A 225,489-nucleotide genomic window follows, 5' to 3' on the forward strand; every position below is an offset into this window, starting at 1 on the left:
TGACGATGAAGACGGAGATTGGAGTTGTGCAGCTGCAAGTCAAGGAATGCCAAAGATTGCTGGTAAACCACCAGCAGCTAGGAAGAAGCAAGGAGAGTTTCCCCTAGAGGTTTCAGAGGGAGTATGCTTATGCCAACAATCTGATTTCAGACCTCTAGCTTCCAGAACCGCGTGAGGCAATAAATTTCTGCTGTTCTAAGCCACCCAATGTGTGGTACTTTGTTACAGCAGCCCTAGGAAACAAATAGACCATTTCCACTCTGTATTACATTATTCCCATGAGCAGAAAACATTATCTTTTATCACTGAAAAATTCCCTTGACCCTAAATCTTCCTTAAGCTAGCATCCTAATCCTGTGCTTCCTTTTTATAGGAAATGTCTTTAGAGAGTCACTTCTAAGTAGTGCCATTACTTACTCTCCTCCCGTCCTCTGGTGCACTCATTCTGGTGAAGAAACTCACTCTTCTCTCCACTCCTCAGCTGCCATTTTTGTCAAGATAACTTACTGTACTTTGTTTTTCTTCAAAACAAATAACATTATATGTTTATTTCTTAATTTAGCTATCGTCTATCTCTCTCACCGGAATCTAAGCTCCACAATGACAGGGAATTGGTGTATGTTTTCATTGGCCCCCTCCAGGTCCTGGCACTCAGTAGGTCCTTAGTGAAATTTTGCTGAATGAGGCAATGCATTTACTTTTAGAGTATTAATTACATGTGATACATAAAGCTTCCATTGGGATTTAAATATTCTTTAATTATGGATACTAGAAATTTCGTAAGGAATTTGTTGCAGTTTTCAGGAGTTTGAAGACTACTAATAAAAAGTGATTTATGCATTGCAAGCATATATTATCACTCATTTTTCACCCTAAGGTAAACTGTGACGTCTTTATTTTATATTATACCTTCCCAAGCTATGAGCAGATATTAATCTTCACATTCATCCTATGTATTGGGGAAAGGCAGTTTTTTTTTTTAACTTGTATCTTACAGATTTGGAAACTAAGGTACTTATGAGCAAAGGGGCCTTCTTGTAACATCTAAGTGCATAAATGAGAAAATAGAAACTGATCAAATCAGTTTAATTTCCGCTAAAATCACCCACCATCAACCCTACCTTATAATTTTGTTGACATTTAAGATTATTATCTTGATTATACTAAATGAGAAAAAATAACTTCTTCCTGGATATTATGGCAATTTATAGATGAGAAATATGAAATCAGATATATTATGCAAACAAATGCATAAATGAAGATTTCTTGCTCAGGTCAGGGCTCTGAGGAGCGGCAGACATTTAGCACAATGAACTGAGTAAAAAGAGAAAATTGAGAAGCACTGTTAAACATATTCATAACGTGCATTATCTGCAATGTGAATAAGACTATGGTCACATTAGTCTATGCTGTGATAGTTCACAGTGATCAACCATCTATATCCACATAAACTTGTCTTCCCATTTTCTCATTGCCCTCTCTATCAGTAACAGCAAGATAAGGCAGCAAATTAAAGATACGGAATCTTTGCTAAAGAAGATATCAGGGATACATTGTTACACTGCCTATGGAGGCCTCCATAGAAGAAGATGAATTTTTTTCAAGCTATTTTTTGGAAATGGGAGTAATATAACAATTGTATTTCTATCACCCATGTATATATACAATAACAAGACTTTTATGAATACTGTGTTTCGTATTTCCACTAAACTCACCTTTTTAAAAATTATGTTAACTCACTAATTTCATGAAGAAAATTAATTCCAGAAATTTTAAGGACAAGTGATATTGGATTTAACAAGACAAAAACTATTTATAAAAATACATTTGCATTCTATTTTATGAAATCTTACTTCAACCCTTGGTTTAGCTCAACTATCTTCTCTCTCCTCCAAAACCCTGCCTCTTAACCACCCTTCCTTACTTTCCAGTCAGATTTCCCATCATTTTCTCCCTCCAACCTAGACAAATGGAAGAGGAATCTCTACACTTCTCTGAAGACAGTCCCGTACCTGAACTACAAAACCTCTTCTCTCCCTGCACCTGAAGCCCTGCTCACCAATTGTCTCCTCTCTCTCCCATACCTTCATCCTTTTCCTGGCCCTTGGTTTCTTCCCAGCAGCACTCATACTTGTCTACCTACTCCATGCTCCGCTGGAGCCAATACACTATTTCACTCTTCTTCTCCCAGCAAAGTTTGCACCTTCTTTTCAATTATCAACCCACAGGCTCAACAATCTCAGGGTATCCCTCCTTTGCTAGGTCTCTCAGCAGCTTTTGGCATTGGCTGACCACTCTCTCCTTGAAACAACCCTGCCTTGTCTTTCCTGAAGCCACACTCACCTTGTTTTTCTTCCACTTTTCTATACTCCTTATCAGTGTGTTTTGTTAATGCTAAATATGAGTCCTGCTAGCGTTCGTGTTCCTCCTATTCAATGCTGGTGTCCCTCTAAAGCCTGTTCTGGGACACATGGCTGGCTCAGTTGGAAGAGCATGCCACTCTTGATCTCAGGGTCGTGAGTTCGAGCCCCATGTTAGATGTGGAGATTGCTTAAATAAATAAAAAGCTTTAAAAGAAAAGAAAAGCTTTAAAAAATAATAATAATTTTTAAAAAATAAACCTTGTTCTAGATCCTCTTTTCTTGAACAAGCTTGTTTATTCCCTTTCTATCAGTTATACCTGTTAGGGCTGAATTATGTCCCCTCAAAATTCGTATGTTGAAGTCCTAATGCCCAGTACCTCAGAATGTGACTACAAATGGTCTTTAAAGAGGTAATTGAATTAAAATGAGATCATGTGAATGGCCTTCATCCAATATAAATGATGTTCTTATAAGAAGAAGAGATTTAGGCACAAGTAGACCCAGACAAAAGACGATCTGAAGACACAGGAGATGACCAAAGATAGAGTCCTCACAAGCAATCGTCCCTCTAGACATACTGGTCTCCAAGACTGTGAGAAAGTACATTTCTGTTGTTTTGGCCACTCAGTGTGTGGAATTTGCTTGGCGACCCCAGCAAATTCATACGTGACCCATGATTAGGCTGTGGCTCCTAAACTCCTTACTGTGGTGCCATCTCTCATCACCAGGTCATATCCCAATTCTGCTGAACCTCACCACATGGATGTCTCAAAAATATTTCAAGAATTCACCGTATGTTGGGGCGTCTGGTTGCCTGAGCCAGAAACATGGTCACTGTAGTAGATGTTACTTGTGCCCCATGTCAAACCCCTTCGCCCACCTCAAACTCCAGTTTCACCTCAAAAAATTCTCTCAGATTTTCTGCCTTGGGGTTTTCTCCAAAATTCTAAGAACTTGCTCAGCAGTTCTCAAGAGCAAAGGAGTTATCCCTGGAGGTACTCACAAACCAAAGGGAGGAGAGTCCAGTATAAAGGCCATCTCCAGTGGTCCAGAGGGACACTTCTGAGGAGCTTTCAACACAGTTACACAGAAGATTCCCTTCAAGATTGTGCTCCAGCTTTTGCAGCAATAAACAGCTCAGTAATGTACACTTTTTTGGTTTTCCTCCTTCCTAAATTGGCTTTTCTCCTTTTCTGACTCACTCTCTCCATTCCACCACTCTTACTTCCTGAGATCACCTCTAAAATAAACCTCCTGAACCCCAGTCCTAATCTCAGACTTGTTTTGAGGGGAAAGCCACATGAAGACAGTCAATGTCATTCTCTTAGCTTTCTCCTTTACCCATTTTATCTGGCCATCTATTATTAAATTCTGGTGATTCTACCATGGATTTCAAATTAGTTTACTCTCTCCAAGCCCACTGCCTTTACCCTGGGTTCAGGCCACCATCTACTCTTAATTGGATAATACTACAATCTTCTCACTAATTTTCTTTGCCTTGTGAATTGCCCCTCACCAAATTGTTCTACCGAGGGAAGTCAGTGTGTGCTTTCTAAATAGACTGTCTGATCCTACTTACTCACTCATAAAAACTTTTAAATATTCCCAGTTGTCTTTAGCATGATGTCCTTTACATAATTTGCAAGGTCTTTTAGTTTTCCTCCCCAGTTTCATCCTTCATTTATCACCTGGTAGACTGGATCTATTAAGCTATTTTTAGGTCTCTGACCAGCCATGCAATATCTCGCCTCAGGGCCTTTGTACCTGCTGCTCCCTCCTCTTGAAATGCTTTTTTCCACTCTTCATCACCACTACCACTCAGCTTTGCCATTCCTAGTTTAGTTGGCACTTACTCTTAAAAACCTCTGATTTTGACTTATTAGCTGCCTCTTCTATTTCCTCTCAAGACATATTATGCTATGTCTTAATTGCCTGTTTATTTGTTTATATCAGACATTTGATTATAATTTTTGAGGGTTTCTATTTCCTATCATTTCTCAAGTACTGCACAGATATTCAACAAATATTGGTAAAATAAATGAATTAATAAATGAAAGACAAATTGTTGAATAATGTTACCCAACATTTTTACAACAGAAAACCTGGCAAACAAGTTTTCAAATCATATAGAAAGGATGAAGCAAAACAGAAGGAAGATTAATAAATAGAAACTCTATAAAAATCTAGGACAAAAATGCTATCTTCAGAATTCTTTGATACCATTACTGCTGTAACCATGGATACATGCCTACTCAAACTTTTTAAATCTATTACTTAGGAAGCAATTTTAAAAGCTTGTAATACAAAACCAGCATTTTCAGTGGAAAATTAAGTCAGTCGCATACCCTAATGAATTTTGAAATGACTTTTTAATGAGATGGTTCTAATTTATGACCTCACTCAATGGAACAGTACAGTGCTAACCAGGACTACCCTCTCAGTAAGACTGACAAGTAAGTAAAACTTGTTCTAGGCCTTGACTCTATGATTTCTCACTCTGATAGTGCTCTTTCTCCTCTCACTGCTTCCACCTCAGCTCCGTGCTCTAAAATCAGAAGCCTCCTTTGTCTGCCCACCACCCTCCCTTCCCCTTGGTGAATCCGAGTTTTGCCAGATGTCCCGGTAAACCGCCCTTCCCAGCTATCCACCATCTACATAATGTGTCGTCGCTGCCGTTCCCTGCCTCTCCACTTTATTGGATACAAACAAATGACAGCACTTGAGTGCATGAGTGGGAATTTGGGGTGAGCTAAGATGGGGAAGTTGGTTTTCTGGGCATTCTACAAGGAATCTGTGGCATCTTACCAATCACCCTAGGTAAATGATTCCCATCCCAGGAAGACCTGAGAAGCACTTCCTAGCTGAGACTCTGTCATCAGGGCATCGATGCTACCATGTAGGAGTTGTTTCCAGCATAATCCAGACAGTGTTGCTCAACCTCTTAGCAACACGGTGCCATTGTTCTCAAGAGAAGGGGCAGGGCAGGAACCATACTACCCCTTTACTGACGTACCCTAAATTGTAGACGTATTGTCATCACTAACCATACAAGAGAACCACTACAATACTCAGTTCTTTAAAAATGCTCTATTGGAAACTGCACAATTATTTTGACTCCCAATTTAGCAGGCAATAACTTTTACTATCAGTTCTTGGGTGACTCTAAGGTGTTAGCTAATGAATCCATACAAATTTCCAAAATACAATTCTTCCATTTATTCAACAAATGTTTTCGGAGTGCCTGTTATGAGTCTGCCAGGCACTCTTCTAGGTACTAAAGGATCTTTGATGAACAAAGCAGACCAAAATCCTTGCTTTCTTAGAGTTCATATTTTAGTAGGAGTAGAGCGAAATAACATACAGTTCATTTTAAAAATCACTTATCATACAATGAGTCACTGTGTAGTTTTAAATATCATCTCCCAAAGAATGAAATTTAAAGATTTGAAAATATGTACACATAATGTTTCCATATTAAGTGGGAAAAAGACTGGGATACAAAACCATATATATGTATGTATAGTTCTCTCTATATGATATAGCTCTCTCTATATGATTCCCAAGCTTATAAAAAAATTAATTGAGGCAAATGTAGACATAGATATAGCTTCCAAATATAGCTAGATATAGATTTAAGGAAAAAAGAGAATATAGATATACACTAAGAGTTACTAGTGCTTTCTTTGGAGTGAGATGACCAATAACATTTTTTTACATTTATTTTCTTTTTTATATTTCTTGTATTTTTTTAAATTTCATGATGAATATCCTTTTATTAATAGCAAATGAATACTAAATTATGTATTTTTTTAAGGATTTTATTTATTTGACAGAGAGAGAGACAGCAAGAGAGGGAACACAAGCAGGGAAAGTGGGAGAGGGAGAAGCAGGCTTCCCGCGGAGCAGGGAGCCCGATGCGGGGCTCGATCCCAGGACCCCGGGATCATGACCTGAGCCAAAGGCAGACGCTTAATGACTGAGCCACCCAGGCGCCAGCACATTATGTATTTTTAAGAGAAAACTGAGGGAACGGAAGGGGGCTTATGAAAACTCTGTACTTTTCACTCATTTTTCTGTACACTTAAAACTGCTCTAAAATAAATCAATTAATTTTTTTAAAGAAATAGGCTAAGATGAACTCTCTCTTTTACCCTCCAGTCTATAAAACACTGTACAAAACAACAGCTCCCAGATCTTGGAAGTTCGGAGACCAGTAAAATTTCTCAGAAAGAGACAGATTTTTTTCACTTTCCTTTGCCAAGTAAGTACATTAAATACACACATGCGTGCACACATACACATACCAGTATATCCACACTCACTCCACATAATATTCCTTTAGAAGGAAGGATATTTTATCACCTAAATGTAAAAGCATAATCTTAAAGTGAGAGAAATTCTGTCAATGCAATAAACTTGGCCTTATGAACAACCCACTCCATTTTGTGACTTTTCTCATTTCACCCTGCCTTCGTGAATAACTGTACCACGTGCGTTGGGAATCACTGGTATACAGCCCAGTGTTTTATCCAACGGCAACTCAGAAGAGGAGAAGGATGTGTTACAAAAATCAGGACTCTTCAGCCTTATCTTTCAGAGGATGGAGAGGCAATCTCCCCGAGCCATTCTTGAGCAGTTGGCTCATTGCATGTTTCATGCTGTTCTTAGTCATTTATCACGGTTGTGAAATCATATCAAATGTGCAAATGCCATCCTCCTGTAGACAGTGAATTGGTCTTCCAGGCTGGTCATTGGATTTGTTTATGACCTTGAAGTTCTCACACCTGTTCTTGTGAAACAGAACTAGGAGTGAATGTTCACAGACCGGATCCCCTGGCAAACCCTTTAGAGTATGGTCCACTGCAGACTCAATGAAGTGATGAAGGAGGACTGCCAGGGGACAGAGGTGCTGTGCCTCACTGAAGATCTCAAACAGGTACTCCCTGCTTCTCAACGAGAGACTCAGAACTTCCAGACCCAGTGCCGCGGTCCACTGGTTCTTCTGCAGACTCTCGTCTCTGGCCCAGGCTGGCAGCATCCCAAGTGTGGCTCAGATAGGCTTTACCTCTCCAAGAGGGACTAGAGAGTGGGGGGCACTTGAGTTGAGGAGCTGGAGTCACAGCCAATTGTTAGTTGTATGTTGTTTTACACAATTACTAGAAATTGCAAAGCTTGTTCAGGCCACAACATTCAGGGGGATTCCGGATCCCACCATCCAGCTAAATTCTCTCACTACCAGTCTAGGGCAAGTGGGGACTCAGTGCAGACTGCAAGGCTTTAAGGGCAAAGTCACTGAAGGGGGGAGGGGGGTGGTCACACACACCCTTCCCTTCCTCTTCAATCTCAGGCAGGTAAGAACAGGCCCACATTCTTCCTCTCACACTCTCACCAGAGACTAGAAATAAAGACTTTGAACTCTGTGCTGGGCTTCTCGGGCACTTGAGTGATTGTTATTCTGGGATGAAAGCAATGGGGCCATATCCTTTTATCTGATTCCTCTGTAAATTGATAAAGAGAAAACAGATGAACTCATCCAGTTATTCCAGTTCCACAGAAATGACTCCCAATTTAAAGAGAAACTTTTAGGTAGAAATCTTGAGGATTGAACTGCAACATAATATATAATGCCTCTATTTATTAAATAAGAGAAAATTGATCTTTCTTCTGCAGGTATTGGTCCTTCCAGAGAAAAGTAGTCTCACGCAGTAGTATCACAGAGACTGTGATAATATTTAACGCATCCATTGTGCTCCATTTAAATTATCTGACTTCACTCACTGACTGCTATTTGTAACAAATTAACACCTCAGTTTTGAGGGTGAAACTGCCAAGTTCTACATACTGACAAGTGGCCTGAAAAAATAACCCTGCATTGTTAATAAGTGACCCCTCAGCCCAGACAAAATGATGGAAGTGCAGAACATACCAACATGGCAAAATTCAAGCTTGGAAGCAAGAGTCCTTCTCTAGACACACAAATTTAGACATGTGCTCGAAGCCCCTTTTCCAGTATGTTTTTTTTTTTTCAATCTGTAGAACCACTAGGAGAATACAAGCAGCCTGACTCTTCTGTCCTCCTGACAAAACGATTGATGACCTCTGAACCAATTTTCCTAATTCTCCAGCTGTTGATTTGTTTGGACAGATTACTCTGCTGGGGTTGAGTCTTGGTAACAAAAGAGATTGGGCAACTTGCCTAAACCTGAAAACCAGAGTCACTTTTATTAGGGCCCATTGACACATCTTGCTTAAAAGAGGTAAGCCCTGGGTCATCTCCCTTTGGCTCAGGTCATGATCTCAGGGTCCTGGGATCTAGCCCCACATTCCATTCCCTGCTCAGCAGGAAGCTGCTTCTCTCTCCCTCCCCTCCCCCTCCCCCACCTTTCCTCTCCCCTTCTGCCCTACCCCACCCTTCCCCCTCCCCCTGGCACACACTTGCTCTCTCTCTGTCTCGCTCTCTCAAATAAATAAATAAGGTAAACCCTACATTTTCTCTCCTTTCCTCTTCTGGTAATTTCAGACCACTCCCTTTCCTGTCTTGCATCTTCCAGCTGTACTGGTTAATACTTTATCTGCACAGTTAAGAAATGACGTGTTACTGTCCTGTTTGCCAATCCTGGTTTAACCTTCTTCCCAGATTCTTTCTTCCTCATTCAGGGAATGAACTATTAAGGTCCCGACTTAGCAAGAAATATTACTTTTATTTTGTACGTATTGCAGTGACCTCTAGGTAAAATGGTAAAGGTGACATTTTTCTCAGAATCTCTCACCTTTTGTCCCTTCCAGGCACACATTTCAAGCTTCCAGTTTTTCTCTACTCTTACCTCTCACACAACTTGCTTTCCAGAAAAATTAATAAATCATTCACTCTCGAGTACAAGATTGGCAAAAATTAGCCCCTTTCAAAAGATGTTTCCTTTAACAGAGAACCAAAATCTCATTTCTAATGTTAGAAATGCAACATCAGTAAAAGGTCTTAGGGGAAGATACCTTTGTGGTATCCTTTAAATCTTACCCCTTGGGACATAGTATTCAAATTGGGGATAACAACCGATTGAGTGGGTTAACACTAAGTTATTTATTAACGAAATAGAAATGTTAAGGCAAGAATCACTTTAAAGTAAAGGTAAATACTGTTTCTTAGAATTTGCATTTCTGTTTCTGTTTTACATATAATGTATTATTCGTATACGTATTTATATGTGAAAAATATAAATGCCTGTCTTAGAATAATCATTATCAAAAAGTTTGAGAGTTATTTGCCCCTTGACTCTAAATTGCTAAATTCTTCTGATTTTTCTTGTATCACTTCACTAACATCCAGCCCTGCTCTCCTATTCCCACCAGTATCAGTGCAGACTGGACTTTCAATTCTGAAATAATCACAAAGTCTACATAACTGCAGTCTCCTTTGTTCTTCTGGGTTTTTGGAGTTCAGAAGCAGAGCACAGCCCTATCCAAACTCATTTTTTAATTCTCAAACATTTGCAAGACAAAAACCTGCATTCCTTAGCCTGGCCCTCTACCACCTGCCCCATTTTCACCTTGTCAACCTTTTCTTCAGCAGCTCTCAGACTTCCCTGCAGGCATTCTTCTGTCCTGTCTCTGTGGCTGTGCTCACACCCTTCAGCCTGAAATGGCCTCCTCATCCTCATCCTCATCCTCATCCTCAGTCCTATGAATCACACCAGCTTTGGAGGTATACCTCAGTCCCCCGCCCCCTATCCTCCATAGGTAAGTCCTGTCCTCCATCAGGCCCCAGACCCTCCAACCTCCATAGTGCTTCCCACTGACCTCACAGTATCTCACCTTCCTGGGAAGTCCTACATTTTATTATTTTTAACCATTCATTGGCCGTATTGTCATTGTCCTCATATTTTCAGTTATTTTTTCTATTTTTATCTTACTTGTTCAAAGAGATTATAAGCCCATTAAAAGGCAGAATCTCAAGGTTTTGTTCATCATCCACAGCACCTACAACAGAGGTCCTCAATAAACATGTTCAATTGATGGATTTCTCCTATTATACACATGACGATCACTATGACCTAACAGTCAAAAATTTGTCTATAAATTTAAAGAAATACTATTCGGTTTATTTTTGATATTTGACTCTCCATCAAATTTCATTTTCTAAGTAAAAAGAAATTAATATTTATTATTCTTAAATTACATGGGAGCAATTCATTTTAACTTTCTAGCTAACTGTACTGTTACTGATAATAATAATCTTGTCTCATTTAGCTTGCTTTACCACTCTCTGCAGAAAGTTTTTTTTTTTTTCATTTTATTTGTTTATTTGACAGAGAGAGACACAGCGAGAGAGGGAACACAAGCAAGGGGAGTGGGAGAGGGAGAAGCAGGCTTTCCGCGTAGCAGGGAGCCCTATGTAGGGCTCGATCCCAGTACCTTGGGATCATGACCTGAGCCAAAGGCAGACGCTTAACGACTGCAGGTGCCCCTGCAGAAGGTTTTAATGAGAAAAAAATTTAGGTCATTGAAACAATAAATGTTCTGAAGTGCTCAAGGTGGAATGGGTGATAGTTTCTTCTCACCAGAGGGTTTGAACCACAGGTTACATACATACTTAAAAAAAACTAAGGGTAGGGGCACCTGGTGGCTCAGTAGGTTAAGCCTCTGCCTTCGGCTCAGGGCATGATCCCAGGGTCTTGGGATTGAGCCCTGCATTGGGCTCCCTGCTCCACGGGAAGCCTGCTTCTCCTTCTCCCACTCCCCCTGCTTGTGTTCCCTCTCTCGCTGTGTCTCTCTCTGTCAAATAAATAAATAAAATCTTTAAAAAAAAGAAAGAAAGAAAGAAAAGCTAAGGGTAAAGGGAATTCAAGCATTGGAAGATGGTTGAACTTTGTGGACTTGCAATTCAAACCTTGAAATCCCATGATTCTAAATTCTACTTTCTCAATAAGCAAGTCCTGAACAACCAAGAATTACCTTTTCCCTCCCTCCCACTTCACCTCTGAAATATGTCCTGAAATTTATTCAGATCACAGTGGTTCATTACAGTAACAATAATAAAACTTAGAGTGAATGATAAATTATAAGAGAATTAGCTTTTTTTTTTTTTTAAAGATTTTATTTATTTGACAGAGAGAGACACAGCGCGAGAGGGAACACAAGCAGGGGGAGTGGGAGGGAGAAGCAGGCTTCCCGCGGAGCAGGGAGCCCGATGTGGGGCTCGATCCCAGGACCCTGGGATCATGACCTGAGCTGAAGGCAGACGCTTAACGACTGAGCCACCCAGGCGCACGAGAATTAGCTCTTTAGTCTAGCATTCTATATATTATCTTCTGGATTTTTAAAAGATTATTGTGTATACTATAATTTTTAATATCCTAGTCTAGATTTATTTATACTTTACACAAAATGAAGGATTAATCTTTAAAATCTTCAAGTGTTAAGATTATGAATAGCCTAAAAAAATGATAAAGTGAACCCTCACAGGAGGGATTGGGCTGAAAACACAGTGAAAATACAGCCCACATTTTATATATCTCTGATTGAAACAGAAGGGTCACCAATAAGATTAGTAACAAGACGGGGATGTCTGCTCACACAAGTTCTATTCAACATTGCTTTGGAGGTTCTGCTAATGCAATTAAACATGAAAAAGAATTTAAAATATCCAGATTGAAAAGGAAGAAGTAAAACCACTCATAGATGGCACGATCTTGTATATAGAAAACTTTGAGAAATACACACACACAAATAATAGAACAAATAAATGAGTTCAACATAGTTATAGGATTCAAAATCAATATGCAAAACTCAGTTGCTTTCCTGTAACTAGCAATGAAAAATCTGAAAACAAAATTAAGAAAACCATTTATTTATTTATTTATTACTTATTTATTTAAGTAATCTCTACATCCAACATGGGGCTCAAACTCATGACCCTGAGATCAAGAGTCACATGCTCTTCCAACTGAGCCAGTCAGGTGCCCCTAAGAAAACCATTTCACTTAAAATAGCATCAAAATGAATAAAATACTTAGGAATAAATTAAAAGAGGTGCAAGGCTTGTGCACTAAAAACTACAAAACATCACTGAAATAAAGAAGAACTAAATAAACAGAAAGACATCCATATCTATTGGTCAGAAAATTTAATATTATTAAAGTGACAGTCCTCTCCAAAATGACCTATAGATTCACTGAAGCTCTACCAACATCTCAGCAGACTTATTTTTTTTTAATTGACAAGCTGATCCCATAATTCATATGGAATGCAAGAAACACAAACTAGCCAAAACAGTCATGAAAATGAAGAACAAGCTTGCATGATTCACACTTCCCAACTTCAATACTTACTACAAAGCTACAGTAATCAAACTGTGTGGTACTGGCATTGAGATAAACATATGGATCAATGGAATAGCTTAAAAGTCCAAAAATAAACCCATACAAACATGGGCAATTGATTTTCTACAAAGGTACATGGCAATTCAATTAGGAATGAATAGACTTTTCAACAAATGATGCCATGACAACTGGTTAGCCACATGCAAAAGAATGGAGTTGGACCCCTAACTCACACCATATACAAAAATTAACTCTAAATGGATCAAAGGCCTAAATGCTAGAGCTAAGATTATAAAATGCTTAGAAAAACATAGGTGCAAATCTTTGTGGCAATGGATTAGACAATTGTTCTTTCAGATTTGACTACTGAAGCACAGGTAATGAAAAGAAAAATAGACAAATTTGAATTTCAAAATTAAAAAATTTGTGTTTTAAAAACACTGTCCAGAAAATGAAAAGACGACCCATAGAATGAGAAAATATAGTTGCAAATCATGTATCTGATAAGAGTCTAGAATCCAGACTATATAAAGAACTCTTATGATTCAATAATAAAAAGACAAAGAATTCAATTAAAAAATGGCAATGAATTTGAATATACATTTATCCAAGAAGACATACAAATGGCCAACAAGTACATGAAAAGGTGTTCAACATCATTAGTCATTAGGGAAATGTGAACCAAAACTAAAATGAGATACTTCATACCCACTAGGATGGCTATAATAAAAAGATGAATAATAACAAATGTTGGCAAGAATGTGAAGAAATTGGAACCTTCATATGTTGCTGGTGGGAGTGTAAAATACTGCAGACACTTTGGAAAACTGTTTGACAGCTCCTCAAAAAATTAAACGTAGCTACCATATGATCCAGCAATTCCTACATATGTACCCAAGAGAACTGAAAACATATTTTTCAGAAAAACTTGCACATGAATGTTCATAATAGCATTATTTAAAACAGCCAAAAAGTGGAAACAACTCAAACATTCATCAATGGATGAATGGATAAACAATATGTGACATATCTGTACATTAGAATATTGTTCAGCCATAAAGAGGAATGAATTACTGGTATCTACCAAAACATGGATGAACCTTGAAAGCATTACATTAAGTGAAAGAAGCAAGACACAAAGTTCATGTATTATAGGATGCTATTTATAGGAAATGCCCGGAAGAGGCAAATCCATACATACAGAAAATAGATTAGTGTTTGCCAAGGCTTATTATGATATGAAGAAAATATTGAAATCAGAGATTAATTTGATGACAGGAAACCTAGTTATCGGTTATTTATAGTTCTTGATTACCTCTTGATTACCTATAGCTATTTGTTTACATGTCTGACATACTTTTTTTTTAAGATTTTATTTACTTATTTGAAAGAGAGAGAGAGCATGAACAGTGGGGAGGAATAGAGCGAGAGGGAGAAGCAGGAGGAGGACCCCAAGATCATGACCTGATCCCAAGGCAGACGCTTAACTGACTGAGCCACTCAGGTGCCCCTGACTCACATACTTTTAACAGGTGCCTCTCAAACCATCAGCAGAGTAGGATAAATTTTTTTTTTCAGTCTGTCTCAGACCAATGCTTTTTAAAAATACAATAAAAGTAAATGGCTAGCAGAATAAAATCAACACACATAAATGACTCTGTTAAATTGCTATAGTATTTCTTAGACATTACTTTCAATCCCTGTAATTATTTCATACAGGGCAAGAAACTGGGCGGACTGGCACTGGTCCATGACCCACACTTTGGATAGTGCTGCTTTAGGATGTATATTCCTCGAGGATGAGGGCATGTTTTATCCACCTTTGTATCTCCTCAGGTAGCACCGATTGATTGCTAGTTAAATTGGATCAATCAAACTGCTAGAGATAGCAGCTTCGGTGATAAATAATTCAAACAACCAGTGAAAAGACTTAGATTCAAAACTCAGGCAATAGAAACTGGCTAAAATCAGCTCAACAAGAATCAGTAGCTACAAAGTCATGGTTCACAATGGCAGCACTAATTATTCTGCATTAAATGGTAATTATTTTTTTCTCATTTCATAGGTTTATACCTTAACTCCATTAAGTAGGGTGACATCTTTAGGAGATAAGTTACATAATCAAAACAAAGCCGAAAATAGAGACAGAACCATTTTAGCTCTCAAGTGACAAAGAACATCAACATTGAACTTTCATACACAATTCATATATTATTTACAGAAAGTGATTCCTAACGTTGCTGAGAATAGCCTTAGTTGTTTTTTTTTAAGGGGGAGGGGAACTTGAAATGCTAGCAACTATGGAAGTGGCTCCTAGAAGTCTTCATAATCAAGAGAATGAGAGGTGTTTGAGAAATGGAATCTGGGACTGGGCTAGGGTGCCAAGCAGATTTCATAATACAGGTATCCCCCACTATCTGAAAACAGAGGGTTCCTGTGAAAACGTTTGTAAGCCAAAGTGGCCAAAAATGAAGAGTATCACCCAATTTCCAAAATTTCCAAAAAATTCATGTTAGTCTATTTCCCTTTTATGAAAGATCTACACTAGCACAGTAATGGAGTTTTTTCTAAAACTGAAAATCCTCTTTGGATTTCTTTTAGCAAAAACAGGAACTAAGGCAGATCTCTCATAAAAGCAAAGTGGGGTATGCGGTGCCTGGATGGCTCAGTCTTTTAAGTGACCAATTCTTGATCTCGGCTCAGGTCATGATTTCAGGGTCGTGAGGTCAAGCCTCAAGTGGGGCTCCACACTCAGCAAGGAGTCTGCTTTTAAGGATTCTCTCCCTTCCTCTCCCTCTGCCCCTCTTCCTGTGCACGCTCTCTCCCAAATAAATAAATTAAATTAAAAAAAGCAAAGTGGGGTAATGCAAACTTTTGGAAAGTGATGGATATCTGTACCCCTTTATTATTGCATAGAAATTATAAATTTTTAAATTTCAACAAACCCCACCTAAGGAGAAGATATTAGCTGAAAGACTCCTGAAGCCAAGATTTTTTAGACTTAGGAATGTTCCCAATTCTGTCTAGGGCTTGAAAAAATACGCAGTGCTTACTTGATCCCCTTTTCAGCACAGGAGAGTGAACAGAACTTTCTTACGGCTGCTCCTCTTTAATGAAGCGGTGCAAGGACGTGCTGGTGCAGAGCAGTTCCCCAGCCTGAGTGGTATCCACAACCACTGCGCCCAGGTTATGGCTATGATCGCATGCCCCAAAATGTCCGGCCCCCAGCACGGCCTTCCATGGAAGTACATCTCCTCTTTTTAATTTTTTGGAGATGAAGTTATTCTACTTCCTGAATGAAAGAAATAAAGTGAGATTATGAGAGTCTGGTCAACTTTAGATCCTCACATATTAACTCTTAATGAGGTAGCTATAATTTCTAACTTTCCTTTCTCTTGCAATATTTTACTGCCAAGGAATTTATGAAGTAAGGAAAATGGTTCCTTAAAATTTCTTATATAAACCTAAGGACAGAAACATCCATAAGGATAGTGATTTAATACAATGTAGTATGTCATAGAGCAGACAAACAGTGGTAATTTGTCTTGCTTTACAGAAAAATTACTATGTGGAAAGTGAGGGGCGCTAGTTATATTAGCCAAAGTACCATAATTCATCAACATTCTTATTGTGCTAGTTTGTTTCTCCTGTGACACACACAGTCATGACGTATATCTTGGCAAAACAGCCAATTTTTTTTTAATACTAGCACAATCGCTAGCATTGTAGGTAAGAGATTTTTTCAAAACCTTTTTCAAATTCCTTCTTCCTATACATATATAAAACTAATTATTCACCTACAGAGGATGATATGGAACCAATTCCAATTCTTTACTTAAAAACAGGGCATGGATCAAAAGTTTATCCTGCCTTTCCTATATACATTGTACTAGGAGATAACCCAGTAGTAAGTGAAGGAAGCATCTCTTCATAAAAGCATTTTAGCTAATAAATGCAAACGATGATAGAATTAGAGTATTACCCTTTACAACCCTCAATGAATGAAAAATTTGAGACAATGAGTGTTAATGTCGGCTCACATCAGATAAAGTAAAGGAGCCAGACATATGGGTCAATGGAATAAAATCTGAGACGGATCTAGCTCCTGGATCCAGCTGCCAATGTTTAGGAAACACAAAAGATAAAAGGTGCTGAACTTCACCATCAGGATGCAATAAGAAAAGTCCAGGGTGTAAGATACTTTATGTTAGATGGCCTACGCTCTTCAACAGATAAGCTGTAAGGCAAAGAATGTGATGGAGGATAAGCCTGTAGAATAAAAGAAACATAAAAGACATACCAAATTTTTTTAGATACGCAAAATCAACTATAGTATCTAAAAAAGCATACTCACGTGATAAATTCTAAGGAAGGAAGTGATTACTGTAAAAGCCAAGATAGTGATCACCTTTGGAGAAAGGGGTGGGTGTATTTGGAACAGATCACCTGGATGGGCTTCTGGAATGGTTGGCAAAGTTTTACATTTTGGCATAGTGGTAGTTAAAAGAGTGTTCAGCTTATAATAATTTGAAGCCATACAATTCTTTCGTGTGGTTTTTCTGGATTTGTATTTTATTTTACAATAAAAAAGAAAAAAAAAAAAAGCTTGTGATTAAAGAAAAAAAACTAATACAGCTTTATTTGACACCTCATCACTCACACGAACAACACCAAACAGGCTCATGGAAATATTTTCCCTGTGTGATTTACAAGTATTGCCTTCTCTCAAATGAGGAGTTTTTTCCTCTAGGTAGAAGTGGAGTTTTAAATTCCTTTCATATCTCCAAAGTACACAGTTGAAACTGGCCAAGTGGTTAGTTATCATTTTCTGAGTTAAATACCAGCTTTACTAGCAATTAAAAATCATACAAATATTTTACAAAAATTCTGGGTGGAAACCTACACATACATTTTGGCTTTAGGCTAGGACAAATACTGGCTTCCCAGTTTCTATTCCATCTCCTTCCAATCCTCCCCACACCGTAATCAAATGATCATTTTTAAAACTCAATGAGAAAGACATGAGCAATTCAAAAAAGGTCTGCTCATTTCTTGTAAAATGAAACAGACCTATTCTATGACCCATCAATTGCACTCCCAGGCATTTGCTCAAGAGAAATGAAAATACATGTTTATAGAAAGATTTTGTACAAGAATCTTTTCACAGCTTTATTCATAATTGCCAAGCACCACAGACAGCCCAAATGTCCATCAATAAAATGGGTAAACTGCTGAATATTTATAGGATGGACTACTACTCCACAATAAAAAGGAACAAGTTACTGATACATACAACAACATGGATGAATTTCAAAGAAAACATGTTGACTGAAAGACATTTTACACAAAAGAGCACATACTCTATGAATATATTTATAGGAAGTTCTACAACAGGCTTCATTAATCTATGGTGGGGAAAAATGAGCACAGTAGCTGCCTCTGGAGCAGAGGGTATGAACATTAACTGGAAAAGAGCACAAGGTTTTTGGTATGATGATAATGGTCTGTATCTCAATAGGGGTTTGAGTTGCACTGGTGGTAGTATTTGTCAAAAGTCAGCAATTTGTCGCAAAAATGAACTATTGGGACTTCATCAGGATAAAAAGCTTATGCACAGCAAAGGAAGCAATGAACAAAACCAAAAGGCAACCTACAGAATGGGTAAAGATATTTGCAATGACATATCAGGTAAAGGGCTAGTATCCAAAATCTATAAAGAACTTATCAAACTCAACACCCAAAAAACAAAAAATCTAGCCAAGAAATGGGCAGAAGGGGCACCTGGGTGGCTCAGTCGTGAAGCGTCTGCCTTCGGCTCAGGTCATGATCCCAGGGTCCTGGGATCGAGCCCCGCATCGGGCTCCCTGCTCGGCGGGAAGCCTGCTTCTCTCTCTCCCACTCCCCCTGCTTGTGTTCCCTCTCTCACTGTGTCTCTCTCTGTCAAACAAATAAATAAAATCTTAAAAAAAAAAAAAAAAAAAGAAATGGGCAGAAGACTGAAACAGACATTTCTCCAAAGAAGACATACAAATGTCCCACAGACACATGAAAAGATGCTCAATATCACTCAGCATCAGAGAAATACAAATTAAACCTCAATGACATACCACCTCACACTAGTCAGAATGGCTAAAATTAACAACTCAGGAAATAACAGAAGTTGGGGAAGATGTGGAGAAAGGGGATAATGAAGATGTGGGGATATATATACATATATATAATGTATATATATATAACATATATATATAATGATGGAATTCATTATATACATATGGAATACATATATATATATATATATATGGAATATATATATGATGGAATATTACTCAGTCATCAAAAAGAATGAAATCTTGCCACTTGCAACAATGTGGATAGAACTAGAGGGTATTATGCTGAATCAAATAAATCAATCAGAGAAAGACAAATACCATGATTTCACTCAGATGTGGAATTTAAGAAACAAAACAGATGAACATAGGGGAAGGGAAGGAAAAATAAAATAAGATAAAAACAGAGAGGGAGGCAAACCATAAGAGACTCTTAACTATAGGGAACAAAATCAGGGTTGTTGGAGGAGAGGTGGGTGGGGGATGAGGTAACTGGGCGATACACATTAATGAGGGCACTTGATGTAATGAACACTGAGTGTTATATGCAACTGATGAATCCCTAAATTCTACCCTGGAACTAAGGATACACTAAATGTTAACTAACTTGAATTTAAATTTTTTAAGAAGTCAGCAATTTGTGCATTTCATTTTATGTAAATTTTTCATTAAAATAAAAAGAACCAAAACTCTAAGTAATGATAAACACACCAAATTAATTAGAGGTAATATACTGGGGTCTGTAAATTATTATAAAATACATTTAAAAATCTGATAGATTAATGGATGGACAAGTAAATGCGTATGTGATAAAACAAGTTTGGAAAAATGTTAATAGTAGAATCTATGGACATCCAGGTATTCAATGTAAAATTCTTTCAACTTTGCTATATGTTTAAAATTATCATAATAAGATGTTGGGCAAGGGGAGCAAATGAGATCATTTCATTCCTTATTTAGAACCTAAGGAAGCTCCTCATCTCATTTGGAATAAAACACAAACTCCTGATGCATGGCCTGCACTGCCCTGTATAATCTAGGCCAAAGAGAGCTCTCTGTTTTCATCCAGTATCACTCCATCATGGTGTCATTCTGCTCCAATGACTTTGATCTCCTGTCTGTTCTTCAAGTATATACCAAGTTTATTTGTCTTCAAAGTGTACATATGTGTCTACCTGGAATGCTCATGTCCCAGACCTGCTCATTGCTGTTCTTTCCCAGTCCACTCCCAGCTCAGCTATAACCTCAAAAAGACCTTCCCTTACCAACCAGTCAACGCTAACATACCTAACATTCCCACATCCATTCCATCACATTGGTCTGATTTATTGTTCACATACCACTTACCTTCACTGAAATGGTTTATTCATTTGGAATTGCCTAAGGTCAGAGTTCTTCTAAATATGTGTTTCCAGACAGGTAGCTGGTATCTCCATGGAAATACTAGGAACTGCCTACATAACTAATCATGTAAGGATTACTACCAATATAAAAGAAAGAAATCAAAATGGAAAGAATCTACCACTTAAAGAAGAATTTAAAGTAAGCATAATAATTATCCTTAATGACACACAAGAGCATAATAGTAATAAGAACCCAGAAAAGAAGTCATAGAGGTTGAAGAAATATTATAATTGAACTAAAACACAATAAATTGGATAAATAAGATGGATACTACTAATGAATAAGTCAATAAACTGGAAGATAAAATGAAGGAACTTCTCCCAGAAACTATCAGAAAAGTGTAAAGGGACTAAAAATATAAAAGAAAGGGTGCCTGGCTGGCTCAGTCAGTGGAATGTGCAACTCTTGATCTCAGGGTTTTGAGTTCGAGCCCCACATGGGGTAAGAGATTACTTAAAAATAAAATATCTTAAAAAATAAATAAATAAAAATATCAAAGAAAACCTAAGAGACATGGAGAACAGAAGTAGAAATACCAATATCTTGAAAATAGGATCCTAGAAAGAGAGAAAATATGTAATTTCTAAATACATAATATAATTTCTCAATTGTAGTGAGAAATGAAGTCATTCAACTCAAGAAACTCAATGAGTAATTCTAACATTGATATGAAAAAATAAATGGCTACAAATAACTAAAGCAACCTCGAAAAAAAGAGCAAAGGGAAGGACCTCCTTGCCAGATATTAAAATGTATTATGATGATACTATAACACAAGAAGAGAAAATGAAACGATGTATCAGAATAGACAACTCAAAAATAGATATAGGAATTTAATATATGATGAAAAAGACACCAAGAATCAATGGGGAAGGTAAGGACTATTGCAGTGAATGCCAGTGGAAAAGTGAGTCAGTGTATGGATTGAAGATCTAACATCATAAGCACCATGGGATCACAGATGGATTACAGACCAAAGAATGATGTTAAAATGATATGCATTAGAGACTGATGTAGGAGAGTATCTTTATGAACAAGAGAAAGAACTTCTTATGCAAAATCCCAGTAGTACAAACCATAAGTTTAAATTTGATTCATTTGATTAGATCAAAAGTAAAGATGTCTTTCCAACAAATAACAATGTCAATAAAGTAAGCAAATGAGAAGTAGATTGAAAGAAATATGTGAAATCTGCTAGGATCTAATATGTAAAATAGATAAAAATTCTCTTAAAAATAAAAACAAAAAAGAAGACAAGGCTTAAGTTATGAACAAGCATCTCACAGAAGAAACCAAACTTATCAGCCATTAGAGAAATTCAAATTTAAACAACAGTGATCTTCACTTTATATACATTATATTGTCAAAAATTAACAAGCAAGATAATGCCAAGTTTTGACAGGGATATACGGATAGAGGAACTCCCATGCCCTACTGACAGGAGTGCGAACTGGTGCAGTCTCTCTGGAGAGAAATCTGACAACCCCACAAATCTGTAGGAAACATATTCAAGGATGCTCATCACAGCATTGTCATAAAAGCAAGTCAAAGGCAATTTCACAGTCTTCCTTCAGGGGAACTGATAAGTACAATGTGACAGATGCACAGTAAAGAATATTACACAATATTTGAAAGACTGTGCTATTTACACAGTTACACAGATAGATCTTACCTCAAGAAAGAAAGAAAGAATGAGATGAAGTCTACAAGACAATAGCATTTCTATAGTTTTTCTTTAAAAATACACATAAAACAGCCATACAGGTTTAGCAAAAACTAACAAACAAATGAATCAAGTCCACATATAAAATTTGCAGGGCCTGGAACAAGAATGCAAATAAATGCCTGCATATATGTAAAGATTTAAGAGTTATAAATCAAGCTGATGTATTGTTAAAATGTTTGATCCTTTTACTTTAGCAAATACACCTTCCTAATGATAAAATTTAAAAGCATATGTAAAGATACCTTTACAAATATATATATATATGTACACATATATGAAAAAGATATATATATATAAAATTTGACAAAATATCAGCGATGAGATTGAACTCATTGCACATGGCTGGGTGTTCTGTTATGGTACAACAATGTTTGGCTGAGTAATTATTGAATTACAGACTATTCCTTGGCTGCCATGTGTAACTGTTGCAAATAACACACTAATTCACAAATCCTTCTTCAACCACACAACTTGAACACAAGGTGAAGCAAGAAATGGACCCAAAGAGAAGTCAAGAAAATACTTAACACTTAAAGTGATATTTCATTGATCCATAATCTGTGACATTCATACTATCTGAGAGCAAGGATTTGACAAAGTAATTTGTCTTTTCTCTTACCTAAGTGTTTGCACTGCTCAAACCCTTCCTGCCCTGCAGACATTGTCTGTCCTGATGCTGGCAAAAGCACAATGCACAAACTTTCTGTGTATTTACCCACAAATGATACAGGCAAAGGACACAGAAGTTCTCCCCGGAGTAGTAAGTGGTGTTAGTCAGGAGTGTGAATGCTGAGAGAGACAGGTTATTCTGTATCTCTGGACACTGGACTCTGAGTGATAGAGGCTCCTGGGTGCTCTTAAATAAATTTGTTTTTGTGATATTCAGGTCCCTCTAAAGTGAAGTCTAAAAGCCAAGAGCCAAGGGTCAAAGGATGACATTACTTGGATATACAATAAATATGTTAGAGTTCATATGGGAGGTTGCTGAACAGAATTAGGAAATGGGGTAAAAACAGAATAGATGAGATAGATGAGAGATGGATAGGTGATGATAGATAGATAGATAGATAGATAGATAGATAGATAGCTGACAGAACAAGAGAGGGACTTAATAGAATAATAATAATGGTATGTCATGAGCCAAAAAAGTATTATTTTTTTTATTAATTTTATTTTATTATATTATGTTAGTCACCATACATTACAGCATTAGTTTTTGATGTAGTGTTCCATGATTCATTGTTTGCATATAACATCCAATGCTCCATGAAATATGTGCCCTCCTTAATACCCATCACCAGGCTAACCCCCACCACCCTCCCCTCTAAAACCCTCAGTTTGTCAGAGTCCATAGTCTTTCGTGGTTCGTCTCCCCCTCCGATTTCCACCCCTTCATTTTTCCCTTTGTACTATCTTCTGTTTTTTTAACATACAATGTATTAGCCTAAAAAGTATTATTAAGTTAACCTTTTCCACTTGCAATCAAACAAAAGAGGAGGAAAAACAAGTAAAAAATATGAGCCAAAGTACTATTTGAATTTGGGTGTGTTTTGGTAGCATTTTTCCAACAAAATTCCAAGAGATCACTGTATTAGATCCTTTACATTTGATCAGGCAGCATGGTCTAAGTCTCATCATTTCTGTAGAAATATTTAAGTGCTGGTACAGTAGTCTCCCCCCTTACTCACATGGGATATGTTCCAAGGCCGCCAGTGGATATCTGAAACCACGGATTCTACCAACCCTATACATACTGTTTTTTCCTATTCATACTTACCTATGACAACGTTTATTTATAAATTAGACACAGTAACTGGGGCGCCTGGGTGACTCAGTTGTTAAGCATCTGCCTTCAGCTCAGGTCATGATCCCAGAGTCCTGGGATCGAGCCCCCCATCGGGCTCCTTGCTCTGCAGGAAGCCTGCTTCTCCCTCTCCCACTCCCCCCGCTTGTGTTCCCTCTCTCACTGTGTCTCTCGCTGTCAAATAAATAAATAAAATCTAAAAAAAAAAATTAGACACAGTAACAGATTAACAATAACTAGTAATAAAATAGAGCCATTATAACAATACACTGTAATAAAAGTTATGCGATTGTGGTCTCTCTCTCTCAAAATATCTTAGTGTACGGTACTCACCCATCTTTTTCTTGTGAAGATGTGAGAAGATAAAATGCCTACATGATGAGATGAAGTGAGGTGAGCGATGTAGGTACTGTGATTTCATTTTGCTCAGATATTCAGAAATGTACTACTAACGTCTCAATTATTTAGCAGCTGACTTTTAAATAGTTGGACTTCTTGAGCACCTTTGACTCGACTTCTCTTCCTCTGTATATTGGGCAAGTCTTTCCTGAGGTTCAGGAGGACACAAAGAAGCAGAAACATTAATCACTTAATTTTAGGAAGTCTCGTAAGAGTTTTATGAGAAGGAAAGTGTGTGCTATTATATTAGTGTTCTTCAGAGAAAACAAAACCAATCTGATGTATATACGTTTCTATTTTTAAGCTGAGGTAAGTAAACCACCATTGCTCCACAGTAGGAATCATCTCTTAAGGGAGGCTAATTACTAAAAACAAAGATAAAGTCCTCTGTTTGCTGAAAGATGATGTGGTTTACCACTAAAGATTTATTTTGTGAAGTAATAATCTTCACCACTTAGAAACTTCACATGGGTAAAACTACGGTTATATAATTAAGCAAAAGCATCTGGCTTTCTTCCTGATAGACCAGGCACTCAACAAATACTTCTCATTGCCTCCTCCTATCCTGTATCAAAATATTAAGGAAGAACTCTTTGACATCAAGTTAACAGAAGATAAACTCAGCTCTGTTTTACTACTTCCCACTTTTAGAGACAGAGATGTTAACTGGGAGCATATTACTCTTTATGTTTCAAGTAACAGAAGCCCAATTCAAATTGCCTTAAGCAAACAAAAGAATTTACTGGATTACACAACCATAAGCACAAACTGCTCCAGAGATTAAGGATGTCATCGGAAGCTTTCTTCATCTCTTGGCTACATTAATAGTCAGCCTTTTCCTAAATTGTAATCAAGTCCATCTTTGGGCTCTATTTTTCCACACAGGGCCAGATTTACCTCCTACCAATTTAACAATCCCAGTAGAGAAGACCTCCCTCATGAGGGCTCCACAAAGGCCCCTCGTGACTCTCATTACACAGGCCTGAGACCATGCCCACTCCTGGAGCCAGAGAGTGGAGTTAGCCCCACACTTGGTGATGGCTGAGAGCGAACTAACAGTGGCAATGAGACATCTCCCAAAAGGAAAAAATGGTATACCAAGAAAGCAAAAACAACAAATATCCATTGTAATAAGGAAACTGTCTTTGATACTTAAAAAAAAATAAAAATAAACCATTTTCTAATGCCTTGGGATAATCTAGCAAAGACAAAACCTTCCAGGGACTCAGATATCTTGACTTCTTGTTTAGACTAAGGCCTCTAATTAGTTATGTGACCTTTCCAAGTAATTTATGCTCTCAGGATATCTATTTCATATGTATTAAATGAGAGAATTTGATTAGAAACTCTTTAACTTTTCTTTTAGGCCTCAATGCAACATTTCCATAATGGCTATAAAACAACACAATCTATAACTTGAGTTTCCAAAAAGACGAGGACTATATAAATGGCTTTCCTTTATATCATTAACACTGGATATTTCTTCAGATTTCTCCCTTTCTTTCTTCTTTTCTTTTTTCTTTTTTCCTTCTCTCCCTGATGGCAGCCAAGATGTGGCCAGAGCCCACATGAGGGTCCCAGAGGACAAGAAAGCAGCCCACCAGAAATAAGAGTCATACAAGAAGGATGTCTGAGTGAGAAGGGTGTCTCAGGGCCCACACAAAGAGGGTGGCCAAATGGGGCTGCAGCCTAGTGAGGTCAATAAAGCGGTACTCAGAGAGATTGAAAAAGTAAGTAAGTATGATGAGGATAATGGTAGCAATATTTCTCAGTGCCAGAGAAGAAAGGTATAAATACAGAAAGAAGGAAAGCTGGAATATACCTTGTGGTGTTGAGCTGCAATGGGAGACATGAGTGTGAACTCATGTTTTGCAATATAGATAGAAATAAATAAGATAGAGATGTGTGTGTATATATATATATTTTCTAATGCTGTCCACGGAAAGGATGTGAGAACAACAATAATTTGGGAGCAATAAGCACACCTATCAGCCAGATTTTGGACTTCTAAATATCACTCTCCACTAAGTAGAACCAAAGTGCTTGGGAAAAGTGGCTAATTCTTAGACTTGAACAGGGAAAGAACAAGATGATCCTAGAACATGTCCCAAAAATGATAGAGACTCATCAAACAGACTCAGAAACCATTTGAAAGGCTGTTACCAGCCAAATCTGGAATAATTTGAGCATCACAATAACTAGTAACAGCAATGAATTATAACCTATTTATTAAAATAAGGATTCAAAGGACCATGGATATAAATAAATATATGAGTAAATAAATGGAGGAAAAGTAAGTTCCTCTTTAGAGTAGAATGCCAACTAATAAATGTAGAATGAATGACAAAACTGAAATCACAATTTGGCAATCACCATCATAATAATTAATTTGCACAACTATTATCAATAAATGGTAAAACTAATAGGTGAGGGTGGAAAAGGACTAAGATTTTACCTGATCTCCACCTAAATATAAGACAAGAAACCATCAAAATCCTATAGAAGATAACAGGCAGCAATCTCTTTGACCTTGGCTGCAGCAGCTTCTTACTAGACACATCTCCAAAGGCAGGGAAACAAAAGCAAAAATGAACTATTGGGACTTCATCAGGATAAAAAACTTTTGCACAGCAAATGAAACAATGAACAAAACTAAAAGGCAAACTACAGAATGGAAGAAGATATTTGCAAATGACATATCAGGTAAAGGGCTAGTATCCAAAATCTAAAAAGAACTTATCAAACTCAACACTCAAAAAACAAAAAATCTAGTCAAGAAATGGGCAGAAGACTGGAACAGACATTTCTCCAAAGAAGACATACACACATGAAAAGATGCTCAACATCACTCAGCATCAGGGAAATACAAATCAAAATCATGATGACATACCACATCACACCAATCAGAATGGCTAAAATTAACAACTCAGGAAATAACAGAAGTTGGGGAGGATGCGGAGAAAGGGGAACCCTTTTGCACTGTTGGTGGGAATACAAACTGGTGCAATCACTCTGGAAAACAGTAAGAAATTTCCTCAAAAAGTTAAAAGTAGAACAACCCTATGACCCAGCAATTGCACTACTATTTATCCAGAGAATATAAAAATAGTGATTCAAAGGGGCACATGAGGGCACTCATGGGTGGCTCAGTCGGTTAAGTATCTGCATTCAGCTCAGGTCATGATCCCAAGGTCCTGGGATCAAGTCCCGCATTGGGCTCCCTGCTCAGCAGAGAGCCTGTTTTTCCCTCTCCCTCTGCTACTCCCCCTGCTTATACTCTCTCTCTCTCTGTCAAATAAATAAATAAAATATTTTTTAAAAAGGGGCACATGAACCCCAATGTTTATAGCAGCAATGTCAACAATAGCCAAAACATGGAAAGAGCCCAGATGTCCATCGACTGATGAATGGATAAGGAAGATGTGGTATACACACACACACACACACACACACACACACACACACACACACACACAATGGAATATTACTCAGCCATCAAAACGAATGAAATCTTGCCATTTGCAACAACATGGATGGAACTAGAGGGTATTACACTAAGTGAAATATGTCATTCAGAGAAAGACAAATACCATATGATTTCACTCAGATGTGGAATTTAAGAAACAAAACAGATGAACATAGGGGAAGGGAAGGAAAATAAAATAAGATAAAAACAGAGAGGGAGGCAAACCATAAGAGACTCTTAACTATAGGGAAAAAAGTAAGGGCTGTTGGAGGAGAGGTTGGTGGGGGATGAGGTAATTGGGTGATGGGCATTAATGAGGGCACTTGATGTAATGAGCACTGGGTGTTACATGCAACTGATGAATCACTAAATTCTAAACCTGAAACTAATAATACAGTATATGTTAACTAAATTGAATTTAAATTAAAATTAAAACAAAAACAAAAACAGGGGCACCTGGGTGGCTCAGTCAGTTAAGCATCTGACTCTTGATTTTGGCTCAGGTCATGATCTCAGGATTGTGAGACTGAGCACTCTAATCGGTCTCCACACTTGGTGTGGAGCCTGCTTAAGCTTTTCTTTCTTCTACTCCCTCTGCCCCTCCCACCCTGCTCACACTCACTTTCTCACTCTCTAAAATTAATTAATTAATTAATTAAATAAACAAATAAATACAGAGAAGGAGGCAAACTATAAGAGACCCTTAAATATAGAGAACAAACTGAGGATTACTGGAGGGGAGGTGGGGGGGGGAAGGGCCAGGTGGTTGATGGGCATTAAGGAGAGCACGTGGGATGAGCACTGGGTGTTGCATGTAAGTAATGAATCAGTAAATTCTACTCCTGAAATCAATACTACACTTTATGTTAACTAACTGGAATTTAAATAAAATTAAAAAATAAGGGGGAAAAAAGAGTCAACCAATAAAAAAAAAAAGATTTTAGTTGATCTCAAGGTGTCTCTCCACGAATATTTATTAAGTAAGTGGAAAAGCCACTTTATAATAAAAAAACCAGGCAGATACATCTAGATAAAGTGATTAATATTAACTCCACTGGTAATGGGACAAATAGCCACAGTATGTTCCTGACAGGATAGATGGGAAGAACAGAGAATTACTTCTCTGATATTCTGCAAAAATGCAAAACTCAGCTATAGTCACGAGGATACAATGGACAAATCCAGATTGATAGACATTCTATAAAATGATTGGCTTATCATGTTCAAGAGTATCAAGGTCTTGAAAGTGAAAGAAATACTGAGGAACCGTTCTAGATTGAAGTAGACTGGAGACCTTGACAACTGGGTGCAACACATTGTCCTGAATAAGATCCTTTTGCTATGAGAACCATTATTACAATAATGGGAAACTTAAATGTGGTCTCTGGACAAAAGATTTCTGGGAGTTCTTTGTAATATTCTTGTAACTTTCCTGTACATTTAAAATTATTTCAAAATTAAAGTAAGTAGAGAGATATTTCTACAAACTGTTTTACTTTGCTTACACATGCAATCTTTCTGTACATGATTGGTATTATGAATTTGTCTACCTCTCATTTAGCATTTTGGAGCTAAAAAGATAAATGAATGAGAGTCACACTTCATATGAATTTTTCTTATTATAAAAGTAATATATGGTTACTATAGAAAATAGAGATAAGCATAAAAAAGAAAATAAAAACTATTCAAATCTTCTCTCTCCCCCGCAACCCCACACACACACCCCAGAATGTTAACTTGGAAGTTGCAACTAAAGACCAAAGTACAAAAGATATCAGATATAAAATTGAGTTATGAGAGCGCCTGGGTGGCTCAGTTGGTTGAGCATCTGCCTTCAGCTCAGGTCATCATCCCAGGGTCCTGGGATCAAGTCCCCGCCTCAGGCTCCCTGCTCAGCAGCTTCTCCCTCTCCCTCTGCCCCTCCCCCATTTGTACTGTCTCTCTCTCTCTCTGTCAAATAAATAAACAAAATCTTTTTAAAAAAATAAAAAGATAAAATTGAGTTATGAGGCAGATTGCTAAGATGTGAATTTCAAAGGAAATCTTCAAGAATTATATGTATGACGTTTGGCTCCCTTCCTGGATCAGAAAGAGTAGAGTGCGAGAGAAATCCGTAAGGAAGATTCCTTTGGGGACAGCTCCTCAGACTAGCGGCCGCAGGCTCAGAGTCCTGACCTGCGTCACTCACTCTAGCTTTAGGCACGGTGAAGGCCCACATGGATTATGCTCTATAATTAGATCCCCAATACCGAATCCCTGAATTTAGTACCTGCTTTCATTAAACAGCATGTCTGAACCAGACGAAAAAAATAAAATACGGCCATCGCCTCCCTGGGACACAGCTACTAGTTCGGCCTCTGTAATGTTTAACCCCCATGGAAGTCAATCACTAGCTGTCTAGTACGGAATTTTGCTTTTGTTTGTTGTGTCTGACTTGTTTTTGTTCTCGTTTTTGTTTCTGTAGTGGTGGTGCACTGTGAGGAAGAGAGAGATGTTAAACCGAACTTCTCTCTTCTTGATTTCAGCAGGGCTGATGGAAGATTTGCAAAACAGTGGTCACTCTGGCGGTCATTGCCTGCTCATGCACTATTTTTTCCAGTCAGTAAAAATGGGAATCGATGTAGTCTCCCACAAAAAGCAAAGAAAGGGGACGCCTGGGGGGCTCAGTCGGTTAAGCGTCTGCCTTCGGCTCAGGTCATGATCCCGGGGTCCTGGGATCGAGCCCCGCGTCAGGCTGCCTGCTCCACGGGAAGCCTGCTTCGCCCTCTCCCACTCCCCCTGCTTGTGTTTCCTCTCTCGCTGTCTCTCTCTCTCTCTCTCTCTGTCAAATAAATAAATAAATAAAATCTCAAAAAAAAAAAAAAAAGGCGAAGAAAGACTGCTTACTGAGAGCCCTTCCGGGAAGGTCCAACTTCCGATTCACCGCCTGGTATTAATTCCTGGCATTTATCTGCAGTACATTTCACACCTCAGCAGCCTAAAACTAGGGCTCCTTACCTCCCTGGCTTTTCTTTGACTATTGATTATTGTTTCTTTCTAATTTGAATCTATAGTTCAAAGTTCTCTTCAAAGAGAATATCAGTCAACACACTACCCCAGAATTATCAGAGCTAGACTATTAGTTAGATATAGTCAAAGGCCCTTCAGAGATTAGATACACATCACCATTATTGGATTACTAAATCACCCCCACTGACCCTGAGAAACCTTGCCTCATTACTATTTTCTCAGAAAGTAGGTCCTTTCTTCAAATCAAAAAACTTGCTATACCTTTGGACCCTGGCCTGTGGGTTTCCTTTAATCTCATGCAAGCCTGCTGAACCCTTGTCCTGCAATGCGCAGCTTATTCTGAACTCCTCAGTGAAGAGACTTTTCGCATCGGCCACTGTCTGCCTCCCCTGGGACCCCACTACAGAGGCTCTGGCCTGCCCCCTTATATACTGGACGTGGTACCACAGTTTTCATCTTAAGTATGTCTCTTGTCCTAATCCTCCAATGTTTAGGCTTCCTCTCATATCTAGGCCCAAAGTACAGTGAAAAATAGAATTTGATTGTCCTTTAAATAAATTAAAATTAAATGACCAGGAGCTGAACATCTTTTTCATGATTAATCATTGTGGTAGTGGATCAACATGGGCACCTTATTAATCCCCCTGGATCCCACACATACACACACAAGTCTATCTTGAAGAAGGAAATAACGTTGACACAGGCAGGGTTTGAGCACCTAAAGTAAAGGATAAGGGAACCAACATGTGAAAAATGCTTGGTATGTACCAACTTCATACAGAGTGTGCTCACACTTCAGTCCTGAGGACAGCACTCGTGCTCCTGGAGGCCTGTGGAGCACCACCAACAAGAACGGGCTGTCAGTCCCACAATCCCACAGGTCTGCCTTGAATCCTCACTCAGGCACTCACTCATGATGATTTCAGGTATATTACTTAACCACTTTGTACTTCATTTTCTCTTCTATTTAAATGAGAAAGGAGAAAATCGTGCTTAGTTTATAAGGTTGGGGTTTTTTAAGATTTTACTTATTTATTTGAGATAGAGACATAGTGAGAGAGAACATGAGTGGAGGGAGGGGCAGAGAGAGAGGGAGAAGCAGACTCCCCGTTGAGCAGGGAGTCCAATGTGGGGCTTGATCCCAGGACCCTGGGATCATGACCTGAGACGGAGGCAGACGCTTAACCTACTAAGCTACCCGGGTGCCCCATAGGGTTGTTTTAAAGACCAAAAATAATGAATGTGAAGCACTTGGTCGATGCTCACTAGACATAGCTATTATTATTGTCTTTATTCTTCAGAGAAGGAAACGGGCTTAAAAGAATGTAAACCAAAGCCACTGATTCCTTAATTGAAGGAGGCACTCAGTGTATCAGTCACCTTTCGATATAATGCGCTTGATTTTGCTCCTTTGGGCAAGGTTTTCCAAGGTAAGGTGTTTCAAGGGACAGGACAAACCACAAGGACAGGATGGAAGAAGTACAGTCTGGATTGGGAGACAGTTGCCTTTTATACCTCCCATTTCCCAGCACTTTCTCTCTCCTGGTGCCAAAAAACCTTTCCCAGATGCAAATTTTAGAACCCAATCATTACTACAGAAATTTGCTCTTAGATACCTGTCTATTCATTTCCCTGGAGTCTCTCAAACCACAAGTACATTGCTTACATTAAATCTCTGGATGGGTAAGGGTTAACATTGTCCATTGGAAAAAAATCACTCTAATGAAAGAATGGATCTCCACCCAACAGCAGGTTAGAGCAGGGGGAGATCAAGCCTCTAAGTCACTACTAAGCATTTCAGATCATCTTGGAATGAAACAGCATTTACTGGAAGTCTTATGATAAAACCTTTTCTGTCCTTTCACAAATTGGTTCTTCTTGTTAGGTGCTTCCATTTTTTTTTTCTTTCGCTATCTCGGAATTGAGAAATGTCATAAATATTTACTGAAAAGGCCTGGACCACATTCAGGTGTGCAAGCCTCAAAATACCTCGTTGATTTAGTTTGTGCAGCTTCCACTGCTGCTCAATTGGCTCACCCTCCTCAAATTCCTTAGAGCCCTGCAAATCGTAGGCCAAGTAAACACAATAAGCAACACTCCACACACACACACACACACACACACACACACACACACTTTATGGGCATCGATGGCCTGCCCACCTGCTTTAGCCGTCATGCCCCCTGCTTCCCGCTCCAGCTCCTAGAACTCTGTGATAAATTATGACATCTGTCTCCCCCAAACACAGAGTACTGCTTATAAAGGACAACACAAGCCTGATTTTACTCAGTGAGAAATTAACATAGAAGAGCCATGGATTTTAGAGGTAGATCCCAATTTGGGGACACATCTGGCAATCAAAACTCAAAGAATGGCACAAATGCCACTTATCCTCACAGCTGTCAGTACTTCTCCCTCTCACTCTCCCCCACCTGTCTCTTCTTTCTTGCACCCACAACTCCTGCACTTGATGCCCACGCAGAGGTAGCAACCAAATCAGAGAAGCAATTCTGTCTGAAGTATTAGACTCATAGAGCACTGAGACTCATAGAGGTCAAATGAGCTGCCCAAGGTCAAAAAAGTAGGTAGTTGCAGAATCAAGATTTTTTTTCAAAGATTTTATTTATTTGAGAGAGGGAGAGAGGAGGGGGGTAAGGGGCAGAGGGAGAAGCAGACTCCCCGCCGAGTAGGGAGCCCGACTTAGGGCCCGATCTTGGGACTCCAGGATCATGACCTGAGCTGAAGGCAGATGCTCAACCGACTGATCTACCCAGGCGCCCCCAAAATCAAGAGTTAAACCCCTGCTCAATCTACCTTCAAATCTTACACTCTTTTCTGTAAGACACTGATGAGAAATGGGATGAGAAGGAAGGAAAAATAACCAGAAGTCTGCTCTGTGCCTGGACTTACTCAGGACCATGTACTTCCAAAGTCAGAAAAGCACGGCTGGTTACTTACAAGATTTCAGCAAATTAGCAAAAAGTGCTCTTTTTATATTCCACCCAAATGAGATCTGGCCCCTGGGGATGTAAAAACTTCACCCATCCACCAGTCAACACATATGGAAAGCAAGAATAATAGCTCCACAGTGGAGGTGATATTGAATCTGAGTCTTGAAAATGAGTCAACACTTACCAGGCAGTTGGAGAAAGAACATTTCAGACTTACCACCTTTAATCGGTAAAGCATTTTCTGAATATTACTGATTTGACACTAAAGAAAAAGAAAACAAAAAAAACATTTCATGAGTTATATGGGACTGTTACCATTATCCCCATCTTAAAGATTAAGAAACTAAGGATGAGGGAGGCTGAGCTGGCATACTGTACGTCTTCACACTTTCGGGCAGCAGTATACAGAGAACATAGTGAGGAGGGGAGCTTTTTGTGTGTGTAGTGTTAAAAATGACTAAAGAAAACAATTTAGGTGACACCAACAACTTCCATCCAACACTCCATGAAGCGGACAGCCTCTATTCCCAAGGATCCAGAGAACTACAAAATGGGGTGGAAGGCAGGAAACTTTACTGGATAAAGAATAAGGAACAAAAAAGAGAAAAATAGAAAAATGAATAAGGAACAATAAAATAAGTATAGAGTCCAGACTTGGCTTGGAATTGGCTGACTGGATATGCTATGGCTCGGGTCAAGGGGGACATTCACAAGGAAGGAAAGTTATCTAAGGATGGACTTGGCACCAGGGGCAGGAATGGCTCCATCTTGGGCCTAGATATTCACTTAAACAATGAGGTCATGAGGGTGGCACACCCTAATCTAATAGGACTCATATCCTTAGAAAAAGAAAGAGACAGAGATACCAGGCATGTGTGGCACAGAGTAAAGACCATATGAAAACATGGCAAGCATGCAGCCTTCTACAAGCCAGGAAGAGAAATCTCCCCAGAAGTCAACCCTGATAGCACCTTGATCTTGGACTTCCAGCCTCCAGAACTGAAGAAAATAAATTGCTGCTGCTTAAGCCATGCCCCTCCCCAGCCTGTGGTATTTTGTTATGACAACCCTAGCAGACTAATACACCACCTGGCAGAGCAGATGGCGCATTAGATCAATTAGAGAGACACAATCCAGAAAGAAATCAGAATACGAGACAGGGATTGCCCTTGGCCCTGCACCTGCAGTGTGGTGCTCTGTCTGGAGTTTATACCAGAACTCTGGAAGGCAACTGGTGAGGAAAACGGAGTAGCTCAGTTAATTTAACGTGTATCTACTGAGCTCCCACAATGAGCTAGAGGTGAGGAATCCGGAGTATATAATTGGACAAGGTGTACACGTAAACAAATAAATGTGAGGCCATATGAGAAGTGCTACAACGAAGGCAGGGTAGATAGAACATGGAACTGGAACCAGATTTATCTGTCTTTGAATTCCAGCTCTCTTATTTACTCTAACATTATGAACTAGGGCAAATTATCTAGCCTCTCTGTCCAAGTCTGGATTTCTCATCTATAAAATGAGTTTAATACACACACCCCATAAAACTGTTGTGAGAACAAATGAGCTATTTTATGCAAAGCAAATCTAAAGTACATGACATACCATAAATACTCAATAAAGTGTATATATTGTCATTATTGTAATTAGGTACAAGGTCTATTGAGGGCAATCATAAAAGGATTTTCACTTCTACATGGAAATATTGAGGAAGACTTCCTAGAGAGAGTAATATTTAATCTGAGTCTTAGAAAACGAGGCTGATGGAGAAAATGTATTTGAAAATGCAGTTCAGGTACAGGGAATAGCAAGGTGAAAGTAAAAAGATATGAAAAACCTCTCCCTCCCTTTCTCTCTCCCTCCCCCTCTCCTCATGGACTCTCTTTCTCTAAAATAAATAAATAAATAAAATCTTTATTTAAAAAAAAAACACATTGCAAGTTGAAGGAACAGTGAATTAAGATACGGTACAGACTGCATATGACAGAGACTCAGAGTAGCAGTGGCTTGAATTCGATAGTTCATTCTGCTCTCACATAAAAGTCGGAGTAGGTATAATATCTCTGCTCTGTAAAATCATCCAGGTCTCTGTTCCTCTTATCTTTGTCTTTATCCACATAGTCCAATGTAGCTCACCACCACATGTGTGTTTCAGTAAGTGGGAAGACAGACAGGGAAGAGGAGAGAACCTTTCCAAGAGCAAAAGCTTGAAGCTGCACATAGATCTTCTACTCACATCTTCTTACCCAGAAATTAGTCACATGGACACACTGCTCAGCAAGGGGAACTAGAAAACATGGTCTGTGTTGAGATGCCATTTTCCTATGCCAAAGTCTTACTTGCAGATTTTTACACTTTTGTTCTGAAACTGCTCAAAGTTCACTGTAAGAACTACATTTGATCAGGGTCGCCTGGGTGGCTCAGTGGGTTAATTGTCCAACTCTCAATTTCAGCTCAGGTCATGATCTCAAGGTTGTGAGATCGAGCCCCATGTCGGGCTCCACGCTGGGCATGGAGCCTACTTAAGATTCTCTCTCTCTCTCTCTCTCTCTCTGCCCCTCCCCCCACACATTCTCTCTCTCTCTCTCTCTCTCTCTCAAAAAAAAAAAAAAAACTACATTTGATCAATAACATTTCTGACAAGGTTGGCTACCTTCAATATACCACTAATATTTGCCACTGTTTACTGGTTCCCCCCAAAACCAGCTTCTCTTAGCATGACTAGAGCTGGACTAGAGCTGTGCACTCAGCAGTCTAACCCTGTGTGTTCTCCGATCTCATGGTTACTATGAACAGAGGGGAATTTTATCTCATTTGAACTTGAGTGAGAAGAGTCATTTCCACAGTGGGTATCTGAGCAAAAATGGATTCCCCGTTGAAGAGAAGTACAGTACCATAATATTGCCTAAGTGATCTTTCAAACATTCTCCCTAGATCAGGAGTTGATATCAGTTTCATATCTACTTTATGGGAGTTGCGATTAAAATTTTAAGCAGATGCAGTGCATTAAAATAGATCACTTACATGTGTAAACTACCTGACTAAACTAGGAAAGACCAATAAGAAAAAACAAGTCAGGTTTTTTGAAATCAAAAAAGAATTTCGCCCATAAAAAGATAAATTAGATTTTAACAAATAAAATCAAGAATCCAAATTCTATAAAGGTAAATATAGAAATGACTAAATTCACTATTTCTTTTTTTAAAAGGACCCCAAACTCTCTTTAAGTTGGGACAGAAAGCCAATTAATAAATGAAAGAGTTGTCCTAATTTAATTGCAATACAGAAAAGCATCTCATAATACTGAAGTGGATGATTGAGTCTAATGGTAATAAGTTCATTAATTAAAGAAATGTTTAATATATTCAAGACTTTGTGCCCTGTGGTCGGTGCTACAAGGAGTAAGAGAAAAACAAATTATATGACTGTATTTCATTCTGTGTGCCAGCAAAATTCTGTTTTTTTCTTTGTTATAGTCTTAACATGATGTAGGTCTATGCGCCTAACTCAGTGACTCTCAATCCGTTTGCCTCCTGGAATCACCTTGGAAGCTTTAAAAAAATACATTGGAGTGCCCAGTGACACTCCAGCACCACGCAAACAGTCTTCCTGAAGGTGAAGCCTGGCAACCAAGTGATTCATAGGTGCAGCCACAGTTGGGAACCACCGGCCTAACTTGACCATGAGCCCCTCGAGGGAAAAGACTTGGTCGTTCCTAAATTCATCACAGTGCCCGACACAGAGATACTCATATTTTAGGTAAATGGCTGGATGGACACATGGGTGAAAGGCTCATGTTTCCTACCCTCAAGGTATTTATTATAAAGTAAGAAAAATACAACTGTACACAGAGAGTTGAGCAGATACAAGCCGATAGGTGTCGCGTGATTGCCACTGTATTTTACAACAGAGATTCCGATCTGAAAGAAAGCCTACTTAAATGCATATAATGGAGCACTTTCATTCATAGGTCAAACAGGAAAGCTTCAATTACACTGCTGATTAACATCTAATTTTTAAAAAGAAGGAAGGAGTCATCACACAGATTGTATCACGTAGAAGGAATAAAAATGAAAATGCTATAAACAATGATGGAGTGCAAAGACGAAATCTTGGAAATGAAATTCAGGGCTCCCATAAGCCCCATCCCAGTATCTCCTTCCTAGGGCAGACTAAGTGGTTTGACTTGGTTTGATTTGATTTTATGGTGACTTTCCTCCACTGTTGTGATTATTTCCAGGTCACCTGGCTGCTATACTCTCTTCTACCCTACAAGCAGTGCTTTCATCCAGCTAGATAATCCAGGATTTGGATATTAATCCTTCCGAGGCACTTAGCCAGCATCATTCTGCCCTAACTCCACCACACCCCAGTTAAGTGTCGCTTAGCATCTGAACTGAGCCCAGATCCTTTGACATCAAACACTACTCACAAGCGACGGGGCAAATTAAATGACTCATCCTGAACAAGTGGAGCATTTATAATTAATACACTTACCAGTGTAAATTAATGAAATAAATGAATAAATAAACTGTGAAAAAAATGCCATTTGGAGAAGTCTTCTCTTCAGGTCAGCTTGTGTATTTATGTTTGATGAGGAAAGAGAAAATTCTTACCACTTTCCCAGAGAGGAAGTTATTAGAATAATTTGAAATATTGTCCAGCATAAAATTTCATAACATGTACACTCGAAAACATCTCTAACATAATAGAAAACAAAAATTTGTATTCAACCAAAAAAATAGGGCAAAAGAAATTCAGGCACAGAAAACAGGTTTAAAACCAAACCTGAGTGCTATTATCTCCCAAGACACAACAATGATGTCTTCCAAGTTTTGGAAAGTGGTATATCAAGTTTCTGGAGTCTTCTCTTTCTCAGGAGATAGACCAATCTGGGAAGTGTTTTAACTCCATTCTAACTCCTGATAGGCAAGAACCAAGAGGGAGGGCCAGGAAATACACAGGATATCACCTTTGGTGCAACCATCAGTGGCAACCTTCCAAGCAGCAGGGCTGACAACTGACCCTTATTATATCTTTGTCATGACATGGCCAACATCTGACGCCGGCACTCACAGAACTTTGGTCAGCAAAGCAACACTACTCATCCATTTGACCTTTCCTCTCTTCCAGGAGGCTAATCTTTCCCCAGTTCTCCTTCTTAGTCACTGATTCCACATCTTTGTTGATTTTTTTCTCTTTTCTCAAATATTTGTTTAATTTTCTGTCCATTTACCTCTCTTCTGGCCTCCAAAAATGGGTCTCTAGCCCATCTACTCTCCCTTTTGGGATTCATATCAAAGTCTCCAACTGCCTACTGTTCGTTTCACTTGAATATCCAAGTATCCAAAACAAAACTTGATATCATTTTACAGAATCTGCTCCTCTTCCCTTTTTTTCCACCTTAGATTCATGATCTTACCATCCATCAAGCGTTCCATACTAATGGGTGGCCAAGCGTTCTTGATTCCATCTTAAAATGCTGTCACAGAATTAACCTCTACTCTCTGTTCCCTCTTCCGATATTTTCCTCAGGTTCCCATTCCTCTTTGTTCTAATCTAGGCTAATACAATAGTCTCCTAAGTGACGTCACCTTCCTGTCACTTGTCGTTTCCCCACTTCTGAGGCCATCCCCCTAGGGTTACCTTCTTAACAAACAACAAATCTGATTTTGTCACAAACCTATTTTAAGTTTTTGCTGACTCTCCCTTGCCTATAAGATTAAGTCCACGCTTAATCAAAAGGGCTATCCATACAAGGTCCTTCCCAGTATGACCCCAGCCTACTTCTCCTGCTTCACTGATATGCCTCACTACACTCAAAAATGAAATTCTCTTCATCTCCCAAACTGCGTCCTTGCTACTTTTTGCATGTGTTATGCCTTCTGCGTGAATATCTGATCTTCCCCACTCTACCTCCATTCCAACCTGGAAAACTATTTTTTCATTAAAAAAACAAAATAAGTAGATCAAATTTCATCTGACTAAAAAGGCTTTTCTGATTTTTTCTTAGGGTCTACACCACCCCACATTTGACTAGGCTGGGCATATAATTCAAGAGTTGAGGGAGGCATCATACTAGAACTAAGCTCCTTGCAACAGGCAGGAATTGTATCTAACCACCTCACCACTATCTCCCCAGCATCTAACACTTCACCCAGCATATAGTCACTGTTCAGCTTATATATTTTTAATGAATGAATCTCTGGCCTCAAGCTTTAGAGCACAGATGCAATAAACAGCATTGAAATAGGATATTGGGGCGAGGGAGAATGCTAGGGAAAGAGTTAAAAAAAACAGGTCAGAACTTAAAGCAAAACATCTAGGCAGAGGGAAAAACTGGGTTTGAAGAGTATCAAAGAGACATCCCAGAAGGCCAGAGAAGAGATAAGGCTCAAAGGCTCAGGTGCAGACAGAGAGGTAGTAGTTATAGGTGCTAATCCAGGTGAATACCCAGGCAGGAAGATCTCCCTCTGAGATCACCTGGTTCATTTACAAGTGATGCCTTGTGTTGCAGTTTATCTGTTCACATGCCTGAAACACCCACCAGACTGTGTGTTCTTTGTAAGCAGCCACCCTGCCTTATTCATCTTTATATCTGAGCACCTGGTACCATGCCCACCACTTAGCCATAGTTTTACTGTAAACTTCTTGATGCACTGTGAACCCTTACGTATAATAAATGATTGTGCAGGGCCTGAGTTCCACTGCTGGAAGCACTAGTGAAGGCAGATGTGGAGATAGAGAAGCCAACATTATCATTGTGTTGGGTGAGATCATGCACGTCCAAAGCACACGTGATACCTGAGAAGCTTGCTTTTCTCAGCTGTATTTTTAGGGCAATGACTCTGAACTTTGTGACCCAGGCCTATTTCTACCTCAGTGTCAGTAAAGTTTTTACCTTTAGAAGAGGTGATTAACAGCTCAAGCTAAATAAAATACGTAATGAGGAATTCTTGCCATGATTCAGTCAATATCTTCTCTGGCAGGCTGACTTTCACGCTTAAAATCTCTATTGGCACTTATAATCTCAAAGAATATGGTCCTGCCTTGTTAGACTCAGAATATACTCAGCCCTATGTTTTCAAAGAACACCTTTAAAAAGAGCAACACAAAATTACCTGCCCACTAGCTTTTCCATACTCCATTTTGATACAATGCAAGTATGAGCTTCTCAGATAACTATTTCATATGAGGACTCTTAAATAGTGATGACAAATTTTGTACCTGACCTCCCATCAAAAGGTGGCCAATGTGCCCATCTTATTAATCTGAGTGGGCCTGTGACTCCTTTGACCAAGAGCGTACAGAGGAGGCAATACCGTGTGATTTCTAGGGTGAGGTCATAAAAAGCCATGCAGTTTCTGCCTTGCTCAGCCTTGGAATCACCTGAGCCACCATAGAAGAAATATGACTACCTGGAGCCTGCCGTGCTGGAGGGCACAGAGCCTCCACCAACAATCCCAGCTGAGCTGCTTCTTCAGCCATCACAGCCCAGGAGAGATGTGTAATGAAGGAGCTGTCTTAGAAATAGATCTCCATCCCCAGTCACTCAAGTCACCCCAGCCATTTGAGTCATCCTACCTGAGACCCCAGAGCCAACTCTGCTGTGCTTTTTCCAAGTTTCTTGCCAGCCCTCATTGCATAGCCCAGGCTGCTATAGCAACTACTCAATGTCCATAAGAAAAAAATAGTCCAGGGGCACCTGGGTGGTTCATTCAGTTAAGCATCTGACTCTGGATTTCGGCTCAGGTCATGATCTCAGTGTTGTGCGATTGAGCCCTGCATTGGGCTCCACATTCAGCAAGAGGTCTGCTTGAGATTCTCTCTTTCCTCTCCCTTTTCCCCTCCCCCCTCACTCTTTTTATCTCTCTCTCTCTCTCTCTCTCAAATAAATAAATAAATCTTTTTAGAACAAGAAAAAGACAAAGAAAAAAGATAGTCCAAGTCCAGGTCTTTTGAGAGAAAGAAGAAGCTGAATTCAAAACTCATGGATTTCACATGTATGTACATATAGGTTTGGGAATGAATGAGCATGTAGAAATGTGTGAAAGGGTGGACACCAGGTTATGAACATTTGTTACTTGGGAGGACCCAGGAGAAGGGGGTAGGTGGAAGAGGAGGTGGGAAAAATGATTAATCATTCACTTTTTAAATTTATCTTTATACTATTTTACTCACACTAAACTCACATAACTTTTGCAATTTTTAAAGAGAGATTAAAGGTGAAAAACTTGTTGGGACGCCTGGGTGGCTCCGTCGGTTAAGCGTCCAACTCTTGATCTCGGCTCAGGTCTTGATCTCAGGGTCTTGATGTTGGGGTTGTGAGTTCGGGCCCCATGTTTGGCACCACACTGGGTGTGGAGCCTACTTAAAAAAAAAAGATGAAAAAATTGTTGTTTTAATTTTTTTTTAAAGCCTTAGAACATGCCAGCTTTCTTTTTCCTTCTCCCTTCCTCCCAAGCTCCTATGGTGATGTTTGTTGATCCACTCCCGAAGTTCTGCATGCTATAGCACCTGAGTTAAAATTAGAAATGTTAATAAAGTAGTCACAAGGTTATTCAGAGGACAGAAGCCATTTTATGTGACTGAGGTATGACTCGTTATACACAAGTTCAGTCACTGAGGGTTCCTGCAACACATGTAGTTTTTGTTTGTTTTACTAGGCTCTATACCCAACAGGAGGCTTGAACTCACATCCCCTAGATCAAGAGTCACATGCTCTACCCACTGAGCCATCAGGCACCCAACATATGGTTTTGGTCCATATCTACTAAGTGGAGATTCAGAAGGCTTCTGAGTACTTATTCTACTATGCCACCTTTCTTGAGCAGTTGTATGGAAAATCCTAATATTTATAACTTGTTAATAACTTACAGACAAATACCCAGTTAACAGCAATCTCATTAAGACTATCAGAAATTGAGAGATACCAATCTCAAATTTATAACCCACATATAATTCCCCTTCCAAAAAACCCAAAAAAACTAAAAAGAGACCTATTTTGTGATTGTACTGGGCTCCATACACAATCTTCCTACCATGTAACAGTCAGAAAGAATTCATTTAAGGTCAATTTATCTCTGAACACACGATTCACATTTCTGGCAGATGTCCTCCAAGCTTTAATCGGTTGAAATCAACAACTCTAAACGGCATGTCAATACTTTTTATTAGCATAGGGTACACTTCATAAGGACCCCCCTGAAGATTTTCTGGGAAGCTCTCAAACTCACACATTTCACAAATGGATTTCTAAAATTCTTCTATGGGCAATTCTGCTTTGAAAATTTTCTAGGTTAAAATTGTCAAAGCCATGGTCTACAGCGCAGAACTTTGGAACCTTGTTTATTGATTTGCCCTTATCGTGGAGCAGACCCAGAATTGTTTTCTGAGAAAAATCTTTATACTGTCTACAGTGTTCCCCAGGCCTCCACTCTGCAGAGGTAGGCCAATGCCTCCTCAAGACAAAGTCTAAGTTAGGCACCTTAATTTTCATAAGGGGACATTTACTTACTTCTCTTTGCTCAGCTGATTTTTTAAATAAATACTTTTTGAGGTATATGAGTTTTAAAAATACATGTACTTCAATCAGTAACACCAAATAATTACTCCAATAATTACTCCAATTACCTGTCACCGACCAACTTTTATCAAAAGTCAAAGTGCAAGAAATAATATTCATGAAGGACTAATGAAGGGGAATAGAGTCCACTCAGCCCAATAAGTAATTTAGATACTGATCCTTAGATCAACTCAGACATTAAGAAAGCTTCTTTGTTTTTTGTTTGCTCGTTTCTGTACTACCCACTTAGAGAGGATTGCATTTACTACATTATGCTTTGGCCCTATGCGCTCCACTTCCATTGAAGGGCGGGAAACAGGCTGTTTTGATTTTAAGGATGTTATTGCTAATATTGTTCATTCCAAGATTCTTTGTCCTATTCTTTTTTTTTTACCTCAGTAATCAAATAATATTTAATGTGGTATTTTAATACTCTCTGTCCTACTCTTAAGCATCCAAAATACTAAATTTGTGGAGAAAGTTTCCTCAAATTTTGTAACCAGAAGAATATTGACTTCTTTAGGTCTATCTGCATTTATCATTATTATTATTATTATTATTATTATTATTATCATCATCATTATAGAGACAGTGTTTCTCTTTACTTCATAATGGTGTCCTTTGACTTTGATGAATCAGAAGTTTGGAACCAAACATAAATATGTAGTTCTCCTTTAAGAGTTGTGTGGAACCTTGCAGCATACATTTCTGTGTATTAGTAACTTTCTAAAATTATATTTCAACATTCTAAATCTCTTTTCCTTGTAAATACATTTCTTTAATTTTTATGTTATTATACTGTGTGTGATCCAGTAAGATATCTCAAATCTTTTTTTTGAGAGGAAGTAGGTTATAATTTAATAAATGATCACAACCCTGCGAAAAGAAAGCTTTCTGAGTATTTGTACAGTGGGTAGGATTTGGTAAGAAGCAGAATAGATAATGCTGGTAAAGACACCACTGGGTTAATCATAATAGAAATCCCTGAAGGTATCACATGTTTTTAAATAAATGAAAATTATGAAAAACCATGATCTGGTTTATCTGAAAACAATAATATGTAGCATCTCAATCTTAAAAGGGAGCTAATTTACAATTTTAGGAAAACATTTCTAATGAAATATGTACTCTGAATAGTACCTGTAAAAAGCCCTGAAAAGTCTGGGATTATCTTGCTCAGAATTGTTACGTTTCATTAGCAGAACTGTGACAAAGAAACAGTAATCTTAAATGAAGTTCTAAGCTGCAAAAAGTAGAAATGGAGATGTATAGTGAAGTTGCAAATTTCATTCACACTATAATTCAGATATGCAAAGAAAATGTATCTCAGTTATTTTGCCTCAGTTTAAAATGGTCTTGTTGCCCAGTGCCAGCCACTAATTAGGAGGGAAAAACACACTTTCATCTTTATTCAGTTTAAAACATAACACTTCAGTCAGTGTCCCTCCAAGAAAACAGAAAACACACCAGTTATTTCAAACATGGAGATTTAAAATACAGAATAAGTTACACAGTTGTCAGAAGACTGAAAACAAAAAGACATTAGAGACAGTCCAGACAGTAGAGACAGAATTGGTCGACTAGAATACATGGATTCTGTTTTTGAGAGAAAAGCCCACTAATATTTTCCAATCTGTTAACACAGTTGCACTCGATTCCATCCAGTCTCTACATCCGTGCTGTCTTCTATCACTCTATCAAATTCTCCTTGTTAACAAATTGAACATTTTTTTATTTAAAAATAGAAACTTCTTTTAAGATTTTATTTTAAAATAATCTCTACCTCCAGTGTGGGGCTCAAACTCACAACCCCCAGATCAAGAGTCGCACGTTCCACCAACTAAGCCAGTCAGGAGCTCCTGAAAACAGAAAAGTTTTCACTTGCATATGCAAATTTATATCTTACAATACTAGAAATATTCTTTTCTTTTTCTTTTTTTTTTTTTTTAACGAGGCTCCATATCCAGTGTGGGGCTTGAATTCACAACACTGAGAGCAAGGGTCGCATGCTCTACCAACTGAGCCAGCCAGGCACCCCAATAATATTAGAAATATTAATGGGAGAATAAAGTTGGCTTGCTGGTCTCTGGTATTACTATAGGAGACCAAAAATTTCTCACTAAATTTATTCATAGAGAGCAGAGATGAGCCTTTGGGGATTTATGATTAAAAACCTGATATTTTTTCTCTCTTATGAAAAGAGTGAAAGAAAGCCATTTTTCTAATTTTTGTTAAAAGGTCACAAAACTTCTACCTCTTATGTTAAATAGATTATCCCTTATGAACGTGCCAGGATATTTCCTACTTTGGACTAGGAATGAAAAAGTGTCCTAGTGCCTATAAATGCCTACCTTCCAATCGAACAAGGGGCAGGACTACCTCTCTGAGAGCCCGAAATGAGAAGATAGAGTCACTGCTCCAGGATCTTTGTGGTACCTTTAAAATAGTCCCAGCTCTGGCTGAGAGAAAGGTGCCGTTAAAGATTTCTTCTGCATTGGAGCTTATCAGAAAAATAAAACCTGCCCCCAAAATTCACCAAACTTTTCGTATCTGTACATAATGTCAATTGCATAAAACTGATGGTCAAGCAACTTTTTTTCTGAAATTTTAGAAAAAAACAATGGCAAGGAAAATAAGAGACAGCAAATGATTCTCGTGACCTAATAAGAAAATCACAGCACTACTAACTTTTAACAATACTAAATTAAAACTGAGGTGGCAAAGATGATCATGTGTGGGTTTGTTTGTTACCCTGTTGATTTTAAAAGTCATTTAACTTTTTATTAGTAACAAAATGCCACAGAATGATACACAGTATAAACTGGAACTTTAGGAAAGCATATAATCATGTAGAAGTGAAAGTTGAGATATAATTTAAGGGAAAAAAAAGCCTCAGAGAACAAATAACACTTTGAATAACTAGTAAAGCTTTAAGAAGCGCATCTTGTGTCACATCTCCTCAGACTAGCTGTAATAGATTTTTAATGCTAGGAGCACCAGTTGGTTCCATCATTTTAATTACTCTATCAGCAGTTATAGTGACAATTCAATCCATACATTCAAGCCAAATAACCAATTTGCATTTAGGTACTGATGGATTAAATATGGCTCACTAGTCAAACAAATCATTAGAGAGACATGCGGATGTTATTTCAGGGCATAAAACCCCTTTATCCTTATTAAACTTTTCCCACTTACTTTGACAAGATAAATTCATAAACACAATGAGAAGCTCCTACCATTAGATGAGGAGAAGATCAAAGAACCGATTCCACTTTTGTTTAAGTATTTATATGTATATACATGATATATATTATGTGTGTGTGCATATTCACACAAACGTGTGTGTATCTGAAAGAAAATATCCCAAAATATGTACAGTGTATATCTCTGGTTATTGGAATTAATAGTAATTTTTATTTCTTCTTTTCAGTTTCTGTATTTTTCAAATACTCTGAAAGGAACATATAATACTTTTTAAATTTTTACTTTATTTAAATTCAATTAATTAACATATAATGTCATATTGGTTTCAGAGGTAGAGGTCAGTGATTCATCAGTCTTATATAACACCCAGTGTTCATTACACCAAGTGCCCACCTTAATGTCCATCACCCAGTAACCCCGACCCCCACCTCACTCCCCTCCAGCAACCCTCAGTTTGTTTCCTATGATTAAGAGTCTCTTATGGTTGTCTCCCTCTCTGATTTTGTCTTATTTTATTTTCTTCCTCTCTTCCCCTATGATCCTCTGCTTTGTTTCTTAAATTCCACATATAAATGAGATCATATGATAATTGTCTTTCTCTGATTGACTTATTCCACTTAGCATAATACCTTCTAGTTCCATCCATGTTGTTGCAAATGGCAAGATTTCATTCTTTTTGATGGCTGAGTAGTATTCCTGTGTGTGTGTGTGTGTGTGTGTGTGTGTGTGTGTGTGTGTGTGTGTGTGTGACATCTTCTTTATCCATTCATCTGTCGATGGACATCTGGGCTCTTTCCATATTTTGGCTATTGTGGATATTGCTGCTATAAACATTGGGGTGCAGGTGCCCCTTTGGATCCCTACATTTGTATCTTTGGGGTAAATACCCAGTAGTGCAATTGCTGGATCATACGGTAGCTCCATTTTCAACTTTTTGAGGGACCTCCATACTGTTTTCCAGAGCGGCTGCACCAGCTTGCATTCCCTCCAACAGTATAGGAGGGTTCCCCTTTCTCCGCATCCTCACTAACCTCTGCCGTTTCCTAAGTGGTTAATTTTAGCCACTCTGACCAGTGTGAGGTGGTATCTCATTGAGGTTTTGATTTGTATTTCCCTGATGCTGAGTGATATTAAACATTTTTTTCATGTGTCTGTTGGCCATTTGTATGTCTTCTTCAGAGAAATGTCTGTTCATGTCTTCTGCCCATTTCTTGATTGGATTATTTGTACTTTGGGTGTTGAGTTTGATGAGTTCTTTATAGATTTTGGATGCTAGCCCTTTATCATATATGTCATTTACAAATATCTTCTCCCATTCTGTCAGTTGACTTTTGGTTTTATTGACTATTTCCTTTGCTGTGCAAAAACTTTCTATCTTGATGAAGTCCCAATAGTTCATTTTTGCCCTTGCTTCCCTTGCCTTTGAGATGTGTCTAGCAAGAAATTGCAATGGCTGAGGTCACAGAGGTTGCTGCCTGTGTTATCCTCAAGGTTTTTGATGGATTCTTGTCTCACATTTAGGTCTTTGATCCATTTTGAGTCTATTTTTGTGTGTGGTGTAAGGAAATGGTCCAGTTTCATTCTTCTGCATGTGGCTGTCCAGTTTTCCCAACACCATTTGTTGAAGAGACTGTCTTTTGTCCATTGGACATTCTTTCCTGCTTTGTTGAAGATTAGTTGACCATAGAGTTGAGGGTCCATTTCTGGGCTTTCTATTCTGTTCCATTGATCTATGTGTCTGTTTTTGTGCCAGTACCATACTGTCTTGATGATGACAGCTTTGTAATAGAGCTTGAAGTCCGGAATTGTGATGCCACCGGCTTTGCTTTTCTTTTTCAACATTCCTCTGGCTATTCGGGGTCTTTCTGGCTCCATACAAATTTGAGGATTATTTGTTCCAGCTCTGTGAAAAAAGTTGATGGTATTTTGATAGGGATTGCATTGAATGTGTAGATTGCTAAGTAGCATAGACATCTTCACAATATTTGTTCTTCCAATCCATGAGCATGGAACGTTTTTCCATTTCTTTGTGTCTTCCTCAATTTCTTTCATGAGTGTTCTATAGTTTTCTGAGTAAAGATCCTTTGCCTCTTTGGTTAGATTTATTCCTAGGTGTCTTATGGTTTGGGTGGTAATTATAAATGGGATCAACTCCTTAATTTCTCTTTCTTCTGTCTCATTGTTAGTGTATAGAAATGCAACTGATTTCTGTGCATTGATTTTATATCCTCCACTTTGCTGAATTCCTGTATGAGTTCTATCAATTTGGGGGTGCAGTCTTTTGGGTTTTCCAGATAGCATATCATGTCATCTGCAAAGAGTGAGAGTTTGACTTCTTCTTTGCCAATTCGGATGCATTTTTTTCCTTTTGTTGTCTGATTGCTGAGGCTAGGACTTCCAGTACTATGTTGAATAGCAGTGGTGATAGTGGACATCCCTGCCGTGTTCCTGACCTTAGGGGGAAAGCTCTCAGTTTTTCCCCATTGAGAATGATATTCGCTGTGGGCTTTTCGTATATGGCTTTTATGATACTGATGTATGTTCCCTCTATCCCTACACTGTGAAGAGTTTTATTCAGGAAAGGATGCTGTATTTTGTCAAATGCTTTTCTGCATCTATTGAGAAGATCATATGGTTCTTGTCCTTTTATTTATGTAGTGTGTCACATTGATTGATTTGCGGATGTTGAACCATCCCTGAAGCCCTGGAATAAATCCCACTTGGTCGTGGTGAATAATCCTTTTAATGTACTGTTGGATCCTATTGGCTAGTATTTTGGTGAGAATTTTTGTATCCATATTCATCAGGGATACTGGTGGGATCTTTGTCTGGTTTTGGGATCGAGGTAATGCTAGCCTCATAGAGTTTGGAAGTTTTCCTTTCATTTCTACTTTTTGAAACAGCTTCAGAAGAATAGGTATTAATTCTTCTTTAAATGTTTGGTAGAATTGCCCTAGGAAGCTGTCTGGCCCTGGGCTCTTGTTTGTTGGGAGATTGTTGATTACTGTTTCAATTTCCTTTCTGGTTATGGGTCTGTTCAAGTTTTCTATCTCTTTCTGTTTCAGTTTTGGTAGTTTATACATTTCTAGGAATGCAGCCATTTCTTCCAGATTAACTAATTTTTTGGCATATAGTTGCTCATAATATGTTTTTATAATTGTATTTCTCCAGTGTTGGTCATGATCTCTCCTCTTTCATTCATGATTTTATGTATTTGGGTCCTTTCTGTTTTCTTTTTGATAGGTCTGGCCAGGGGTTTATTGATCTTATTAATTCTTTCAAAGAACCAGCTCCTAGTTTCGTTGATCTGTTCTATTGTTCTTTTGGTTTCTATTTCATTGATTTCTGTTCTAATCCTTATTATTTCTCTTCTCCTACTGGGTTAAGGCTTTATTTGCTGTTCTCTCTCCAGCTCCTTAGGGTATAAGGTTAGGTTGTATATTTGAGACCTTTCTTGTTTATTAAGAAAGCCTTGTATTGCTATCTACTTTCCTCTTAGGACTGCCTTTGCTGCATCCCAAAGGTTTTGAACAGTTGTGTTTTCATTTTCATTTGTTTTCATGAGTTTTCTAATTCTTCTTTAATTTCCTGGTTTACCCATTCTTTCTTTAGTAGGATGCTCTTTAGCCTCCATGTATTTGAGTTCTTTCCGACTTTCCTCTTGTGATTGAGTTCCAGTTACAAAGCATTGTGGTCTGAAAATATGCAGGGAATGATCTCAATCTTTTGGTACCGGAATGATCTCAATCTTTTGGTACCGGTTGAGACCTGATTTGTGACCCAGGATGTGATCTATTCTGGAGAATGCTCCATGTGCACTAGAGAAGAATGTGTATTCTATAGTGTTAGGATGGAATGTTCTGAATATATCTATGAAGTCCATCTGGTCCAGTGTGTCATTTAAAGCCCTATTTCCTTGTTGATCTTCTACTTAGATGATCTGTCCATTGCGGTGAGGAGGGTGTTAAAGTCCCCCACTATTATTCTATTATTATCGATGTGTTTCTTAAATTTTGTTATTAATTGGCTTATATAACTGGCTGCTCCCATGTTAGGGGCATAAATATTTACAATTGTTAGATCTTCTTGTTGGGTAGACCCTTTAATTATAATAGAGTGTCCTTCCTCATCTCTTATTACAGCCTGGTTTAAAATCTAATTTGTCTGATATAAGGATTGCCACTCCAACTTTCTTTTTTTATGTTATGTTAATCACCATACGTTACATCATTAGTTTTTGATGTAGTGTTCCATGATTCATTGTTTGCATATAACACCCAGTTCTCCCTTCAGTACATGCCCTCTTTAATACCCATCACCAGGCTAACCCATCCTCTCACCCCCTTCCCCTCTAGAACCCTCAGTTTGTTTCTCAGAGTCCATAGTCTCTCATGGTTCATCTCCCCCTCCGATTCCCCCCCTTCATTTTTCCCTTCCTACTCTCTTCTTCTTCTCTCTCTCTCTTTTTTTTTTTAACATATAATGTATTATTTGTTTCAGAGGTACAGGTCTGTGATTCATCAGTCTTACACAATTCACAGCGCTCACCATAGCACATACCCTCCCCAAGGTCTATCACCCAGCCACCCCATCCCTCCCACCCCCCACCACTCCAGCAACTCTCACTCCAGCTCTTTTTTGGTGTCTATTAGCATTATAAATGGTTTTCCAGCCCCTCACTTTTAATCTGGAGGAGTCTTTGGGTGTAAAATGAGTCTCCTGCAGACAGCATATCAATGGGTCTTGCTTTTTCATCCAATCTGATACCCTGTGTCTTTTGATTGGAATGTTTAGCCCATTTACATTCAGAGTAACTATTGAAAGATATGAATTTAGTGTCATTGTATTACCTATAAAGTCACTGTTTCTGTATATTGTCTCTGTTCCTTTCTGGCCTATGTTACTTTTGGGCCCTCTCTTCGCTTAAAGGATCCTTTTAATATTTATTGTGGGGCTGGTTTGGTGATCACAAATTCTTTTAGTTTCTATTTGTCCAAGAAGCTTTTTATCTCTCCTTTTTTGAATGACAGCCTAGCTGGATAAAGCATTCTTGGCTGTATATTTTTCTCATTTAGCACCTTGAATATATCATGCCAGGCCTTTCTGGCCTACCAGGTCTCTGTGGATAGGTCTGCTACCAATCTAATGTTTCCACCCTCGTAAGTTACCAACCTCTTGTCCTGAGCTGCTTTCAGGATTTTCTCTTTTTCTTTGAAATTTTAAGTTTCACTATTATATGTCATGGTGTTGACCTATTTTTATTGATTTTGAGGGCGGTTCTCTGTGCCTCCTGGAATTTGATGTCTGTTTCCTATCCCAGATTAAGGAAATTCTCACTATAATTTGTTCCAATATACCTTCTGCCCCTCTCTCCCTTTCCTCTTCTTCTTGGGTCCCCCAATTATTCTAACATTGTTTCACTTTATGGTATTACTTATCTCTCTAATTCTCCCCTCGTGATCCAGTAGTTGTTTATCTCTCTTTTTCTCAGTTTCTTTATTCTCCATCAATTTTGTCTTCTATATCACTAATTCTTTCTTCTGAGTCAATTATCCTAGCAGTTAGAGCCTCCATTTTTTATTGCTTCTCATTAGTAACCTTTTTTATTTCAACTTGATTAGATTTTAGTTCTTTTATTTCTCCCCAGAAAGGGATTCTCTAGTGTCTTCTGTGCTGTTTCCAAGCTTAGCTAGTATCTTTATAATCATTATGCTGAGCTCTAGTTCTGACATCTTATATCCATACTGATTAGGTCCCTGGCAGTCAGTAATGCCTCTTGTTCTCTTTTTTGAAGTGAGCTTTTCTGCCTTGTCATTCTTGCAGAAAGTGGTCGCTTTTCTATTTGTAGAGTTGCAGCTATTCTTTTCTCAGATCTCCAGTTGAATTCGTAGGTGTTCAGAATGGTTTGATAACTATCTAGCTTAATTCCTGAGACCAGATGAAACTAAGGTCTCCTACTCCTCTGCCATCTTGGACTCCTCAACATGTAATACTTTTTAAATGGGGAGGGGGTGTGGGATTTGCTTAAAAATAACTCAGTGAAGCCTCACAATAATATGAATAAATGATAGAGAGCAGAATTCTGTACAGGGCAGAACTGCCTTAGACTTCAGCCAACAGTATTTTCCTACCTGAAAAACCTGATTGTAAATTTCACTTTTATGCTATGTACCCTAAAGACTTCAAGTTTGAATTATGTAAACTTGTCCAAGCTCTATAGTACCTCTTGTCTTATTTTTTTGCTCTCAAAGTGACACAGTTGCATTACCTAATTTGTTTTTTAATTATTTTATTTTTATTTAAATTTTATTAATTAACATACAGAGCAATAGTGGTTTCTGGAGTAGAATTCAATGATTCATCACTTACACACAACATCCAGTGCTCATCACAACAAGTGCCCTCTTTAATGCCCATCACCCATTTAGCCCATCCCCCTACCCACTTCCCTCCTTCAACCCTCAGTTTGTTCTCTATTGTTAAAAGTCTCTTATGGGATATTTCCCTCTGTCTTCCCCCCAACCCTTCCCATTTTTCATTTGTTTTCCTTCTTAAATCCCACATATGAGTGAGATCATATGGTATTTGTCTTTCTTTGACTGACTTATTTCACTTAACATAATACACTCAAGCTCTATCCATGTTGCAGCAAATGGCAAGATTTCATTCTTTTTGATGGTTGAGTAATATTCCATTATATATATACACACATATATATGTATATATATACACATATCTATATATTTATATATATATATACACACACACACACATCCCACATCTTCTTTATCCATTCATCAGTTGATGACATTTGGGCTCTTTCCATAGTTTAGTTATTGTTGATAATGCTGCTGTAAACATCAGGGTGTATGTATTCCTTCGAATCTGTATTTTTGTACCCTTTGGGTAAATATCCAGTAATGCAATTTCTGGGTCATAGGGTAGCTCTATTTTTAACTTTTTGAGGAACCTCCATACTTTTTCCAGAGTGGCTGCACCAGTTTGCATTCCCACCAACAGTGCAAGAGTGTTCTCCTTTCCCCACATCTTCGCCAACATGTTGCCTAATTTCCAAAGGACTTGTGTGATATAATATCCTATTCACTGAAATAAATATTTTAAATTTTCCATTAACAAAACATCCCTATTACACTATTCTACATATTTCTTGATTCCAAAGTTTAGTAAGAATTTAAAATTGGGGCAAAATAAACAATTAAATGTCAGGGGAAAGAACCCATTATGTGATATCAAACTGGCTAAGATCATTAAGCTTAGCCAGCTATTTATGTCTTATCCTGGATTAACCTCTGGAGTGATGCGGTAAAAACACATTATAGCTGCTTTCTATTTAAGCCTTTCAAATTACTTAAATATAGAATATCTCTCTTGATTTTCATAATAACCCATTAGATAATTAAGGCAAAGGTTATTATCCCCATTTTTCATATGGGAAAACTGATAAATGTGGTAATTAAAACTTTGGAATCCAAATTAAAAGAGTGATTTAAGAAATCAAGTTAAAGCAGAAGAATATTTACTGAGCAGCTTTCATGGTTACATTTTTTCTGCATCTCTGTTGAAGCTAAATTCAGCCTAAATGTTGGCCAAAGGGTTAAAGAGTAATTTGATGCCTGTCAAGGGTAGTACCCTATCTAATAATAGATAATAGATGGGGCACCTGGGTGGCACTGTCAGCTAAGTGTCTAACTCTTGGTTTTGGCTGGGGTGGTGATCTCGGGGTGGTAGGATGGAGCTCTGCATTGGCTCCGCGCTCGGTGAGAAGTCTGCTTGGGACTGTCTCTCCCTCTCCCTCTGCCCCTCCTCCCCACCATGTGCACTAACACGTACTCTCTCTCTAGAATAAATAACTCTTAAAAAATAGATAAAATAATGGCCTGCTTTTCTCCGTCTATAAAATGATTTTGAACTACTTAATCAAAGGGTGTGACCTGGCAGGATAATGAACAGATTCAAGGACAAATTTCATTTGACCTGCAGAATCTTGGCTCACAGAAAATTTTACATTAAAACAATTAGAGATTTACAGCTTCTCTTGAAATCTGAATAGTTGGCTACACTTGACCTACATTTGTGCATAGTAGCAATCAAATGGAGTTGAGCTATGGCTTCTCCCTTTTTCCAGGGCATGTATTTCTCAATTTCCCATGATCCATACCACTTATTACTTACACCTAAGCTCCTTCATTTACTTGCAAAATTGCTTGAGTCCAATAGATATTGGACTTAGTGACCTCTGTTTAATATCACCCATTTTGGCTCATCCACCCATTCACTCACTCATTTGATTCAATGAGCATTTATTAAGCAAAGCTTATGCACACAGTATTTCATGAGGTACTTAAAAGAATGGGGTGACTGAAACTCTTTCTCATCATTTAATGAGGATATAGATACATAAACAGATTACTCCGATATCGGTGCCTCAGTCGTTGGACCTTCATTTGTTCCCTTGGTACTTTCACTCAGTCTCATATCTTCAAACACCATCTATATGCTGACGTCTATCTCTGGTCTGGGCCTCTCCTCGGAATTCCAGTCTCTTCTAGCCAAATGCCTAATCAATAACTTAATTTGGATATCTAATATTTATTCAAACTCCATACATATGTCCAAAGCCAGATCATGATCTTACTCCCTAAAACCTCACTTTTTCCCATCTCAGAGAATGACAATCCCATTCTTCTAGGTGTTGAGACCCAAACCCTGAAGTCATCCTCAGTTCTTCCCTTTCTCATCTATCCCATCAGCAAATCATGTAGCACAAAGAATGAGCCTGCAAGTCTTCACAATGTGACACCTGGGAATGAATAGGACTCAGCTGGAGGAAAAATGAAAAAAAGGAAGTGTATTCCAGACAGAGCGAACAGCATGAGCTCATGCATGAAAGTGAGAAATACCAGGATACCTGGGAGGAACATCTCATAATTAAGCATAAATCAAGGGTAACTCATGGGAAGAAAGAAGCTGGAGAGAGTTAGAGAGAAGTAGGTTGGGTTTGTTTGGATCAGGGAAGGCCTGTCTCATTTACCCTGTCACCACACAATGCTGTGTCATCCAAGGATTTTAAGTGAGTAGGACGTTGTTACATAAAGCCAGCAGGGGGCGGGGGCTCCTGGGTGTCTCAGTCAGTTAACCATCTGCCTTCAGCTCAGGTCATGATCCCAGGGTCCTGTGATCGAGCCCCGCGTCAGGCTCCCTGCTCAGTGGGGAATCTGCTTCTCCCTCTGCCTCTCCCCCTGCTCATGCTCTCCTTCACTCTTTCTTACTCTCAAACAAATAAATGAAATTTAAAAAATAAACAAAATAAATAAATAAAAAATAAAGCCAGGTGGAAGATGATTAGGGCCCGAACTGAAGCAGCAATAATTTGGATTTAAATTCAGTAAGACTGAAGATTGGTCAAATGTAGAAGAGAAGGAAACCATGAAGATGACCCCCGTAGCACGGCCCCTGAATAGAAAATACAAGAGAAACAGGTTGGGGAAAGAAGACAATTTGGTGTCAGAAATATTGAGCTTGTTACTCCACAGGGCATCTGTAGGGATGATTTACCAACTTATCCACGAATCTGAAGCTTGAGGGATACAGACTGGAGATGTGAGCTTGAGAATTATCAGCAAATAGAAAGTTAAAACCATGACAGTGACTGCCTACTGCATCTCCTTAGCCAAATCGATTTATGGCTCAGTGCCTCAGTTTCCTAATTCGTAAAGTGGGGTTTATCATACCTACTTCATACAGTTGTTTTGAAGGTTACTTAATAAAATTATTATACCTTCACTTAGGTAGCCCTTGATACATGTTAGTTGTTTAAAAACTAAATTAATTGCTAAGATCACCTTGGAAGACCACAGAGAACAGTGATTATTAACTTTTAAGGGATATGAATGCCTTTTAAAATCTACTGTAAACTCTGGACTTTCTCACTAGAAAATTACACATAACCAAACACTCAAAATTCTGCACACAGTTTCAAGAGGTCTGTGGACCCCTGAAAACCTGTACTTAAAAAAATTTTTTTAATTAATTTGTATATTTGAGAGTGTGCATGTGCACACACAGAGACTCAAGTGGGGGAGGGCGAGGGGCAGAGGGAGAGAGAGAATCTCAAGCAGACTCTGCACTAAGCACGGAGCCAGATGTGGGGCTTGATCCCACAACCCTGAGATCATGACCTGAGTGACAATCAAGAGTCAGAGGCTTAACTGAGAGCCACCCAGGGGCCCCACCTGGGTTTAAAAATTCTTGATGCCAAAAAACAAAAAAATTATTGATGCCAAATGAGAAGAGGGAAAATTTGAGAATCAAACAAGGAGAAATCAACATTTAAGGAATGAACAAAGTAAGAGAAGACCAAACAGAGATTACCAGAAAACTATAAAGAGAACACTGGATGGTTTCAAGGAGGACTTGTGATAAATTCCGTTAAATTTGGCAAAGCTGCCCAATAAAATAAAGAGATAAAATTGTCATTGGCAACTTTCACAAATTCTGTCAGTCTAGTGGTGGGAGAAGAAACTAGAGTTTAGTAAGTTGAGGAGTGAACATTACGTGAAAAAATGGAGACAACTCATGAACAAAAAAGGAAGGAAAAGATGACATGCAAGTCAAAGGGGAATTTCAGGTCAAAAATTTCAGGTCAGCTGATTTTTTGTATGTTGTATCTGTTTTGCTTATTGGCTATGAGAATTTTTAAAAATTGTTTTGGAGGATATTTTGTTTGTCTGTTTCTTAGGGATGTGAAAGACTTTGGGTTTGTGGACTTCGGATCAGAGCCAACAGAAAGATTAAGGTGGGAAGTACAGAACCGAGGGGGAGTGATTGATGAGGCAACATTCCAGCGATGGAGACGGGAGGGAGGGCTGGAACCAAGGGCTCCACGTCTGGTTTTGAGCAGAAACAGGAGTATATCATCCTCCGAGGATGAGGAAAGGAGGCAGGGAAATGCTTCTACATTAGTAAGGGTGGGGTAGGCTGACAACTGACAGGTGGCCACAACTCTGTCAATTAGGGGACGAGGCTCTCTACTGAGAGCACTGGGAGTCAAATGTGGAGGAGAACGGTGGGGATTTGCAATGAGGTTAACGGGGATGACAAAGAAATCTAATCGAACAAGTAAATTATTTTTTGTTTAATTTGAATCTATTTAACACACAATGTTCATTAGTTTCAGGTGTACAACATAGTGATTTGACAAGTTTATATAGTAGGCTATGCTCACCTCAAGTGTAGCTACCATCTGTTCTCATACAACACTATGACAGTATCTTTGACTATGTTCCTTAGGTTGTGCCTTTTATTCCGGTGACTTATTCACTCCACAACTGGAAGCCTGTATCTCTGTCTCCCCTTCATCCATTTTGTCCATCCCCCCGCCTTCTTCCCCTCTGGCATCCAAGAGTTTGTTCTCTGTATTTACAGGGCTGATTCTGCTTTTTAAACAAATATGTTCTATTGTGCTGCAACAAGCTATGGGAACTCATTTCTCATAAGCGTTTAAAATCTTGATAATCATTACCAGGACATACACCAAAGAAATATTTTGGCACTTGGTCTTTCCATTTCACTAGCAATGTTATTTAGACAGAATCATTATATTCTTACCATTAACATACTAAACTTAACAAAATTGCAAAAGCTAAACAATATATGGATGTATATGCTATATACATATGATGGATAGGGGGATGGGCGGATAGATAGATAGATAGATGATAGATAGATAGATAGATAGATAGATAGATAGATAAATAGATAGATAATACTAAGTACCAAAACTTTATTTGATGTTTTGATGTGTTTAGGGTAAAGTGTTTATTTTAAACAGCTATAATGTTTTCAAACATTGATTTGTTTTATCCTTCTCTTGCTTGCATAACCAGAAGGGAAGTCAGCTTACTAGAGCAATTTCCTCAAGAATTTTTTTGCCAATTAGAGGAAATGAAATTAATTTCATTTCCCATTGTCACTACTACCAAATTTGATGGTATCAAAAACAAAATAAAACCTGAAGTATGTTCACATATTAAAGTACAAAAATTTCCATACTAACATTCTTGATTTCTCTGGATCCAAGCTATGTGTCACCTTATAATGAATTATCATCTCAGGCAGATGCTTTGTTAAGAGGTACATTTTTCCCACTAGATTTAATCCCTAAAACAAGTTATCCCCTCTGCCAACACACTTTTAAATACAAAAATCCTCTGTTATGGTTTCATCTGAGTTGTTTTTCTTTCTTCTTTTGGATTATGTGGGAAATGTGTTGCATATTTTCACTTGGTGTTTGTGCAAATGTTTTAAACCTTTGTCCTCATGTTGAAATTGGTTTGGATTACATTTTTATGGATAAATGGGAGAAAGGAATGAAAGGACAATCTAGTTTGAATTATTGAAAGCTGTAAAACGTCAAGAATCAGGAATTAAATATGAAGGTGTTCAGCCTTCTCATGACTTAGGAGGTTAAACCTAAACAGCAGTTCCAAAAATATGTCAGATTGTCTTAGAAAATACAGCATTGTTCATCTGAAAAGGAAAACAATGTATTTGTCACATTTAACAAGCTCTTATGAGCAAAGATAAAGCAAGTAGTACGGAAATGGGGAGTTGTGCCTCGAATGTACTTGTCCATAGCGCCACCAAGTGGCACCAAGCGCCACCAGTTTACAAATACTGCTCAACACAGTAATTCAGTTATTCTAGGAGTTAGACGCTAGGTGGCAGTAGATTTCTTTTTAAAGCGGCCCTGAGGGCGCCTGGGTGGCTCAGTCATTAAGCGTCTGCCTTCGGCTCAGGTCATGATCCCAGGGTCCTGGGATGGAGCCCCGCATCGGGCTCCCTGCTCCGCGGGAAGTCTGCTTCTCCCTCTCCCACTCCCCCTGCTTGTGTTCCTGCTCTCGCTATCTCTCTCTCTCTGTCAAATAAATAAATAAAATCTTTAAATAAATAAATAAATAAACAAATAAATAAATAAATAAAGCGGCCTTGAAAACTGAAGAGTTGGAAATTCGTCACATTCAAGGGTAATTATTCATTTTTTTAAAACATCGGAATATCTATAAATCTAGTTCAAAAGTAAAGAAAATATACTACAGTTTTGCGTGTTTTTAAAATATTTGCAACAGTTTGGTTGTAGTTTTTAAAATGACCTATTTCTCATAGCTTTAATCATCATTTAGTTCTCAAATAGAAACAAAATATTAAAATAACTACTTATTTCCTTTATTAGTATGTCCAACCTAGAAAACAGAAACTCACATATTTTCTCTCTGTTTCTATCACAGCACTAAAAAAATCCAGCTGTAGTGACTCTTTAAACATAGTTACTAATTAACAAAACTTGACTAAGTCATGACTTACAGGCAGAAATGCAAAGTTTATGCAACTAGTTAGCTTAGATTCACTCGTATAACTGTTTAAACAAGTAAAGAAAGAAATAGGAGGTGGGGGGAGGAGCCCTGTGACTATCATTCCGCTTCCCTTTTATCTGAGCTTCTGAGGCGAAGGATTCTTAATTTCTCCAGTCAGTCAGAAAGAAATGCCATGTCACCTTGAAACACAAATACAAGGGCACCTGGGTGGCTCAGTTGGTTAAGCTTCTGACTCTTGATTTTGGGTGGGGGGTGATCTCAGGGTCCTGAGATCAAGCCCCACATCAGGCTCCTTGCTTAGCACAGAGTCCTCTTGAGATTCTCTCCTGTCCCTTTCCCTCCCCCTCTGCCCCTCTCCGCACTCGCTTGCTCTCTCTATAAAATAAATAAATAAAATCTTAAAAAAAAGAAGAAGAAGAAGAAAGAAAGAAAAGGAAATACAAATACAAGATGCAAGATTTAGGAGGTTTCCCTAGTTGTAACAGCAAGTGCCACATAAAACATAGGAATCCAGCAGAGCCATGGCTTTTCGTATAAAAATTTGTCTCTTCCTTAATATAAATAAAATCCAGATCTTCCCAAATGGTCAAAAAATTGTCACACAAAAAAGAACAGCAGAGACATGAAGCCCCATCTCAAGTTGACAGATTAATTTCTCTTGAGGGAACTCACTTTTGACACCTGCCACTCCTAGGTGGGTTTAAGATGAATGGGAATGCCCTTTCACGTTTAACACCCTCACCCAATTTTGGGCAAAGACTCTTCCTTTAACAACAACAAGTAAAACTGCAACATGGCCAGCATATCCGAACAAGATTTGAATAAGTAAAGGAATAACCATAGGAAGCGTGATGGAAACAGAATTATACTAGCTCCATCAGGGGGAATATGTGAAAAGATTTAACTAATCCCTTGGTTTTTGAGTAGTCGCTAGGAGAAAATTAAATCATGTCCCTAACACCCCCCCACCAGCACCACCATTCTAATTCCCTACCAAAAAAGGCTAGACCTTGGTAATCCCAAATCCTGGTGAAATCCTAGTTGATTCCCTTGGAGGTAGCACTGTAGGGTAGGAGGTGGCAGGAAGCTGACCTTTTTCTGTTTGGAAGCTAAAAAGTAGAAAAGTAGAAGTAATCCTCACTAATAACCCCCTTCTCCAAAAAAAAAAAAAAGTCGTACTTTTGTTTAGAAGTGATTAGGTGACTAGGGTAAATTGCCCTGAAAGGGGCAGCCACACTGGGTAGAGAGGTAAACACCTGAACCCAGGGAAGAGAGTCCCCTCAGGACAAGAGAGAGGACCAGACTGCATGTTTCCACAGACCCCCCCGGAGATGGAGACCAAGACCCCACCCAGATGCTGTCCCCCAGATGTGGCAGTGTCTCGGGCACAGACCACGCTGTGGGTGCCTGGGCTCTCGTGCTTAGCCTTAGAAACATCAGCAGAGGCTCTTGTGGCTGAGTTTAGCACCAGAACAGAAATCACGAAGTCTCCCCACTCTGAGCGCAACACAGGACCATCCCACGAAGTGAAAAGGTAGACAGAACAACACAGACAGAACACTGCAGCCTTCCCCCCAGATTTCCTGGACTGAATGAGACCTAGGTTTCTTAAGCAAAGCAAAGCATGTCTTGACAATTTATTAACATTGAACTTCTTGTCTAACTTCTTGCACTAAGGAGAGAAGGGAGGAAGCAGGCAGAAAACAGGAAAAAGGGGCATTTTTAAATTCCAGGGGTACACAGGGCAAAGAGACCCTTTACGTAGATGGCATCGCTCGCACGTAATGATGTGTATGTACTCCTCGAAGCCTGGCTGGGTCAGGTTCCAGCACTTTAGTGATGAGCACGGTCTTAGCACCTACCCCTCACAAGCATAGACCAGTGTCTTCTGGTGTAGTTAGACTAAGAGACCCAGAAGAGGAAGGGAATTCCTTCCTTCAACCTATGTCAGTCCAGTTCCAGTCTGAGAACCTCCTCTTCCCCGAGCACCTAATATCAGGGATTCCTACCTCGGACAGGAGATCATATTCACCCACAGACGTGTGGCTTTCCAGCCTCCTCAAAACCGCAGATGAAAACTGACTAATCCCTTTTATTCACACAGAAGACATATAAAAACAGTCCACAGCTGTGGGTTTTGTTCTATTACAAAATCACGTCGATACTGTGTGACACTGCGTAACGACTAGAAATTGTCTTCCTTGTCAGATGTACACTTCTCGTCCTAATTTTCAGTCATCTTGCAGTGATATTAGGGGAACAGCTGTGGAAAGAGGAAACAAATCTTCCCTTCCCCACTTCAGCACTACTGGAAACACATTGTTCTCAGGTTTGTGAATTTCTGGATGCCTTGTTCTCTATCCAGTTTCACGGGGTGGTTCTTTTCTCTGGTCTTGGAATTAAGACCTCTTGAATTTAACACACAAGCAGATTAAGTATCCTGGAAATACAACAGACCCCAGATGACTGATTAAACCTTGGAAGCTCCATATGACAAGTTCCCCAGACGTGCCAGGGCATTCCGGGAGAATGAATGGCCTTCCCATACTCGCAGAGTTTAATGTTTTCTTTGGGTAATGAGAACCCTGCACCCTAAAGATTAAACTGCCCTCTTCAGGATGCAGGTCCTCAGCCTTTTGTATACTTAAGGAGTAGCTTATTGGTTCTGTGAGTTCTAGCTTATTAATGATAACAATTATTTTGTTCACCTCCACAAAATGTCAAATGTCATCTATCTGCTTAATCGGCACTTGATGAACTAAAAAGCCCCTGCCTGTGTAAGAAAGACCGGCTTGATGAAATGCCTCGGAGGCAGTCCTCAGTACTAATTAAAATCAGAGACATTGTCACAGGGTGCAATTATTTTCCAGAAAACAGCTGACGTGTACACCCTATGCTTGGCAAAATTCCTGGCCAGTTTCGCAAGAATGTTTATTCCAGACTGAGATCATCCTTTTAAAAAAGAAAAAGAAAGAGAGACAGACAGACAGGGTGGGACGGAGAGGGAGAAAGGAGGGAGGGTGGGAAGAAAGGAAGGAGGAAGGAAGGGAGAGGGGAGATTTCTTAATAAATCAAGAGAGGATTTTAGATTTTAAAGTGGCCTTCCTGCATTCTGACCAGCTACCTAGCTAACCCTATAACAAAATTTTGTTAATTACAGAAAGGACATTTTAGTAGCAATAAACTTTTTTTAATGGTTTTTAAAAGTCTGGAAAATAGTTCAAAGAGTTAGCAGTGTATCATTTACATAAAATTCAAAATATAATGTTTGCTATCTATATTTAAACAAAAAAAATTTAAGCCTTAACAGTTTCAAGAAAAATAATATGAAATCATAAAAATAATTACATATAGAACAAAGGGCCTGGGAGGTGAAATATTTCATTTTTACTAGAGAGATTCATTCATTTAAAATATTGTAAGCTCAAATTCACACTGAAGAATCATAGCATTGGATTTTTTTTTTCAAATTTCAATATTTGTAGAAGTCTAGAAAACATCTGTGAAAGAATGCTCAGCCTCCATGATAGACTAAACTCATACACTAACATGGCCACTCACAAACCCAGAGCAAGCAGGGCATTGCCAGACTTGAAGGAAGCCAGTCCTGACATGTCGGTCCCTTATCTGGGAAGAAGGAAATCATAAAGTGCTCTTTCTATCACACTTAATTTGCTCCTGATTTCTGAACCTAACTAAAAGGCAAGGAGGATTATTTTTTTTTCCCTCCTCTTTTGATTCGGTCTGGAATTTTAACTCAAAAAAAAAAAATTTAAAATTTTTGCCACTAGTCTAAAAGACGTTTATTTAGGGACTGAAATTTAATAGCTGCTAATATTTTGGCTTAGTGAAAACTGGTATTTGAGGTTCTGAAAGGAAAATAGAGTTTGTAGTTTGCTTTAAATTTATTGCGGTCCTCAACATATTATTATTAAAATATATTCTCTTTTATGTTTATCTGCATTCTGTTTTTCTAAATGTTAGGTTCTAGAGAAATAGATTTGGATGGCACTCATTACTTTTAGTTTCTTGTCAAAAGAAAGCTACATAGTGAGCATCCCAGATAACAGCTTCATGATTCAATCTGGATGATCATATATAGTTTTTTTTTTAAAGGCAATGTTTTTTTTTTTAAAGATTTTATTTATTTATTTGACAGAGAGAGAGACAGCGAGAGAGGGAACACAAGCAGGGGGAGTGGGAGAGGGAGAAGCAGGCCTCCCGCGGAGCAGGGAGCCCGATGTGTGGCTCGATCCCAGGACCCTGGGATCATGACCCGGACAGAAGGCAGACGCTTAATGACTGAGCCACCCAGGCGCCCCGATCATATATAGTTTTAAGGTTTCACATAAAGATTGCTTTAAATTAAAAAAAAAAGATTGCTTTAAATTTTCATTCAATGAGCCATGTGCAAAAGATGCAGGAAGAATAATGAATAGTTGGGTGAATAGTTGTGGGCTTTCTGAACTTCTCACTTTATAGATTCCCTTTCAGAAAGCTTTTCAATTAAGAGGGAAGGGGTAGTATAGTCTTAATATAAAGGGATAAAGTGGGTTATGGAATAAGCTTTTCTTTTTTTCAATTGAGATATAAAGTGACATATAATTTATATTAGTTTCAGGTGTAGAACATGATTATTTGACATTTGCATATATTGCAAAATGATCACTACAATAATTTTAATTAATATCACCGTAGTTATAATATTTTTTCTTGTGATGAGAACATTTAAGATCTCTCTTAGCAACTTTCAAATATGCAATAAGCTTATCTTTTGTGAGTTTCTAATCTATAAGATCATAATTATTCATGATACTTTTCTTTTTTTTAAGATTTTATTTATTTATTTATTTGAGAGAGAGAGAGAGTGTGCGTGCGCATGAGAGCAGGAAGAGAAGCAGAGGGAGAGGAGCAGAGGGAGAAAGAGAGAGAGCATCCAAGCAGACTCTGCACCAACCAAGGAGTCTGACGTGGGGCTCCATCTCAAGACCCTGAGATCATCACCTGAGCTGAAATCAAGAGCTGGATACTCAACCAACTGAGCCACCCAGGCGCCCCTATGAAAATTCTCTTTTAACAAGATAAAATATTATCAACATCATGGCATTTTCTCTTTGCCATAATTTTGTCCATACAAATAAAAACAGAAAAAAAAGTCTTTCCATTATATTAGTTACAGATTAAAATCTATCAGTTATAACTATACCTTTACTAACCTTTTAGCTCTATTATAGTCAGAAAGAAAAAAAATGGTCTAAAGAGATGTACTTTTGATAGGACATCTTTAAATAATGTTAACTCTAATCATCTATTTTTTTTTTCCTGAATGAATGTATTTCATCAAATTTTCTTATAAATTTTCATCTGTTTTTCTTCTCTGCACGAAAAAAAGATTAACCCATGTATATTCTTTAAGAAAGAATTAACATGGGGAGCCTGGGTGGCCCAGTCAGTTAAGCATCTGCCTTCGGCTCAGGTCATGATCCCAGGGTCCTGGGATGGAGCCCCGCATCAGGCTCCCTGCTCCACAGGGAGCCTGCTTCTCCCTCTCCCTCTGTTTGCTGCTCTGCCTACTTGTGCTCTCTCTCTAGCACGCTGTCAAATAAATAAATAAATAATCTTTAAAAAAAAAAAAGAAGGAAAAGAAAGCATTAACAGGAGTGCCTGGTGGACTCCGTCAGTGGAGCATGGGACTCTTGACCTCAGGGTCGTAAGTTCAAGCCCCATCTTGGGCATGGAGCCTTCTTAAAAAATAAAATTAAATTAAAATAAAATAAAATAAAATAAAATAAAATAAAATAAAATAAAAAGAAAGCACTAACAGACTTAAAAGTATCAATACTGAAGATGCCAAATTACTGTTATAGATTTACTCCTTCAGTCCAACATCTACTGAAATTCTACCATGTGCCAAGTGCTCTATTAGGTGTGGGGACACAGGCTGAATAAGACACATGAGCCCTGACCTCAAGGAAGCAACAACTTCCTGGAAAAAACACTAACAAACAACTAGAATACGATGTGATCTTTGTTATGGTGGAAGTCTAGCAGTTGAAACTCTTTAGTACCAAGTAACGGAAAATATATTTGCCACCGGCTTAAGCAAAAAGAAATGAATCGGTTTGCACAACCAAAATCGAAGGAGGGAGAGTGGTTCATAGAGCTGACACACATGCAGAATCAATCCAGGAATTCAAGTGACATGAAGTGATGTCACCAGGCTTGGTTTGTGCTCTCCTCTCTTAGCTCTACCCTCATCTGCATTGGCTTTGTTCTCAAGCTCCAGTGATGGCCTGGGGCAACTCCCAGCTCATTTCTCACCATGTGTTATTTGGGGAGATTGCCCTTTTATTACTCAATATTAACAGAAGTGTTAGCTTCATAAACGTAGTAATATATCTTGGTCTTTCTCTCTTTCCCTATTGGTTCTGTACTTCGGCTTTACAGGGTCAGATTCTAAGATAAACTTAGATGTACTAAAAATATCTAAGTACATAAGCTAAGCCTTTGTTGCAGGTTCTGCTTTGGAGAAACCCAAACTAAGAGTGGGAAATTATCCCAGCACACACTGACTCCCAATTGCCTGTCTGACCCATTGCAGCAGACTTCCAAAAACCATGCTTCCTTCTACTATGTAGTCATGGTGTCTTGGTCACAGTTGATAAAACCGGGGACAGAAGCCTGATAGACAAGCTGCGCCACTAAGAATTTTCCCCAGAAGTTGGGAAACAGAGTGAGAAAAATTGTTCCCTCACTGTGGTGAATCACACGGAATGAAGCTTCCTGGGGTGTGCTAGAGCGCATTCACAAGGGCCTTTGGTTAAACACTCGGAAACTGTGTCCAGCAGCCTGCCGGGAGCTGGAAATACACGGTGATGGAGCATTTACGTTGCAAACACCAGCAAGTGCTACAAACCGAGGCCTTCTCTCTCCTCCCCGCACCAAGAGCCCATTTACCAGCAAGCCACTGCCTTCTTACCTGTTTCCTAAGACCTGACAAATATTCGTAAGGATCCAATTAGAGAACAAAGTACCGACCAGGCATTATAAGGTCAGGTGAAACGGAATAATCCCCAAACGAAGAGTTTGGTAACATGTTGGGGCACACAATTTTCAGCTGAGGCCCTTCCTGAAATGAGACTTCTGGGCCCCCAGAGCAGCTCCACTTAATCTACTCACCCATTAGCAGGCTTAGAACTAAACTGGCCTGCCAGTCACAGACCTTTGTCTTGCCTGTTCCTTCCAGGAGACAAAGGACAAGAGCCCACACAGTTGCCACCAGAGACAAGAGACCCACATTCTGAAGCCATGACTTCACCATTGATTAAGAAAACTCAGTGTGGACCAGTCATGGCTCCATGTCACCAGGAAGATAAACTAGTCCTCCTCCTATGAGCAGGAACATGCCACAAGAGTGGAAAGAAGGATAGAATTGTTTCCTCTGATATCTGATCCCTTCTGGAAGGAAAAGGAGAAAAGTCTGCTCTTTACTAAAAATGTGAGCGACGAGGCAACAGCCATGTTTTCTGCTACAAGGTCTGAGGGGCGGAAGAAGTGACTGCTGAAGAGAATAATGAAGCGAAGGATGCAAGATGAAGAGCAGCTCTGCTGCTTTGGGTTCCTGGTGACTTTCACTTTCTTGTGGAGGCCAGCAGGTAAAGCACTTAATTCAGTGTGAACAGTGGTAGTCTATGAGCATTGACCATTATGTATTTATTAATGCCAGCATGCTATTTCAAAGATTTTGGTTTTGAATTTATTTAGTCAACCCCCTACTATTAAATATTAAGGTCATTTCCAATTCTCTACTCTAACAAAAGAGAGAGAGAGAGAGTTAAAGAAAAATTATTCTGACACTTGTTAAAGAGAGTAAAGAATTTATTCAAGACTATTGTAATAAAAGTATAAAGGGGGTTACCAAGGGTGGGGGATTCTTGCTAAACTGACCTCACATGAACCTTGCTAAAGCAAGCCAAAGACTTACACAGCAAAGATAGGGATGAGGAACTTGATCAGATATTAAGGGTGATCAGGTATCAAGGGTGGGAGAATTCTTGCTAATGTAAGACAGACAAGGAAGGCCAAGGTTAAGGCCTTAGTTGAGAAGAGTGCTCAGAGGAGCCTGACTAAAGTTTGGTCAAAGAGAGAGTCTTTGTCAAAAGAGAGAAAGACAATTATTTGATTAAAATAAATTCTCAATAATGGACTCCAGTGGAAATGCATGAAATTTTTTATGGTCCTTGTTACAAATATCAATGGCTCTTTGAAAAAAATTGAACCTACTTACATTACAAATGCATGAATGTAAGAGTTTCTCCAATTCTTTTTTTTTAAAGATTTTACTTATTTATTTGACAGAGAAAGAGACAGCGAGAGAGGGAACACAAGCAGGGGGAGTGGGAGAGGGAGAAGCAGGCTTTCCGCTGAGCAGGGAGCCCGATGCGGGGCTCGATCCCAGGACCCTGGGATCATGACCTGAGCCGAAGGCAGACACTCAACGACTGAGCCACCCAAGCGCCCCGAGTTTCTCCAATTTTTTAACAGCATTTTCTTTTGACAAATTCTTAATATATGTAAATATCTAAAATTCTTTAGCCATCCTGGAAAAGAAAAATATCTAAGCACAACCATCTAACTCTGTGTTTTATTAACAAAATTGAACATTTTCCTCATTAAACTGGCAGTGCTTTTGAAGTTTTTTTTAGAATTGTGGCCAGCATGTGTGTAAGGGTCACACACTCTTATTTTGTAAGTACACACTGGAAATTATTTCAGATGAGATGGTTTCTACTTTCTAACCACTTGTTCCATTAAAATCTAGACCACTGCCACACACAGAAGAATTAGCTTCCTAGTATTAATATTCTGCATGACTTTTTTCTATCTGACTCAATCAGGAACAAGGTAACATCTTAGCCAGAGTTCATTGTTCATGGGAGTTTTCTGCCCAGTCACTGAACCATTCACTAGGTATTTACCCATTCTCTTCATTCAGCAACCTTCCCACGTGCCTAATATATCGGCACTTTGAAGCAACAGAGGATGCAGGTTTAATGAGAAAGCTCTTAGTATCTTTGTCAGATCTAACATCTTCAAATCTCTGATAGAAAATAGGAGGGGCGCCTGGGTGACTCAGTGGGTTAAGTGTCTGCCTTCGGCTCAGATCATGATCTTGGGGTCCTGGGATTGAGCCCTGAGTCGGGCTCCTTGCTCAGCCGGGAGTCTGCTTCCCCTCTGCCCCTCCCCCCACTCGTACTCCCTCTCTCTCTCTCTCTCTGTGTCAAATAAATAAATAAAATCTTTAAAAAAAAAAGAAAGAAAGAAAATGCAAACAGTTGGGAACAGTTATGACATGGACTTTACCCTACACAGACAAAGCTAGCATATCACTAGAGGGTTCCACATAAAAATTCTGTGGTATGGGAGAACAATAGATCTTGTTTTTTACTGAAATATTTCTGCATTATCTTCCTAAAACCAAGACCAGTTTGCCTGGGGCAAAGGACAAGTAGTTCATGCCATCTTGGGCATTCACAATGACTAATAACGTTAGTCAAAAGTTACTGAGCCCTGTCAATGTACCAGTCTCTGTTTTTTACACTTTTCATATGTTTAAATTCAATGATTTTAATTCAATTCAAAATTAATTCAAAGTGAGGATCATTAGTATCCCATTGTCCAGATGAAAAAACTAAGGAACTAAGAGGTTAAGAATTTTGTCCAAGGTCATAAAACAAGTTAAGAGGCAGAACTAAGGTTTAAACCTAGATCTGTCTGATTCCTGCCACCAAGCTCTTGGATGTCTATCTCAAGGATAAGGGATAAATAATAATGCCAAATTTTCCTCAATTACACATTAGGGATATATGTCCCTTAACTTATCAAGCCTTTAAAAACACATTCGTGTATTTATCCCAATTGGTCTAGTTACTTCCATTAGTTTAGAATAATCCAATGTCTAAAACTTTTTATTTAGGGGCAAACTGGGTGGCTCAGTCATTAAGCGTCTGCCTTCAGCTTGGGTCGTGATCCCAGGGTCCTGGGATCGAGCCCCGTGTCAAGCTTCCTGCTCAGCGGGGAGCCTGCTTCTCCCTCTCCCTCTGCCTGCCGCTCTGCCTACTTGTGCTCTCTCTCTATCTCTCTGTCAAATAAATAAATAAAAATCTTAAAATAAATAAATAAATAAAACATTTTATTTAGACTAAACTCTAAAGCCTTAAATTATTCAAACTTAAATAGTATTTTGGGATTTGTTTTATTTAATTTTTTTTTAATTTTTTTTTTTTTATTTATTCATGAGAGACACAGAGAGAGAGAGAGAGAGAGGCGGAGACAGAAGCAGGCTCCCTGCTGAGCAGGGAGCCCGATATGGGACTCAATCCCAGGACCCTGGGATCATGACCCGAGCCGAAGGCAGACGCTTAACCATCTGAGCCACCCAGGCGCCCCAGGGATTTATTTTAAAAGTCGGTCATAAATTTTGTAATTCTTAGATGCTAGGCAAATTCACTGTCACATTTGTTCTCCTGGATTGAAGCACCCTCATCTGCAAATATGCCCTCACACAGCAGCTCCGCCATCCTTTTTCCATGTAGTTCTTGGGCTTTCTACAACATCTTTCTATATATTTCTTAAGATGTGTAGACTGGAGCCTCAAAGAATGTTACAGGTTTATACATAAAGGGGCTTTGTTGAAATGCAGGAAAGCTTTATTTTGTTTTACTGTGCCTCAGATGATGAATCTTCTTGACCTTTTTGGCAATGGAGATTCAAATAGGCTCTTCTTGGAAATCTCCGTCTCTAGGGTCATAATGAAATGTCTAGAAATGTGCTGTAATGGAAAGAACCCTAGCCTATAGGTGGGCAACTCACACCCAATTCCCTGCTTGAGCAATTTATAGATGGTGTGATTCTAATGAAACCCATACTCAACTTCCTCACTCACAAAATGGGAAAATTGATGAACAACTTTATCATGACAGTTAAGAGCATGGATATTGGAGTCAAACTGCCTTGTTCAAAATCAATCAGTAGAGACTGATTCTCTGTGAACATAACCTAACCTCAGGCAACTTATTTCACCCTTTTGTGCCTTAATTTCCCCATAAGTGAATGAAAATTATAACAGTAATACCTACTTTCAAGAATCAAACAATTGTTACAAGTATCAGACGAGTTAATACACGTAAAGAGCCTAGAACACTGTCTGGGACAAACGTGTTAGTTATTGTTACATCATAAGAGTATTGTGAGGATTAAGTGAGAAAACATGAGTGGGAAGTACCTGAACTGTTAGCAAGCATCTAGACACTATTTCATTCATGCACTCACCTACATTGAGCACTTTCAAGACCATCCTTTACTTCTGCTAGGAGCTTTCTTGCCACATCCTTCTTCTATTAAAAACCTTCCATTCTGTACAACTCCTTGGAGCTCCCCTCTGCTTACTAGACGGCATGCTGCCCAATTCACATATCATTTAATAAAGCCAATTAGATCTTCAAATTTATTCAGTTGAATTTTGTTTTTTAACAGTATTCAACCACAGCTCTAACTTATCACTGTTACATTAAAAAAAAAAAAAGTGATCTGGAGTTCTGAGAAGACCCACGATGTCATAGGGGATTTGGGTCTATCTGACTCCAAAGTCCCAGGCTCTTTCCAGGGTCCTTCACAACCCACTAGTAAACAGATCATTTCTACAAAGAGTGATTAAGTACCAGGACAAGACCTGCATGTGTGTTGGCAGTTTAATTTTTCCAAGTGTGTTTTCTTTTTCTTGCCACAGGTCCCCAGACTTGCAGAGGACCTCTCCTCGGGCAAAAGATGGCCTGGCCCCAGGCATACTGTTGCTGGCCCTGGTCCAGGCTGCTTTGTATGCTGGAGCTGACTTTACATAGACACACTTAAGATAAGCATCTCATTAAATTGAAAAGTAAAATAACAACTGCCGTAAGTGCTTTTCTATACCAAAAATCTTAGTAACTTTAGGCAGGTTAAAATCAGCCAAAGTTGTCTTTCTAATAAATACTAAGTTGTTGAGTTAATTAAGTGAAAAGCAAATAATTAAATGAACAAATTAGTGATCCAACCCCCTTCCATAATTTTACACCTGGGCAATCTCAGGAGGACAAAAAAAAAAAAAAAGCTTAAAAAAAAAAAAGACCTAACTGACTTGCGATAATTACTTTCTCTTTCAGGAGCTGTGAAAATAATTTGTGGCAAGAAGTCTTCCCTTAAATTTGTGCCAGGTCGGGCGCCTGGGTGGCTCAGTTGGTTAAGCAACTGCCTTCGGCTCAGGTCATGATCCTGGAGTCCCGGAATCGAGTCCCACATCGGGCTCCCTGCTCGGCAGGGAGTCTGCTTCTCCCTCTGACCCTCTCATGCTCTCTCTGTCTCATTCTCTCTCTCAAATAAATAAATAAAATCTTTAAAAAAAAAAAAAAAATTTGTGCCAGGTCTATACCACACCAAACAAACATTTTTTCACGGAAGAAAACTACATAAGCAGCAATATCTTAATAGCCATCTATTGGTTCAATCATCTAAAAATTTTAATCAGATGGTCCTAGAAGGGAGTTTCCCTTATAGAAAGCCCCCCTGACTCACAGCTCAGCAGTAGGAATTCAGTTTCTAAGCTTGAGCACCCTTAGAAAAGAAAGAGGGAAACAAAGATGTGAAAACTTATTTTGCATAGACTCAATCAGAAAGTAGCGCAGTCAAGTCATAAAATAATTTCATGGAGAAAAACAGCAATCTATGGAAGAATGAATTGTATAGCCACACAGAAATGGTAATGGCAACAAAGATGCTTCCAAGCAGTGCGTCTCAGACTTGAACGTGCACAGGAATCACTTGAGGGATCTTGCTAAAATGCAGATTCTGATTCTGTAGGTCTGGGGTGGAGTCTAACATTCATTCAGCCTTTCTCACAGGTACCTGAGGGATGCCAGCACGGCTGATCCCCGAAACACACTCTGACCAGCAACAGGTGAAGACTATGCATCTGCTTATTGCAATGGCCATATCCACTGCTAAGTTTAAAGAGAATTTTATAAATTAATCTGGAGAATTCAGGTACCGTTACAAATGAAAAGCCTGGGAGTTCATCATTCATTCAATTAGCATTACTGAGCTTAGGATGTGCTAGGCTTTGTAGTGGGTACTAGGCATTCAGACAACAACTAAACCAAAAAGTGCCTTTGAAACAACATATTTCAACAGATTGGCTGTAAAAATAGATATGAAAATTCAGTTGTGTTCATTAAGTCAGATATTAAAGAGATGTGTAAAAATGTAAAAGAAGGCCATTCAGTTCATTAAATGTTGTTTTGGAAAATTAGTTTTGGAAAAAATTGGAAGATATAGTTATTTTATATAGATACGTTAATTATGTTACTGTTTAATCGGCTCGTTTTTAACAAATAAATATTTTTTATTTGTATTTATTATTGTTTATTCTGTTCCCTGAAAAGAGCAAAAGGAACATGGATTAAAAGACTTTTCAACAATCAGTCAATAAATGATCTTTCTTAATTCCACAAATCAAAATAAATCAACGTGTTCCTTGTGTTAACTTTTTCCTGACATATTTTTAGGAATTCGGCCAGATTGTTTACATGTTGAAAATCAATGGCAATTTAATCCAATGAACCAGCATTGGTCTATTTTGAACCAACTAGTAACACAATTTAAAATTTTTCATTTGCATGACATAATTTACTGAAACTATGTTATTGCAAGCGTTGGTGGATTGTATCAATTAAAATTAAAGCAAATACGGGAGCGCCTGGGTGGCTCAGTTGGTTAAGCGTCTGCCTTTGGCTCAGATCATAATTCCAGGGTCCTGGGAAGGAGCCCCACATCGGGCTCCTTGCTCAGAGGGGAGTCTCTTTCTCCCTCTGCCTGCCACACTCCTGCTTGTGCCCTCTCTTTCTCTTTCTCTCTCTGACAAATAAATAAATAAAATCTTAGAAAATAATAAAAAATAAAATTAAAGCAAATATGTATAGTAATGCGGCAAGAAAATTTTCACCGAATTTTGGCTTTGTATGGCCAAGTGCTCCAAATTAAAGTCATGGCTTCTGCCTCAAACTTCTATGTATAGTATAAACAATGGAAGGCTTGTACTCATCAAAGATTTCACTTTTTTTCAGGGGCATCAAGTACTATCCCTGCTGCCTATTAAATGGCAAAACAGCGTCACCAGCAAGGTTTTCAAATTCCATCAGGTTGAACATAGTGGGAGAACAGATGTCCCAACCCAAGATTTTTTTGTTTTCCCATAAGCACCCCGACTCAGATGACTCGAAGCAAGCAGAGAATAAATACACGAAGGGCCATGTCTGAGGAGTGTAGTTGGTGGCAAATAGCATCTGAACCAAGTGCGAGTCTTTACTTAGCAGATTTCACCTCTTCAAAAGATGCCACAAGGTGGCAGCATTCATTGCAGCTTGTGTGACTGGAATTAAACCGGAGGTTCTCAGAGAAAAGGGTCTGGTGCGTTCCACTGGGAGGGAGAAAGGTAGTGTGATAAGGGTAAGGTGGCGGCAGTCTGTTGAGATGGAAAAGGCATTGGGACAATATTAGAACTTAATTTTGTACTCGAAAGTGAAACAAACCTGGGGACATAGGACAAAAATCTTGGCTAGTGAGATGAGAAAGAAGTTACTGCGATTTTCAAAGGACAGAAAGAGGGACACAAGGAGAGCGCAGATTTTAGTCGAGAGACAATGACTAAAGTGTAGTTCCACAGCTGTCTTCACGAACCACTTGCTTCACACGTTATATTTGTGCAGGATTTGGCATGGGGCCAAGTACACATTAAGAAAACTCAGTAAATGTTCATTTCTTTTTTTTAACCCATCCCCACTATTGCGGAAGACTTGCCCTGGGACTACTGGCTACTTCATCAACCCCTGGGAGTTGTATTTTTGCTTCTCAGACTTTCCCCATAGAAAAGTCATTAAAAATATAATAGCCACGGATGTCTGGGAAATAGTAGCAGACAAACCTGGCAGAGAGGAAATCAGGAATGAAGTTGCTCTTTCTGAGCAAGGTTTCAGACTAACAATAAGACTCACAATGATTCTAGTGGCCACAGCCTCAGATCAATGTTCAATTTTCAAGGCTTCCCTTCTTACCATTAACTGGTCTCCTAATCTATGCTCCTATGCAGAAAGATATTCACCATATGTCTCATCACTTTAAATCATGAATAGAGTGACTTAAAAAAGAAGAAATTCTTTCCTAACTTAAAAAAGTGGCCTGTATTTATCCCATTGAGATATACTGTGAAGACTTGAAAATATGTTGATTAAAAGCCCTGCTGTTCTTTTCCTACAAAATTCTACCTCACCATTAATGTGTAATATTCTTATTATTAGAAACAGACCTCAAAACTTTAAAGACTAAAATATATTCTAGGATAATGTCTCCCCTTTTTTGCACCTTGTGAATTTTTCATCTAGAGGGAACTAAAAATGAACAAGCAATGAATCATGCACAGTTTGGAATGACTCAAAATTCTAAAGAATAGACATGCTAATTGTTATATATGTGGAAGTTTATGACCCAAACTGCTTTTTAAAAATCCACCAAATTCTACTTTACTAAGGTTCAAAGGGAAATTTAGAGCTAGAAGAGAAATATAAAGATAACATAATCTAACATTTTTACATGACAGATGAGAAAACGTAAAGAATTCAGTGAAGAAGTTTTAGATTTATAAATGTTAAAAATGTTATTTTGAACCATATGATTTCACTCACATGTGGAATTTAAGAAACAAAACAGATGAACATAGGGGAAGGGAAAGAAAAATAAAATAAGACGAAAACAGAGAGGGAGGCAAACCATAAGAAACTCAACTCTGGGAAACAAACTGAGGGTTGCTGGAGGGGAGGTGGGTGGGGGGATGGGTAACTGGGTGATGGCCATTAAGGAGGGCACTTGAAGGAATGAGCCCTGGGTGTTCTATGCAACTGATGAATCACTAAATTCTACCCCTGAAACTAATAATACAGTATATGTTAACTAATTTGAATTTAAATAAAAAATTTTAAAACGTGTTATTTTGAAATATTCATGGCTATATCTATATATACATATATGTACATATACATATATATAATTTAAAATATTTGGTTTTGAAATCTTCCTTCTTTTTAGGAAAAAAGGTTACATTGTTAATCACGTGAACGTGAATTGCATGCAGCCAGTAATATGTCTTCTTACTTGAAATGGCTGTTCTGTGAGATCCTATCTGGCTGAGCCTGGCACACACTTAACTATAGCAAGCTTATAAAAACACAATACCAAATCTACGTACCTGTGTAGTTTGAAAAGAGGAGAAAATGCTTAGAGTGGGGCACAAGTATTTGTGGAAGAGAGGAAAAGAGATGAAATGAACTGATGCATTTTTGCGGCAACGTGAAGTACAAGCAAAACCCTCCTATGTCACTTAGGAATTACAGGGAGGAAAGTACTTCTATGTTTTGCGGGTAACCACAAGGACATTAAAGAGGAAAATTTTCAGGACTTTAGGAGGCAGGTTCAATTTTCCCTCATATGTTTCTTTCCAACTTTTCATTAACATACCCATGAATATAGTTGGTTTTGTTTTTAAACTTGAAGTAGTTCAGTAAACCTAGAAGACCCTAGGCCAAATTTGGGGTACAATTTTCACTAAAACAGTGTGAAGGGAGATGCGGGCACTATATAGCAATTGCTCCCACCCTCAAACCAAAACCAGTTTGGAAGGAGATGGAACATACTTCAACTGACCTTGCATTTCATACTTCAGCTATCTCCAAGATGCGGTAGCGAACATGAGCACATTCTCCCAAGTCCACGGACATAGAGCTGTCTCATACTCTCCACCACAGCCTAGACTGCAAGCGAAGGAGTGGACCCTAGAATGGGATGTAAAAATACATGCAATCGAGACAAAGTGTATTTGTACATTTCAATGTATAATTTCTGTCAAAGGGCAATTTGCATTTCTGAATTATCAATGTGCTTTTCTCTTTACCTTCTGAGATACAGGACTTTCACCTTAGTCTTCCCGAAGTAACTATTTTCCTGCGTTACAAGAAACCCAAACAGAAAAACTGGGGTATTATCAACTGTTTCATCCAAACATAGAATTTTGTAGCAAGATGATAAATACTCTTGCAAGTCAGTCACTTCATAAGGTTTTACATCAGAAAAATGAAAGCTCTTCTGGGTCCCGGGGTGGGGGGGGGGTGGAGAAAGAAAGACAGAAGGCACTAGATTATATTATAAATATTATTATAATATGGCCACTGAATTGAATGCAAAAGCCAAAAAACTTGAAGTTGAAATTGACATATTTCTAAAAATAAAGTGTTAAACTAGCTCTATGAACCTCAGTTACATGAACAAAGCCTGCACTTGAGGTTAGTGGATTGGAGTTAAAGAAGTAAAGTTCTTCTTTCCCAAGGTCCTTTGACCACATCCCACAAGTGTGACTAGGAAGTGTGGTGACTTTAAATTTTAGTCACAAACTCAAAAGCATCAGAAATAAAACTTACTTTACTTTTCTACAAATCAACTCAATATCTATTTCAAGTTCCCATTCCACCAGGAGCCAGTCAAGGGAGGGCTGGCCCCCTTCGCCCCTTTACGGTTCTTGATGTAGCACCAAGGTGAAAGGTAGGACATCTGTTCCTCAGTGTTGACAACCCACATAGAGGCCAGCTTAGATATTCATCATCAAGTCTCGTCCTCAGGGCTTGGACATCATCAACCCAAACAAGGTGACAATGAGACGTGACGGCCACCCTAAGGCACGGGCATTCTGGACACTTTCTCTACCTGTGGGCCTAGACCCACTCGCCAGTCTTTCCTTCTCTAGACAGATGCCATTTCCCAGAACTCTTCTAATGAGACAGGATACAAGGACCCTATACAGAACTTCCAGTGATGATGTCCTCATTTTCCAACTCTGGAGTATTTTTCTCTTGAGAGGAGTAGCAGAAAATATCTTACCACCAGTGCTCAAACATTTTCTCTGTATCTCAGCATTTCCCTAAAGACCTTAAGCTTTTCACAGACAGATTCCATAGCTATAAGAAATAAATTATTTCTTTTTACCCTGTCACATCCCTTTCCTGAGCCAAGGAGTGCAGATTGGCCTAAATGTTTGCATGCTGAAACAATAAAGGGGCACAAAAAGAAATATGGGTCAGATGGAGAATTGTCTCTAAAATGACATCCGCATAATACTAACATTTTCATTTTTTATTAACTGTAGATTCTCTTTTTTATCCTAACGTTATGGGAGAAAGATTTTTTAGTTTCCATATGAGTCTTTGTATTTCTTTGACCTTTTACAATTAATTTCTAGGATAGTTACATTTTTTTCTTAATTTTATTATGTTATGTTAGTCACCATACAATACATCGGATACTTATATTTTAGAAAATGTGTTCTTTGAAAGTTATGTTTCGAGGAATAAAATGAGGTTGTTTTTATAGCTAGTATACCACTTATTTTATATTATTGTTTTTTTTTTTTAAGTGGGCTCCACACTAGGAGCTTGAAATCACAACCCTGAGATGAAAACCTGAACTGAGATCAAGAGTTGGCAGCTTAACCACCTAAGCCCCCCAGGTGCCCCATATACTACCTACCTTAAAAAGAGGTACAGTCCATCTCATTTCCAAAAACTATCTACTATTAATCCATTATTAATTATATTATTCAAACTCTCTGAAAACTTATTCTTTCCTGCTTGAACTGCTACACTGTTAGGGATCTTTTCATTGCAAATAACAAACCCAATTTAAAGTAGCACAATTCATTAAAAAAAAAAAAAAAGAACTAGTGAACTAATATAACTTGAATTGCCAAAATACAAACTTCTTCAGCAAAGGCTGGATCTCAGGGTTTAAGTGATTTGTACTGTCTTTCTTATTCTCTTAGCTTTACTTGCCCGAATTCATTCCTCTCTCAGGCTCTGTCTATTCAGCAACAAGAAAGCTCCTGGGAAATCCAGACTTAGGTGGTTCATGCATGCTGCCATCAGAGGGATCTCTAGAGACACTCTTTCTTTCTCCCAGCACCATGCCAAGACCAGATAAAGGATTCTGACTGACCTAGTTTAGGTAAATTGCCCAACTCTGGCCAATCCTTGGGTTAGAAAGATAAGCCACTCTGGTCCGTTGAGGTCACCTGCCATCTCTGGTCAGGTTTCACACTGATCTTGAGCAAATCTTGAGTCAGGAATTCCATTGAGAGTAATTTATCAAGGACCAGCTTCCAGGAGAAAAGAGTAAAGGAGTGGGGAAAGCCAAACAGGGAGGGAAAGAAGCCTACAATTACCAAAGCCGGATAAGGGAGCTCTGGAGCCTAAATTACACCTCCAAGTTTGTCCTCCTCAGGCGAAGGGACCAGGACAAGGCAGACCCAATGCCCAAGCGCTAGCCTCGAAGGGGCTCAGGAGCAGAGCTTTAGCAGCTAAGCGCACAAAAGCTGGGGATGGACTCACAAAACTGGTCAAAAGGAATCCAAAGAAATCTGAGTGGGGCGTCAAGCGTCCGCTAAACTTGCCCAGTCCTGTATGGCCAAGATGCCGCCTCCTGACGGACACCACCAAAACATTCTGATGGGTTGGGGGAGGGGGAGTTCCCAAATGAAGCGATGTGGGGCAGAAAAAAGAGATGCCTACTCTATTTTTCAAATCCTGAGTTGTGAATGTTAAATTTTCCTGCAATTGTAGTATTTTGTCTATTTCTTTTTTCCTCCTAATAATTTTTTACTCTATATGTTGATATATTTTAGTCATTGCATAAGAATTTATGATTGCTATAACTCGATTGTGCAATGTAGTGTACACAATAGAAATTACCTTTCTAGCCTTTCAATATTTTCCCTAACCCTTGATATGTACATGGTTTGAAATCATTAATGGCATCTCTTGTTTTCAACTTACCTTACGAATCTTTGTCCAATCTCTGTTTAAAATTTGTGGGTTTTTTAGAAGTTCCCCTTGAAAACAGCACAGAGATCCTGTTTTTTAACCTCCTCACTTGGCAAAACTTTGTTTTAATTGGGAAGTATAACCCATTTAAATTTATTATCAGAACTGATATCATCTTATTTTACAATCTTTGGTTGTGCTTTTTTTTTTTTTTCCTTTTGGCAGGTTTTTATGTCACTTCCTCTGTTTTCTGTCATTGCTATTTGGGTTGATTTTATCTTCTGCTGATTTGGAAGATTTCAGTCCTGTTTTAAGTTATATTGTTACTCTGCTTAAAAATCATTCTTTTCCATTGTTTGCTGACTTCCACATAACATTTTTTTAAATGCAATTAGCTATCTTTTTACTTTCTCCCAGTTAGCATTCTCCTCACCGATTCATAGTCTTCATTCATATTATCTGGACATTTAGGCCCACTTTATTGTGACTTAGTTTTATATATAATTTTAATATTATTCTTTTTAAAGAACTATTTCTGACATCTGCATTCATTTTTTATAACCAAACATACAACAAATTATTTCAACCCAGTGTGATGGTTCATTTTATGTGTTAAGTTGACTAAATGAGGGGCACCTGGGTGGCTCAGTTGGTTAAGCGACTGCCTTTGGCTCAGGTCATGATCCTGGAGTTCTGGGATCGAGTCCCACATCAGGCTCCTGGCTCAGCGGGGAGCCTGCTTCCCCGTCTGACCCTCTCACCTCTCATGCTGTTTCTCACTCTCTCTCTCTCTCTTGCTCTCTGTCAAATAAATAAATAAATAAAATCTTTTAAAAAAAAGTTGACTAGATGACAAAGTGCTCACATAATGATGCATTTGATGAACACTCTTATGGGTAGGTCTGGAATGGTGTCTCTGGATGAAATTAACATTTCATTCAGTAGCGTAAGTAAACCAGAGTGCCCTCACCAATGCAGGTGCACCTCATCCAATCCACTGAAGACCTAAATAGAAGAAAAAGATTGATTAAGGGAGAATTCATTCTCATTGCCTAGTTCCTTCAAGTTGGGATATCAGTCCTCTTCTGCTTTAGGACTTGGACTTACTTGGACTAGAACATGCAGCATCAGCTCTCCTGATTCTCAGGTTTTCAGACTCAGACTGAAACTGTACCAGGGCCTGGATCTCCAGCTTCCTGACTGCAGATCTTGGCACTTCTCTGCCTTCATAATTACACAAGCCAATTTTTCATTCTATGTATTATATATAGAATATAATATATATTATATAATCTTATATAATATATAATAATATATATTATATAATCTTCAGTTGGTTTTGTTTCTCTGGAGAACCCTAATGCACTTACTTTTATGTTTGAATTATTTCAATGTACACTATAAGTCCATTTACATATATATTTGTATATAAACACTTAAATGTGTTTAAATTTTGATTAACTTCACAGTCATCTGAAATATGTCTTCAGGTAATTTTTTAAAATAAAAAATATGTAGATAGTGTGTTTTCTGAGCCATTATATATATATTCCAAGTGTCCTTGTGTTGCCTTTGCAGATAAACAAAAACTTGAGTGGATATAAAATTCTTGGGCAACAGTTTTATCCCTTTAAAATTCTGTAGAAAAGAATGCCTTATAAACTGATATTTACTACTGTGAAAGAAAATTCTCAAGTCTGCTGACTTTTGTTTCATAGGTAACATGTTTTATTTCAAAATGATTATATTTAAAATTTTTTAAATTCTTTTGCTTTATCCTTAAAATGGAAATTTTAGCTAAGATATGCTTCTCTCTCCATTAATTTTCTTTGTAACATGGTAAGTCTTTTATTTTATTTTTTGAGAGAGAGAGAAAGCAAGCAGGGAGGAACAGAAGGAGAGGGAGAGAGAGAGAGAGAGAGACTCTCAAGCAGGCTCTACACCCAGTGTGGAGCCCCACACAGGGCTCAATCTCACAACCCTGAGATCATGACCTGAGCCAAAATCAAGAGTTGGACACTTAACCAACGAGGTCACCCAGGTGCCCACATGGTAAGTCTTTTAAACCAACATAGTGTTAGGGTATCTCTTTTTCTGCTCAGAAAGGCATTGGTTGGCTGATTGGTTGGTTGTTTTTTTCCAATTTTTAATCCTTGATTTTTACTTCTGATTTCCTATTCTGAAAACCTATATTTTTTTTCTTTTTTCTTATTTTTGGAGAAAAGCAGACTGAGACACACAGGACCTCATTTGGCTGTGTCTGGAGTCTTGGAAGCTTGGCTACCTGACATTCTCTTACAAATGGACCTCAAGAGCTTGTTTGGAGGTTCTAGTGGCAGAATGCAGCTACTCCTATACCCTTGACCAAAAAATGGTCCTCCTCTATCAGGGAAAGTCCTAGTGTTAGACTGAGCACGCAGCTTCCAGAAGGATGCACACATGGAGTGGTGAGGGAGGACAGGGACACCTGCCTAGCCAACCAGATCAGCCAAATCAACCTTGGTGATTAATGAGGTGACAGATGTCCCAGCCAGATGGCCCTCACATCCTGCAAACCTATAACTTTTAATATGGATCATTGTTCTCTACCCTTTATATCTACCTCTTTTCTTCCATATTTTTTTTTCCTGCGTTTACATTCTAGGAAAATTTTTTCAAGTCATTCTGCCATATCATGGATTAAATTTCCTATTAAATCGAGTCTGCTTTTATTGACTACCTTATTGATTTTAATTCTACTGGATTTCTCATTTTCTTGACAATTTCCTCATCTGAGGCAGCTGATTTTATGTTTATCACATTTTCCCAGCACATTTCACAGTGTTATCTCTTTAGACTAATTTGTATTCTATTCTTCAGTTTTATGTTGCAACTTCATAAAGACTATCTTTTGTGGCATTTTAATGATTTTACCAAAAAGTTTTCCAAAACATTTTCCTGGTTCTAGTAGTAAATCATCTCGAAATACGCAATCCTTCTAAATTTTCAGGGGTAAAAATGGCTTCTTCTTGTCTTCATTTTTCTTTTAAAAGCACACATTAAGGAGCACCTGGGTGGCTCAGCCAGTTAAGCATCTGCCTTCAGCTGAGGTCATGATCCTGGGGTCCTGGGATGGAGCTCTGTGTCAGGCTCCCTACTCAGTGAGGACTGCTTCTCCCTCTCTCTCTGCCCCTCCCCCCGGCTTGTGCTCTATCTCTCTTTCTCTCTCTCTTGCAAATAAATAAATAAAATCTTAAAAAAAAAAAAAAGCACATCTTAATTTTTTTTTTTTCTTTTCCCTCATTAATTCCATTGAACAATGAAGAGTTTTATCCAGGCCTTATAAATGCCAACAGTCAGAGTCTTACTTGCCCATAATCTTACCTCAGTCTCTGGTGTTAATAGAATTCTCTTCTTAGGCTATTTCTGGGACACAACTTGATATGCAAATGTACTGGTTTAATCTTCTTATCTTATAGGCCTGAGCTGGGGTCTTCTGAGACCCAGACTGCCAATTTCTTTGACCCTCTCATCCCACAGAATACACAAAATCCACAACCCAATGTTCTCTCAATGTTTACTCTAAATGAGTTCATTTTCTTTCAGGACTATATTTCTTTGTACACAATGAGCCACTGTTGTTCTTGCTAGTCCACTGCCTAGCATGCTCACCAAAACTCCATACATCCTGTCTTATTTCTACATGGTTACATAAAGATTGCAGTTTCAAAATGGATCTATGAAGATGGGTACAAATGAAGCAAGAAAGAGATTGGGATCACAGTAGGAATCATCCTCTCGGTGCCTCAAAAATAATTCCTGGGTTATAGAGAGATAGTCCTCCCCACTTTTTATCCATTGCCACAGAACCTTTTTTTTTTTCTTTTGAGAGGGAAGCAGATAATAGGTTTCTCTACCTACTTTCAAGGAAATAAGTTAATTCCATTTCAGGAAGAAAAAGAATAAAGAACAAACAAAACAAAACCACCCCCACTGGCCATAAATTATGGGCATGACCATTAATTGTAATTACTCTTTGAATAACTTAAAAAAACCCTGTCAGGCTTAGTTTTCATTGTTATGAGTTTTTATTTTTTTACTGTGTCTTCATAAATATTTTTGTGAGAAATTCAGAGAGTTACTGAAACAATACCTGTTAGCCAGATGTCATTTAAATTTACAACTCCAGTTCAGTATTTAAAGTAGTACTGAAAAACTAATTTATTTTATTTCTTTTTCTTCTTGTAGAGCAATGATAATAGCCACCACTTGCTGGATGTTTATTATCAGGGAGGCACTGTGGTAAGCTCTTTATGGAAACTTTTTCTAATTCTCATGACACTAAAAGGTAATTGCTACTAATCTTACTTTTCATCAAGAAATTAAAGTTCAAGTTGGAGTAACTTGCCCATATCATACGGCTAATAAGTTGTAATACAAAGGTTCATAATTGGCCATAATCAGATGGCTTTGACTCCAAGCTCCATACTCTTTTTTTTTTTTTTAATTTTTATTTTATTTATTTGACAGAGAGAAAGACAGTGAGAGAGGGAACCCAGGCAGGGGGAGTGGGAGAGGGAGAAGCAGGCTTCCCACCGAGCAGGGAGCCCCATGAAGGGCTCGATCCCAGGACCCTAAGACCATGACCTGAGCTGAAGGCAGACGTTTAATGACTGAGCCACCCAGGCGCCCCAAGCTCCATACTCTTGCTTCCATAGTGATAGCGCCATCTAGAAAAGTATCCTGTAGTTATAAGAACACAACCACCACCGCTGCCACTACAACTGAACTTTTTCTTGCATGTAAATTTTAGTATAACAAGCATTTTTATAGAAGGTCCACACAAATTGCCAACGAATCTCACTAGTAATATATATGGGAGAAAATGAGAAAGCAATTGATAGTACAACTAATTGAGGTGAATCAACGCAAAATTTCTGATCCATCATTAATGGCTACATAGAGGTAGGTTTGATCTAAGTCTGTGATGCTGGTGCTGATGGTAGAGATAGTATTTTTTTTCAATGCATCACGTCATTAAATGAGTTATTTCCTGTATTCAACTTCCTTCCTTCAGCAGGATTTAAGCTTGTTGATAAAAAGATGTGAACTGTTTGAGGGAGTACAGTTTACTATCCACATCCTTTCAGTTAAAACCCAAATTTAGAGTTATTGGGAATGAATGATTGAGTCTTCTCTATGAAACTGTAAAATAGATTATTTTGTAGAATAATGGATTTTAGAAGAGCAGCTCTTTAACTCTTTACCACTTCTTTGTTACTGGTTTTTAAAAATCTAAACTCTAAACAACTTCCACAGTATTGTTGTAAGAGTTTGAATTCCAATCTTAAGTATGTCATCAGTGTTTTATAAGAGGGAGGCTGGAAATAAATATTCCACTTAAAATGAGGATAAGCATGTGTTGTTCTGAATCACAGTTCCATACGGTGTGGTAGGTCTTTAGATAGAAGGGATCTTAACTGGTGAAAGCCTCATTTCACCTGTGACTAAACTATAATCCAAAGGGGTCAAACAGATATATCAGGAATAAAATAGGGATATCACTATTGACCCTGAAGACATCAGAAGGTAATAAGGAAACAACTACATATGCATAAATTTAACAACCTAAGTGAAATAGATCAATTCCTGAAAAAATGCAGATTACCACAACTCACCCAGTATAAAAGAGTTTAAATAGCCCTCTAACTATTAACAAAATTGAATTCATAATTTTAAAACTTCAAAAAAAGAAATATCTTAGCTCAGAAGATTTCTTCAGAGAATTTTACCAAAAAATTGAAAGGAGAATTAACACCAATTCTACCCAATTTTTCCAGCAAACAGAAGAGAAAGGAAGGTTTCTTAATCTATTTTATGACGTTAGTATTAACCTGATACCAAAACCAGACAAAAACAGTACAAAAAAGAAAACTATACATGAATATCTTTCATGAATATAGATGTGAAAATTTTAACAAGTAGATTCAATAATATCTAAAAAGAATTATATACCATTACAAAGTGGGATTTATTTCTGGGGTCCAAGTCTGCTTCAATATTTAAAAATCAAACAATATAATTCACCATATAAAAAACTAAAGAAAAAAAATCACATGATCATATCAAATGATGCAGCAAAATCTTTTGGCAAAATTCAACACCTATTCATGATAAAAATAAAAAATAAGGAAAATGGAATGGAGAACTTCCTCCACTTCATAAACAGCATCCATAAAAAGCCTAAAACTACTATCATACTTTATGGTTGAAGACTGAATGCTCTTTTTCTCAGATGGGGAAAAAGGATCCCACTCTCACCACATTTATTCAACATAATGCTATAAGTTCTAGCTATTGCAGTAAAGCTAACAAACAAATAAAAGGCATACAGTCCAAAAAGGAAGAAATAAAAGTCTCTATTTGCAGATAAGATTTTTTACATAGAAAATCACAAGGGCCCTACAAAAGAACTCCTGTAACTAATAAGAAAGTCCAAAAAGGTCACAGACTACAAAATACACTTTAAAAAATCAATTGTATTTCTATATACCAGCAATGACTACATGGACACTAAATTAAAAATATAATGCAATTCACAATCACTCAAAAAAATAAAATATTAGGTGTAAAATAGGTGCAGGATGTATATGCTTAAACAACCAACTGGCGGGGCGCCTGCGTGGCTCAGTCGTTAAGCATTTGCCTTCAGCTCGGGTCGTGATCCAGGGTCTTGAGATTGAACCCCGCATCCGGCTCCCTGCTTGGCAGGAAGCCTGCTTCTCCCTCTCCCATTCCCACCGCTTGTGCTCCCTCTCTCGCTGTGTCTCTCTCTGTCAAATAAATAAATAAAGTCTTTAAAAAAAAAAAACTGGCAAGGAAAGAAATCAAAGAGCTAATATATGGAGAGACACGTTGTATTGATGGATGGGAAAACTCAACATTGAGTAAATATGTCAATTCTCCCCACATTAATATAGAAGTTTAATATAATTTCTATCAAAATCCTAGCAAACCTTTTAGTAGATACAGACAAAATTATTCTAAAATAAAATGGAAATATAAAGAAACTAGAAAAACAAAAATGAAAGGACAAAATTACTCTAGAAATATATACGAAAAAGCAAAAGAATTGGAACAGTTAAAAGAATTTTGAAAAAAAATGCAGATTTTTTCCAGTGGAAGGAACCAGTCTACCCAAGTTCAAGACATTGTAGAGCTAAAGTAATCAAGATTGTGAGAATTGGCAATGGGATAGGCACACACAGGGCAATGGAACAGAATAGAGAACTCAGAAATAAACTCACAGAAATATGCTCAGCTGATTTTTGAGAAAGGTGCACAAGCAATTCAAAAGCAAAAAGATAGCCTTTTCAAACTGTCGTGCTAGAGCAATTACACATCCATAGGCATAAACAAACAAATAAAAGAAAAAACTCTCCTCAGTTAAAAATTAACTCAAAATGGATCATGAACTTAAATGTAAAATGTAAAGTATAAAACTTTTTTTTAAACATGAAAGGAAATCTTTGGGATCCCAACTAGGCAAAGAAGTCTTAGACTTGACACCAAAAGCGTAATCTGTGAAGGAAAAAATGTACTTTGGTGTTTATCAAAATTCAAAACTTCTGCTCTCAAAGATGCACTTAAGAGGATGAAAAGCCAAACTGCTGCCTGGGAGCATCTATTTGCAAACCACATGGGCAACAAAGGACAAAGTATCTAAAATAGAGAACTCTCAAAACTCAAAATAAACAATCCAGTTAGAAAATGGACAAAAGACATGAACAGAAACTTAACTGAAGAAGATAAACAGATGCCAAGCAAGTACATAAAAATATGTTCAACGCCATTAGCCCTTAAGAATGTACAAATTAAAACCACAATGAAGTATTATAACACACCTATGAGAATGGCTAAAATAAAAAATAGTGACAACACTAAATGCAGGTCAGAGTGTGAAGAAACTGGAGGACTCAAATATCACTGGTTGAAATGTGAAATGGTACAGCCATCCTGGAATGCAGTTTAGGAGTTTCTTAAAAAATTAAACATGCAGGGCGCCTGGCTGCCTCAGTTGATAGAGCATGCTACTCTTTTTTTTTAGAGAGAGAAAAAGAGGGAGTGCACACGCAGGAGAGGAGGGGCAGAAGGAGAGGGAGAAAGAGAGTCTTAAGCAGGCTCCACCCTCAATGCCGAGCCCAACATGGCGCTCCATCTTAGGAACCTGAGACCATACCTAAGCCGAAATCAAGAGCTGCAGGAACAACAGACTGAGCCCCCCAGGGGCCCCAAGCATATGACTCTTGAACTCAGGGTTATAAGTTCAAGCCCCATGTTAAGTGTGGAGATCACTTAAAAAGAAAATCTTAAAGAAAAATAAAATAAAAGTTAAAAAAAAGTTAAAAGTTAAAAAAAAATTTTAAAAAGTATCCAAAATCTATAAAGAACTTATCAAACTCAACACCCAAAGAACAAATGATCCAATCAAGAAATGGGCAGAAGACATGAACAGACATTTTTCCAAAGAAGACATCCAAATGGCCAACAGACACATGAAAAAGTGCTCAACATCACTTGGCATCAGGGAAATCCAAATCAAAACCTCAATGAGATATCATCTCACACCAGTCAGAATGGCTAAAATTAACAAGTCAGGAAACGACAGATGTTGGCAGGGATGTGGAGAAAGGGGAACCCTCCTACACTGTTGGTGGGAATGCAAGCTGGTGCAGCCACTCTGGAAAACAGTATGGAGGTTCCTCAAAAGGTTGAAAATAGAGCTACCATACGATCCAGCAATTACACTACTGGGTATTTACCCCAAAGATACAAATGTAGGGATCCAAAGGGGTACATGCACCCCGATGTTTAAAGCAGCAATGTCCACAATAGCCAAACTGTGGAAAGAGCCAAGATGTCCATCGACAGATGAAGGATAAAGAAGAGGTGGTATATATATACAATGGAATATTATGCAGCCATCAAAAGGAATGAGATCTTGCCATTTGCAACGACGTGGATGGAACTGGAGGGTGTTATGCTGAGTGAAATAAGTCAATCAGAGAAAGACATGTATCATATGACCTCACTGATATGAGGAATTCTTAATCTCAGGAAGCAAACTGAGGGTTGCTGGAGTGGTGGGGGGTGGGAGGGATGGGGTGGCTGGGTGATAGACATTGGGGAGGGTATGTGCTATGGTGAGCATTGCGAATTGTGCAAGACTGTTGAATCTCAGATCTGTACCTCTGAAACAAATAATACAATATATGTTAAAAAAAAAAAAAAAAGAAGAAGAAGAAGAAGATAGCAGGAGGGCAAGAATGAAGGGGGGAAATCAGAGGGGGAGACGAACCATGAGAGACGATGGACTCTGAGAAACAAACTGAGGGTTCTAGAGGGGAGGGGGGTGGGAGGATGGGTTAGCCTGGTGATGGGTATTAAAGAGGGCACGTTCTGCATGGAGCACTGGGTGTTATACACAAACAATGAATCATGGAACACTACATCAAAAACTAATGATGTAATGTATGGTGATTAACATAACAATAAAAATTTTAAAAATTTTAAAAATGTAAAAAAAATTAAACTTGCAACTGACATATGACCTAGTAATTATACTCCTGGGCATTTATCTCAGAGAAATGAAAATTTACATTCACACAAATACCTATACAAAAATGTTTATAGGAACTTTATTTGCAACAACCAAAAAGTAAAAGCAACCCAGATGTCTTTCAATGGGTAAATAAGCTGAAACATCTATACCACAGATTACCACTCCACAATATAAAGGAATGAACTATTGACACATTCCTAAAAAGTATAATTTTTTAAGAAGGATAATAAAGAAATATTATGAACAGCTTTATGATCATAAATTGAACAACTTAGATGAAATGGCAAATTCTTTACAAGACATTAACTACTAAAGAGAAATAGATAACCTGAAGAGTCTCATATGTATTAAAGAAATTGAATTTGTAGGGGTACCTGGGTGGCTCAGTTTGTTAAGCAGCAGACTCTTGATTGCAGCTTAAGTCATGATCTCAAGGTCATGAGATGGAGCCCCACGGAGGGCTCTGCACTGTGTGTGGAACCTGCTTGGGATTCTCTCTCTGCCTCTCCCTCTGCCCCTCCCCCACTCACTCATGCAGGCTCTCTCTCTCAAAAAAACAAAATAAATAAATAGAAATTGAATTTGTGGTTTAAACCCTTCTTACAAAGAAAACTCTGGGTGCAGAAGGCTTCACTGGTGAAGTCTATGAAGCATTTATGAAAAAAAATAATACCAATTCCACACAAATACACACACACACAAAAAAAAAAATCAAAGAAGAAGGAACACTTTTCAACTCATTCTAAAGTGCTAGCATTACCCTGAAGCCAATACCAAAGATACTACAAGACAAAACTACTACAGATGGATATCCCTCATGAACATAGATGCCAAAATTCTACACAGATTTTTAGCAAATTGAATTCAATAGTATATAAAAAGATGATATATAATAACAAGTGAGATTCATGCCAGGAATGTATGGTTCATTTAACATTCAAAAATCAATGCATTTCAATACATTAATAAACTAAAAAAGAAAAACCATATGACCATCTCCTTGATGCAGAAGAAAGCATTTGATAAAATCCAACACCTATACATGATAAAAAAAAAAAATCCCTGCAAAATTGGATTAGAGGGCAACTTTCTAAGCCTGATGTAGGACATCTATAATACCTACAACAAACATCATTTCCTTAAAATCAGGAAGAAGACAATGATGTCTGCTGTCACAACTTCTATTCAGCATTGTTTTTGTTTTTAAGATTTATTTGTTTATTTTAGAGAGAAAGAGCACGAGTGGGGAGAGGGGCAGAGGGAGAGGGAGACGAACATACTCATGCTGAGCACAGAGCCCAAAACGGGGCTCAACGTGGGGTTGGACAAGGGGCTGGACATGGGTGCTTGATGCAGGGGCTTGGTGGGGGCTCGACACCAGAACCCTGAGATCAGGACCTGAGCCAAAATCAAAAGAGGGATGCTTAACCAACTGAGCCACCCAGGCGCCCCTCTATTCAATGTTGTGCTGGTGATTCTAGTCAGTACAATCAAGCAAAAAAAGTAAATAAAAGGCATCTGGATTAAAAAAAAAAGAAATAAAACCTTTTATTCACAGAGGATATAATCATCTATGTAGAAAATACAGTGAAATCTACCAAAAAAAAAAAAAAAAGCCCCTACTAGAAGTAAAAAGTGAGTTTATCGAAGTGGTAGAATGCAAGACGAATAAACAAAAATCAATTGTAGTTCTATAAACTAGTATTGAAAAATTGAAATTAAACATTAAATATTTTAAGTACAGTTTAAATATCATTAAAAATATAAATACTTAGGGGGGCACCTAGGTGATTAGCTGGTTAAGTGGCTGACTTTTGATTTTCCCTCAGGTCGTGATCTTGGGGTCCTGGGATTGAGCTCCAACTCAGGCTCCGTGCTCAGTGCAGAATCTGCTTGAGTTTCTCTCTCCCTCTCTCTGTGCCCCTCCCCTCTCTTGCACACACACACACACTCTCTCTCTCTCAAATAAATAAATAAAATCTTTAAAATATATATATGTGTATATACTTAGGGATAAATCTGACAAAAAATGTGAAAGTTTAAAACATTGAAAATTACAAAGCATTGTTGATAAAAATTAAAGATTTTCTAAATAAATGGAGACATATACCTTATTTATGGGACAGAACACTCATTATTAACATACTGATATTCCGGGGCGCCTGGGTGGCTCAGTCGTTAGGCGTCTGCCTTCAGCTCAGGTCATGATCCCAGGGTCCTGGGATCGAGCCCCGCATCGGGCTCCCTGCTCAGCGGAAAGCCTGCTTCTCCCTCTCCCACTCCCCCTGCTTGTGTTCCCTCTCTCTCTGTGTCTCTCTCTGTCAAATAAATAAATAAAATCTTTAAAAAAAAAAAAAAAAAAAAAACATACTGATATTCCCCAAATTGCCCTGTAAATTTAATGGGATCCCAAATCCTAGTATACTAATTGTAGAAAGTGACAGCTGGTTCTAAAATTCATACAGAAACTCAAAGAACCTAAAATAGCCAAAATATCTCTGAAAAGGTAGAAGAAAGTTGGAAGGCTAGCACTACTTGATTTCAAGATGTATTATAAAGCTAAAATAGTTAAAGTGTGATATTATCATAAAGACAGAAAAAAGATCAATAGAAAAAATAAAGACTCCAAAAATAGACCATATAAAGACAATTGATTTTTGACAAGTTGTGAAGGCAGTTCAGTGGAGAAAAAGTAGTCTTTTCAACAAATGATACTGGAGCAATTGGATACACATACTTTAATAAAAGAGAAAAAGGACTTCAATCCATGTTTTGCACCGCTATATGCAAAACTTAACCGAAAAATGTATCATAGATCTAAATTTAAGCTTCAAATTACCAAAGTTTTAGAAGAAGGCATAGAAAATCTTTATGAGTTTGAATTAGGCAAAGAATTCCTGGATACAATGCTGAAATCACAATGCAGTAAAAAAAAAATTTGATAAATTAGACTTCATCAAAATTTGAACCTTCTGCTCTTCAAAAGAGGATGAAAAGATAAGCTTCACAGACTGGAAGAAAATATTTGCAAATCATATATTTGATACAAGAGTTCTATCCAGAATATAAATCTCTCAAATTCAATAATAAGGAAACAAACAACCCTCTAAAAATGGACAAAATATTTGAACATACATTTCATCAAATGGCAAATAAGCACATGAAAAGATGCTTGTCATCATTAGACATTAGGGTAATGCAAAAAATCACAGTGAGATACCACCATACATACCAATTAGAGTGATTAAATGAAAAAGACCATCCATACCAAATGTAGCAAGGGCATGATGGATCTAAAACTCTCATAAACTGCTGGTGGGATTGTAAATATCTTCCTTGGGAGAACAGATTGCTGTTTCTTAAAAAGTTATACATATGCTGACCATATGCGCCAGCCATTTCACTCCTGGGCATTTACCCATGAGAAAAGAAAGTATATGTCTACATAAACAGTTATACACAAATGTTTTAGCAACTTTATTTGTATAGCCCCAAACTGTAAACAACCCAAATGTTTACCAACAAAGGAATGAATCAATAAGTTGTGGTATATCTATATAACAGAATCCTACCCAACTATGAAAGGAATGAACTGCTGATACACAGAACGTGAATTTTAAGATGATCATGCTGAATGAAAGAAGCCCAATATAAAGAGAGTACACACCGAATGATTCCATTTATATAAAACTCTAGGAAATGCCAACTAATCTATAGAGACAGAACAGATCAGTTAGGGACGGGGGAGTGAAAATGAGGGAGTACAGAAGGCCCTGAAGAAACTTTCAGGGGTGATATATATCGTCATTATCTTGATTGTGGTGATGATTTCACAGTGTATACACATAACAAAACTTATCAAATTGTATACTTTAAATACATGTGGCTAATTGTGTGTCAATTACTCAATAAAGCCATTTAAAAAGAATGTGTGTATGACTCAGTTCTGTCCAGCGAGAATCAAAGAAAAGGTTGTTGAAAATTTTGGGGAAAGTTCTCCTTTGATCTTAAAAAAGCCATAAGAACTTTCTCTCTCTCTCTTTCTTTCTCTCTGTCTCCCTCTCAGTGTCTCAGTGTGAAAAAGAGAATGTATGTTGTCCATGGTAACACTGGAAGCCATCTTTTGACCAAGAAGAAAGCCAGCAGGAGAAAACTGCTAACACAGAGACACGAAAACAGAAAGAAATGCCTCTGAGGGGAAGGGAGCCAAAGTCCTGATTGCATTGGATCTGAAGTCCTCTTTATCTAAGGAGTTCAACTACACAATCTAATAATATTCCATAATTGTTAAGTCATTTTGAGTTGGGATTCTATACCTTGCAGTGAAAAACATCTTAACCAAGATAAGCATATTCTCATTTGAGAACCACATTAACTATTTACAATATGCAATCAAGATGGAATTCTATTCCTGGAATTTAACTAAATTACATTTTTTTTAAAACTGTAGTCTATGTATATCTACTATGTGTCAGGTTTATAGGTGCTACAATATAGGGAATATCGGATGTTTATACCCTCCCAACATCTCTTTTTCCTTCTTTTAATTATAGCACTCCAATTTTCCCTTAGCAAAGAGCCTCTCTGGCACTCTTAGGTCATGTCTTTTAGTTGAGAGTTTTTTGTCATTAAGAGTAGACATATGATTCAAAGGGCATTGTAGGAAGATGGACAACTGAGCCCAGATCCCTGAAGCCCCCTCCCAACCCCCTCAAATACTTCTCCAAACAAGAACAAAGTTGGAGCAGGTAAGCAGGGGCACCTGGATGGGGCACTTGAGTCATAGATTCCATGGTCTTCTAAAGGAAAGATAAACCCTCACTCTCTTTTGTTTGGAGCATGCATAAAACAAAGGTCTGAATTTCATGGTCCCAGTGAAAGCTAGTCCTGGGAAACATATTAACACCTTCAGGAAAGAGCTACACAAGCTTACTTATGTGTTTCTTTGTTTGTTGTGGGAGTTGACCTAATCCAGACAGATACTATGGAGGAGATCTGTACCCATGAGACGAGTTGCTCCTGGCCCCTGAGACTAGGAAAGAGTCCTCCCTTGCACCTGGGGAGATCTAGAAGAAGAAAGACTTTTTTCCAAAGCCTCAGCTGGATGTTGACTATTGCCAGTTGCTTCACCACCAGCCCACAAGAGCAGAAACTTTCCCCCTTGCAAATTTGCCACTGCATAAAAGACCCTAACTACTTGACCCTTACTTATAGGTCAGTGTATACAAAGTTTGAGGTCTGAACAGGAAATGGAAAATAACTACTTGCCCTAGTAGTACCAACAAGCCAGAGAGGAAAACCAAGATAAACACTTCAAACAGGTGTTTCCCTGAAATAGAACTGTTGGCAGAGTCAGATGAAAACTTTTTTAAAAAGTAATAAAATCACTCAAGAAGATATAACCAAAATTTAAGAGATTAACAGTTAAATCTATGACAGATGTTATAACTAGAGGGAAAAAAACTATCATTTAAAAATATGTAATAACTCCACGTGTTTCTCACAGTGTGCACTTCTTGACTGAAGTAACTAAAATGAAATAACTAATAGAAATAACTGATTGAGAAACAAGACAGGATCATAGGGGAAGGGAGGGGAAAATGAAACACGACAAAACTAGAGAGGGAGACAAACCATAAGAGACTCTTAATCTCAGGAAACAAACTGAGGGTTGCTGGAGTGGAGGGGGGTGGGAGGGATGGGGTGGCTGGGTGATGGACATTGGGGAGGGTATGTGCTATGGTGAGCGCTGTGAATTGTGTAAGACTGATGAATCACAGACCTGTACCCCTGAAACAAATAATACATATGTTAATAAAAATTTAAAAAAAGAAATAACTGATTGAAATGCCACATAACATATTCTAAAAATTAATGCATTGCTGAGGTTGCATGAAAGTCAGAAATTCGTATGTTCTCAAAGCTGAAAACAGGAATGAACAGCTGAAAAATTGCCTGTGTAGGCCTTGTCACTATGTAAAAAGGAAAAAATTCTCTCCTGGGAATTCATAACCACTCACTTTATATGTGGAGGTCAAAAACACTTGAGTAGGGAATTTAATTTAAAGTGTTCCCAAACCAGGGCGCCTGGGTGGCTCAGTAGGTTAAACATCTATCTTTGGCTCAGATCATGATTCCAGGGTCTTGTGACCAAGTCGAAGGTCGTTGTCGGGCTCCCTGCTCAGTGGGGAGTCTGTTTCTCTTTCTCCCTCTGCCCCTCCCCCCACTCATACATGTGTTCTCTCTCAAATAAAAAAAATAAAATCTTTAAAAAAATAGAAAAAAAAATTTTTTTAAGTGTTCCCAAGCTAATAATATACCCAGAGTATAGACAAAAAGAAACATAAATATTCTTTGGAGTATTCAATTTTAATCTAAGCTTCAAAAAATTTCCAAAGATACAGTTTCAAGAAATGTAGACAATTGAATATTTTAAACGCAGTTGCTGTAGTAAATAGCAAATAAGATGTGGTTAAAGAGAGAACTGGTGAACTGGAAGATAAATCTGAAAAGAGAATCAGTAAACTGGAAGATAAATGTAAAGAAATTATTCAGAATGCACTAGGAAGAGACAAAGATATTAAGAGATATTGGAACATAAAAATGACAGTAATAACTTCATAATGGTATTTATAATATTATTAGCAATATTAGTCAATATTGGAAAACATAATAGATTAGGATTTTTCCAGAATATTCAAAGATATTAAATTCTAAGATCCGAAAAGCCCTATTAAAAAAAAAAAACAATAAAATTAAAGTCAGGCATTTAAAGTAGACCACATCTACATTCATCACAAGGAAATCAGAAAAAAGGAAAAGAAAAGAAAAAAATCAGAAAAGCAGCAATTAGGCTATTCCAGGCTGACTTTTCTAAAAGCAACAATGAAAACCACTTTGAAAAGAAAAAAGTGACTCAAATTGACTTTGATATGATTGTACCTCTATTCCAGACGCTGAAGGGCTGGTGTTGCTATTTTACAAAGTGACATTGAGCAGAGACCTGCAGGAAGTGAGGGAGTGCACCATATGGAGCATTGCCAAGTGTTTCAAGCATGGAAGACAGCGGATACATAAGATCCTGGCGGCAGTGTGGGGACTGTGCTTGGGGTGTTCAAAGGAGCAGCAATGGCAGATTTTCTGGGACATATTAGAGAGAGTAACCACTGGAGTGGAGATGAAATCAGAGAATCAGCAAACAACCAGATTATGAAGGATCTTTTTAGATCATCGTAAGGACTGTGGTATTTGTGTTGAGTGACTGAGGAAACCATTGGAAGATTTTGAACTGAGAAGTGACTTGATCTGACCAGGTGGATGAAATGCTTTAGAAATAATTTAGGTTCAAATCACCAAAAATTATTTTTCCATGGACCAACGTAATCTGGTACTTAGGAGGCTTTCTGCCGATCTAGTCTCTTGTAAGAATAGATAGATTCTCTTCCATATTTATAATCTCCATCTAACAGGCTTGTAAAAGGAATGGGATTCCTGAGTATTTAAGGTCACACCTGTATAATGATATTTCCAGGCATTGTACCATTCTATTCCCCACAACCACCCTTTGTCCCAGTCAGGATGAATTAATTGCAGGAGTCTGCATGCACCACTATAAACTGACCATTAAATTCTTTTTTTATAATAGTGACTTTGGACTTGTATTATGTTCTGGATATTCTGCCTTTTCTCCTCCAGATCCATTCTCTCTCTCCACTTCTCTCCATCTTGCTTTGTGCCTCTGGCTTCCATTTAAGTCATCTTAATGGGAAACACTGGAAATGTGTTGGGTAATATATTCTGTTGGCTCCCTCCCTGCCATGGGGTGAGCTGTTCGTGGCCAGTTCCTCAGTGAAGCGCCCAACTCTTTTCTAAAACTCTTCTCCTACAGCTACAAGCTCTTTCTTGGTTCTGGGCAACCGTTCTCTCTCCTTGTCTTTAAAAGTCTAGGAGTGGTAAAACCTCCCTTTTCTTGTTATCCCTGGGATGCTTTGCCATCACTTACTGGTTTCCCTTAACTTTGCCCCACCCCTGTCAATAATTTCTTCATTAAATTCTCCTTCATGACTCTGTTAGGTACCATCTGCTTTCTGTCCACATTCAGATTGTTCCACAGAGCAAGTTCAACCAGTTATATTTATCAACTTGGATTTTCTTTTTATATTCTGTACTTTTTTATTTTATGACATTATTTTTGAAAGTTCTACATTTTTATATTATTATTATATATTATTAAAAATAATAAATATGGACTCAATGATTTGTATGATATATATAACATATATATAACATATGTATCATACAATTTAATACAATGAACTAAATGTAATGGCCCAGGTACTAGAGAAGCAGATAAGAGGATCTTAGGCAACTTTGGCAGTCGGAAAGGGCCCCACTGAGAAAGTCAGTAGGACTTGGCCATCTCACTCTCCTGTTCAACTCAGGAACTGTGGGTCTCACTGCATGACAGCTTTGGGACCACCAGGGGCAGCTGCTCCCACTGTCACTCCCAACTGTCTTCAGGGCTCCCCTGCTTCCCCAGATCTAACGGCGTCTCCTGCAACTGTGCGGGCATGTACACTCAATACTCACACACTCAGAAAAGGTTGGCTGGAAGGACTATGTAAGTGTTGTTAAGACAATTCATTTACGTGAAATGACTGTACTTTTAAAGCGTACTGAATTGAAATTTTTTTTTAAGATTTTATTTATTTATTTGACAGAGAGAGACACAGCGAGAGAGGGAACACAAGCAGGGCGAGTGGAAGAGGAAGAAGCAGGCTTCCCGCTGAACAGGGAGCCTGATGTGGGGCTCAACGCGGGGCTCGATCCCAGGACCCTGGGATCATGCCCTGAGCTGAAGGCATATGCTTAACCAACTGAGCCACCCAGGTGCCCCGAATTGAAAGTTTTTAAAAATTGTTGAAACAGTGAAATAGTCAATAGATAAACAGCATTATTTGAATTTGTTCTTTAACAATTCCTGAAAATGTTTTCTACAGAAGTCTTGCTGCCAAAATGATGAATGGAGATCTATTATAATGGATATTACTCTTACAATGAGTTCTTCCAGATTTCTATAAAAGCTTGTCAGGAGAAATATATATGCAAGGACATGATTTTTCTATTAAAGATATATATATATAGAGAGAGAGAGAGAGAGATTATTAGATATATTAAAGGTATAAATATATATACAGGCATCAGACCATCACTTATGAATAGCTTTGACAGCTAGATATGGAATCTTTCAGGAAATAGTAACCTCCTTCTTAAAAACAAGTAATTGGCAGCTGTCTCAATGGGATGCCCATTAGCCAGTCTGATTTCACTCAAACCAGTTTTGTTGGCTTCAAGTAGCCTGACAAACCACCCTGGGTTGCTGGGGACTGAGGTGTCTTACACAAAGTCTTTCTATGCTAGAGCCAGAATAGTCCTGGGCAAACTGGGATGAGTTGGTTTTCTGGCTCCGTGTCTTTATGCAAATCAATAGAGGATATCTCTGTTATGAGTTGTGTCCCAACCAAAATTCATATGTTGAATTCTTAATCCCCAGTAGTTCAGAATGTGACTGTATTTGGAGATAGACTCTTTAAAGAGCTAATTAAGTTAAAATGAGGTTATTGGAGTAGTCCCTAATCCAATATGACTGGAGTCTTTACAAGAAAGGGAGATTGGGACACAGACACACTGAGGGACCCATGTGAAGACACAGGGAGAAGACAGTTACCAAAAAACTAAGGAGAGAAACTTCAGAAAGAACCAACACAGCCAACACCTTGTTCTTGGACTTGTAGCCTCCGGAATCATAAGAAAAATTAATTTCTATTGTTTAAACCACCTAGCCTGTGGTATGTTGTTATGGTGGCCCTAACAAACTAATAAAATCCTAATAGCTATCCTTGGTTTCAGTTTAGTGCATTTCAGCTGGTGATTAGAGTCTAATCTCCTCCGAAGCTTCTCTTCTCTTTGCTTCTCCTCCTCGCTTCTCAGACAGGAAGACTTGTCCTCCCTAATCCCTTCACCTAGATTGTGACCTCTACATATCCCACTTCTCTTTTCTTCTGGCACCTTGCCACTTCATTAATCCTCTCTCTTCTATGAATTCTACTAACTCAGTAAACTATCTTTCAACACTTCCAAACTTTCTTTAACCCTGGCACTCCATAAACGTTAGTTAAATAAACGAAGAATCACACTAATTTCTCTTTCCTTCCTTCTTCTCCCTCCAAACTCTGAGATTCTTTTGCGTTTACTGCCTTCCCTTCTCCATTTCCCACTCACTTTTTAGACTAGATTCTGGCTCTTGGCTCTCATCATTATACTGAAACAATCCCATAAAGTAACATAGGACCATGGCCACTGTTACCATCACCATTTTGAGAATTAATAAAATTCTCTTTTCTCCCGAACAGAGTGAACAGAGTGAGCGGAGTACAGACTGTTTTTTTTTTTTCCTTACCTGCAGAACCATCCCCTATAACCATGTTCGGGATTTCATAATGTCCAAATTCAACTGTCTTTTCTCATCCTCACCTTTCAGGAACTGATTTCAGTATTTGACACTGTAGAGCACTCTGATCCTGGAAGCTCTCTCTCTTCTCTGGTTTTCTAGGCCTTCTTCCTGCCTTCGATGGCACCTAAGGAGTCTTTAAGCATCTCCTGTCCCCACCCCTCCCCCAGCTTGCTCTTGTGCTCCCTGTACTCTCGCTCTCTCTTTCTCACACACACATCAATCCCAGCAATAATTATTCCTCAAATTTCTCTCTTTTGTCCTCTTCTCTTCCAGCTCTCTTTGGTCACTCATATTGGGTCATGACTACTATCATATCTTTGCAGTTCTTTCTGGATTTAGAGCTCCAACCCTATGTCTCTCTGAGCATCAGGCTTGAATTTTCATTTGAGCATTAGTCACTTTCACACGGAGATCTCATTGAGTTTATCATACTTAGCATGTCTAAAACTGAATATATCATATTCCCATAGATTCTTTCTCAGTTGTGATGTTACCATTCCAATCACCCAGACTAAAAATCTCAGAGCTGCCTCTCACTCTTCCTCTTACTCAATCTGCACATATAATCTGTAAACATGTCCTATTGGCCCTAACTCCTAAAAATCTCTTAAATTCTTCTCCTTTTCATTTCATTGGAAAAATAGTTTAGTATAGTGGTTAAAAGCATGGGTGCTGGAGGCAAATCAACTGGGGTCAAATCTGGGTTCCCCTTCTACATACTGGTTATGAAAACTTAGGACAATGATTTGACTTCTCATCTGTAAAAATGGGACTAATAACCTATCTTATACAATTGTTGGAGAATTAAATAAGTTAATATGTGTGTAGCAATTATTAACCATATGCTCACTCAACTTGTTTCCTCTTCCTCAATACCCAGCCAAACTGTAGTTTGTGGATCCATTGCATCGAAGTGGGACCATGGAATGTGAGCAGAAGTATTGTGTCACTTTCAATTAAAGACAGTTAAAAGAAGACTTAACATTTCTTATGCTCTCTCTTCCTTTTCTGAGGCAACATTGGAAGCAACAAATAACAATGGTGAAGTTGGATGATGGAAAGATTCTGAATCGCTCGAGAAGAGCTGCCCAGGTGAGCCACCCAACCACAGGCTTCTGCAGTGAATTTTGTGTGAAAGAGAAGTAAACTTTAAAACTTTTATTGTGTTAAGTCACCGAGATTTGTTTTTTTTATTTTTTTTTTTAAGATTTTATTTATTTATTTATTTGACAGAGAAAGACACAGCGAGAAAGGGAACACAAGCAGGGGGAGTGGGAGAGGGAGAAGCAGGCTTCCCGTGAAGCAGGGAGCCCGATGTGGGGCTCGACCCCAGGACCCTGGGATCATGACCTAAGCCGATGGCAGATGCTTAACGACTGAACCACCCAGTCGCCCAGAGATTTGTTTTTTTTTAATAGCTGCTAGTATTATTTACTCCAAACATCATATAAATACACTGGAAACAATGTCACAAATTGTAAGAATTCAATAAATGATAGAGATTACTATTTCTGCTACCATTACATTAGCTTGAATCCAAATCAACTTTCACTTAGATTATGAAAGGATCACATAAAATATCAACTCTTTCTGGTCTGAGTAGTTCATTTATTTAGGATATATTTTGCTATAAAAGTCTTTGAAAAAGAAAGTATTTGTTTTGCCCACTTTTATTGTTGGTAAATTCCAGAATGACTATTGTCTAGAAGCAGCAAAAGACTATTATTTTGTGATCTCCATAAAGAGGAAAACAATAGATATTCCATTCCTTCTTGTCTGCCTCAAAGAAAAGTGTAAATGATGTCAGGACTTCTATATGTTCACAAATTGCAACTTCTTTCCCACCACCTGCATCTCAGCCTCCCGCATGTAGATGTCAAGTTGACTTAGATTCAAATCCTGGCTCTCCCACATCCTCTCCTTCTTCCTGAGTCTCTCCATGTATAGGATATGCTTTTATGGCCAATTCTTTGGTGAAACAATACGTACTTCCCCTGTTTCCATCAGGCCCTTAGTTTACATTTTTTAAGAGAATAGTCTTTTTGAACATTTCATTATTATTTATGGGACATATTTTAAGTGCTATGAGTGTGCTTTAGAGAGGTGATAGACAAAAAATGTTAGCAGATGGGTGTCTGGGAATAAATCTAGATTATTTTTTAAGATTTCATTTATTCACTTGAGAGAGAGAGAGAGAGTGCACAAGGGGTTTAGGGAAAGGGAGAGACGGACTCCCCGCTGAGCAGGGAGCCTGACACAGTCCCAATTCCAGGACCCTGGGATCATGACCTAAGCCAAAGGCAGACACTTCACTGACTGAATCACCCAGGCATCCCTAAATCTAGATTTTTTTCTTTTAATTATTACAACATACAATTCTACTTTTAGGAAGTGGAAGTGGAAGTCTTTTTGTTATAAACTGCGTTTTAAAGCCAGACTTCATGCTTTGAAATCTCGCCCCTCCATTCATCTAGTTTTTTTTTCCTCCTCATCAGTTCACTATCATACTTTTTAAAATATTTTATTTATTTATTTATTTATTTATTTATTTATTTGAGAGAGAGTCTGTGCGAGCACAAGCAGAGGGAGTGGCAGAAGGAGAGGGGGAAGCAGGTTCCCCGCTGAGCAGGGAGCCCACTGCGGGGCTTGAGTTCAAGACCCTGAGATCAGGACCTGAGCCAAAGGCAGACGCTTAATAGACTGAACCACCCAGGCGCCCTCAATTCACCAGCACATCTTATCCACTATTCTAACATCCACTAAATGCTATCTTTGTCATTTGGTTTTTCCTCTGAGAAACAACTGCATTGATAATAATAACCAACATAAATGTGAGTTTCCTGAGCATCTGACATGTATCTCATTTGACCCTTACAATACCAATATGGGGTGGGTATAATTATCATCCTGTCTTACAGGTAAGGAAAAGGAGGCTTAGAACAATGATGTTCCTTTTCCAGGGTCACACAGCGACTCAGGGCAGAACAGGAGTGAATTATTTTCTGTGAAGAGCACAATCAGGTACAGCTTCAAATGTGAACTTAGCGCCGGACTCCACAGCCGAAGAGCATAAGCACCCGGCAATACTGCCAGCCTTGGGGGCTCTCTCCCTACCTATGCCTAAGTATTTGATATACCTCCATGCAAACATTCATTGTACTCTGCCTTAGATTATAATTTCAAGCACTCCTTTGTGTTTTGTGAACTCTTTTTTTTCTTAAGATTTTTTATTTATTTATTTGAGAGAGAGAATGAGATAGAGAGAGCATGAGAGGGGGGAGGGTCAGAGGGAGAAGCAGACTCCCCGCTGAGCAGGGAGCCCGATGCGGGACTCGATCCCAGGACTCCAGGATCATGACCTGAGCCGAAGGCAGTCGCTTAACCAACTGAGCCACCCAGGTGCCCTATTTTGTGAACTCTTTGAAGGCAGTGATGGCAGTACATAAATATCCATTTGAACTGATAGAAAAGATGTTAGTATCTATTAGATCAGTGACATTCTTTTAATATTTTAATTTTTTAATTTTTTTTTTTAGAATTATGACACTGTTTTTTTTTTCTTTTTTAAGTAAACTTTGTGCCCAACACGGGGCTCCAACTCACTACCCAACACGGGGCTCCAACTCACTAGTCGGAGACCAAGAGTCATATGTTCTACCAAATGAGCCAGCCAGGCGTCCTAGTGACATTCTTTTTTAAAATGTATTGCTGTCTTTATCTTCATTGCAAGGGAATACAATTCTGGATTCTTTATATAATCTAAAGAGGAAGGTGATTTCTTTGCCTTCTCAGATTGGTTTTATTCTTAGTGAAATAATCCATTGTACAAATTACTTTCGTTCTGGCTGTTCCCTAAGGGTTCATTCTTCTAGTAGAGATTGTATCTTCTTTCTCTTTTGCAACCACTTACACGGGCTACTTGAGTGTCCCTGCAATAGGACTTGCTACCTGTGCAAGCACCACACAGAATATGGCAAGCACTTTAGTGGTGGCGAAATGAAATGCTCCACTATCCGCAGGGAGAGATGTTGCAGGGCTGAGTGGATTATCCAGTGTGTGTCAACAGTGCAACCCCATTTGCCGTGTAAGCCCAGGAGAAAATTAATGTCAAGTCTTTTTTCTTAGGATAAACGTTTACATTGTATAAGCCTTACATTCTCTCTCTCTCTCTGTCTCTCTCTCTCTCTCTCTCTCCCCTTTTGCTCTAGAGCTTGGTGAGGTAGGGTTGTTATAATGTAACACATACATTATTGTTGCATATGTACATCTTAGTCTGCTAACTTGGGCAGCTGTAACAAAATGCCACAAACTGGGTGGCTTATAAACAACAAAAATTTCTATCTGGCTTCTGGAGGCTGAAAGTCTAGCGTGGTCTGGTGAGGCCTTTTTTCCAGGTTGCAGACTTTTCATTGTATCCTCACACGGCTCACACGGCAAAAGGAAGGAGGTAGGTCTCTGGAGTCGCTCTCTCTCTCTCTCTCTTTACCAACAGCATACACAGAAATTTAATAATTTGTTCAGTTGTCTGAATATGATATTTTCTTTTAATATCCCTGAGTGAACTGAAGGATAGGAAGTGGGGAATCTAGCCTTTGCAGAGCTAAAGCTCTGTATTTGCAGCTGCTGGCCCATTCTTCAGGAATTGGTTTATGTATGCCAAAAGATATGCTTGCAGCACAAACTGTCCTACAAATCATCATAATAGCTTCCAAATAATTTGTTGATTTTTAAAAAATTTTTTGTGTGAGTTTTTTAAAAAATTTTATTTATTTATTTGACAGAGAGTCACAGCGAGAGAGGGAACACAAGCAGGGGGAGTGGGAGAGGGAGAAGCAGGCTTCCCGTGGAGCAGGGAGCCCGATGTGGGGCTCGATCCCAGGACCCCGGGATCATGACTTGAGCCGAAGGCAGACGCCCAATGACTGAGCCACCCAGGTGCCCCAATTTGTTGATTTTTTGACTGTTGCGTGTGTGTTGTCTGACACAGCTGTCACTAGTCAAATGATACCCTTTTCGTGTCTCTGTTGACATGGAGGAGGATGTGTACTCCTCAATAACTTCCCCATCAAATTGATAGTCACTGGATGATGTATAGTCTCAGTACATGGAAAAACAGTCCATGGTGTTCAAATATTTCTGTGTCATTTGCCAGTGTATTGAAGGATATGATAAAGGCTACGAATCAACAGCCAGATGAAGCGATCCATAGGGCAAGGCATGGGGAAAGGGCACAGAGCTTCCATGCTCTCTCCAGGCATGCCATTCTTCCCCCACCTCCACGTGTTCACCATGGAGTCTCTTCTAAGGGCACTAATCCAATCATGAGAACTATTCACCTCCCAAAGGTCTCATAATACCTTCACTTTGGGGGTTAGGATTTCAACATCTGAACTTTCAAACATTCAGATCATAGCAATACAACATATAAATGTAAGACATTACAGATAGCTATTACACAGCACAATGTAGAAGCCATAATGTTATGTTTATTGTACAAGTGAAGAAACTGAAGTTCACACAAACTATTACTTGGCAAAGGTTACACAGATAATTCAAGGTAAAGCCAGGTTTCCACCTCAAGTCTGATTTCAAGTCTAGTGAAACCTTTCCATTTCATCTTGGCTCCCATCGCCAAGACCTGTGACCAAGCAAGTTGAGGTAGCTTCATGACCTGAAGCAAGTTGTACCCTTTACAGAAATGCAATTCAGGCCTGTTGTATCACCAAGATGGGTCTTAAAGTTTGCAAGATTCAGACATATGGATCTGCATTTGTGAATCCCCATCACACACTAAATCATTTCTCATTGTCAGTGTATGCATTATACAGATCTCGACCTCAAAATTCTCTGGACAGGGGTGCCTAGGTGGCTCAGTCATTAAGCTTCTGCCTTCGGCTCAGGTCATGATCCCAAGGTCCTGGGATTGAACCCCAAGTCGGGGCTCCCTGCTCAGTGGGGAGCTGCTTCTCCCTCAGCTGCTCCCCCTACTTTTGGGTTCTCTGTTAAAGAAATAAATAAAATCTTTTTAAAAAATTAAAAAGTAAATGAGATAAAAAAAATTAAGTGCCTAGCATACTACCTGGCATATAATATTCACTCAAGAAATGATACCTAGGGGGACCTGGGTGGCTCAGATGGCTGGGCGTCTGCCTTCGGCTCAGGTCATGATCCCAGGGTCCTGGGATAGAGCCCCACATCGGGCTCCTGGTCCGGCAGGGAGCCGGCTTCTCCCTCTCCCTCTGTCTCTCCCCCTGCTCATGCTCTCTCTCTCTCTCTCTCTGTATCTCTTTGTCTCAAATGAATAAATAAAATCTTCAAAAAAAAAAAAAAGAAATGATACCTGATGTGGGGCTCCTTGCTCAGTGGGGAGCCTGCTTCTCCCTCTGTCTGCTTCTCCCCCTGCCTATGCTCTCTCTCTCTCTGACAAATAAATAAAATCTTTAAAAATATATATATTTAAAGAAAAAATTTCTCTGGACACCAACATTTCCAATACCCAGCTTCAGGAGAAGGGAAATTTATGTGATTTCACAGACTGGTGACAAACACCACACAACTTGTCCTTTCCATAGTCTTGATGTGTGAAATTCCACATCTGGGCATTTTTTCCTTTGTAGCCTGATAATGACAAATGCGCTTTGACACCTTAGTGTAGATGAATTCATAAGAAACATTCCTTAAAGCAGGTATGTACAGGGTATAGAAAAAGTGTTAGGAAACAAAGCAGGAATATAGGAAAATTAACTGGTGAACCAAAAAGAGCAGGTGGGCAACTATTACAGTTTTGCTTACTGTAATGCACTGAATTACATCCCCTAAAAGATAATGTTGAAGTCCTAACCCCAGGTCCTTATGAACATGACCTTATTTGGAAATAGGGTCTTTACAGATGTAATCAAGTTAAGATGAAGTCATATTGGATTGGGGTGGGCTCTAAATTCAATGACTAGTGTCTTAATAAGAGAAAGGAGAGGGAGATATGGATACAGAGGAGACACAGAGAAGAAGGCCATGTGAAGACAGAGGCAGATATGTGAGTGATGCAGCTAAAAGCCAAGGAATACTAAGGATTGTGGGAGCCCCCGGAAGCTAGGAAGAGGCAAAGAAAGATTCTTCTCTAGAGCCTTCAAAGGGAGCATGCCAATAACTTGATCTCTGACTTCTGGCCTCTAGAACTGTGAGAGAATAACTTTCCGTTATTTGGTAATTGTTATGGCAGCCTCAGGAAGCTAATTTATCTGCTTAACACCCCATCCTCAATTTTAAGTTTATTCTGTGGGATAATTTTGAATTTGAAATTTGATTTAATCCATTTTACTAAATAATACTCTTTTTTGTTCCCAAAATATGTCATGATGGCTCTACTCTTTTAACAATCCTATCTCTCCATTCTTTCATCAATGGGGTACCCCACCCCCACTTCCCCACACCCCACATTCACTCTGTGAATGTTCACATCTGCCCAGTAAAGAAAACTACTCCCCTAACACTTTTTTGTTTCATGGAAGTTTGCACTCTTTATACTCATATGAGTGGCAAAAATAATTTTACGTACACTATATATTCATCTACTAAAATATAATGTTGAAAACATTTCTAATAATGTCTTTTTTAAATAGAAGTATTTAAAAAAATATTTTATTTGAGAGAGCGCGTGCGCGTGCGCGGGGCCCCTCAGGGCAGAGAGAAAGGGAGAAGCAGACTCCCCACTGAGCAAGGAGACCAATGCAGGGCTCAATCCCAGGACCCTGGGATCATGACCTGAGCTGAAGGCAGACGCTTTACGACTGAGCCACCTAGGCGCCCCTCTAATAATGTCTTATAAATAACGCCATGGGGTTTCTAAAAAGTCATTGTCTTTAATCTTTATAAAATTTCCTGGATTCCAGTTGTACAAATAACCTCTGGGAGTTAAATGAAATTGCTTCAAGGTAGATTGTTGCTTGATTCCAAAGCCATTGCAGAGACTTGCGCCAAGCCCAGTCAAAATGGATCTCTACACCCCTGCCAAACACTCCTTTGAGAACCCTGTGATTGCCTCGGGGAGGGGAGGGAGGGAGGAAAGGGGGCTGGGAGCGGGCGTGAAAACAATGGCCAACTTGCAACCGCAATCAAATGCCATAGCAACACCGCGTGGTGATTGCGTGATTATTAGGGTTTTTAAAGTTAAATTTACACAGTTGTCACGGAACCCAGTGGTGAGATAATGAGCTTTACAGTATCTATTTCAGCTCAAGGTTTCTTATTCTGGGAGGTATTCTATCCTAAGGTATCCCCAGCCCTTGCCTAGCAAGGTGCCAGGCACGTAAAGCAGCCCATAAGCTATTGAATGGTGGTCACAGGGAGACCTGTCTGCCTGCCGGTTCTAATAGTGCTCTCTCCAGAAAAAAAGAAAAAAACTCCCATCCGCTGGATCAGTATTCTCTTTATCAGCTGTGAACCAAAAACTATTGCTACCACCATTACTATAATTCTATCCACGGTAATTATCATAAAGGCCTGACAACACCCTACAGATGAAAGTTCTGAATAACTGTCATGACCAGGAGATTTAAGACCTCGCCAAAAAGCAGTTGATGTTCAGAATCCACTGGACAGAAGTCAGTTATGATATAGCAATCCCAATTTAATCTGTGGAGAGATCTGTGTAAATGAGACAACTTAAAAGGAATATATAGACGAGATTTCTTTTTATACACAGCATGCTTGGCTCCAGGCCGCCCCATCATCCCCTCCAGATGCTTGGGCCTGTCCTTAGGGCTCTGGACCGCCAGACTCCAACGGCCGCGCAGCCGCCGCCTCCGCGCCGCCTGCCTCCCGGGACAATTCGGCCCCACAGAAGCTTCCAGGGGGGCGTCCCCGTCCGCTCCAGCCCTTGAGGCTTTGGGAGCGCCCGCTGGGGAGCCGGAGCTCCGCTGGGCACCCGGGAGTCCGGGCCACCGAAAGCGCGCCCCCAGTCCTGCGTCCCACAGCGGCCCCGAGGGGCAGGAGCCGAGCTGCGCGGCGAGGCCGGGCCGGGGGCGCACGGCGCCCCCAGAAGTGCGGGCTTCCCCCACCCCCGGCGGCGACCCCACCTCCCGCCCCCGCTGCGTGCGCGCGGGTGTCCGTCTGTCTGTCTTCTCTCTCGACGTCAGTGGGAATTTCCAGCCAGGAAGTGAGAGAGTGAGCGAGAGAGAAAGAGAGAGAAGTGCACCAGCGAGCCGGGGCAGGAAGAGGAGGTTTCGCCACCGGAGCGGCCCGGCGACGCGCTGACAGCTTCCCCTGCCCTTCCCGTCGATCGGGCCTCTCGCCGCCGCCGCCGCCGCCGCCCTCGGCCTGCGCCCAGCCGCCGGCCCCGCTCCGAGAGCCAAGCGCAGCCCAGGCCGGAGCCGCCGCGGCCGGGAAGGCGGCACTGCCGCGGCCCGGCCACCGCGCGCCCTGCGCTTCCCTCCGCCCGCGCTGCGGACATGGCGCGGCGCTGACTGGCCTGGCCCGGCGAGACCGCGCGCCCGCTCGCCCGGACCCGACCCGCACCGGACCGGCTCCGGCTCCGGCCGGCCGCTGCTTCTTCCTTCGCCGCCCGCAGGCCCGCGCCGCCCGGGAAGGGAGCCCACAGGCGCAGAGAGGCCGAGCGCGGACTCGCCACCACGGTAAGCCGAACTCCGGCCAGTGGGGGCCACGCCGGGGACGTGTGGCCCGAGTCCCGCCACCTACCCGCCCCGCACCCCCTCTAGCCCTGTTTGGACTTCCTCATTCCTGCGCTAACCGCTGGGCTAGACCGGACGGAGGACTAGGTTGACAGTAGTTGAGAGGCACATGGGCTTGGAGAGAGGGGCAAAAGGCACATCTGGACTTCGCAGGGGCTTGTTGGCCAGAGGGCCGCTGCTGCCCGGGCCGTCCTTCCTCCTCGCGTCCCAATGCCAGGCGGGAACGGGGACCTGTGAGGGAACTCTCGCAAACTTTTTTTTTTTTTTAATGTTCACCCCCACCCCCAGCCCCTCCTGGCGGGTGGCTTGAGGGTTGAGGTGAGCTTCGGAGAGGGGAAGGTGGTTGGTGCAGTGCTGAACCAGATTTCACCTAAGGGCGTTCCATGAAATGAAAGCAGAAGTGTATGTCAGTCCTCTTGACTGGGAAAGCCCTCCCCAGCTCCCTCAAATTGAGTAGAACAGCCTCATTCCTTCATCTCCTACTTCAAAAAGAACACTTCTCTCTCTCTCTCTCTCTCTCTCTCTCTCTCACACACACACACACACACACACACACACACACCGACCAACCAGGACGTAATGTATTCACCTACTATAGGATCCGTATCTTTGTTTTCAAAAATCAAGGAGGGCCTGGTACTGACCCTACAGGGCCTGGCATTTGAGAAAAGAAATTACCTACTTAGAGCACTTTTTAGCCACTGATTATGTAAAGCACTTGGACAACAGCACCGTGTATCATGCATGACCTCGAAAACAAAAATAATGATATAAACAAAGCCTATCCTCAATACAAGTTTTCTTATGGTCTTTAAAAATAGATAACAGTGGAGGTGTTTGCCCTGATCTATTGGTCTATACTGACACCTAAATGGGACTTGATGATATAGTACTTGATTACCAAGATTTAAGACCTTTTCATTGACTTCGTTAAGTAGGGTTTTTCAGCATTGCAGCTTATTAAGTAACTGTATTTAACTTAAAGATTTTGTTATAAAGCCCATAATCTGAGAACATGACTAGAGTTTTACTAAAACATTTAATAACTCTGGCATACAAATGTTTTATAAACTGGTGATCTTTGGTAAACACTGAAGCTTGGGATCAAGATGTCCAGTGCTTATTTTTCTAGCAAAACATCTCAGTAGAATATTCTTGAGTAGTTTAAATTGCATAGTGTTTGTTAAAACTAAAACGGACTCTTAATTAGAATAAAGTTCTTAGCTGAAGTATGTTGTTTTCCTAATTTTAATATTGTGCTTTCTAGAGATGAATCCTTTTACTGTTTGATGCACTAAAGAAATGTACATAATTTAAAGCAAAGTATTTTTTGAGCTTATGAGCTTGGGAAGATAGGAAATACAAAGATTTGTTTCCTGTAGTATTTTACATTTATTATGTAATTAAGTTGCTAAGGGGAGTTGAACATATATCATAAATGGAAACATGAAATCTCCTGAAATTATTCATCCATATTGATATACCTGCAACTCCCCAATGCCCTCTGGAGCTTGTTTAGATAAAATGTCTTCCTGGGCCACAGCCTACTGGACAAATGTGAACACAAAGAAAGGCTCATTATGTGTAGATTTAATGCTGGCACTGAAATACTGCTCGCTGTGAATAGTAAATCACTTCTAACCTGTTTGAAAGACTTTTTAAAGGAAATATTATAATCCTATTAGGTGTTGGTGGATTTGACAGTTAGGGTTTGAAAATCTGTTATCTTTGTTTTCAAATTTCAATTTGATCTTATGTTCCGCAGCTGGCATTCAGATGGGCTGAATAAACACCCTGTTTTTCAAACCCAGTTAGTAAATACTAGAGTATACATACAAAAATAGTTGTTCCCCTTTGTAAGCACTACTTTGATCTTCACACTTCCTTCTTACTTCTACCTCTTAAACAAGTTCATCTGTGATGACTGAGTTGCCTTTGGTAAAAAGCTTAGTCTGAAATAGCTAGAATGTTAGATTTAGTGATCATATTCCTCCTATTTCTCTTGTCATCTTCCTTGGAACAAACTGAAGCTAGTTTAAGAAACTAATATTTAGGCAGGTTTTTACTACTACTTTCAGACTTCCAGATAATTGGTGAAGTAAGTTACTACCTTCATTTTCCCAGATTGCTCATTGTGGTAGATAGAAGGTCTAGATAAAGACTTGGCGGCTGCAGGAATCTTGGACTGTCATTCAATCAGCAAGATCTTTTTTTTTTCTTTTTTACCTAATTTATGAGAGGTATTCCCCTGTTGAAGAGGTGAAAGTTCTGGCTTCTGGGGGGAAGTGGTTACTTCATAACCTTCAATTAGTTTGAACTTGGGAGAAGTAAGAACAGTATTGACATTTTAAAATAATAAGTTAAAAAAATGTGAGTTTCCATATGGATTTTGATAAAGTAGTGAAAATATTTTTTTCTTCTTCAGAATTTCTTAGAAGATGTGTTCTTCTGGGCATAGAGATGGCTGCAATAGAAAGTGTGTCTGGAAATGCAGAATAGTTTAACCAATAGAGGAAATACTCAGATTATGCTCGCCCAGTCTACAGATTCAACAGGAATCACATTAGCAGGAATGGATGCATAAGAATCAATGGCTATGCAAATTAGCAGGGCGATTGTTTTATTGGTTTTCTGTTTATAGTATGAATCATCTAAGGTGGCAAGATCGTTACATATTGTAAGAACAGAAGGAGGAAGAGAAGGAAGAAAAGAATTTTAGTGTCGTAGGACAATTTTAAATGTTCTACTCTTACATCTACATTTATGTCTGATTAGAGTTAATTGACAACTGCTTCTTGGTGACCGGTAAACCACACTGAAGCAATTTGTGCTGCTTTCTGGGAATTAATTCTCATTTGCACTCTTGCAACTTCCACAAATCCTGAACTCCCCTGTAATGTTCTTAGAGGTGAGCAGGTAAACCATCAGAAGCATATATACCCCTATGAGTTGACCCTGTCACTTAGGTGACCTTGGGGATTTTCAAGAACTAGAAGCATTCAGCCTTAGGAAGGAGTGTTTGGACTTGTGTCACAGTCCTACAAGTTGGTTTGGCTCCTTGACTTTTTTTTTTTAAAACAATGAAGATTAATATTTGAAACCACATAATTTGGTAAAGTTAGTAGAGTAACATAACTGAGACTCTTATCTTTGTAAAATTTCATTAATGAGTATCTAGTGTCTCACTATTGAAAAAAACAGCATTGTTTTCATGATGATAAACTTGCTTTGGACCTTTGGTCTCTGCTGTATTAAAGAGGGTATTCCTGGGTGTAAATTAATGTGCTGTCTTTCATATTTTGGGTGAGGTTGATAGACCTACCCTTGAAAATCAACTAATAGTTTAGAAAATAAGTTGTGAAATAATATTTTATTGCCTCACTACAAATAATTTAAAGCCTAACAGTTTTACATAAAAGTAGTATAAGATGTCATTTGTTAAAGATGATAGAATCCTCAAGAGTAGATTATGAATGAAAACATTTAGAGTATTAATCATAAAAATATCATTGTATTTTAAATTTTAAAAAGAAATCAATTAATTATTATTCTCTCCTTATTTTCCTGTAGTAACTAATAGATTTAATTATCAGTAGTACAAGTTTCATCTGCTTTGATTTGTTGCCTATTTTTGAAATTAGAATAATGAAATGGAGGCTTAATTCCCCATTACAAATTGGCTTATTACTTTTTATTTATATTTTACCATTAGGCCAAAATCTTATAACCAGCTTTTATTCTGACCCATACTTTCAAAAGATATTAATAAATTTAAACTATAGACTCAATTTCCTTAAATGGTGAAAAAAAGATTCTGACTGATGGAGCTTTAAAGAATATAAAGATTCTATATGGCTTATTCTTTAAGAACCTAATTATTTTTAAAAATAATAGAAAGGAGAGGAAAAGAGCTATCTGAAAGAATCAAAATCCTATAGTTCCAGCTGAAAAGAGATCATATCTAATTTATACTGACAAAGGCATATCTAACATTCAGCATTGTGCTTGTTGGTACTAGTAGATCATCAATAACTATTTTTTGAGTGAAGGAATGGCATAAGTTTTGTTTTGTTTGTTCAAAATTAGGGCAGCTGTTTTCTACAAGGAACAAAAATTACACTATTTTGCCTTCTGGGAAGAAAGAAACCAAAAACTAGCTCTTGCTTCCTAGATATTATATTCTTACCTAAAGAGCACATGAAGTTTACTAGAACAAGGAATTTATTAAAAAGTACCCAATGCCTTTCAAAAGGAAAGCATTTCATTCTGAAAGATGAGTTTATGAAATGGGAAAAAAAGGCTTTTAGTTTCCAAGTTTTAGAGGCACTTATGAAGCAAGGTAATAAAGTAATTGAAATGATAAAAGGTGCTATGCAAGTAAAAAAGTGTAACTTTTTGTCTACTCTAGAATTTCCCTGCACTCCATTGAAACTGTAATTTCAATAGTAGTATCTCCAAGAAAGGAAACAATGCTACAGGTGCTGCTTTGTAATCCAAAAATTGTTAAAGCCTATCTAAATTAATCAATTAAAAAGTAAAGCCAAAATATGTTAAGCCATCCAGAATTACTTACCTAAACCTATAAAAAATGAAGGGGGAAAAGTTATTAGCTGGAAAACCTCAGGAACAAGCAGGCAGTTAGTAAGGTATACTGTATTTTCCACTTTCACACTTTAATGATTTTGCAATACCCAGGACCTCCTCACGTCAGGGTGTTGTTGATTATTTTTCACTTGTAGCATTTTTGGAAAACTGTCCTTGAAACGCTAAAGCTAACCGTGTGTTCTCTGTGGACACAATTTATGAAATCTGCCATCCAGACTAGAAAAGAGCCCAATGCCAGCAGCCCAGGCCTGGTGTCCTGACCCCAGGGAGAGTCAGAACCATGTTATTGGAAATTGCTGATTTCTGTCCCCCCTGCTCTGCTGCCCACTTAATTCTGGTGCTGACACAGACCTCTCTTCGAATCACTTACATACATTCAAGTTTTAAAAATGAAATTTAAAAAATTGTTCACAAAGATTTGTGATGTATAATCATTTCTATGTATAATCATTTTTATGGTTGCCAACAAACTGGAAGAAACTACCTATTTACTTATATAACAAGTGCACTATAAAGCTGTCATTGTTGAAAAGTACTTACAGCAGTGTTTGCTAGTTAAAATAATAAAATATAATCCAAGTACTTTGGTAGCTTCCCTGCGAGAAGTCTCAGAGAAGGATAAATTCTGCTGTGTTCCATTACATAATCAGCTCAGTCTACAGCTTCTAGGCATGAAGAGAAACATAAACGAAAACACAAAACTATAATGTTGCCCTTTTCTTTACTGTATTTGTAAAAAATCTATGGCCAGCTCATACATTTCATACTGGAAAATAAAGCTATGGATTTTTCTTAGTTTTAAGGCTTTTGATACATGAGTATTTGTTGGTGAGATTTTCTTTTCTCTAAGTTGAACTAAAAAAATACAAAACCTGCATATAGTTAAGCATACCTCTATAGAAAGCATTTAACATTAAAAAAATTTGATTGCTAGAGTGAATTTGTTCAAAATAGCAGTCATTTAAAAAAATTGTTTGTTGTTATTATTTATCATGTGATTCAGACTGAACATATTACACTCTGTTTCAATGTCAGGACATACCTCTCCCTCCAGAAGTCAGTTTTTATCTCCAGAAATCAATTCTAACATATATCAAGCATGAAAGAAGAATTAAAAGTGATGACAGACTCCCTAACCAGTCTACCTGTTTATTGGTTCTGTGCCCACGCCTGCAATTCATTCAAATAGTGAGAATAAATTACTTGATTGTCTTAGAAAATATGCCTTCCGAGGCAAGAATTTTAGGAATGGAGAGAATGACTATATTTTGAGGGTTTTAACATGAATTCCTCATGTTTTATTGATATTTGAAGAACTTCTTTGTCTAATAGGTCTTAACTTAGGTATAGGTTTATTTTTTAAGATTTAAGCATTTATTGGTATTTGATAATTAAGACTTGGTTTATAAAACTTCAGTGTTTTTTTCTTTTAAACAGAGGCTAGGTTTGGTGGTGAGGTCAAAGGAAAAGAATCCCTTACAATTTATAGCATTTTGTATAATGCTCTCTAAATAATACAAGCACCTTTATGACTTATAAAGTTAAAATAAAGATGACATAGAAGGATGGAAGGAGTTTGAATGGCTGTTTATACAGAGAAATTTAAAGTAGGAAGAAACATGAAGAAGGTTAAGAATAAAAATTAAATTAATGTTTTTAGTTTTGCTGGATATTCAGGAAAGTACTTAAGGGAATACACAAAATCATTAGTTTATATAAAATTAAAATTGAATATAAAATCTAGGCAGTAGAAAAGATTATTTTGTTTTTAATAGAAGGAGTGGGGGGCAGAGGGGCAAAGGGAGAGGGAGAGAGAATCTTAAGCAGGCTCCATGCCCAGCACGGAGCCCGTCGCAGGGTTGGATCTCACGACCCTGAGATCATGACCTGAGCCAAAATCGAGAGTCAGGTGCTTAACCTACTGAGCCACCCCAGTGCCCAGAAAAGATTATTTTATTAAATGTATTCACACTGCTAATTTCAAGCCAGCCAGGAAGCCTGGGAAAATATTTTGTTGGGGATGGATTAAAATGAACCAAAAACATAGCTAATTCCATACCATATTCATTTAATTCATTCATTTATTATGCAGTTAACATATAGTAAGGTAGGTAAGTTAAGTATTTGTGTGTGTGTGTGTTTTAAATCTATGAGTCTTAAAAATCTGGTCAAAATCAAGGATAATGAAAGCATAGGTAAGGATTTAGTGGGAGTGTCCTCTATAAAATTAGATCTTGAACTTTCTTACTGACTTGAATATGAACAAGAAAAATAATCTAGAAAGTGAATCAGAATTCCAGAGAAAAGGATAAATTCTGTGTATCATGGATGAGAAGGGGAGAGTCATGATGAAAAGAGAGAGATTGGAAAGAACTTTTTTTATAGGCATTTCACTGTGGATTATCCTATTTTTGATTAATTGAAAACAATGGCTATTGCCTCCTCATTCTGAAAACATTTTAGAAGTCACTTGTGATTAAGCAAACCTCAGTACACCTGGGAAATTAAAATCAAAAGCATGGTATTTGACAATTGAATGTATTTCCTTGCTATCATGCCATAACATAGCATTCATTTGATAAAATATCTTGATGGTTTCTCTCCATGTCTTTACCTAATTTCCCATTTTAGGCATTTAACTAAATTTAACAAGTACACCTTAGAACATTTTAATATTTCCTGACTATTTTATTTTATTTTAAGATTTTATTTATTTGAGAAGGAGAGAACGCAAGCAGGGGGAGAGGGAGAAGGAGAAGCAGACTGAGCAGGGAGCCCGAGGCGGGGCTGGATCCCAGGGTCCTGGGATCATGAGCTGAGCCGAAGGCAGACACTTAACCGACTGAGCACCCAGGTTCCCCTGACTGTTTTAAAACATTACCTTAGCAGTCATTTACCCTCAAGTTCCTTTTTATGATGGTCAGGGAAAGTATACCATTTCTCTTAGAAAGTGTACTGTAATAGCCAAATAGGAATCAGTCCAAGTTGTTTACAAAGGTAGTTCAATCCTGTGTTGAAATAAATGGATGATTTTGGGGGGACAGTTGTGCTATATTTACTAAGTATTTGTTAAACTGGAAGAATCCAGTCATTCAAGGCAAGCCACAAAAAACAGTAATTTTATTGCGGAGCCACTTAAGTATCTTCACATAGATATCCGCATCAGTATGCCGGTACCAAATTTATGGTCATCCTCATTCACCAAATTGCAATCCCTCCCACACCCCCCATGCACATTAAGGCATGCAGGTGTCAGCCCACTGTGGTCCATTTGGTAAGTTCCCCATGCCAGAAATTTAGGATCCCATTCTTCATGCATTCTCATTTATCTCCTCCAATCCCCAAGTTCTATTAATTCAGCCTCCTCCTCTCCTCCAGAATCCGTCCCTTCCTCCTTGAATTTCTAACTTTCGTTTTTGCACTGTCTCCTGATTCATTATCTCCTTCAGTTCTGTCATTCATTCCAACATAAAGGTCAGCTTTCCAAAGCGCAAGTCTGATCATGTCATAATCTTTATTTCTGAAATGAATCTCTGTTGTCTTCACAGGCTCGTTCCTGCACAGCTCACCTCCCACCCTTGCTCCTCCCCCATCCCCTATTTCTCAAATCATCCACATCAGTTTTCAGTTCCTTACCCTCTGTGTGTTCTCCCTTTGAATGCCTCTGCATACGCACTCCCTGTGTGAGGAGTGTCCTTCCCTTCCTCGCCAACTACTCAACCTTCAGGGATGGTCTGGCGTCGTCATTTCTCTCTCGCTCTCCTCTATCCATTCTCCCTGACCTCTCCATGAAGTTATGTGCTTGCAATCCATGTTCTCTTGACTTCTTAGGTTTTCTAGACAGAAAATACGTTGAGGGTGAGGATTTTATCTTACTTTTTCTTTGCATAGTACCTGTAAGTTTGCTAAATGAGTAAGTAAATAACTAGACAGAATGTCAGCAAGTATTGACTAGGTAGCTATTGATTAAACTGTGTGGCTCTGGGCAAATTAACTTCTCTGGGTTTCATTTTCTCTGTATAAAAATGAAAGGGTTAGACTAAATGACCATCTACTTCTAAAATTCTTTGTTTCTTTGATATAATATTATTTGGAAGACTTCAGATTTTCTTGCTCTATTGAGCAAGGTCACGTTAAGGAAAATGTGTGTGAGAAGGTACAAAGACAATTCTTGACTGTCATTATGATAATATGAGGAACTGTTCATTTTTGGATTATGAGTTATCATTTATAGTCAGTCTAGTTTCTTTGTGACATCAGGTGTTTCTGGGGTTGCATCTTTTTGTTATTAATCTCCACTATATATTTACATTCATATTTCTCCAAAGAAATTGAAGACACGCTTGATACAGAAATTGAATATAAAATACAATATTTTAACTCTAACTGGGTTCAAGTTCTCCTTAATTATAACTATAGTTGGAGGAGGAAAAAAGGGAAGTGGTAGTAATGTAAGCTCAATCCTCATGTGTCAGAACAAGAACATAATGTCTAAAATCGACAAATTAAGAAAAAAGATATAAACATAGTATTTGGAGATACGAAAAGAACCCCCAGGAAAATCAAAAAGAGAAAGTTAAGAGTGTTAAAAAGTCAGTCACTCTGAAAAGCAGGACTGGAGATGACGAGAGGTGGGGTAGGGGAATCTTTGCTTTTTTGTAGAAGCTCTTCTACCTTTGCATAGTAGGATATCTTTTTTAACCATTAATTCATTTGAATATATGTTGGGTCCTTTCCATGTGCCAGGTTCTAGGAACTGGGAATACTGAACAAGACAGAAATCCATGATTTCATGGAGCTTAGATCATGTAATGTTTTCAGTTTTAAAAATTTTCTCTTTACATTAGCCTTTTAAAAATTGAAGAATCACGTAACTAAAAGATTGCATTAATCATAAGAGTACAGCTTTAATGATTTACCTCAAAGTGAATACACTTAACTTAGGTGGTGCTCTAGAAAGAACATTACCAGCACCCCAAAAGCCCTATTTCTGCCCCTTCATGGTCAGGACACCTACCCTTCACTCTCATTTAAAAAGTTTCAGTAATGGAGCACCTGGGTGGCTCAGTCGGTTGGGCGTCTGCCTCCCGCTCAGGTCATGATCTCAGGGTCCTGGGATTGAGCCCCGCATGAGAAGCCTGCTTCTCCCTGTCGTGCTCCCCCTGCTTGTACGCACGCTCTCTCTCTTTCTCTGTCAAATAAATAAATAAAATCTTAAAAAAAAAAGTTTTCACTAATGACTTTTGGATTATATGCATGTTGATTCCATGAGTCCACAGATAAATTCATCCACATGCAATTGCGAATTAACTGAATGAATTCATTACTCCAAGGTGCTAAAAATGAGCTTCACACAAGGAGGAACTGTGCTATGATTAAAAGCCCTAAGATGAGTTCATTTGAGACTTTAATCACTAAACAAAATATAATTTGTAAAAATAAAAAACAAATCACATTTTCATATTAATTTGTCATTTACGAGTTTGAGTAAATATTTTGTTTATTGCCCAGCAGTCGAGGTCACTGACAAAGAGATATGGGAGAAAGAAGTATTCACATCAGACCTTATCAGACGTGGGAGAGAATGTAGTTCACTTTTTTCTTCCTTTAGAGATTGACATCTGCATAAATTGAAGGATTTATGTGAGTGGTCAATGTGGAAATGCCTTTATAACTAGATTTAAGGACTGAAAGTTCCCTGTATAAGGCCTGATTTTGATGCTTACAAATCATCATTTGTGTGTTTGTGTAATTGGAAGGTCACTGTTGTTCTTATTTCTTCAAGGAAACCCTTTTCTCCCTCCAGAGTGATTGTCACCATATCCATAGAACCAAGCAAGTATTGCTGGTTCACATGATTAATTCTTTTCATTTAAAACATAAAGGATATACTTTTATAGATATGTGAGGATAAATAAAAATGAAAATCCAACTGAAGTTGTCATACTCAAATTTAAGAGAACTTGATTGTTTTCTCTGTATCTGATCAAAATAATATTAATCTCTAATTCATAATTCTTGAGGTCTACTTCCTCTTCAGTCTGACAATACAAATACTCCAAAATGGTGCTCAAGACAAAGGCCAGACATGAAATTAAAATTTGGTTGTACTACATTTTTTTAATTAAGTCTTAATTTTTTTTACAGCAGTTTAAGGTTCACAACAAAATTGAGGGTAAGGTACAGAGATTTCCCGTACACCCCTGCCCCTGTATATGCATAGTCTCCCCATTATCAGCATCTCTCATCAGAGTGGTACATTCGTTACAGTTGATGAAACTACATTGACACATTATAAGCACCCAAAGTCCATAGTTTGTGTATGGTTCCTTCTTGGTGGTGTGCATTCTTTGGGTTTGGACAAATATACAAGGACATGTATCCATCATTACGGTATCATACAAGAGTATTTTCACTGCCCTAAAAGTCCTCTGTGTTCCACCTATTCATCCTTCACCTGCTACCCCCACCATCATACTCTTATTTTTAGAGAAGAAACCTGTAGTAAATCAAATCCCTTTCTGATGCCACCTGAATGAAAGACCTCAAACTTTGAGTAAATGTATTGAATTGGTTTTTATGTGGAAATGGAAGACAACAATATCTCATGAGTGAATTCAGTTGTAACATGTTAAGGTTTTATCTAATTTACTGTAATCTTTAGAGAACTTCTCTAGCTCTACAGATTTAGATTCATCATTTTCTTCCTACTATATATTAACAAAAATAAATTTTACTTAGAATGGAATCTGCCATTTAATATATATCACCCTTAATTATAATATTAGAAAATGTCCAGAACATCTTTTTGACCTTATAAATTTCAATCATTTATGATTAAGAAAACAATCATGGGCAAAGATTGATACTTATGGAACATATTAGAATGCATTCTGATCTTTCTCAGAAAATCTCTGTCCTCCATGGGTACAGTGGACATGATACAGCAAGAATTTATATGCTTCTCTCACACAGGGAAAAGAAGTTATATTTACTATGTTTTATTGATTCTAAGAGGTACTTCTCTCCCTTCCCAGTGTAACATCTTGACTTAATTATATGTATTTGAGGATTTTCTAGGTATCTTTCTGTTACTGGTTTCGAATTTAATTTTATTGTGTTTAGATAACATATCTGTATGCTTTCACTTCTTTGAAATTTATTGAGATTTGTTTTATGGTCCAGCCTACAGTCTGTCTTGGTGAATGTTCCACATGCACTTGTGTCTTCCACAGTCATTGGAGTGTTCTATACATGCACTTAGTTTTATTAATGATGTTGTTCCTACATTTTCTATATCTTTACTGATGTTCTGTTGATTTGCTTTCATCAATTACTGAGAGAGGAGTGTTAAAAATGTTAACTATAATTGTAGATATTTCCATTTCTTCCTTTAGTTCTGCCACGTTTGCTTCTTGTATTTTGAAGCTCTCTTAATACGTGCATACACATTAAGATCATTATTTCTCTGTGATGAATTGACCCTTTTATTCTTAAGAAATGGTTCTCTTTGCCCCTGGTAATATTTCTTCTCTTGAAGTCTACTGTATCTGATATTTTAGTATAACATGCTTTTTTATATTTAGTATTTCCATGGTTTAACTGTCATAACTTTCCATCCTGATACTTTTAAACTACTTGAGTCTTTAATATTTAATTTTTAACAATTTCTATGAAAAGCATATACTTGGGTCTTGCTTTTTTTGTCCACGCTGACCATCTCTACCTTCTTTTGGCCTGTTTAGTCCATTTCCATTGATTATAATTATTGATATCATTGGGCTTAAGGTACCATCTTGGTAATTATTATCTACTTGTGCCATCTGTTCTTTATCTATTGTTTCCCTCCCTTCCTGCCATCTTTTGAATAAGTTTATTTTTTAAATTCCATTTCATCTCCTTCATTGCCTATATTTTAAACTGTTTACTTTAGGGATTACAATATGCATCCTTGAGTCTACCACAAGTTCATACTGTAACATTTCATATATAAGAACTTGACAGTGGTATACTTCTACTTGTCCTTTTCCCTTCCTCTGTGCTATTTTTGTTACACATTTTACTTCTACATATGTTATAAACCCCAAAATATATTGTATTTTTTTTAATAGCACACAAGAGAAAAGTCTTATATTTACCCACATTTTCATCATCTTTGGCGTTTTTCATTCTTTCATGTAGATCCAAATTTCTATCCAGTATCATTTCCCTTCAGCATGAAGAACTTTCTTTAACAGGCTGCGGGCCTGCTAGGGATGAATTCTCTCAGCTCTTGTTTATTTGAAAAATGTCAGTTTCACCTTAATTTGTAAAGGTTATTTTTGCTGAGTAGAGAACTGTACGCTTATCTTTTTTTCTTTCAGTATTTTCATCATTGTTTCTGATAAGTCAGCCATCATACTTACCATTATCCCCCCTTGTCCCTGGATGTTTTTAGGATTGTTTTCTTTAGCATTAATTTTTATCAATTTGGTTGTGATGTGACTATGCATGGTTTTGTCTTTATCCAACATGGGGATCTTTGAGATTCTTGGATCTATGGGTTGATTTTTTTTTTAAACCAAATTTGGAAAATTCTTGGCCATTATTTCTTCAAATATTTTTTCTTCTCTCTCTTTCTAGGGCTCTAAATGACACATATGTTTAAGACCACCTGATACCATCTCATAGGTCATTAAAGGTGTCTTAATTTCTTTCTGCCTTTTTTCTCTCTGCTTCAGTTTAGATAGATTTTATTGACTGATATTCAAGCTTATTGATCCTTTCTTCTAGTGTTCAATATGCTGATCAGGTCACCTAATAAAATCCCATTTTGATGTAGAATTTTCCATTGGTTCTTTTTCTTTTTTATTTCCATTTCTCTTCCAAGATTCCCTATCCATTTATTATGTTCATCTTTTCCTTTATATTCTTGGACATACTGCTATTTTTTTTTAAAGATTTTATTTATTTATTTGACAGAGACACAGCGAGAGAAGGAACACAAGCAGGGGGAGAGAGAGAGGGAGAAGCAGGCTTCCCGCCGAGCAGGGAGCCTGATGCAGGGCTCGATCCCAGGACCCTGGGATCATGTCCTGAGCCGAAGGCAGACGCTTAATGACTGAGCCACCCAGGCGCACCTGGACATATTGCTATTAACAGTTTTAAAGTCATTGGTTGCCAGTTCCATAATTTGTGTCATTATTTTCTTTTGAGTCATGTTTTCCTACTTCTTTGCATGTTTTGTCCTTTTTGTTGTACATTGTGGGTACTACATTGTAGAGAGGATGTATTTTTGTCTTCCTTTAAAGAGTGTTGAGTTCTGTTGTAATAGGCAATAAATTTACTGGTGAATCACCTGGTTTTATAAAGTTGGGCTTAGAGTAGTCTTTATTCTAGGGTATTTCCCTTATTTCAATAGCATGGTCTTTCTGGGGTCATAGCTGAATGCTTAGATTATTGAGTGATGTCTCTTTACCCTGGATGATTGGAACTTCAGTGTTTCTCATAGGTTCCCAAAACTTCTGGAATCTCCATTCAGCTCTCAGATCCCCGGCAGCCGTTTTTCTAGTAGACTTGTCCTGCACTACTAGTACAGCTTAGTATGTATTCATTAACCAGAAGTGACCCCTATGCAGATTTCTGAGCCTTTTTGTCTGTGTAAATTCCTCATTTCTGATACCCTGCCCAGTGAGATTGCTGTTCTCTGTTTGGACTCTTACTTCCTTGTGTCGTGGTTTGGAACATACTCTCAGTCAAAAAGTGAACTAGAGCTCACCTCAAGTGTTTCCATGTCCAGTGTCTTCCATTATTGTTTCAATTATTGGTATAGTTTTACAGTTGAGTTGGGCAAGTTCAATAACCATTACCCTGTCATGACTGAAACCAGGAGTCCGCATTTTGACAAATCTGAAATTGCAGTGCTTCCTGCTATTAATATAATATCAATTTTTAAGTCCTTAGTATTTACTAATTTGGTGATAAAAAGAAGCGAAGCTCTTATATCTACTTTTTAGGCATTTTATCCACTTAAGAAGATGGTAAATATATAAAGTTAAATTGTAGTAGACCATTATGTTGTCAAGTGTAAAATCACCAGTACACCTAAGGGTTATAGCCTTTGGGTGGGCTGCATAGCTGTAGGTTACAGAGGAAATACAGGGTTTCTGGGCAGAGGTCAGATTTGAGTAGAGGCTTGAGGAGTAGGTAATATGTAAGTAAGAAAGATGGCATTTCAGAATGCAAGGCTACCATGAACAAAACACAAGGTGGAAATGAGCAAGGCATTTTTGCATGATCAGTCTGTCTGTAATAAAGGGTTTTGGTTAGGACATAGTAATAGATGATGTTTATAATATGATTTAATGTAATAATATAATCTGAGTGGTTGAGGGCTTTTGACCTTATAAGGGAGAATAGTAGGGAGGCTACTACTGTCATTCAAACGTGAGGCAGTGAAAGTTCAACTAGGGTACAGCAGTGGGAATGGAAAGGGGGGGGGACAGACACAAGAAATAATACAAGGAAGAAATCAGCAGAAATTGGTTATTGACTGAGTATGTGTGAGATAAGGAGAGGGAAAGGAGAAAAAGGTGACTGAACTTTTGACCCTGAGTACCCGAGACAGTGATATATTGGCAGAAATTGGGAAGTCAAGAACAGAGCCATTGCAGCAGGAATGATTAATTTGATTTTAGATATTAGAGAGTTGAAAGTATTAAAAGCTTTATAAATTGTTTTTTAATGGTATCAGTGCTTAAAGCTAATAACACTGTATTAATACTTACATTTTGAAGGCTTTATAGTACTAATTTTATTTCTGTTTACATTACAGTATTTTTGGGTAATGTACTTGTTTCGTTTGTTTTATGAGGAACTGAATAAGCAAATACAGTAAAAATGAGTACAAAGTGTGGGGGGTGGGGAGTGGGTTCTGAATAGGACCCTAACAAAGAAAATGTAATTACTGAATTACCAAGATAAATAACCCATGCCCTACACACCCTCCATTTCCCGTGACCCTTACCATGTTGCATTGCTTTTGCCTCTCTGTCTTCGTACTTACTAAACTATTGCATTAGTTAGCTTTCGCTGTGTAAAAAATTACCACAAAGCTAATTAAAACACAAACATTTGTTATTTCCCTCAATTTGGTGGACTCTCTAGGTCATCTGGTCTGGGCTGGCTCTGCTGATCTCTGAAGTCTTGTGGTTGCTCATCTGATGCTGTCTGGTTTAGGGGGGCGTCCAGTAGGACCTCTCTGCTCCACAGGATCTCTCATTCTCCAGTGGGCTAGCTCAGGCTTGTTCACATGGCAGCAGTGTTCCAAAAGAGCAAGAATGGCTATTGCAAGGCCTCTTCAAGCTGGTGTTTTAAACTCACACTTCTGTCTCATTCTGTTGGTCAGAGCAGTTACAGGCCTGCCAAGATTCAAGGGATGGAGGAGAAATAGATTTTATCTTTTGTTGGGTGGGGTTGCAAAGAACGTTTGGTCATTGCTTTCAGTCGACCACAGCTGTGGGCCCTGGGAATACACGCTTGTATACTTTGCTGTCTTTGGTAACTGACACATAGGAAGGCTAAGTATTTTTTTTAATGAATTACTAAATTAATGAAGGGAGGAATGCATTCAAGGAATATTTCAATGTACCTTAGTTTTAAAGATATACATACTTTTATTATACCATTAGTGAGTATGGTGTTTTCTATGGACGTATTTTAGAGAGTCTCTTGATTCTCCTTCTATCCTTTGTAATTGAACAAAGGAGATATCCAAAACTATTGCTGGAGTTATTGTTGTTTTGTATATTCACCACATTTGACTGTCTCAGGAAGAACTGACTTGAGTGCGTTGTCACAGTCCTATTCGGGTTTTCAGGCTATGATCTGGGTAGACTAGCTCCAACCTGAACATGCAGGAGACCAGGAGCAAAGATGCTGGATGAAAATGAATAAAATTGTATGTCAAGGAAAAAAATCATATCTGCCACTTAGGTAAATGAACGAACCAGAGTCTGTGAAGTCAGATTAGCTAGCATTACTCTGTCAACCTCAGCAAAGCACTTACTCTCTGTAAACCTCAGTTTTCTCCTCCAGGACCATATTTCTCAGGAATATTGTGAAAAATAAGTGAAATACACGAAGCACTAGCTATAATTCCTGATTCATGAGAAGTAATCAATAAGTTTAGTTCTTTATACATGTGAAGCAAAGTACTGTCATATGATGGCATTCATCAGGGTTTCTCTTTGTCAGTAACGCCACTTGGGGTCAGATATTTCTTCATTGTAAAGGGTTCTCCTGTGCGTTATAGGATGTTTAGCAGCATCCCTAACCTCTACACACTAGATGCCAGTAGGACTATCCACCAGCATGACAGCTAAAAATGTCTCCAGACGTTGCCAAATGTCCCTAGTGGCAAAATATGCAGACATTTTATTCAAGAGTAATAAGGATAGAGAGAAAGAGGGAATGTGGCAGTGTATCCATACATGTAGGATAGGAAAGAAAAATACTTGATTGTTCTCAGAATGCCTAAAACCCTTACTGTCTCTATTACTTTTCCCATAATCTAACATAAACAAATTTGTTACGCTCTAACAAGATGCTTAACATTTACTATGTGCCACTGACTATGCTAATAAGCTTTGCATGAGTTAACAATTGAAGGTTGTATATGTGTCTGCCATCTCGACTAGATTGGCATTCCACTGTGAACAGGGACCTTGTACCAGCTCCAACTGTGATGTATTTGTACTTCTGAGGGAGCTATTTTCTATGTTGGTCACATTGGTAGCATTGCATCCAAATAAAGCATTAAGGAACTGAAAATGGTTGGAGGTGTGGAAAGCATGGAAAATGAGTATACAAATCTAAAATGTGGTAGATTACAAATACTGATTTTTTTTCAAAAACTTCTTTAATAGAGCTATTTTGAGAAAAGTAAACCCACCATTAACATTTCTTTCATCATCACTAAACCGATATATCAGAAGAAAGATATAAATAAATAGCCCCTTTAAAGTTAAATTTTTTCTATTATATTTATTTGAAGAGGATTCCAGTAGTGCTTAGAAATTGTTCACTCATTCATACTTCATGTGTGATTCACTGTGTCATTAATTGTTAAAGATGTTGGAGTTAAACTTTAAGTTTAAGCTTAAACTTTAAGTTCAGCATAGTGTTTTTCTCTTTTTTCTTAAAAACATATATTTCTAATTACATAAATGAGTTAGAAGATTACAACATAGGAATGGATAACTTAAGGAGTAATAATCTCCATGTCACTATATATGGATCCAAATATTATTTTTAACAGCTACATAATATATAAGGTATGAGTGTAGCCTAATTATAATTAAGCAATCTGCTATCAAAGGACATTTAGATTGTTTCCAGTTTTTTGCGGCAGTGCATATCCTTGTACTAATATTTTTGCACATATGCTCATATAATTCTTTAGTACAAATTTCTGGAAGTGGAATTGCAGAGTCAAAAGATAATCTCAGTTGAATGTTTCCCATTATGTGTAGTACACATGTTTGTATACCTTACAGTACACTTCCTCTAAGTAATTCCTCTGTCTAATTTTTCCAAAGAAGACATCCAAGTGGCCAACAGACACATGAAAAAGTGCTCAACATTGCTCGGCATCAGGGAAATCCAAATCAAAACCTCAATGAGATACCACCTCACACCAGTCAGAATGGCTAAAAATAACAAGTCAGGAAACAACAGATGTTGGCAGAGATGCAGAGAAAGGGGAACCCTCCTACACTGTTGGTGGGAATGCAAGCTGGTGCAGCCACTCTGGAAAACAGTATGGAGGTTCCTCAAAAAGTTGAAAATAGAGCTACCATATGATCCAGCAATTGCACTACTGGGTATTTACCCCAAAGATACAAATGTAGGGATCCGAAGGGTATGTGCACCCTGATGTTTATAGCAGCAATGTTCACAATAGCCAAACTGTGGAAAGAGCCAAGATGTCCATCGACAGATGAAGGATAAAGAAGATGTGGTATATATATATACAATGGAATATTATGCAGCCATCAAAAGGAATGAGATCTTGCCATTTGCAACGATGTGGATGGAACTGGAGGGTGTTATGCTGAGTGAAATAAGTCAATCAGAGAAAGACATGTATCATATGACCTCACTGATATGAGGAATTCTTAATCTCAGGAAACAAACTGAAGGTTGCTGGAGTGGGGGGTGGGGTGGGAGGGATGGGGTGGCTGGGTGATAGACATTGGGGAGGGTATGTGCTATGGTGAGCGCTGGTGAATTGTGCAAGACTGTTGAATCACAGATCTGTACCTCTGAAACAAATAATGCAGTATATGTTAAGAAAAAAAAAAGAAGATAGTAGGAGGGGAAGAATGAAGGGGGGGAAATCGGAGGGGGAGACAAACCATGAGAGACGATGGACTCTGAAAAACAAACTGAGGGTTCTAGAGGGGAGGGGGGGTGGGAGGATGGGTTAACCTGGTGATGGGTATTAAAGAGGGCACGTTCTGCATGGAGTACTGGGTGTTATGCACAGACAATGAATCATGGAACACTACATCAAAAACTGATGATGTAATGTATGGTGATTAATATAACAATAAAAAAAGTCAATAAAAAAAATTCCTCTGTCTAGGGGTGCCTGGGTGGCTCAGGTGGTTAAGCATCTGCCTTCGGCTCAGGTCATGATCCCAGGGTCCTGGGATCGAGCCCCACATTGGGCTCCTGGCTCAGCGGGGAGCCTGCTTCTCCTTCTCCCTCTGCCTCTCTCCCTGCTCATGCTCTCTCTCTCTGTATCTCTGTGTCTCAAATGAATAAATAAAGTCTTTAAAAAAAAAAAATTCCTCTGTCTAGATAAATAGCCTTTATCTATATCAATTTATCATTCAACACAGAAATGGTGAAAAGTCACTGTCTTTCCTATAATTTCATCCTCACTGCTATCCAGGATGAGGTATTAAAATTACACCTAAGTGGTTTCTGTTATAGCTGATTATAATCTTGAAAATAGAGACACTTTATCTCTCTGATTCCCAACTGTGTCCTCTGAATGGCACCTAAAATTCTGTTTTTCTAACTGCAGATTGTCACCCATTAGGGGGTTTGAAAAGTTTGTTGTTTTTCTTTTTAGTGAAATCTAATAGAACAAAAAGAGTATGTTTCCTTACAGTGGGCCCTGCTCAAAAAATGTGAGTATATCTGATCCTAGAAAATTCCTCCACTTATAAGGAGGGAAGTGGGCTTGGTCTTGCTGCCTTCACTAAGAACTCTTTGTGCTGGCCTTTGAGGTCAGTGGTGCGATTGTCACAGATGTGCAGAAAAGAATCCATTAGGCATTTCATATAGAACTCGTCACGTATTTAGAACTTAGCCAGTTATAACATTATGCCTCTCATGTGAGAAACACAAACAATTCGCTGGGGAAGCTATTTTTATTGTTAGCTAGCTACATTTTCTATTTCTCTTTCCACGGTGTGAACATTTTCCTGAAAACCTCACCATTGGAGGAGAGAGATGCAGAGCTTACGCCCATCTTCTCACTAGTCAACGCAGTATCTTCCTCTCTGTTTCAAGGTCCTTCCTCAAAAGCACAGAACTGTGTGAAGGGAAAGTGAGAGGAAGGGCTCAGGGAGCAGGGGGGCGGGAGGGGCTTTCCCTGGTCTTTCCTAATCCTTCAGTTCCAAAGGCTTAGTTGGTATTTCAGAATTTTGAAATAAAACTTGCTTTTACAATTAATGCAAATATTACTCAGTGATTCATCCTTTCCAAAGAATTCTTGGTTTCTTTTGACATTTTATTTTTAAATTATGAATTAACATTGACATCACTCTGAGGGTTCCTGTTACCTCAGCTCTTTATGGTGAATTTAACTGCCTTACAAAGCCTGTAAAAGTTCAGATTTTAATCACCACCCTGGTATCTCTTGGGCTGCTGTTGGGCTTTTAAAACAGTGATCTTTTGGCACACATTTGGGCAAAAAGCATGGAGAGGGTGTTGGCAGGAGGACTGTGTTTAATTGGGTAGTTTGTCCAGTGCCTACAGTTTAGAGATCTTCATTAAAATTTTAACTACAGTAAAGATCATGATAAGAACCCTGTGGCAGTTCTAATAGAGTAATTTTAGTTGAGTTTTTAAAATCAAAGTGAGGGCCACTTTATATTCAAAGGTCAGGAAGCCATCCACAGCTGCACGTACAGGTACACATATATATTCAAAGTAACAGGTGCTCAGTGGATTCTGTCCATTTAATAAGTCAACAGTCTCGCCTCTGCTTTTGAAGACCATAGGCTAAGATTGTTTGAGAGGATTCAGGGGGTCAGCCCACGTTAATGGAAAGCCTAAAGGCAAAAAAGAAAAAAAAATGGTCTTAATATCTTTCTTGGAAGTTTGGACTCCTGGGTGTTCTAAGAATAAGGATTTTCCACATGGACTATTACAACTGGCATTAGCACTGCATTTCAATGTAACACTTACTATTTTACTAGTGTTCTTCAAATAACTGAAAATTATGATGATGACTCTTTAATATAGATATATACCTAAGTACATATAAAAATCCAAGTTTACAAAAAGAGCTGTGATTTGTTCTTTGAATAAGCATTTATTAGTCAACTAACCTCCTGCAAGCTCAGCAAAGTTCTACTGTTGTCAGAGGTCGATCCCATCAAAACCTCTCATTTTACAGATGAGGAAACAAGGCCACAGTGAGTTTCGTTGTATATCCAGAGTCACACACCCAAGTAGTGGAAGAACTCTGGAATTTTGAATGACTTAATTCCTTTTTACTGTATCAGGGCAATTTTCCCTTTTTTTTTTTTTTAAGCTACTTACCTTAATTGATTACAGTTATTTGTCAATCTTCAGCAGTTTTATGTTTTAGACAAATATTTCTTTCAAATCCTCATGAAGTTCTTATTTATAGGACACACCTTTTTCCCTTCTGCTGAAGTTGGACACTGCTCTGTATCCCACTAGCAGTCCTCATGAGGCTTGCTCACTCCTTGTCAGGCACAGAGGGCTCTGGCAGGAGAGGACGTCATTGAAAACCAGGGTCCTCTTTGAAGGATCTTGTCCTTACTGGAGATGTATTCATCCAATAGAGAGACCCAGCAATACCCTAGGTCAAAGACCAAAGAGATTTCTTTCTCCCTCACATCACTACCAGTATTAGCTGCCACTCATCGTCATCTCTGTGGTAGAAGCTTGGTCTTCTTCATGTCTAGGTTTTATCCAGAAGGAAAGAGAAAAAAACTAAACAAAACAGAAACATGGAGGACGCACGTCAAGGGCCTTAAGCCCAGACCTACAAGTGGCACACAGATAGTTTTGACATTCCACTGGTGAGCATTTCATCAAGTGGCCATCCCTCATTCTAAGGAAGTGTGGGGTATAGTCTAGCTGAGCAGTCACATTTCCAGCTACAACTATTACCGTGCAAAAGGAGAGTACAGATTTTGGCATACAGTTAACATCCTCAGCCCGAGTCCCAGGTGCTTTATAGACTTCATGGAAAAAAAAAACAAAAAACAAAAAGCTTGTCTCAGGAATGTTGTATACCTGAAATTAATGTAAAATCATGTGTCAACTATATTTTAGTAAAAAATGAAAGAAAAATTTATTTCAGGAATTAATTGCTTTCAGCCTTTTTTTGTCCTTTAATCTTTCACATAAATAGATCTAAAATTTGATCTAGGTAAGTTTAAATAAAATCAGCCTGTATGTAAAGTAATGATAAGGATATTTCTTAAGTAAGTAAATCCAAAATGATATGTGATTTTTAGATACTGTTTTTATCTGGCCATGTGGTTTCTCACTTTTCTCAGGGCCTCTGGGTAATAGAAGATTGCTAAGGCCTGCAGTACATTAATATCTGGCTGGGGTTGATTAAATCTTGAGACTGTAGCCTTGATAATAAGCACTCTTACAGTCTTTCTCTACCACTTTGTTTTTTTTAAAGATTTATTTATTTATTTTAGAGAGAGAGCCTGTGAGCGTGCATGCGAATGAGGGGAGGGGCAGAGGTAGAGGGAGAGAGAGAATCTTAAGCAGATTCCGCTGTGAGCGTGGAGCCTAACGCAGGGCTCGATCTCAGGACCCCCAGACCATGACCTGAGCCAAAATCAGGAGTCCGACACTTAACCGACTGAGCCACCCAAGCGTCCTTCTCTACCACTTGGACGAGGGTAGGAAATGACTTACTGCAGTGGAACGCACTGGAGGGCAGAGCATGGCACACCGTAGTTGTCCCCCCAGTGCTGCACAAATCACTGACCAGGCCCCTCTGACAGCAGGAGGACCCTCTCTGAGCTTTTCAACTCTAGACGTGGGTAGAAAGCTTGGACACGGTTCTAGCACCATCACAGAATTCATGAAAGGTTGGAAAGTAATCTACACACAGAGCTAAGACTAAATCCTTGAAGTCTAGATGGTGACAAATAGAAATGACCTCTGAGAATTTCAGTATGTATGATTTTTATACAGAGGATGAAGATTGGTTGCACCAGACTCCAGGACACTGTTGTGAGCTTGCCATGGTTTTGGATTGTACATACGTGGTAATTCTTTGATTGTGCAATTTTCCTGCTGGTAGATTTCGATTTCAAAAAGGAACTTCTCTTCTAAGGTTGATGTCCCCCCTCCTAAGATCTTTTAAAAAGGATTATGTTTGGTCTTACTGGAATAATATAGTTTACTCCTGCATGATGGAATTCTTAAGTGTCATTCCATTCTTATACTCTGGTTTTGTTTTGTTTTGATACACAGCTCCAGAATGGCAGAAGACGATACATATTTGGGAGGGCATGAACAAGTAAGTATTATAATCTCACTGATAATTTTTTTGTAAATATTTTCATATTTTTAAATATACAGAGGCAGCAGTAGTAGTTATCAGGAAAACTCTAAAATTGGTAAAAATTTATTTTAAATTGTTTTTGCAGTTTCCCTGTCCCTCCATGTGAGGTCAGAGAGGACATGTCATATAAAATGAGTAACTTAAACCCTCCTAGCACACGTACTATTGCATAAAAATTAGATATGCTACAGGTCAAAGGATAACTACCATATTAGTTTCCCAGGGCTACTTTAACAAATGATCACAAACCAGATGGCTTAAAAAAAAAAAACAGAAATATATGGGGTGCCTGGGTGGCTTGGTCAGTTAAGCGTCCAACTCTTGGTTTTGGCTCGGGTCATGATCTCGGGGCTGTAGGATCAAGACCACATCAGGCTCTGTGCTGGGTGTGGAGCCTGTTTGGGATGCTCTCTCCCTCTCCCTCTGCACCCTCCCCCTCTCCCTCTCTAAAAACAAAACAAAAACAAATATATTCTCTCACAGCTCTGGAGGCTAGAAATATCAAAATCCAGAATCCAGATGATGACAGGGTTGGTGACTTCTGGGAGTTCTGAAGGAGACTCTCTGCTCCCGGCCTCTCTCTCCTAGCCTGCCAGTGGTTGCCAGCAATCCTCAGTGCTCCTTGGCTTGTAGCTGCATCGCTCCTGCAGACCCGCCTTTTTCCCTGGGTGTCTCTCCCGTGTCCCTGTGTCCAAATCTCCCTCTCGTTTCTCTTACGAAGTCCCCAGTCATGGGATTCAGCGTCCACCCTTCAGTATGACATCTTCTTGACTTGATTACATCTGTGAAGATCTTATTTCTAAGTAAAGTTACGTACACAGGCACTGGGGGTTAGGACTTGAATGTGTCTTTTTGGGGGGAAACACAAAATATTTATTTAAAGCTCATCTAGTGAGGAGGCAAATTAGTGTAGTGAAAAGAACTCTGGCCTTAGAATTCAAATATATTTTGTAGGTGCCGGCTGCTTCTGATCAGCTCTTAAAACTTGAGGAATCACTTGGCCCCCCACCATCCCACTTTTCTGATTTGCAAAATAGGAATGCTAGCCCCACACTCACAAGGGCGTTGAAAAGACTGAATGGGCAATGAATGTGTGTGGGGAACCTATAACTGTTCATTATAATTTTATTTTCGGTTATGAAGGGATACCAATTTTTTTTTCGCCCAACTTTTTACTTTGAAAAATTTCAGGCCTATAGAAATATTGAATAGTCCAACAGATCTTTGTTGATTACTAATATTTTGCATCCTCCCCATCCCTCCCTCTCTCTCTCCCTCTGTCCTTTTCCCTCCCTCCCTCTGTGTGTGCATGTATATATACATGCGCATACATACATATGTGTTTTATATATTTTATATTAGATTTATATTAAATGAACCTAGGGTAATTACAATAGCAATATTAAATTTTTAATGTAATGATTTTTAAGGAGTATTTAAAATATTGAGATTTATTCATTCATCAGCTACTTATTGAGGCATTACTATGTACCAGAACATTGGCTAGGAAGGACTACAAAGTGATAGAGCTGCCATTCTAATAGGAGGGACAGAAACATAGTTTCTATATAGTGATAAATGCTGCTGTAGTTTGCACAGAATGAGCTAGAAATGTCAAAAGGGATCACTCTACTACCTGGAAGGAAGAGCAGACTTATGAACGGCTTTCCAGAGAAAGTCTATGTAAGCTGTGATTTGGAAAATGTAGTTTGCTAGACTAGACAAGGAGAGGGAACACTAGGTACCAGGACACCCTGGCCCAAGATTCATAATCATTTCACATTAAAACTTTAGCAGCAACTACCTAAAAAATGGATTTTCCAAATTTACGCATGCAGACAGGAAAATAAAACCAAAAGTGAAATACTTTTGAAGGGATCTGGTATCACTTCTTCAAATAAAATAGACTTGTGTAGCATTCACTACTCTTGACAATGTTCTGATTTATTTAGAAAGAATGAGTATGCATTGCTTTTCACATTGAGATGCTCCTTTTGAATTTTATTGTACAAATGGTGATATAGGATCAATCTAAGAACATTTTCTTTGATTACAGCAGAAAAGATATTTGGCCACTCATATTATCAAAACCCGTGTTTTACCTTTCATTTTTAATATGCTATCTCTAACATTTGAAGGCAGACTGTAACCAGCATTAGGGTTGTTCTGCTTGGTTTTAGACCATGCTTTCCTGTCTATACACAGGAAATCTTATCAACAAGAGATGGTCCTTTAATGCCACACAAAAGTAAAACCTGCTGAAAACATTCATTTCGAGAGTTTTTCTTATGTGGGCACTTTTGTGATCATTAGCAACAGGGGTGGGGTACAATCTGATATTTCCATTTTTGAGGCGAGAGGTCCTTGAAGTAGGAGGTTTTTTTTTTTTTCCCCCTTGTCTCAAGCTTAACGGTATATATTTCCTGAAGTGTACATGTCCTCAGTGAAATATCCCCAGTGTTTTAACGTATTCCGGAATTTGCTGTCCAACTGTGACCTGATACACAATGCAAGGTGCAGTGCACAATGCGGCTTCTGTCTTCCTTGTCTGAAGTGGCGTGTGTGCACCGCTTCCACGACCAGCGCTCTGCCCTCTCCTCGGTTATTTTAGCCACCCGCAGGACCATAGGGAAGACATTTTCTTGCTAGGTCATCTCCTCTCTGAGACCAGCAAATACTCTGTAAGGGGGGGGGCCCATTTTTTAAAATAGCATGTTTTTTGATTCCTATGTTTCCTTTCCAGCGAACAATGGATAGCATACGTGAACTTTACTCTTAAGCATTGAAGTGGAGCAGATTTACTGTTCCTCAATTGAAAATTTGCATACCTCACAACTGGATCTGAAATGTTCTTTATTTAAACACTATGCTTCTTACTCTTGATTTAACTAGGCATACTAGGCTCGTAGGTTCCAGGAACCTCCAATAATATACTAATAAAAGAAAAAAAAAGGAGGGGCGCCTGGGTGGCTCAGTCAGTTAAGCATCTGCCTTCGGCTCAAACGTCTGCCTTCAGCTCAGGTCATGATCCCAGGGGCCTGGGATCGAGCTCCACATCGCATCGGGCTCCCTGCTCAGCGAGGAATCTGCTTCTCCCTCTCCCTCTGCCCCTCCCCCCGCTCGTTTGCTCTCTCTCTCTCTCTATCTCGCTGTCTCGCTCGCTCACTCTCAATTAGATAAAGATTTTTTTTTTAAAGGAATAAATTGTAATGCTGCTTTTTCTTTTTGTTTAATACCAGCTTACTAACTAGCATATCATAAAAAATGAAATATGGTTGGTTTTTGTGCGGTCCACAGATGTTTAGGTTGAAACAAATGCTAAGCTCAGAAATATAAATTTTAAGTCCTGAATGAACTAAATGGAAAGGAAATTTTCTCTTGGGGTAAGTACTTATTAGTAACTTATCAAGATATAATATATAATTCAATCAACACATATTGCTTGCCCACTGTGTTAGTTCTCTGTTGCTACTGTAACAAATTACCACACATTTAGTGACTTAAAACAACACAAATTTATTCTCTTACAGTCTGAAGGTCAGAAGTCTAAAATCCAGGTGTTCACAGGGCTAAATTCCTTCTGAAGGATTTCTTTTCCTTGCTTCTTTGAGCTTCTAGAAGTGGCCCGCATTCCTTGGCTTGTGACCCCTTCATCACGTCAGCTTTTTGTTTCCATTGTCATATCTCCTACCATTCACTTTGATCTCCTCCATCCCTCTTACTGAGCCCACTTGAATAATTCAGGATTATCTATGTCTATATGAGAGAGAGAGAGAGAGAGCGCGCATGAGCAGGGGGAGGGGCAGAGGGATAGGGACAAGCAGACTCCCCGCTGAGTAGGGAGCCTGATGCAGGGCTCAGTCCCAGGACCCCAAGATCATGACCTGAACAGAAGTCAGACACTCAACAGACTGAGCCACCCAGGCACCCTTCTGTGTCCGTATTCTTAATTTAATAACACCTGCAAACTCCTTCTTGCTATGTGAGATAGCATTCACAGGTTCTGGGGATTAGGATGTAGTTGTTTTTGGGGGGGCATCATTATCCAGCCTATCACACCCGTTAAATTCCAGGTATTTTGCATTGTGCTAAGTAAGTAGAGGTGAAAAAAAAAAAAGTGAGGGAGCTCTGTGCTCAGTTATATCTGTTGCTTAGACTGTAAGTTACATTTTTAGTTTTTCTGTAAATTGCTCTGGGGCTATTGCCTAATTCTTACAGGTCTTGAAGTTGTATGGCTAGAGTAGGAGTTTCTTTACCATCGTCAGAGAAATATTTCTAGGATTTCTAGGACTATATTCTTATGCTCATATTTTTGAGAGCACAGCTTTAAATCATTCATTAAAAAATATTATTAAGTATCCACTCTGCGATAAATATACACTGGGCCCTAAAGATGTACTAATAAGCAAGCTACACCAGGGGCTGGCCTCTGTGGACTTTATAGTTAGGTCATTCTTCTCAGATCCCTTTGTCACATAAACATGGCCCAAACATGTAAAGTTCTGTACACATGAGAATTTCGCTAGGTCTCATGAACATGTTTTTAAAATCCTGACTTGAAATATTTTCAGATTTTTCTTTGCGCTTTGGTTTTTGTTCCAATAATTGTTTTAGGTGTTTCAACTTCAAATATTTAATACAATGTTGGAAAAGTAAAGTTTGAATTATTTAAATTTTCTTTTTTACAGATGTTTCATTTGGATCCTTTGACTCATACAATATTTAACCCAGAGTTATTTCAACCAGAGATGCCACTACCTACAGGTAAGAAAACTCCTCATCCCTGTTACCCTGTCATTTATTTTGCTTTTGTTTTTTTTTTTAAATTCAAGATTCGCTAATAGCTTCTTGTAGCAAGTCAGTAATATGCCTAGAAAGGAAATGGTGATACATGTTTTAAAAACCAACTTTCACTAGACTTGTTGGAACTATATTTGCACAGACTATACTTGCACAAAAGTGGTGTTCCATCCCACGTACCCATTGTCTGACTTAATTGTTAGTGATATCTGTGAGGATGGCTCGGAAGGAATTTTTTTCCGGTAGCATTTTCCTTTTCACCCAGTCCTATTAGCTATGGGTTCTTTATGACTCCTGTTTCCTGCATCCCAGATGCACGTGAGGTATTCTCCACTTCTCAGGTCTGTTTCCCAAACATTTATTTGAGCATCTGTTATGTGCCATCCAGTGTGCCAGGCACTGGGGAAACAAAGTTTACAAAAGTTTACAAAAATCATAAAAATCATCTCAGTAGAAAAATCATCTTTTAAAAGTTTTTGGCTTCACAGTCTACCCAATTGGATAAAACTTATGTTAATCATCCTTCCTTCTAATATGACCGTATTATTACCATTGACAAATTGTTGAATCTCCTATGGATGATTTAAAAAATCAGCTCATTTAGTCTCTTTTTATTTATTGATTTGTATGTAAGCTTTGTGTGATGGCTCTTTTTATGTGCTCCTCATACCACTAGTGGGACTTAACATATGCTCTGAAGCAGCATGAGTAAATTGTGGAAGTTGTATATAGAACAGAGAGTTTGGGGTTTGGGGGATCTGTCTGGCTCAGTTAGTAGAGCACGTGACTCTTGACCTCGGGGTTGTGAGTTTGAGCCCCATGTTGGGTGTAGAGATTATCCTTAAAAAACAAACAAACAAACAAAAAACCCAGAGACTTTTGTAATCACCAAGTGGACATCAGCTATTCTATTTACCATGGACTTGCTTGTCCTCATTGGGAGACTTCATCCAGTTTGTATCATTCTCGCTTATAATTAATATTGTTACTCTGGTACCCACTTTTCTTTTTTTAGATCAAAATGTTCTGTGTTTTTTTATCACTCTTATGTATATCTAGGAATTCTTGGGAGGGAAAAAATAAATTTGCTATATGTTCACCTTCCCTAGCAGAAGTTGTATGGCTGAGGCCTTTCTCTCTTTACCCCACAGAACGTATTTTGTAGGCTGCTGTATGTGAGGTCTCGTGAAGTGCTGTCCAATCTGAGCTGTAGGTCAGCTTCCTGTGAACAAGTAAAGATCTTGGTAGCTTCTGTGTTTCCTGTGAACTTTTTATTCTGGGGTTCAAAGTTCTTTCTTAGTATCAGTGCTTTATTGAAAGCCTAAGAACTTGGTTCTGTCCTCAGAAAACATAAACATTTCCATTTAATGCCTTGTAAATGCCAAGCAGTACCCTGAGTAGATGCTTTCTTAATGTTTTTATTTCATCAAGTTTATGGAGGTTGAAATAAGATTATCAAAAGAAACATCTCAGTAAGTATTATGTGGTCAGAGCTTCATGTTGTAGAAATTATTTTGCCATAGTATTAGAAAAACTCTTAAAATTATACTTCAAAATCTCATATTCCAGTTATTACCTCATCATTTTTATTGTTATGTTTTTCCCTCTCTGCTGCAGTGGCATAGTCCAATTTTTATGATACAAGATGTATGAATGTTTTATTCACATTTTAAAGGGTAGAGAGGTTATGTAAGCCAATATTAACTTGTAATTCTCATGGATGTTTTATCTTCTTAAAATCTGAAACTATTAGTTCTACTACTTGTTGAAGACTCTATGTGATACGGTACAACTTTTAGGTCTATAATGTTATATATACTGTAAGTTAAATTTCTCTACATAGTGGGATGTTACTTCATGGCATAGAAATGTGGCCAAAATAAAATTGGCATTAAAATGACTACATGCATATGAAATCTAATTTTCTAGTTGATTTAACTTTTGAGTGTGTTCCCTAAAAGAGAAAAATGGCCTCATTTCACTAATAAAATTCCCAAACCTTGGAATTTCACATATTTAAAGGAAATTAAACCATACAGCAAAAATAATAGCAAACCTTCAAGTATTTCTAGAAGAGTTAATAAGTGAGAGACTTGAAGTTTAATGTAAACGTGATCTAACTCTTCTATATTTTCCATGACATACAAAGGTTGCTTTTTTAGAGGCCTCTCTTCTTGATATAGCATTCAAGAGGGAATGTTTTTATGAGTAGATTTGTTACATTATCACACAAGTTGTATTAGTAATGTGAAAATGTTTCTATTTCTAAGCAGTTTTATTTCCCTATCAAAAATTAAGTTCTAGCCATTTTTTGGAATTTTTAAATTGCAATTTTTTTCCTAAAAGTATTTTAAGGTATCCAGGATAAATTTCATACAGACAAGAGAAGATTAATTTTCTTAAATTAATACTGCATTGGCCAGTCACTACCCATTTTTCCTTTTTTGTGTATGTTTTGCTTCAAATTCAGTCATTTTTCAACTGACTTCCTTATAAATTTCTTGCATAATAACAGGAAATAATTATACCTTTGTTTCCTCCAGTTCTCTAGCCTTATCCTGATTCATCATAACACTGAGAAGATAAAAATAAATTCTCTCTTAAGTTATAGTTTATTTTTTAATTTCAACATGAAGGTTTAAATCTTTTTCATAAACTTATTTATCTAAAATAATATGAACTTCTGTTATCTAAAGGAATGAACTTCTGGTTAAGAGACTGAAAGACTGAAATGAACACAGAAACATTCTCCTAGAATTTTGTTAGTATCAGACATTTTAATTTGCAGTCAAATGAGTGAGAAACACCATATGCCTCTATTGCAGAGCTGAGGGTTATTATACTATTGACATAAAAACCAGCTGGGGAGCTTAGGGACTTTCTCATATTGAACAATTTGATTTTATACTACCAGAGGTTCTGATTTGCTTTTGAATTTTCCAAAGTCAGATATGGTCAGGGTATGGATTAAGCTTCTAGTCTTCTTTATGTTTTTATCATAATTTATTGAAACGCAGCTATCTTCAATTAAATTTTTTTCAGGATTTTATAAAATGCCTGTGCTGTTTTAGAAGAGTTGATATGAGAGTATTCAGTATTCAGAGATTGTATACAAACATCAAAAGCTATGAATTAGCAGGAAAAGTCCACCAGACTTTTGGTCTGATAGACCAAATGAAATTTGGGAGGGCAGGGAAAACAACCTAGCCAGTTGGGGAATGAAGGCAGTACTTGGGGATTCAGATAAGGGAAAGGAACCGAACACTTAGTTCAGGAAAGGCAGGTAGCCTGAGATCACTATCTGTGTATTTCACACATGTGGGCGCAAGCTCAGTCTCTTCTACTTTCACATTAAGCACATTCTCTTTGAGGAATGGAAGTCAGTGTCTAATGATGTGAAGGCAAAAGGAAATGTCATGGTGCCCAGGAAATGGTTGCTGCTTTTGACTGGTATTTGTGTCATTTTAAAAATGCTTTGTTAGTAGTCAAGATTTTGAAGTCTGTTGACATCTTCATCCTTGCCAGATGGACATCACACCTTTTCTTGGATTGTGCAATGTGCTGTCACCATTCAACATATGTTTATTTATCATGGTTCTCTAAAGGCATAAAACTGTTGTTAAAAATAAAGTTACTAGTCAAGTGAGGAAGGTAATTATATCAGTATGGAATTTTAGCTAACAAATGAATTTGAAACCTCTATTTAAAAAATAATTTCAGGTTTTTTTTTTTTTTACTTGCTTTATATTTTGTAGCAAATTTGAGAAGCCTCACAGTTTCTTTTGCTTTCTGTTTGTTGTTTTCACTTTTAGCAGATGGTCCATACCTTCAAATATTAGAGCAACCTAAACAGGTAAGAGGATTAAAGGGATGGGACTTCCTCTTTAAATGTGAGATCCATAAGTCTCATATTCATATCTCAAGCACTGAATAAAATAATAAGTGAATTTTACAAAGGAAGTAGCTTATCTAGAAGTTTGGCAGCCTACCAAATTATTTGACAACATCATTTGTCTACTTTACATTTCTCTTAGTCATTCTTCCAAGTGTCCTGAGCCTCAGTCGTAGTTCTGTAAAACCTAGATGATTACAGATCCTTGCTACCTCACTATCTCCACCATCTCTGCGCTTAGCAGCCACTCCTAGAAAAGGCATAGGTCATCTCCATTCATTTTCATTTGTAAGGAAACAGCCGTACATGCAGTTCATAGACACTGACTTACATCCATCAACCCTGTCCCTGCACAGGCGGTAATTTCTTAGTCTTCCTCCTTCCTTTAGAAGCTCCAGCCCTTTCTGTTTTTTCTTTGGGACACATGACCTAAGGTATTACAAGTACCAGTGAGGTGTAGGTAATGTATTAGAATGGACAGTTGAGTCCTCCTCCCTCTGGGTGTTAGCCTGAGACTCAACCCCTTTGGTGACAGGAGAGGAGCATTTTATTTTATCAGGTTCTTCCTCTTAACCACTAGATTTTGTTGGGGATGCTTGGGAATTGAAGTGGCTTCCTCACCATGCCCCGACTCTGTGGATAAATATTTATTGGAAATTGGATGGGACCATTGCTATGAAAGAGGAGGAAAGAGAATCTTCATGTTTTTCTTAGAGGGTATTGGGGAGAGCTCAATTATGAGGGGATTTTTAGGAGACTAGTATAAGTCCCCCACAGAATGAGGGCAGAGCAAGTAAATCTCTGAATGGATGTGCTTACCACATTTGTGTGAGACTGGAGATGCGTATACCTGCTGTCTTGCAGTTAATACCCAAAACCTTTCTTAATGTGTCTAGTAGCTCTGCGGAGTGAGTGTAACACTTCTGCATTGTGTAACATCTAACAAATGCTAACTAGGTCAAGAACTTAAATAAAGCATCCATTGTGGTTACTGTAATTGTGACATGTGTTTAGATTTCAGTTAGAATTTAAAGGATAGAACTATCTTAACTATCATTATAAAGCTGGACTGAGATAAAAGTTTCTGATGCGGAGACAGAATGCCACATGAGACTTCGGACACTGTTCTGGTTGTTTGCAGTGGCAGACCGACTCCATGGGCTGCCAACATGACTTGCCTTTGCTTTATCTCCATGTCCAGTTCTTTAGCAGTGACTTCTCACTAGAGGTAGCCAGTTTTCTCAAAGACCCTCCTAGTGGAAGTTTATCCCCTTGGAAGTCTGTGCAGTGGTCTGGCCTCCTGGAAAACTTCCTAGCTTTCAAAATCTGCTAGCTCATGAAAGTGAGAAATCAAACTAAAATCTGTGTCTCTGCATACCAGGCAAAGCGTGTTTTTCAAATATCTATTTTCATAAGCATAAACAATAAGAATTTTTAAATGCAGTTCCTTATTATGGGTCCAACAGTTATAAGGAAAAATTGACACACGTGATTTACCTAAAGGGCTGTGTAGATCCAAAATTCAAAATTTAATTCACTATGCGTAGATGTCTAAAAGCTCACCTGAGTAAAACAATGTGTTTGTTTACCAAGCTGATGTTATTTTGATGTCTGACCCCAGTGAAAGTAAAAAGATTGTATTTAAGTCAGACTTTCTGACCGGATGGATGTAGCCCTTGCCTTTGAGGTTGATGACGCATCGTAAGCAAATGGAGTTACTAAAATGAATGTCTGTGGATCGACAGACCTCTGGTCTCAAAAATTTAGAATCAGAAACACATTTAGACTATACATGTGAAGACATCTTATCTTCCTGAAAAAAAATGTAATAAATTTCCATCCTCAGGCTAAAAATTCCTTTGCACAGAAGTTTAGATACTCTTATGCAATCATGAATACTATCTATTATTTTTCAAACTGTTAGCAAGCTATTAAGACATGTCTCTTTACTCATATTCTATTTGACACGACTCCCAATGAGATATAGAAGTATACATGTATATATTTTTCCACCTGCCTAAAGGAATTTTGTTATTAAAGACAATGAATTACTTTATTAAAGTTTTTATAATAAAAGTTAGAAAAATGTTTTTTCTTTGCCACAATTTTCCCCAGCTCTGACAGAGATGAGTCATAGCGAAGACTACTAATCTTTAGAATATCCAGTTCTGTTGCATATTATTCAGTGCTGATTATCTAATGCTTTTTAAAAACTGAGGTTGTATTTAAGTAGATTAACAGTCAATAAATATCTTTATGGTTAGTCAATTCTGGAGGCTCATGTCGTGCATGCTGCTGCTTTTTCATGCTTTTAGAAATTTCATTTAATTATTAAAAATAAGCCAACAGCCTTTGTCTACAAAAGGTATAGGGCTGAACGTGTAACTTATTTTTTGGTTTGAATTTGGTGAGAAGCAAAACAGAGGAATTCCTCCTAAGCTCACCTCAAAAGGTTTCCCTGGTATTAGGTTTGAAATCTCCTGAGGAGTCATATGCAGAAGTTGTTTTAAGTCCCAGTTTATTGAGTTGATCATACACTCCAGATCCATGTGTGACTTGAGGAACTTTCCCACACTAGGGAATTTACTTCAGGCCTTACTCATCCTGTGAAATATGCTTTAGGACTGATCCTCTTTGGAAATCAGAAAGTTCTCAGAAAATATAGGGACAGTTCCAGATGCTTACCAGAGGTTTAAATTATTAGTTCAGGGCCCCTGGACCACTCAGACTATTTTGTAAGACCCTATGAAGCATAATGAAATGTAGTGCAATCTAAGGAGGGCAAGAATTTTTACATTGGCCCATGAGCTCAAAGCTGTTAAAACCTTTGCATTTGCCAGGCTTTGCAATTGTTAAGAGTATGCAAGGTAGAAAGCCCCTACCAGCAAGTCGTGAGTGTGCGGAGCTCCTGATGGCCTAGTGATCTAGCACTGTTTATATGAAATCAGTCCCACTGTAAAAATAAATGAAAGGTGAGGATGTTTCTTAAAGTATATTAAGATATTTGAAAAGGATTTAAAAAAAGAAAAACTGTCTGATTAAGCTTAAACTGTAACACTAACACATATTGATCGACAGCTTTATAAAGTTGAGTCTTTCAGGAAAAATATTGAAAGCTCCCTCATTATTAAACTTCCTTAGTATCAGATCCATTTTCATAATAGTCTTTGCTTTATTCTTGGTATACAAATATGTACAATTATCACTGTTAGCTTTGTAAATCATAAAATGCTAGAACTGGATTAGACCTTACAGATGGTCTTGTCTAATCTTCTCATTTGTATAGATTAAAAAAAACAACAACAACATGGAACTTCAGTGTTTATCAGCCCACAGTAGTTCACATGGTTAAAGGTGTCCAGCTGTCTCTTCACTGATGTACTATATCTGTAGAATTCTTGGGTTAATAATATTGAAAGGGATTATCTGGTTTTGGATTATTCAGGTCAGTTAATATATCAAGCTTGAACTTGATGATATCAATAATCATAAAATCCAAAATCTTCTGAACTGTTGCATGGAGTGTGTTCTACAACATGGATGCAATATATTTAACAGGACATTTCTATATCCCCTCCTGAACCAACTGTAATCAGAGTGGATAAAGGAATTCCTTTAAGTAAGAGTCAAAGAAGCGTAAGTCAGTAATATGGCCAAGTTCAGAGCTTGGCAGCAGCAATTCGAGATGAGGAAGCTCTGATTCAAACAAGCTGCAGCATGTCGAGTCCAAGGCTTAAAATCTTCAGCGGCTCAGTCTCCGCATATGCACAGCAGGAGAGGTCCTGCAGGGTTAGGGACCTGGCTTTTAAGCCACAGCTCAGTACGCAAGTATCAATTAACATCTATGTTTATAATAAGATTATGGGAAAAGTGGTTCTCATTTGCAGAGTCCTCTTCCACAGTGTATGTTTTTCCTCTCTCACCTAATACACACAAGAATTAAACATTTGTATATAACTTTGCCCCTATAATTTTTAACAAGTGTTTCTCAAACTTGTTGGCTCTGTATTCACCTTTGCAGAGAGGATTTCGTTTCCGTTATGTATGTGAAGGCCCATCCCATGGGGGACTCCCCGGTGCATCTAGTGAAAAGAACAAGAAGTCCTACCCTCAGGTCAAAGTAAGTCTGTGATGTCCTTCTATATGATTCTGGAAGATCTGATTTCCTAAGAGCAAAAGAAAGGAATGCTTTATGTGAATACCATCTGCCTTTGCTCCTAAGCTGTTCACATGATGATTATAATTTTTAAGTAGAAATTTGTCTCTTAGCAATAGAAATGACACGTTTTAAGATTCTGTTAATATTTCCATGGAGTAGAACTTACTTCAACATTTAACCAACTTTTACTATTTCTTGATCATCTTCAAGTGTTTCTTCGTTGTAATACTTCCTGAAATTTTAGTAAGTCTTCGAAACAAGTGCTTGATTTCAGCCCTTTGGAGATTCAGTGAGAGACAACAGATGACTGGGTGTGTGGATTATGTGGTACGGTATTTACAGCATGAACTCCGATCCAGGCTTTCACTGGGTTATCCAACACTTCTAAACCTCTGGACCCTAATGTGTACGATGCAGAAGTGTGAATGGTGTGTACCTCATAGAGTCTTGTAGAGATGGAATGAGAACATGAATATTAGTGTTCCACAGAGAGCCAGAAAGTGCGGTAGGGCCTCTCCTTGAGCAACTGTACAGCAACACATGCCAGTCCTCGGAACCTACGGCTTCCTGATGTGCCTGGAGTGGGCTTGGCCGAGCCTTTTACACATCCTCAAGTTCTTTTTCTGTCTGTTAGTTTAATTGAGAATATTGTTCTCAGAGTTAGTTTGAGTTTTTTATTCTCATAACATGACTCCGTGTTTCGTAGGCTGATTGCTAAGCGTTTTGCAGATAAGCCAGTCAATAATTACCATTTCGCCATTTGTAAAAGTTTTGTTTGTTCAGTAATTCAGGACTTTGGCAAAAGGTTATCAGCTCAGTTCCCACTAAGGTGTGTGTGCCTCTCAGGGTAGAACATTCTCGTATCTTTTGTTAGTTTGTTTTGAGGACTAGGTGAAGGGCAACAGGACAGAGCCTCAGTAAAACTGTGATGTGAAGGAAATTTGTCTCTGGTGTTGCCAGCCTTGTGTTCTGCCTTCTCCCTCTCCTCCCTCTCCACTTCTAGGTGCAGGCCTCTCTAATTTCTTATCCCTCTTCCAAGACAGAAGACAAAATACTGTGATGTTATTCCTTACCTTTTGAGTGAAACTCACCCATATTATCTAGCATCCGCCCTACCTGTCATGTTTGCAAGCTAGCTGCCGTGTGGGATGGAAGATGTTTTTCCCATTCAGGGTCATCAGGCAGGGTAAATATGATGTGTTTAACTCACAGAAGGAAACCACAGCCGTAGGGTCTCAAGTCCTTTAGAATCTGGGTGAGGAAAGAGGAGCAATTAAACAAAGGAATTAGCATTTATTAAGCACCAAAGAGTTGCCAAATGCTTTACATATATGATCTCTTCTAATCCTCACAACAATCCCCTGTAGGTAAAAAGCGTAACGTCTGTGAGGAGACTGAGGCTCAGAGAGAGGACTTCACTCACCTTTCTCAAGGATCGCTGGCTCTTCTTTGCAGGCTGTTGCTTGTTGAACTCTCACGTGGAGTGTGTCCATGTGCAGTGCTGGAGGCAGGGACTGAGGGAACAGGACATGGGAGGAAAAGGGCAAAATAAGGAGCAGAGAACTGTAACTCTGGAAAACAAGAGGGAGAGAGGCTGGTGGGGGGCAAGGGGTACTCAGATGTTAGGGAGTCAGATCCACCACTTTTTCTCTTTTCTTTCTTTCTTTCTTTCTTTCTTTCTTTCTTTCTTTCTTTCTTTCTTTCTTTCTTTCTTTCTTTCTTTTTCTTCTTTCTTTGAGAGAGAGTGCATGCATGCAAAAAGTGAGGGAGAGGCAGAGGGAAAGGGAGAGAGAGAATCCCATGTGGGGCTTGAACTCATGACCCTGAGATCATGACCTGAGCTGAAATCAAGAGTTGGATGCTTAACTGACTGACCCACCCAGGCCCCCTCCAGTGCTTCTCTTTTTAACATATGTGTCTGTGTATCATCTATATAAATATTTTACGTGTTTATGTGTGTGTGCTTACAATAAGGATAATTGAAAGATACATGTTATCAGCTTTGGTATTGTTTATAATTACTGAAGAATTAACATTAAGAGAAAAACTGGGTGTTTTTTTTTTTTTTTCCGGACTGGCTCTGTACCAAAAATGTAAATTATGGTATTTTCATGAACTATTTACTTGAATTGCTCCAGTCTTTTGTGGCTAAGTAACAATTTTTGATACTAACAAATACATAGCATTACCTTTGTTGTAAATTTATTACCTAATAAAAAAAAACGTTATCCATTTACGCTCGGTCTTCATACATCCTTCTCATGTAGTGGTTGCCGCCTCACATTTACAAAATAATTTAGAAATGAAACAGCCAGTGGAGACGTTAGAGGTTCTTGTCAAATCATAGTTTCTGTATCAAGGAGTTTAATACTTAGTGGGAAATACAGGTATATAAACAACTAAAAATAAAGAAAGTCAAAATATAAATGTGTAAGATTGCTCATTATTACACTGGAGCTACAGTGTCATTATTTCACCCAATCATTTATTTTTTATTCACTAATTCAACATATACTTATTAAGCATTTAGTCCAGTTGTAAGAAAAGGAAGAACAGTTTGGAGAATCTGTTACAAACTGTCATTGTTCTTCTAGCCTGTCTTTGTTCACTGAGAGTTTAAATGCCTCTGCTGTTCATAACAGTTAAAGGAAGTCATTTTATTTATCTTAAAAGCTCTTACTCAGAAGGCTGGAGAAGAGGGAGAGAAAGACACAACCATGAGGCATTTGTCCCAGAGCTCTTCTCCCAGTCTCACTTTTAATAGTGATCGTAAAAGGGGACCTTTCAGGTTACAAAGGGATTTTAAATCCCTACTCTCTGTAAAATTCAGACAGAGGAAAGAGTTGCTCTCAGTATCTGTCTCTTATCAGGAGGATCTTTACAATTGTACATGTCTTCTGTTGTAGTGAACTAAGCACCCATTCTGTGTGAGGCTGGAAGGGGGAAGCAGTGGGCCAGATACAACTATATCAGGGTTTCTCAGACTCGGCACTACTGACATTTGGGACCAGAAAACTCTTTGTTGTGGGGGGCTTGCCAGTGCATTGCAAGATATTCAGCAGCATCCCTGGCTTCTACCTGCTAGAAGTCAATATAGCCTCTCGACAACTGTGACAACCAAAGGTGTCTAGGTATTGCCAGTGCCCCCTGGGGGGGGCAAAATTACCCTGCCTTAGGACCACTGATCTAGATGCAGGGTCAAATCAACCGTAACCTTTCTCCTATGCATACTTTTCTACTTATAAAGCTGTTGCACATGGGTTATATGGAATTGCCTAAGTATATTATTTTGCAAACATATGTACTTTTCTCCATTATTAGTAGATACTTATTTTCAAGATGATGATCACGGTGACTGTATAATTTCTTCTCGGATCTCTGAGCTAGCGTACTGGATATTAAAGAGAAAGACAGAAAAGAGAAGAAAAAAGATGTCTTCAACATTCCATATTCTGATAACTGCGTATCTAAAAGTTAACATAGGAGCTCTGTTGGCACTCGGTTATGAACTGTTACAGAAGAGAAAGTGAAAGTGGAAACAGGCTCAGACCAGGCAGCGGGCCTGCAGGGCTGCTGTTGCATGTGAGCAATGGGAGCATCACTGGAATTGTCCTCATCCTCCCTTCCAGTGGAGGGAGGTATAACAGGGGGTGCCCCGCACTTACCGCAGAATCCATTCCTGCAGGAATTCAGAGGGAGGGCATTTAGATTTACTGGGAAGAAATGCTATTTCTGAGGTCTACATATGCTACATCCTTACTAAGTATATTTGTTCAGTTTTAACAGTGAAATATTACGGGCTCTGCCTTTTCCTCACCTCCAGCCTCCTACTGTTCTCTTTCTCCCTCTCTTCGAGCACACCACTCCCTTGAGAGGCCTCTGAAAGGCTGGTGGCTCCCCATGCTGTCACACGCAGGCAACAGCAAAGGGTCGGGGGCCACCCTGAAAGCTACTGGGGTTCACTGTGACCCCTAACAACACTTTATAGAGTGCGTGAACGTAAAACCCACTTGGCTTACTCTCTTGCTAATTGTCCAGATATGATACTCAAGTTAAATCATTTTAAAACAACTCTAGGGGTCTACCTACTCCTTTTTCTACTGGAATTTTGTCCCGTGCCTAAAACCCTATTTCTAATAAGCTTGGTGTAAGCCAGGCTTAGACCCACTCTTGTCATGTGGAGATTATTTCTAGAACTCAGGCTATGGGCTACGGGACCATCTGGTGCTCTGCATGCTTCTTTCAAGTCAGAATCCTGTTCTGATTTCTAGAGCCTTGCTCTGTAAGTCTTCACAGTCTTTTTATTATTTTTTTAAGATTTTATTTATTTATTTGACGGAGGGAAAGAGGGAGAGAGAGAGCACAAGCAGGGGAAGCTGCAGGCAGAGGGAGAGGGAGAAGCAGGCTCCCTGCTGAGCAGGGACCCCCCGATGCAGGACTCGATTCCAGGACTGGTATCATGACCTGAGCCGAAGGCAGATGCTTAACAGACTGAGCCACCCAGGTGCCCCTTCACATTCTTTTTAAAAAAATTGTTTTAATTACAAAATACTTCAAGCATATTTCAAGAACATTTAAAAAATGGTATAACAGACACCAAGTACACCATTTGGATTTAATAGATCTTAGCATTCTACCATGTGAGCTTCTGATCTCTCTATCAATGAAACGCAGTTACAGCTACAACCCATCTATCACTTCTTCCTTCTTCTTGGTAAGTAAACCACTACTCTGAACTTTCATTCTCTGATATGCTTTAATACTTTTACTACACTAAGTATGCTTCCATAAATATTGGCATTTTCAAGAGAACTAATTTTTACTGGCTTCCACCCTAATTTTCTATTATATATCATGGCTCCTTTTCAGGGCAAATGAGAGTTAAAACTAGGCTCCGTTGAAGATCAGTGTTCACTTTGATCCTGCTGATTCCTCTTTATCAGCTAGATAAAATTTATTCATTTACAGTGTGGAGCTTATTCTGACTCACAACAACAACAACAAAATAACATTAAGAGAAAAATCTAGGGAAAGTAAATATGCGGACGAACCATTATGTCTTGCCCTTTTTAAAGAAAAGCTTTCCTGTTGTTAAACATTTAATATTCTATTATACTATCCAGTAAAGTTTCTCTTTAAAGTTTCCTCACTTCTGATTTCATCACGGAGCTCCTAATGGAAGAGGCTGGTAGAAAAGCCCAAGTAGCTTCCTCGGGGCCAAGCTTGTCCCTGCCTGTTTTTGACTCAGCAAGGAGTGCCAAGGAAGGCTCGTTTCCCTCTTTTTCCCGAAAGTTATGCATCAGATTTTTTTTATTAATCAAGCTGCTTTCCTCTTCACAGAGGTGGAAAGGCGCCAACAGGAGCAGCTCCATGGGGCTTTGTAAACTCCCAGTGATTCTCTTCCAGTGTGGCAGAAAGTACCCATCCTCCAGCAGAGCCCACTCTATGCCAAACAGAAATCAGTGTCAGTGACCTTGATTCTAAAATACAAATAGCTTACCAGTGGGTATTTTTATTTTCTCTTTAGTTATAAATATCAAATGCAATGGACTACAACTTGAAACACAGCTGATGGGAGTGTAACTATTTTTAATCGAATGTTTTCTGAAAGCTTGTTCTCACATATGTGTTCTTTCCTGAGTGTTTTACATTGAACAGAAGGCATCTGTTGAAATATGTAGGTCAACAACAGCTTTTTTGTTGTCCCCCCTACCCACTTGATTTTTTTTTTTTTTTTTTAAATCTCCACTCGAGGTGCCTCTCACTTAAAAATCCTAAATGGTGAGTTCTGTCAAGGTCAAATAAAGACTGGCTGATCTGCTGTGGCATTTAAGGCTATCACATATCCTTGCATAACCTTTCCTTTGTATAGACTTGTCTGATCCAGGAGGTTTGCCATTTTAAGGATCTAGTTTTAATACGAATTTTGAATAATTTAATCTGACTCAATTTCTAAAAACAACAGGGAAGAAAATCACCAGTAATCAGTTAGGCATGCATATAGAACCTAGGCTCATAGCATTTATTAAAATTTACATCAGCAACCCTAAGCTGTTTCCTATTTGCATATGTTCATAGGGGAAATAACGACATCCCCTAGGCAGAGAGCCCTGTGCTCTGTATATTGAGGAGAGGGTTTTGTGGCCTGGGTCCCTTTTTGTGGTTTCAGAGAACTTTGAGACTTCTGAATTTCTGTGCAGAATTTTATGTAAATGTACATACATTTTTCTGAAGAAATAACTTTTTAATCAGATTTTCAAAGGGAAGGACTCAAACATGGTTAAGAATCAATGCTGTAGAGTATGTCTCTTTAGCTTTTTGCTAGCAGCTAATTAAAAGATTAGTTGGTGTATATATATGTAAAGAATGTCTTTGTAAATTTTTTCAGTTTTTATTTTTGTACCTTTTAATTTTATAGCTATGTTTTCGCATTTTTTGTTAATCCATTTTAAGTGAGTTGAAATACTTCAGGTTGCCAACACAAAGCTCAGGAAAGCCTCCCTTTACTTTGGTTGTAGGGTGGAAAAGAAGGGAGACTTACTATCAACAGACCAAAAAAGTGAATAGGCTTCACTGCTTTTTCTCTCTTGCCCTTCCATATTGATGCTGATTCAGCATGAAGATAACCATTAGTGATTGAAGTTAAAAGAGAGAAAATTCATAACAAATATTCCTTGAGCCCTGTGTGTCCGGTCCTCTCTAGGCAAGCAGACAAAACTCTCTCCCGTGTGCAACCACAATCTAGACTTCTAGATAATTTTTCTTTCAAGTAGTTCAGAAGTTTTGCATTTGGCCCCTAGAACAAAATATTACCTGGTAGAATATTTTTAAAAATAGCCCTCTAAACTCACTATATGTATTCGTCTCTATTACGAACTAGAGAGGGCAACTCATTAAGGAAACTTCTAGCAGAGATCATAGCTGTGAAGCTTAACCTTAGAGATTATCAAGGGAACCCCAGATTGTCTGAATTTTAAGTTTTGTTTTGTCGGTCCTGGCTTGGTGACCTTCCTCTGCTGGTCATTCTCAGTTTTCTTCCCTCTACTCTCCTTTAAATACATGATTGTCCTGGGACCATTCTTCAATCTAAAGCAAATCTCTGATGGCTTCTAACGCTTGTGGTCTCAGTCTGAAGATTATATATAGTGTCTCCCCATTCCATTCAAGAATTCAGGTCTCATAAAGTCACATACTGGTAATGCTTCTTGATAAGATAAGAATATCCAGAAGTACTACAGCCCTCAAAATGTGTAACACCTCCTCCTCCACAGACAAGCTGTTTCTCAGCCTGTCAGCTGGTCTAGAGGTGAGATGGTAGACTCCCCTGCAGTCTCAGCCTACTATCCTCACCTGCGGCGGCAGGGGGCGGGTGGGGGGAGTCCCAGATCAGAACCCTCTGGCCTATACTCGCCTCCTTGAGGTCTCCTGAGGGTGCGCTGGAAGGTGCGAAGACTTTCACAGACAGTTCCTCTCACCTTGAGGTCCCCATCCACCCAATAGAATGATTATAAGAATGGATTGTTGTGCTTACTTTCATCATCTCATTTAGGCATCACAACAATCCACTGAGGTAGGTTCTCTGATCCTCATTTGATAAATGAGAAAATCAAAGCCTAGAAAAAGTTAAGAAGCTTACCCTGAGTCTCACAGTCTTTCTGGGATGGAGCCCAAGATTTCTGTTCAGACAGTATGATTTTTTTTTTTTTTAAGATTTTATTTATTTATTTGAGAGAGAGAGAGAGCAGGAGTAGGGGAGCAGAGGGAGAGGGAGAAGCAGGCTCCCCACTGAGCAGGGAGCCCGAAGTGGGGCTCGATCCCAATACCCTGAGATCATGGCCTGAACCGAAGGCAGACCCTTAACCGACTGAGCCACCCAGGCACCCCCAGACAGTATAATTTAAGAGTCCTCTTAACCATCATGGGATACTATTGAAATATTAAGGGTCTATCTACTCGTGAGGGTCCTTTAAACCTATGGTTCTCAGTCATCAGAATCACCCAAGAGATGCCTGCAGAGATGCCTGGGACCCGTTCCACACATGCTAAATCACGATGGGTCGTTTAGGGGCGCCTGGGTGGCTCAGATGGTTAAGCATCTGCCTTCGGCTCAGGTCACGATTCCAGGATCCTGGGATCGAGCCCCACATCGGGCTCCTTGCTCAGCGGAGAGCCTGCTTCTCCCTGTCCTTCTACTGCTCCCCCTGCTTGTGCTCTCTCGTCCTCTCTCTTTCAAATAAATAAGTAAAATCTTAAAAAAAAAAAAAAAAAAACAAAGCAACAATGGGTCGTTTAGCCAATATGAGATTCTATAATTCTGTGATAATTTCTAAGGACTTCTGTCATATAATGACAAGATATAACAACAGATGAATGAATAGGTAAGTCATGGTATAATTGCAAAATAAAATATGCCGCTGTTTTTAAAAAACAACATAATAAAATAAAATTAAAAAAAAATGAAGACTGTACAACATGGAAAACTGCTTATGGGCTAATGTTAAGAAGAAAGCAGGATTCCAAATTAAAAATATAATCTCTGAAATGATTTAACTCAGTGAATGAGTTAAAATCAAGATTAGAGAAAGTCTCTTTCAATTATCAAATGGAAAAATAGATCTGAAATAATTTCCTGGAATGTAGCACAGAAAGACGGAAAACTTGAAAGAAGGGGTGAGATAAAGGGTGCAGGAGAGAGAGCAACAGGTGAATGACTGAAGGCCTGGAAGGAGGTGATAAAGCTGCAGGTTTCCGGTTCTATGCTTAGAGGTTCTAGGGCTCGGGTTAGGTCAGATGTGGCTTATGGACCACGCCTGTAGGTGTTAAAGCATTAGCCCTGAAGTCAGCTAGTTTAGGGCTGGGCGTGATGTTCATTCCTTGTTTTGCTACTAACTAGCAGTGTCGCTCAACTTGGCCAAGCCACAGTTTCTTCATCCGTAAAGTTGAGATAAATAATACCTACTCCATAGGATATGCATATAAATTAAGTTATTCAGTGCATGGCACATAGTAAGCGCTTAAAAATGATAGTTGCTTTTATTTTACTTCATTTTATTTTGCTTTATTTTATTTTATTTATGAGAGAGCATGCGTGAGCAGGGATTGCGGGGGAAGGGGCAGAGGGAGAGAGAGAATCTCAAGCAGGCTCTACGCCCAGTGTGGAGCCCAATGCGGGGCTCAATCTCATGACCCTGAGATCATGACCTGAGCCGAAATCAGGAGTCGGACGCTTAACCAATTGAGCCACCAAGGCACCCCTTTGCTTTTATTTTTATATACCCACACTAATTTAAGTGTTGAGTGACAACATTCCTGATTGGTTCATGGAATCATGGAGTTACACAAAAGCTTCACCAGTCCACTAATTATTTTTAGCACAACCTCACTAATTAGTATTGCTTCCACTCTATTTACACCATTTCCTTCCTTCTTTCTGGGGTTATTAAAGTAGGAGATTGAAAAGAGATCCTGTGCCAAAAGCTTACTTGTACATGTAACACATGATTTCTTATGAAAATATAGGTATTTGGAAGCCAGAAAGGAGTGTATTAAACTTTTGTTAGGCTCCTTAACTGTGTTTTCTTTGACACTATGCATGCACTGATTTCATTTGCATGAGTACTGTATTATAGTTTCCTAGGGCTTCCATAGCAAATTACCACAAACTGGGTGGTTTAAAGCAACAGAAATTTATTCTCTCACAGTCCTTGAGGCTAGAAGTCAAAACTCAAGTTGTCAGCAGGGCCATGCTCCCTCTGAGGGCTCCAGGGAAGAATCCTCCCTCCCTCTCTCTAGCTTCTGGTGGTCGGGTGCTGGCAATCCTTGCCACTCTTTGACTTGTTAGCGGCAGCACTCGACAGTTTCTGCCTTTGTCTTCACATGGCTGTCTTTCCTCTGTGTCTGGATCTGCCTGACCTTTCTCTTATAAAACATCAGTCATTGTGTTTCAGGCCCACCATCATCCAGTATGACCTCATCTTAATTAATTATATCTGCAAAGACCCCATTTCCAAATAAGGTCACATTCTGAAGTGCTGGGTAGACATGAATTTCAAGGGAACACTATTCAACTCATTAGGCGTATGTTCTGGCATTAAGCTTATAAACTAGTGGTCTCGAAGTATGGGATAAAGACCATTTTAGCCCCATTTTGCACTTAGAAAGACATTTACATGTATCCATTGTGTTCCCTTATATATCATTATTATATATTTAGGGAGTAGCAGAAAATCTTTCAAGTTAGAGAAGTTTGTCAGTATTTTGAATAATTTATTTAAGAAAGTAACTCCTGTGTTATTTCCCCCATTGAGTAGATGTTGGGCCTTCAGTACAGTGGTGTGCTAGTAACTATTTAATGACCGGCTCTCCAGGAGAACAAAGCAAAGCCCTGATTTGTAGTATTTGTCAGTTTCCTGGATGTAAGTACTCCCACCATGGTCAGTTTCAAGCTATCAGTGTGAAGTCTGGCTTGCAAAATTTCTGAAAATTTAACAGTCAACTCCTGTGAGCAGGTCAGACCAATTCCATCCGTACCACTGCAAGATTTTGTAAAGAGAAAGGTATGAGATCAGATCCTAGATATTAACCCCAGTGAACAATAGTTGGATCTACAGAAGATAAGGAATTGCTTCATATAAGTATTAGAATTAAGTGAAGTAATTGACATAAAAGCACCTGGCACATCTATAGCTTTAAGTGTTCACTCAGGACATGTTTATGTTTTTAATTTAAAAAAATCATGAAAATGTCTGTAACATGATTGTTAGTTCCGTGAGGGCAGGCAGGAATTTTTTTTTTCTGTCTTGCTTACTGCTGTATCTCCAGCACCTGGAATAGTATATAGCGGGTGACCAATAAGTTGTTGGGATTCAACATGCAGGAAATGGCTAGAATCAGACTTCCCAAAAGAAGCACTAGTACTATCATAATGTAGTAAAGAAGAGACACTTAACATGATGTAATAATAATAGGTTGTTACTGGAAGCATCACGTCTTCGACCAGCTTTCAAGGCTTCACTCCAGTTGCTCTCTCTCTCGTTCTTTCCATCTCACCAGCCTTCTCTTCCTTTTCCTCCCTTACCGCACCTGACCGAGAATCAGGTGATCCATGTCCTTGTCCCAGTGAGTTGGGACACTATAACTTAGACCTTAGCCTCATCTCTAACTTTTCTGAGTCAAAATGGGCCTCTTCTGCCTCAGACTCCTCAGTGGACTCTCTCCATGGCAGATCTTCCCTACAGAACTGCTCCTCCTAATATCTTTCCCTTCTTGGAAAATGGCAGTTCCATCCTTCCACTTGCTCAGGCCAAAACCCTTGGGGTTATCCTGAACACTTCTCTTCTTACACCCCACATCTGATCCATCATGGCATCTTACTGGTTGTGCCTACAAAACCTACCCAGGACCTAATCGCTTGTCACCCCCTCCACTGCTACCTCCCTGGTACAAGCCACTGTCCCATCTTTTTCTCCCAATGGTTTTAGCATTCATGGATGATTCTTTACTGAATTATTTATTATTAGCAATTGATGATGATAAACTTGTGATTTTTGACTTATATCATTCCTTTTACTTTTTGTTAGTTGGAGCTCTGTTTTAAAAAATCAAGCTTTCTCAAAAAAGAAAAATACAGAGCTTTCTCTTCTTCACATTCCTTTAAAAACTTTTTTTTTTAGTGTCAGTATGTACTCATTGGTCATTTTGTTAGTCAATGTATTATAAGCCATTCCTGTCATTATTTATTTTGATGCTTAAATTGGTCCCAGTCTTGGCCAGTGAGTTATTTGTACTTGCTCCTCTGTCCTTTTGATATGTCCCCACTCAATTTTTGAATACTTCCTTATTTCTGAAATAATAGAATGCCCTAAGCTCACCCTATACTTTCCCTTCGCCAACCCTGGACTCATCCATCTCTTCAAGAAGCCCTGGTTCCTTTTATCAGAGAAATTTCTTCCAGGCTTTCATTAGACAGAGCTAGAAAATTAATTTTTAAAAAAAATTTTGAATTCATACTGATACCTCTAATTCCAGTCTAACCCCACAGGCTTCTTCCTTTTCTTCCGCCATTCCCTATTTGTGTCACCTTTCTCTAATAATGAAAACCCTAGCTGCCAGCGATATCAGTATACCTACTCATTTTGCTCAGCCCCGTAGTACATACAGAATAGCTTCTAAATTGCTGTACTGATATCAATACAAACTTACTAAATACAGTTCAGACTTTCTTTGCAGTTTTTTTTTTTGACCTTCAAATATAGTCAAGAGAGGATATTCAAAGCAATGTGTGCAAAAGTGTCTTGGATTAAATTTTTATCCTTCTATATAGGTACGGTATCATTGGGATACATAGTCATCCTTTTTGTTGTGTTCAGTTTTAGGAATTTCCCATCCTTATTGATTTCATTTTATTTTTTGAGTATCAGTATTTATCAGTCTCATTATCTGCCATTTACATGAAATTAACTAGACTCTTTAGAAATCATGATAAAGTCAAATTGTTTTGTTATTTTTAAAAATAGGAATATAGACACAAAAGGAGTCAGTGAGAGCCTTGATATAAATTGTGTTCTGGATTATTAGTTCAGAAACCTGAATCCATCTAAACCTAGAACATTCCATGTGTAGGTTTCAAAGGCTGCTTGGCTGTCCTCCCTTCCTCACATTCATGTAGCACATGTTTATCTAGTGCACCCCACATGCCAGGCAGGGTGCTGAGCTATGCGCCCTGGTCACACACATGAACGTGATCATCTCTGCCTCCCAGGGCTACATGGAAACAGGTATATACAGGATGATAATATAGATGTTACCCAGATTTGCTGGAGGAATGCCTCTTCAAGGATGCTCTGCAGTGCATGTGTGTGTGTGTGTGTTTGTGTGTGCATATGCGTGTGTGCGTGCTTGTGTGTATCTTGGGGGGGGCTGGAGGAAAACACAGCCTTACATGGGATCACCCTCTGCTTCCACACTTCCAACCCGCCCCCATCCCCATTTGTAACAGAATGCTCATGGCATTTGATAGGTATATTTCCAAACCAGAGGCTAGAGAGCTGGATATCCATCTCAAGCACCTCAGTAAGACCAAATCCCACCAAGTGTGTCTCCGTGTCTTCTTTGACAGGTTTCTAGAGTGGTAACATGGTGAGATGCTGGAGATCCTCTGGTTTGGTACTTCAGGGGTTAACAGTATTTCTTTTTTTTTTTTTAAGATTTTATTTATTTATTTGACAGAGAGAGACACAGAGAGAGACACAGCCAGAGAGGGAACACAAACAGGGGGAGTGGGAGAGGGAGAAGCAGGCTTCCCACTGAGCAGGGAGCCCAACGCGGGGCTCGATCCCAGGACGCTGGGATCATGACCTGAGCAGAAGGCAGACGCTTAAGGACTGAGCCACCCCATTGCCCCTAACAGTATTTCTCGTGTTGATGCTGTCTACGGGAAGAATAGTTCCAGCCTTAGGGATCTTTCCCCAGCCACTTCAATGTATTTTATCAGTGTCTCCAGTGGAGGCCTTACCACATTTGCAGAAACATGAAGTGATAGATAACAAATAATTTGAGTTCAAATTTATTTTGAAAAGCTGGGGCAAAGGGCTAAATTCTTTTTTTTTAAGCCTTATTTATTATTTGAGAGAGAGCGTGAGAGAGCACGCGAGGTGGGGGTAGAGGGAGGAGGGAGAAGCAGACTCCCCACTGAGCAGGGAGCAAAGGGCTAAATTCTTAAGCAGTGATATTTAAAGGAGATGAATGCATCCAAAAAGCAAATTACCACACATACAGAGTGGGATACGCAGGCAAAGAGATCTAGAACTTTTAGGTAACAGTGGACTTAACATCACAACAATGTGATGTGACCACCAAACAAGTAATTCCATATTAGGCTGCATTAACAGAAGTAGGGTATATAAAACCAAAGAGGTGGTGGTCTCGCTCCCACTCTCTGTTGAAAGACCACTGGAGGAGAACTGTGTATACTGACAGGCACCACATATATAGACAAATAGAGGCCAACTTGAGTTTGTTCAGGGCAGAATGGTGACAGAACCCAAACCTTCAAAAGGGAGTAGTCTTTGAACCTGAGATTATTTATAGCCTGGAGAGTTTGGTTGTTATCAAATATTTGAATGGCTACCATGAGAAAGGAAAGATGAGCTTTATCCTGTCTATCACAAGAGGATGAAATGAGGAACAATGAATGGAAACCCTAGGGGAGAGAGGTTTCAGTTGTTACTGAGAGAGCTGCCTAAGGGTGAATGTATAGCCTCAGGATGAATGAAGTTCATTGTCACTGGGCTGGCTCAGGAATAAACTGGAAGACTACAGGGCAGGGAAGCTAACTTATGTAAGATCCTCTATGGTCAGAAAAGTTCCTTTTTATTTATGCCTTTAAAAAGATTTGCTTAATAAATTAATAACTTTATAATAAGGGAAATCAGGATTTGGTTATAGGGCAGTTATAATTTTCTGGCAAGTCCCTAAAAATGGAAATTAATAACTTGCAGAACATTTCATCCAAGCATCAGTGTGTTTGATTCATTTAATATACTTTGTGTTTTAGTCATTTTATACTGAACTGAACAATATAAAGTTATCACATTGAAGGTTTTTTTTTGCAGGTTTAAAGTCCTGCCATTTTTCCAAATTCCTGGCTGATGTTATTTTAGAGCTTGTTAGAAATTTTGGTGTTTCCCCCCTTCCTCCTTTTGCTTACATCATAGTATGTAGATGGTACAACATGTTGGTTAACCTCAGTCTGACACTTAGGTCGCGTTTTCTCTTTTGCTCCATCAATGTCTGGGCCGTAAATTAGCCAATAAAGTGGCAACAAGAAATCAGACAAAGAAAATTTCCCAGTTCTACTCACTCGTAATTCTCCTAATTTAGTAGGGGTTTTCCACAGGAAATCACGGAAGAAGAGTTGAAATGCCTTATCTTATGTACTTTCCTTCTAAAGAAAGGAGCAGTTAATTGTCTTCTTCCCAGAGTGGTCCACATTCTTGTGCAGGCAGCTGTATTTACTCTAGTACAAATTAAATTCTACATCAAATGATGTCTCTGAGTACTTTCAGTCACTGAGAGCCAAATTATTTAATTACTTCTTTAACCAGTGGGTTTCAGTGAAACTAATAGAATGGGTTTTGTAAGCAAGAAATATATGTCGTGAGGATGATTTTATGGCTTTAAGAAGAACGAAATTAGTGATATCTAATCCCAACTAAATTTGAGTATCCGAGTCGGAAGATAATCTTAATCATCTCAAATCATGTTTGGGTCAAAAACAATGTGTTGAGAGACTTTAAACTATTTAAAGATAATGTTAAAAAGTTATATTAATAATTTGTTTTCAAAGAGTAAATAAATCAGAAACCTAAAATCTTTATTTTGGACGTACTTCAGTCATACCTTTTATGTGGTCTAATCCTTCTAATTATTTTCATGTAGTTTGTATGGATTAAAAAAAAAACTTTCGTAGACTAAAATTTCTCCTTCTGACTTTATTTTGCTTGTCTGTCGTCCCCCCCCCCCCCCCCCCGCAACTTGTGTAATTGACGCATTTCTGACATATCCCCAGAAAAGACCGATCTTTATTATCAGGACTTAACTACCCAGGCAGGGCCCTCCTTGAATTAACTGAAAATAAACACTGTGGGTACTCAATTTCAGTTTTAATGACAAAAGTTGAAATCTGTGCCTAACATAAAGGTTTTCTTTGTCTCTGAATTTTGATTTTCCATGCTATCAGAGGCCCCATTGCAACAGGTAATTTGAGTGTTGATTGTATGTTTTCTCAGTTTGTAATTGTGGTGACATGTTTTTAAAATGTTCGCAGTTTTAAAATGAAGTTTATCTATTAGGTTCCTTCCAACTCAGAAATTCTGTGATCTTAAACTTTTTTTTTTCCCCTTCAGTTTGAAAAGGTGATCTTTGGGTGTTGTCCTGTGTGTCCTATACCTATAAACAGGAATCATAGAATTTTAGAGCTGGAAGATGTACTAGTCATTACGTAGTGATTCTACAAACAAAGACTTCAGGGGCCCGAGGAGGACAGGTGGCCAGCCAAGGATCACAGCAGCGGCTGTGGTTAGACCTCTGGCTGCTCACTGGAGCACGAAAACTTAGCACTAAAAATTAACCCAGATGTTCTTACCTGAAAATTTGCAGACTTCAGGAAGACATTCTTTCACACATTTAAGAATTTTGAGGCCATTTATATTAAACACAGTTTATTCATACTCGACCAACTGTGCTGTCATCCCTATTGTTTTCTCCAAACCTGGGATCACGCTAGAAAATAAGTTAACGGCTTCAGGTGGGTTAAATTTTCCTGAGTTTGCACTCCTGGGATATTTTTCAGTGACTTAAAAACGTAAACTGACACGGTGAAGTTCTGACCGCTTTCTTTCGGGCGGGAGGGTGACAGTGCGTCTCTGGGTTGCTGGTGGGGAAAGCCCTCTCCTTGGCAGAGTGTGGCAGGGATAGGGTGTGCGAGGTCCACTTCTCTGATCACCCAGGGCCTGTGGCCCACGCAGCGCTTCCCTCCTCCGGCTCTCACTTCTGTTTTACCTGGAACCGACCTCGATGATTGTTTTCCAGCCATCCTACCACCTTGGCCTAGCCCCAGCACAGTTGGGAAATTGTATGTCAGGGTTAAATCCCGCCTGAGAACTGAATTTATAAAACTTAAAGAGGTAGCCTCCCTGCGGCCAATCTGTGTATAAATGGCAGTTATTTTTCTCAGTGGAAACATGCTTCAACAAAATAATCTCCTAAGAAATAAAAATAGGGCCAGGGTTCCATGGCCTCACTGTGATTTCAAGCCAGGGAGTTAGTAGAGTTAGTAGAATTTCACACACCTTCCGTTAAAACTTTTCAGAAACTCCTCCGGGGCAATCCCTCCGGGTTCTGTTAGTGAAACAAACCCTGTCACAGGACAGTGACCTCAGGGCAAGATAGCCTGGTGGGCCCTGCAGTCAGCCCCCTCTCCTCACTGCTCACTGCTGCCCCCCGGGATGGTTAACCACTTTGCTGCTCCTTCCTTCCTCTTTGTAGCCTGGAGCCTAATATTTTTTCATTCATTAGTTCTTTTATTTATTTATTTAGTTAGTTAGTTAGTTAGTTAGTTAGTTATTTAGTGCTGAAACCCGAGATCGAACCAGAGTCATTAATTCTTTTAAGAAGGATTGATTAAATCGATTCTGTTCCCGTGCTGGGGGTTGGGGAAAGGGAAAGAAGAATTAAATCGCCCCTTTGTCCTCAAGGATCAATCAGTTTAATAGAGGAACTAAAATATGTCCTGAAATAGCTGAAAGATGAAAATACTGTTTTTATTTTGGTGTTTTGTTTTGTTTTGTTTTGTTTGGGTTTTGTTCACCGCTACCTAATCAGCATCTGTAGCTGGCATGTAGGGATGGCTGAATAAAGTTGTGTGGGTTTTTTGTTTTGCTTTTTGGATGGAAGAATGAATGACCTAATGGCTCCAAGACAAAGACAAACTTGTAAGAGCCAGCTAGTTAGGGTGGTCATAGAAGACTTTGAGGCAGAGATTGGATTTTGGCCTGGATCTTGAGGGAAAGGTAGAAATTTGAAAGCAAACCTCTAACTGGAGAAAAGAGCACAAGCAGAAAAATCAGCAGCAAAGCCTCAAAAATAGAAATCTGAGGTTGAATGGGAATAGTGAATAATTCTGCTGGTGCGAAGAGTACATGAAAGAGAAAGGTGGGAATAAGGCTTGAGAGGTATGACAGGGCCAAATTGTGTAAGGCTCAAGAATTTGGGCTGGGTTTGGGGGAAAATGGGTAGATTATTACATAAGTTTCAGTACAAGAATGAGCTGCTATACTCAGCTTTGTGCCTTCGCAATATAACCCTGGTAACAACGTGCCAAGGGATTTTGGAAGGGAAAGGCACAGGGACACCAGTTAGAAGAACTGCACTGGTTCTCTACGAGTTAAACTCGGAGGTCAGGCTGAGATGGATAAAAACTAAGGCAATGAGAGCAGAAGAGAAAGACAAATGCCAGAGATTTGGGGGGCTATGGCCTGGCTGAAATTTGGCAGCTGATTGAGTGTGGAAGACAGCAGAAGAGTCTGAGATGATAGGGAGGATTCCAGGGCAATTGCTGAGAAGGGGGTGATTTCATCAAACAGTAGAGTAGGTTCTAGAACAAAGGCGATTAATTCGGTCATGGACAGATGAGTTATAAAGATGTTATGGACAAGAAGATGCTCTACAGACAGCCGGCAGTGTTACAGACGCTTAAAAGGAAGGTAAACACACGGGTTTTAAGTTAAGGAGTTATCTGCTTGGCACATACAACGCCGGGAGACTAGAAAGGAACATCAAGAGAGTGATCATGGTAAAGATGAGAAGTGGACCAAGGACTGAATCTCTGAAGAAACTTCTCTTTGGGGAGGAAGGAGAGCACCTTAGCAGAAGTGTCCAAAAAGTAGGAGGGTAGAGTTTCTAGAAGGGAATGGTAATACAGCCCAGGTTTCTGAGAGGTTAAGTAGGAATGAAGAATAAGAAATGGCTAGCGGGTTTGGAAACAGGGAGTCCGATCATGACCTTGAAGCACTTTTTCATTGGGGGGATAGGGGATTTAGTTCATTTGCAAAAGGCTACAGGTTAAGTACAGCATAGGTGATGAGAGCTTTGTCTGCACACTTGGTAAGGAGAAATACCTTTTAAGAACCTTTCTCACTGGGTTATTAGGGAAAAGATGAAATGAAAGAATCATTCTCTATTTCTATATTTCTTGGTGTTGTGCCTGGCCCATAGGTTTGAATAAATGCTAACCTTTACAGTTGTCATCATCATTTATCAGGAAAGGGGTTTTTTTTAGAATAAGGGAGAAGACTATACATGTTTTGTGACTAAGAGGAAGGGTCCCTTTGAGAGGAAGGGAGGAGGGTAATTGAAGGAGGTCTGAAATAAGTAGGCACTAAGGGCAAAAACAGAGTGGTTAACTCTGGACAAGGGAACAGACCTACCTTTCTCGGAATTAGGGGAGGATATGTGAAGTAACAGAGACATTTTGAGCCTGAGGAACAGTAAGGAGAAGGAGGTTAAACAGATTCACATGCAATGGTTTCCACCTTCTCAACAAAGTGAGAGGTTACCTCAATTGCAGATAAGCTGCTTCAGGCATGAAGAGACAAATGAGAATCACTGTCCTTTATTTTGTGCCTGCCATGTACTCAGAACTATGCTAGACACTTTAAATGATCCTCTTTAATCCTCATGAAAATTCAGAGATTATGTATTTGCATTCACATTATACAGATGGGAAAACAAGTCAAAAAGGCTAACTCTCTTCCCCAGGATCACACAGGAAATAATGGAAGGAGCGGGGATTCAGAGCCAGGACTGTCTGACTCCAGAGCCTGATCTCTATGGAAAGGGAGCCTGGGCGGGGGGAAAAAAGGAGCCCCAGTAGATTGAGATCTTGGAGGTGTAGCTGTGCTGTATCATGATCAAGTCCTGCGGGATGGTTATTGCTGTCAGTCACCAGAGTGAACATCAAAGACGAGCCCTCTCACATGGGGAGGAAGAGACTGTGAAATTGGAGTGGACCAGAAATGTGAATTCTGGGTCCCTGAGGGCAATAACAAGGCACAGAATAGAGATATGTTTGAGTCAGGGGCTAAGACTTGTTAGCACTGTGGAAGAATGCCTGATGGGCAACAGTTAGGGTGGGGAGAGGGAAGGACATGGGGGTGTCTTGGACTTTAAGAGGAAAGCTGCTACCTTGGTTTTCCAAGGGAGATGATTTAAGAGTGGCCTTTCCTTCTCTTTCCCACAGCTGCCAGAATTCCTGCCACTCAGCAGTTAGATTCCTCTTACCATCCTGGGGTTCCAGAGCGCCCACCCAGACACCCTTCCACCAACATAGGCTAATGTGGTGCTCTGATGTAAAATAATCATATTCTAATTTAAATAGCCTATTGAGAGGTTACACTGGGGTCTAGCCATGTTTTTCTTTTGGAAAAGATAAAATAATAAGAGAAAGAATGTAGTTACCTTATTTCCACTTCCTACTTAGCACAGCTCTTTATATTTTAATAAATTGCCTTCCATGGATCACATTTTAATCATAGCTTAATTATTTAATCGTGCATTCACTAAAGAATCAATTATCGAATGCCCACAATATGACAAACATTATTGCAGGCACTGGAGATTTACCAGGAAAGGAATCGGTGTCCCTACTCTGATAAAGCCTCTATTCTAATCGAGAAGAGAGGCAATAATCAATACAAGTAAAGTGTGTTGTAAATTAAGTAGTAATTAGTAGAAAGAAAAATAAAGCAGGAGAAAGGAGCAAGGAATGCAGGGATTGCAGTGGTCAAGTTCCAACAGTGAGCCATGAAAGCCCCCCCAAGAGAGAATGGCATTCTCCAAAGCCGGAAGGAAGGCACGAGAACGTGCAGGTATCTGGAGAAAAGAGTGTTCCAGGCAGAGGACACAGCAAGTGTCGAAACTCTCAGGCAGGAGTTGAGCCGGCCAGGTCCAGAACAGCAAGCAAGCTGATGTGAGTGCTGGGCTGGGAGCAGTAAGAAACAAGATCAAGGAGGAAATGGGGGTGGGGGTGTCAGATCGCCCAGGACTGTTAAGATGGAAAGGCATTGGATGGTTTGGAGTTGTTTTTCTTTAACTTTTTATCATGGAAAATCTTAATCATATATACGTGGAACAATATAACGAGTCCCCTCGTGCTAATCATTCAGCTTCCACAGCTTTCACTTGGGAGGACTTTGAGCAGAGGAGTGACAAGACTTGGCATGACCTGACTTGAGCAGGATCACTCAGGAGAAAGGGTGGTGGGGAAGTGCGGCAGGCACAGGAAACACAGTTGGGAGACAGATCGCAATGGCGGTGCGGAGAAGTGGTCAGAGTCGGGATATTTTTTGAACGGCTGACTAGATATTATATATTTTATGCTTTGTTGGAAAAAAAAAAAGTATTTGAGCATGCACATAGTGCAGTAAGGAAGGTAAGAGATGTACCAGAATCCCACTACTCTAGACTAAACCCCAGTTCCGAAAAACTGGCTTATAAGTGAGCATTTGTAACACGATTGATCCATAAGTTACATGTTGTATACTCCTCCTCTATTCTTTTGCAACCATGGATGATTGGCCATGGTTGCATATAAAGGGTAAGGATTTATTTGTAGTGCAGTAATGAGGTGATAACACCTGTTGAGGTACAAGTCCCAACAATTCTTGCAGTTAGGAAAAGCATGTTACTTATTTTCTGAAAGAATCATGATTTATAAGCAGCTTTATTAATGTAATAAAACTGAAAATTAAAATAGAACAGATAAAAAAGAAACATTAGGTCAAAGTATGACAGAAAACTCAAGAGTTTGAAAGCAGAGTTATGGGTAGACAGATTTTATTCCTCTCTCTGTGTAGTTGATAACACCCTCTTAGCGCATTTTGTTGTGTTGATGGCAGAGTTTGCCTTTCTTATTCCAGCCTGACATCTGAGTCATGTGTGTTGTTGGTCAGACAAGTAGGACAGTAAACAAGGTAAAGGAATGTGACCGACTCAATGCACAGCCAGGAGCTCTACTGGAAAAACAGCCATGTCATCAACAGTGAATGGGTCAAAGAGGATATTTTCACATCATTCCACCTTACCAAGAACACCTCACTTACATTCAGAAGACATAGGGTGAATTCCGAGGTCCTTTGTTTCTTGGCTGTCTGACCTTGGGTTATATCACTTGTTAATCTGTCTGAACTTCTGTCTTCTTATCTACAAAATGGGGATGAGAGTGTCATCTTTGTCTACCCAAAAGGGTCACTGTGAGGCCCGGGGAGAACCGGGCCATTTATAAAATAAAAGAGAAGGAAAGAAACTGGTGCCTCCCTGGAACTGGCCATGTGCCCGGCACTGTGTAGTCCTTCAGCAGCCATCTGAGGTCACATTACTAGCCCATTTTGTAGCTGAGGAGCGTGAGGCTCAGAGAGGTTACCTAACTTATGTAAGGCCACAGAGCTAGAAGAAGAAAGAGTTGGCATTTGATCCCAGACTGGATCAACTTTAAATCCCCTACCTTAAAAAGAAAGAACCAGCTTTACTGAGCATCTTCCTACTCCGTGCCAGAAACTGTGTTAGACATGGTTCTGTCCTGTCTCATTTAATAAAGGTGATTCTGTACTTCCTGGGTGCTCAACAAAGAATAAAGAATAGTAAAATCTATTTGTCATCACCAAGAGAAGATGTATAATGAAAACTATTATTTTCCTTCTTTTCCCTCTTCTCCTCCTCTTCCTTCTCCTTCTTCTTCAACCCCCTCCCTGGGCCTCCTCCTCTCTTTCTTCTTTGTTTTATAATCTGAGGTGCAGCCTAACAGAGAAGAATCAATGTATAGTTGAATGGTGTCTGTGGCATGTTTTTTTTTAATGAAGGAGCCTTGCAAGAGGACAGGTGCACTTCTGCCATCTCACTACTAACTCTGAGACCTCCTTTCTCACAACACACACGAACAAAACCAAACAAACAGGTTATTCAGGAATAACTGTCATGTCCCAGCACTGTACTAGGCAAAGGAGAGCTGTACGACACTGGGCAGATGGGATATTTACAAAAGAAAAAGTCATTGAGCCAGTGGTAGCCAGTGTAATGGAAAATGAGAATGGGCTTTGGAGGTGGACAGACCTAGGTTCACAGGGCTGCCCAATACTCCAGTTATAGGAACGATGGCAGTTTGCTTCACCTTAATGTGCCTCAGTTCCCTCAGCTGTGGAATGGGGTACCACTACTCACCCCACAGGGCTGACGTGAAGATTGGCTGAGTTAACACGTTCCCTTGCCTTCCATAAGAACAGGAAGTTAGGAAGTATAGATGTATGTGCTCTGGGTGTTTAACAAGCAAGAGAGGTAAGCCAATAACCCTTAAGTTGCTCATTGGTTTTACCATCTTCTTGTTGCAATAAGTTGCATTTGCTTTTCCTGCCCTACTCCAATCACATTCGCCCCAAAGGGGACAGTCATGGAGTTTTTTGAGCTAAAGTGGTGAGGAGAGTGCCATGGAAGATGCATATTTAGGTCCTACCTTTGAAGAACGAGTGGTTCTAGATAGGGAAGAGATGGGAGGGACACCCCTGGGGAGATTGGAACCACTTGCAGGAAACCCTAAGAAGTGGTGATGAGTATGGCTTGGGGGGACAGTGAGGAGGACTCTCACCACAGAGCCATTGTACATGCTGTTCTCAACCTGCTGTCTCCTACCCACCCCTTCCCTCGTTACACTCCCGCCCCTCTTTCAGAGCTCAGCGCTCATTGCTCCCTCAGGAACCTTTCTCTGACTTCCTGACCAGGTCAGATCCCTATTACGTATGTCTTTCGTAAGGGCTTCACAGTTTGGCGTGTATATTTCTCTGTGAGTTTCTTTGAGGACTATCAGCCCGGCTCTTTAATTCCCATCAGAACAGAGGTTATGTCTGTTTTGCACTTACATTGTATCCCTTCACTCCCCGACCTGCTGTAGTGCGTGACACATAGAAGGGGCCTAAGAAACACTCACTGAATAAATGGATATGTTTTGCTTTTCAGGGAAGTAATAGTCTGGATAGGAGAAAGGGTTTATATTTGAGATTGCTAATCCCATTAGGTGCAAGCGCTGTATTCACTCATTTAATCTTTAAAAACAATTTGTGAAATCAAGTGCATTTCATTTCATTTTAAAGATGGGGAAATTGATGTCCAGAGATGTTAGCCATCTTTCCGTATTGACCCAGCTATAGAATAAGTGGCAACAGAGGGATTTGAGCCTGGCAGCTTGACGTCAGAGCTCTTGTATTGAATCAGATTGCCCCGTTGCTTTAGTGGAAGAGGGACAAAGTTAGGTACACAAGTAGTTAGGATAGATTTCTGTTTGAAAATTACGGATTTTTTTCCTCCTCCTTCTGGTCACTTATCATCATCATGGTTATCACTTCATGGGAAAACTAAGCAGAAAAGAACTCCTTCGTGTGTCACGTTGCACACTCATGTTGACTCTTCTGCCAAAGTGATTCGGTCAAATTTCCTCTGTAAGTAAACTGGACATTTCAAATTTTGATTCCCAGAAAATTTTAGGCTACTTCTCTTAGTCACCTTTTAAGAACCAGTATGAACTTTGCTAGAGCATGACAGAGAGTAACTTTGAATAAAAGGAGGTGATTTGATTAAGTTTGGTATTATATGCGACACTAGGTTTCTGTTTTTTACTCAAAAAGCAGATCTAGCCTGTGGTTGTCAGGACTATTGTGTCATAAAGCTCCTGGAAGAAAGGTTTAATTTCATCAAGGAAGCTGAGAAATCCTGAGCACCTCCAAGAATGATAACTGTTACTATAATAACACAATTTATTACTAAAAAATTAACAAAGCCCAATAAAATATGGCACTCTGGGAAAAAACAAAAGCTTAACCCTAGGAACAAAAGTGACTTGAATTGGTCATTTATTCCAGCCCCTGCCTTTAGACAGGATTTTTAAAAAATCATCTCAGGGCTGTTATATCTCTAGGTAGGGAAGTACGTTACAGTAATCAATAAGATAATAGTTAACACTGTATATTGCTCTTATGTACTGGGCAGCGTTCTAAAAACTTTAACATATTTGATCCTCATAACAAACCCGCAAGGCCCTTTTTTTATCCCTATTTTACAGATGAGGAACTGAACACTGCCCAAGGTCACACAGCTAGTAAATGGTGAAACTGTCTTCAAACCTAGATAGTCTGCCCTTGAAGTACATGCTCTTCCAGTGTCCCTTGGTAGCCGATTACTCACATTTTCACCTTTGTCTCCCTGACTTTCACTGAAAGCTTAATTTGTATTTAAGCCCTTAGCATGTAAGAGCCTGCTGTGTTCAGACTCTTTCAAAAATAACCCAGCCTTCCTGGCAGATACAGTTGCTTTCTGTAAACTTAATTTTCAAGGAACCACTATTCAAAGAAGTAGGGAGGCTGAATAAAAATAACCAAATTCTCTGTAGAACAAATGAATTTCTGGATCAGTTGCAAATAGCTTTCAGTCATGGCAGCATTCTCTGAAGTATGCCCTCCCCTAAGTTAGAATTCCATTGTCTTCATTTGCCATACAACCTGAAAATAGTATCATTTTTTTTCTGTCCCCACACTTCAGTTTTCTTCTTTCAGTCAGTATTTTGGAAAGTCCACAAAACCCAGGGGCCTCCCTGTCGTTGCCCTGTGGTCGGTGTAAAAACCAGATGATGCCATGCTGACCTGAAGTCTTTTAAATGGATCAAACTGCACATTAGTCACTGGCAAAGTTTTCAGGTCCTTTTACCTCAGAGACTACTCAGTTCCTCATTCTTGCCACCCTTCAGTCATGAAGTAATAGCAAGAAAAAGATGTGAGTACTTTTTGAGGACACCTCCTACTCTTTCCTTCAGGGCTAGTGACTGATTCCTTCAGAGTGGTGACATTGAAGGGTCCTGATATCCAAAGGCATTGGGCTCTAATTGCTAGATTCCTTCTGGTGTTCTGCTTAAGTGGAGAGCCTACCTGATTTCACCCAAGTGAAGCATTTCATCATGCCTTACACTGTTGCATTCCTGTGCTCCGAGGACTTAGGAGTGAAATTACATGGTCTATTGAGTGCTTTTCACTGTTCATTTACTGCTAAAGAAGTCCCTGTAGAATATGTCATCATAACAAAGGCTGATTTCACGTGCTGACACCAAGGCCCAGGACCGGCATTGGCAATCCAGGGACTATTGCAGGCACAACAACCAAGTTTGGAGCAAACCCAGAACTTTTCATTCCCTGTCCTGCCCTGAAGGGCAAAGGCTTTCTTCTGCCTGTTTTAAAAGGGAAAACACTAAGTTCATAATTATCTTTATGCCCAGAAGGCTTTTTTAAGTGCTATACCTGTTCTAGAAATTATTTGTGCTTGGAGGTGGCAGTCAAATCCAAATTTAATTCTCAGCATTCTTTGTCATGAGCTTGCTCTGCAAGGACAGGAGGCCACTTCGTGGGAAAGGCCTTCTCCTTGGGAAGGTTTGGCAGCAGCTCTGGGCCAAAGTTCAGGCAAAGAGGCCCTAGTGTTTCCAGGGGAGCTATACTGTTGATTAGAAAGGATTCTGTCCTTTGCTCAGGGCAGGAAACTTCTCTCCCCAAATCTGCCAGACAATCCCAGCTCTGATCAACTTCTCCTCAACTCTTGCAGTGAGAGATTGCATTGGGAAAAAATCCATATTGAAAAAATGCTAACAAAACCCTGCTTCAATGGAATATGAATCCATTTGATGATATTTATAGTAGAAGTAGACTGGTTGAAGGGGATTCTGTCTTTTTCCAAGAAATTTTATTGGCAAGTGTAGATTCTTCCTCAAGTTAATGTTGGAAAGACTTCCATCAAGGATTCATTGCTAGATGGGATTTCGGTCTACTTTCTTTTCCTTCCAAGCTATGGGCTGCTTGTACAGAATAAAATATTTCTGATGATTGTATAGTTGGGAGATCCTGGATTTAGGTCAGTCACTTCTTCAAAAAGAGACAAGATGAGCTAAGGAAATAGGATGACCGGCTCTTCCCAGTGTTAGCCCTGAAAGCCCTGGAAACCCCCTCAGTCCCAGGCAAACCAGGATGGCTGGTTACCCTTTAAGGAAATATAGTGCATTTTCAATAGTTTGGCTGAATTTATCACAGTATTCTGACTTACAGGATTCGGGAAAGTAAAAATAAGGCCGTTGGTCCATTCTGTTAGTATGATTTTAGTACTGGGGCTTTCTCAAGGGAGGAATCTGTGGTCTACTAGAGGGGGCTGGAGGACCAACTAGAGGAGAAAGGGTGTCCAAGCTGTCTTTGCTTTAAAATGCCATTTTCTCCATGCTACTTCCTTTTTATGGCTCCTGTCATCATTTTAAAGGTATGACAGTTAAAAAGATAAATGACCTTAAATAGAAAAATCTGGTTTTATAAAACAAGAGCTAAATAGGTGTCAGATCTAAGGATTGGCAGGTAGGGAGTGCACTTACTTGAATTGAAGAAACTTACTATGACCTGGACTTATGTAACTCAGTTATCAGAGCTCATAGCGGAGAGTGCCGACGAAGGCTGCAGTGTCCAGACAGATCACCACAGGCCAAGTCCATAGGCTTGGATATCCATGGCCAACCTTCAGAGCCAGGTCCCTGGCAAGACTCTGTCTCCTGCCTAATCTCATGGCAGAGACTTGGGGTTACACTGCTTCTGCTTCCCTCTCTCCTTCCCTCGATTTCCATCAATCCATCAACCCCACTTCCCTTCCCATGGATCTTTTACCCAGCATTCATTCATGACTGAAAGTTGTGATGAGGGTACAGATGAAAACATGTTCTCGGCTCGTAGGAAGGGGGATGCTTCATGGCTACACAGCATCCTCTACAAAGTGCTGTTCCAACTTGAACAATACATGCAACATTTTAAGTGGCCTGCTTCCTGGAGTATATCCTCCATACCCAAAACAACCAGCATTAGCATTTTACTTTATTTCCATCCCGTCATTTGTTCATCACATATTTTTTATTAAAAAATGGAACTGTGGTCATATATGTACAGGTATGCCCAATTTTGTATCATACTTTTTACACTTACTGGTTTGTCATAAGCATTTTTCCATGTTGCGGTATAGTCAGATGTACTAACTTTTTAAATGTGCTTCTTACATAGATCTGCAACTATGTGGGACCTGCAAAGGTTATTGTTCAGTTGGTCACAAATGGGAAAAACATCCACCTGCATGCACACAGCCTGGTGGGAAAACACTGTGAGGATGGGATCTGCACTGTAACTGCTGGACCCAAGGACATGGTGGTCGGGTAAGTGAGGGTGTCTGATACTGTGGGAGGCAGGAGCAGATGCAACATGGCACCTGGGGACTTTGACTGAATATGTCCTTTTCATTAGGAACCTTCCCAAGACTCAGAGGTCCTTAAGATGAAACTGTGAGCTCTCACTTGGACTCCCAAGGAAAAAGAAACCCACATGTCTGGGTTTTCTTGAGTTTGCACGATGGTTCTGGCCTAATTATTTATAGCACCCCCTTTCAGTCTCAGTAGTGGCCCAGTTTGGATGATAATTTATATGGTCACTTACCCTATGAGGCATTTGTGCCACTTTTAGCTGTATCTTCCTTCTGGAAATAAAATAAGGACAAATTAGAAGAAACCGAACTATGGCAGAAATAAACACCTTGTAGGTTTTATACTCTTGATGATTCTTTTAATGAACTATTGAGTCTGGATTTATAGGGTGAACATTTTGAGCATGAAAAAGATAGATAAATATTGTTTCAGTTCTCTGCTATTTAGAAAGTGTACACAGAGAAAAAGCGCAGGAATGCAAATTTGTTTTGGCATTCATTAGACTTGAAATGTAAATACAAAGGGACATACTCATTTAAGAGTTAGTCAGACAGACAGAACAAGCAATTTTAAATGAATGAAAGATTGTAAAATAAATTCAGCCCAAAAGGAGTAAGAAACTTTAAATTAATTTTGTTTAATTCTTAAGAATATCCTTCTAGGGTTTCCTAATACTGGTTTAAACAGTTAATGATAAAATCCCAGTTAATCTGGACTATTCACTCAAAAGAAAGGAATTGTTTAAATCAACCGTAATTAAGCATTTCAGGCTTTGAATTCCAATCAAGTTTTAAGTTGGTTGTTATTGGGGAGGTTGAGCTTTCATGTTCCTAGGTATTTCTTTGTTTGACTGTGAAAATATTCAAGTGTGAAAAACCTAGAGAGAGAGCTTTCTTTTAAGTCACTAAAATCTGATTCTTTTGATGTTAGAAAAAAAAGACTCTAGATTGGAGGAGGAGGCTTAAATTGATTTGAAAAATTCAGTTGTGCTTTATATGAACTTGTTTCAACATTCTCTTGAAAGGCTGGCCTGTTTCCTGTTGAATATCACAGTTGGTTCATCGTCTGTTTTGGAATACTCTTACAGTTCCCAGCTGACCTGTGAGAGCTTTGAAATGCAGGGTAATTGTCAGAGTTTCAGACTAATTGATCACTTAGTGTTTCTGCGGATTTATCTGAGTAGGGTGCTGTCAATTTGAAGTGTTGGTCCTGTTTAATCTGTGTGATAATCATATCCTTTAGAGGAAATTATAAATGAAGTTCTTAGCTAATAATATTTGTTATTATAAAACGGCCAGTATGTTGTCTATAATTTGGTGTTTCTGTGGCTTGGCTTAGTAATCTTCTAGGATTTTAGAAGGAACTAATGGTTATTTGGTTTGAAACCTACAGCGGGAATAGAAGTAAGTTCCCTGTTTCTAAGGAAGGGAAGAAAATCCTTTACTCTCTTGTAGTGGGGTTCTGTCATTGGGAGAACTCATTCATTCAACAAACATTTTGAGCATCTTCACTCCTAAGTTTGATCATCAAGATGTCTCATCATAACGCTGTGGGATTTTTGTAACCCCTAAAAGAAATTTAGTCAAGAGGATGCCACGTAAGAGTTACAACAGTCTCAGTAGACTTTCTTATTTAGAGTGTTCTATGAAACACTGGTACTCCCTTTATAATTGATTTTTAGTTGAGAAACTTTTGCTTACAGTGTTTTCTAAAATACAGCAATTCCTTCATGATTTGTCTCATTTATTTATTTATTTATTTAAGTTTCCAATGTCAGAACCTGTTGCATTTTAGTAGAGAGAATATGCTAGTAGTCTGGAAACCAGAATTCTCTTTTCATTTCTGTCACTCTCAGCAGTAGGGTTAGGGGCAATTTGTATGACTTCTTGAGCGCTTTAAATCCTTCCCTTATAAAATATGAGTGTTGGGCTACAGAGTTTATCTCCAGGCCCTTTACCTCTCAAAAATTCCAGACTGAGCTAACATTAACTAATATTATGAAACAACATGAGCTGACTTGCGACATATGTATTTATGGAATGTCATCGATTACTATTATTTGGTTCTAACTTGTAGGTAAGAATAGCACCTAGAGAATTTTAGGAAGATAGCCAGAGTTATTCCTTAGACTTGTCAATACTAGAAATGGAACCAAGATAACCTGTCTTCAATAATATAGCTTAGGCTAAGAGTATATATTCATGAGCAGGGCACCAATCCAACATATCAAAAAGAATATATAAAGAATAACTCAGAGGAGATAAATAACTTTTAAATTATCAAAGCCAGAGGGGAGGTTGGGGGGGAGGGTGAAATAGATGAAGGGGATTAAGAGTACACTTAACTTGATGAGCACTGAGTAATGTATGGAAGTGTTGAATCACTATGTGCTAACTACACAGGAATTAAAATTTAAAAACTAAAAGCAAATTAAAAAAAATAAATTATCAAAGCCAAAGAAATACTTTTCTTTGGGGTTCTCAATAAAATTTAGTTTCTATTTTCAAAGATATTTTGTTATCTAGGTTAAAATATTCATGTTTTAGATAACTTGAGTCACAACTGTAGGTTTGAGTGCTTACATTTGGGGGATTTTGCCTTTAAAAAATTTTTTTATTTAGCTTTAATTTTTTACATTTTATTTCTTACTCATTTATTTAGTTAGCTTTTAGTGCCTGTCCTCATAAAAATAATTTTAGTTCGGTATTTTATTTTTGACCTTGAATATCAACGGTTTGTTTCAACAACATTTTAGTTCTCTGAAATTTTCAATCAATGGAAACTATCTGTTACTTGACTTTGCTTTAAGCCGCCTTCCTCACCAATAATCACCACACCCTCTGTTTCCTGGCAGCCCTGATTTAGAGAGATCTAAAGTTTTTTTATCTTTTTTTTTAACTAATATTTATGGCATGTACCAATTGGTAAGCACTAGTAGTGGATATATAAATACAAAAGAGAAACAAGGCCTCCCTCAATGAGCTAGTGCAAACTGTATTAAATTGGTGTTTTTGTAGGTTTAAAAACAATTGATTATTGGTAGTTTTATAATGTTAACCTGAATACACAGAAAAGATGCTGGTTGGAGAAAATGAACAAATATGTGGCTTGGCTTAGTAATCTTCTAGGATTTTAGAAGGAACTAATGGTTATTTGGTTATCTGTCTGTATGGACAGAGATTGGAAGTGTCCAACTTCCACATTAGGGTGTAGATTGTGAGTCAGTGTGCTTTTGAACCTTGCGCCAGCTATAAAAGTCAATGTTTGCGTCCTGAGAGGAAGAAAGGCCAGAGAGAGGGGCCCTTTTAAAATCCCAAACTAATGAACCTACCCAGAGGGCAGCAGTAATCCCTGGATGATGAAGATGATGATGGAAACATCTGGCACAGTGTAGAGGATTGCAAACCTGACTGCTAATTAAAGTCACCTTTGGTCACTTTATGAAAATACTGAGCCAGGCCCTCCTCTCAGAGATTCTGATCTCATTGGTCTTGCCTAGCATAGAGCGGTGGTTCTCAAACTATAGGTGCATTGGCATCTCCTAGAGGATTTGCTGAAATACAAATTACTGAGCCCCACCCTCAGAGTTTCTGACTGAATAGGTTTGGGATACGGTTTCAAAATTCGCATTTTAATAAGTTCTCAGGAATCACTGATGCTGCTGTTCTAGAGACTACACTTTGCCAACTACTGTATAGAATATGGCATTTTGAGTAAGACACAAGATTGTAGTCCCAGTCCTATTATTAGCTGTGATAGCCATCTTTTTAAAAATTTGTGTCAGGTTTTACCGAAGCAAAGTATAATTTAAATACTGTAATATTTACCCTTTAAAGTGTACAGTTCTATGAATTTTGACAAATACTGGAATAAGAACCCCAATCAAGGTATAGAATAGTTCCATTGCCCCCCCAAAATCCTGTGTGCCCCTTTGGAGTCACCTCTACCTCCCACTCCAGGCCCTGGCAACTCCTGATCTGTTTTCTATCCCTATAGTTTTGCCTTTTCCAGAATGACATAGAAATGGAATCATGTAATATGTAGCCTTTCTGAGTCTGGCTTCATTCACTTAGCATAATGCATTTGCGATTCCTCCAGCTTGTTGTGTATTGGCAGCTTATTGCTTCTCATTACAAAGTAGTATTGCATTGCACTGATGTATATCACAGTTTGTCAGTCCAGTTGTTGAAGAACATTTAGTTTATTTCCTGTTTTTGAAGACAGAACCACTTTTTGTGTGAACATAAGCTTTCGTTTCTTTTGGTCTTAGGTAAATACTGAAGAGTGGAATTGTAGGGATGGATCCTAAGGGCCCATTTGTTTTGATAAGAGACTGCCAAATTGTTTTTCAAAGTGTCCGTACCATCTTGCATTCCCATGTATTAACATTTATGATCCTCAGTTTTTTCAGTTGCGCGTGGTATTAGCAATGCCTGCTCTTGTTTTCTTTTACATTTTCTTCTAGAAATTTTCTAACATACACAAAAGTAGAAAGAAAACCACAATGAGCCCTTACTGTACCCATCACCCAGCTTTGGCAATTAATTATTACATCTTGATTTAAATATACCTCTGCCCAGATAGCTTTCATTTGTTGATACCTGATCGAGTTACATTCTGTTAAGAGAATGCTTGGTAGGATTTCAACCCTCTTAAATTTATTGAGACTTGTTTGACAGATCAGAATATGGTGTGCTTGGTAAATGTTCCTTGTGCACTTAAAAAGAATGATTAGTCTAACCAAGTTGAATGCATGTTCTATAAATGTCAGTTTAGTCAAGTTGTTTGATAGTGTTGTTCAAGGCTTCTGTATCCTTACTGACTTTTTCCCTACTTGTTCTATCAGTTATTGAGAGAGAGGTGTTGAAATCTCTGACGATATTTATAGATATATCTATTTCTTCTTCCAGTTTATAAGATTTTGTTTCTTGTATTGTGAAGCTCTTTTATTAGATACATAAACATTTAGGATTCTTATGTCTGCGTAATGAATTGATCCTTTTATGGTTATGAGATGACCCTCTTTTATTCCTGGTAATACTTTTTTGCTCAAAAATCTACCTTGACTAGGGGCACCTGGGTGGCTCAGTCGTTAAGCATCTGCCTTCGGCTCAGGTCATGGTCCCAGGGTCCTGGGTCTGAGCCCTGCATCGGGCTCCCTGCTCAGCAAGAAGCCTGCTTCTCCCTCTCCCACTCCCCCTGCTTGTATTCCCTCTCTTGCTCTCTCTCTCTGTCAAATGAATAAAATCTTTAAAAAAGAAAAAATCTACCTTGACTGATACTAATATATAGCTATTTCACCTTTTTTTTTTTTTTAAGATTTTATTTATTTATGCGGGAGAGAGAAGGCACAAGTGGGGGGTGCGGGCCAGGGAAGGGGCGGGCAGAGGGAGAAGCAGACTGCCCGTTGAGCAGGGAGCTCATCTCTGGGATCATGACCTGAGCCAAAGGCAGACGCTTAACCAACTGAGCCACCCAGGCACCCCTCAGCTTTCTGCTGATTAATGTTAGCATTAATTTTTTTGCCCATCCTCTTAGTTTTAACCTATTTGTGTCTTTATATTCAGAATAAAGATACACTGCATATAGTTGGGTCTTATTTTTTTTGTTCGATTTGACACTCCCTGCCTCTTAATTGAGGTCTTTAAATAATCTCTATTTAATCTGATCACTGATAGGGTTTGGTTTCACTCCACCATCTTTCCTCTGTCTTCTTTTAGATTAATTATTTGCTATTATTTTATCTCCTTTTTGGTTTATACCTCTTTACAGTTTTTAGAAGTTGTTTTACAGCTTCCTATACTATCTTTAACTTATCATAGTCTACCTTTAAGTAACATTGTACCTTTTCATACATAGTATATGAACAGTACTTCCATTTCTCCTCTCTCAGCCTATGTACTATTGTGTACTCTATTTTACATCTACAGATGTGATAAGTTCCACAATATACTATTTTTTTAAATTTTTGCTTTAAATGCTCAATTATCTTTTTTTTAATTGGTTTCGTAGGTAGAATTTAGGGATTCATTGGTTGCATATAACACCCAGTGCTCATTACATCAAGTACCCTCCTTAATGCCCGTCACCCAACAACCCCATCCTCCACCCACCTCACCTCCAACAACCCTCAGTTTGTTCTCTATAGTTCAGCATCTCTTATGGTTTGCTTCCCTCTCAATTTTCATCTTATTTTATTTTTCCTTCCCTTTCCCCTGTGTTCATCTGTTTTGTTTCTTAAGTTCCACATATGAAAGAAATCATATGGTATTTGTCTCTTTGACTTATTTCGCTTCGCATAATACCCTCTAGTTCCATCCACATTGTTGCAAATGGTAAGATTTCATTTTTTTGATGGCTAAGTAATATTCCATTGTATATATATACCGTGTCTTCTTTATCCATTCATCTGTCGATGGACATCTGGGCTCTTTCCATAGTTTGGCTATTGTGGACATTGCTGCTATACATCAGGGTGCATGTGTCCCTCCGAATCACTATTTTTTTATCCTTTGGATAAGTACCTAGTAGTGCAGTTGCTGGGTTGTAGAGTAATTCTATTTTTAACTTTTTGAGGAAACTCCATACTGTTTTCCAGAATGGCTGTATGCTCAATTATCTTTTAAAAGAAATTTTAAATAAGGAAAAAAGTATTTATATTTAACCACCTACTTTTATCATTCGCAGTGCTCTTCATTCTGTTTCATAGGTCAAGATTTCTGTCTGGTAGCATTTTCTTCTGCCTGAAGCCCTTCCTTTCCTTTTTCTTCTACTGCTGGTCTGCTGCTGATAAATTCTTCAGTTGTCATACATCTTTAAACTCTTTATTTTGTCTCTGTTTCAGAAAGATGTTTTTGAAGAGTATAGAATTCCAGGTTGACAATGTTCTTTCACATTCTTCAAATATGCTGCCCCAGGGTCTTTTGGCTTGCCTTGTTTCCAGCAAGAGGTCTGCCGTCATTTTGATATTTTGTTCCTCTTCACATAGTGCGTCATTTTTTTCTCTATCAGCTTTTCAGATTTTCTCTTCATTAATTTTCATTTCTCTTCGCTAGTTTGAAGCAATTTTATTATGGGCTTTAGCATAGTTTCCTTCATGTTTTTTTGTGCTTTGGGGTTCATTAAGACTTTTAGATCTTTGGGTTTAGAGTTTTTAATTAAATTTTAAAACGTGTCCGCCATTATTTTTTCAAAATATTTTTTCCATCCACTCCTCTTTTTCCTCTTCTTCTGAAACACCAATTATCTGTATATTTGGCTGTTCGAAATTGTCCCATAGCTCACTGGTGATCTGTTATTTTTAAAACTTGTTCTTTTTCTTGTGTTTCATTCTGAATTGTTCTGTTACTGTGTCCTCAAGTACACTAATCCTTTAGTCTATAGTGTCTAACACGTTATTTCCATCTAGTGTATTTTTGTTTTCAGCCATTGCAGTTTTCATCTCTGAAGGTTTGTTTGACCTCTCTTTTATATCTTGCAAGTACTCCTTAACATATTAAAGCTCTCTACCTTCTTAACCATATGGAATATATCTATAATAGCTATTTCAATGTACATATCTACAAATTTTGTGTTCTGTCTCATTTCTGGATCTGTTTCTATTGATTCATTGTTATCCTCATTATAAGCTGTATTTTCCTGTGTCTTTGCATGCCTGGTAACTTTTGATTGATTGGTATACATTTTGAATTTTAGGTTGTTGCATGCTGGCTTTTTTTTTTTTTTTTGTATGCTTTTAAATATTTTTGAACATTGGAATGAAATTAAATTTGCGAACAGTTTGATCCTTTCTGGACTGACTTTTAAGCTTTGTTAGGAAAACCAGATCAACCTTTAGTCTAGGGTTAATTTGACACCATTACTAAGCCAATAACTTTCTGAATATTCATCCTGATGATTCATGTATTACAAGATTTACTGAACTATTCCAGCCCCACTGTGCTCCAAGAAATGTTTTGCCTGCTCCTTTCTGCTGGTTTTTTTCCCCCAGTCTCTGGTTGTTTCCTCACACACATGCTCTGACCGGTACTTAACTGAAGACTCAAGGCAGGGCCACTGTACATCTCTGAATATCTCTCTGTATGTGGTTCTTTCTTCTCTGGTTCTCTGCCTGTGAATTCTAGCCTCTTTAGCCTCCTCAAATTTTTTTTTTTTTAAAGATTTTATTTATTTGAGAGAGAGAGAATGAGAGAGAGCACGAGAGGGAAGAGGGTCAGAGGGCAAAGCAGACTCCCTGCCGAGCAGGGAGCCCGATGTGGGACTCGATCCCGGGACTCCAGGATCATGACCTGAACCGAAGGCAGTCGCTTAACCAACTGAGCCACCCAGGCACCCCTAGCCTCCTCAAATTTTTATCTGTCTTCAAAACTCAGGGAGATTACCAGGTCCTGTTTAGGTCTCCCTTCCTATGCTGCAGCCTGGAAACTCTAGGCATTAACCCAGCATTATTGTAGGATTCACCTTAGTTGTTTTTCTTAATGATCACTATCCTGTGCTCCCTGTTGTCCAGTGTTGGAAAACCATTTTTTCATGTGTTTTATGTTACTTAAGGCTGGAGGTTCAATACGGTCCCTGTTATTCCCATCATTATCTGAAACAGAAGATTGGCTTCTGTATTGTTTCATTTATTACCAGAGTAAATAAATTATTCACATAAGGATGATGCCCTTTTCATAGGGATTAGTTAAATAATATACGTGAAAATCACTTTCTATATGGTAAAGTGTAAAATGTTACATAGGTGTTTGTCACTGTCACTACCTGTACATAGGTAGTTGCGGATGATCTACATAGGAGTACAGCCTAAAAGGCCAAAAGATGAAGGTGTTGTTTCTGAAAAACTGCCTGTGCTTCCATGCATATCACTATGTCATGTTGTGTATTTTTCCGTGCTGTATGAATTCATGTATTCATTTATTCAACAGACATTTATTAGACACCCATATGTCAAGCACTGTTCTAAGCACTGGAGATCTTTGCCATCAGGAGCTTGTATTCTGTTGGTCTATTTTCTTCTCTGTGTGTCTCAGCTATTCTACTTTTTTTTTTTTTAGTATAATTGACACACAATGTTACATTAGTTTCAGGTGCACAACATAGTGATTTGACAGATTTATACGTCATGCTACTTCCTGTCCTACTTTTTTCTGTCACTACCTGGACATGTTTCTCATTGTGTCTCTGGGCCTCTGTATGAGCACTCATCTCATTCTGCCTTCACCTCCTGTATTTTCTTCTTCTGGTTCATCTGGTCTTCCCACACTATCTTATTCTTTGTATCATCTAGTCCAGTTTTCATAATATTTGTCTTCCATTACTAATCTTTTTTCTTTCTTTCTGGGTAAAAGCCAGAGCAAAAGAAAAGTCTTTGCAAAAGCTTACAAGGCTTTGAAAGATCTGTGTGCCCACTTATCTCTGAACTTTTCACTTACAACTCACCTCTTGTTGATTTTCCTCCAGTAACTTTGGCCTTCTTGCCATTGTTGTCTTTTGAAAACACGAGTTATGGTCATACCTCAGGGTCTTGGCACTTGCTATTCCTTCTGCTTTGAATACTGTTCTTCCATATATCCACATCTTTTCCCTCACTTTCTTTGAGTCTTTGCTCAGTGTCATCTTTTCATTGAGGCTTTTTCTGGCCTCTCCCTATTTTAAAACATCATGTCTTCTACTACTACCTTTCCTTTTCTCCATTCCTACCTTATTTTTCTTGGTAACACTTATTACCTTCTAAATTATACTGTAACATCTCTTCTTTGTTTCTTCTCTTTGGTTACACTAGCATATAAATTCTATGAAGGGAGGGATTCCTGGGTGCTGACGAAAGCACCTGGGACACTGCCTGGCACTAATAAGGAGCTGAACAAATATTTGTTGAATGAATGGGTCTCCTTGGTAAAGTACTTTTTTGTTTGTTGTATTATGTTTATTGAGTATACTTTTTTGTTTCATGTACTTTATTTTTTTAATTTAATTAACATATAATGTATTATTTGTTTCAGGGGTACAGGTCTGTGATTCATCAGTCTTACACAATTCACAGCGCTCACCATAGCACATACCCTCCCCAATGTCCATCACCCAGTCACCCCATCCCTCCCAACCCCCTCCACTCCAGCAGCCCTCAGTTTGTTTCCTGAGATTAAGAGTCTCTTATGGTTTAAAAATATGGAAGCTTCACGAATTTGCGTGTTATCCTTGCACAGGGGCCATGCTAATCTTCTTTGTATCGTTCCAATTTTAGTATATGTGCTGCCGAAATGAGCACTGTTCCATGTACTTTAAAAAATGAATGGCTGGAGTAATTTATGCCTTTTCTTTAAAATCCCTTAACTTGTTTTCTTTAGGTTATTAGCATATTTTGCCCAAAATGTATGTAGACTTCACGAGATAAAAGGTTCTCCATCCTGAAAACATGTAGCGTTAGACGGCATTCTAGTGGTAATAAGTAATTCCAGCCTTAGAGATAACCCACAAGGAGATGGGACTCCACTGTAGACTTTAAAGCCCCTCCAGAAACCCAAGGATGATCCAAAAGAAAAAAAAATCCTTCCAAATATAATATTCCTCTTATTCTTTAAAAGAATTAGGTAAGTTAGTATTTTATTATATTATTTATTATTTTAAAAAATTGTAAACAATTCTCCTAGAAAATACTTCACAATGAGTCTAGGTAAAACTTCCTTGCTAAGACATATGTATGTGTGTGTGTGTACACCCCACTCCCTGAATCATCATTTGAAAGTTGAATAAACCCTGACAACCAAAAGATTTTGCTAAGTTTGCCACAGGCTCATTTGGTGGCAAAACCCGATCTGACCTGATGTGTAGTGGTTTATAGTCTTTATTATTCCATTTGGTGAGTCTGCTTTATATGTTTCACTGCAGACATAGTAATGTGTTTGATTATAGTGTGGACTCCAGCGATTGAGGGCTTGTGTATTTTCTTAAAAGCCACTTTGCTAAAGTAAAACCAGACTCTCGTCATTGACGGCCTAACTTTTGGGGGTGGTTGTTGCTGCTATTGTTTTTTTCTCCAGCTTTGCAAACTTGGGTATACTTCATGTGACAAAGAAAAAAGTATTTGAAACACTGGAAGCACGAATGACAGAGGCATGTACAAAGGGCTACAATCCCGGACTTTTGGTGCATCCTGATCTTGCCTATTTGCAAGCAGAAGGCGGAGGAGACCGGCAGCTCACAGGTGAGCGTCATGCTCCCAGCCTTGATCCTTTGAGATCAGGCTCTCCTTTGCTTGTGTGTAGACTAGGTGCTCATCTGTCTGCCCCAGGTTTCTCCTTTTCCCAGACTGTACCCCAAGCTGCCAACACACATTCCCTGCTCAGAAACCTTTGATGGCATCCTGCTGTTTTCTAGATAAAATCTGTACCTCCGTGGCCTGGTATACAAAGCCGTCAATCTGGCCCCAGCCACCTTTCCAGCTTTATCTCCAGTCCCACCACATACGCCCCTCTCCCCATCACTGCCCCCTGAACAGATTCATACAGATATGCAGATTCATACCTTCGTATGTGTCTTCCTCGACCTAAAACACCGCACCCTGCCCTTTACAGCCTGTCATAACCAATGCATAAGCCAACACTTAGTTCCTCTGTTTTAGTTCCCTCTCTTTTACCTCCCCTGGCTCACCTTATTAGAAGGAATCTCTTCAGGCTCTTCAGACACATCATAAACTATTCTTTCTCGTAAAAATGCTATGATTTTTTGTTTCCCTGATTTTACTTATATTTTTTTTCTTTCAACCCCAGTCCCTGTCCTACCACATGTGCCATTGCCACTTTCACACGTTGTCCATTAGTCTGGTCATCCTGTCATGATCTAATACTCAGGCGACCCAGCGTCCATCAAGAGACAAGGAAGGAGTCAAGTGCAGTCGAGTCATTCAGTTTCTCCAGAAGCACTCTGAATACCTCCCATGTGCCAGGCATTGTGCTAGGCACTGTGAAGTGAACACGGTCCCTGAGCTCCGGGAGCCTTTGGAAGACTTAATTTTCACATTTCACAGTACAACAGATGCATAATCACCTTACTGCATTCCATGGCCTCACATCTTTTGTGCCTTTAACTGTAACTGTAGGGAGAAACAGGAGAGGTCAGGGGAAGAAAAGAAAGGAGAGAGGCAGTTTGATACCCGGAGGACAGTTTTCACTATCATCCAGAGAAAATGCAGGTCTTCTTCTGATGCCTTTAATTTGGATGACATAAATGAGACAGTTTTTAAAATTGTATTAGCAATACAAACAATTTCAAAAGAAAAACAATAGATTTCTGTTTTCAATTCATGTTCTTTCTTTGGGCTTTATAAAAACATCTTATCTAAAGTGTTCTGGCTTCACTCTTTCCCTGGGCATGAATGCGCTGTGCTCTATGGTCCTAGATCGGGAAAAGGAGATCATCCGCCAGGCAGCTCTTCAGCAGACAAAGGAGATGGACCTCAGCGTGGTGCGGCTCATGTTTACAGCTTTTCTTCCAGATAGCACCGGCAGCTTCACGAGGCGCCTGGAACCCGTGGTGTCAGACGCCATCTATGACAGCAGTGAGTCCTTGACTTCTACCACGAGGCAGCTTGGTGTAGTGTCAAGTACAGACTTCTAAGCCAGCCCTGGCAGTTACTGACTAGCTCAGAGTCCCAGGGCCAGTAACTTAATCACTTGGAGCCTCACATTTATCATCTACAAAATGGGAATACTAAAATCCAGCTTGAAACGTTGATGTCTAGATTACAAGTGAATGTTACGAGGTGCGCAACAAATATGGTTCTCCTTCCTCCGATGTGCATGCTAGACTTTTATGTGCCATTTGAGGGTGGCAGATCTCTTATTACTTATGAATCACTAATGCCATGAGGATATATTGTCGGTGCTCCTAGAAAAATATCTCAATATTTTCTGTTGAGGCTCTAAAGAGGTGTTAATAAAAAAACAGCTGTTATTCTTATCCGTCTTCATTCTTGCATGTTCTAGCTTTTATCAAGATAAGGACTTCAAGTTAACTGAATGAGTAGTCTAGACAGTATGTGACTTCAAAATTCTATTTCAGTCTGTAGTTCCTAGAACTTTTTAAAAGAGTTTTACAATGGTCTTGAGCCTTTACTCTGCATATTTCTTGTCTGGTATGCATGCGATTTATTAAACAAATCAAAGGGTGCAAGTGTGGTACTTAGGCTCACTGAAACTTTATAGATTTGGTCTAAGTAGAAAACTCCATGCCCCAAGTATACAACTGACTGATTTCTCTAATTTAAACAAGTTGGAAGGGAAGTGAAAGAGTTGTAAAGTGATGTAGACTTGTATACTAAAGATCACCTTAAAATGCAGCTGTGGGAGGGGAAAAAAAAAAAAAAGGAAGCTTTATACTATTACCACAAGAAACTTTTGCCCCTAACCACACAGAATTCTAATTTAGTCTGGGGAAAAGAACTATAACCTCTCCATTTTTCTTTTCTGTAAAATAAGAATTTATAAACAGTTTAAGAAAATGGTGCTTTTTCTAAATTTTTAAGACTCTTGTAAACAGTATATCAATATCATGGAAATAATTGAAGGTCTTGACCTACATGGAATTCCACAAATCCATTGGCTTGGTACTTCCTGAAACATCAGAAAAGCTCTTTCTCTTTCTGTATGAATCTTTCTTACTGTGCTAGTGGGAGAAACAAATATTGTTCCTTTCTGCCTCGTGTAATGGTAGTAATGAATGATCCATGCTCAAGAGTGAGGACTTCTGAGGACTTCCGAAAGCTTTTTTATTTGTATCCTTGTTAAAGCAATATAAGTGAAAGCATCTATTTATTTTTTTTAATTAAAGTATAATTAACATACAGTATTATATTACTTTCACACATACAACATATCAATTCGATAGTTTTATACCTTGCTTAGTGCTCACCACAATAAACTATTTTAACTTTCTTTGGTTAAGGTGTGCTAGGGGCAGGGTTCCCCATAAGAGATTGGCTTATGAAGCTGAGGATAAAGCATGATGTTTGTTGTTTTTCTCCTGTGGACAGAAGCCCCCAATGCGTCCAACTTGAAAATTGTAAGAATGGACAGGACAGCTGGATGCGTAACTGGAGGGGAAGAGATTTATCTTCTCTGTGACAAGGTTCAGAAAGGTAAATACGTGCTCTGATCTCAAAATGTGAAATGTAATTCTGAGTGTGTCTGTGAGTCACTTTTTAGCAGTAAATCCAGTAATATGCCTCTTCTGCCATAGAACTCCTTTAGAAAATTTACACATTCACCTCTTCCAAATATGTCTGTGTTTTTTTTTAAACCCAGCTAATTCATTTTAAAACTTTCAATAGAAGTTAAGAGAAATTTAAAAAAATAGTGATCATTGTAATCAGTGACATTTCAGTGTTTCTGTACTTTAAACTTTGGTATCTGAACTTAGTTAAACTAAAATAAATGAGTAATAGCCCATGCTTCACACACCCGAGCACGCACACACACACGCACGCACACACGTATGCCCACGCACACAGAGTAAATAATATTTTATATAGTGTAAAATTGTTAATTTAGTTTCTCTTATAAGGCTTCATTGCAATACTGAGAGAGCTTCTCCAAAACTTTCATGTGACACTGATGTCAATTATGAAAAAGAGAATAAGGACTATAGGGAAATTCTCAGAGCATATTTCTCATAATTTTCACTTTTAGGAAAGTTTCTTGGCATTTACCTTTCATTAGTAATGGTACGAGATTTATAAATTAGCAAAAGCTGAAGGAGATTGTGCTATTTTCTCAAACAACTCATTTTTAAAATACAGTGATAGAGAGTATAGTATAATAAAGATCTATTCACTACAAAGCAATGAGCATTTTCAAAGTAAAGAGTGCATAACTAAATATAGCTCTTAAACGAAAGAATGATGGCTTTAAAAAAAGAAAACTCTCATTTGAGGCAAATGGCCTGAGATTTAAAAGTCAGAAAAAAATACAATCCAATTTTAAGGTAAAAGTATATCTATCTTTATCCAAAAAAAGTTTACACTTTCTCTGCATATCCTGGTATCAGCCTTCTTTTAGTCCATTCTACTCAGGTAATATGTGTGCATTCAATGAGTAAACACAATCTGAGTACCTTTATTTATAAATGCAATTCTTAATCATTATCATTACATTGGAATGGCTTATTAAGAGAAGTCTTGTACCTGGCTTAAAGAGTCTGAAAAACTAAGTCCAGTTTAGTCCTACCCAAAAGCAAAGGAATTGACCAGGAGATAATGAGATGATTTATCCAACCCTAGTATTTCTAAAATTCTATTTAAATAGAAATATGAACTTAGTTTTCATAAGTCAGTAGTAGAGTCCTTCCTATAAAATGGGAAGTGAAGCCAGGGAGATGCCAGTCTGAGTTAAATCGTCGTATTTCTGCAGAGGTAGAATCCATGACACGTGTGAAATCTAGGCATTCTTATTTCATCCAAAGGGACTTGACTACTATAATATTTTTAACAGCTTCTCAGAATGGACTAATAAGGTATTACAGGGAAGCAGCATAGTAGAATGTTTATGAGCCTGGAGTCTGTGTTCAAATTCTGGCTTCTCCATTTAATAGCTATTCAGCCTTGGATAAGTCACTTAACCTCTCTGGACTCCAGTTTCTCTTCTGCAAAATGAGGATATTAATAGTATACCTGCATCACAGTTATTGTGAGGATGAAATCAGTTCATGTATACCTATAAATCACTTAAAGTCGTGCCTGCCATGTAGTATACTTTATATAAGTTAAATATTATTATGTAGATCTGTATGAGTTTGAACCACCTTTTGGGATTCTGATATTCCTCAATATCCTTCATGCTTCTCAGGAATGAATTGGGTTAGTGATGGAGAAGTGGGAAGGTCAAAGACTGATTAAGAGAAAAATCAGATTGAATAGGTAAATCTAGTATTCTCTCAATGTAAATGAAACTCAGGGTCCATTACTGTGTTAACTAATAAAAAAAAAATTCAGTAATTTGTGAAAATTTTAAATGATTCAAAAGTCTATTTCATATTAATTACTTTTTAAAAAGTTTAAGTACATAGTAGGTAGAATCTCGAACCAGCTGCATTTTTTCAGCATGCTTATCAATATTATTACTCTATGTGAAATTATACACCTGAATGTGACTGTTTGCAGATGACATCCAGATTCGATTTTATGAAGAGGAGGAAAATGGTGGGATCTGGGAAGGATTTGGAGATTTTTCCCCCACAGATGTTCATAGACAAGTAAGTGGATGATGATGGTGGTGATGATGATTTTACATTTTCTGTCCTGTTGAAATTCAGTACTTAATCTCCAGTATGAAAAAGGAAAAATCATAAATACTTATTTAACTTTCATAAAAGAGTACTATTTTTTTAAGACTCTTGCAGGTCTCTCAGAAAAGTTATCAACCATAGAATTATGAGCAAGGCCTTAGACCACTGGCTCTGAGACCTTGTCGAGACATTTCATTTGGGTGTCTGGTCACGTACCCATTAAAGCAATGGCCCTTGGGTCCTTTAGTGGAAATATTTTAAGTATTGGTATTAGTCTCTTCAGACTACCATAACAAAATACCATCGACTGGGTGTATTAAGCAACAGAAATTTATTTCATCACAGTTCTGGAGGCTAGAAGTCCCAGATCAAGGCCTGACAGGGTTGGTTCCTGGTGAGAGCTCTCTCCTCCTGGCCTGCAGACATGTTTTGGCTGTGTCCTCACATGGCAGAGAGAAGAGAGGAAGCTCTCTGGTGTCTCTTCCCTTCCTATAAGAACACTAATTCTATCCAGTCACAACCCTACCCTCATGACCTCATTTAACCTTAATTACTTTCATTACTTCCATAAAAGCCCTTTCTCCAAATATAGCCACACTAGGGGTTAGGACTTCAACATGTGAATTTTGAGGGGATGCAGTCGTCCGCTACAGTGTTCTACCAGAGTAATTATGGCGAGACCTGTTAAAGAGATATTCTAATGAAAAGTGTTGAAAGGAAGAGTCTTCTACTTGAGGCTGATATCATCATGATAAATCAGGAGTTCCCAGTGACAACTGAGGATATGACTAAGAGATGAAAATGCTGTTTCGCATTTTAATCACTCTGAGTGATTGAGAAATACTATTTTCACCCCCCAAAATTGGAAACAATCCAAATGTCCATCAATAAGTGGCCAGTTAAATGAATTATGGTGTATTTGTGTGAGGGAATATTATGCAGTTATTAAAGAGAATGAGTAATCGATGAACTAATATGGAAAAATCTCAAGAGTACAACTTTAAAAACTTTTTAAAGATATAAAACAAGTGCATATAAAAAAGATTGTTCGTGTTTGCATACGCATAAGGAGTCTCTGGAAGAATACAAAAAGAATGAATAACATCACCGTGTTTGCCTCTGGGGGCCGCCTCAGAGTAGGAACTGCCTGGATCGGAGTGCCAGGAGAGGCGTCTGCAGGTGTCTGCAGACACAGCCTATGCCACTGTGTACCTTTCTATATTTTACAAAGTCTTGATCCCTGGGAATACATTACATAGTCAAAAAATCAAACAAGAAACTGTAAAAATGCCAAACTGTTGTGACACTACCAGAAATTAATGAGGAGGCTAGCTTAGAGGTGTTACAGAATGTCCTCGATGTCAGAGCGTTGGCCATCCTCACTTGAAAATACATGTTTCCCTTGTAGGATTTAGCTTCCTCTCCTCGTCGGCTGACCTGCAGGCTGATTGTAGTACCACGTTCTTCACTCTCTCTTTCCACAACCAGGGTTTCTGATGTTGCTGTAAATAATTTTGGAGCATTTAAGGCTGATTTAGAAGAGAAAGAGGAGTATGCAATGTATTTTACTCACATGGTTATTTACAACTGGAAGACATTTGAAATATTAGACAAATGAAAATAAAGATGTGCAAAACATTAGCATAGTCTTATATTTCAATTGCACAGTGGCAATTTAATCACAACGTATGGGCATAGAATTCTGAGTTTGTAACTTTCTCTAGGATGCTGTATTTTTTAGTATACTCTGTCTAAACATTGGGCATAAAGAATATGTTTAATGAGTAGCATTGCTGGGAAAAAAATATAGGCCTACCCCAACATTTGGATCTTTGTATCCTGCAGTTCGCCATTGTCTTCAAAACTCCAAAGTATAAAGATGTCAACATCACAAAACCAGCTTCCGTGTTTGTCCAACTTCGAAGGAAATCTGATTTGGAAACTAGCGAACCCAAACCTTTTCTCTACTACCCTGAAATCAAAGGTAACTCGGTTGCTTACAATCTTGTGCTGTTTCCCATAAAAGAACAAAGCTGATTAGAAAAGATCAATTGGCCACTTCTTTGAATGGTTTCCTAGGAATTAGCCCCCGGTCCCATGGTATTTATTTTTAGAGAAGAGAGAAGTAATATATTATTTTGGGGATCATGGAATTAAGTCCAACCTTTCAAAATGGTGTTAACTTTTACCAAGCTTATATGAGATTTAGACATTTGAGAATTGGTCTTTGAATCTGAGAATCTGCCATTTGTTGAGGATCTTTGGGTTCTGCCAGTTAATATGGCTGTTCAGGGAATCAGCCACTCCATCAACTGGCCTCAGGCAATAGAATGGGAGACTCAGCCACCATGCAGTGCGGAACCATAAAAATGAATAAAGTATCATTCTTTTCCCCACAAAAGACACCCCAAGAAGGGGAGAGAATAGTCTCCTTACATTGTTATAATGCGAGTTAGGATTTTGATAAACTCCCAAAGGGAAGCATCCAAAAACACTTATGAGAGTGCCGAGGACCCTTGATTCGAAAGAAGCTACCAAGAAGCAGGCTTCTTCAAGGTTCTTCAGCCTGGGGGTGTATTTCAGTAGTTGGGTGAGAAACAGGGAAGGTAAGGGCTTCCTAGGCTTAAGAAACTTGAGGAACTGAACAGTTAGTGTTTGTTCAGAAAGAAGTGAGCCTTGTGAGCACCAAGATGGACCACTGAAGACCAGGGCAGGTAAGGAAGGCCAGGGCCAGGCTCAGAAGTGCTGTGATGGGCAGCTGAAGAATTCTGATGGATTCTGGAGAGGGGAATGACCAGGCCTGTTTCGATTTGGAATGATGGCTCCAACTTCCTTATATGGACACTGAGGAGACTATCTGGAGTAGCAGACAAGGAGTCCAAAGAGTAATGAAGAATCCGAGTGAGAAAAGGTGAGGTTCATAAAGGTATTAGTGCAGAGAATGAAAGAAGAAGGTGTTGTCAAGAAGACCCAGATGCTGGTTGAGGTAGGAGGTAAAGGAAGAATTCAGGAGTCTAGATGTTTCTAGGAGTCCCAGCTGAGGAAGGTTGTTACATGGTTGAGTTGATAAAAGAATCAAGGGAGCAAAATTAGGTTTGAGTGAGCAAAGAGGGAGCTCAGTTTAAAACATGTTGCATTTTTAGGTTCCTCTGGCAAATTCCTAATAAGCTGATCAAAAGGCAGGACTGGAACTCCAGAGGGCAGGGTGGGAAATTCAGCATTGAGAATCCTCTCAGAATGAGTATGATAGGCCCCTAAATGAGATAATTGTCCAAAGATATTTCTTAACCTAGAGTCCACTGACCCCCAGAGGGTCCGAGGATAGAAATGGACTTTAACATAATTAGCTTTTTTTATAATCCTATTTTGTATTTTACATCTTGATAACTATGATTCTAAGAAGAGATCCATAGACTTCACAAGACTGAAAAAGGGGTCATGACACAAACAAAATCAGAAACCCCTGAGTTAGAGGGAAGTGAGACCATCGGGGGAGGTCAATGAAATGATCGTCACGGGTCATGTCCTGACTGATGTCAGAAGCCACAAAGGTGCTGTAGTGATGGTGCACATGGGTGTTGGATCCTGTGATAGCCACATGTGATGCGGGATCCTTGAAGAGGGCTTCTTTTCCTAGAATTCACAGTGTGGCAGGAACATTTAGAAGATGATTCTATGCGTTCTTGTTTCTTTTCAGAGGTTGTGACCTGTCCACCGATGGGTCCAATTTATAGTGCATTCCGTTACCGTTGTGTGAAAACATTGTCAACAGAAGAGCCTTTTTTCTCCCTCCACCTAAAATTTCATGCAAAATCCCAGTACTTATACCCAACAGGCTCTGGTTAAAGTGGAAATGGGGAGCCAACCCACTCGGCCTTCCCTAGAAGCCCACCTCCCCTTATTTCTCCACCCAGTGACAGCCTGAGGTCTTCCAAATGCACCAGTCTGCATAAAGATGAAAATCACTGCTTTCGATTAAACACTTTCTTTAATAGACACAGAAGAAAAATATGGCTAATTTGGGGGGTACTTTCTGAGGGAAAAAATAGATTTCTTCTCCTAAAATATGTCTTCACATAATGTCAGTTCTTCTCAACACAGAGAATTATGTTTAAAAAGGATACCCAGATTACCTACACATGTATAAGCCTAGAAACATTCAAAGCTGAGCTTGGTTTCTAGGCCGCCTGTCTACCTTTTCCAGTGGTATCTGTTCATCAAAAGAGTAAGATACAGTGGGGGCATGTTCAGACATTCATTCATAATAGGATTTATCAGATGCTGGGCTTAGAGAATGGGGTCTCCTTAAAGTTCAAAATCCCCACCTGTATGCTTCAAGTACTTCCAGACTGTCATTGACTAAAAGTTCCATGTAATACAAACAAATAAAAAGAACCATCTGGAAAAATAAGAGAAGTTGAGCCCCACAGAAAGAATGGCCAACATACATTGTTATTAAGTCGTGTGAGATTAGATCTATTTTATTGAAGATAACAAATTATCTTAGTCAATAAAACCTTCTGGATTATAAAATCCCAAGATGAAATAATGGCAAGGAGCAATCATCACACCAGACATATGACTGGTTCGAAAAGTAGCAAGCCATTTAATGTAAGAGTAAGTGTATGAGAACAAATCCAAACTATACACCCCAGAGAATCGTTGTATACATTTCTCAGAAGTCATTGAACACACCTTCCACTGCCCCAGGCCCTGCAGTCTCTCCTTAGGTCATTGCCTAATTTTGTATTGTTCATTATTTTTATCAATACATAAAATTGTCTTATCTATTAATTTGTATGTCTATTGTCTTCTTCCATCTCCAATAAGAAGAATATCCTTTTGGTCATAGATTTGGTCTTTCATGTTCATTGGTACATTTCCAACATCTAGAACAGTATATGTCATATATTTTATTTTTTTAAGTAGGCTCCACACCCTCGTGGGGCTTGAATTCATAACCCTGAGATCAAGAGTTGCATGCTCTACTGACTGAGCCAGCCAGGCGCCCCTTAATATATGTCATCTGATAAATGCTGAGATATATCTGAAAGCTGACTTATTTTTTTTAAGTTTTTATTTTAATTCCAGTTAGTTAACATACAGTGTTATGTTAGTTTCAGGTGTACAATATAGTGATTCAGCACTTCCATACATCACCCCATGCTCATTACAGCAAGTGCACTCCTTAATCCCCATCACCTATTTCACCCATCCTCCCCCACCTCCCCTCTGGGAACCATGTTTGTTCTCTGTAATTAAGAGTCTGTTTCTTGATTTGTCTCTTTCTCCCTTATTTTTTCTCTTTGTTTTCTTTCTTAAATTCCACATGAGTGAAATCGTATATATGTCTTTCTCTGACTGACTTATTTCACTTAGCATTATACTCTCTAGCTCCATCCATGTCATTGCAGACGGCAAGATTTCATTCTTTTTTATGGCTGAATAATAATCCATATTATATATACATACACACATCCCACATCTTCTTTATCCATTCATCAATCGATGGACACTTGGGCTGCTTCCATATCCTGGCTCCTGTAAATATGAAAGCTGACTTATTGAGTGACCAACCAAGTTGCCTCCTCATCCAAAAGGCTAGTAATTTGTTGGGTGCCATCAAGGAGGACATCAGACAAAGAAATATATTCCTTTCAATGTATAGAATCATCCATCCCAGAACTCTGTACCCTGTATGGTTATTGACATTGTACCTTATAAAAACTTCATGGAGATGGTTGGGTTCAAGGAAGACAATTAAAATAATAAGAAAGGGATGATTGAAAAGGGAAGAAGATAGTTGAGGAACTGCTGTATGAAAGCAAAAAAAGACCATGTGATTTTTCAGTCAGAAAAGATAGAGATTCAGAAGAAACAGAATCATAATCTTTAAATTATGAAAGGAATGCAGACATCTTTACTAGAACACTAGAACCTGAAAAATGAGAATGAGGTCCTTTTAAGGCATACACACATCAAAAAAGGGTAGAGACTAGAAGTTTACGTTTGTGAACTAAACTATTACCATAATCATCGATTATTAAAAGAAACAGAGGGGTGCCTTGGTGGCTCAGTGGGTTGAACGTCTGACTCTTCGTTTCGGCTCAGGTCGTGATCTTGAGGTCATGGGATCAAGCCCTGCATGGGGCACTGCGCTCAGCATGGAGTCTCCTTCAGATTCTCTGTCCCTCTCCCTCCTGCTCACTCTCTCTCTGTCTCAAGCAAATGAATAAAATCTTTAAAAAAAAAAAAAAAGGAAGCAGAGATATTTTGGAATGTTTCCCCAAAAATGGAAAGCTCCCTAGACTTGGGATCTGATCCTCACTCTGCCCTGCTCTCTGATAAGTCCCTTAATCATCCTGGCTTCTATTTCCTCTTCGTAGAAGGAGGGCTTGCAGTGAGTGACCAGTTAGGTCCCTTCTAGAATAGGTTGATGTTTCATAGTACAACGCATGATGCCACTGTCAAAGGCAGACCACAAAGATAAGTGAACACAATGGGAAAATCTCCATGTTCATTTCTGGGGAAATTTAGACTGCAGGTTCTTTTATTTAAAAACCTGTCATAATGAAATTTTCCATATCACTTTCTTGTCATTGAAATCTTAAATGGGTATAGAATAGTTAATATTTTTTAATTGACTCAAAAATTCCCATCTTACAGTAAAATATAACCATTGAACATCTCTGTTTTCTAAGTCAGAAGAATTACATAGCAAATACCAAATGATCTCTTTGCTAGAAAGCATGTCAATAGATAACATTCATGAAGATGAATAAGTGGTCTGCTTCCCTCTTGTGTTTCATATTTCTAGTGAACTAATATTTTATGTGAGATCAACTGTATATAGGATGAGTAATAAGTATGACTATTAGTTGGTTATAGTACAACTGAAGGAAAAATTTTGTAAATCTATCCAAAACCTTTATTAAGGACATTTTGTAAAGTTTTTCCACTTTGAGGCCAACCTTTCTAGTGGAAGCACATTCTCTTCAAGTTGACCCACATTGGCTTTCTTCTTCCTAACAAGTCTGGACATGATCAGTTTCTAAACGATTATTTGTAAGGGTATTTGGCTATATCTTATTCCATGCATCAGTCTTCCAGCCGCACTAAGGTCACTGTGAGTTAATCAGTAGGAGCATTCTTTCGAGCCCTGAGATGACTGGAACAACCACAGAATTAGAAATAAGTGGAGATCTTTCTGTACATAAACACTGACCAAAACTGACCTTGAAGAATCAGAAACAGGACAATGGTTAAGTATCAGGCTGCTGACTGAAAAAAAGAATACCACACTGGCTGTTTAACTTAAACAAAAACCTTCCATCACCCTTTTAGCCCAAAAGAGAAAAGGGAGAAAAAAATTTATGGTAGGAAGGCCAGAAAAGAGAAAGAAACGGAAACAGAAAGAAGAAACAAGAACACCGTAATGGACCACAAAGGCAATGGGGCTGGTGAGAACAACAGGGAGTGAAAAGCAAAAGAAAAACAGCAACTACAAAAGGAATGAGGGTCTAGACCTGGACAGTCAACAGTCACAGTGGGCATCACTGTATTCTAGTCAAGTTGTGCTCTTAGACTTTCAGCCTCCCAATTCTCATCAGTCACCGCTGACTACTGATCCCTCTTTCCTGGTATTTCTGGGGTTCGCCCACTTGTATTATCATGGTGCCCACTAAGGAACAGCCCCCATCTCCTTATGTCTGGACTGTCTCTGCCTCTCACTTGTCTCTTCGTTTTGTCCCAAGCACCAATGACAGAGGAAGCTTCCTAAAATACCACCCTATGCACATCATCCCCCAGTTCAGAAACACGTAGTGGCTCTCCTGCTGGTAAACCCCTTCAGTTCATGATCCAGAAGCTCTACAGGGTGGTCCTGATCAGCCCCATTTCTCAAGACTTTCTCCTGCTCAACTTTGACCTCAGCTAAATGGAACCACTACAGCCTCAGAAGCGCACAGTGCACATTCCTTCCTTCATTACTTTCCCTCTATATCCCATCTCCAGATCATCCTCCCATTGCCCTCTCCTGATATAAAGTTGATTCTTGGAAGCCTTTCCTGAGTTTTCCGGCCCACAGGGACTTCCCCGAAGTCCTTCCTTGAACTCCTGGAACACTGGTGCGCACCATACATTTAAGGAATATAGCACTGTGGTGCTCTAGCTCTCCAGATCTCCCCCTCCCCCTCCGCAACCTTGAAAATATATTGGAGACTTCCTGACAGCAAAGACTATTCATACTTCTCTTTCTCCCTAGCACTTAGCTCATAGTAGAGGCATTATAAATGGTAGTTGGTTAGTAATCGTTGTTTGTGAATGACCAAATGAAAATGCTCAATAATGGTTTTCTTATTCTGTGTCTTTGGTATCTTAACCTTTGACGGGAAATCTAGTCATTCACTAATTTGAATGACACGAGGGACTTAAGAAACTGTTGTAGAGGGGATTTGGGCGAGGACCACTCTGTGGTCTCTCTGAGGCCGGTTCTCAGGCTTCAGATCCATTGGAATAAATATAATGCTTCCTGAAATTTGGCATCTCTTCCTCCTTGGGTGACTTCTGTTTCCCTTTAAGATGTTTAAAAATACCGTCAGAATCAATATTCTTTCTGTGGCTAGTAGTGGAATTGAATCAGTCTTTTCTCCTCTGGTTTCTCTTCCTTTAAATACAGATAAAGAGGAAGTGCAGAGGAAACGGCAGAAGCTCATGCCTAATTTCTCAGATAGTTTCGGCGGCGGGAGTGGGGCCGGAGCCGGAGGCGGAGGCATGTTTGGCAGTGGCGGTGGAGGAGGGGCTGCCGGAAGTACGGGGCCAGGTATGAACCAAGTCTACTCTTTCTAAAGCTTCTCGGGGCCCCTGGGGGGCTCAGTCGGTAAGCGTCTGTCTGCCTTCGGCTCAGGTCATGATCCCAGGGTCCTGGGATCGAGCCCCGCATCGGGCTCCCTGCTCCGTGGGAAGCCTGCTTCTCCCTCTCCCACTCCCCCTGCTTGTGTTCCCTCTCTCGCTGTGTCTCTCTCTGTCAAATAAATAAATAAAATAATAAAGCTTTTCACGTGGGAGGGCGTCGAATTTTCCTTTCCTAGGTTTCCCAGACTGTCTGTGGGTCCAGTGGCTGTGACATTATTGAGTGCGACATATTAATTAAAATTTCCCAACAGAATTTTTCAAAGAAACGCATGTTCATTTTGCAGTATGTAGATAACACCAATAACAGTAAAGAAGAAAAAAAGTCACCCAAGGCCAGTTATCTGAAGACTGTGTCTATTAACGTTTTGGTGTATTTCCCCTTTCTTTCATCCTTCCTTCCCTCCCATCTCTCCCTTCCATACTGTCTTGGTTTTCTTTGGAAACATTGAAAGGATTTCATATTATATATACTACATTGTAGAGAATCTGAAGATAATAAAATCCTGCCATTGAAGGTTAACTTCTTCACATTTTTTTTCTGTGCAAACATTATGCTGTGTATTTTTTGCATTTGCAGTTTCAAATTTCAAAAGCTGCAGTCCTCATAATGCATAGTATTTTAATCTCTTTACCTGTATGATTTATTATCAACACATCGTGATTGTGTATATAGAGTGTATATAGAGTCATATATGCTGCTTTTCCCTAATGGGTTAAGGAACATAAGCATTTCCCCGTGGCAATATAAATTTTATGTAAGCATAATATTTTAAGCATCAGTTTAATGACTTGTAGTACTACTTACTTGAATGTGTTTCCTGTTTTTTATTGTCCTTTGCTGAACTCCTTTGTCCACATTGCTTTTCTTTTATTCCAGATTGTTTTTGTAAATTAGATTCTTTGAAGTAAAATTACAGTGTCAGAGAGTATGGTGTCTAATACCAGCTGCTTCCCCCAAAGAGTTTTTTGGGTTGTTTTTAAATTTTATTTTATTATGTTATGTTAATCACCATACATTACATCATTAGTTTTTGATGTAGTGTTCCATGATTCATTGTTTGCGTATAACACCCAGTGCTCCATTCAATACGTGCCCTCTTTAATACCCATCACCAGGCTAACCCATCCCCTCACCCCCCTCCCCTCTAGAACCCTTAGTTTGTTTCTCAGAGTCCATAGTCTCTCATGGTTTGCTCCGCCCTCTGATTCCCCCCCTTCATTTTTCCCTTCCTACTATCTTTTTTTTTTTTTAACATATAATGTATTATTTGTTTCAGAGGTACAGGTCTGTGATTCAACAGTCTTACACAATTCACGGCGCTCACCATAGCACATACCCTCCCCAGTGTCTATCACCCAGCCAGCCCATCCCTCCCACCCCCCCACCACTCCAGCAACCCTCAGTTTGTTTCCTGAGATTAAGAATTCCTCAGTGAGATCATATGATACATGTCTTTCTCTGATTGACTTATTTCACTCAGCATAATACCCTTTAGTTCTATACCCGTCATTGCAAATGGCAAGATTTCGGTTTTTTTGATGGCCCCCAAAGAGTTTTACGTACGAGTTTATGCTTCCACCAAAAAATGCCTGAGAATGAACAGTGTGGTCATGTTTCCTTTGAGGAGTCAATATTTTTTCTGTATTTTGTTTGGTTCACTTTTTCCCTCCAGAGGTTATTTCAAGGTCCTCTGTGTCCGCAAGTCTTGAGTTTGGATGGTGACCACTCACCATTGGCTTCTCCTCTCCACATAGGAGTGGGAGCCTTTCTCCAGCATGCACTCCTCCATGCTGCCCCAAGCCTGGGCATTGCCAGAGTTGCCAAAATGTAAACTTGATCAGAGTAGAATTCTGATCATCCCATGATCCCCCACAACGTGTCTTGCTAACTCCCAACAGAAGCACCATATCGGGCACACTGCCCTCCCACGCCAGAGCCTCTACTCACCTTAGGGAAGGACACCAAGCTTGGCTGAGTCTTTGTTAAAAAAACAACATCAACAACAACAACAAAACACCGAAAAAACAAAACATCATGAGGTTTCAGTTGTTTTGCTTGCCATTTCAGGGTACGGCTTCCCTCACTATGGATTTCCTACATACGGTGGAATTACCTTCCATCCTGGAACCACTAAATCTAATGCCGGGATGAAACACGGTAAGTAAGGTAGTTTTTTTAATAGTGAGAAAAGAATAGAAAAATTGCCAAGAAGTTTTTATCATTACCTATCACAACATTGTCATCTTGAAAAAAAAATTGATAAATGCCAATAAACTAAGAAGGTACTTCTCCAAAAAAAAAATATTATTCTCTGTGGTGAGTATAAATTCTATTCCCAGTACTTATATATTGATTTTGTAAGTGGCATGACCAGGGGGAGGAAAAGAACATTAAGAAGGGACATATAGAAAGACTTGACTCTTCAAACATAAAAAAGTCACCAAACTTACCTATTCTTTCCTTTTTTTTTTTCTTCTCAAATCCTATACTTTTGCAGATATTTTGAGTTTTATAGGAATGGCCTTTCCACATCAAATGCATCCCCTAATTTGCAGTTGTCACACCACGGGTTCATAATTTATATTGCACGTCCATTCTAGTGTACCCATTGAAGAAATAATACAATGAAGCCTTCCCATGTATGGAATGCCTGTTTTATGTCAGGGGCTGCTGCATATTTTAACTGTAATCTTCACGATTGCTCTGTAAGGAAAATAGTAGTGTCTCCATTTTACAGACAGAGGACACTGAGGTTCCGACATGTTCATTCACCCCCCGAAGGCACATACCTGTTAACGGCAGAACCAGGATTTGAGCCAGTTCTCCTCATAAAACCTAGGTGTTCTCAGAGCACCTGTCAGATAGCATGGTCGGACCTGAAAGAGCACAGAAATGGCGCCCCAAGTGGCTCCCACACTAAAGAATGTGACTTGATATCACATCTTAACAACTTGCTTGGTTAATAGCATTAGGAAAAAAATAATTCCTCTGTTTGTATTTAAACTTTAAAAATTCCACTTCCCGGGGGCACCTGGGGGTGGCTCTGTCAGTTAAGCATCGAACTCTTGATTTCAGCTCAGGTCTTGATCTCAGGGTCGTGAGTTCAAGCCCATGCTGGGCATGGAGCCCACTTTAAAAAAAAAAAATCCACTTCCCTACAATTCACAGAAGAGCTGTATTTCTTTTTTCTCCTTTACAAATAAACAGAATGAAATGTCAGTTTTTAGAAGTATAAATAAAAATTTTTTAAGATCTTAAAAGTTCTCATCACAAGAAAAATTTATGACTATATGTGCTGACTGATGTTAATTATTGTGGTGATCATTTGACAATATATACAAATATCGAATCATTATACTGTACACCTGAAACTAATGTAATGTTATATATCGATTATGCCTCAGTAAAAATGTGTCTTTTACAAGTGAGCATTTAAAATAGCCCCAAAACAGGTTACTTAATGATTTGACTGTTTTAAAAGGAATTTTAAATTACTGGTTTTCTTTTCCCTTTGCAGTAAACTTGCCTCCCATCTTTATCTGATAATTGAAACAGTAAATTATAACTTAATAGAGTTTACTGAGAAAAAGCTGATATTTTTGCTTTTATCTTAGGAACAATAGACACCCCATCTAAAAATGATTCTGAAGGTTGTGGAAAGAGTGTGGACAGAGAGGCAGCCAGCCTCCCCGGGAAAGTAACTGAACCCGCAGAACAAGATAAGGAGTCCAGCACTGGGGATGATGAGGTTACTCTGACGTATACAGTGGGAGTAAAGGAAGAGAACTCTAGGTTTCAGGGTAAGTGAGCATACACATGATTACATTGTACTGACTGGTGAGGAGATGGGTTGTGGTTGGAGGTGTGGAGACTATTGCCAGAAGACAGGTTTATTTTCTGTTAATCTAAAAATGATGCATCAATACGTAGTTCAGTGTGCTTGCTCTTCAGAGTCCTGTGTGCTTTTTGAAAAACATGTGTCTGAACATTTTATTCACACTGAGATTTCCATTTTCCCCATGTTGTTCTCGAATATAAAGTACTGAAGTTTACATATGCATTCTCCAATCATAATTATGCAGTTTTAGGGTATCCTGAGAGATCATCTAATTCATTTCTATCACAGATAATAGGGAAAAGTTTCCATAACTTTAATAGTCTCCTCTCTCTAGACTGTAGCTTGACTGTCATCCCGAAGTAGAACTTTGCCTGAAAATAAGGCCGTTTCCTTTTGCCCTGATGCCCTCTTTGAACAGTTAGGATTAAGAGGGACCGAGCACTTCTGTGCCTATTTTGAACCAGTACTCATTAGAGAAAAGGGAAGGGAAAGATGGCAAATATTTCTACTTGTTGGCCACTTATGGTCTCTATCACATATTTTTTTTTTTAAACACCACTTTAAAAATGTACAAAGCATGGTTAGTTAGGTGGGGGGATCATATAAAAACAGGCCACCCATGGTTTTGGCCTGCAGGTCTCAATTTGCCTTCCCCTGACCTTCCAGAAGCAAACTTCACAAGCACACCGAAGACCTATGGAAAGTCTGTCTGTGTTTTTTGACACTTTGTCTAACTGGAGAGTTGTTTAAGACTCCAGTGAAGGATTATTTCATCAGGAGATGGATTATGTACAATATAGTAAATCGAATCAACATTATTTAGAGATGGAGTGTTCCCCCTAAGATAACAGACATTTCTAAATTTGTTTCCCCCGACGAACCACAGACCGATTTTTCAGATCAGCCTCTGTATTTGTCAGTAAGCCAATGTCCAATTGTGCTTTTTCTAGTGAACACGGTGCAGAAGTCCTGAAAGGAGCATTTGCAGCTCAAACGATGTGTGTCGAGGTATCAGAACCCTGATGCTGATGGTTTTGACCTCGAGCATGCCGTACCTGTAGAACGAGTATAGGAGACTCACCTGTGATTGTGGTCCTTGCCTTGCAGACAACCTCTTTCTAGAGAAGGCTATGCAGCTGGCCAAGCGGCATGCCAACGCCCTTTTTGACTACGCGGTGACAGGAGACGTGAAGATGCTGCTGGCTGTCCAGCGCCACCTCACTGCAGTGCAGGATGAGAATGGGGACAGGTAAGTCAGGACTTGTGCAAACAAGAGTTGTTCTAGGGCCGGGAACAGAGAAAATCACTGTATGCTCACTGGCTGGAGATAAAAAGAATCATTTAAAGGTATTGGGTCCTGTCACTGGAAGACTATCGTGGGCAGTAATGTGTCAGTAAGGTCGAATCCCTACTTTGCTTCCCCTGACCGGTGGCTCTCTCCTGTTGGGCCCTAGCGTAGCTCGAGTCCTCCTCTAAGAGTACATCGTTCTGGGCAAGAAAACGAAGACGTGTGTGGGGAATGGTGGTACTTTTTCAAAAACCTTGCTTTATTTATTGGGATAACGTGTGGAATAACATTTAATAAACCTATTTATTTACGGGATTAATAACATTTGCTTTATTTACTGAAATGGTATAATAATAAAATTTGGTCCAACCAGATCCCTCAAGCACTTGTTATCCCAACTGCTTATTTATGATGGTAGTGTACTCAAGACAAAGCCCGAAGAAGACAGCACAACGACAACAACAGAACACTTAAGAGCCGACTGTCCTTCTTTCCCAGTCACTGGTTCCTTCGCTCCTGCCTCCGTTCCTGGTTACCAGTCTGCGACTGGGTCAGGCCCCCGTGTCTGCTCTCCCTCACGCCGTGGGGGAGGCGAGCATTCCAAGCACCGGGCATCCATCTCTGCTCTCACTGAGCTGATATTGGCAAAGCAGCTGGCTTCTTTCTAAAACCGTTCTCTTGGGCCTTTCACTGAGGCTCCTAAAATGATCTCAGAAGCCTGTGAGAACAACAAGAGACAACAGCCCTCAGATTCAAGTCAAGTGCCTTACCTAAAACTTTCCAAAAATAGCGTCAACCCCGAGAAACCCTTTTCTGTAGAGGAGTTCTTGAGTGCTGCGTTTTAAGCCTCGGTTTAAACGCTGAACCAAACGCTTTAGGAAAGTGCCAACCTCAGGGTTTCAAACAGAGACCTTTGTTCTCGTTCCTTGCAGCGTAACCAAGGATGTGGTATAACCACTGCCCTTGTGCTACAGTATGAGAGGAGCTCGTACAGCCTGCTTTGTGTAATGCTGTGAACAGCAGAATGTTTTCACGGGCTTAAAGAATCCACTTAGCACTCAGCAGCGTAGAACCACAAGAGAAAGCAGCCAGTTACCCAAGACAGAACAGCAGTGTTTCAGGTGACATTTTTATGGGCCTGCGGCATTGAGGAGCCTAAGAAATATGAGCACGTGGAAGCTAGCGGGGGCCTGCGGCCTATGGAGGGAGGGTTGTGGAGAAGATACGAGGCACATGCATTCAGTGGGTACGTGGAGGGGCAGGTGCGGGCACGTGTAAGGACACATACGGAGGGCCCCAGGAGGTGGTCTTCCCTGCCCAAGCAGAACATGAATCCTTCGAGTCCCCTCCTGGGACCCCAGACATACTCCTACCAGCAGGCTCTCAGGGTTTGCTGCAGCTGGAGGCGGAGAGGGGAGGCCCAAGAGGAACCCTCACGAGAATGTGGCCAAGGGAAAGCTGCTGGTCCTCACACATCAGGGCTGTTTTCATTGAACTGGTCACACTCGGCTAATAATCTGAGTCCTGGAGCCATTAATCATCACAGAAAATACAATAAAGAAAAGAAAAGAACTTCTGGTGTTGGGGACATTCCCATGAGGGTGTGAGGATTTATGGGGGAGGGAGAAGGTACTTCTGGGATGAAATGCTGAGCTGCGCATGGAAATTTTTAGGCAGGTTTGAAATATGACCTTTTTCTTGGTATATGTGCATCATGTCTGCGTCAGACTTTGGGCCCTTTTTAGACGGCTTCTTCCAGCCTCACATTTCAAGAGACAGTAGTGAAACCTCGACATCATTCATTTGCTCTCTCAAGTAATGAAGTCACAAGTTTGTTTTTTTAGGCCCTCTTGTGCCAACGTTAATCCCTAGTAAGATGCACTTACTTTTGCTAAGAAAGAGGCCTGGAAAACATGACACCTCAGATGTTTCAACTGGACAAAATCTAGCCTGTGCCTCAAATCCCAGATGTCCTGCCACCATGCGATACTCAGTATGCTCTGCATCACGATCTGTCCATACTTTGGCATATTCCTTATCTTAGGGGTTCATCTGCAGCTCTACAGAGCAGTGCCCATGTCCTCCTTCAGCGGGATGGTTTAAGGGATTAAGAGGTGGCCTTGGAGCCAGATGGACTGGACCTGGGCTGGGCTCCCAGCTTCACCACTCACTAGTTAAGTGACGTGGGTTGAGTTCTGTTATACCTGCGAGTCCCAGTTTCATCATCTGAAAAATGAGGATAATATTACCTACCTCACTGGGCTTCTTGTTATGATAAATCAGGTCATATATGTCAACTACGTACCATGGCCTGGTAAATAGAAGCTCTAAGCCCAAAGTAGCCACTTTTTTGAGTCCTTTCAAATTATTTTTAGTAGTAAGTTTTTTTAACAATTAAAAAATTGTGTCGGGACGCCTGGGTGGCTCAGTCGGTTAAGCATCTGCGTTCGGCTCAGGTCATGATCCCAGGGTCCTGGGATCGAGTCCCATATCGGGCTCCTTGCTCAGCCGGGAGCCTGCTTCTTCCTCTGCCCCTCCCCCCTGCTTGTGCGAGCTCGCTCACTCTCTATCTCTCTGACAAATAAAATCTTTAAAAAAAAATTTGTGTCCCTAGGACTGATGCTTGGCACCTGCCAATATTTTCAGCCTTATTAGCATAAGCCCTGAGGCTCATTCTGTCACCCTTATTTTAGCGCCTGAATTGTGTGCCAGGGCTGTAAGGCTGACCCAGGGAGGACCAGCCCTGAGATCACAGGCCAGAGAGGGGGAAAGACAGATAGAAAACCACAGTTGCATAACTAAGTAGTAAGCTTGAGGGGAGACCATGTGCTCTGCCTAGGAAGTTCGAAGAGGAGGTAAGGTTTGAACTGGAATATGAAGGATGGAGTAGGCACTGTCCAGGCAGAGAAAAGGAGCAAAACCATTCCAGGCAGAGGGAATATTTGCAAGGGAGAAATAAAATCACATGTTCCTTCAGAAGTTTACCTCAAGAGTCCTCTCCCAGTAGGGCGCCTGGGTGGCTCAGTTGGTTAAGCGACTGCCTTCGGCTCAGGTCATGATCCTGGAGTCCCGGGATCGAGTCCCACATCGGGCTCCCAGCTCAGCGGCGAGCCTGCTTCTCCCTCTGACCTTCTCCCCTCTCATGCTGTTTCTCTCTCTCGCTCTCTAATACATAAATAAATAAAATCTTTAAAAAAAAAAAAAGAGTCCTCTCCCAGTAGTTAAATGCCTGACCCCATTCGCCCCTCTTGGGATCTAGGAAGATCTTTCAGAAGCCACCACACTGTATTTTGGAGGAGGCTGGAAGGTTAGGTGAGGTAACTACATTTTCCTGAACAGTTCCTAGTGCCGGGCATTTTACATACATCATCTATATGTCAACGGAAGCCAGGAAAAAGCTAGAAGAGAAAATGCCCTGAACTATCACACGGAGGCAGAGTGGGGATTTGAACTTATGTCTCTTTCCCTCGAGGCCCGGGTGCTTTTATGCCTCACGAGGTCAGACCAAAATGTCCCCAGAGGCCAGGCAGGCCTGGTAAAAGAGTGTAGGGGCCTGCGTAGGTGGTAGAACATTCCCAGCTCAGATTCAAGACATTTGAGATTCAAGACATTTGGGGGCCGAATAAAAGGAAGGATGAGAACCAGGTTCGGTCTGCAAGTCTGATCCTTTCTTGGGAATCTTTTTTTTTTTTTCCACTAACACTTTAGTTGATTAGTGCCACTCTGTTTTTGTTCCAGTGTCTTACACTTAGCAATCATCCATCTTCATGCTCAGCTTGTGAGGGATCTACTAGAAGTCACATCTGGTTTGATTTCTGATGACATTATCAATATGAGAAATGATCTCTACCAGGTAAGCAGAAATGCCAACTGAAGAAAAATCCAGTTTGTACATGCTTGCATGTGTGTGTGTGTGTGTGTGTGCATGTGTGTACGTGTTATTTCTAATAATGTTAACAGTAGCACAGATACAGTGCTTTGTTTTGTAGGTTAAATCCTAAAAGCCCATAACTTGGGAATATTATTTATGATTCAGGGTCCTTTAATCTATGAGTATAATAGAAATCACTCCACAATGAAATTCAGCATCCTGCTGGGGGAAGGCAAAGTTCAAACTTCAGAAATCTGTCAAAGAGTCGATCCATTTTCTTTTTTTTTTTTTTCTTTTTCAAATTTATTTTATTCTTTTCATTATAATAAGTGTACTTTTTAATCCCCATCCCCTATTTCACCCATCCACCACCCTCCTCCCCTCTGGTAGCCATCAGTTTGTTCTCTGTAGTTAAGGGTCTGTTTCTTGGTTTGTCCCTTTTTTTTTCCCCCTTTGCTTGTTTGTTTTGTTTCTTAAATTCCACGTAAGAGTGAAATCGTGTGATATTTGTCTTTCTCTGACTTATTTCACTTAGCATTATACTCTCTAGCTCCATCCATGTTGTTGTAAATGGCAAGATTTCATTCTTTTTTATGGCTGAATATTACTTCACTGTGTGTGTGTGTGTGTGTGTGTGTATCACTTCTTTGTCCATTCATCTGTCGATGGACACTTAGGCTGCTTCCATGGTTTGACTATTGTAGGTAATGCTGCTATAAACATAGGGGCACATGGATCCCTTTGAATTAGTGTTTTTGTATTTTGGGGGTAGATACCCAATAGTGGGATTACTGGGTTGTAGGGTAGCTCTATTTTTAATTTTTTGAGGAACCTCCACACTGTTTTCCACAGTGGCTGCACCAGCTTGCATTCCCACCAGTAGTGCAAGAGGATTCCTTTTTCTCCACATCCTCGTCAACACTTGTTTCTTGTGGTTTTGATTTTAGCCATTCTGACAGTTGTGAGGTGATATCTCACTGTGGTTTTGATTTGCATTTCCCTGAGATGAGTGATGTTGAGCATCTTTTTTTTCTTGTTTAAATTGAAATATAATTGACATATAACATTGTATTAGTTTAAGGTGCCCAGTAATTCGATATTTGTATATATCACAAAATGATCACCAAAATAGGTTTATTTACTTGTCATCCATCACTGCCTATAGTTACAAATTTTTTTTGTGGTAAGAACTTTTAGATCTATTCTCATAGCAACTTTCAAATATACAGCACAGGAGAACCTAGAGTAAATATGTCACTTCTGTCAAGAAAAATACAATTGAAAAAAATTAAGTTTGGAAAGCCAATAATGTGTAAGAATTTTGAAGTCTGCTGAAACACATTTTGACATCTAGATTAAGTGTATATCAAATAAAGGGTGCTGAAATCAGAACACAGAAAAGTAAAAAAAGGTTGGTTGAGGAGAAAGCATCTTTCAAAAACAGAAAGCTCAAATCAAGGAAAACAGGAAACACCAGAGTTTTACTCAGATCAGGTTTGAACAGGAATTCTGTGGGTTCAAAAGCAACTTGAGGAACCCTGGTACAAAGGTCCTCAGACGTTGCCGAGAGAAGGTAGCTGGGACCCGGTGAGGCTACCTGATGGGCACGTGCAGACCTCAGGTGGGGAAAGGAAATTGGAGCTGCACTTGGCAGAACCAAAGCCTGGAGCCTGATGTTGGGAGCCTGAGACCTGACCCAGCCACTCTGGCCAAAGGGGTGCTCTCCCCTCCCAGCCCCTTTGCCCCCACCCCACCTGGCTTTGGTGCCAGTCTCCTGGTCTTGCCCCTTGTCAGCTTTCTCATTTTCTCCTTCCCTTCGCTCCACCCAAAGTGACTTCCCAACCCTCGTTGGCCTGGACAGTGTGCTCAGATGCCTGGTCCGAGCATACCTGTCACTCTAAAAATATGGCCCACAATCATGTACAATTAATTGCACAGTAAAGGTACCTGTTCCAGTTCTGAGTTGTTAAAGCAGGTGATGTGAATCATTTTTATCTCCTCGAAGCAAAAGAACGACAATGTTGACATGTAGCTCTCACTAGATTGTTATGTGTGAATAGGTGTTTCCTGATAAGGGAAATAAGCTTCCCATTTGATGTAAGGCTTTCAGCTCCTTCCCTGGTGGTAATGCTTAATGTCAATGGAAGAACGAAGTTGGGGATTCTTCACTGACTCATAATATAAATGAGGGTGAAGTCTAATTTTAGGTAGACATTTAAAGAATGTCCTCAAATTTTCATACCATCTTGGGGGTTGTTGGTATTTGGAGAGTCATCTGGCCCTGAAAGCTTGATTCTTTCAGGCTTTAGGACTGATTGTTCCTCTCAACCGGCACGAGCGTACAAATAAAACTGGGAACGAATGGCACTGTGTCGCTTCTCGGTCCTCCTTTCAAAGACTGCTTCGCTTCGCTGGCTGTAGGTCAGATTCAAGGAATTACTTGTTTTTCTGTTTATAAATAGGCCCTGCAAAGGACACCACACAACAGGATTAGTAGTCGTGATTTATTATGTGCTGACCTCCTTACTGTATCATTTGGTTACGTATATTGAGACTCTCTCTGATATGCTAGACACAAAAATCTTGAAACCACCACCTTTGACACTTCTTGCCTTCCGAACTGGGGACTCTCGGGAGAACACAGGTCCCTTTTCCCCCAACTTAGCACCGCTCTCATTCATGGACAAGGATTCTGGGATCCCCTGGTAATGCCTTCTAGGTCTCAAACATACACCCAGTGGCAACTTCGATTTGAGACCTAGAAAAGGCTGAAATTTGGACTCGTTTATCTTTGTAAAGTTTCTCTGGTAACTATTTTCAATGGAAAAATTATACAGTTCTCTAAGTAATTTGGATTATTTGGCAATTGTCTTAGACAATCTCCCAAAATACCATTCACTAATCTTAGTGCATTTCTGTGACCATCTGTCATGATCAAATCTCTCTCCCCACCCACTCTCTAAAGATACACTCAAAATAATCCCAGTGCATAGAGTTAGGATTCTTCTGAAAATTTCTGAAATCTTTTGCCTTCAAGCCCTTTCCTCTTCTTCACTCCCCACCATAGATCACCCCTCCAGTGTGTTTGATATGGATTGTTTTATCTGCATACCTTCCTATGTAACATTAATGAGGGGTTTTGTCCATATGGATTTTTTTCTTCTATGTTTTTAATTTTTATAAATATAATCTTTGTTCATAGTTCTTTAAATTGTACATAAGGAAATACACTGGAAAATCAAAAGTTGCCCTCCCTGGCAGTATACAAGTCCCCTAACCCCACTCCCAAATATAACTATTGCATTTGTAAGTATTTTTCCAGATAGTGGCTATGTAAACATACACACTTGAAATAAATATAGATATTTTACTATACTCTCACAGTCCACACTGTGTTATATAATCCTGGGGTTAAAGATCTAAAGCCTGAAATTTCATAGGAAACCTTCAGTGGGACTATGTTTTTAAAAAAAAAAAAAAAAAGCTTCTCGTACTCATAGTAACAGAATTTGTATAACGTGAAAAAAAATCATATTAAAACTAGAGATAATTACAAATTTCTGAGTGGTATAATATTTTATAATTTCAGATCTTTTTTACAATCTCATTCTCTCTCAGATTTTTTTCATCTCCCCAAATAGCATGTCATATTAATAAATGCACTTTTTTTTTTTTACATATTTATTTCTTAAGAAGAAGGCTCTTGGCTACAGTATCTAAAGTTTTTGAGGACATCATTCTATTTCAAGCTGGGGTATAAAAGATGAAAAAAAAATAAGAGAGAATGGAAGTTTGGCCCAAAAGCCTGTCTGGCTTCTGCTGTGTGCAGTTATCACTGTAACGGAGCGGAAGCCGCGGGAGCATCTTGCAGCGCCTCCTGGGCTGAGGTTGTCCTGCACCAGCTGGGCGTCGGTGGCTTACCCTGTTGTCGCCGCTGTGGCCGGGAATCGCGTACCGAGAGAGAAAGTTTAGGCAAATTGTCACTAGACGGACTGGATTTCACAGACTCCTGTGAAATAGACTGATTTGTATAAAAATATCTCGCTATTCTGTCAGTGGCCTCAATTCTTTGAAAGATACTTTCGCGATTGTGTCTGTCTTGCTCATTTTGAAAACACTCAGTTTGCAAAACATCTCATTTGCATTCGCCGAGACACTACTTTGTGGGCAGAGTAATCAAATGGACTATGTATGCACCTATTAGGTGTTAGCGATTCAGCTCGCTTGTTCATCTGAGCCCTCTTACTGAGATGGTTCTGTCGTCCTGGTTATGACATTTAGAATCCTTTGACACCTGCTATAAAATGGGGGTGCCCCAGAGTTCTATTGATTGTTCTCATCACAGAGCCAGCCCACGGAAAAATATTTTTACTTCAGCAAACTCACTTTCCACGTTAATATAGAATGACAGCACCTTTGTGAATTAGTTTCTATTGAGTAGTTAGTTCATTTCACCTTCTTCAGTAAAACTATAGCCTTGCTTTGATGTGTTAATATACAGAATTATCAGCTGAAGATAGATTCCTGCTACAAATTCAAGGAAACTAAATTTATTAAGAGAAGAATTAACGTATCAGCAGTCAGCAGGCTGTAATGAGAAACAAGAAAGCGATTAAGAATTGTAAATATAAAAATAATCTTAATTATCGCGTGGCTCAATATCAGTCGGGCATACACACTTCATTAGCACAGGACATAGAACAGGGAGTAACTCATTTGCAAAAGAGAGGAGTTAATCTGGCAATGGGAAACGGCCCTGAGGCATGACGCCATCTATTGCAGCGGCAGCCACAAAACCCGTAGGTTCAAGCCCGGGGAGGGAGAGAGGGGTTCAAGTGTTTGCTGCTGAGCAGTGTATCTCCTGACCCTTCTCCACTTCTCAGACACCCTTGCACCTGGCAGTGATCACCAAGCAGGAGGCTGTGGTGGAGGACTTGCTGCGGGCCGGGGCCGACCTGAGCCTTCTGGACCGCTTGGGTAACTCTGTTTTGCACCTAGCTGCCAAAGAAGGACAAGATAAAATTCTCAGTATTTTACTCAAGCACAAGAAGGCAGCACTACTGCTGGACCACCCTAACGGGGAAGGTAAGAGACGAGCAGACGTTGTGGATAACCTTCTCTCTCTGCTTTCTAAACAATTGGTAGCTACTTGCTAAATGTGTGTTCTTTGATTTGCACCCAAAAGTGCTTCCCTTAGTCACCCGGAGGTTGTCATCTCTCCTGAGAATTTCTGTTGCTCACCCTAACTTCTTTAAAGATGATTTGGAATTGTTAGGAGGTGGAAAAAGCAGAGGCCTGAGCAAACACTGGTCTTGAGGTGTAGAAAGCATCGTTTATCCAAAGAATGTTTATTTGCCCTCAGTGTCTCCTGAGAACATACGAGGAGACCGTGGGTTTCCATGCACAACAACAGACTTGCGGCGCCTTGCCAGGCTCTCTGGAGCAGAGACACTAGATGTGCTGAGAGTCGACAGCATTCCCTCCCTGGGGTCCAGTTTTGCCGCCTTGTGAGCAGCCTCCCCGCTGCATGACCGTCCCTGTGCTTGGGCCGCAGGTCTAAACGCCATTCACGTAGCCGTGACGAGCAACAGCATGCCGTGCCTGCTGCTGCTGGCGGCCGCCGGCGCCGACGTCAACGCGCAGGAGCGGAAGTCCGGGCGCACGGCGCTGCACCTGGCCGTGGAGCGCGACAGCATCTCGCTGGCGGGCTGCCTGCTCCTGGAGGTAGCCGACGCGCGCGTTTGCCTTTGCGTTGAAGTCCCAAGGGGGCGTTAGGACCGTCTTTTCAAGGAATGATGTCAGTAACAGCCTTTCCCCCTGCGGTCACCTCTCTTTATTCCATAGCTACTCGAGGCTTCGGGGTAGTCAGCTTTGGGCAGTCCTGACACCATCGGCCCCTTCTCTCTAACTGGGCATTTCTAAAGTGGCAGAGCCGGCCCCAAATAGCAACCGGGCTAGTAATAAGACCTTTTCTAGGACCTGGGGCTCATGCTGACAGGAGAAGTGGGGACTAAAGGGGGAGAGAACCTTCCACTAACTCTTTCCTTTGTGGGCTGGATTTTAGGGTGATGCCCATGTAGACAGTACCACCTATGATGGGACTACAGCCCTGCACATAGCAGCCGGGAGAGGGTCCACCAGGCTGGCAGCTCTTCTCAAAGCAGCAGGTAAGGAAGGCGGCCTGGCGGGCAGAGCTGGAAAGTGCTATCGGGAATGCAAACCCAACTCCTCCGGGTTGAACAGCCCCGCCTCCTTCTTTAAGCCGCGGAGCTCCTGCTGAAATGCAGGAGTAAATAAAAGTCACACTTCCACAGCCCCCTGGAATGGCACTGCTGGGACTCGTAATCCTGGGCTCCATCCTGATGGTCATGTCAGTCTTTACCCTCTAATTCATCCGTTTGTTTTGGATATTGGTGGTTTAGGTTGACTCCCATGCCAGGAGATCTTCTTAAAGTTGAATTTGATTCCTTAAAGAAATCTGAGCAGTACCAGCCTCGGATCATGCCAGAAGTCTCCAGGAAAAAAGCTGATTGGTAGAAGACATTTTAAAATTTCCTTTGACAGGAGAGGTCCCTTAGAAGTAGAAATAATAGGAAAAAACAAATGGGCAGTGTATTGAGTGCTACCATATGTGAGGCACTAGAACTTGCTAGCATTTATTGACCTTACTATGTGTCAGGCACTGTGCTAGAGCTGTCAGACGCACTGTCTCATTTAATCTGCAACAACCCTTAGAGGTAAGTACCATTATTATTTTTCCCATCTCACAGCAGACAAAATAGACTGAAGAGACCTGTGGGACCCAGTCCTGGGGTCCTAGTAAAGGCATAACTATGAATCACACCTCGTCCATCTGAGCTTCCAGACTATTCTCTCTACTGTTTCTCTCCCCTGCTCTGCTCAAGGATCTGTAGACGTTATTCCATTTAATTCTCTAGTTCGGTGAAGTATAGAAAGTTATCCCTGCTCACCCTTGAATCTCTCTTGCCTTGTATACTTAGAACCTCAACACATGCTTAATGGGAGTAGTCTCTCAAACCTTGAGCTATCTGATTTCCTATAGAGGTTTTTAAAACTTTTTTAGAAAATAAATGCTTTATAAATTCAAGAAAACAGAGCAAGTTAAATACCTCTTTAAAAACTGAGTCCAGGAAGATGCACAGACTTTTTCTTTGGGAGCCCCACATACTTCTAAGTGAATAAAATCATATCCAAATAAACAATAGCCTTTTCTTTTCTTCGTCTCAGTCAAGTCAAACTTTCTCTTGGACAAGAGACTCTGATTGCAGTATGTATGAATAGTTTGGGAAGTCACTGGTTATAATTAAGAAATGCCTTCAGACAAGAAGCTATAACCCTTTCAAAAATGCTTTCTCTTGAATTCTTAATATCCCATGAAAGGAGTGCCGAGTAGCAGTTTCTCCATGATATAAATGAAGGCACTCGGGTGAAAAACCTAGTCCTGAGCTCCCAGTCATGAAGAAGGTCACTTCAGGAACAGATAGCTCAGCTCCTCTAGCATTCTCCAGCCCATAAATTGTTCGTCTTGTTTCTATTCTGTTTCCATGGTCAGATGGCACTCACTGCCTTCTAGATCAGGCCCGGGCTGGAAGGTTGAAATAAGAAACAGCATGAAGATCCTTCTCTGACTCTCATTAGGCCCTCTCCTGTTATTGAAGTTGGCACAAAGCAAATGATCTCCCAGCAAGATAAAAACAAGTTCTTCCCAGAAGGGTGTACCAAACTGACTACTGTTTGTTAGACATTAGACTAAACACTCATAAAAATAGTCTCTAAGCCTCTAAGAGGTAACTAGCTCTAATCTCTGAGTTACTTTTGGTGCACATTAAGAAACAGACTACATTTTTCCAAGATCAGCCCTAAAATTTTCAATTACTATACATTGTAGGAGAAGGTTTTTGCAGTGTTTGTCTGTTTAAGGATCAAGACCCCGGCCGTGCTGTACCCAGGAATAAAAGTGAGCCTGTTGTCCCTATACAGCAAAGTTTGCTCTTTTGAGCAAGTGGGAGAACAGCCTGAGACATGTGCAGTGGTGGGCACGAACTTGAACATTAAATTAGGTCCTGAATCCTAAGGGTGCAGGCCAGCCCCTGTAAATTGCTGCTGTTACTCCTCAGCTTAAAGGTGTATCATTCGGTTGAAAACTGTCCTAGAGAGTTAAATGTGAGGGTCAGGGTACTTCCAAGTCTTTTGTCTTTGAAAATGTCCTTGGCTATATAGCGTATCGTAAGACATCTTTACAGTCAAAATAAATTAGAATTTAAAAGAATTTTTCTGAATATTTCAGTGGAAGCATGTTTTATGTAATAAAAATTATCCAGGTAATTGCCTCGAGTAGCTGTTATGCTTTGCCTTTGGAAATCTGACCTCTGCCGGCATTTCAGAGTCGACAGGATCGTGGTTTACCTAATGCTGTGTAACTTGACTTAACAGGTGCAGATCCCCTGGTGGAGAACTTTGAGCCTCTCTATGACCTGGATGACTCTTGGGAAAAAGATGGAGAGGATGAAGGAGTCGTGCCTGGAACCACACCTCTAGATATGGCCACCAACTGGCAGGTGCGTGTGGCTCCAGTCTGTTTGATGGCAGCTCTGGAGGGAGCTAATGATTCAGGAATATAAGAACAGATGGTCTTCTTGGGTTTTTACTCCCCAAAGCACAAGCCTTTTATTTTTAAGAGAGTCTGCTTATCAAGAGACGTATTTATCTTGAAAAGCCTATCCATGAAAGATCTAGGTCAGCGGAGTTATGAGTATGAAAGTGTATGCCTAATCAGATCACGGTTAAGTTGTGAGAGAGGGTTCCACAAGAGAAAACATAAAATTCACAGAAGAGTTTCCCGTTCTGAGCTCACACCAGAATGGTCCCCGTCTCCATTTCGGAAGCTAGGAGAAATGTTACAATTTGCTTAGAACTTTGCTAAGTGATTTCTTTACATAAAAAGAACCCAGGGATTCTTCTGAGGATTTTAATAACTATAAACATAGTAAATAGACTTAAACTCTTCCTCCAAACTCCAGTGACCTGAGATCTGAAGGTGAAAAGCAGTGAGTAGGTATTCATGGCCCAGGGAGAAGAGCCAGAGGGAGGACACGGGTAGCAGATGGATCTCCAACACAACAAAATCGACTTTCTTAGGGCCAAGCGCTGCTCCACATCCAAAAACTGCTTGTTTGCCCCTTGGAGGTCCATGGTGTTGAGCTGAGTGACCCTGGCAGAGACCACATGGTTCCCCTTTAATGCTGAGCACCTGGCTTTCCCAGAAGCCTCACCACAGAACACACAAAGATAACCCACTTCAGCGACCCCATGTCGTCCTCACCTAAGTCAGCAAGCACGGAGTGACTGCAGGGCACACAGAAAGGTCTCCATAGCTACGGAATTGTGTTTTTCCTTTTAACCTATGACTTTTCAGTTTAAAATGTAGCTGGCGCTGGAAAGAGAACATCAAGCCTTGTGAGCATTACTATACCTCAGTTTGAGCAAGTTTATAGAATTCGTTCTCAGAAGGCTTTTCCTAGGGAGGAGGGGGCAGTGAGGCACGGCTGGCTTCAGCGTAAGCTCTGCGTAAGCTCAGTCCTCATCCGGGCCCTCAGGGACACATCACTTACTGATGACTCTCCAACCAACACATGGCCGATTCTGGTGGCCTGGACTGTCTTTGTCCTTCAGAAGGACCGTGGCACCGGCTCTCTGCAAGGTTGGCTTGGGTCTTCCTACCCACCTCAGAAGCCCCTGTAGAGCCCCGCCTCCTGGCCCCAGAGCCCCCAGGGCTTTTCTTTGCCCAAAGGGCATTGTCATGACTTTGTGGGTCATGGGACTAACTCCTTCCCATTCCCCCATCTTTGGGGTACTAGGCCCTCCTCAGGAGGACACAGTGAGTTCTTCATTACAAAGAAACTGACTCCCATCCTGGTCCCTTTAATGTATAATGTTTCTCCACGGTTTTCTCCCCAACAGGTGTTTGATATATTAAATGGGAAACCATATGAGCCAGAGTTTACATCTGATGATTTACTTGCACAAGGTGAGCTCTTAACCAGTGTTCCCTCCACACAGTCATGTAAAGGGCTGAGGGAGAAGCAGCATTATCCAGGCCATACTGTGAAAGGCTCGGTGGCTTATTCCAGCATCGAAAGATCCTGGACGTATGCAAAGGAGACCGTCCAGTTGTAATCTGCTAAAGCACGCATACTGCTGTTACTCAGCGGGGCTGCTGCCGACTCCAAGTAACGCAGCTTCAGTGCTCCCACTGGGAGCTGGGGGCCCAAGGGCAGCAGCGTGGCCGTACTCAGTCCCTGCCGATGTCTCCGGTCGCTTGGGACAGCTGTGCTTCTTCTTCATTCCTTCAGGAGACATGAAACAGCTGACTGAGGATGCAAAGCTGCAGCTCTACAAGTTGCTAGAAATCCCTGATCCAGACAAGAACTGGGCAACTCTGGCACAGAAACTAGGTCTGGGGATACTAAATAATGCCTTCCGGCTGAGTCCTGCTCCTTCTAAAACTCTTATGGACAACTACGAGGTAACCCATCACCTCACATTTGTACTTGACTCCCGTCTGTTAACATCGCTGACCCGGGCATGGTCCCCCCCCCCCCCCCCCCGCCCCGGACCCTTAACTCTGAGGAGGAAAATCAGTCATTACCCCTGTCCTGGGAGGGTGACCCAGGCCAGGGTGGAAACCTGCCTTCAGAAAAAGCAGTTTTCAGATACCCTAAGGTGTTCCCTATTTTCAAATACTTTGGGATTTCCTGCAGAAATCCTAGGTAGAGGGTCAGGGTTGTCGCCAAACTCTGACCCCCACCCCCCAACCAACCTGATAGGCTGTGATCCACATGCGTTATCTTCCCGTCCCCAAGAGCGTGCCTCGATCCCGTGTCGGGGCACGGAGTCAGCTTTCTTTGAGGTGCAATCATTGTCTACTGAAAATGCCCTCGTTCGCTCTGGTTTCTCGGTGGTTTTCAGAGCTTCCGCCTAAACAGGGATACTGCATGACCTTGGCGGCACGTAGGGTTTCACTGCCTCAGCCCCTCTGCCCCTCGCTGCCTTCCGCGCTTACTGGAAGCCGCTTGTCTGATTTCCTGAGCGGTCTCGGAGCTGACACAGGAAGCTCGACGCGAAGGCCGCGCAAAGGTCACGCGGCTCGGCAGCCGGCTTCGCTGTGAGCCCTGGCGGCCCAGGCGCTCGCAGGGGCGGAGCGGGGCGTGCGTCGTGGCCCCAGGCCGCCTGCTGGCTCCGGGCTCGGGAACACCTCGGGAACACAGCTTCCTGTCTCTCGCGCAGGTCTCCGGGGGGACCGTAAGAGAGCTGGTGGAGGCCCTGAGACAGATGGGCTACACCGAAGCCATCGAAGTGATCCAGGCGGCCTTCTGCGCCCCGGGAACCGTGGCCCCCGGCCCCGGGAAGGTGGCGCCTCAGACCCTCTCGCTGCCCCTCTCACCTGCCTCCACGAGGTTGCCAGTAGGTAAGGGAAGAACAGAACCAGCCCCTGAGGTAACCTCCTGCTCCCCAGGCTGTGTCTCGGCGTCTTGGGCTGTGGCTGTCCTCCCCACCGTTGTCCCCTGTCCCGTGTGCCTGTCACCCCCACAGCTCACAGGTGCTCCCCTCTGCGCCTCTCCTGACGCTGCTGGTCAGGTGGGCTACTCTCCCCAGGAGCAGTCACATTGACCCGGGAGTCACTTGGATTCGTTCTAAATACTAAAAACAACATGATGTGGCTGCTTAAGGCTAATAGTGTTTCTCTCACTTCTTAAATGTAAAAGAGAAAGAAACTCACAGAGCAAGGCATAGAGAGCCAGGACTGGCCCCAGACTGGGGATGACACCGCAGTTCCCACCACAGCGCCCTCAGCTCCTCACCTCAGCCCAGAAGTGGCTTCACCTTCTCCCTGCGCCTCCTCCAGGTCCCCAGCACTGAACCTCTGTCACCCACCCGAAACATGCCACAGAACAGCACTCCCAACAGCCCAGTAACCCTTTGTTTCCCGCCAAATGTGTTCTCACACTCTCTCAACAACCACTCGGCGCTTTGTCTGGACCCTCCCTCTCTCAGTCCCCACCGAGAACACAGCAGCAACTCGAATTCCCTCGTCCTTGAGAGACTAACAGTTGGCCTTGTCGGGCAGAAGCTCTGCCATCCTCCAGGAGGTTAAGACAAAAATCCGAGCCTCGCCCATGGACACTTGCTGCTCGCAGTCAACACGCAGCCCCTAGTCCTTCCTCTGGGACCACCTCTCTTGTCCATCCACGCTTCATTTCTTGCCTCAGTTCCTGCAGCAGCTCCTGGTCTGCCCCCCTCCCTTCAGTCCACTCTTGACACAACAGGCAGTAAGAGTCTTTTTAAAAAGGAGTGCTATGCCTATAGCTGTTGTGTGCCTCCCAGTTCACCTGTCCGCTCACCAGAGCTTTATTGAATTCCTCCCGTGTGCCTAGTACTGTCTGAGGCTCTGAAGATGGAGCAGTAAGTAATAAAGGCAATGTTCCTTTATCCATTCTCTCTCGCAAATCCCTTTCATACGCCTTTCCTCCCGCCCCACTTCCCTGTACCCCCCGTCCCCCAAACCTCCGCTCACAAGTCTGATCCCATCTTAGGACCCGAACCTTCTCTTCCCCTTCCCTGCAAAGATCCTCACCTCGTGGCTCCTTCTTGCCCTTCAGTTTCAGCCCAAATGTCACCTCGTCAGGGGCCTTTCTAGGAGAGTAAGGACAGATGTTGCACACTTTGGAAGGAGTAATGTGTCCACTAGCAAAACAACCCTCATCTCCTATCTCGTGACCTGATGCTCCTTCCACACAAAGAAATAGGAAAATACTCATATCTTTAACATTTGATTTGATCTCTGACTTGTAGTTATTTTTAAAATTCCTCCTACACATAATAGAAACCCAGTAAAGATTGGGTGACTGAATCATCAATCAATAAATCAACCAAATTAGTAACAAGACAATAGTGTGTCACTGCCATTAAGGTCTTTATATTTTAATATTGGAACTGAATATACAAGAAGATAGCATTTTGATTTGTGTATATCAGACTTTGTTTCTTTGATCACTTTCTCTCTATAGGAAATAATTCAACATTGTTCAGATCTCTGAAGACACTTGTCAACAAGGAGAATGTGACCTAATTGTTCATCACAGACTCCTTTTCATCATAATCACCTTATCTTTTTTCTGTTACCGGAAGGTTTTTGAGGCAATGTGTAGCATTTATTAGCACGTGAGGCCCAGAGAGATACCTCATTTTTAGTTCCTACTTCAGTCACGCATTTATTTTGCCTGGGTTCAGCAATTTCCCCAGCTGGAAAATAGGTAATACAGTGATTGGAAAAATACACCTGATTTCTAAGAAAAAAAAAAGGCCCACCATGAGTTAGGAGAAATCAGAAAGGATTCTGATAAACGTGATGGTAAGAAAGAGATTTGAAAACATTTGCCTAATTTTGATGTCTTCCTGGTTTTTCTGTTGCTCGGGGCTCTGCCTCCCTCGGCCGACCGGCGAGCACAGTAACGACATAGTGACAGGCCAGTGGCGTGGGGCGGGGGCGGGGGGGTGCGGGGCCTGGGCCTGTTAAGCTGACAGGCAGAGCTGCTGCCGGAGAGCCTCTTAGAGCCAGACTCGGAGCCCCGCTGGAATAGAAGGTGTACGAGAGCCACAGCTCTGCCTTTTCCCCCAGCTGTGCCCCAGTGAATCTGTGCTTCTTTCCCCAGACGAGGCCCGAGATGACAGCATCTGCGACAGCGGCGTGGAGACATCCTTCCGCAAACTCAGCTTTACAGAGTCTCTGACCAGCGGCAGCTCCTTGCTGACTCTTAGCAAAGTGCCCCACGAGTACGGGCAGGAAGGACCCATAGAGGGCAAAATCTAGCCTGCTGGCCCTTTCCCTCACACCGTGTAAACCAAAGCTCTGAAATTCCACCACTGTCCAAAAGAAGGAAGGCGAAGTGCATCCGCAGGAGCTCAGAGGAAAACCAGCCTGCCTGAGTCTCTCGGAATTTCATTCAAGGCCCCTCGAAGTCGGCTTCCTTTCTCGGTTCTCACGGGAATATTACTAGTCCGGTCCACGAACACATGGTCCCGAGCGGTCACCGGCCGGCCCGCCGCCTCGCCGTGGGCGAGTTCGCTTAGTGAGCTTTCCCAGCTGCTTCCCGTTGTCACTGCTGCTGCCCCAGCCCCCCCCTCCCCCCCGCGCTCCCACTGGCATTAAAAGGCGGCCCAGTCCCCACCTGGTCTTCTCTCTGGCCGTCCACAGCACTGTCGTGCATTCAGATTAAGGATTATGAAAAGGGATATTTTTAAAATGAAAGTGACGTGTATAATAAAAAAAAGGCTTGACTGCTTTTTCTAATGTGGTTATCTATGTGATTTGAAAAAAGAACATGTAATGTCACTATGTAAACATGGTTACAATCAGTGCTGAAAATGGTCTTTTCCCCCCTTTTCTGCATTTTGCTATTGTAAATATGTTTTTTAGATCAAATACTTTAAAGGAAAAGATGTTGGATTTATAAATGCTATTTTTTATTTTACTTTTATAATAAAAGGAAAAGCAAATTGATGATCTCATTTTGTTTGATCTCCAGAAATACTTTTCTAAGATGATTCCTTGTAATCATGGGATCATTCCACAGCCCGTTATCACATTCACATTCCCCTTTAGAGCCCGGTTTTTGACCCAGAAATGAACCAAAAAAAAAAAAAAAAAGATCAAAAGAGCAGTGTTTTAAGCTGAGATGAAAGCTTTGGGTTTGTCAAATCGTCGCTTGGCTCATTTCATTCAGTACCGCCTCACCTCCCGCTGCCTCATTGGACAGCGGTCCTCCGCACCCCTCAGGGTGCTCTCAGGGCCCCTGCGAAGCATCAGGTCCTGCAGTCTCAGCACACGGGTGCTGTGATGAACACTGTGATATGCAACCAAGAACCCTCTTTAACGAAGGCCGTGTGGACCCAGCCGCCAGGAGCACACTTGGCTAAAGTCCTCTCTATCTGTCAGTTCCTTCGGGGATTGCCTCAGCCACAGAGAGCTGCCCCACCAGCTCACGCTCATGTCCCTGATGGCCCCAAGTAACACCGATGGACGTGGGGTACAAAGGCTCCCTGGCATGGGACAACGGTGAAGAGCTGTCTGTGCTCCCGAGCCCCCTCACTGGCTGAGCTGTTGTTTGGGTCTGTGTCACGGCTCCAGTCTTCCCTCTGCCCAGGACGGCTTCCTCCCCTACCCTGCCGCAGGCGTGGGTCCCAGGGCACCCCGGCTCTATCTCAGAGCCGGCTTCCACGGAGTCCGACCTGCACAGGGGCTGGGAGCTAATGATGGCCACTTTTGCACAACATATGAAGTCATGCAATCTTGAAAATAACCCAATCAGGTATACAGAATTATCCCCAATGTACAGAGAAGGAAACTGAGCCCCAGGAGTTCAAGTAGGCAGTGGCTAAGCTGCTTCTGAGTCTATATCCAGATCTGTCTAGTTCCAGAGCTCATGGGCTAGAGAATTATCTTGGTGAGGATAAAAAGATAAGTTAAAATAATTGAGTCCAGAAGTAGACCCCAAAATATATAGGAATTCAGTATATAATTTCAAATCAATGAGGAAAAGATGTTTAATCAATAAGTAGATGTTCCATCTGGTTAATCACTGGGAAGAAGTCAATCTGAACTCCTACTTCCCTTCTTTCATCAAAATAATTTCCAAATATATCAAAAATGAAACCATAAAAATGCTAGAAATACTAGAAATCATGTATGAATAATCTTGAAATAGAGGAGGCCTTTTTAAGTAAGACTTTGTCCTCTGGAGGTAAACAGTTTGGGTTCTTCATTTCACAGTGTGCCTCAAAGAAATGAAATATTTTTCTTTTTTTTTTTTTAAAGATTTTATTTCTTAGAGAGAGAATGAAAGAGAGCATGAGAGGGAGGAGGGTCAGAGGGAGAAGCAGACTCCCCGCTGAGCAGGGAGCCCGATATGGGACTCGATCCCGGGACTCCAGGATCATGACCTGAGCCGAAGGCAGTCGCTTAACCAACTGAGCCACCCAGGCGCCCCGAAATATTTTTCTTTAAACTCTACTTCTATGTTTTACTACATTGCCATTTCTCCACATGCTCCAATCCGTTCTTCCAGTTTTTGAAAGTTGTATCTTTAACGTTTTTATTTTTTTTAAGATTTTATTTATTTATCCATGAGAGACAGAGAGAGGCAGAGGCAGACGCAGAGGGAGAAGTAGGCTCTCCAAGGAGCAGGGAGCCCAGTGCGGGACTCGATCCTAGGACCCTGGGATCATGACCTGAGCTGAAGGCAGATGTTTAACCATCTGAGCCCCCCAGGCACCCCAAAAGTTGTACCTTTAAAAAAAATACCTTACTTTCCTTAATTTTCCAGCAACAAGCCCATGCCACTGTTCCTCCACCTGTTGCTCTCTGTGGCAGATGGTCCTTTTCCAGCTGGCCAACACCGGGTCTCCTGTCTACGAGATGTGCTCCTCCCTCATCAATGTAGGCCTATGACAAGGATAGAAGTGATGGGCTTCCAAGGTTAGGTGGGAAAAAGCAATGCAGCTTCTGCCCAGGCCCCCTGGGTCACTCCCCCTTGGAACCCCGTTACCATGCTCTGGGGGAGCCGCGTGGATACATGGAGAAGCCGCGTGCAGGTGTTCGGCCAGCAGCTGAGGTCACAGCCAATGCCAGCACCACCAGCAGATGTGTGAGGGAGGGAAGCCTCGAGATGATTCTAGTAGCCATTGGGTCACACCTGTCTAACCTTCAAGCTGCCTCAGCCGATGCCGTCCAAGTAGAGACAAGCTGTTCAGCCAAGACCTCCGCAAATGGCAGATTCACGAGTAAAATCATGGTTGATGGTTTAAGTCCTACGTGCGGAGAGTTACCATTCTCCAGGTCTCTAACCTGACAGTTCCCATGCCAGAAAGCCACTTTAAAGAGAAGCTGACTCCAGGAGGAACAACTAAGCAACTCCTGCCGAGACTAAAAATAACATTCCCCTTCTTCAATAAGAAGCCCTGTTTCTCTTCTGTTCCAGAAACTTCCTCTTTCTCTCCTCCCAGAACTCAGTGTGGCCTGAGCCTCTGCCACGGTGCTGGAGCAAAAAAGCTATCGATGTGGTCTGTGCCTCCGAGGAAGTAGTGTCTTTCATACTGTGCCAGCAGATGGGGATAAAGACCAGGAGGAATGCAGGAGATCAGGTGGAAAGCTACAATGGGCCGGAAATAAACCTTCCCAGAAAGCCGGTCTCTCAGCAGGAAGCCATTTAAAAATAGTTTTCTCAGAACTTTGTCATCTTTACTGTGCAGACATCACCTAGACGTCGGCAGGATGGGCAGTCTCTGTTGGCAGAGGGAGGCCCTCTCCACCCACCTGAGTCCCCTGCAGTAGTCCGACGGGCCATGGATGGTCCTAGTCACCGCATGGACTGCAGCCTCACAAACCAGACCCTCTGCACCTTCGCCAGAGAAAGGAAAGGAAGGAGCCAGGCAAATTTACGTGCAATTCCCTTTGCATTGATGATTTCTACCTTCTACATGATAGTTGTCAGGACATCCCTATGAGGTACATATTTAACGCCAATTTCACAGCGAGGAAACAGATAATCTGAATATTAATTCAACTCAGATTTAAATCCAGGTCTATCAGATCCCATACGTTA

The 225,489-nt window shown here is 39.6% G+C and overlaps 1 protein-coding gene and 1 non-coding gene across 4 annotated transcripts; one reads left to right on the plus strand and one right to left on the minus strand.

The window, feature by feature from the left end:
• Nucleotides 1–108,881: 108,881 nt before the first annotated feature.
• NFKB1 (nuclear factor kappa B subunit 1) lies at nt 108,882–222,385 on the plus strand. 3 transcript variants are annotated; one of them, XM_078069011.1, is made up of 24 exons: nt 108,882–109,400; nt 132,816–132,861; nt 137,595–137,670; nt 141,519–141,559; nt 145,620–145,718; nt 173,426–173,574; nt 184,659–184,822; nt 186,017–186,175; nt 187,649–187,753; nt 189,773–189,864; nt 191,743–191,881; nt 198,575–198,718; nt 200,879–200,968; nt 202,426–202,611; nt 203,757–203,898; nt 207,676–207,790; nt 212,692–212,893; nt 213,363–213,532; nt 213,873–213,975; nt 216,263–216,387; nt 217,790–217,856; nt 218,182–218,354; nt 219,116–219,296; nt 221,542–222,385. In XM_078069011.1, exons 2-24 carry the CDS (start codon nt 132,823–132,825, stop codon nt 221,697–221,699), a joined length of 2,919 nt encoding a protein of 972 aa, XP_077925137.1. In that variant the 5' UTR covers nt 108,882–109,400; nt 132,816–132,822; the 3' UTR covers nt 221,700–222,385. The 3 variants fall into 3 exon arrangements, with proteins under 3 accessions (XP_077925137.1, XP_035951695.1, XP_077925138.1); XM_036095802.2 differs by having other exon boundaries at nt 141,522–141,559; XM_078069012.1 differs by lacking the exon at nt 132,816–132,861 and having other exon boundaries at nt 108,883–109,400.
• Nucleotides 183,780–183,886, minus strand: LOC118538021 (U6 spliceosomal RNA). The gene has a single exon (XR_004918402.1). It is a non-coding gene; the product is annotated as a U6 spliceosomal RNA (small nuclear RNA).
• Nucleotides 222,386–225,489: the final 3,104 nt, after the last annotated feature.

This window comes from Halichoerus grypus, chromosome 3 (assembly GCF_964656455.1).
Source record: "Halichoerus grypus chromosome 3, mHalGry1.hap1.1, whole genome shotgun sequence".
NCBI lineage: Eukaryota > Metazoa > Chordata > Mammalia > Carnivora > Phocidae > Halichoerus > Halichoerus grypus.

Bases quoted from the DNA above. Each gene is read 5' to 3' on its own strand.
- NFKB1 (XM_078069011.1), top strand. From the start codon at position 132,823: ATGGCAGAAGACGATACATATTTGGGAGGGCATGAACAA. The intron at 184,823-186,016 runs GTGAGCGTCATG...CTATGGTCCTAG, and splicing joins AGGAGACCGGCAGCTCACAG to ATCGGGAAAAGGAGATCATC. The intron at 218,355-219,115 runs GTAACCCATCAC...TCTCTCGCGCAG, and splicing joins CTCTTATGGACAACTACGAG to GTCTCCGGGGGGACCGTAAG.